We start from the raw sequence: 242233 nt of genomic DNA, 5'->3' as shown, positions 1-242233 counted from the left end.
ATCCATGTTCACTTATCGCCGCCGTTGTCATCCTTCCGTATAAAGTTTGTGTAGATGATGAAACTGGATGCAAAAAATTATCAAATTCATTTCTACGAAAATGTTTACTTCAAAAAGTTTAATCCATTAAATTAAAAATAAATCGAAACAGATATCGAGGCTTAGGTGAGCAAGTCCGGAAGTTCGAATGTTAGAAGAGTTAACAATTGTATATCATCCTCAGAGATATAAGCACGTGACTCTCATTATTTCATCCATTTTTATATCACATCCGGTTCCAGCTTGTCGACACCAGAAACTAAAATAGACAAGCAGTTTTTTGGAACACGTTAAAGAGGTGACGTCATAACGAACAAGAAGAATACTTTATTTTTTTCATCATTTTAAAAGGATCCATTAGTTGTGTTTAAATACACGGTGTAGATTGTCTTTTATCACTTGGCCAAGAGTGTTAAGGCGTGCGACTCGTAATCTGAGGGTCGCGGGTTCGCATCCCCGTCGTGCCAAACATGCTCGCCCTTTCAGCCGTGGGGGCGTTATAATGTGACGGTCAATCCCACTATTCGTTGATAAAAGTGTAGCCCAAGAGTTGGCGGTGGGTGGTGATGACTAGCTGCCTTCCCTCTAGTCTTACACTGCTAAATTAGGGACGGCTAGCACAGATAGCCCTCGAGTAGCTTTGTGCGAAATTAAAAAAACAAACAAATCAAAGTCGCTGAAATCGGAGATAAGGTTAAATTTTCTACAAGACCTGGCATGGTCCGATCACACTGGGCTCGCAACCTGCGGGTTAGAATGGTCGTCCTTTCAATCGTGGGGGCGTTACGATGTGACAGTCAATTCCACTTTTCATTGGTAAACGAGTCACCCAAGAGCTAACGGGGAGAAATATTGACTAGCTGCTTTCATTCCAGTATATTACTTCTAAATTAAGGACAGCTAGCACAGACAGTCATCGTGGACTTTTGCACGAAACTCAAAAGAAGCCAAAATAAAAATGTAAACAGGAGAGTCATAGCAAATTTAAAACGAATTAAAATGCGTCAAGATCATAAGTTAATTTGTACTGAAAATGATAGAATCTACAAATAAATATGAACTGGAACATGTGATTATTATTGATTTAATATATGCAGTACATTACTTCCATTCTTCCAAGTGGCTCAACAGTAAATCTGGGACTCACATCTCCAGAAAAATTAAGTTTCGATACTCGTGGTGAGCACCGCACAGATAATGCGTAGTGTTAACCTTGTTTCTAACGACAAACATGTTGTTATGTTTACAAAATCTTTAACTTTATTGTTTGAAAGGTTTCACTAATTAGTTCAGGATCAATTAGGATATCGGACTTCATTCGAGGCTCGGCATGGCCAGGTGGTTAGGGCACTCGACTCACAATATGAAGGTCACGAGTTCGAATCCCTGTCATAATAAACGTGCTCGCCTTTTCAGACGTGAAGGAGTTATAATGAGTAGCTATGGCGAGTAGAAGTGCCAGTAAAAACGTTTTTATAGCTATGGTGAGTAGAAGTGCCAGTAAGGACCTACTTATAGCTGTGGTTAGTAGAAGTGCCACTGAGGACTTATTTATAGTTGTGGTGAGTACAAGTGCCAGTAAACACCTTTTTATAGCTGTTGTGAGTAGAAGTGCCAGTGTCACCTACTGATAGCTATGGTGAGTAGAAGTGCCAGTGTCACCTACTGATAGCTATGGTGAGTAGAAGTGCCAGTGTCACCCACAGATAGCTGTGGTGAGTAGAAGTGCCAGTGTCACCTATTGATAGCTATAGTGAGTAGAAGTGCCAGTGAGCACCTTTTTATAGCTATGGTGAGTAGAATTCCCAGTGTCACCTACTGATAGCTGTGATGAGTAGAAGTACCAGTGTCGCCTACTGATAGCTATAGTGAGTAGAAGTGCCAGTGTCACCTATTGATAGCTATAGTGAGTGGAAGTACCAGTGTCGCTTACTGATAGCTATAGTGAGTGGAAGTACTAGTGTCGCCTACTGATAACTGTGATGAGTAGAAGTGCCATTGTCGCTTACTGATAACTATAGTGAGTGGAAGTACTAGTGTCGCCTACTGATAACTGTGATGAGTAGAAGTGCCATTGTCGCTTACTGATAACTATAGTGAGTGGAAGTACCAGTGTCGCCTACTGATAACTGTGATGAGTAGAAGTGCCATTGTCGCTTACTGATAACTATAGTGAGTGGAAGTATTAGTGTCGCCTACTGATAGCTGTGATGAGTAGAAGTGCCAGTGAACACCTGTTTTTGAGAATCATAAAGAAGCGATTGTAAACAATTAACACTAAGTAAATTATAATAAAATTAATATCAGAATATCTGGTTTTCAAAATTTTCTCGGGGGGAACATAGTCCCCCTTGAAATGGTCTACCTTTCACATTATTCTGAGTTGCCTGACCAACCAAACATTGCTTCCTCCCTCCCTGAATAAGACGTATGTACATTAATAAGATGATATTCGGCACATGTTAGAATACTGTTATTATATACGTTTTAAATTCAATAATAGAGGCTCAAAGTCTGTGATGAATATAATTAGTTGTTATCAAAGAAAAGGCGTTCATACCATTAAAATCATATTTTGTTTGTCAGTTCTTGTTCATTGCAATACTCACTGCCAGTTGGAAAAACGTGTTTCTACATAAAGTCCTTTCGGTTTTCAACAGTCATCGGCTTTGGTCATTAAGCTTATTTGTCACCAAGCCACAGCTGAACTTTCTAGTGTAAAAACTGCACCCAGCCATCACCAACAACTGACACGACACACAGACGATCTCACTTACAGCTAAGTGATGAATACCCCGACTGAAGCCCTCTGTCGGTGTTTAAATGATTGTGGCGTCTGGTTTATAATTATTAAAACTATTCTCTCCTTCTCTAGAGGACTCTGGAAGCGACAAATAAAACAACGATGTACTTCAAGATATCTTTTCTTAAATTTCTTGAATGATGAAAGGGAGTGAGAGGAGAATTACCATGACAACTAACAAACAAATGAAAGAAACGCTACATTCAGTCGTGACAACTGACTTCAACAACAAGCGGAAATCCTCAATAGCCACGGCACTTGAAATTAATTTAGGCAGAATTAGAGTAAATTAACCTATAATACCGCCCTTTCTTTTTATTAGCTATACTTTTGTGCTTCAGGAATATCATGCGTGGACCACTCCTATATCTGATTCTAATTATTACTCATCAGAACCACTACCAGCCTCCCCTCATATTGAAAATCTTTTAGGCAGGATTAGAGTAAATTATTCTGTGATATCTTCCGCGTGATCAAAGTATATCAATCGAAAGGGTTTGACTTTCTGAGTTCAAAATTGTAATTTGATTTCAAATCGGTCAAGACATGACGGAGCTATGAATTAGAAATCTGTAGTTGAAAATATATATATATATATATAAACCAGACCTCGGAGCCATTCTATTAACCGCTACGGCGTGGTTAATAATATGTATTTGAATGAAATTCTTAGCAACAAACGTGTATGGAAAATATTCTCTTGGCATTTAGAAAGAAAGATTTCATAGTAAATTACAAAACAAATATAAAAGGTATCACAAACAATCTACTAAACTAGTTATGTAACTTCAGTGGATAAAAATATCATTCCAAAACAATTCGAAAATTTCAGACATCTATTCATGGCTGCCGCCAATTTTGGTGGCCCGGCATGGCCAGGTAATTAAAGCACTTGGCTCGTAATTCGAAGGTCGCGGGTTCGAATCCCCGTCACACTAAACATGCTCGCCCTTTCAGCCGTGAGGGTCTTATAATGTGTCGGTCAGTTCCACTATTTGTTGGTAAAAGAGTAGCCCAAGAGTTGGCGGTGGGTGGTGATGACTAGCTGCCTACCCTTTAGTCTTCCACTGCTAAATTAGAAACGGTTAGCGCAGATAGTCCTCGAGTAGCTTTGCGCGAAATTCAAAACAAACCAGACCTGGCATGGCCAAGCGCGTAAGGCGTGCGACTCGTAATCCGAGGGTCGCGGGTTCGGGCCCGCGTCGCGCTAAACATGCTCGCCCTTTCAGCTGTGGGGGCGTTATAACGTGACGGTCAATCCCACTATTCGTTGGTAAAAGAGTAGCCCAAGAGTTGGCGGTGGGTGGTGATGACTAGCTGCCTTCCCTCTAGTCTTACACTGCTAAATTAGGGACGGCTAGCGCAGATAGCCCTCGTGCCTACGCGAAATTCAAAACAAACAAACGTACATACTTTGAAATCATATTTTACCATGAAAACAATATTTATGTGTATCCTGAAATTTTTTTATTAAATTTAAATTCAAGATATTATATTCTGTGATTGGCTATGTAAATGTCCATCGTTTGTGAGACAAATGAGTGCTGTTATCTTCTATCTTGCTTATGTCCTTAAAAGATAATCTCAAACATACTTTCTATATTTTAATACGTAAGTTATTACTATTCGTTTTCATGAGTCCCGGCATGACAATATGTGGTAAGGGGTGCTCAGCTACCCGTCTCATCAAACATATCCACCCTTTCAGTTGTGGGGATGTTATAATGATATGATCCATCCCACTAGTTGTTGGTAAATAAGTAGCCCAAGAGTTGGCGGTGGGTGGTGATAACTACCTGCCTTCCCTCTAGTCTTCTACTGCTAGATTAACTAGAGCAGATATTCCTCGTGCAGCTTTGCTCGAAGTTCAGACCTGGTCGTGTAGGATGTAACATTTGTTATAATTATACAAAATATATTTTAAAACGTTGCTTTGTGAGAAATCCAACAAAGAGAAACAAAAATCTACGAAAAAGTGTTAACATAACCGCGATATTTTGCAATTCTATCTTTATATTCGACCCACTTATCTCATTTTTGGTTTATATTTTAGTATATCTAGGAATTAATGCGATTTTTGATAAATATATTGAGAGAAAAACTTGTAATTATTAAACAATTTTACTCTTTTCATTTATGACTTTCTATATTACAAACTAGTTTTGAAGAAAGACGACATAGTGAAAGGAACGTGCTCAAACCATCACGCTGATGTTAATATAATAACGACGAACAAATGGAGTGTGATGACGTAATAACGCCATTAAGGGTAATAATGTACATTGTAATTGGCTTGCAGTATGAATTATGGCTGGCAGTGTTAGAGGTCGCTACTTTAGAAGAGTTTAAAAAAAAAAAAGATATTTCTTGAATAATAAAGAGCGACTGTAAGTTCCTAACTTTTGCTCAAGGGTGGGCGTGATAAGATAACCTAACATGACGTAGCCTTGTTTTCTCTGTATGTTGCCGCCATAAAGCAATACGTGACAAAAACATGTGGTATAAATGTTAAGTACAGTGTCAAAAGAGAACAGTTACGTGCGAAAATTAAACCTTTGATGTTGTAGGTTATCTAGAAAGAACATGGAACTGTCAGTACACAGACCTCGGAACGTCATCTCAGTAACTTTTGTTACAATTAGAACTGGTGTTAATTTCCCTATAAAATACGTTAGTGCTTAACCTGTTTAACTTATTAAGAGTTTCGAAGGTGAAAGTCTACTTCAAGGTGTCTTAGCCTTACACTCGTCGGTTGCGTTTCAACTTCGATGCAGTATCAATAATAATGACCTTTCGACCTTGAACTGTGTCTTTAGATCAACTTTTTTTACAAAGTTAGAAGCCTTTGTCAGTTTGTTATAGAGTCATTGCTCGATAAGCGTCAAACACAGTGCTCGATATTTTAAAGGTCCTTGTTATGAATGTCACTAAGTATCTTAACACAGTGGTTAAAATTTGAAAGGTCCTTGTTATGAATGCCACTAAGTATCTTAACACAGTGGTCAAAAATTTTAAAGGTCCTGCTATGAATGTCACTTAGTATCTTAACACAGTGGTCAATATTTGAAAGGTCCTGTTATGAATGCCACTAAGTATCTTAACACAGTGGTTAATATTTGAAAGGTTCTTGTTATGAATGCCACTAAGTATCTTAACACAGTGGCCAATATTTGAAAGGTCCTGTTATGAATGCCACTAAGTATCTTAACACAGTGGTTAATATTTGAAAGGTCCTTGTTATGAATGCCACTAATTATCTTAACACAGTGGTCAAAATTTTCAAAGGTCCTGTTATGAATGTCACTAAGTATCTTAACACAGTGGTTAATATTTGAAAGGTCCTTGTTATGAATGTCACTAAGTATCTTAACATAGTGGTCAAAATTTTTAAAGGTCCTGTTATGAATGTCACTAAGTATCTTAACACAGTGGTCAATATTTGAAAGGTCCTGTTATGAATTCCACTAAGTATCTTAACACAGTGGCCAATATTTGAAAGGTCCTGTTATGAATGCCACTAAGTATCTTAACACAGTGGTCAATATTTGAAAAGTCCTGTTATGAATGTCACTAAGTATCTCAACAGATAGTGGACAATATTTGAAAGTATCTTCTTTCGTAGTTTCGTAAACTCTTTAACTAGAAGAATTAGATGAACAAAAATGAACGGAAACGCCCTCTAACTTGACTGACCCTACTTTTATACCGGGGAAGTTACACATACGTCTTACTGGACAAATGACTCTAATTTGAAAATTATTCACGGAAAATATATTAGGAAGCTGACCTCTTATGTAGTGTAGTACAATTTATTTTACAATGTCACGAAATGTAAGTTAGTTTAACTGTTTTACACCATTTATCAGGTCTGGCATGGCCAAGCGCGTAAGGCGTGCGACTCGTAATTCGAGGGTCGCGGGTTCGCGCCCGCGTCGCACAAAACATGCTCGCCCTCCAAGCCGTGGGGGCGTTATAATGTGACGGTCAATCCCACTATTCGTTGGTAAAAGAGTAGCCCAAGAGTTGGCGGTGGGTGGTGATGACTAGCTGCCTTCCCTCTAGTCTTACACTGCTAAATTAGGGACTAATTGCAGTGGGCTAACAACCTACTCACTTAAATACTTGTTGAAGGATCCGCAAGCGATTGCGGCCCTATGTTCCTAGATGGAATCTAATGGTGATAACTAAACTAACACCATTTATCAAGGTTTGACTATTTTATAATCTCATAATGTTTATATAGGTTTGATTATTTTATAAGCTCATAATGTTTATATAGGTTTGACTATTTTATAATCTCATAATGTTTATATTGGTTTGCTTATTTTATTATATCACCGTACACGTTTTGCTGAGATACAACTACTATTAAAATTGAGCGTGTTTGTATTTATAATTTCGTTGGTATACTGACGTAATACGTCACAGACAGAACTCATGGATTTACTGACACGTCGTTAAAGGTGAACGAGAAGATAGATAGATAGATGGAGAGACAGAAACACGGACAATTGAAAGAAAGACTAATAAATAACAGACTCAGTCATATCAGAACAAAACCGCATTAATCAGTTTAATAGACATCTTTAAAATCAGTAGAACTGACAGACCAGTACAGAGAAAACTTTAGAACCCGTCAACTTGCATTTTGTTCTCACGGGTAAAAACATTGTTACTACCTCTATATCAGTCCATCTTATCAACGAAAGTCTGCAGATGGACTGATAGAGAGACTGCTAGATGCTGTCCATAACTTTGTAACAGTGATGTTATTGGAAACGATCATTATTTATTTTCTGGTCATGACGTCACCGTTACGTTGACTGCGTTAATTTCACAAAATATAACGTGAAAAGGAAACCCGTATAAGATCAAGTATGATTATATTGTCTTTTCTTTCTTAAAGATCCTACACTGAACGAAATGGAGAACAGTGATTATTACCTGTTATCTTCTGTTTATCTCAACAAAGCAACACTTATTAGGATCATACAATAACAAATTCTGGTTTAGTTGGCGAGCGGACTTAGCTTAGTTCGAGGACAAATGGAATAGTGGCCGTTATCATATTTAAACGGAGCAGATATGGGGCGTTTCAAAATCGGCAGTTAAGTCCAGTGTAGATATGATCACTTCCTAATTTACTCAACATCGGGACTATTATTTTACTAAGGCTATATCGGTAGCTCGTTCCATATGAGAAAAGTACATTGGACATTTGAGTGAGGTGATGAAGTGAACACTGTTAAAATATGGTGTGGTTTACAACACAATGATAACAGTAATAATTATAATCATTCTTCGCACACGTATAAAAGGCGTACACACCATAACAGTTGTTGTAGTAACAAATGGCTTAGTAGTTCTTCAACAACTACTGTGGTTGTTGTAGCCCAGTGCGTCTGATGAACTCTGGATTGAGTGAAACGCGCCTTCGATGATAGATATGATAAGTATATTGTGGATGGAATATTATTATAATATACACTTTTTTAATTCTTAAAAAGACTAAAAAAAGTTAAAGTTCATTTAAAAAGAAGAAGAATCTGAAAGTAGGTTTTGAAAGGAGAAAAAAACTCCTTAAATGGTTAAAAATAGGTTAATCAAACCCTTAAAGTGGGCTTATGGTAAACAAACATCGCTCTTGAATTATGTTTTTAAACAAGAAAATTTTCCAAGTTTGTTTCACTTAAAGTAGGTTTAAAAGCAAGGAAGAACTTTTAATTAAGAATAAAATCAAAGGAAAAGAATTTTAAATACAGAGAAAAGCAACAAATGTTGTGAAGGAACAAAACGTTAAGCACGTCTAAAACTAGCAAATGGTGTAAAAATTAAACGTTAAGTAGTCTAAACCCAGCAAATGATGTAAAAAACAAAACGTTAAATACGTCTAAAACCAGCAAATGGTGTACAAAAACTGAATGTTAAGTACGTCTAAAACCAGCAAATGGTGTAAAAAAACAAAACGTTAAGTACGTATAAAACCAGCAAATGGTGTATAAAAACAAAACGTTCAGTACGTCTAAAACTAGCAAATGGTGTAAAAAAACTAAACGTTAAGTACGTCTAAAACCAACAGCTAACGTCAAGGAACAAAACGTTAACAACGTGTAAAAACCATCAAATGGTGTAAACAAACAAAACGTTAACAACGTGTAAAAACCATCAAATGGTGTAAACGAATAAAACGTTAAGCACGTCTAAAACCAGCAAATGGTGTAAAAAAAACGTTAAGCAGTCTAAAACCAGCAAATGGTGTAAAAAAACAAAACGTTAGGTACGTCTTAAACTAGCAAATGGTGTAAAAACTAAATGTTAAGTAGTCTAAAACCAGCAAATGGTGTAAAAAAACAAAACGTTAAGTACGTATAAAACCAGCAAATGGTGTAAAAAAACAAAACGTTAAGTACGTCTAAAACTAGCAAATGGTGTAAAAAAACTAAACGTTAAGTACGTCTAAAACCAACAAATAACGTCAAGGAACAAAACGTTAACAACGTGTAAAAACCATCAAATGGTGTAAACAAACAAAACGTTAACAACGTGTAAAAACCATCAAATGGTGTAAACGAACAAAACGTTAAGTAGTCTAAAACCATCAAATGGTGTAAACGAATAAAACGTTAAGTACGTCTAAAACCAACAACCAACATCAAAGAACTAAACGTTAACAACGTGTAAAAACCAGCAAATGGTGTAAACGAACAAAACGTTAAGAACGTGTAAAAACCATCAAATGGTGTAAACGAACAAAACGTTAAGTACGTCTAAAACCAACAACCAACGTCAAGGAACAAAACGTTAACAACGTGTAAAAACCAGCAAATGGTGTAAACGAACAAAACGTTAATTGGTCTAAAACCATCAAATGGTGTAAACGAACAAAATGTTAAGTGCGTCTAAAACTAACAACTAACGTCAAGGAACAAAACGTTAACAACGTGTAAAAACCAGCAAATGGTGTAAACGAACAAAACGTTAACAACGTGTAAAAACCAGCAAATGGTGTAAACGAACAAAACGTTAATTGGTCTAAAACCATCAAATGGTGTAAACGAACAAAACGTTAATTGGTCTAAAACCATCAAATGGTGTAAACGAACAAAACGTTAATTGGTCTAAAACCAACAAATAACGTCAAACGAACAAAACGTTAACAACGTCTAAAACCATCAAATGGTGTAAACGAACAAAACGTTAATTGGTCTAAAACCATCAAATGGTGTAAACGAACAAAACGTTAATTGGTCTAAAACCATCAAATGGTGTAAACGAACAAAACGTTAAGTAATCTAAAACCATCAAATGGTGTAAACGAACAAAACGTTAATTGGTCTAAAACCATCAAATGGTGTAAACGAACAAAACGTTAATTGGTCTAAAACCATCAAATGGTGTAAACGAACAAAACGTTAATTGGTCTAAAACCATCAACTACCGTCAAAGAACAAAACGTTAACAACGTCTAAAACCATCAAATGGTGTAAACGAACAAAACGTTAATTAGTCTAAAACCATCAAATGGTGTAAACGAACAAAACGTTAATTGGTCTAAAACCATCAAATGGTGTAAACGAACAAAACGTTAATTGGTCTAAAACCATCAAATGGTGTAAACGAACAAAACGTTAAGTAATCTAAAACCAACAAATGGTGTAAACGAACAAAACGTTAATTGGTCTAAAACCATCAAATGGTGTAAACGAACAAAACGTTAATTGGTCTAAAACCATCAAATGGTGTAAACGAACAAAACGTTAAGTACGTCTAAAACCAACAACTAACGTCAAAGAACAAAACGTTAACAACGTGTAAAAACCAGCAAATGGTGTAAACGAACAAAACGTTAATTAGTCTAAAACCATCAAATGGTGTAAACGAACAAAACGTTAATTGGTCTAAAACCATCAAATGGTGTAAACGAACAAAACGTTAAGTACGTCTAAAACCATCAAATGGTGTAAACGAACAAAACGTTAAGTACGTCTAAAACCAACAAATGGTATTAAGGAAGAAAACGTTAAGTACGAGTGTTTGTGTTATAGCAAAGTCACATCGGACTATCTGCTAAGCTCACCGAAGGGAATCGAACCCTTAATTGTAGCGTTGTAAATCCGTTGACTTACTGCTGTACTAGCGGGGGGCAAGTACGTCTCAACCCAGGAAATGGTGTAAAAGAACAAACCGTTTAGTATGGTGTTAAGGAACAAAACATTAAGTACGTCTGAAACCAATAAATGGTGTTAAGGAACAAAACATTAAGTACGTCTGAAACCAATAAATGGTGTTAAGGAACAAAACATTAAGTGCGTCTGAAACCAATAAATGGTGTTAAGGAACAAAACATTAAGTACGTCTGAAACTAATAAATGGTGTTAAGGAGCTTATAAAAACAAGAAGAAATCTTATAGAAAGTTTAGAAATGGGGGAATGTTAGTCTGTAAACTGGAATAAAGTTTAAGTAATCTAAAAAAGTATCATCTAGAAATAAAGTCGAGTACCTTTAGACAATTAATAAAATATTTGAACCAGTTCACACATTCTATGAAGTGTTCTTTGTTGCATTTTCTCTGTTACTATGGGATCTGAACGTTTGTTGTAACCAGTTCACACATTCTATGAATGTTTTATGTTGTGTTTTACTCTATTACTAAGAGATCTGACAGATTGTTGAAACCAGTTGACATATTATGTGAAGTGTTTTATATTGCAATTTTCTCCACTACTATAGGATATGTTACTTAGTTGTAAGCACTTTACAGATTGTATGAAGTGTATTAGGACGAATTTTCTGATTACGATGGGATCTGACAGTTTGTTGTAACCAGATCATACATTATATGAAGTGTTTCATATTGTATTTTCTGTATTTCTATGGTATCTGATAGTTTGTTGTAAGCAGTTCATACATTCCATGATGTGTTTTGTATTGCATTTTCTGTATTTCTATGGGATCAGAGTTTTTGTTGTAACCAGTTCATACATTCCATGATGTGTTTCATATTGCATTTTCTGTATTTCTATGGGATCAGAGTTTTTGTTCTAACCAGTTCATACATTCCATGATGTGTTTTGTATTGCATTTTCTGTATTTCTATGGGATCAGAGTTTTTGTTCTAACCAGTTCATACATTCCATGATGTGTTTTGTATTGCATTTTCTGTATTTCTATGGGATCAGAGTTTTTGTTCTAACCAGTTCATACATTCCATGATGTGTTTTGTATTGCATTTTCTGTATGGGATCAGAGTTTTTGTTCTAACCAGTATTGATGTGTTTTGTATTGCAGTTTCTCTATTGCTATAGGATCAGAGTTTTGTTCTAACCAGTTCACACATTTCATGATGTGTTTTGTATTGCATTTTCTGTATTTCTATGGGATCAGAGTTTTTGTTCTAACCAGTTCATACATTCCATGATGTGTTTTGTATTGCATTTTCTGTATTTCTATGGGATCAGAGTTTTTGTTCTAACCAGTTCATACATTCCATGATGTGTTTTGTATTGCATTTTCTGTATTTCTATGGGATCAGAGTTTTTGTTCTAACCAGTTCACACATTTCATGATGTGTTTTGTATTGCAGTTTCTCTATTGCTATAGGATCAGAGTTTTTGTTCTAACCAGTTCACACATTTCATGATGTGTTTTGTATTGCAGTTTCTCTATTGCTATAGGATCAGAGTTTTTGTTCTAACCAGTTCACACATTCTATGAAGTGTTTGAATTTTCTGTATTAGTATGTGATCAGATAGTCTGTTGTAAGCAGTTCACACATTATATGAAGTCTTTAATGTTGCATTTTACTGTATTACTGTAAAATTACTGTATTACTGTTGTAACCAGTTCACGCATTATATTTAGTATTTTATGTGTCTCTAATGAATTTTCCTTGAATATTCTCGCCCTATTAGCAGTTGAAACTTTCTAATGTGCATTCAATCTCATTATTTGTAATTAAAAGAGCAGCCTAAGAGTTGGTTGTGGATGTTGTTTATTACCGTCTTTCCTCTTATAATTTTGCGCGAACTTCAACAAACTAACGTATTGTATTAACATTAAACCACATAAAAATATTGAATAAAACTAGAACTAGTTGAACTCCAGATGACTATAGGTGTCTACATAAGTAACTCTACTGAGGGTGTAGACCTGCCCCTAACTCTCGAAAAAAGTGATACTTTAATGTAAACCTGTTCTAGATTTTGAGGAACAGTGTGGGATAGAGGCCTTGGGTGTCTTTGAGAAATGGTTTGAGAAGAATTCTTAGAGTATAATATTAATATCATATAATTTCTTCACAGAATTATAATTTATAACTTGTATTACACAGAGAAACGAGTAGAGAAAGAGGGCCGGATGTTTTTGGCGCCACTGGTTCTTTTCACAGGAACTCCCGTGCAACTATTTATAATGTATTCCACACGTGTTCACATTTAGTTTGCGATAAAAATGGATGCAGAATTAGATGAATAGCGGTAGTACACTGGCTAGATGTGCATTAAAACCAGAGATGTTATCGCTGTATCTAAATACATGCCATACGTTAGGATAATAAGAAAGCGGGTTCCGTAGTCCTGCAGTCTAATTGGCAGAGACCTGTGGTAACTCTTCAAGATAACATCTCCATAGAAATGGTTTGAACGGTTTGAGAAAACATTCTGCAGATAATAAAACAGTTGCTTTAAAACCCGTAAAGAGTGAACAGTTCAGACTTGACAGTTTCTCAAGTGCACGTGTATTTAGTACATGCAAGGAAATAGCTTAAATAACCATAGACGAGATACATCTTAGTGAAGAGCTATACTGGCAACATATATAACGCAAGAAGGACTGTATACTGACAACATATTTAACACAAGGAGGACTGTATACTGACAACATATTTAACACAAGGAGGACTGTATACTGACAACATATATAACGCAAGAAAGACTGTATACTGACAACATATTTAACACAAGGAGGACTGTATACTGACAACATATATAACGCAAGAAAGACTGTATACTGACAACATATTTAACACAAGAAGGACTGTATATTGACAACATATTTAACACAAGAAAGACCGTATATTGACAAAATATACAAAACAAGGACTGTATACTGAAATATATATAACACAAGAAGAACTGTATATTTACAACGTGTATAACATAAGGACTGTATACTGATAGCATGTAAAACACAGGAAGGAATTATGCTGACAAAATATATAACACAAGAAGAACTGTATACTGACAACATGTATAACACAAGAAGGACTGTATACCGACAGCATATATAACACAAGAAGGACTGTATACTGAAAATATATATAAAACAGGAAGGACTGTATACTGACAACATGTATAATGCAAGAAGGACTGTATACTGACAACATGTATAACACAAGAAGGACTGTATACCGACAGCATATATAACACAAGAAGGACTGTATACTGAAAATATATATAAAACAGGAAGGACTGTATACTGACAACATGTATAATGCAAGAAGGACTGTATACTGACAACATGTATAACACAAGAAGGACTGTATACCGACAGCATATATAACACAAGAAGGACTGTATACTGAAAATATATATTACACAAGAAGGACTGTATACTGACAATATATATAAAACAGGAAGGACTGTATACTGACAACATGTATAATGCAAGAAGAACTGTATACTGACAACATGTATAACGCAAGAAGAACTGTATATTGACAACAGATATAACACAAGAAGGACTGTATACTGACAATATAACACCGAAAAGATTATATACTTGATTAAACTTTAAATAATAAAATCGTGTTTTGAAAACAAATCAGATCGAAATATCCACTTCCTAAGAATAGTGTTATTAGTGTAAACTGGCGTTAAACTCTAGTATTTCAAATGAAAGAAAACACATTTTTGGAATAGAGTATTAGTACGAAGGATAGGAAATGAGAGCGTGTACTTTATTTCCATGTGTTTAAAAACAATCCTTCGTACGTAATAAAATTGGCTGAAATAAGTTGTGCTAGTTACTCTGTAAATATTATAACTCAAAACATTTTTTAGTCCGTCACAAATGTCGCGTGATGATGTTAAAGACCGTTCCCGAGTTTAGCAGAGGGCGTTTTGAACATAATGTAATATTCATTACTATTACTTTGTTGATGAAACAACATTCAGGGTATATTTCGAATCACACTCTACGAGACTACTGTGATGTTAAGTTGTTCAATGGCTCGAAAACCCAAGATTTCTTTTATTTTCAGATTTACGAATTGTACAACATATTTCTAATTGGCCTAACATGGGCAGTTGGGTTAAGGCGTTCAACTCTACTCCGAGGGTCGCGGGTTAAAATCCCTGTCGCACCAAACATGCTCGCCCTTTCAGCCGTGGGGGCGTTATAATTTGACAGTGAATCCCACTATTCGTTGGTAAAAGACTAGCTCAAGTACCATCAGTGGGTGGTGATGACTAGCTGCCTTCCCTCTAACCTTACACTGCTAAATTAGGGATGGCTAGCACAGATAGCTCTCGAGTAGCTTTGCGCGAAATTCAAAACAAACAAACATTTCTAATAAAATGCGCTTTGTTATCGGAAAAACAACAACAACAGAGGGAGACTGATCCCATGGTAGATTTCCGGATTTCGTAGCTGGTTAGCCTGGTTTGCATCCGTGAAACACTACAAAATGTTCCATAAACTTTAACCCATGGACGTGTTATAAGTGTAACAGTATGAATGATGGGTGGTATGATGATTATACTGACTTCAGTAGCTCTCCCATAAAAACAAAACGCGACTATTTATCAAGTGTATCAAGTACATCTGGAACAGTAACTGTTGTTTGTTTTTTTTTTTCTGACAACTTTGGAATACGTACTTTTTGTTAATCAAGTTACATTAACCTGACCAACTTTTTTAGTGTCCATAAAACTGTATCAAGATTATCAAACTGATTAGAGCGTGACTCCGGGGGTGCTTATCTGTTCAAGTGACGCCAACGACTCATGTGCGTAGCATACCAAGTGTGAGTGAACGATCGAGTTCCCGATCAAAACAGTTCAGTCAATTTGTGAAATACCAGCCTTAAGGATCTCGTCATCAGTATACCGTTATTTGTAGTGAGAAAACAGTTCAGTCAATTTGTGAAGTACCAGCCTTAAGAATCTCGTCATCAGTATACCGTTATTTGTAGTGAGAAAACAGTTCAGTCAATTTGTGAAATACCAGCCTTAAGAATCTCGTCATCAGTATACCGTTATTTGTAGTGAGAAAACAGTTCAGTTAATTTGTGAAATACCAGCCTTAAGAATCTCGTCATCAGTATACCGTTATTTGTAGTGAGAAAACAGTTCAGTCAATTTGTGAAGTACCAGCCTTAAGGACCTCGTCTTCAGTATACCGTTATTTGTAGTGAGAAAACAGTTCAGTCAATTTGTGAAGTACCAGCCTTAAGGACCTCGTCTTCAGTATACCGTTATTTGTAGTGAGAAAACAGTTCAGTCAATTTGTGAAATACCAGCCTTAAGGATCTCGTCATCAGTATACCGTTATTTGTAGTGAGAAAACAGTTCAGTCAATTTGTGAAGTACCAGCCTTAAGGACCTCGTCATCAGTATACCGTTATTTGTAGTGAGAAAACAGTTCAGTTAATTTGTGAAATACCAGCATTAAGAATCTCGTCATCAGTATACCGTTATTTGTAGTGAGAAAATAGTTCAGTTAATTTGTGAAGTACCAGCCTTAAGAATCTCGTCATCAGTATACCGTTATTTGTAGTGAGAAAACAGTTCAGTTAATTTGTGAAATACCAGCCTTAAGAATCTCGTCATCAGTATACCGTTATTTGTAGTGAGAAAACAGTTCAGTCAATTTGTGAAGTACCAGCCTTAAGGATCTCGTCATCAGTATACCGTTATTTGTAGTGAGAAAACAGTTCAGTTAATTTGTGAAATACCAGCCTTAAGGATCTCGTCATCAGTATACCGTTATTTGTAGTGAGAAAACAGTTCAGTCAATTTGTGAAGTACCAGCCTTAAGAATCTCGTCTTCAGTATACCGTTATTTGTAGTGAGAAAACAGTTCAGTCAATTTGTGAAGTACCAGCCTTAAGGATCTCGTCATCAGTATACCGTTATTTGTAGTGAGAAAACAGTTCAGTCAATTTGTGAAGTACCAGCCTTAAGAATCTCGTCATCAGTATACCGTTATTTGTAGTGAGAAAACAGTTCAGTTAATTTGTGAAGTACCAGCCTTAAGAATCTCGTCATCAGTATACCGTTATTTGTAGCGAGAAAACAGTTCAGTCAATTTGTGAAGTACCAGCCTTAAGAATCTCGTCATCAGTATACCGTTATTTGTAGTGAGAAAACAGTTCAGTCAATTTGTGAAGTACCAGCCTTAAGAATCTCGTCATCAGTATACCGTTATTTGTAGTGAGAAAACAGTTCAGTCAATTTGTGAAGTACCAGCCTTAAGGATCTCGTCATCAGTATACCGTTATTTGTAGTGAGAAAACAGTTCAGTCAATTTGTGAAGTACCAGCCTTAAGAATCTCGTCATCAGTATACCGTTATTTGTAGTGAGAAAACAGTTCAGTCAATTTGTGAAGTACCAGCCTTAAGAATCTCGTCATCAGTATACCGTTATTTGTAGTGATAAAAGATACGAACTGAATAAATGTGACAGTTACTTATCTATCGCTTTTTATTGTTATTATTCTTTGGGTTTCGATGACAATTGTGCTTGAAGTGTAAGACACCAACGCCAGTTACGGGACTTTTTGTAACCAGCAGAGAAAGTCGAGGGTTGGACATCATGCAGACTGAAAGATGTCGTGAAATGATTAATATAACAAGTATTTACTTTTTACCAAACAACGTAGCCAGTCACAAAGGATACATTTAAAATGTAGATTCCTCAATTATAACTCATAGAATAAACACAGAATTTTAAATATCTAGTTATAAAAGAGAAAATAGTTTTTATATTTCTTTATAGAAACTGTGTATTGTGTAACTGTATATTTACAGGATATATCTTAGTGGAGCTGTATACTGACAGGACATATCTTAGTGGAGCTGCATGATGACAGGATATATCTTAGTGGAGATGTATACTGACAGGATATATCTTAGTGAAGATGTATACTGACAGGATATATCTTGGTAGAGATGTATATTGACAGGATATATCTTAGTGGAGCTGCATGATATCTTAGTGGAGCTGCATGATGAGGATATATCTTAGTGGAGATGTATACTGACAGGATATATATTAGTGGAGTCACGTACTGACAAGGCATACATCACAGAAAATATTCACTTAGTGTTACAATCGTACATGGATTATTAGAACGTGATCCATTAGAGCAGTACTATTTTTCGAGTTACTTGTTGATAAGGGCTATTTATATCAACCGATTAAACGTTTAAACTAACCTATTTGTTTTACAGTGAAATCTACATGGGGCAGTGTTTGGTCACTGACGACAAATTTGTAGACAGTAGGCTTACATAGCTATTGGCCTGACAATCATTCCTGTTTATCTAGATAATTGAAGCTGTCGGTAGAGATAAGGAGAACAGTCAAAACCCCAAACTAACCTTCTGATAGGGACAGAGACAACCTTAAACCACGATGTAAACATTCTTGTGAGTTTAGAACGACATTATCTGAGATGGATAGGTGATATATAAACAGAATATGTGCTGATGTTTAGTATGTAAGTCCTGGTAGAATGGAGAACACACAGAATGGTTTATAGTACAGCTACAGTCTCACGAGCGTTGAGTCAAAGTATCCTTTACTTGTTTATATGATGACCTATTAATATCTAAATAGTAGAGTTTCTAGCAGACCACCGTGCATGCGGTAGATACACAAAACCTATTTTACATAAATAACGGAAGTACATAACTCGATAAATATTTATAACCAGGGTATTTAAGAGAAAACTTACTCGGGGAAGCGATAATAAACTAAGAAAAGAAAATCTTATTCACACGTACTCTCGAAACCATATTTTTCACATCCGCCTAACATCTGTTTTTATTTTAAACTTGAGCTTGTATGTCTTCAGTTCATTGACTTATTCTAAAATTTGCTAATTTTCAAAGTAAATTGTGTTACAAAAATCATCGTAATTTATGCTATTTTATTACGGTAGTGTTGGTTTTATTGAGTACGAGACTTTTTTGTTTTTTAAGCATTTTACTTTTGCCTTTTGATTTGTCCTTTGGGTAGAAATGAAATATTTTTTTAACAAAGATAATCCAGTTCTCTGCTGCTTGCTTATAGACCAAAGGCTTTGTATTCAAACAGCTTTGTTCTGTGTACAGGACAATTAAACCACGGAGATCTGTGATTTATCGATTTCTGCTATTTTTTCCGCAAATCTTTTCAGAAAATGCAAATAAGCGTTAAGAACAATTAAACACCCCCAAATCCGCATACAGAGGACGGAATAATCCACATACAGAGAACGGAATAATCCGCATACAGAGGACGAAATAATACGTATACAGAGGACGGAATAATCCGCATACAGAGGACGGAATAATACGTATACAGAGGACGGAATAATCCGCATACAGAGGACAGAATAATCCGCATACAGAGGACGGAATAATACGTATACAGAGGACGGAATAATCCGCACACAGAGGACGGAATAATCCGCATACAGAGGACGGAATAATACATATACACAGGACGGAATAATTCGCATACAGAGGATGGAATATGTCACATTAAAATATAGAGGGCTGAGTCCGTAAATTTATCGTTGCCTCACCAGGAAGATAACAACAAGTGATGAGATCATGTTTACTTAAAAGGGTGCTATCGTTCCCAACGTATGGAAGTTGTAGTTAAACACAAGGCTATCGATGGGATAACTGCACTGTGTCCACCATGAGTATCGATTGTTTGTTTGTTTTGAATTTCGCGCAAAGCTGCACGAGGGCTATCTGCGCTAGCCGTCCCTAATTTAGCAGTGTAAGACTAGAGGGAGACAGCTAGTCATCATCGCCAACACTTGGGCTACTCTTTTTGATTGTTTATAAAGTGTTTGCTACAAGTATAGTGATACTGACTGTTTATAAAGTGTTCGTTACATATGTAGTGGAACTGACTGTTTATAAAATGTTTGATACAGGTGTAGTGGTACTGATTGTTTATAAAGTTTGTGTTATAGATGTAGTGGTATTGATTGGTTTTTATAAAGTGTTTGTTGCAAATGTAGTGGTACTGACTGTTTATAATGTGTTTGTTACATGTGCAGTGGTACTGACTGTTTATAAAGTGTTTGTTACATGTGGAGTGGTACTGACTGTTTATAAAATGTTTGTTACAGGTTGAGTGGTACTGACTGTTATAAAATGTTTGTTACAGGTAGAGTGATACTGATTGTTTATAAAGTTTGTGTTACAGGGGTAGTAATATTGATTGTTTTTATAAAGAATATGTTGCAGGTGTAGTGGTACTGATTTTTTATAAAATGTTTGTTACAGGTGTAGTGGTCCTGATTGTTTTTAAGTGACTTTTTAAAGGTTTAGTGGTACTGGGTGTTTATAAAGTGTTTGCTTCGGGTATAGTGATACTGATTGTTTATAAAGTTTTTGTTACAGGTGTAGTGGTATTGATAGTTTTTCATAAAGTGTTTGCTATAGGTGTGGTGGTACTGATTGTTTATAAAGTATTTGTTACATGTGTAGTGATTCTGATTGTTTATAAAGTTTGTGTTACAGGTGTAGTGGTATTGAATGTTTTTTTATAAAGTGTTTGTTGCAGGTGTAGTGGTACTGACTGTTTATAAAATGTTTGTTAGAGGTGTAGTGGTACTGATTGTTTATGAAGTTTGTGTTACAGGTGTAGTGGTACTGATTGTTTATAAAGTTTGTGTTACAGGTAGTGGTATTGATTGTTTTTTATAAAGTGTTTGCTGCAGGTGGGGTGGTACTGATTGTTTATAAAGTGTTTGTTACAGGTGTAGTGGTACTGATTGTTTATAAAGTTTTTGTTACAGGTGTAGTGGTATTGATAGTTTTTCATAAAGTGTTTGCTATAGGTGTGGTGGTACTGATTGTTTATAAAGTATTTGTTACATGTGTAGTGATTCTGATTGTTTATAAAGTTTGTGTTACAGGTGTAGTGGTATTGAATGTTTTTTTATAAAGTGTTTGTTGCAGGTGTAGTGGTACTGACTGTTTATAAAATGTTTGTTAGAGGTGTAGTGGTACTGATTGTTTATGAAGTTTGTGTTACAGGTGTAGTGGTACTGATTGTTTATAAAGTTTGTGTTACAGGTAGTGGTATTGATTGTTTTTTATAAAGTGTTTGTTGCAGGTGTAGTGGTACTGATTGTTTATAAAGTGTGTGTTACAGGTGTAGTGGTATTGATTGTTTTTATAAAGTGTTTGTTACATGTGTAATGATCCTGATTGCTTTTAAGTGACTTTTTAAAGGTGTAGTGGTACTTGTTCTTTATAAAGTGTTTGCTACAGGTATAGTGATACTGATTGTTTATAAAGTTTTGGTTACAGTTGTTACTGATTATTTATAAAGTGTTTGTTGCAGGTGTAGTGGTACTGATTGTTTATAAAGTGTTTGCTACAGGTATAGTGATACTGATTGTTTATAAAGTGTGTGTTACAGGTGTAGTGGTATTGATTGTTTTTATAAAGTGTTTGCTACAGGTGTAGTGGTACTGATTGTTTATAACGTGTTTGTTAAAGGTGTAGTAATACTGATTGTTTATAAAGTTTGTGTCACAGGTGTAGTGATCCTGATTGTTTTAAAGTGACTTTTTAAAGGTTTAGTGGCACTGGATGTTTATAAAGTGCTTGCTACAGGTATAGTGACACTGATTGTTTATAAAGTGTTTGTTACAGTTGTTACTGATTATTTATAAAGTGTTTGTTGCAGGTGTAGTGGTACTGATTGTTTATAAAGTGTTTGTTAAAGGTGTAGTAATACTGATTGTTTATAAAGTTTGTGTCACAGGTGTAGTGATCCTGATTGTTTTAAAGTGACTTTTTAAAGGTTTAGTGGCACTGGATGTTTATAAAGTGCTTGCTACAGGTATAGTGACACTGATTGTTTATAAAGTGTTTGTTACAGTTGTTACTGATTGTTTATAAAGTTTTTGTTACAGGTGTAGTGGTACTGATTGCTTATAAAGTGTTTGCTACAGGTTTACTGATTGTTTATAAAGGCTTTGTTGCGTGTGTAGTACTGATTGTTTGTCTTAGTAGATAATACGTCCTCACAATCCAACTGGGTTACATGTAGAATTGTGTGGATAGATAACACACAAGTACTGTTTAAGCAGAATGCTGATTAAACGACTTTGATTAATAACAACACTTGTCTTTTAAGTTGATAACACATACTTTGTTCAAGAGGAAATACAAATGTGGCTCACTTATTTGGAATATAGGAAAATCATTAGCTAACGTATGCGATTTTTTAGATTTATTATAAAGCTTCGATTGTTTACAGTAGGTGTCTGTGATTTTGGTGATAGGTTTCATCATTAAACGAATTCCATACCATCCACTTGTTTTAAAATATATATATACAAAAGTAGTCACACGCATAGACAGCAAATACTCGTTATAGTATTGGTTATTGGTTACCACAGTTGAATCTAGAGCTTCAAATAATTCTGTTGTTTTTTCAAAGGGCCACAGTCTGGTTCATTACTTCAGAACCAATCTCACAAGACCAATAATTCTACTCTATGGATGTTGTTGCAATACAAACTGGGAAACCGCCTTTAGAAATCGCCCGTTATAGTTACACTCACATGCAAACTATTTTCACTTTTAATAATTTACTTTTACTTACTTTTTACCAAATCATCTCCTCTCTATAGCTGCAGGTATTTATAACATGAAACAGAAAAATCTAGAAATATCTTTTTAGCTTTGAATAAAATGAGGTCAACCATGTTATAAAAGTTTGATACGACAATTAAACCACAAACACAACGATAGACTAGTTATTATAACTTTCGTTTTTAAATAGCTAACTTTTTAATACTCTTTGTATAAAAACTAATCTTTAAACAAACTAAATAATAAATCTTAAACTGAACAGCCTTATATACCCAACAGTGTTAACTCATAAAGTGTACAGCATGTTGTGATCATATATATATAAAAAAAAATCCCAGTATGTTTGGAACGTAGTTAAACCTATATTTGTCTTTACTTTATGCTTATAAAAAGGCTAAAATTAGCAATAAGCTCCATTATGCAGCTCTGAATCAACCTTGCGTTACTATATGCTTCATGCATCTGTCCAAGTGGATTGATAAAAGTGTACTTTAACTTACAGTGGAATTTGTTCAGAAAGTCGAACAACGTTTCGTATGTTTGGTGACAAAATGGTTCTTTGTCGTTTAGAAATAACGATGTAGTGTGTTTAACTTATATTACATGGCTGCCAACTTGCGAGACAAAAGTCCCACACATATTCAAAACTATCTCCCAAGCTGCCGAGAACTCGCGGTTTCATCCGCAGTGTTGGCTCTCTAAACGGTTTAGTGACAGCGAGAAACGCCGGAGGACATTGGCTGTACTAAGAAAGGAAAAACCTGAGAAAAGTCGACAAAGACAGATGAAGAAATTGACCTAAGACACATTTTTTTCCGGTTCTACACATTTCAGAAAATGGTATGTGTTGTTTTTTCTTCTTTAAGAATAGTTCTGACTCTCAATACGGCATAACTTTTTTTTCTCTCTTTCTTGCTTGAATGTTTGAACATGAATGACATATTTCGCTAAGGAACATTCACGTCGAGAACGTTAATGGTTTGTAGGTGAGAGCAGCTGTGCGTAGTCGTCCTCCATCAGTACACAGACAAGAACGAACTGCCACCTGGCGTCAATTTGAAAAATACATCCTATTACATCATCGTATGATAAGAACTCATTACAATTGCATTTCTTTAAATGCGAGACCTTACTTCGAAAACTGATAGATAAACATGGGAGTGGTACAAGTTTTTTTTAAAGTTTGTACAAATTCAGAAGTTATTTTCACGATCTCAACATGGATAACATTATTAAAAGAAATAAAAAATTACTTGGTAGTGTTGTGGTAATGAATAAACAAACTTTATTGTTGGTAGTGTTGTATTCATGAAAGAACAAAGTTCACGGTTGGTGGTGTTGTAGTAATAAAAACAAACATTATTGTTAGTTGTGTTGTAGTAATGCAAGAACAAACCTAATTATTTGTGGTGTTGTATTCATGAAAGAACAAACTTTACGGTTGGTGGTGTTGTAGTAATAGAAACAAACTTTATTGTCGGTAGTGTTGTATTAATAAAAGAACAAACTTTACGGTTGGTGGTGTTTTAGTAATGAAAGAACAGTCTTTATTTTTGGTAGTGCTGTAGTAATAAGAAAACAAACTCTATCGTTGGTAGAGTTGTAGTAATAAATGAAAAACTTTATTGTTGGTAGAGTTGTAGTAATAAATGAAAAACTTTATCGCTTGGTAGTGTTGTAGTAATGAATGAACAAACTTCATTGTTTGGTAGTGTTGTAAGAAATGAACAAAATGTATTATTGGTAGTGTGGTAGTGATGAATGAACATACTTTATTTTTTGTAGTGTTGTATTAATGAATGAGCAAACGTCATTGTTTGGTAGTGTTGTTAGAATTGAATGAAGAAACTTTATTGTTGGTAGTATTGTTGTAATGCAAGAACAAACTTTGTTGTCAGTAGTGTTGTATTCATGAAAGAACAAACTTTACGGTTAGTGGTATTGTAGTAATGTAAGAACAAACTTTATTGTGGGTGGTGTTGTATTCATAAAAGAACAAACTTTACGGTTGCTGGTGTTTTAGTAATGAAAGAACAGTCTTTATTTTTGGCAGTGCTGTAGAAATGAGAGAACAAACTTTATTGTTGGTAGTGTTGTAGTAATAAATGAAAAACTTTATATATGGTAGTGTTGTAGTAAAGAATGAACAAACTTTATTGTGGGTGGTGTTGTATTCATAAAAGAACAAACTTTACGGTTGCTGGTGTTTTATTTTTGTAGTATTAATGAAAGAACAGTCTTTATTTTTTGTTAGAAGTGCTGTAGAAATGAGAGAACAAAAACTTTATTGTTGGTAGTGTTGTAGTAATAAATGAAAAACTTTATATATGGTAGTGTTGTAGTAAAGAATGAACAAACTTTATTGTGGGTAGTGCTGTATTCATCAAAGAGCAAACTTTACGGTTGCTGGTGTTTTAGTAATGAAAGAACAGTCTTTATTTTTGGTAGTGCTGTAGTAATGAGAGAACAAACTTTACTGTAGGTAGTGTTGTAGTAATAAATGAAAAACTTTATTGTTTGGTAGTGTTGAAAGAAATGAACAAAATTTATTATTGGTAGTGTGTTAGTGATGAATGAACATACTTTATTGTTTGTAGTGTTGTATTAATGAATGAACAAACGTCATTGTTCGGTAGTGTTGTTAGTAATGAATGAAGAAACTTTATTGTTAGTGGTATCGTTGTAATTATTGAAACAAACTTCATTGTTTGGTAGCTTTGTAGTAATGAATGAACAAACTTAACACTCATTAAACGCTCTCTTTTTTTAACCTGAAGATGACCTAGGAAGGTCGAAATGTTGTTTTCTCCTTATCAGTAAAAGTGTTAATAAAATTTTGTTTCGTTACCTGTGGTAGGCATAGTACAATAACCCATTGTGAAGCTTTGCGCTTACCTAGAAACAAACACGTGTGTCTGTTTAAAAACGTGCACGTAAGTCACGAGTGTAACTTCTGTAATCGTGGGAAACTTTCGTTTGTTAACAAGTTTTGTGTGACAAGTTTAACACTAAATCTTTGTAAGTTTGTCATTATAAAACTTCGTTTTGAATCATTTCATCCCAGTTCCACTTTAAGAAAGGTTGTTCCACTAGACTTACCGAAATAATTTATCTTGATCAATAATGTCCATCGAATGGAGATTCTTCTCAACTGTAGCTAAGTTTGTTTTACTCTTAGAGCAAAGTTACATCGTGTCGAGCCTCGAATATTAGTGTTGTAAGACCGTAAGCTTATCTCAGGTGAACATATAGATGAGACTTGTTTTTCTATTAACTTAATTTCGATTATTTGCTACTCTTTCTACAGGGTTACTTTCTGATATAACACCGATTTACCATAACTACCAGATTAATAACAGTTCACTTCAAATCTGATTAATATCCAAACTTTGACGATTCAGTCCATATGGGGCGCGTGCCATTTCTGAAACAATTATTAGTAATTTTATCATTAACAAGTTTAAATATTAGTTTCATAGAGTTCAGTGGCAGTTGTAGTTTTTTTTTGTTACTTGATTCAGTTTTACTCGTATGAATGTGACCCATCAATGGCACAATGGGATCTGACAATGCTAGAAACTGAGTTTTGATACCTGTGATGGGCAGCAGAGCACAGAGAATCCGTTGTCTAGCTCTGTGTTTAATTGCAAACCAACCAACAAAAAACATGTAAATGTAGATATTGTTTGTTTGTCACTAAGCAAAAAAGCGACAACAATGAGCTGTCTGTCCCGTGACCACCGCGTGTATCGAAACCTGATTGTTAGCGTCGTAAACCTGTAGACTTATAGCTGAGTTACTGTTGTGTAACAACTTAAAAGAGTTGAACTTACATATGATAACAAAGAGAGTAATCATCAGTGTCTCAATTACGTCACAACTAACACCTTATTTAGCCATAACGCCACCTAGCGGTATAAGCTGTTTAGATGACAATCTCATTATATAATATGAAAACATGTCTGTAATGTCTTTCAAGACTATTATATACTGTATTCCGATGATCAATGATTTGCAAACTGTTTCCTGGTAGGTATTGCCTGTATTTTCAGGCTGTAGGTGAGTAAAAGGGAAACCTGTTTTTCATACTGTGGTATATTCCAGAGACATGGACCATTTTTTCGGTTACGTTGTGTTTTTCCTAATTATTTTTCAACAAATATATTTCCTCATCTCAGACTTAAATTTGTAACCTTACGCACACGAGGTGAGTGCTTTTCCAACTACAGGATGGCCCCTTACCTTTTGCCAGTACGAGATTTTTAACTACTTATACTACTAAACGTATGCAATAAGGGTGACAGTCAAATCCCATTATTCGATCAAACAAAAGCGGTCCAAATTTTGGCGATTGGCGTCTTTGACTAGCTACGTATCGGTGCAAAATTAGGGACGCCTCAACGTAAAAATAGCCTTTGAGTAATCAACAAACACGCAAAGGTACTCCGTAACTCGTGCAGTTTACTCTCCACGCCACCTAGTGGAGAGTCAGGACTTTATAATCACTATGTATGCTTCTTCGTGTATAAGTTGCTAACGTAGTAGTTTTCTGTTGCCAGATGTACGAGACTATTACAACAATGTTGTGGTATGTTGCGAGGGGGTCTGACCAAGAACACATCTATATCCATAATTAACTGATGCATAGTAAGTAACTGCTCTCACGCAAAGTGTCTGGATCATCGGAGAATATCGGAAAAAACAACGACACCAATGTAAAAATGTTTACATGATACTTAATAATTTCTATGTAGCTATTTAATCTGTTTAAGAACTAAAGTATCTATTTGTATATCTGTTTATACACATAGATCTAATACAAAATTACCTGTTTATTTAAATAATTGTTTGACACATATGTTTGATTACCAGCTTATTTTAGTTTATTTGTTTATTTATTTATATGCTTGCACTGATTGAACTGTTTAGATATTTATCTGTTTATGTTCATCAAACTGTTTGATAGTTACCTATTTATCTTTCTGTACTGTTTGTTTGTTTTGAATTTCGCGCAAAGTTACACTAGGGCTGTCTGCACTAGCCGTCCCTAATTTAACAGCGTAAGACTAGAGGGAAGGCAGTTAGTCATTACCACCCACCGCCAACCTTTGGGGTACTCTTTCACCAAAGAATAGTGGGATTTACAGTCAAATTATAACGCCACATGGCTAAAACATTTGGTGGGACGGGGATTCGAACCCGCAATCCTCAAACTGCAAGTCCAGCGCCCTCACATCATCATTTTGTAAGTTTCAACTTCTGTTTTTTGTTTCTGGTTTTATTCAGGTCAACCTAAGACCCTACGAAATTTTAAGCTAGAGGGCAGGCAGCTAGTCGCACTCACCGCCAACCACCGGACTCCTCTTGTTTGATAAATATTAGAAATTGACTACTGCTCGTATAGCGCACCTACGAACTCAAATTCGCGAACCATAAATCAGAGAATGCTACTCACATACTCGCACCAGTCACGACAGCTTCTGGAAAAAGGGTTACGAATTTATAAGTCAGTTTAACCATTGATTCCTGTGTTTATTAAAACTGCAAATAAATGGAATCTCACTCACTAATACTACCTAAAAATGTTGACAGCCAATACTGTAAGTGTAGCTGATCGATAAATATTATATTTAAATAAAATGTTTTGTGTAGTCATAAGGTGTTTTAATAAAAATGCTTTTAATAGAAACGTAGTGTGTTCATAAGATGTTCGGTAACCAACATTTGATGTGTTTGTAAAATTATTTTAATGAAACATTTTTTGTTATAAAATAATCATAGTTACGTAGCAAAATATTTAAAAGAAAAACCTTAAAGTACAGATTTCTGCTCAAAAATGGAACGTGGATTTCACATGACTCAGTTTTAAATTAAGTAGATAAACACATCTATGTCTGTAGTTAAACTAATCCATTCAGAATTCCGTGCCGTAAAACACACCTCCAACTAATCGTAGAGAGATAAAGTATCAGATTTGAAAATAGGCAGTGACGCCAATGTTTTACATGTTTGTACTAGTGATATGAGAGTTAACTGAACGCTGGGCCTCCTCGTTGTTTTAACGACTTTGGGATTTTTATTCCACAGGTTATAAGTGTTTAGATTTCTACCGATGGTGCTGGAGTTCACCTGATGTGACTAAGTAAACCTGATTGTTATATCTATGTTACCTTCATTAACGTTTAACTTATAAACGTCTTGTGTGAAAGCAAAAGAGTGATAGATGTTAAACATACAAAACAACTGAAGCACGCTAAAGAACACCTGGTTTTAGTGAAGTTTAATAACAATAAGTTTTCCAAATAAAACAGTTCTTTAAGGTTTCATTGGGATCTGTCTACTGCAACGGATAAAAAGATATTTAGTGATGATGGATGTGTTTCAAATGATATCATTCGAAATTTACCAATATATTTACAAATTAGTTCAACAGTAAAGGTCACACCAAGTTTTTTGTAAACTCCAGAATTTTACAAACTCCTGGTACCTCGTACGAAAGAAACGATCTTAACATTCTGTTAAATTTTTTTTTTCTTTTAGCCTGTATCAGGATTATAACATATTCTCAAGTTAGGCATGACTTTTGTAAGCACGCGCATTTATATGCCTAAGAGAATACCATGATCAAGTAATTTGAAAGTTTTGGTAAGAACCTAACAAATGATGCACCTAGCTGATTTAGTTGTTTATATTTTCTGTTGTACTCAGTTGATCCAACAGACTTCAGGATTAGGTGTTTTTTATGTTTCTTGATGTATTCTGTTGATCCAACAGACTTCAGGATTAGGTGTTTTTTATGTTTCTTGATGTATTCTGTTGATCCAACAGACTTCATTGAGATTTAGGTGTTGTTTCTGTGACCTAAAGAATACATAACATCTAGAATGTTACAACCGTTTTTTATTTTGTTCCATTCACAAGATTGTTTGTTTTAACTCAACAGCTGTTTGAATTTTTCATTGCACGGGGCATTCAACGTCTATTAGAAGCTATAACTACTTCAGTAAAAAACTTCATAGATACTTTAAGCGTCACGAGGAAGCACATCACGTGAAACCACAGCACTGTCTCCTAGCGACTCACCCGTAGCTAATGGCAGCAACATTCGGCTTTTCCTGCTTTCCACTAAACAGGGAACTTCAACAGCCAATCATGTTATGTTGACTCTTGTTCTGTTTCTTGCTTGGGTTGCCCTCCACAAGTGCACTTCTGTTGACGCTGCCAGGAGGTGGTGGTGTATGACGGGTAAATTTGAATGTGTACGTGCATGCTGAATATCTCGTGTTTGGCTCGAGGTAAGATCACGGGAAATCTCGCCAAAGACTGAACCAATGATAATAAGTCCTGAAATATTGCTGGACTAATTTTCCACTGAGGTCCACTTGGACGTTTGTAACGAGTACTATTTTATTAAATTATTATGCTTTTTACATATAGGTTACATCATCCAACATAGATACGATTTCAAACAGATAAATGTTGTTTGTCGAAGTTCAGCTCGTGTAATGAAAAGATTCTAATCCACTGCACAGGATGTTTAGAATTATTAGAGCGGCAATGTCACAGGTGTATCGCCGCCATTGGCGGACTTTCTTAGTGGCAGGACTAAGTTTGTTTGTGATATGCATGTTACTGGTGGATACAGAAACTTACTATTGTAAGTCTAGATGGCAGCAACGTCTGCCTAACAGTAATGAAACGGCGACACGGGCTGAAAAATCACCTTTCATTCAGAGATTGGATAAAAATGTCTCCTTTCCAAGAAAGTATTCTAAAAAGCCTTGGCTCATAAAGAAATACCATTATAGACATCTTGTACAGGACATCTCATACGACTATACGGATTACCCGGATGAATTGGCTTACACATCCCGCCAAACACGTCGGTCTCTTTCACATGCTCCAAACGAGCGGGGCCACAGCAACCAGTGGAAACAACGACTGCCCCAAGCGTTGATCATAGGCGTGAAGAAAGGGGGTACTCGGGCGTTACTTGAGTATCTCCGTCTTCACCCAGATGTCCGTGGTCCAGGTCCAGAACCTCACTTCTTCGACAAATATTATCATCTTGGGCTAGAGTGGTACAGGTAGGAGGAAGTTCTTGTGGGAAACTGAATTATGTACACAGTTACCTTACTGAGTGTCATCATTGGATTATACTTGATAGTTATATTAGAAAGAACAATATGCTTGTGATATTTTGGTATATGTTTCAATTGATTGTACATAAAACTTGTTTTAGAAAGAACAATATGTCTGTGTTGTTCTGGTATATGTTTAAGTTGATTGTACATAATAGTTGTATTAGAAAGAAAATATGTCTGTGATATTCTGGTAGATCTTTAAGTTGATTGTTCCTAATAGTTTTATTAGAAAGAACAATATGTTTGTGATATTTTAGTATATGTTTAAGTTGATTGTACATAATAGTTGTATTAGAAAGAAAATATGTGTGTGATATTCTGATTTATGTTTAAGTTGATTGTACATAATAGTTGTTTTCGAAAGAACAATATGTCTGTGATATTATGGTATAATTTTAAGTTGATTGTTCATAATAGCTGTTGTAGAAATAACAATATGTCTGTGATATTCTGACCTATGTTTAAGTTGATTATACATGGTGGTTGTTCACGTGATCTGCCCTTTTCACGTGTTACACCTCGTGAAACTATCGACTTAAATATACCTGTTGGAATATTAAACACACAGACCGCCGCCTAGCCTATAAATTATGTGTGTCGTCTTGAGTGTGAACCTCAAGGTTTCTATGCTGTTGGTATAAATATTTTTCATATAATGCCAGCAACAACGAGGGGTCCTGTGTGATATTATATGACATCACACCATGCAGCTGTTTATCAGGTGTTCAATGTCTACAGACCGGTTTGGACTAACTTATGAACCGGTTCACTGAACGTTTACATAACCTCGAGCAGCTAATTCAACTGTGAACCGATTTCAAATATCTTTTGCTTATTTACACAGAGAACCCAAAACACTTCCCGCTGTAACAGGTTGTGATAATATGACAATACAAAACCTGTCAAAATTTGGTTTTTAATGAATAGTCATTGTTTTACGACTGGAAAACTATAGGACATCCGGGTAAATTTTTTGGTGTATTTCATGTTCGTAAGGCGTCAACTGTTGTCTCTCTCGTAACTGTTTGAGTGTGTGTAATAGAATGATTAACAAAAATATCAGATTCTTTGTTTATTATTTTCTGATTATTGTTGGAAGATATATTTATTATTTTCTGGTTGTTGTTGAAACATACGTTTACTATTTATTGGTTATTGTTAGAACGTATGTTTATTATTTAGTGGTTATTGTTAGAACATACGTTTATTATTTTCTGTTATTGTTGATACACATAAGTTTGATATTTCTGCAGTAACTGGTAGGTAAAGCAGCCCATTGTGTAGCTTTTTGCTTAAAAACAAACAAACAAAACAAATATTCAGTTAATGTTAATAAATGTGTTTAATATTTCTCCAATATTAATAATACATGTGTCTACTATTTTTCCATTGTTATTAATACGTGTGTTTACTATTTTCCTGTTGTTATTAATAAGTGTGCTTACTATTTTTCCGTTATTATTAATACGTGTGTACTTACTATTTTTTCGTTCTTATTAATACGTGTACTTACTATTTTTCCGTTATTATTAATATGTGTGTGTTTACTATTTTTCTGTTATTATTAATACGTGTACTTACTATTTTTCCGTTATTATTAATACGTGTACTTACTATTTTTCCGTTATTAGTAATATGTGTGTGTTTATTATTTTTTCGTTATTATTAATATGTGTGTGTTTACTATTTTTCCGTTTATATTAATATGTGTGTGTACTATTTTCCGTTATTGTTAATACGTGTGTTTACTATTTTTCCGTTATTATTAATATGTGTGTGTTTACTATTTTTCCGTTATTATTAATACGTGTGTTTACTATTTTTCCGTTATTATTAATATGTGTGTGTTTACTATTTTTCCGTTATTATTAATATGTGTGTATTTACTATTTCTCCGTTATTATTAATATGTGTGTGTTTACTATTTTTCCGTTATTATTAATACGTGTACTTACTATTTTTTCGTTATTATTAATATGTGTGTTTACTATTTTTCCGTTATTATTAATATGTGTACTTACTATTTTTTCGTTATTATTAATACATTTGTTTATTGTTTTTCCATCGTTATTTACAACGCTAAAATCATGGGCTCGATTCCCGAATGTTGTTAACAGACAAATTTCACTTGTTATAAATATTATTTTGTTTTTATATAACAATCATGGAATTCTTTATGAAGAATAGACATGGGTTTGCAATTTATTTTTAACTTGTAGAAATGTGGAAAACTTGTGAACATGCAAGACTGGAAGCTATTATAATCTCTTTTTTTTCACTGATATTAAATACGTCACACTTCCTTGGTATAGACGTAACGAACTTTAATTATTACAGCTTATAAGAAAGAAAATTCGATACAGCCATTTTCTAGAGTAGTTTTAAACTTATCAATTTTTGTTTCTATTTCTTCTTGTTACAAGACGTTTTGCTTGGTCTAGGTGTTTCTCCATCAAACTGTAAACAATTATAAAAGTGGGCGTAGTCTGATGGTTTTGTCCAATAAGAATATTAAATAATGGTGTATTTAGCCAGTCAAAAGAGCAGTTTATGATTTTTGGAAGTGTATGCTGTTTATTTTATTAATTTATAGAGTAACAGGATATCATTACAAGCACAGAAACAAATAAATAATTCCTTCTAATTCAACGTTTCTAATTGCAACTTGGTTGCCAATAGAAATAAAATTTAACTTACTATAATACGTATGTTTTAATCACACTGTTTCCTTTCATAAACTGACGTTTAATACATCGCAGTATTGCATTTACGTATTTCTACATCGACGACAAAAACAAATATTTTCAGAAACCTACAAACACTCCCCTTTAACTGAACATCGGCTAGGTGTGGCTAGTGGTTAGCGTGCCTCGACTGGTAATTTGAGTATAACTTTCTGTTGTCGCAAACACGCGCTTCGCACTTTTGAGGCTGTGGGTGAGCTAAAGGAGTGACAATCAAATTCCACTATTCGATCAGACGAGAACTGTCCAAGAGTTGTTGTTGACTAATTACATTCCCTCTAAATCACCAGTTCAAAATTAGGGACGGTCGTGCGCAGAATACCTTTTGTTTAGCCTTACACGAAGCTTTGAAATGAGAACTGAAGATACAAAATAAGAAACATATTTGTCATAAATATACTCACAGATTAAAAGGATGTGTCCAAGAGGGATATTGAATTAAGTATTAGGTCTATCAAATTTTTAAACATCAAATTCTATATATAAGGCTTCATAAATTCTAATAATTTAAATAGCGCATTGTATATATATGATAATAATAATCCAACCACACTATATTTATCATCACTATTGTCGAAGACGCGTTTTACTCAATCTGGAGTTCATCAGACTGGCTAGGACACAACAAACATAGCGTTGGTGGGAACGCTATTAACAATTATTATGGTGTGAAAGTTTAGAAAGTAGAACTGCTAAGTTATTAATTAATCAGTTAATTGTCTTAAACATTCTTGTTTTGCAAAAATAAAAAAATAATAAAAACTGCTTCAATTTTGATTTACTTGTTTGTGATTTGCTAGTTGTTTGATTTACTTGTTTGTGATTTGCTAGTTGTTTGATTTACTTGTTTGGGATTTGCTAGTTGTTTGATTTACTTGTTTGTAATCTGCTAGATGTTTCATTTACTTGTTTGTAATCTGCTAGATGTTTCATTTACATGTTTATGGTTTGCTAGTTATTTGATTTACTTGTTTGTGGTTTGCTAGTTATTTGATTTACTTGTTTGTGATTTGCTAGTTATTTGATTTAATTGTTTCTGATTTGCTAGTTGTTTGCTTTTTTTATTTTTGGTTTACTTTTCATTTGGAACAAATCTTCAACGTCACATAAGTACCTTTTTAATTTCTTTAGAACTTTCCTACATAGCTTCCCTCCCATACACAAAACGTCCTTAATTTTGAACTGCTACAGGAAATTACAGCTGATAAATAGCGCCACAGGCTAATGTAATCCAACAGTGGAGTCTGATTGTCTCTCTTGTAACACATTCACAGGCTAAAGTGCGAAACTTATTTTGGCGACTCTCGATCACAAGAAACCCACTTGAAATAAAAATATATCTCAGAAAGTTCTGAAATACATTTTTATTTTGGTGGCATTTGAACTAAAACCCGAACCATCGGAATCACAAACGGGACATGCTAAAATTGGACACTTTACCCACTCCCTTATTGACACATCACACTTAATTTAAAATTATGTAAAAAGTAAATGTTGGGTTTTAATTATTTACTAAATATCTTAACATGTTAATACTATACGTTTACTCGATTTATAAAAGCGCTTTTGAAATAACTTGAAAAATTATATTAATTATTGTTTTGAGCATCTTTACATATAAAACACTTTCTGGAATTACTATTTTTATGGGCTCTCTGTTGACTAAACACTAAGCCTAAGGGCTCATAACGCTAAAATTCGAATTTCGATGCAGAAAAGTTTATTTAGTAGTTCTGTGCTGTAAACAAATACTTTTTTTTTTCAGTGGCTTATTTTATTTCCAAATCCTGAGTTGTATATGACTGTATTTTTAGGCTTAATTGTTTTACAACAATGAACTTTCCCTTTTTTGAAAATTGGGTGTTTTTTATTTTAAATTTTACTCTCGGTTTTAACACAACGTGTTACTTGAGCTCACTCACAACGTACCGCTCCCCACTAGTACAACGGTATGTTTCCGGATTTACAATGCTAAGCTCAGGAGTTTGCTTCCCTTTGGTGGGTTCAGTAGATAGCCTGATGTGGCTTTTCTATAAGAAAAACACACATACACACTACGTACCTGCTTCTCTGTAACACTTTCTACTCGCTGATTGTCAGTATCGATGTGTCTTAAACCTTAAACTAGGAGATTGTTATTGGTTATTTGATGCAGAGCTACACAATGGGCTGGCTATCTGTGCTAGGCTTAACGCGGGTAACGAACCGGGATTTTCGAGTCGTAAACCCGCAGATTTATTGCTCAACCAAAGGGCGTGGGGAGAAAGGCGTACACCACACGTGCGATAATTTGGGCCATTTAGGGTCTCACATATAAACTAACAATCGGGAACACCTTCGCTCACACCTTAAGTACTTTTGACATTTCATATTTACCGTTTAATGGAATGAAAGCAAATGTTAAACCTGAAAACAAGAACAAAAATCACGAAGTAAACAGATGTATACGTCACACGTGTTTAATTGTTACTTTTGTGGTTGGATATCTGTGTTGTCACTTTATTCATCGTGTTAAATTATTCTTCTGTTAAGCTCTACTTTTCTGAACCCTCTTAAAGACTTCCAGGATATACCACCTCCAAGTTTGAGAGCCACTGTACTACATAAGTATTTAACAAAATCTAATATACATCTTAGATGTTATTGGGATTACTGCCGAAAATGTCTCTTAGTATATTCTAATCTTTATAAACAATAATATGAGAAAAAGTAGCTGTAGCCATTACTGAAAACAAGTTAACGTTGGGTTTCACCCTAAGTAGGTGACTTGTTTAGATCTACGGGACAGTGCCAAGTTTACCGACTTACAGCGCAAATATTCGGGGTTCGATTCCCTGCGGTAGACACAACAGATAACCGTAACCGTGATAATAGCTATTTTCTCACACCTCCACTAGAGTATAATTCCCTGCAACAGTAATATTGAATCAACTACACTACACAATTTGTATACCATTTGAATAACAGCGATTTTAATTGTTACCAAGTATGGAAACATTTAGTAGACAATTTTTCAAGTATCTTTCCTTGTTCGATACAATTACAAACTGAAAAGCGTAAGATTCGATTTCCTTAGTGGACGTAGCAGGTGCCGCATGTGACTTCGATTTAAAATAACAAAAATCCATTGAAAATAGCAAAGACAATCATGAATCTCTACGTTCATTTTGATAAAGTCAGAGTATATTACGTTCATTTACACAAGTTCCACGTTCAAGAAATACCACTCAATGTTGTGTTTTGGTACTTCGTCTGTTTAACAGCTGTCTTACCTTGAGTCCAGCGTATGAAACAAGCAAATTGTAAATGTACATTTTTATTTATTTTGACTTTGTTTTAGGAATAATAAAGCTATTGTACGAAACAGGTTTTAATATACTGAACTCGATTTAAAAATATGCATTTCTTAAAACAAACCATTCTATTCTGTTTTTACACAATCACGATCTATTTTATCGATACAAGCTTCGCGTCCAGTTGTCGTAAAATAACGGTCCTCATTTTGAGGTCTTGAGTGCATTATGAGAGTGACCATTAAATTCCACTGTTTAATTAAAGAACACCAGAGATAGCGGCGGATGCTCTTAACTGCCTGCCTTTGTTGACGGGTAGCACAAGTTATTTTTATGGGGCTTTGAACAAATCTCTCACAAAACTCTGACAAAAATTTTCTTTCCATTTATCAGACGTTTATTCTGTACCATTGCTTTTGTTTGTTTTTCGAATTCCGCGCAAAGCTACACGAGGGTTAACTGCGCTAGCGGTCCCTAATTTAGCAGTGTAAGACTAGAGGGAAGACAGCTAGTCATCACCACCGAGCGCCAACTCTTGAACTACTCTTTTACCAACGAATAGTGGGATTGATTGGAACGCTCCCAACGGCTGAAAGGGTGAGCATATTTGGTGTGACAGAGATTCGAACCCGCGACTCTCGGATTACGAGTTGAGTGCCTATTCTGTACCAAGACACAATCTAAGAAACAAATCTTGAAATTATTAATTTAAATTTTGATCTTTTAATGATTTCAAACTCAGTCATCTACAAATAAGGCAATTAAAATAACGCTACTACTTTAAACATTGTACTTTGAAATCATGTGTTTTGTTTTTATTGTAACGTCACACAGCGAGTAGTTCTCTGTCCCACACCAGGACCGAACCTCAGATGTTAGCTTACTGTCGAGACAATGGGAGAACAAATATTCAATTTACTTGAAAGAATTCGAATTTATAGGTTATATCTACACTTTCCAACCCCGGTGACGTCGGAAGGTTTATAGTGTATAAGATTGCGATACTTACGGTGGACACAGTATAGCTAGCCCATCGTGTAAGTTTGGACTTAATAACAACAAACAGGGTACAACTTTGCTGAATCCGTTACTACTCTTGGAAAAAGATTAATATGACACTTAGTACACTATTTATTTCCTGTTGTTTTCGCATCATTTGTCTTGAAATCGAATTATTGAAATTCATAAATAGTATTTTTGTTGTCGTTTTTTTTTGTGTGTGTATTACTATTATAATTGGACGTATAACTGGATGTAGGAAAACAGTTGTTCCATGTTTTTAGTTTCTTATGTAATGAGACAGAAGTGATCTACAAACAGTGTGAAAATAAACATTCCCGGTCCTAAACACAACGGTTATCAGTAACTTTGTCAGTTTACATCTCTTTATTTCGTGCTCTAGTCAGAACAAGACGTCAGAGTCCTTGTTCAAGAATATGACAAGATGCCTAATCTGTCATTTTTCATTCCCACCCGTCCACCACCCACTCCATTTTCTAAGCTTATCATTTCAAGGACGGTGTCGACGCGTGGGGCTAATTACACAGAGGTATTTCAACCACGTGATCTTGTCGGAACCGCCAAGAACAAAAGCAGGAAGCTGCAAAATGAGTTAAGCGTTGCATCCACCACAGGATTGAGCCCCTAATTACTTTCTCACCCGGAGGTAAATAAACCAGGCTATTCCAATCGGGTCCATTTGTGTATTCCCGGACTCGGACCCGTAAAATCGATAGATCGGTGTACACAAGACTTGTTTGTTTAGAATTAAGCACAAAACTGCACAATAGGATATTTGTGCTCTGCCCACCATCGGTATCGAAACCCTGTTTTCAGTGCTGTGCTGCTGGGAGGAAACACAAAACTTATACACAAGATAGAAAGTCAGCGTAGAACTGTACTTTCCAAATATGGTTTGTTTTGTTTTGAATTTCGCGCAAACTTGGTCCGGATTCGAATTCGGATTTGCATTCTGGATCAATCTGAAGTAGTCTTATGATGAGAAATGAGGTGAATTTTGGTAAATAACTCTGTAAAGTACCACATTTCAGGTGAAAACTGCTCACCGCACTAGAGAAAAAAATCCGGATCTTGATCATTCTGGATCTGAGAAGGATTTTCTGAGTTTTAGAAGATGAAATTTGACATTATCCTATATAAAAAAATGTAATCGTTTCTTGTTGTATCACCACAATAAAGAGTGATTTCTTTTAAAACATGCTTTCTCAGTGCAATTACACTATGTAACACAAATTTTGTTTCTGGATAGTATGTGTTATTCCTTAATTGCTTATGGCAATTACCTAGTACAGCGGTATGTCTCCGGATTTACAACGCTAAAATCAGCGGTTTGATTCCCCTCGGTGGGCTGAGCAGATAGCCCGATGTGGCTTTGCTATAAGAAAAACACACACACATAATTACTTATGTTGTAAAAGTACAGAAAGTGGCAATTATTCCCTTCAAACTTTACTTTTGTGACCTGATAATGAAATTTAGAAATTAAACCTATTTTCTATGTAAAAACGGGCAAATTTTCACATTTTCATTTACATAAGGTCTGAATAAAACAACATATGAATCAAGATTTACATGTATTTATACTAAGGTTATACCAAAATGTTTAGAAGTGAGTAGTTTTTCGAGATTTGTGACTGTAATGTAAATCACTTTCACGTATCAGCTTTCAAATATAGTCTCCCATCATGTTTTCGTTATACGCTCCCAGGTCACAAAAGCAAAGTTTAAAGAGAAAAATAGGTCTTTTCCATTTACTTTAGGCAAAAGCAGTTGAGAAATAATAATTTCTACCCAGGAACAAGAACAAGTAAACATGTTGTTACATAGTGTTATCATTAGTCTGTATTCTTCTCTTATATAGCTTTTGTAATTAAAATGACAAAGAAAAACGAACTCATCTCTACCATTGACATAGCAATTAAATCATTACAGAAAAACAGTCAGTGACAAAGACGACATGATATTTTGATTTTAAATAAATATAAGTTTATTACTGAAAAACAGGAAAACCAGACAAAAGTGTTGTTATCAAACCCTAGTGGTTTAAAATCCGACCACTCTTGCTTTCGTTGCGAGTTAATAAAACAATAAAGCAATTAAAAGGATAGCAGAAAATGCACTCAATAGTAGCGCCATCTATAAGTAAGTTTAAGAAAGTACAATGAAGAGATTTTGGGGAAATATTTTTGTATGTCTTTTAAAGTTAGTAAACGGCTATTTATGTCTTTACATTTGAAGTAATAGACTAGAGGGAAAGCAATGCCACTCGCTACCACCTCTTCAGGGATTTGACGGTCACTTTTATAACATACCCATGTATCGACATGGCGATAAAAAAACCATAATGGGGTTAATACCAAAAAACTATAATTATACAGTACGTAACGTTAACCGCTAGGCTGTGCATGGAAGGTGTAACATTTTATTATTGTTATCGTATTAGAAATAAATGCACTGTCCAAACCTTTCTATTCTCATCTCTATAGTCTATCTCTTGACGTTCATGGGGATTTAGAACCCACCCATATAGATCCCACTCATAATCTAACATTCCATTAGAATTTTTCAAAGTAGGCGTAACTCACTCAGTATTTTCTTTTCTTTTCCAAACAGACGAACGTTTGTCACGTCTCTACAGTATATTCGCTTGACCTAAGAACGTTTTTATTTAGTTTTTGCATTTTCGATTTCCCAATACCACAGAACGGTCAGTTATGGAGCAAACAAAAAATCTGTCTATTTCTCTAAGCTGCATTAGATACTGCCTAAACTTCACTTACTTTTATACGTCCCTGCATGTTGTACACAGTTAAACACTACTCACCTACCTGATACGGGTTGAGAAGCCACACAACACGTATATCGCTGCTTAAAGTTGGTCCAAGTTGTGTATACATTCATGCCAGTTAGAAAACAGACATACACATATATGTATATTGCTATAAGAAACGTGCAATGGTTCTTCCAGTTTAAAGTTTCTTCGCCATTAAATCTCTGGGATGCTGTATTGACATATATTATAAACTGTTACTGAGTATATCTGTACTTGTACTGCAGTATCACAACCCTGGATTTAAAACTAACAAGTCTCTCGGTGGTACAACAGTAAGTCTGGGGACTTGGAACACGAGACCCCGTGGTTTTATTCCACGCTGTTGACCTAGTAAACAGACCGACACGGCTTTACTTAAAAAACAAAACAAAACAAGATTAAATAATAATTAAAGGTTCAGTAAAATCACGATAGTGTCCACCCATCTAATGTACTGCAGTATCCACCCATCCAAAGTACTACAGTACAACCCATCTAAAGTATTACGGTACCAACTTATCTGATGTACTGCAGTATCCACCCATCCAAAGTACTACAGTACAACCCATCTAAAGTATTACGGTATCAACTTATCTAATGTACTGCAGTATCCACCCATCCAAAGTGCTACAGTACAACCCATCTAAAGTATTACGGTATCAACTTATCTAATGTACTGCAGTGTCCACCCATCCAAAGTACTACAGTACAACCCATCTAAAGTGTTACGGTATCAACTTATCTAATGTACTGCAGTGTCCACCCATCCATAGTACTACAGTACAACCCATCTAAAGTATTACGGTATCAACTTATCTAATGTACTGCAGTGTCCACCCATCCAAAGTACTACAGTACAACCCGTCTAAAGTATTACGGTATCAACTTATCTAATGTACTGCAGTGTCCACCCATCCAAAGTACTACAGTATCCATCCATATAACGTACCACAGTATCAACCCATCTAATGTATGACAGTATCCACCCATCCAAAGTACTACAATGTCCATCCATATAATGTAGTACAGTATCAACCCATGTAATGTACTACAGTATCCACCCGTCTAAAGTACAACAGTATCTACTCATATAAAGTTCTACAGTATCAACCCATCTAAAGAACTACAGTACCCCTCCATCTAAAGTATGACAGTATCTACTCACCTAATATATGACAATATCCACTTATCTAATGTACTGCAGCATCCACCCATCTAAAGTATGACCTTAACTACCCATCTAAAGTACAACAGTACCCATCCATCTAAAGTATGACCTTATCTACCCATCTAAAGTACAACAGTATCAACCCATCTTAAGTACTACAGTATCCATCCGTCTAAAGTATGACCTTAACTACTCATCTAAAATACTACAGTATCCATCCGTCTAAAGTATGACAGTATCTACCCATCTAAAGTAGGACAGTATCTACCCATATAATGTACTACAGTGTTAACCCATCTAAAGTAGGACAGTATCTACCCATATAATGTACTATAGTATCCACGCATCTAAAGTACTACAGTATCCAGCCATCTTAAGTAAGGAATTATTCACACACCGTAGAAATATTACGTTAACAAAGGAGGTTTTGAAACGAAAATGAAATAATGTATGAAATGTTTTTTAGGACACTGAGGTTTCATGGTCTTACTAAGGAAATAACCCAGTGATAGAGATAATTATGTTAAAAGTTCTTTAGGACACTGAGGTTTCATGGTCTTACTAAGGAAATAACCCAGTGATAGGGATAATTATGTTAAAAGTTCTTTAAGACACTGAGGTTTCATGGTCTTACTAAGGAAATAACCCAGTGATAGAGATAATTATGTTAAAAGTTCTTTAGGACACTGAGGTTTCATGGTCTTACTAAGGAAATAACCCAGTGATAAAGATAATTATGTTAAAAGTTCTTTAGGACACTGAGGTTTCATGGTCTTACTAAGGAAATAACCCAGTGATAGAGATAATTATGTTAAAAGTTCTTTAGGACACTGAGGTTTCAGGGTCTTGCTAAGGAAATAACCCAGTGATAGAGATAATTATGTTAAAAGTTCTTTAGAAATGTTCTGCTTGTAGTGTGAATACAACCAATTATTGTTTAAAAAATGTGGTTTCCTTCTATCCTCTATGATGTAGAGAAACTGAGTTTTTCACACTGCTACCTGTACTCTCACTTGTCACGAGCCGTGTGTTATATCTCCACCTTGGTTAACCTTGTACACTCCACTTGTGTTGTTTTGTAGCTCATAAGGAACAAACTTGTGTAAAGTATGATATTTAGATGTATAATCATACCTCTGGATTAAACAGAATGTCAACCAGTGTTTTGAAACATGACCAGATGACTGGTAGCTAGTGAAAAGAAGCTGGTTATTGTCGAATAACGTACCTGATGCTGGATTACTGATGCATTGGTGCAATATGTGTATTAGTACTTTTAATCAACGTTTCAGTTATTATTCGTTTTATGATTATCGATATTTGATTAGGTGTGAAAAAATATTAATTACTGTTTGTTTTTGCCCAACAGATTTTCAAAATTATTTTGCTGAATGTTGATGTTTGGTAAACGTTTTTATGGTAAACTCTGAGAGTTGTCTGCTTCTGTCATTATTTGTTAATGTTTCTCTAGCATTGCTGTTACTTACTTGTTCCTGTCTGTAAGAGAGTTTCCTAATATTGTTGTGACTTACTTGTTCTTGTCGGTGAGTATTGGCGTTTTCTATTATTGTTGAAACTTACTTGTTTTTGTCGGTAAGTATTCGTGCTCTGTACTATTGTTGAAACTTACCTGTTCCTGTAAGTAAGTATTGGTGTTTTCTACTATTGTTTAAACGTGTCTGTTGATTGTTCTCTATTGTTCATAAGAACATATATTTGGTATACCTATTTATCTATTCGAACTATTTAATTATATTTTACGAGAATTTACTGTAATACACCTGAGATATTTCACTTTAGCTAGAAGAACCTGTTGATTTATTTCACATGAGCTAGACGTACTGTTGGTTTATTCCACATTAGTTAGAAGCACCTGGTGGTTTATATCACAGTAGCTAGAAGCACGAGCTGGTTTATTTCACATTAGACAAAATCATCTGTTGGTTTCTTTCACATTTATAGAAACACATTTTGGTCTATTTCACATTAGCCAGAAGAACCTGTTAATTTATTTCCATCAGCTAGACGTACTGTTGGTCTATTCCACATTAGTTAGAAGCATCTAACATCACTCTAAAAGGACCTGGTGGTTTATATCACATCAGCTATACTCTGCAAATATTCAAGTATACAGTGTAACAATGATAAATAATACAGCTATAATAACTGTATTTGTCGTCTTCATTTTCTGAGTAAAGCAGTGTTGTAACAATGATAAATAACATAGCTATGGTAACTGTGTTTGTCTTCCTCATTTCCTGAGTAAAGCGGTGTTGTAACAATGATAAATAACACAGCTATGGTAACTGTGTTTGTCGTCTTCATTTTCTGAGTAAAGCAGTGTTGTAATAATGATAAATAACACAGCTATGGTAACTGTATTTGTCGTCTTCATTTTCTGAGTAAAGCAGTGTTGTAATAATGATAAATAACACAGCTATGGTAATTGTGTTTGTCGTCTTTATTTCCTGAGTAAAGCGGTGTTGTAACAATGATAAATAACACAGCTATGGTAACTGTGTTTGTCGTCTTCATTTTCTGAGTAAAGCAGTGTTGTAATAATGATAAATAACACAGTTATGGTAACTGTGTTTGTCGTCTTCATTTCCTGAGTAAAGCAGTGTTGTAAGAATGATAAATAACACAGCTATAGTAACTGTGTTTGTCTTCCTCATTTCCTGAGTAAAGCGGTGTTGTAACACTGATAAATAACACAGCTATAGTAACTGTGTTTGTCTTCCTCATTTCCTGAGTAAAGCGGTGTTGTAACAATGATAAATAACACAGCTATGGTAACTGTGTTTGTCGTCTTCATTTTCTGAGTAAAGCAGTGTTGTAATAATGATAAATAACACAGCTATGGTAACTGTGTTTGTCGTCTTCATTTTCTGAGTAAAGCAGTGTTGTAATAATGATAAATAACACAGCTATGGTAATTATGTTTGTCGTCTTCATTTTTTGAGTAAAGCAGTGTTGTAATAATGATAAATAACACAGCTATGGTAACTGTGTTTGTCGTCTCATTTTCTGAGTAAAGCAGTGTTGTAATAATGATAAATAACACAGCTATGGTAATTGTGTTTGTCGTCTCATTTTCTGAGTAAAGCAGTGTTGTAATAATGATAAATAACACAGCTATGGTAACTGTGTTTGTCGTCTCATTTTCTGAGTAAAGCAGTGTTGTAACATGATAAATAACACAGCTATGGTAACTGTGTTTGTCGTCTTCATTTTCTGAGTAAAGCAGTGTTGTAATAATGATAAATAACACAGCTATGGTAATTGTGTTTGTCGTCTTTATTTCCTGAGTAAAGCAGTGTTGTAATAATGATAAAAAACACAGCTATGGTAACTGTGTTTGTCTTCCTCATTTCCTGAGTAAAGCGGTGTTGTAACAATGATAAATAACACAGCTATGGTAACTGTGTTTGTCGTCTTCATTTTCTGAGTAAAGCAGTGTTGTGATAATGATAAATAACACAGCTATGGTAACTGTATTTGTCGTCTTCATTTTCTGAGTAAAGCAGTGTTGTAATAATGATAAATAACACAGCTATGGTAACTGTATTTGTCGTCTTCATTTTCTAAGTAAAGCAGTGTTGTAATAATGATAAATAACACAGCTATGGTAACTGTATTTGTCGTCTTCATTTTCTGAGTAAAGCAGTGTTGTAATAATGATAAATAACACAGCTATGGTAACTGTGTTTGTCGTCTTCATTTTCTGAGTAAAGCAGTGTTGTAATAATGATAAATAACACAGCTATGGTAACTGTGTTTGTCGTCTTCATTTTCTGAGTAAAGCAGTGTTGTAATAATGATAAATAACACAGCTATGGTAACTGTGTTTGTCGTCTTCATTTTCTGAGTAAAGCAGTGTTGTAATAATGATAAATAACACAGCTATGGTAACTGTGTTTTTTTTTTCTTCATTTCCTGAGTAAAGTTGTGTTTGTTTGTTTTCTTAAGTCCCGATTGCTATTTAATACATAATACTAGAAGTCGTTGAGTAAGTAGGCTAAACCTGATTCTATGTGTGTGCCTGTGTTTGATTGAAGTTGTTATCGTGTGTTTGATTGCTCAATTAAATATCCTGACAAGGTTGTTGTAAGCTATGTACCTTCCAAGAGTAGAATGATCAGTACAGAAATAAGTATTAATTAACTGTTCTCCTAGTTATTTTCTATCTATACTATTTATTTACCAAATCTTTATAATTATTCTATCTTTTCTAGTTTAATTGATTTTAGATATTTTATGTTTTTAACCCTAGGAGACAGATGCCACGTACTAAGAAAGACCAGATAACAATCGAGAAGACTCCGAGTTATTATGTCACACCTGAAGTGCCAGCACTTGTTTATAATTTGTCACGTTTCATGAAACTAATTGTTTCTGTGAGAGACCCTGTAACAAGAGCTATTTCTGACTACACGCAGGGCGTTAGCAAACAACATGAAGCCAAGACATTCGAAGAAATGGCTTTTTTAAACATGACCACCGGTTTGGTGGACACTTCGTGGAGCGCCGTCAGAATTGGTCTGTATGCCAAACACTTGGAAAGATGGCTTCGGTTTTTCCCAGCTTCTCAGATACACATTGTTAGTGGAGAGACTTTAATCTCAGACCCAGTAGAGGAAATGACTAAAGTACAGGATTTTCTGGGACTGCCACGGCTGGTAGACGAGACATATTTCTATTTTAACGAGACTAAAGGCTTTCCCTGTATTCGTAAAAGTCGAACAAAATCTCACTGTCTAGATAAAACGAAAGGGCGAATTCACCCGAAAATTAACCCTGCTTCCTTAGACAGGCTACGGAATTTTTTCCGACCTTTTAACTTGAAATTTTATCAACTAACCGGGAAAAACTTTGGCTGGCCTTAAGGATGAAGGTGGTCTATTCTGATGAACACTTTCTGTGATAAAAATAGAGCGACTTTCGTAATAATGACCGAGTTGTGTATAGAATCGGAATCCATGTTCATCCTAAATGTTACCACATAGGAATTATTAATGTTTACACAGCTACGATACTGTTAACGTTACTCCTATCATACAGTCAAACCCTGATAAAAAAAAAACTCAGGATAACAAACTTACCGTTACCGTCAACTGTTCTCAGCGAAGTGTAGTTCAACCTTGTGTACGTGTTTACTACTGTGTTTAACATTTTAACTCTGTAATACCTTCAGTGTGGAGAGACAAAATTATGACGAATATGATTTTTAGAAATAAAGTGACAGAAGATCTGACCTAGGAGTTAACATGATAATAAATAGAGTCCAAAAGATCTGACCTAGGAGGTAACGTGATAGTAAATACAGTCCAGAAGATCTGACCTAGGAGTTAACATTATTGTATATACAATCCAGAAGATCTGACCTAGGAGTTAACATTATAGTAAATACAGTCCAGAAGATCTGACCTAGGAGTTAACATTATAATAAATACAGTCCAGAAGATCTGACCTAGGAGGTAACGTGATAGTAAATACAGTCCAGAAGATCTGACCTAGGAGTTAACGTGATAGTAAATACAGTCCAGAAAATCTGACCTAGGAGTTAACGTGATAGTAAATACACATCAGAAGATCTGATCTAGGAGTTAACATTATAGTAAATATAGTCCAGAAGATCTGACCTAGGAGTTAACATTATAGTAAAAACGGTCCAGAAGATCTGACCTAGGAGTTAACATAAGTGTAAAAACGATCCAGAAGGCCTGACCTGGGAGTTAACATGAGTGTAATATTGTATTTTCTAAAGGTAGCGAGAACTGGGTGGTTCACGTGACTGTTAAGATTTAAATTAAAACCGTTTGACTTATCTGTTTATTTTCGTTCCTTATGGTTCGTATCACATAAACAGTTGTTACTACACATGCCGAAACATTGTAATAAAATTATATTCCGTTATATATTTGAATATAATAAATAATAATATAATATAATAAATATACCTTTATGATAACCGTTGTGTTTGGTGTAGTTATTGTCTTAACTCGCACTAAAACATGTTATGTATTGTTGGTAAACACTGATACTTGCTAGATGATTTTCAACACAACTCGTCACACAGAGGGCGCTGGTATCTGAAATGTTCAATCCTACACAAAAGAGACCTCCAAGACACAGCTACATCTGTCTTGAACTGCTGACTATAAGGAAGGCAAGCCAACCAGTAGCAAGCAAGTCATTAGGCACTCTGACTTGTGAAACCCAATAATGTGACTGGATGTTAGTTACTTCAATAACACACCCATCGCTGAAAGTGTCAAGTCATTGGGTCTCAAACCTTGAACCTTTAGAACGGAAGCTATCCTCAAAGAAGAAAATGTGTTACCTTTTCAGATAAAGATTTTTACAAGTTGGTTTCAATGAAAACATTATGGAATAGGTACATTGATAAACTACGAAACTTAAACTTAGTCTAAATATTTCAAAGAATAAGGTACGGCGAGTTGGATTTTATTACAGTTTTCCTTAGAATGTTAATAAAAAAGCTACTGTTTTTGTTCTTTAGTTCATCAATGTTTATATTCTAGGAAGTATTAAGTAAAAAAAAAAAAACACATTGAAGCATAACCTATCGCCGGCCACCGTGAACCCTACCGGCCGTCACTTGGAAACATTCGTGTTTATGTCAAGTCATCTTAATTCCAAGTGAAATAAAATCATTGGCAGTTTCTTCATTAAATAAAATTACAGGTTTCGTTCAATCGTTTTCACTCTCTTTATTTAACTCATTCATATCAAATACAACTAAAACATCGAACATTTAGGAAGAAAAACATTCCAATTCGTTTTGAGATTCTAAAAGGTGTAACATTTCACGGTGGAACAGCACCGTGTACTGATTTTAAACGCTTAAGCCTGGAGTTTGATTCTCCGCGGTGGATACAACGGGTAGTCCCAAATTGCTTTGCCCTAAAACAGTGATTCCCAACCTTTTTTGTGCCCCGCACCCCTAAAAAAAATTAATATGTTCTCACACCCCTCACAGTAATTATTTATTTAAAAATAAAGGTGAAGGTGGCCAAAACAAATGTTATCTCGCACCCCTGATTGGGAACCACTGCCCTAAAACAAAGGAACGTAACAATAATGCATCCCAAAAATTTAGTTAAAGGTTGTTGTTTTTTAATCTCGCTAATCAATCATTGTCGATTGTATTTAAGCGTTAGATGTTTAATTATTTATTTCAGTTTTGTTTTCTGAGAAAGTATGATAACTTGCGGCATGTTTGTTAGTCCTATGAAACTTCCACTTGAAAAAACAAGAAACGATCAAAGATGGATGCACATTAACGGACAAACTTGTGTCCACCAGTGAGGTTACGGAGTTATAATATTTAAATCCAAGTTCGAGTCACATTTTGTGGTTTTGTGCTAAAACAAATAAACCAGTTCGCTAAGCCTCCTTTGATTTTTAATTACTGTTCAATCACTAAATTTGTATGTTTGCAGTGCATATAACTTTCATTCTAAGAGCCACGTGTCTGGTAACGAATCGCGTCTGTTTCCAAATGTATTCAATAGCAACAGAAGGCTTCCAGTTTTAAAAAAAGAAAAGAAAAACTTCAGTGTTATTCTTTCTACAACCTCCATTCTCTTACTCTCTAGGTAGAAGCCAAAAACGTTTCAAACTGTGAATGATTACAAGTCAAAGCGAAGTCACGTGTCAAGGGCTACAGAGATTTGTCATTGGTCAATTAGGCTTTTCAAAAGAGGTGTCGTTCTTTGGCATGACTGGTTTTATATAGCTTTTACCGGAGGCATTTGTTCTTTCCCTTGTGAGAAGTCGGAGCAAATTGGTGGTGTTTCTACTTTCGCTCTCACGAGAAAACCGTTGGTAGCGAGGCTAAATGGAGCGCGACCAATTGAGAGTACCCACGAGATTCAGGCACGTGACAGTTGTGATCAATGGTGAAAACCGCGTGCTAAACACTTTATACTTCCGGACATATAACTTCCCTTCGCCTCTCTGATCTTTTGTAATATTTCAGCTTCGAAATTACAGCTTACCCCGTCTTTCTCTGACAAAATGACTAAGCCCAACGTAATAGCTAAGGGACTATAACAAAACTTGAAACATGGACTCATTTATATACAACTGAGTAGAACTACCCACCTTTAAATGCGCTGATCTACGAAGGACGAAAAAATTGCCAATTAAATATCTACTGAATGAAACTAATAATAAACAATCTCATTGCTGTGAAGGTCCAATTAATTATCTTATGAGATACTGAAAACACGACATAAATAATATACTTGTTTCTGTTCTGCACCAAAGCTAACTACACTGACCGTCCACACTTGGGAACTTTAGATCAAAGGAAATGTACTTACTTCACTACTTTCTAACAGAATAGTTGGATTTAATTGTCACTTTTATAACGCACCCCAAAGTGTGAAGTGCGTTTTTTCTCCATAGCAATAAAGAACAGAAGTATTAAACCCGGAGGTCCACAGCCAAGCGTGCTCACAGAAGTATTAAACCCGTAGGTCCACAGCTAAGCGTGCTCACAGAAGTATTAAACCCGTAGGTCCGCAGCTAAGCGTGCTCACAGAAGTATTAAACCCGTAGGTCCGCAGCTAAGCGTGCTCACAGAAGTATCAAACCCGGAGGTCCACAGCCAAGCGTGCTCACAGAAGTATCAAACCCGTAGGTCCACAGCTAAGCGTGCTCACAGAAGTATCAAACCCGTAGGTCCACAGCCAAGCGTGCTCACTAATACACCATGTTCGACTTCACACAACAGAAAAAAACCTTAAATCAGTATATTAAATCTCTTCAATCACAATAAATTTATTTGTTTAGGAACATATCAGATCTACATCACATTTACAAGTTAACAAATATAATAGACACATACAACGATTCGACAACTCGACTGTTTTCAGAAGATATACCGGCTTAAGTTGAAGTAATGGGGTGTAAATTAATTGATACCCCACGAGTTTTAATTATCAATACTTTTCATTAATAACTTCTGACTGAAAGCCAACACATATATCAATTACATAACTAATATAATATGAGTACTAGCACACAGCACTTTGAACAAAACTGAAACCTAAAATGAATAGAAGACATTGAATGGCCAGCAGAGTTGTTTAAAATATTTCTCGCCGGTTCAACTAATAGGAAGTAGAACGGATTATAACACTTGGTTCATAATCATTGTAACAAAAAGTAAGAGATAAGAAAAAGCTATGATAACTGGTTCATAATCAGGTTACAGGATATTTTAGTTCAACAAGCAAGAGGTGCAAGTAATAATAAACCTGTAAAACTAAGCGTAGCTAGAAAGAAAAACATAATATGTAAAGCCATATTGTAATTACTCATATAATAATGACTTTTCGGTTAGTTTGTTGCAAAAGCCATTTAGGAATGTAATATCGTTCTGGTTGAATAAACTTTATTTATTTAAAGCTTCTCAAATAATTTTCTTAGAAGTAGACATTTGTAAAATATCTGACCCTTTAAGAACGTTACTGATGTTAAGTTAAACGTGTTTTTGACGTACCTGAGGCTCGGCATGGCCAAGCGTGTTAAGGCGTGCGACTCGTAATCTGAGGGTCGCGTGTTCGCATCCCGGTCGCGCCAAACATGCTCGTTCTTTCAGCCGTGGGGGCGTTATAATGTGACGGTCAATCCCACTATTCGTTGGTAAAAGAGTAGCCCAAGAGTTGGCGGTGGGTGGTGATGACTAGCTGCCTTCCCTCTAGTCTTACACTGCTAAATTAGGGACGGCTAGAACAGATAGCCCTCGAGTAGCTTTGTGCGAAATTCCAAAACAAACAGACGTACCTGCAGTTTCATGAACGTTGCGAGTGATAAGTTAAAGGTGTTTTTGACTTATATGAGATTTTAAAAGCGTTACTGGTGATAAGTTAAAGGTGTGTGTGTTTTCTTATAGCAAAGCTACATAAGGCTGTCTGCTAAGCCCACCGAGGGGAATCGAACCCTTGATTTTAGCGTTGTAAATCCTGAGAAAAGTAAAGATGTTTTTGTCTTACCTGAAGTTTTCAGACCGTTGCTAGTGATAAGTGGAAGGTGTTTTTAAATTAGCTGAAACTTTAAGAACGTTACTGGTGATAAGTTAAAGGTGTTTTTGACTTATCTAAAATTTTTAGAACGTTGCTGGTGATAAGTTAAAGGTGTTTTTAACTTATCTGAAGTTTTAGGAACGTCGCTGATGATAAGTTAAAAATGTTTTTGACTTCCCTTAAGTTTTAAGAACGTTGGTGATGATAAGTTAAAGGTGTTTTTGACACTCCTTAAGTTTAAAAAACGTTGCTGGTGATAAGTTAAAGGTGTTTTTGACTTACCTGAAATTTTATAACGTTGCTGGTGATAAGTTAGAGGTGTTTATGACTAAGCTGAATTTTTAAGAACGTCGCTGATGATAAGGTAAAGATGTTTTTGACTTACCTGAAGTTTCACGAATGTTGCTGGTGATAAGTTAAAGCTGTGTGTTTTCTTATAGCAAAGTCACATAAGGCTATGTGCTGAGGCCAACGGGAAGGGATTGAACCCCTGATTTTAGCGTTGTAAATCCGGAGAAATTAAAGGTGTTTTTGTCTTACCTGAAGTTTTAAGAACGTTGATAAATTGAAGGTGTTTTTAAATTATCTAAAGATTTAAGAACGTTACTGGTGATAAGTAAAAGATATTTTTGAGTTATCTGAAATTTTAAGAACGTTCCTGGATATAAGTTAAAGGTGTTTTTATTTTACCTGAAGTTTAAAGAACGTTGCTGGTGATAAGGTAAAGGTGTTTTTGACTTATCTGAAGTTTTAAGAACGTTGCTAGTGGTAAGTTGAAGGTGTTTTTAGCTTATGTGACGTTTCAAGAACGTTGCTGGTGATAAGCTAAAGGTGTTTTTGAGTGACCTGAAGTTTGAAGAACGTTGCTGGTGATAAGCTAATGTTGTATATGTTAACCTAAAGATTTCTGGGAAACACAGAACATATACAACAAGTCATTGTAGATCATGCAAGTAACGGTTATGATATCCCAGGGTTCACCTGGTGTTTCGTTTATGTTCCATTCTTGTCTCTGGGCTGTTTCAGAATACGCCCTCAAACAGTTATTCACTGAGTGAGTCATTTGCTTTCGACAAAAGATGACACCATCGTTTGTGTACTCTGTTCGAGAGTACTCAAGGCAAATGGAATGTTAGATCCGTAGAAGGTTGGAGGTTTAACAAGGTCCATAGTCAAGTTTTGAAAGCAAAGAACAACAACAACAACAAAAAACGATAAAAACAAAACAAGAATAATAAGTGAACGTTAACCTAAATACAATAGTTTTGTTAACATTTTGACCTTTAATGTAAACCAAACTAAACACAAACCGTCAATCTATATCCTTCTTAATCGCTATATTTTAGAATGTAAAAAACATAAATAAGATATGAAACATAAACTACATCTCAGACTAATCTTATTCATGACGTATTTTGGGTAAGTGACATTAGTTATCGTCACCCTTATAGTCTCAAGTATTAAAGTTAGAGATTAACGGAAAATTTTGACATACCTTAACGCTGAGACATTATGGTTTTGAGAAATGAAGTTTTAACGTTGAGTAGTTAGGGTTAGGGCTAGATACTATTCCAAAGTTTTGAGAAACCTTAATGCTCCGTTGTAGGGTTAGAGAGTATTCAAAGGTTACGAGAAACCTTTAGGCTGAGTTGTTAGGGTTACGGAGTACATTATGGTTTTTAAGAATTTTAACGTTAAGTGGTTAGGGATAGAGACTATTCAAATGTTTTGAGAAACTTTAATGGTCGGTGGTTAGGGTGAGAGAGTATTCGAAGGTTTCGAGAAACTTTAACGCTGAGTGGTTAAGGTCCAGGAGTATTCGTAGGTTTTAAATTTTACCTTTGAGTGGTTGGTTAGGTTTATAGAATATTTTAAGGGTTTGTCACGCGCCACGGCGCTGACTCACTGTCTGAGATTGTTGCAAAATGGACATATTTTCAAAGTGACTTTTAGTTCCAGCTTCGCTACTTTTACTTCATTTGAATAAAAGGCAGAAAAACAAAACATCTACTAGAATTTCAGTTTTGAAAATAAACGATTCGAATATCAAACTTTCTAAATGTTGAGTAGAAAATGATGTATGTAACGGTAACATCATAGTGTTGTTGTATACACAAAGACTGTGATTTCAGCTTGGGGTATGAACGACTTTGATTTGTCTAAAACAAACTATTTTTGAGAGAATGTGTTAAGTGTGATTCGATGAACTAGTTTTTAAATTTTAAAACTTAATTTTACTTTAGTTGTGTTTCTGTTTACATATTATATGGTAATATCGGGGTAGTTTCAATCAGGCAGTGTAGGATATTTCGAGTTTTAAACCGGAAGGGGAATTTCGTGCCGTGTATGTCATCACAGAGTGAAGTTTTAGATACAAACGATTTCCGAGTTTACGAGTCAGAGAAATAAAACGCAGTCTTAGGTGTATGTAATTAGGGTTAGCATGGTGTTGAATGACTCACCCAATTGTTGCATTTCCGCAGCTTAAAGGCATAAAGCTTTAATATTTTCGTTAAAAGAGCATAATTTTTAATCTCATTGTTCCAATCGATATTTTTTTTATTCTTTTTCGAAAAGATACCTACTAAGCACATTTATGTTTCATTTCGCGGTTCTAGGACCTTGTCGTCATCTGGCGGTAAGAAATATCTATATTATTTGTCATGAGATGTTTTTACCCTTTATCATTCTAAAACGTAACAGTTTTCAATGTTTTTATTCTTCGAGGTTATAAAAGATAAAATACTTTCATTCCTTACAATGCTAACATTAACACTAAACTAAGTAAGCTGTTGTGTGGTTACATGGCCAGGTGGTTAGGACGCTTGACTTGTAATCTGAGGAACGCGGGTCCGAATCCCTATCACACAAACGTGGTCGCCCTCACGGTCATGGGGGCATTATAATGTTTCAATCACTCTCACTATATGTTGGTAAAACAGTAGTTCAAGAGTTGGCGTTGGGTGGTGATAACTAACTGACTTCTCTCTAATCTTACACTGCTAAATTAGGGATGGCTTTGTGCGAAATTAAAAAAAAGAACAAAACTGGTTGCACATGTGCCGCTATCTTTCTTGGACTTGAACTGTTCGATTAGTTCAAATATGGCACACTTTTGTCATGGGGATGTCCTAAAACCGACGCCTTTGTTGTCTGAAAAGCTTGGAAGCGCGTGGAATGCATTTCAAAAATTAAATAGATTACGTAAAACAACTATTTACCACCAAATTCTGTGAGAAAATAGTATTATTTTTATGAGAAAAGATAGGATAAACGAAATCTCTTAGCATCATGATCTACACATAACGTGACTTAAAATGCTTTGGGAAATTTTTATCTATCTGTATAGAAATGTTTAATTTTCTTCGTATGTTATTAGAAAAATAAAATGTGAAACATACAAAATCCACTGCTTCCTGTCTAGAATACATATTTGATCTAAAGATATAAATAATTACAAATATAACACTTTAATGTAAGTAATTGTTGAAGTAAGATAAATAAATAATTAGTAATATAACACCTTAATATAAGTGATTGTTGAAGTAAGATAAATAAATAATTAGTGATGTAACACCATAATATAAGCGTTGTTGAAGTAAGATAAATAAATAATTAGAAATATAACACCTTAATATAAGTGTTCTTGAACCAAGATAAATAAATAATTAATGATATAACACTTTAATATAAGTGTTGTTGAAGTAAGATAAATAAATAATTAATGATATAGCACCTTAATATAAGTGTTGTTGAAGTAAGATAAATAAATAATTAGTAATATAACACCTTAATATTAGTAACTCAGTTTAAGTATATAAACGTTAAAACGAGATCTTTTCGGAGCTGCGATATCAGAATAAGTTCATGTGTGAACTGATGTCCGTATAAATTTGTTGAATCTGAATAACTGATGTGTGTGATGATGTCGGTATAAGTCTGATGAATCTGAATAACTGATGTGTGTGATGATGTCGGTATAAGTCTGTTGAATCTGAATAACTGATGTGTGTGATGATGTCGGTATAAGTTTGTTGAATCTGAATAACTGATGTGTGTGACGATGTCGGTATAAGTCTGTTGAATCTGAATAACTGATGTGTGTGACGATGTCGGTATAAGTCTGTTGAATCTGAATAACTGATGTGTGTGATGATGTCGGTATAAGTCTGTTGAATCTGAATAACTGATGTGTGTGACGATGTCGGTATAAGTCTGTTGAATCTGAATAACTGATGTGTGTGATGATGTCGGTATAAGTCTGTTGAATCTGAATAACTGATGTGTGTGATGATGTCGGTATAAGTCTGTTGAATCTGAATAACTGATGTGTGTGATGATGTCGGTATAAGTTTGTTGAATCTGAATAACTGATGTGTGTGATGATGTCGGTATAAGTCTGATGAATCTGAATAACTGATGTGTGTGAGGATGTCGGTATAAGTTTGTTGAATCTGAATAACTGATGTGTGTGATGATGTCGGTATAAGTTTGTTGAATCTGAATAACTGATGTGTGTGAGGATGTCGGTATAAGTTTGTTGAATCTGAATAACTGATGTGTGTGACGATGTCGGTATAAGTCTGTTGAATCTGAATAACTGATGTGTGTGATGATGTCGGTATAAGTCTGTTGAATCTGAATAACTGATGTGTGTGATGATGTTGGTATAAATCTGTTGAATCTGAATAACTGATGTGTGTGATGATGTCGGTATAAGTCTGTTGAATCTGAATAACTGATGTGTGTGATGATGTCGGTATAAGTTTGTTGAATCTGAATAACTGATGTGTGTGAGGATGTCGGTATAAGTCTGTTGAATATGACTAACTTATATGTGTGATGATGTCGGTATTACCCTGGAGAGTTAAAAAATACAAAACATTTTTATAAACATTTCTTATTTTTATTATACATATTGAGAAAATGCAACTTGTAAGTTTAAATTAGAAGTAAATTGGACACTCCAATGTAAAGTATTAGATATTGTTCGACGTACATTCGACCTCAGCGAGAGTAGATTTATTTGTTTGTTTGACGTTAAGCGCAAATATACACAATGGGCTATTTGTAATATGCCCACCAAAACCTGATTTCTTTAGCGCTATACAGATACGACAGAAAGTTGTTTGTACCCCTGCGTCCTGAGTAGTTTTTTACTGATAACTTAAAAAGTATCACGATTAGACTAATAGACGTACGATATATTATAAATATTATACTAACACACATCTACATACATTTTTATTTAACTTAAATGAAAAAATAAACTGTTTATAAACAAATAACTAAAATTAGGAGTAGCAGAAAGTGTTCGTACAGTTCAGAACGTGTGAAAAACCGATATTCCTGTAACAATTTTGTTTAGTTTGGCGAATAAACTACATTACACCATTCCAGAACTAGACGCTGGGTTCATAATTATTGGAATTTAGCCAACAAAAAGTTTATTTCCAACAATTTAGCGCCGTCTCCGTCATTATCTGCTTGTCTATCATGGCGAACAGGAAACAACTGTCCAGTGATTTAAAAAACCGAATTATTGTAAAATACAAGTCTCGTGTGTCTCTTTCCGGTATTGCTACAAACTTAATGTGCCGAAATCTACTGTTCAAAGCATAATTTCCAAGTTTAAGCTTACAGGATCAACTGCTAATCTCCCTCGTTTCAGACGCCCCACCAAAATTCAAGAGAGAACCAAGAGGAAGGTTCTCAGAGAAGTTAGTAGGAACCCTCGTTTAACACATAATGACATACAGAAACTGGTATGGAAACTGGGGTTGAAGTAAGCACCTCTACAGTTACGAACATGTTACACTCTTCTGGGTTCAAAGCATGCCGTCCTCGCAGAACTCCATATTTAAAGCCTGTTCATTTAGAAGCACGATTGAGTTATGCTAGAAAGCATGTAGATAAACCCTTTCCTATTGGAAGAGTATTCTTTGGTCAGACGAGACTATAATCGAGCTTTTCGGCCACAATGATGTTCGCTATATTTTCCGTAAGAAGGGGAAACGAAATCTTCCAAAGAACATCGTCCCTACAGTTAAACACGGAGATGGCTCGATCATGCTATAGAGTTCCTTCAGCTCTTCTGTTGTAGGCAGACTTCACCGCGTCAACGGAATCATGAAAAACGAAAAGTACGTTGATATATTAGGCACTTATATCAAGAATGATGCTCGGAACTTGCGGCTTGGGCGTCATTGGATCTTCCAGCACGACAATGACCCTTAGCACTCATCGAAATATGTGCAATTCTGGTTGCAGATGAACCATATAAGTGTTCTGGAGTGGCCATCGCAGTTACCCGATCTAAACCCAATTGAAAACGTTTGGCATGAGATGAAGACCAGGGTTCATCAGCGTCATCCGAAAAACTTGCAAGAGTTGGAGGCCTTCTGTAAAGAAGAATGGAAGAAAATACGAGTCGAGTACTATTAAATTATCATGGAGGGCTATGAGGAGAGATTGCGCCAAGTAATTCACCTGAAAGGCTACACAACTGACCATCAAAGTAGACACACGAACACTTTCTGCCCCTCCTATGTTTGGTTATTTGTTTATAAACAGTTTTTTTCGTTCAATGTACATAAAAATTTATGTAGATGTGTGTTAGTATAATATTTATAGGGCACTATACTTTCATTATCCTAATCATGATAGTTTTTAAGTTATGAGGAAAGAACTACTCACGACGCAGGCGTACGAACACTTTCTGTCGGAATTGTAAGTGGTAACAGATGAGGCATGGTAATCTTACTGACCATACTGAACAATATCTGAACGAAATTTTATAAAATGAAATGTCTTGTCACTGTCATAGTTTCAGAAACTTAACTATTGATGCTATTGTTTTCAAACTGTCGTTTTTAAACTTAGATTTGTTTCTGTTTTTTTGATGTATTTCAAAGATTCCTATTTGATGATTTTCTCATTTACCACAACAGTATGCGTGAAAATTGTTCTTCGCTTTAGTTGTTCAAAAAATTTAAAAATCCTAAACAAAAAAACTGGAGGACCACCTTTTACGTGACTGGACTTCTAACGTGCAGTCAATCTAAGGTTACATGACTTAAAAATTCAGACTCATTCACACACTCACAAGAATAGTAGCATACTGCCAATTTTAAAGCTAGAAATACAAAGAAATCATCAAATTCAAACAAGATAATCTGGTATAAAGTTTAAGGAAACTTTTGAAAGAAATTATAGAACTAATTGATTTTACTTTTCATGTCATGATCACTTCGTAAAACTATATTTTCTGCCATATTCTTCAAAAAGTCGTGACTCCAAGGTTTCCTCCGTCCACGATTTTATTATTTCCTGTTTTTTTTCCCCAGAAAACTATGCCTTGCAACAGAAATTCTTTTTCACTCCCAAAGAACTAATAGTAGAACAACTCCTAACTGGGATGCAAACAGATTCCAAGCCTAAAATACTATTTGGCATTAGTCCTAGTGTTCGAATTACACGCGCGTTCATTTTTTTTCCAGTTCTGAAAACAATTAAAAATGCACGCGTACACTTGCTTCTCAAATTTTTATACTGTATATAGTTTTTAAAAAAGATATTTCTGAGTTCTGGTCTCTTCAGTATTGACTATCTATGGCTAACGATCCCATCAGAGTCTTCAAAATTGAATTCTCATTAAGCAAGTAAATAAACTATACGTTTGACGCGCCATCTATTGTTCATAAAACCACTCAAATGTTTTTTTGTTTACTTTACTCGCAAAAAGTTTTCGTATTTCTACAATATTTGTATGTTTAAAAGCACACAATCTGCTAACACCGACGTTATAACCTTGTATTGGCTTCAACACTATAAACACGTTCCTTTAAACGTTTATTAGGTTTCGGTATGGAGATTTCATATTGTTGAAATGTTTTGATGGTCGGTAGAAAATATTTACCAAAACCGAAAACATCAAAGCCTTTAATTAAACCACTTAGATACCACTAACTGTAAATAGTGATTGTAGAATTTATACTTTTCAATTTAATAAAGAAATTACTTACATGACGATAACAAAATATTTAGCAAGTGTTTACAGAATACTTGAAAGTTTTTGCGATGTCAGTGTTTCAATGAATTGGATGAAGTCTGTGAAAATTTGTAAAAATCTAACAGTTATTTTTATTACATCTTAGTTAATAGTTTTATTCATAGATGGCAATAGTAAGCATATACTACAAAGCACTGTACATTTTGCTTAATTGGTGCTATCAGAACCCGATCTGTAGCGTTACACGTCATCAGAGAGAAAGCTGATCATTAGTTGTGTATCTCCGTTTAAACAGAAAGTAATACCATGGGCTATCTGAGCTGGGCCCAACTGGAGTATCAAACCCCAATGTTTAGCCTTATAGGCACACAAGTTTTCTGATAAGACCGACGGATACAAGTAACAAACAGCCACGTTAAGGATATAATATTTAAACAATAATTTATGTTTTTTTAATTCATTACAATTATTGAAAACTACATAAGTGTACCTATTTGTAATTAAGACAAAAGTTATAAAATAATCTAGCTGTGTTCTGCCCACAGCGTGTATCGAAAACCGGTTTCTAACGTTGTAGGTCAACAGTCATGCCGTCGTGCGAATGAGGAGGGCATAAGTATATCTTTTCTCATTTATCAGTTTTAGTACCAGAAACTGATTCAAAATTATGAGCTGTTTGATTCAGAATAATAAACAAGAAAACCCAAACGCTCTTAAGAGGCTGTAATTTTTTAGTTAAGTGATAATTCAGTCACTAATTTAGAAGTTATGCACCAGGGAGAAAGTAACTAGTCACCACAACCCATCACCAACTCTTGGACTACTTTTATAACGAATAATGTTATTGATCGTTACTTTATAATGACTTCACGGCTGAATGGGCTAGAAGGTTCAGTTTCGTAACCTGCGGATTGCGAGTCGAGCACTAATCGAAAGGCCCTGAACTTATTTATTTCTAAACAGGAATACAGGTACGGTTTCATACAGAATAACTTGACTCCTGGTAGCTCAGCGGGAAATGTGACTGACTAACGTTCTAAAAATCAGGCTTTGTAACAAACTTACCATCCGATTTGATCTGGATGATAGTTATAATAATAATCATAGAAATAAAAAAATGAAAACAAAACCTCAACTTCGTTATTGGTTTAAAATACTAATAAACAACCATCTGCATTGAATATTTTGCGGTTTAAATTTTAAAAACTTCTTCTTTCTCACGTTTGTGTGTGTGGGTTTGTTTTCGGTTTTCAAATATATCTGCTTTTCCAGAAACCATGAGGTGGCACCACCTTTTATCTGTGTATAGAACTATATTTTGATACTAAAAAGAATAAATTTATTTTAGCATTTAGTTATAAGAGAACTTTGAGACAGACTTTTGTTGGGATTTAACTCTGTAATTACTTCTCTCAGTTATTCGCTGTCTTTCATATGATAAGTAATTCTTGATTGGAGTTTATAGAACCACACTTCAGTATTTTATCACTTCGGTAAATTATCCGATATATTGATTAAACGGTCAAGCCTTCAGGTTAAGGTGGAGTCAGTTTCTAATTTTGAACTGGATACCAGAAGGAGGGAATCTAATCAATAGCACCATTCGCATATACTGCTATTCTTATACAACTAGCGGGGTTAACTTTGACAATGTGCCCATAGTTGAAAATATGAAGCGTGTGACCTGTGAAATATTTCGAGTCAGATTTTGAAATCTGTGATTTACATCCCGGCCCACTAGCCACTAGGGCACTCCCAGTCATTTTATTAAGTTCAACGACTAAGAAATATTCGTTTTCCGGTTGACGTTTTTTACGATGATTTACTAAAAACACACCTCAGGTTGTAGTAGGTGGGTGTGATGTCATTTATTGCCCTCAAGTGACTTAGTGATAAGTCGATAAGCTTATAACGCTAAAAATTCGGTTTCGATACCTATTGCTCAGCTGTGATTCAGTTTATTGATTCAGTTGTATATAGTGTATTGAATAATATACACTTTGCAATCTTTCATTCTTGGCCCGGCATGGCCAAGGGTGTTAAGGCGTACGACTCGTAATCTGAGGGTCGCGGGTTCGCATCCCCGTTACGCCAAACATGCTCGCCCTTTCAGCCGTGGGGGCGTGACGGTCAATTCCACTATTTATTGGTAAAAGAGTAGCCCAAGAGTTGGCGGTGGGTGGTGATGACTAGCTGCCTTCCCTCTAGTCTTACACTGCTAAATTAGGGACGGCTAGCGCAGATAGCCCTCGAGTAGCTTTGTGCGAAATTCAAAAACAACCAAACAAACTTTCATTCTTAAGGGTCACTAGTGCGAATTTGGCCACATTGGTGGGCAACTCAGATTCCATATGTATTCAGAATAAAAAAAAATCAAAACGTACAAACACATACACCAACACAGACAATGCACTTAGACAGATAGTTTCAATTCCATTACAAGAAGCGTAGGTTATTCAATATCTGTTCTATCCTCAAGACTGTTTCGTATTCAAAGATGAATTAAAATCGTGGTAAAGAAGACAAAAATAACTAAAAACAGAGTAATTAAACGTGAAGACGCCATAAAACAGAGCGCGTCATGTTGAAAGTACCGGAGATAAGAATTGTTAAAGGTTCTGCTAGTGGTCGTTTTCACACATACACATATGTGAATATTTGGCATGATTTCGTTGAAACATCTGATTTATTACAGCGCCCAGTTTTGTGAATTATATTATTGCACAGAGTTACAAGGATACATCTTAAAGAGTTCAGTGTGTTACATCAAAACATTACATTCCCGTACACGTTTATACTCTCGTCCCTAAGACATATGCCTGGGGCCCTGGCATGGCCAGGTGGTTAAAGCACTAGACTCGTAATCCGAGGATCACGGGTTCGAATCTCCGTCACACCAAACACGCTCACCTTTTCAGCCGTGGGAGTGTCATAATATGATGGTCAGTCTCACTATTCGTTGGTAAAAGAGTACCCCAAGAGTTGGCGGTGGGTGGTGATGACTAGCTGCTTTATTTCTAGACTTACACTGCTAAATTAGGGTCGGCTAGCGTAGATAGCCCTCGTGTAGCTTTGCGCAAAATTCAAAACAAACATGTGCCCGGCAACGGCCAGTTGCAAACTGTCTTTCTCAACCTGAAGATGACCTAAGAAGGTCGAAACGCTGTTCTGTATTTTATTTTAATTAAAGTTTTAATACCCGTACCAGTCGTCTTTAGGATACATTTTTACTTCAAGTGCGTTTCTTGTCATCACGAAAAACGATAGTTAGTAGAATTGTAACTGTGTTATTTTCCCCTGTACATTCGAAACAGACGAAAAGTATAACATTTACTAGGCTTACCACTCTTACTATGATGTTTCTTAACATTTTAAATTATGGTTAAGTAGGTTGTAAATGTCCAATACTAGCTCACACTATGTTCTGTCTGGACTTTCTAAACAGACTGTGTTGGACTCCTTTTGTGTATAAGAAATAAATCACATCCTTGCAAACCAAACAATTGCATTGGCAGTTAATTATCTGGACTGCCTAAACGGAATGTGCTGGACTGTTGTTTTGCACAGGAAACAAAGGTCTCGGTGGACAGTTTATGGACGTTTTAAGCGGACTGCGCTGGACTACTATTGTTACAAGCAGCAATAAACTCCACTTAGCAACATCGTCTGAAAACTAAGTTTAATTTCTCAGGAGAGTAAAACAGTCGTAACCAATACTGAGTAGGTACACATAATTATTAACAAACAACTTCTAATAAAAACAGTAATGTTAACAACAACAACGTATCCTACAAATGTTGTGGCTAGTATTGTTTAAACACAGTTAGAGGTTTCCCATGATTCCTGTAAAATATGTTACAGAAACAAAAACGTTACATATTTTAGTCTTTACTTGTTACTGTGAAGTTAAACTCTAAATTCTGGTGATATGAAACACGTTTCTGTCACATGGCGTCGCTAAGTCAGTCGAACATTGGTGTTATAATATATAGCTTTACGGAATTCTGCACGCGTAAAAAGAACTTTACTCAACGTTCACGTATTTCAATTTGTTTCTACATACTAGTGTGATGTGTCTTTGTATTTAAAGTTTCTCATTACAAACTTTACCGAATACCCGATCTCACTAACTTCCAGAACCAGTTTCTCTGTTAACCACCAATTTTCAGGTGTCTAGTAGTTCAGTACCAGGTTATTGAAGCTCATATGTTATCATATGTTTTTCCGTAATTCTTACATTTCTTTACGATCCTCGTCGTCAATCTGCGTCGTATATTAGAACTTCGTCGGGTCGTTTCTTTTGTAAACACTGGCGGATGGTTGCCAAGCATATTCCAAGTCGTCGGTCCAAGGCAATCAAGTGGGCCTCTATTAAGACAGGATAGACCGGATCGGCAATGAGGGACTTTCGTAAAATGTCACTGAGTCTGAGAGGGCCTAGATGAAGCTCTAACAACCGCTTCAGAGTTGACTGACGAATGATACAACATTGGTATACAGGAGCAAGAATAGACAGTTCGTCGTGATGAGGTTTTCCAAACCTATAATACGAATAAACATTTGTTGTACTCTCCTATCATCGAACTAAATAAAATATCAAACTTTATTTTGTACTTTACCATATTTAACATATGCACATCACAAAAAAACACAATAGATTAACAGGAGTGTCACAAAAACAGTAGATTAAAAAAGTGTGACAAAAACAGTAGATTAAAAAAAGTGTTACAAAAACAGTAGATTAACACAATTGCTACAAAATCATAATGGCAAAAACATGTATATACTTAGAACACGGCAAACTCCCTACCACTTAACAGTGCAATGCTGCCAAGGATAGATTTATAGCTGGAGGTTTGTGTCAAAGCTCCTTTCTAGAATGGATAGTTGTATAGAAAACCAGAGATTAACAATTAGAACAAAAGAAATCATGAAGTTATCTATGATTTCCATGGAGGTGAAAAATACAAACCACAGAATGAAGGATAGCAACTGACTCCAAAACACGTCATATCCCAATCTGGAGAAATGTAGTCGTTCTAGAACTCAAGAAGGAGAAATCAGCTGCTATAAAAACAATCTCTACGTAGCTGTGCATATTTTCTGATGCTGTTAAAAATATAATGAACAATAATCAGAAATGTAACGTTTTCATGAGAATGACGGTCGAAGAAACTGAATCCACAGAAATCCCCTTTGGTCAAATATTTGTCCAGTTCCTCAACAAAGTTCCGATGGATTTTCTTGCTTTTAGTCTGTTTAAATGTGGTTTTGGAGCCAGACTTCCAATTTCAGTGAAGAAATTTTTTTTTAAATTTTGTCAAGCTGTGTGGTTCAACATTGACCTTGTAGAATATTTTAAAGTGGTACCGATGGTGTCGTACAATAGTAATAATCATAGCTACTAGAGGGAAAAGTAAAACTAAGTACGAAAAGTATTACAATCGAAATTCGCTCTCATTAACCTTAAGGGGAGATGAACCCAAGATGAACCCCTTAGGCCACGTGATGCATGTATCTAGATATAACAATAAAATATCTTATATAAAAGCGCGTAAACAACGAATGAATAATAAGTACTTACTGTTTATGTTTACTTGTTAACGAGATTTATTCGATTATTGAATATTCAGACCAAAATACTTGTATTTCTTTACGGATTTAACATGCTAAATACAAGATTAGTTAGTTAATAATGTAAAGTTCTACCCTCCTCCATGGTCCATGTGCAGGGTAAAAATATAATTTTAACATGTTAAACAGAAGATTAGTTAGTTAATCACATACTGTCTTACCCTCTCCCGTGGTCCAGGTGCAGAGTAAAACTATAATTTTAACATGTTAAATACAAGATTAATTGGTCAATCCCGTACAGACTTATCCTCTTCCTTGGTCCAGGTGCAGGGTAAAACTGTAATTTTAACATTAAATATAAGATTAGTTAGTTAAACACGAACATTCTTACCCTCTTCCATGGTCCAGGTGCAGGGTAAAACTATAATTTCCAAATATTTTAAATGTTTCGTAGTGATGACGGTCCATGTTTCCTAGTGAAGAGAAACAAAATATTTTGTTCAATATTAGAGACACAGGAAATAAGAAGAAAAAACAAACCAAAAAGAAAGAATCCTCAATAGCCACGTCACTTAAAATTATTTAAAGCAGGATTAGAGTGAATTAAATATGTATTTTATAAAGATAATTGTTAATACTAGAAAACCTTAACAATGTATTTAATGAAGATAACTGTTGATACTAGAAATCCTTAACAATGTATTTTACGAAGATAACTGTTAATAGTAGAAATTCTTAACATTGTATTTTATGAAGATAATTGACAATACTAGAAATTTTAACAATGTATTGTATGAAGATAACTGTTAATGCTAGAAATCCTTAACAATGTATTTAATGAAGATAACTGTTAATACTAGAAATTCTTAACAATGTATTGTATGAAGATAACTATTAACAGTAGAAATCCTTAACAATATATTTAATGAAGTAACTGTTAATATTAGAAATCCTTAACAATGTATTTTATGAAAATAATTATTAATACCAGTTGTTAATTGAACGTAACATTATAACGCCCCCACGGTTGAAAGGGCGAGCATGTTTGGTGCGACCGGGATTCGAACCCGTAACCCTCGGATTATGAGTCGAATTATTGATAGGGAGAGAACAACGTTTCGACCTTCCTAGGTCATCTTCAAGTTAAGAAAGAGAGAGTTTGCAAGTGACCTTTGCCGGACACATGTCTTAGGGACGAGAGTATAAACGGGTACGGGGCTGTAGGGGGCGTTGCAGTTGGATGTTAGGTTGTTAATTAGTATAGGTATAAAGGTGTTCCTTTATATTGGTTTAATTTTGGTTTTAGTTGTTTTATAAGTAGGACTTCTTTGATTTTAAGTTTGTTTATATTTGTTTCCCGACTTAGTATCTGGATGTTTTCTATAGTTATGATGTGTTTATTTAATTCGCAGTGTTCAAAAATGTGTGTAGGTGTTTTTTAGTTCTTTGAATCTAATTTCCAGTTTTCTGCTTGTTTCTCCAATATAGAAGTCGTAGCAGTTGTTGCATTGTATTTTGTAAGTTATGTTGGTGTTGTGTTTGTTACTACAGTTTTTACGTAGTATGGATTTTAGTTTTGTGCCTGGTTTTTGACTAAATTTTGTGTTTATTGGAATGTCATGTTTTGTTACAAGTTTTTTTCCAAATGTTGGTTATTTTTTTCACTAATGTCAGGAACATGTGGTCTACAGCAGTATAAAGTTTTGTAATTTGTTGTATCTTGGGATTTATTGTTGTTTGTTTGTTTGTTGTTGGTCCAGTGTGCGTATATTTTTTTCCACAGTTTTTTGAGGAAATTTGTTGATGTTGATGAAGTGTTGTTTTATTTTATTGATTTCATCATTAATTTTATCAGGTTAACATAGTTTTGTGGGTGTGTTTATTTGGTTTCTTAATATGTTGAGTTTTTGTTTATACCCATATATAAAAGTTTATATATAATATATATATATTATAATAACATATATAATAAGTTTATACCTTGTATAAAAGTGTTAATACCCATACCAGTCGTTCTGCGATACATTTTTATTTCACGTGAGTTTTTCGTCATCAAGAACTCCAGCAACTAGGAGATAATTAAAGTGTTACATCGCCTTCTAGAAGAAATGAGATCACAGAAAGTTTTTACCAACTAGAAAATCCAGAACAGCCATGTCCACAATATCTCCGAGTCGTCTACCGTCGTTGTACGGTGGTTTTTTTCTGACGATGTTGCAGTAGTCGTTGTTTTGTTCCCATTCGACTTTCCGTCGCTTGTGGTAGGACCTTCTCCACGGGTGCCGCCATACTTTCCTGGGAACGAGGTTTTTTGTCGGTAGACACATAGCAAAACTACCTTCAAGTGTGTCTGGGTGTCCACAGATGGCGTGGCCCGTATCACAGTAATAGTCGCATTTCCCGTGAAAACATATATTGTTGGCTGCAATATAAACCACGTTGTTATGGTAGCATACCTTACTGTCATGATGACGTACTACTTAGAGAATAACATTGACGATTTTTATTTTATTGCTAATATTAACCGAACATTTTGTTATATTAAACCATTAGGTGTGCATATACTCGTTACTAACTTCTCAACAAACGGGTGCGCATCCTAGGATCTATTGGAAATGTTAGTGTACTTTCTGTATTTTATTTAAGGGATAAAGTGGATTTATTTACTGACACGACACAACCATTTGTAGATTTCAAACTTTGGACCTAACTATGTGATAACTTCCACCAATGCAGCTGCTAAAACTTGTAATAACAATAAGTAGAAATAATAATTCACAGTATTAATTATAAGCAACAGACAAGTTAGGAAAACTTGAACAATTACTTTGTTCTGGGTCATCAGTCTGGTTGGTACCTTCGTTTTAAGCGGTGTTTTCGGCCGTTAACCCAAGAACATCTAACGAGATTTTCCCAGCTTAGCAATATTACCGAGCCCTACGTCATCAGTTTATCACCCTGCTGCAAGTATGTTTTTCTATGAATACTTTGATGTCAACGACTTATTTGTTCTAAGAACAGCGAATGTGAAAGCAGCTTTCTGTTTTGTATAAAAATATTATGTTTAGCTTTCTTACGTAAGGTAGAAGGGTTAGTGGAGCAGGTCAAGTTTATTTGCATAACTGGAGAACGTAGAGTTTTCTATACATCCTAGTAACATGTTAAGCTACTCTACATAATGCAGTGGTACAGCTGTAAATATTGCGTTACGGTAAACAAAGAAAACTACACATCTCATATTGCTGAAAAATCTGCTGTTACTGTTGAGTAACTTGTAATGGAAGGTGATATCTTGATTGCACAATTATTCTATCGAGAGATTTTCTTGTAAAACCAAACCAAACCGATCAATCATGCTATATGGTCCGATTGAACGACTTGTTGGGATTGCGAATTACTGATTTTTTTCTACAATTATAAATTAATTAAGTGATAATTTTAAAACAAAAATGAATCATTCTTCTTTGAAAGTGTGTCGTTGAAAATAAAACAAACTCACAAGATCTGTAAAACTCATTTTTTAAAGTATGAATCAGTTTAATCACCGTAATAATTAATATGTAACAATCTGTGCTGTGTTTACCACGGCTATCAAGTCTCAGTGTCTTGTATTATACGTTCGCTGATGTACCGTTGTGTCACTATGGAGGGTAACGTACAAACATATTTCACTTTTGGTTTGGTGTTCGGTTATTCCTAGATTTGTTAATCCAGTGTCTCTACACTTGTAACTGTAATTCTACATCGTCACCTGTTGACATTAAATTCCATAAGATTGTCTTTAGCAATAGACGTTTACTAAAATACGTAAAGAAGGGCGATAGGTAATCCATATTTTCATCATAGATTATAGCTTACAGTAGGGGTTGTAAAAAACGGAATATTTGATATTTCGTTTCATTGAGTTTATGGTAATGACGGGCACTCAATAAGTTTCATCAAAACCTTCCTTTATCATCTTAGAATGAAACTGTTTCTTTCACTTGTTCAATCTAGGTTCTAACCAATCATATTCTTCCAGTCTAGGTTCTGACAAATCATATTTTTCCAGCCTAGATTCTGACCAATCATATTTCTCCAGTATTGGTTCTGGCCAATCATATTCTTTAATATCATTTTGCTGACATCGCCATCTAGCAGAGCCTTTGTGATGCAGCAGTAAATGACATTAATCTAATGGATTTATTGTGCTCTTTGTCTTTACAATAAAATTCTTAAAACTTTTTATTTGTCAAATCTTTGAAATTTATTTTATAATCAAACGATGTGTTATCGATTGGGGAAATTTTTGAGATTACGAGGTGAATATGACGAATTTCTGTCGAATATTTGAAACGTTTATGTTTTCAAACGGAAATTTTTAATATAATTCAAGTTATGTCGTATCAGTAACTAGAAGTTAGATAGAAACAAAACAAAACGTTCTATACAGATTAATAGAACACATTAAAACCAGAATTATCAAAATAAAACATTAATTTTTGTTAACTCCATGGGTGACACATCCAGGTCAGGTCATAAGAAAGGGTTATTGTCTGAATGAGTCTGTTTATAAGAAAAGGTTATTGTCTAAATGGGTCTGTTTATAAGAAAAGATTATTGTCTAAATGGGTCAGGTCATAAGAAAGGGTTATTGTCTGAATGGGACTGTTTATAAGAAAGGTTTATTGTCTGAATGGGTGTGTTCATAAGAAAGGGTTATTGTCTGAATGGGTGTGTTTATAAGAAAGGGTTATTGTCTGAATGGGTGTGTTTATAAGAAAGGGTTATTGTTTGAATGGGACTGTTTATAAGAAAGGGTTATTGTCTGAATGGGTCAGGCCATAAGAAAGGATTATTATCTGAATGGGTGTGTTTGTAAGAAAGGGTTACATGTTTCTCATTGTTATTCGTTACAATGTTAAAATTACACAAATAACACTGATGTTAAAACTTTAAAAAGTTATTCGAATCTGTTTTGTAAGTTTTGAAGTGGTCACAGTGAATTATCAGTACGTTGTTATAATAGTTAAATAAATTAAAAATAGCAAAAAACTGATATAAACCAATAACGCGGTTTGTGTTAAAAGTTACCACAACAGGGTAAGTTTTAACCGCCTCTTTAGTGGCTTTTAGAACCAGTAATTCATTATTAATTTAAAAACAAAGAGTTTGGAACATGAAATTAAATCGTTAAGAAAATTTAAAAAATCATGGAGGAAAAACTCACCAGGAGAAACAAAAAAAGTTTTAAGTAGGTCATCATCTGCTAGGGCATAAATCTCTGAAGTTATATTGAGTTTTCTTCCAACTACAGGTGGCGCCCTCCGAAATCCTAATATTCTGTAAAAAGACGAAAAGAGAAGAATAATTATATAAATAATTAAAATATAAGAATAAAAAGAAACTATAAGAACTGTTATATAAGAATAAAGAGAAAATCTCAGACCTATTATATAAGAATAAAGAGCAACTGTCAGAAGTGTTATGTAAGAATAAGGAGAAACTATCACATCTATTATATAAGAATAAAGAAAAACTCTCAGAACTATTATATAAGAATAAAAAGAAACTATCAGAACTATTATATAAGAATAAAGAGACACTCTCAGAACTATCATATAAGAATAAAGAGAAACTATCACAACTGTTATATAAGAATAAAGAGAAAATATCAGAACTATTACATAAGAATAAAAAGAAACTCTCAGGCTTATTGTATAAGAATGAAAAGAAACCCTCAGACCTATTATTTAAGAATAAAGAGAAATTCTCAGACTTATTGTATAAGAATAAAGAGAAACTCTCAGACAAATTATATAAGAATAAAGAAAAACTCTCAGAACTGTTATATAAAAATAAAAATAAAATCTCAGAAATATTATATAAGAATAAAGAGAAATTCTCAGAACTGTTATATCAAAATTAAGAGAAAATTTCTGAACTATTATATTAGAATAAAGAGAAACAATCAGAACTATTATATAAGAAAAAAAGAAACTATCAGAACTATTATATAAGAATGAAGAGAAACTATCAGAACTGTTACATAGGAATAAAGAGAAACTCTCAGAACTATTATATAAGAATAAAGAGAAACTCTCAGAACTATTATATAAGAATAAAAAGAAACCCTCAGACTTATTGAATAAGAATGAAGAGAATCTCTCAGACATGTTATATAAGAATAAAGAGAAATTCTCAGACTTATTGTATAAGAATAAAGAGAACCTCTTAGAACTATTATTTAAGAATAAAAAGAAACTCTCAGACTTATTGTATAAGAATAAAGAGAAACTCTTAGAACTATTATTTAAGAATAAAAAGAAACTCTCAGACTCATTGCATAAGAATAAAGAGAAACTCTCAGAACTATTATATAAGAAAAAAGAAACTATCAGAACTATTATATAAGAATAAAGAGAAACTTTCAGAACTATTATATAAGAATAAAGAGAAAATCTCAGAAATATTTTAGAAGAATTAAGAGAAAATCTCAGAAATATTTTAGAAGAATTAAGAGAAACTCCCAGAATTGTTATATGAAAAAAAAAATTGAACTATTATATAAGAATAAAGAGAAACTCTCAAACTTATTGCGTAAGAATAAAGAGAACCTCTCAGACTTATTGCATAACAATAAAAAGAAATTCTCAGACTTATTGTATAAGAATAAAGAGAAACTCTCAGACCTCTTATATAAGAATAAAGAGAAACTCTCAGACCTATTATATAAGAATAAAGAGAAACTCTCAGACTTATTGTATAAGAAGAAAAAGAAACTCGCAGTCATATTATATAAGAATAAAGATAAACTCTCAGACTTATTGTATAAGAATAAAGAGAAACTCAGCACTATTATTTTAGAATAAAGAGAAACTATCAGAATTTTTATATAAAAATAAAGAAAAAATCTCAGACCTATTACATAAGAATAAAGAGAAACTCTCAGAACTATTATATAAGAATAAAGAGAAACTATCAGAAGTATTATATAAGAATAAAGAGAAACCCTCCGAACTATTATATAAGAATAAAAAGAAACTCTCAGGCTTATTGTATAAGAATAAAAGGAAACCCTTAAACTTATTGAATAAGAATAAAGAGAAACTCTCAGACCTATTATATAAGAATGAAGAGAAATATTGAGACCTATTGTTAAAGAATAAAGAGACACTTTTAGAACTATTATATAAGAATACACAGAAACTCTCAGAATTATTATATAAGAATAAAGAGAAACTCACAGAATTATTGTATAAGAATAAAGAGAAACTCTCAGAACTATTAAATAAGAATAAAGAGAAACTATAAGAACTATTATATAAGAATAAAGAAAACTCTCAGAACTATTATATAAGAATAAAGAGAAAATCTCAGACCTATTATATAAGAATAAAGAGAAACTATTAGAACTATTATATAAGAATAAAGAGCAAATCTCAGACTTATTGTATAAGAATAAAGAGAAACTCTCTGACCTATTATATAAAAATAAAGAGAAACTCTCAGACTTATTGTATAAGAATAAAGAGAAACTCTCAGACCTTTTTTATAAGAATAAAGAGAAACTCTCAGACCTATCATATAAGAAAAAAGAAAAACTCTCAGACTTATTGTATAAGAATAAAAGGAAACTCTCAGAACTGTTATATAAAAATAAAGAGAATATTACTGACTAATGATATAAGAAGAAAAAGAAACTATCAGAACTATTATATAAAAATAAAGAGAAACTCTCAGAACTATTATATAAGAATAAAGAGAAACTATCAGAACTGTTATATATGAATAAAAAGAAAATCTCTGACCTATTATATAAGAATAAAGAGAAACTCTCAGAAATATTATGTAAGAATAAACAGAAACTATCAGAACTATTATATAAGAATAAAGAGAAACTGTGAGAACAATTATATAAGAATAAAGTAAAACGATGAGAAATATTACATAAAAGTAAAAATAAACTCTCAGGCTTATTGTATAAGAATAAAAAGAAACCCTCAGACTTATTGAATAAGAATAAAGAGAAACTCTCAGACCTATTATATAAGACTAAAGAGAAACTATTAGAACTATTGTATAAGAACAAAGAAAAACTCACAGACATATTATATAAGAATAAAAAGAAAATCTCAGACTTATTGTATAAGAATAAAGAGAAACTCTCAAACCTATTATATAAGAATAAAGAGAAATTCTCAGACTCATTGCATAAAAATAAAGAGAAACTCTCTGACATATTATATAAAAATAAAGAGAAAATCTCTGACCTATTATATTAGAATAAAGAGAAACTCTCCGTTCTATTATATAAGAATAAAAAGAATATCTCAGAGCTATTATATAAGAATAAAGAGAAACTATCAGAACTGTTACATAAGAATAAATAGAAACTCTCCGACCTGTTATAGAAGAATAAAGAGAAATTCTCAGAACTATTATATAAGAATAGAGAGAAACTATCAAAACAATTATATAAGAATAAAGAGAAACTATCAGAACTATTACATAAGAATAAAAAGAAACTCTCAGGCTTATCGTATAAGAAGAAAACGAAACCCTCAGACTTATTGTATAGGAATAAAGGGAAACTCTCAGACCTATTATATAAGAATAGAGAGAAACTATCAGAACTATTATATAAGAATAAAGAGAAAATCTCAGACTTATTGTATAGCAATAAAGAGAAACTCTCAGTTCTATTATATAAAAATATAGAGAAACTCTCAGACATACTATGTAATAATAAAGAGAAATTCTCAGACTTATTGTATAAGAATAAGGAGAAATTCTCAGACTTATTGTATAAGAATAAGGAGAAACTCTCAGACTTTTTATATAAGAATAAAGAGAAACTCTCAGACCTATTATATAAGAATAAAGAGAAACTCTCAACCTATTATATAAGAATAAAGAGAAACTTTCAGACTTCTTGTATAAGAATAAAAAGAAACACTCAGAGTTATTGCATAAGAATAAACAGAAACTATCAGAACTATTATATAAGAATAAAGATAAACTCTCTGACTTATTGTATAAGAATAAAGAGAAACTCTTGGAATTATTATTTAAGAATAAAGAGAAACTCTTAGAACTATTATTTAAGAATAAAGAGTAAGTCTCAGACTTATTGTATAAGAATAAAGAGAAACTCTTAGAACTGTTATATAAAAATAAAGAGAAAATTTCTGATTTATTATATAAGTATAAAGAGAAACTTTCAGACCTGTTATATAAGAATAATGAGAAACTCTCAGAACTATTATATAAGAATAATGAGGAACTCTCAGAACTATTATATAAGAATAAAGAAAAAATCTTAGAAATATTATATAAGAATAAAGAGAAACTCTCAGAACTGTTATATAAGAATAAAGAGAAAATCTCAGAACTATTTTATAAGAATAAAGAGAAACTCTCGGTGATATTATATAAGAATAAAGAGAAACTCTCAGAACTGTTATATAAGAATAAAGAGAAAATCTCAGAACTATTTTATAAGAATAAAGAGAAACTCTCGGTGATATTCTATAAGAATAAAGATAAACTCTCAGAACTGTTATATAAGAATGAAGAGAAACTCTGCAACCTATTATATAAAAATAAAGGGAAACTATAAGAACTATTATATAAGAATAAATAGAAACTCTCCGTCATAGTTTATAAGAATAAAGAGAAACTTTCAGACTTATTATATAAGAATAAAGGGAAACTATAAGAACTATTATATAAGAATAAAGAGAAACTCTCAGAACTATTAAGTAAGAATAAAAAGAAAATCCCAGAACTATTATATTGTTTAATTTTTAGTAACCAACAATATATACTATTCAAAAAAAGAAACGCAAAAGGCAAAATATGAAACAAATTGTTAACAAGGTTATTCCAGGTAGTCCTGTATGACATGTGTGATACTTTGCACATTCACTGCTGAACATCCGAAGTCTGCGAAGGCGAAGTCCGCGCTCACTAGTGATGTTTATCGTCACTCAACGTCAATAACGAGTATGCCCCCCGTGAGCATCAATAACTGCTTGGCATCTCCTGTTCATGAAAACGATGAGATGACGAATCACATTTTGTGGAATGGCTGTCCATTCAGCCTGCAAAGCTGCTGCAAGCTGAGGTAGAGTCTGCGATTGAGGTTGTCGCCGTCGCAGACGTTGGTCCAACTCGTCCCAAAGATGTTCGATGGGGTTTAAATGTGGTGATCTTGAGGGTCAGGGAAGAACGTTGATGTTGTGGTGTCTCAAGAAGACATTGGTGAGTCGGGCTGTGTGAGGACGGGCGTTGTCATGTTGGAAAACGTCGTTGACGTTCACCATGATGGGTTGCACATGGGGCCTAAGAATCTCGTAGACAGTTGCGTACGGAAATCCTACGCAGCCCTGGTATGGTTGAGGCAGTAGACGTTGCAGTGGTTGTCCTATCCCTAAGATGACGTAACCGGATGTAGCGATTTTGTGTGGACGTGGTCACACGAGGTCTGCCAGATCGTGGACGGTCACGAGTTGATCCATGTTGTTGGTGACGATTCCATAGCCTTGTGATGGTGCTTGGGTGAATATTCACAGCCCTGGCAACATCTGATCGAGATTCGCCTGCTTCTAAGTGACCAATGGCGTTGTTGCATTGTGCTTCAGTCAGTCTTGGCGTAACTGTATTGCGTGTCGGTGGCTAAACACTGAGCTATGGAAACCGAGAACCCGTCAGTTTTATAGGAATTTTGCACATGTTGCACTTGCAGAACGATCAGATCTCTCAAACAAATTTATTGGACACGTATGCGTTTTGGCGAAAAATCCGATGTTTTCCTCCGTTTTTAATGTGCACAACTTTTATTGTCATTTTGGTCTGACAATCAGTGCCTTAACACGTGTAACATCACATACTCTGAGCTTGTAACGTTATTACATATATCTCTCTTTAAAATAACAAAAATATCCCTTTTGCGTTTCTTGTTTTGAAGAGTATATTACTATTACAGAGAAAAACAAACTTCTCTATTTATTTGTTTCATTTACTTCGATGGAACTAAAATAAAAATCTACTGAAATTTTTTATTTAGATTTGTTAACAGACAGAAGTTATATCTAACATTTACGCTGCAATAAAATTAAAATTGTGGTAGAATTTGTAATAAGAATCTAAAGGTTTACCTGTCAAGATGAAATACAGCAATTTCACTATTATGTCTTTCAAAGTCTGTAAAATAGAAATGATTTGGATCCGTCTCTCGATCTCTAGGAAATCTATTGAAATAAACACATGGTAACAAATCTATGTTGTAGACACGTGTTAACTTTATATATTGAAATAAGCACATGGTAACAAAATCTGTGTATGTAAACAACTGTTAATGAAATGTGTTCAAACAAACATATGACAACAATATCTATGGATATAAAAACAATATAGAATCATAAATATAACTTAAATATTTTAACAGACACATGACTTTCCAATCTCTAAGAAATAAAAGACAGTCAAGAGTCTGTTGGTAGTGTTTTAATAAGAAAAGCTAGAAATATGGTTCATGTTTGCAATTATATAAAGTCGAACTTTTATAAACATAATATTTTACTACTCATATGTAGTTTGGTTTGTTTGTTTTGGAATTTCGCACAAAGCTACTCGAGGGCTATCTGTGCTAGCCGTCCCTAATTTAGCAGTGTAAGACTAGAGGGAAGGCAGCTAGTCATCACCACCCACCGCCAACTCTTGGGCTACTCTTTTGCCAACGAATAGTGGGATTGACCGTCACATTATACACCCCCACGGCTGGGAGGGCGAGCATGTTTAGCGCGACGCGGGTGCGAACCCCGGATTACGAGTCGCACGCCTTACACGCTTGGCCATGCCAGGCCAGTGTAGTTTGGTAGAAAAGACATTGCACTTGATATACATTTTTTAAAGCCTACCATTTGTAGTTATCCTGACACTTGGCGAGTAAATAATTAACTAATAGTAAAACTAATTATCCTGACAGTGGGCGAGTAGTTCAGAAACTAAGAGTAAAACTAATTATCCTGACAGTGAGCGAGTAGTTAAGACTTCAGTAAAACTAATTATCCTGACACTGGGCGAGTAGTTAAGACTACAGTGAAACTAATTATCCTGACAGTGGGCGAGCAGTTAAAACTACAGTAAAACTAATTATCCTGACAGTGGACGAGTACGTTTCTGTGCTTTTTTCATCCTGTTTTCTTTACGCTATGCTGTTATCTCTTCTTAATATAAATGAATAAAACGTTATTTATAAACATTATGTAATCTATTGTAGTTTATAAACATTATGTAATCTATTGTAGTTTATAAACATTGTTTAATCTATTGTAGTTTATAAACATTGTTTAATCTATTGTTATTTAATACAGATTTCTGATGCTTTCGCTCATAACGTTTGCAAAATCGTTTTCGTATGATTAGCGCTTTATAAACCAGTCGTTATGTAAACACAGTGTTAGCGCTCTATATACTAATCGTCATGTGTACAAATGAATTCAAGTTGTTATGTTTCAAATTCTCTACTCTTGAAAAGCACAATGTGATTTAACTAATACCCTATGACTGTTGAAATGACGACAAATAAGCATATGTAAACTTCAGGGTATAACAGTTACATCAAGGTGCATTATAAATAATGCACTCTTTCAAGCACGCAAAACTTTCAGAAACGACACTTAGTAGACTTCGACAAGTCACTAGAACTTTGAAAGTTGGTGGCGCCAAGGAGGCGCTTGGGGGGCTTGAGCCCACCCAAATGAGCCAAGTCCCCCTCAGCCCCCAATATTGTTACCTACATATATTCATAAAATATGGAAAACATAATTGTAGTTATTGCTTTACAATTAACACCAAAGAGACATAGATCTGTAGAACTCAACGTCTTCATTAAGACGGAAGTACGTGTCATGCGTCCCATAGCAAGGTACTGAATGCACTGAAACTCATGTGCTGTATTATCGCTCCCTGTGTAATGCCATTCTATCTTGAGCTTTGACGAAGATTAGACAACCACGTTTATTTTAAGTTACAACACATCATCAGGGATTTTGCTTGAACGCCTTAAACGTATGATCATCGAGCTGCTGACCATGATGTACAGCTAACGATCGGCCCAGTCCGATCGAGATCCAGATGCCAGCCACACTTCCCCCGCTCACTCCCATTAGCTGCCTACAGTTTTATAACATGCCCTATTAAAGCTGTGTTTGTGTTCCCTAATTAGCCCTGTAATTTTACATTATCACTACCCTATAATTAAGTACTTGTGTTATATGGTTAAAGACAAACACTTTCTCTAACAGTATTTCACGGATATGTTCTGGATTTTCATGTGCTATTAATATAATTTGGTGATTTCAATGCCAGAGAGCAGTTGTTCGTAATGTTGAACTATGTTTAGTTGTTATTTGTTCCTTATTCATGAAACGACTCTGCATCTTTTTTCTGAGATTTCGATGTGTAAAATGAATATCCTTTGTAAGCCCTAATGCCAATATAAGGAGAGAAATTCCCATTCGTTTCATATAAACTAACACAACTTGGAAGTAAGAAGTGGGAATAGCAGTCAGCCGGCTCGGGGTTCACTTTGACGTTCGCGCGCTCTGTATAAAAGGGAGTTATGTTTGTTCACGCGGCTCTCGCTCTCCTTGGTACTCGGCCTCACACTGAAACACACACTCAGTTTGGATTAATAAAAGGAAATCAAAATCAGCGACTCGTTTTCAAACAAGGACACCAACACACAAGACAAGAGCCAGACATCACCCACCAAAACATAAACCGGTCATACTACACATAGGGTTGATTATGCAACACTACCTGCTACCCAAGAAGAGGCAGCGAGACCACAGAAAACAGCGGCCAGTCAAGGTCATTCAACAAAAATTGGCGTGATCACCACTCGTGGTTGGAGTACTCTGTGACCCAAGATGCTGCATTCTGCTTCGCATGTCGTCTTTTCCGTCACACACACTTCAGTAAAACTGAGAAGTCCTTCACCCATGAAGGCTTCCGGAACTGAAAGAAGGCGACTACATCACTGAAGTCCCATGATAACTCTGCAGGACACAAGATTGCCAGGCAAGCTTGGGCAGAGTTTAAATTGCAGAAAACAAAGGTTGCAAGGATCCAACATGCTCTCGATACAAGCCATGCTAAAACTGTGGAGGAAAACCAACAATCCATTAGAGCCGTGATAGATGCACTGCTCTACATGCCTGTCAGAATGAAGCCCAGAGAGGTCACAGGGAAGATAGTCAGTCAGATAACAGGAGTAATTTCCTGGAACTTCTTGACATGATTTCCAGATATGATGAAATCATGAAGAAGAAGCTGAGTGGTCCTGACAATGCCAAGTACATGCACCATGATATCCAAAACGAACTGCTTGACATCATAGCTGGAATGATCAGCATAGATATCAGCAAAGAGGTCATGGAAGCTGAGCATTTTGCTCTAATGGTGGATGAAACACAGGATGTGAGCAAACACGAACAGCTGTCCATTGTGGTAAGGTACTTCCACCAACAGAGCCTTCACGAGGAGTTCCTGGACTTCACAGCTGCTGAGGGTCTGGATGTAGATTCATTGCTGAAGAAAATCATGGAGACTCTGGCTAAATGTGGTATTGACCATAATGCCTGCATTGGCCAGTGCTATGACGGAGCTGCAGTCATGTCAGGGCACATCAGTGGCATACAGGAGAGGTTTAGGAGAGAGGTATCTTAGGCTGTGTATGTTCACTGCTATGCACACAGACTCAACCTTGTGCTACTTGATTGTGTTGAAGTGACTGTCAGACACAAGATGGGCCTTCCAACTTGGTGCTTGTTTGGCTGTAAAAAGAACCCTCCCTGCCATTGTGACAACCTTAAAGCGTCTTGTGGAGGGGGACAATGTCCACAGAGCCACTGAATCAAAGGGCCTGTGCATCCTCCTAGATCAGCAGTTCGTAACCAGTCTAGTGGCCATAGAAAACCTACTGCTGATGACAAAACAGCTATCACACCACATCCAGTCACCTGAGCTGCAGCTGGCCTCTGCTGAGGACCTAGTACAACCTGTCATCTCTGGTCTCTCAGAAATGAGAACTGAATCAGCATTGAAAGGCTTGGAAGAGTCTGCTGAGGATATATGTAAGAAAGTGGGAATACGCACTGAGATGGTGCGTCAAGGTGGACAGCAATCTGCCCCTAGATACCTGGACGAATTCATAATCACATCTGGTACTGGCGAAAGAGATGAACCAACACCAGATGTCAGGAGACACACCTTCTATGTTATCATAGACAGGATGCTCAACGAGCTGAATAGGGGATTCTCCTCTGATGCCTGCAGTGTTCTGATGGGTGCAACTGCATTGAACCCCAAACACTCCACATTTCTGGACAAGCAAGCAGTCTTAGGAATGGCAGCAAACTATGATGTGGCAGAGGATGATATCGCAGTGGAGATCCACTAGTTGAACCGGCTAATTGCCAGGAAGAAAGACAAGGGGTAGGAAGTATCCACATCATTGGAGCTTGCAACCATGCTGGAGCCATACAAGGATGCCTTCATGGATCTCCACAAACTTGTATGCATCGCTGGGACCTAGCCTGTCACTTCAGCTGCCTGTAAGAGAAGTTTCTCATGTCTGAAGCTTCTCAAGACATACTTGCGCAACAGCAGTAGTGACAACCGCACCAGCAACCTTGCTGTCATATCAGCAAACTCCAGGAGGGCAAAACAACTCAATATTGATACTGTTATAGACACATTTGCTGTCAATCACCATAACAGGCGCATTGTTTTGAAGTAATATTGACTATAAACACAACATGACGAAAGATAGTTAGCCTGATAGTGACCTTACTTTTCCTCAGAGTATATTAACTTCACATGGGATAATTCGTTTCTGCTATGTAAACTATGTCTTTATGTTATATTTCTTTTGATTTGTAGCTTTACTCTTAATGGTATATTAAATGTTCAATCTAAGCTAATCTTGATTTTCTTTATTATTATGTATTACCTTGGGTTGAATTTATGTGAGCTTCCTCTTTTACATATACACATATTTTCATAAACAGATTATTTTTAATTTGTAATAATGAATTATTAATCAGAATATGAGTTTCGAATGAAAACTGCATTGAAAACGCAGTTCAAAATAACACACCTTCCTGAAATGTACCTTGGTATTTACATTGTTATAATTTACCATGTATACTTCATATTGATGGCATTTTGGGAAGTCTCTCCACAGTTTACCTCAGCACCCCCAACGAAAATATCCTGGTGCACCACCGTTTGGAAGATCTCTGAAATGTTGGCGAATTACAGTCTCTTAATTGAGAAGACGTAATTAATAGTTAGGTCTGAGACAGGTATTGTTTAAGAACTTGTAGCCGCGTACTAGAACTTCATAAAGTGCTCATAGCTGCTTGTACGTGTATTATCCACATATATATATCATATATCGTTTGAGCCAAACAGATTAGCATAACACATGTAAGTAAACTGCAGGTGTAGGAAGAAGTATTAGGAGATTACGATATTGATAGGTTGGAAATCACACCTATATAATAGGATTTTTAAATAATAACAGCTAGCCCCATTGGCTTGAATAACGTTTTCAAGTTCTAACAACTAACTTCATTAGCTTAAATAACGTTTCAAATGTTAATAACTAACCTCATTGGCTTAAATATCGCTTCTTCTCCGTTGTCGTATTCTATCACCAGTTTCAACTGGGTCCCGCCTTCTTTCTGTCCTGGAATAAACAAATAAATTGAAAAGAAGTTTATTGTATAGAGAGTCTGGGGTGGAGGATAGCTTATACTATTTATTCAATATCCATGTTTTAAACATGATGTTCGAATTAAAAGATCCCTATAGAATAGTCTAAAACTACAGACTGGTCATGGTTCCTGTACGATAGATGAACTCTGACCTCGAAAATATTCCTCGTAAATGACCAAACCATTGTTTTTGTTTTATTACACAGAGAGTTTATGTGTTACTTAGAACCATGACAAATGCTGACTGACTATTGAGACGCAATAACAAAGAATGTTTCACAGTCCACTTGTGGTTTTATATGAAAGTGTCTTTAGGTTTAATAACGTTCACGTGGTAGGATGTAACATTCACATGGTGGGATGAGGTAGTGGGTTCTTGTAGGATGTAACATTCACGTGGTAGGATGAGGTAGTGGGTTCTTGTAGGATGTAACATTCACATGGTGGGATGAGGTAGTGGGTTCTTGTAGGATGTAACATTCACATGGTGGTATGAGGTAGGGGGTTCTTGTAGGATGTAACATTCACACGGTGGTATGAGGTAGGGGGTTCTTGTAGGATGTAACATTCACATGGTGGTATGAGGTAGGGGGTTCTTGTAGGAAGTAACATTCTCATGGTGGTATGAGGTAGTGGGTTCTTGTAGGATGGTGGTATGAGGTAGTGGGTTCTTGTAGGATGTAACATTCACATGGTGGTATGAGGTAGGGGGTTCTTGTAGGATGTAACATTCACACGGTGGAGTGAGGTAGCGGGTTCTTGTAGGATGTAACATTCACACGGTGGGATGAGGTAATGGGTTCTGGTTAGATTAACACACACATGGTGGGATGGTGAAACGGTTTTTGTAGGATGTAAGACTATAGTCTGTGATTCATGGCTGAAATACAAACCGTACTAACCATATTTCGAAAATCTTTGTCATCTCTAGATAACTCAGTTCGTTCCTATCTCCGATTGATACTACAGAAAAACCAGTTTTCACGAAGATGTGTAAGTGTATGTATGCTTTCAGAAAAATTAAATATTTTTCTTCACAGTCTTATTACAACAAGCAGAGCCGATATATCCGATGAAGTGCTCAAGTAAAGAAATGATTGATTTTCACTACTCTAGAACATGACTGGTTAGATTTAAACTTTCTTTTTCGTAAAAAAACTTAAGACGACAATTATGAACCAGGCCGACAGGTATTTTCAACACGAAGACTTGTTTGTTTGTTTGTTTTTGAATTTCGCGCAAAGCGACAAGAGGGCTATCTGCGCTAACCGTCCTTAATATAGCAGTGTAAGACTAGAGGGAAGGCAGCTAGTCATCACCACCAATTCTTGGCCTACTCTTTTACCAACGAGTAGTGGGATTGACCATAATATTATAACGCCTTTACGGCTGAAAGGGCGAGCACGATTTGTGTGATAGGAACTCGAACCAGCGATTCTAAGATTGCCCTAACCACCTGGCCATGTCAAGGAATCCGGTTATGTTTGTTTGTAGGTAAGCAGAAAGCTACACATTCTGTTATTTGTGCTTTGCTAACTACGGCTATCGAAACCAGATTTCTACCGTTGTAGATCCATAGACGTGCCGCTGAGCCACTGAAGGGGTCATCACATTTCGAACAGGTAAACACAAAAATTAAGAAAAAAATGTATTGAATTGGTGTTAAACTGCTATCAATAATTACATCTCTAATTACAACTACTGTTATAATGAGTTACGTAGTTAGCTCACACATATTATTAAAACTAGCGATAACAATGTTACTCACAAACCAGTTATCAAAATGTAACACTAAATGTACAGACATTGGTAAACATTAGCATGATAGTTGTGTTACGCCAGGTGCGTGATTTATAATTCATACTTACTGATATGATAGTCATGACGCGCCACTCCGATAATAAATAAACATATTGACTTACTAATTCTGTCACGCCACGCGTGTCATCTGTGACACGTACAGAAATACCATTCCTCTCACGCCTCGCGCGTCATCTGTGACACATACTGACATAGTACTCCTGTTACACCAGCGCGTCATTTATAACACGTTTTTTGGTATACTAGTCGTGCTTCGCCACTTTTAAAATTTACAACACATACTTATTGAGATTTCTATTCATATAAAGTCACGCAGTCGTGTCACTTACATATTGTAAAGATGATACTGACATGAAATAGAGACACGGGGGTCATGTCACGTACATATTGTACAGATGATACTGACATGAAATAGAGGCACGGGGGTCATGTCACGTACATATTGTACAGATGATACTGACATGAAATAGAGACAAGGGGGTCATGTCACGTACATATTGTACAGGTGATACTTACTAACATGAACTATCGGTAGAGTGGCCATCTCGTGCAATAACTCGTCCACTACATTGTCTTCTTCTTTATACAATTCATTCTGGCTGATGCTGAGATGAAACATTTCCCAGCTGGTAGCATTCATCCAGCTGTTAAGAAAAATTAAGCTGTTAAGCTGTTAAGCTGTTTTTTGAAAACAGCGGTTAGTTGTTTAAATTTAACATAAAGCATTAAAACAGGAATTATTTTTTGAATATCTGGATATCTGTTCTTTTGTTACAAATGTTTATTCACGTAAAATATAATAATATAAAGTCATATTACTAAAAACTGTCTGATATATTATATTGTTTGTCTCCTGCTGTTTGTAACTCATATAACTGAATTTAGATAAATATTGCAAAACGTAATCGATGCTATAAATAACTGTTTCACATGTGCCCACGAACTGAATACCAACCGTTCGCGATTTTAGAGAAACACGTAAGTATTTCGTCACTATAAACGTGTCACGTGAATATCGTACGGAAGATATCGAACTTTTGATGTTTAGCGATTATTTTCAGAAACCGAACCGTGGCCCCCCGCTAGTACAGCGGTATGTCTCCGGATTTACCACGCTAAAATCAGGAGTTCGATTCCTCTCGGTGGGCTCAGCAAATAGCCCAAGAATGGCCAAGCGCGTTAAAGCGTGCGACTCGTAATCTGAGGGTCGCGGGTTCGCATCCGCGTCGCGCCAAACATGCTCGCCCTACCAGCCGTGGGGGCGTTATAATGTGACGGTCAATCCCACTATTCGTTGGTAAAAGAGTAGCCCAAGAGGTGGCGGTGGGTGGTGATGACTAGCTGCCTTCCCTCTAGTGTTACACTGCTAAATTAGGGATGGCTAGCACAGATAGCCCTCGAGTAGCTTTGTGTGAAATTCCAAAACAAACAAAACCGAACCGTGACGTAACATATTGCGCATTGGCCCCAGCTATAAACGTGTTTGACAAGCTGACACTAACGGAGTGACCGAAACACGAAACTACGTATTTGTTGTATCAACTGCAGGTTAGCCGGTACTTTAACATAAAACAGTAACTATAAATCAAAATTTTACGTGATTATAAATTTAAAATGTCTAAATAACAATACATATAAATGAAATCACGCATTTCCCATTTGATTGTTTGTTTGTTTTTGAATTTCGCGCAAAGCTACACGAGGGCTATCTGCGCTAGCCGTCCCTAATTTAGCATTGTAAGACTAGAGGGAAGGCAGCTAGTATTCACCATCCATCGCCAACTCTTGGGCTACCCTTTTACCAACGAATAGTGGTATTGACGGTACATTTTAACGCCCCCACGGCTAAAAGGGCGAGCATGTTTGGTGCGACAGGGATGCGAACCCGTTTCCCATTTGAAATACGCATCTTTAAGTACAGCAGTACTGATGATACAGTATTTTGGGCCCGGGTTGCGGCTTAGAACCCCGTCACACCAAACATATTCGCCCTTTCAACCGTGGGAGCGTTATAATGTGACGGTCAATCCTACTGTTCGTTAGTAAAGAGTAGCCCAACGGTTGGCGGTGGGTGGTGAAGACTAGCTGCTTTCCTTCTAGTCTTACACTGCTAAATTAGGGACGGCTAGCGCAGATAGTCCTCATGTATCTTTGTGCTAAATTCAAAACAAACAAATTCTTTTTTTTTGTGCTTGACTGATTTATTACTAGGGGTCCAGTAATATATCAAGCCACGAGAAACTTCGCGCGTAAGTGGTTTAGAAAACGTGTGTTTAAAAAACAGACGGACACTTAATCAATAATTCTTGGATTCATGTAATGTTTTCCTAACGTATCATAACTGTCAACGAGCCGAAGTGTTCCTTTTAACAGCACACTAGGTGGCGATAAAATCATCAGTATAAATATTTTACATTTTATTTTGACTTACTCCATGTCCAAGCCAAGACATTTTCAGTACGAGAGAATTTTGGCACAATGCCAACTTTTCTTTTACGGTTGTTACTGTGCCCGGTTATATGTTTAATAAACGTGTTTTAACCATGCAACCATAAGTTAGAACGAGTTACGTTTTAACACATTAATATTTTATTAAAACATTGGGTTTTGGTGGGCAAAAGTATTGGAATTTTATGGTTTTCAGAAAAGATGCCGTTTTAGCGTTTCTTATAAGGGCACCGCTTTAATCACACTTCTTTAAATTTAGAATACTGCTGTGAAAAGGGCGTCTGGTTAAGAATGTGTTAAAATGCTGTTGTGAAAAAGGCGTTGTTGGTTTAACCTGTGTTAAATAACGATGTGAGAAGGATGTTCTAGTTTTAATGTTGTCAGAATTCTGCTCTGAGAAGGTCTTCATAGATTTGACCTGCGTTCGGGAAGTGTGAGAAAAGCGTTCTGTGTTAACCCTGTGTTAAAATAGTGTGGTGAGAAGGGTGTACTTGATTTAACCTGTGTTAGAAAACTGGTTTGAGAATTGGTGCACATGGTTTAACCTGTCAGAATAATGCAGTAAAAAGGGTGTTCTGGGCTTTTATCAGCATGACTTGAGTTGTTCTGTGTGGGAGATGTTTATTGGTTCGTGTAAATTAAATACAGGGTGGCTTTGTGATGGGACGTCAGAAATCGACTTTGACAACTGTTGAGTGAAAGACAGTCTTTCGTTCTGATTTCTCTAAGTTTTAATTTATTCTTCGTGTATGATGCGTCACGAAGCAACTGTCTCCATATGGAATCTCTCACGCACACTCTCTGAGACGTTAATACATAGGAATGTTGAAGTGTTTCTACGAACATCCATAACACGTGTCATACACGTGCTTTCAAGAGATGACGGAGGTGTGAGCTAAAAGTTTGTTCTTGAGAAAAACAAAATAACAACAACAAAATAATCAGAGCCGTTATGTCGCGGCAGAAAAGTTTAAAATTATATTCGAATGTTTCGAAGAATTAACAATTATGCAAGTTACATATGATGGAAGGTAAACTGAAAGGAAAAATGACTAGCCTTACTTGGGTGTGACACTTAGCAGCTCCGACAAGGTAGGGTTGAATGTCTGCTGGCGACTCCGTCTTCTGGTCCAACCTAATGCCGGGGGAGTTCCGAACACTAATCTCGTTAGATCCTGAAAACGACGTAACTCGAGTTCCTGATCCTCTGATCGCACATTGTCGTTTCTAGTTGCTTCCCCGTTCTCTATGGAGCTCCAGGAAGTGGCGACTGCCTCCCACGAAATCTTCGGATCTCCATCCCTGTTCAGAAATCGCCTGCGAGGGATGTTTTGTGTTCTATCATAAAGTTCTAGCGGAGAAACACGAAGCAAGTCGACAGTTGAGGTGAAGTTAGGGTCTCTCGAGTAAGGGTCTATAAAGAGTACCAACGTCCCAACGAAGCAGGCCAGGATCACTACCCTATCATACGTTGCTTTAACTTCATTTTCCGCAAACACAACTTCGTAGTCACCAATGGCAACAACTGCTAAAAATCTCCAAGGTTTTCTAAAGGAACCAGGCTGTCAGTGTACACTTGTTATCAAAGTGTATTATGCAGTTAAGGAGAGTTGCTACCGCAGTGAAGTCAGTGCAGGTAGAGAATTGACTCTATCTAGAGAATTAGTAAGTCTCTGAAAGCCGAACCGTCAATCATTCTCGCGTGCTCGTTGCCATAGAAACAGATATCTACCTCATGCTGACATCATCACCTGCATCAAAATCACTCGTTCGCGTAAATCTCAGATACATTCTCAGACTTACTGATTCAAATAATTTCTCCCTCAACAGAGAAGTACTCTATCCGTTGGAAAGAAAGCAAATGGTTAGTGTTAATACATTAACCTGAGTTATCAGGGTTAGAGTTTTATACCCTTAATCTACATTAGCCTTGTAAACATACAGACATATACAGTAATTGTTTAAGTTGTAAACATACAGATATATACAATAATTGTTTAAGTTGTAAACATACAGACGTATACAATAATTGTTTAAGTTGTAAACATACAGACATATACAATAATTGTTTAAGTTGTAAACATACAGACATATACAATAATTGTTTAAGTTGTAAACATACAGACATATACAATAATTGTTTACGTTGTAAACATACAAATAATTGTTTAAGTTGTAAACATACAGACATATACAATAATTGTTTAAGTTGTAAACAGACACACATATACAATAATTGTTTAAGTTGTAAACATACAGACATATACAATAATTGTTTAAGTTGTAAACATACAGACATATACAATAATTGTTTAAGTTGTAAACATACAGACGTATACAATAATTGTTTAAGTTGTGAAAACATACGTATACACTAATTGTTTAAGTTGTAAACACACAGAAATATACAATAATTGTTTAAGTTCTAAACATACAGACATATACAATAATTGTTTAAGTGAATTCTTTTCCTCTCTTTTCAGCATACAATAAAAAGAAACCTTTCAATTCACACGGACTTTTTAACTGTAATAAACATTATGTATGGTATAAACATTACAATATCTTAGATTTAAAGGTATTATGCTTATTTTAATTGCTCATAACAAGATGACATGATATAATAAGTACTAGATGATGTCTTAAACATAATTTGTGTTATTCTAGTGTTAGTATGAATCAGTAAGTGTTAATGCATAATATTATAGGAATACGAAAGCAGTATTAACATCCAATATTGTATAGAGATGTTATAACAATGTTAACGTCCGAAACTGCATAGACATGCCATAACAATAATCAGTGATGTCGAGAAACCCATTTGTTGAGAAATTTATATGCAAAAACGGCTCGTTTGGGTTGAGAAAATATTTTACGTAGAAGAGCGAACAACGTTTCGACCTTCTTCGGTCATCGTCAAGTTCACAAAGAAAGAGGTAACTGACCGGAAGCTGACCACATGTTTGAAAGGGGTTGTGTAACTGAGTGTCGGAATGTAGAGGGCGGTGTTAGATGTTTGAATATATAATTTTATTATTATTTTATTATATTAATATAGATATAAAGGCGTTCCTTTATATTGGTTTATTTTTGGTTTAAGTTGTTGTATAAGTAAGGCTTCTTTAATTTTGCGTTTGTTTATGTTTGTTTCTTTATTTAGTATTTGAGTGTTTTCTATGGTTATGTTGTGTTTATTTGACTTGCAGTGTTCGAAAACGTGTGAAGGAGACTTTTTATGTTCTTTGAATCTGGTTTCCTTTTTCTACTTGTTTCTCAATATAGAAGTCGTGGCAGTTATCACATTGTATTTTATAATGTTGGTGTGGTGTTTGTCAGTGTAGTTTTTACATAGTATAGACCTCAGTTTTGTGCCTGGTTTTTGAATAAATTTGGTATTACCTGGAATGTCATATTTTGTTACTAATTTTTGCCAAATGTTGGTTATTTGTTTGCTGATGTCAGGAATATATGGTATACAGTAGTATATGGTTTCGTGATTTTTTGATTCGTGAGATATATTTACTTTAGTTGGTTGATTTTGCTTTCTGTCTAGGTGTGTGCGTATAATGTTTTCTACGGTTTGTGGGGGAAACTTATTGATGTTGATGAAGTAATGTTTTATTTTGTCTAATTCATCGTTAATTTTATCTGGTAAGCATAGTTTTATGGCTGTGTTTATTTGGTTTCTTAGTATGTTGAGTTTTTGTTTTGTTTCATGTGCTGAGTCCCAAGGAATGTATAGTCCAGTATGGGTGGTTTTTTAGTGGATTTCTGTTTTTGAATCGTGTGTCAGTTCTTGTAATTTTGAGGTGAAGAAATGATATTTGATTGCTTTCTTCCTCTTCACATGTGAAGTTAATGTTGGGATGTATAGAGTTAATGTGATTGAAAAAATTAAGTACGTGTTCTGTAGATTTGAATCCCGTAACCGTGTCATCTACATATCTGTACCAGTATAGTGGTGGATGTAATGCTGTGTTAATTGTTTGTGTTTCAACTTGTGTCATAAAAATATTGGCTAGAACTGGTGATACTGGGTTGCCCATGCTTAGGCCATTTGTTTGTATATAGTTTTGGTTGTTGAACATGAAGTTTGTCTTTATCGTGGTGAATTCTATGAGGGTTGCTAACTGGTTACTGGGAATTTCTATAGTTGGGTTAGGGTCTCGGATATAGAGTTCTGAGGCTATCTTGCAAGCTTCAGTGGTTGGAACTTCTGTAAAGAGGGATATAACATTGAAACTGGCCATTAAGGCTTTATGATTAAGTTGATTTAGAGTAGACTTGAAATTAAAAGTCTTTGATGAATGAGCTAGCTGATGTTACATATTTGGAGAATGCCCACGTTATGTATTTACCAAGATTGTAATTAAACGATTTATATGTGGACGTTATTGGTCGTAATGGACAATCTGGTTTATGAGGTTTGGGGATGCCGTATATTTGTGGTGTGTGTGAGTCGGTTTTACGTGGGTAGGAATAAAGTGTTTGTGAAATTGTGTTGGCTATTTTCATTTGTAGTAGTAATTTGTTCAGTTGCGTCTCGTGTGTCTTTGTTGGATTTGTGTGTATTGGTTTAAATTTGTTCGTGTCTGATAGGATGTTATTCATTTTTTGGATGTATTCATTCGTGTTCATTATGACTATAGCGTTAACTTTATCTGCTTTTAGAATTTTTATGTTTTTGTCTTGTTTTAGGTTTTTAATGGAATTAATGTCTCCTTTTGTAAGGTTGTTTTTTAATTTTCTGTTTTGTGAAATTATGTTGATGGTTTTGTGAGAAAATTCTTTGAAAAAATCGTTTAAGATGTTGTTTTTAGGTGTTTCTGGAAAATATAAATTTGTAATTTTACCTGGGAAGTTTGGCTGTTGGATGTCAATAAAATTATCTAAGTTGTCTTCTTTCTGTTGGTTGTTTTTTATTGTTTCCTTGTTGTTGTTTTCTGTAGAAAGTATCACAAGTCTCCTGGCTAGGTCTTCAAAACATGTTTTGATTTCTATGGTTGGAATGCACCTAGGTGCTATTGCGAAGTTGAGTCCTTTGTTAAGTAGATGTATCTCGTCTGTGTTTAATTGTCGGTCGGATCTGTTAATTATGAGGTTAGTCAACGGTTTGTCGTTTTGGTGTCTTTTCTGTTGTTTGCATCTTAGTTTTTCTAGTTTTTTGTTGTGGCAGATCTTTTTGTCTCTGTCGTTCTTAGTATTGATTTGGTTTATGTTTCGTTGTATAAGTCCGTAAATCTCTGGTTTAATGCAGCATGCCAGTTGATGGTCTAGGTTCATTTTTTGTTTTTGTAAGTAATGGAGTTCTTTGTATTTTGTGTTCAACATGGCTTTAAGTAGTTAATTTTTGGGAAATTTTGAATAATGTTTGTGTATGTATTAATATATAATAAAATTATATATCAAACATCTAACACCGCCCTCTACATTCCGACACTCAGTTACACAACCCCTTTCAAACATGTGGTCAGCTTCCGGTCAGTTACCTCTTTCTTTGTGAACTTGACGATGACCGAAGAAGGTCGAAACGTTGTTCGCTCTTCTATGTAAAATATTTTCTCAACCCAAACGAGCCGTTTTTGCATATAAAAATACCATAACAATGTAACCATCCAATATTGTATAGAGATACCACAACAATGTTAACATCCTATATTTTATAGAGATACCACAACAATGTTAACATCCTATATTGTATAGAAATACCACAACAATGTTAACATCCTATATTGTACAGAAATACCACAACAATGTTATATCCAATACTGTATAGACATACTATAACAATATTAACATCCGATATTGTATAGAGATATCACAAGAATGTTGCAATCCAATAGGAGATAGTGGATTATTTATCGGATAGAAGTTAGTGGACTATTTATCAAATAGAAGATACTTGACTGTTTATCAGATAAAAGATAGCGGACTGTTTATCAGATAGAAGATGGTGGACTGTTTATTAGGTAGAAGATAGTGGACAGTTTATCTGAAGAATATAGTGAACTGTTTATCAGATAGAAGATAGTGGACTGTTTATCAAAAAAAGATAGTGAACTGTTTATCTGAGAGAAAATAGTGGACTGTTTATCGGATAGAAGAGAGTGTACAGTTTATCGCATAGATTGTTATGAACTTGGTGCACTATATTCTTATATAATATAATGTTCTGTGAATGTCATGGACTTTGTGTACTATGTTTTTACACGATATAACATTCTGCAAATGTTATGGACCTGATGTACTTATTTCTCATATAATATAATGTTCTGTAAATGATATGGACTTGGTGTATTATGTTTTTATATAATATAATGTTATGTGAATGTTATGACTTGGCATACTATGATTTTATGTAATATAATGTTCTGTGAATGTTATGACTTGGCGTACTATGATTTTATGTAATATAATGTTCTGTGAATGTTATGACTTGGCGTACTATGATTTTATGTAATATAATGTTCTATGAATGTTATGACTTGGTGTAATATGATTTTATGTAATATAATTTTCTGTGAATGTTATGACTTGGCGTACTATGATTTTATGTAATATAATGTCTTATGAAATAAACAAACGACTTATCCGTTCTTACTAAAAGTTACCACGTGTCCTGCTAATGAAATAAACAAACAACTTATCCTTTCTTACTAAAAGGTACCACGTGTCCTACTAATGAAGTAAACAAACAACTTATTTGTTGTTTTTAAAAGTTACCACGGGTCCTACTAATGAAGTAAACAAACAACTTATTTGTTGTTTTTAAAAGTTACCACGTGTCCTACTAATGAAGTAAACAAACAACTTATTTGTTGTTTCTAAAAGGTACCACGTGTCCTAATAAAAAAGAAATCAAACAACATTTATTAAAGTTTTAATACCCATAACAGCCATCTTTCATGGGTTTCTCGTCATCATGAATTATCTGTCCTTACTTTTTCCCAACAAATAGTGAGATTGTTCGTACATTTATAATACCCTCATGTCCGAAAGGACGAAAATGTTTGGTGTGATGGGGATCTGAAACTAACAGTCTGACTTTGCGAGGCAAGCGCCCCCTGTGTTTCTGTTCACACTTTAAATAATTAACTCCATTGTTGAAGTGCAATGCCCCATCAGTGACTGTTATATCCCTCGATTTACAAACGTTCGGTTTACGTTATTTACTAATTCTCTGCGAGTACAGTACACCACATTTTTTGTTTTATTAATTAAAATGTATTTTTTTTGTTTTTAATTGTAACAGTTCGTTTTATTTTGTTATAGTAGAAGAAAATGTTACTTTACTGTGGCCAGAAGTATTGGTTCAGGAACTCGTCTCCTATTTCTTACCTTTAAAATAATGGGAAAAGCGTTTTCGATTTATAGTTTTTTCTCATACGTTACCTTCTCCAAAAACTTATCGTTATCTGTAAATCGAGGGAAACTTTTACCAGACCATGCTAAGCCAGTATCATCAACAAGTGGGCAAATTATTGGGAAATGGCGTTATTCTATTGTAAACAGTTTTCAATATGTTGATCTCTTCCCGAAAGTCAGTACTGAATAACACGGACATAAAGAAATCATTCGCACAGAAAAACATACATATGTTACTAGATTTTCACGCATCAGTTATAATATATATTTTAACATGATTCCAATGTCCTGAGCTGAATAGGATAAGAAGCTGTATAGTAACTCAGCACGAGCTGTTCACCAGACAACGAAACCATTGGAGTGCACGATTTATTTGAATCTATGTTTCGCAGGAACGTTTGTGTAAAATGATATTTAATGCTACACACTGAGATATTTTGGGTCAGTTGTAGTTAATCACCCAGAAAGACTGACTTACCAGATAAATTTAATTCTACTTGTTTCCTCCTATCGATGACCTGTTTGAAATCAATGGATCATACGAACAGTGATGAGTTGGTTCGATCCAAACGAGGTTAGACTTCTAGACACTTTTTACAAAATTTACCTTAACTTTTCCTTTTTCCTCTTTATTTGTTTGTCTGATCCAGAAACCAGACAATTCAATAAACTGAAGGCTTGTTGTGGTTCGAAGTTTTTATAAGGGCAATGCAACAAAATAATATCTCATCAGTGGAGTCTGCCATCAAGGACCTACAGAATTGTCATAGTTACTGTAGACAAACAATGACAAATGTTTCAGTCATGTTCCAAGGAACTAATTAAACAAGACTTTTCAACAGAAAATTTTCAAGATTAAAAGTCAAGGAATGAAATAATACAGAAAGATCCGAAAAAGGAAGTACTTCCAACTTCAGGAGATGTAGATAAATGTTTCACTACAAATGGAAGATATTTTTAAGTCCAGAAGAGTTAGACAGATGTTTTAATACTCAAGATGTACGTATCAAATGGTGTTACCTCTCTATTATAAAAATACGCCTTTAGAAAATGAATGAACTAGAAAAATCGAATGACAAATCAAATTCCAAAGACATTTGATGAATATATATATTTAAGTTGATGGTTAAGATATTGGGTTAAAACATCCGGATGAGATATTCAATGGTCACAAACATCTACACATCTTCTAATGAATGAAATGTGTGACCTTCTCGTTGATAGTTGCTAGAAAATAGTGCATTGAGGACAACAACAGAGTCAATATAAAAAAGAGCACCTTGAGACACTAACAGACAAAAAAGATAATCTTGAGTCACTAATAGACAAAAAAGATCACCTTAAGACACTACTAAACAAAACAATCACTTTGAAACACTACTAGACAAAAATCATCTTGAGATCATTACTAGACAAAACTTGAGACACTACTAGACAAAAGAGATCGTCTTGAGACACTACTAGATAAAACAGATCATCTTGAGAAAGATACTACTAGACAAAACAGATCACCTTGAGTCAGTGCGAGAGAAAACAGACCACCTTGAGACACTACTAGACAAAACATTTCACCTTGATACTCTGCTAGATAAAACAGATAATCTTAAGACACTACTAGACAAAACAGATCACCTTGAGTCACTACTGAACAAAACAGATGACTTTGAGACAGACATAACTAGAAAAACAATCACCTTAAGACACTACTAGACAAAACAATCACCGTAAAACACTACTAGACAAAACAGATCACGTTTAGATACTACTTGACAAAACAGATCATCTGGAAACACTACTTGACAAAGCAGATCGCAGTGAGTCACTACTAGACAAAACAGATCTCCTTGAGACCCTACTGGACAAAACAATCCCCTTGAAACACTACTAGCTAAAAGAGATCACCTTGAAACACTTCACGACAAAACAGATCATTTTGAGGCACAACTAAAGAAAACAGATTACCTTGAGACACTGCTGGACAAAAAAGATCACCTTGAGAGAGACACTACTAGACAATACAATCAATCACCTTGAGACACTATTAGACAAAACAAATCGTCTTGAGACACTACTAGATAAAACAGATCATCTTGAGATAGACAATACTAGATAAAACAGATCATCTTGAGACAGACACTACTAGACAAAACAATCACCTTGAGATACTAGAAGAAAAACAAATCATCTTGAGGCACTACTAGACAAAAATGTCTGATTTTATTACTTCAACCAAGAAACGATGAAAGCGTGTGGTAATAAAGTCTAATTCTTTAAATCAGAACGGAAAAACAGAACTGAAAAAGTTGCATTAAATGATATATGTCAGGCTTTAAAGTTGCAAAGAAAGAGTTTACAGGATTCTTTATTTGTTTCGTTGAATTTAGCGCAAATATGCTCGTGGCCCTTATGTACCAGTGAAAGAGGGAAGGCAGCTCGTCTTGGGCTATTCTTTACCAATGACAAATTGAATTGGCCGACACATTATAAGTCTCCTCTACGGCTGAAAGGGCGAGCATGTTCGACGAGTGCATTCGAACCCGTGATCAACAAACTGCGAGCCCAGCACTCCAACCATCAAGCCATGCTCGGCCTAGTCAGTATTATAAAGCAGCATCTTACTTTTAGCATTAAATAAAAACATTTTTGAGGAGAATCAGAAATTCTTCATTTTACTAAACGTTTAGCAGATTATTAACAAAATTACCATAAACAGGAACATTTACACAATAATAATTTATTTCAAATATTAAATTAGTTTTAGGACGCTTGTTTATTTCCCCGCTAGGGGTCGACGATCGCTTGGAGTAGTCGCGTGTTTTAATCATTCGCACCATGGAATTTGTACTGTCGTGACGTCAAGAAACGAGCGCATGCCACGATTCACGAGAAAAAGTATATATTCAATAAGTTACAACATAGTATGACATGAAATACCGAAGCAAAAACGGATTCGAATCCCCGTCACACCAAACATGCTCGTACTTTCAGCTGGGGCAGAGCTATAATGTGACGGCAAATCCCACTATTCGATGGCAGTAGGTGGTGATGACTAGCTTGTCTTCCCGCTTGTCGATAGCCCTCATGTAACTTTGCGCGAAATACAAAAACAAACAGACAAAAGCAAAAAATAAAAATATTTGTCACTCTTAAATTAGGTTTTATTTGTTCTTGAAACAGAACACAGGAATTTATAGTGGTACATCTAACAATAACATATTACCATAGTATCTTTGCTTCGAGAAAGAAACAGAAGTTTGTTTGATTGTCGTCAGGGAAAGTGCGTATTTCCCTTTACAACTATTACGTGAAATACGAAATAAATAAATACGCATGGCCAAGCGTGTTAAGGCGTGCGACACGTAATCTGAGGGTCACGGGTTCGCATCCCCGTCGCGCCAAACATGCTCTCCCTTTCAGCGGTGGGGGCGTTATAATGTGACGGTCAATCCCACTATTCGTTGGTAAAAGAGTAGCCCAAGAGTTGGCGGTGGGTAGTGATGACTAGCTGCCTTCCCTCTAGTATTACACTGCTAAATTAGGGACGGCTAGCACAGATAGCCATCGAGTAGCTTTGTGCGAAATTAAAAAAACAAATAAACAAACAAATACCACGATCAGGAAATAATGTTTACTTGTAATATTCCAAAACTATAAATCGATACATTCCGATTACTAAACAATACTATGTTCCATCAGTATTTTCTGACGACAGACAAGCATTGACATTTGTAGATTAGATTTAATCCAAACGATAGCGCTACAGTCGGTCTTGCTAATTTTTGTTTTGTTTTCATTATAGACAAATAATATGTACACGGCTATAAAATCACCAACTTTGCAAACCGTATAAACGGATACACACGTATAAAACTTAAACACAACGAAAACATTTTCTTACGTTGATGTATACCATCGGTTGACAACAATCTGTTCTCAACTCTTGTAATTTTTCTATTGTGATATAATTTATTTTTTCTGCCTGTCTTTGCTTCTTGTATCATAAATTGTCAGCATACATAGTGAAACATTAATTTTGTGTGTGTGTAAGTTTATTTGTTTGGTTTGTTATTAAACACACGGCTACACAATGAACTGTTTTTGTTATGTTAAATACGAGTATCGAAACCTGATTATTAGGGTTATAAACCTTCAGCCTTACCACAGAGCCACAGACAGGGGAGGTCTATTTTGTGAAGGATAGACATCAACGTTTTGTTAAGACATGTAGTACGTTCTTTACATAAAGTAAGTTTATAAATCCTTGTTTGTCAGATTACTGTTGTATTACGTAATGCGCTTCTACGCAAGTAATTAACTGAATGTAGACCCAATCAAAGATATGAAATGTTTTAGTGATACCAATCCATCAGTAGAAGTTACGTCAGCAACTGAAAAACAGCTCTTTACTGGTGAAGAATGGCACGTGCTATTTACAATCAAAACATACTAGATCTGTAACTGTTTAAGGTTAGGAAATTGAACGATAAACCCGCTTTATAAAAAAAGACGTAACAGGTCTAGTGCTGAACGTTCATTTCTTTATTTATAGTCGATGGTGGTCAGTCTTATGACCATGACAACGCATTATTGCCCGACACCGCTGTTTTCGTTGTAGCAATATTTTCATACGGGTGTCGAGGTTCATACTAAGATGTGGCTCACTGCACGTGGAAGTTGGTTTATTCGACCATGTTCAAAAACGTCCTCACCCCGTCTGAGTGTCATGTCTGCGGACTTACAAAGGTAGAATACAGGATTCGATAACCATGGTAAACAGAGAACATTGTGTTGCTTTGTGCTTAACTTCGAACAGTCAAACAACCATGAAGTGTTTGAAGTATTTATAAGAGGTGGGGGTGTGGAGCCCACGGATATCCGGATATCCTCTATTATTATTCTTTTACGACAATAACCATTGATTTTGGAGTAAGCCTTCGTCAACTTATAGGAGATCTCATTCCTTATTGATGCCTTGAAATATGTTCAGCTTCATAACAATGATTCTCTTGGTTGGAACAACAACAACAAATTCCTGACAGGTACTTCGGTTTAAATATCTCTGTCCCCAGTGATTAGAAATAGAGAATACTGGGGGTTCTTAGAAAATTTCTTTTTCTTCACCCGCACATGAGATTTTTTCCTGCTCCCCTAGGAAACAAAAACGACAGGGGGGGATCAACAACCAAACAAATCTAAGCGCAAAAACCGACGACAGACACCTAGCGGTAAGTGTAAGTTTGAGTCTGACAAAATCAATGACTGACATGTCACTTAGGGTCCATCAGGGCGGCAGGGATCCATAAATCTAACCCAAATTTTTGTGTGGTAGAAACGGGAGAATCCCAAGAAAGCCCACTTTCACTTCCCAAACCAATTCTCTGAGCTCCGACACTTCCCTGGAGGTGGTGAATTTGAAATGAATGAGGGAATTAGTGCATTTAAGCAGAACTTAAGTGTTACAAATGTGAGAAGAAGACTGGTGGGTGTGCCATGTGCGAGGTGTATCAGCTAGAGTAGCAAGCTACTTCATGAGTTTCTTTCCTTCGCCGACTGGTAGTATTTTACTGCTTGTTTTCGGATCTTAGTGTTAATTTTGGGTAATACCTGCAGGGAGCCCAAATAGCTCTGGAGGGTATAGTTTGGTAAACGATAAGCTGTCGTAACCACACGATATTGTAATAATTCTAATTTGTTATTAGATCATCTAACATGTTACATGTGACCAAACATCTACATTCGACGAGGGACTGAATATACATACGCTTTGTAGATGGTAAAAATGGACTCGGCAGAGCACCCAGTATGGGTGTCTCCGATCCTTCGTAAGACAGATTTACAAATTCTACTAAAGTGATCAGTCCAGATTAGCGAGCTGTTGAAGGTCACCCCAAAATTTAATAGTTTTAGTGAATTTAATGTTAGTATCGAGTAACTTTAATGTAAGTCTGGCCAGTTTTTTCCCTTCTTATTACGTCTACGGTAAAGTAATTGTCTGAGTTTTACTGGGACTTAAAGCAACACACCACCGATTACACCATGTCGATGTTTGATAGAGTGAAGCTTAAACTCTATTGGCTGCAGCTACTGGGTCCTTGAAGTGCTCAAAATGGTTACGTCATCTACATGTTGTGATGCACGTGCTTGGGATCGGAAAGTCGTTAACATAAATAATGTATAATAGAGTGCTAATGGCAGACCACTGAGGGACGCCTGTATTAAGTGCAAATGGGTGTGAAGAGTGCCTGATGCACTTGTACCTTAGCCTTTCTGTTAGTAAGAAATCCTGAGACCAACCGTATAGTTGTGTATAATTTAGAAACTTTGTAATTTGAATAAATAGTCCGTTATGCCAGACACTATCAAATGCTTTTTTAATATCCAAAAACGTTGCTACTGTCATATGTTTCCGACTCTAAGCTTGGAAGACTGTCTCTGTAAGTGGTCAGTAGTTTGTCTCTGGTGTCGGACCTCGTTTGAATGTCATTAATGTTGTTGGTTTTTAAGAAAAACAGAAGTCTGGTCGCGATTATTTTTTCACAGATTACCTGTGGAATTCAGAAGACTTATTGGTCGATAACTAGAAGGATTCTGTAAGTCAGCATTAGGTTTTGGGATGACTACTATAATATCCGATTTCCATTGGTTAGGGAAGTACCCCGTTAATAGAGATAGATTGTACAGGGTAGTTACATACGATACACAGATGTCCAGGAGGCTTTTCAGAATAATCTTGATTGTGTCTTCGCCCGAAGCAGTGTTCCTAAGTTTTGTTATGTGTGATTTGACTTCAGCGCACGATATTGGGCGGGTTATATCATTGTGAGAGTGAACCATGGCGTTGTCAGATAAATTAACAAATTTATATTGAAATAAATCGTTACTGTTTGATATAAAGTTATTAACTGTTCAATAGTGGTTAGAGTCGAAAGATGGAAAATTTGGTGTCTGAAAAGAGGTCTCGAGATATTGAGCGAATAAACTGGCCTTGCTTGAGTCGGTTGTGTCACGGTATTTAATATTAGAGCTAACTTGTTGTTTAGAGGTGTTGTACATTGAGTTAAAAGTCTTCCAGAACGCAGGTGGGTCTTTTTGACTTTCATTTATAGAGATACACAAATTCTCTCAGTTTATTTCCTGTTGTCGTTTAATGAGAGATTCTGTTATGTTGTTTTCCCTGTTGATGAGTGTTTTAGTGTGTGGGTCGCGCATGACGATGAACTGACGACGTAACCCTGTGTTTGATATATGAATTAATGTCATGGGTTAATTTCCATGATTTGAATTCAAGCTTTAGTTCTTCACATGGGACTGTAGCCTAGATTGCATTTTCTATGGAAGATATTATATTTTGTGTCAGGTTGTTAATAGCAGCTTCGTTGAGAACATTGTGGTCTATTTAGATGTGAACCGAATTGAGGTAGCTGCTGAACTAATTCCCATCAGTCCGAGCGAAATCGTGAACTAATGGGAGTGCGATTCGTGATTTGTCGTGTTGAATAGTGTAAAACATATGGGCTCCTGATCTCCTCTAAAGTTGTCTAATGCGCAAAAATTTGAGAGATGTGGCAAGATATTAGGCATAGTAATTGCTAAATGAAGAATGCCTTGGGATCTTGGTTGGAAGATAGATTATATTTCATAATACAGCCATCATCTGACGGATGAGAACATATGCGCTGCCATCTGCAGTGTTTCCGTGTTTTCATGGGAAACATTGAAGGCTTCTTTTTGGAAGTGTTCTGACCTTTGGCTCTATTCTAATTATACAAATATCCTCCTTTGGAAGAACTGTTATATATTTTTCCAGCCGTAAGCTACGCTCGCGAATTAGCCTTGAACTTAAAGTATCAGTGCTAAACACACCATCGATGACGTAATAACTCGAAACGCTAGTGTACTAGTATATACAAACCGTCTGTATAAAATACCAGCTGTTCTGATATACATTTTTTTATTTCAAGTGAGTTTCTCGTCATTAAGAAGTGATACAAACCTTTCTTATCTAATACTTTTACTTCTCTATATGAATTGATACAAATCTTTCTTATAAAATACGGTATGAAATAGAAGTCGTTTTTTATAGTTATTTATTACAGGTTTCTCTTCCACGATTCCGGATCGTTTACTTTTGAAGCACTTTATCTCTACGGCCTGGCATGGCCGAGCGCGTAAGGCGTGCGACTCGTAATCCGAGGGTCGTGGGTTCGCGCCCGCGTCGCGCTTAACATGCTTGCCCTCCCAGCCGTGGGGGTGTATAATGTGACGGTCAATCCCACTATTCGTTGGTAAAAGAGTAGCCCAAGAGTTGGCGGTGGGTGGTGATGACTAGCTGCCTTCCCTCTAGTCTTACACTGCTAAATTAGGGACGGCTAGCGCAGATAGCCCTCGAGTAGCTTTGTGCGAAATTCCAAAACAAAACAAAACAAACAAACTTTATCTCTAACATCGTTTCGCTGGTGTGGCCCAACAGCTCGTGGAATCATATGCTTGCACGAGACTTCGTACTTGCTTCCTTTTGTGGTGCTGTGACGGTAAGTTATTTGTCATGAAAACTGTTGACCTTGAACTTTGACGCAACTTTAAAATGTTTTTTTTTTTTTTTTTTTAAATCTGTCAGTTTTTATCTGTGATATCTACGTTTTTAAAGCACTCATGAACATAGAGTAAAGATGATCAGTGATAGATCACATTACACCTAATGAACAGAGAGAACAGGTCACAAATCATAGATCACATTATACCTAATGAACAGATAGAACAGGTCACAAATCATAGATCACATTATACCTAATGACCTAAGAACATATAGAACAGGTGACTAACCATAGATCACATTTCACATTATAACTGATGATCAAAGAGTAAAGTGACCAATTACAGATCACATTACACCTAATGAACAGATATAACAGGTGACCAATCATAGATGACATTACACTTAATGAACAGAGAAGTGCAGAATTCACGTAGTAAATGGCCTCAGCATCATTTTCCAGTAAAATAGACAAATAGTGTAGTTAGGTTTGTCTATTTCTAAGTAAAGCCCAGGCTCAACATTTATTTGACATGGTTTAAAGTAGAAACGTATCACGCTATATACATCTTGTACCATGCGACAGAACTGAATAAACCTCTTTTAAAAACGAATCACTAACGTTCGGAGATGGCTCGTTCTCTAATATTTAAATTACACCATTGGCTCTTAACCTTTTGTCCTCAGCAGACGTTCTGGACGTGCACGAAATTCTCGCGGGTCCTCAACCTATTTTTATTAACCCTGGTCTAGTTAACTAAACGAAGTTTTTTCTCTTTTAAAGAGTTTCAAACTTTCTTAATCTTCAGGTTTTATGTCAACAAATACAGCGAATGAAAATAATATCAACAACTTGCTTCGCGAAACGGAAGAAGTCCGTCAGTTCAAAGGTTTTCTGTGTTAGCCGTCCTTAATTCTGAAGTGGTAAACTAGAGATAAGGCAGCTAGTCAATATCACTCACCGCCAACTCTCTCCAGATACTCTTTTACAAAAAAGTAAAGTTCTGGCCTGCAGAGAACGACTTCAGTGGTTTAACTCTAGTATATATGAACATCAGGCCGTGACAGGCCTCTACAGGTGCAGGAAATTGTATAGAAGAATATATTCAAATTATAACAGATATTAGAACCTGTTAGCGTGATGCCTGCCGTATATATTTCTTACGACGCAAAGGTCGTAACATATACACTGCTATATTAAAAATATCGAATCTCAAAAATAAATACATATTACTTATAATCTGTAATGTTGTTACTTACCTGTTCAGAAGTAAACCAACAGTAATTGTATTTCAAACCTTTTCTAACGTTACAATAGGCGATTTCACTGAATGATTCATTCTCTAACCTTGCAGGTTCCATCTTTAAATATAATTTTCTTGTTTTAGTTTGTTGCACGAACATTTAAGAGTTTCACAGTAATACAGACGATTCACTTGGTTACAGAATGAACAGTTCCGCCTTCTATACTATACTAATGAATAATCGATTCACCAGCTTCGTGATTGTTGACTTATGGAAAAAGATCATATTATATATTAACAATTCTTACGTTAGGTGTTGTTTTAAGTGAATTGTTTAGAGTTACACGACTGGTTCTATTTGCTAACAGATGGTAAATAAACTTATAAAGTTGAGTTATTCTCTGACGACTAGTTTTATTCGCTGACAGATGGTAACTGAACTTCTAAAGTTGGGTTCATTTCTGACGATTGGTTTTATTCGCTAATATATGGTAAATAAGCTTATAAAGTTAGGTTCTTTTCTGACGACTGGTTTTATTCACTGACAGATGGTAACTAAAGTTATAAAGTTAGGTTCTTCTGTGACGACTGGTTTTATTCGCTAACGGATAGTAAATAAACTTCTAAAGTTAGGTTCTTCTCTGTCGACTGGTTTTATTCACTGAGAGATGGTAACTAAACTTATAAAGTTAGGTTCTTCTTGACGACTGGTTTTATTCACTGAGAAGTGGTAACTAAACTTGTAAAGTTAGGTTCTTCTCTCACTAGTGATCAAACTTTTACGTAATATCGATCTTCACTATCCTTCGTTCGAAAGACAAATTTTCTCTGTTTTCGGCTGGAGGCCATTATAAATATAAAATTTAAACTTTATATCAGCGAGTGTCTTCATTAGAAAAATAAAACAAAAACATAAAGCGGGCTGGTTTTTTCATTCTATCCCGTTCAGTACCGTGTTAGGTGTAGCTAAAGCTTCCACTGTTAATTTACAATTGACGTTACGAACTTTGGCTAGATAAACCCTATCACTAAAATGCTCCTACCCTCTAGTGAATGATAGGGTAACTAAACACTAATAATTATAAAATGTGAAATGAAACAAAACCTTACGCAAGTGAATAATAAAATAATTTCGTCGTATAATTTATAGCTGGTAAGTTCAACAAAAGCTGCGACAATAGTAAGTTAGAGTTTATCGCAAGTAGTTTCAAAACTTCATCTGTTTTGTTTTAATATTTTAAACAAACTTTTTCATACCGTTTCTTTACTTTTAGCAAACACATAATATGAAATACAAAGATACGAAAGACTTTATTGAAAGTTGAGAGAAGATTAAATAATATGTGAAACATTTTTTAATTAATAGCATACACACGAAGATCTTAATAAATCAGACCTGTTATCATTGTTCATAAAGGCCTATGGTTAAAGAAAGGTAAATCGCTGCCAGTTCGGAATCTCACGAGTACAAAGGGCGCGCAAAGCCTTCTGGGATAAACGTATGGTATCACTACTGGTAGAACGTATAAGGTAGGTAAGATTCTAAACTTGTGTTGTGTCTTTGTGAATTTACCACTGGACCAGTGGGAGACGATGTGACAAAGACTGGACTATTTAGTTTGAGGACAACAAACAAAGAATGCTGTGTTTCCAGTAATTTCTCCTACCCTCAATTTGACTTCCGACCCCATCTGATTAAATGTAAAATAAAGTTGTTGTTTTTTTTTACAAGGAGAGTTTACAAAGAGTAGTGAAATGAGCTCGGATAAAACCTACATTATAGACTAACAATGAGATGTGATAAGATTATTTCAGTCGAAATCAACTCGATTTTAACTACAACGCAGATCATAAATTGTGTCTGTAACGCGTGCCTCGTACAAATGGCACTGCTCACACTTGGCGTTAGAGAGGTTATCGATAAAAAACAAAAATCCCGTGGCAGGTGTTTAGTTATACAGGAAGATGAACTTTCCAACTGGGGTGTTTAGGTAGAATTTTGATTGTAAACATTGAGAATTTAGATTACATTTTCGGTCAGGCCTGTTTTTGTTTAACTCGATTGACCTACCAGATGTTTTCATTGGTGCTTTCGGAACATGCACACATGCAACTTCAAACCAGACAATTAGTATCAAGTAAAAAAAAACAACAAAATCTATTGCGAGATGATATATTCATAAGTAACAACCCACTTAGTTGGCTTCTAGATTTACTGGCAACAGGCGGTATCTAATATATATGTAGACTTTCTATTAAGCTAGTATGTTTGCTGTTATTGAACAACATGTTTATTTGTATGGCTAAAAATTGGCACTTGGCCATAATTAAACAACAATGACGGCTAAATAAGTAATCTCAACCGATAAAAATATTAATGTATCCATCTGCCAGTTTTCCATGTTTTCCTCATTAAGAGTCAAATTAATTTGGTTAATGGACCTGACGACATCTAGTGGTTTGGTTTGATTTTAATTCCGCGCAAAGCTACACGAGGGCTATCTGCGCTAGCTGTTCCTAATTTTTCAGTGTAACACTAGAGGAAAACCAGCTAGTCATCACCACCAACCGCCAACTCTTGGGCTATTCTTTTACCAACGAATAGTGGGATTGACCGTAACATTATAACGCCTCCATGGCTGAAAGAGCAAGCATGTATGGTGTGTCGGGACATCTAGTGAAACGCCGTACCCACACAAATAATGACCAGTTTATCAGACAATAAACATTTTTTTAAAGTTATATTGTTAGAGTGTCTTTATATATTTATTGCCATGGAAAAAGATGGAATTAGTTCACCCGCACCCCCCGGGATTCAAAATAGTCAATATTGTGTAGCTTTGTGTCTAACTACAAACAAAGAAAACAAACACGATATAAATATGACCGTCTTTTCATCAGAAATACTTGTAGAACTTAGAGTAACACTATTTTGTCCGAGAACATTTCTAAAATAACGATACATATTAGTTTATTATCTATTCTTAATTCACAAGTAGTATTAATTGCTAAACCAAATGTCCCTGACGTATCTTGGTGATTACATAAAAGTCTCCTGGCTGTAAGTTTAAGGACTTCCACGCTAAAAATCTGCAGAGCGCATATAGTCCAGAGGGTAACTTTGTGCTGAGAAATGAGAAACAACTTACCTAAACCACGTGTTTCTGACGTCACTTGGCTCGAATGTAAAACATGTATGGTTGATAGCACGTGGAGCTACTGCTACTTTTGAAACGATCAAGTAATTTCCAGTCAAATGAGTAGGAAGATAGACTTCTGTAGGTAAGGCTTAACGTGATGAGTTCCGCGCCCGTTTAACCTCATGGAAATAGGAAATGTAATTGAAGCAGCATTATTTACAGATATGTAATGAACTTTAAACAGAAGAAATCTGAAACGTTTTAAACAAACTGTTTATTCAGCCCCTGTACTTCAGTTAGTCTACCAGGGCGCCGGGTTTAGATTGAATAGTGTAATCTCTCACAGCTGTAGAACGACTGCGCAAAGCTACACAAACAGTTATGTGAACACAGCCGTTCCTAATATTGAAATGAGAGAAAGAAGTGAAACAACAGAACCTGCCGACAACTCTTGGGTTACAATTTCTTATTGCAATAGCAGAGATTGACAGTCACTCCTATACTTCATACACGGCTCAAATAACGGAGCGCGTTTTTGTGATAAAAAACTCCTATCTTTGGATTCTTCAACTCAAAGCCCAAGTAAGATAACCACTAACCATTAACAACTAGCCACTAACTACTATCTACTAACCATTAACAACTTGGTACTATCTTCTACCTACTAATCACTAACCACCAAAACTAGCTACTATTATCTTCTAACCAATAACCATTAAAATCTAGTCACTAATTACTACCTACTAACCACTGACCATCAACAACCAGCTGCAAAGTATTATCTACTAACCACTAACCCATAATAAGTAGCTACTATCTTCTCTCTAATAACCACTATCCATTAACAAGTAGCTACTAACTACTAACAATTAACAACTAGCCACTAACTACTATCTACTAATCACTAACAACTAGTTACTAACCACTATCCACTAGCCACTAACCATCAACAACTAGCTACTAACTATTGTTTACTAACCAGTAATCATTAACATCTAGTTACTAACTATTATTTACTAACAACTAGCCACTAACTATTATCTATTAACCACTAATCATTAATAAGTATTTGCTAACTACTACCTAATAACCACTGACCATCAACAAGTATATGCAAACTATTACATACTAAGCACTAATCATTAACAACTGGCTACTATTTACCATCTTTAACCACTAACCATCAACAACTAACCACCAACAACTAATCACTGACAACAAGCCACTAACTATTATCTACTAACCACTAACCATTAACAACTAGATACTAATTCTATCTACTAACAACTAGCCACTAAATATTATCTACTAACCACTAACCATTAACAACTAGTTACTAACTACTGTTTACTAACCTCTAACCATCAACACCAGCTATTAACTATTATCTGCTAACCTCTAATTATCAACAACTAGCTACACTCTATCAACTACTAACCATTAACTACTAGCTACTATCTATTAACTTCTATCCACTAACAATTAACAAGTAGCTACTAAGTAGTATCTACTATCCACTAACTATTATCTGCTAACCACTAACCATTAACAACTAGCCACCAACTACTATCTACTAACCTCTAACCGTTAATAACTAGCTACTAATTACTATCTACCAACCATTAACAATTAACAGTTAACTACTACCTACTAACCACTAACCATTAACAACTAGCTTCTGTCTACTAACTACAAATGAATAACCATTAAAAACTAGCTACTATTTACTAACTACTAACCACTAACCATTAACAACTATTCACTATCTACTATCTACTAACTACTAACCATTGACAACTAGTCACTAACTACTATTTACTAACCATTAACAACTAGTCACCAACTACTATCTAATAATCACTAACCTTTAACAACTAACCACTATCTACTATCTACTAACCACTATTAACAACTATCCACTAGCTACTATCTAATGATGGATACGAGCGTATAAAACATAAAAAATTCAAGATTGTTGGTTTTCTTGTGACTTAATACAAGATGTTTCTTTTATATGAGATGAAGCGAATTTGCGGTGACGAATGTTGTGGCTTTGTCTATAGTTTTCGTTGCTTTATTCTTTTACCCATCATTAAAACATGAGTGTTGTTTACAATCTAGTACGGTTCTTTTGAAAATATATTTGTTTTCTTTTGTTTCTAAGACTGGACACCAGGTGTATTTTCCAAATATTTAAATCTGTGGATAAATATAAATAAAATACTTTAAAGAAGATTTAGTAGATGAAAATTGTGCTAAAATGAAGCTCATAAATTTAAATATGTCTGGAATAAAATCGTAAAAATGAGAAGAAAGTGAAAAACGTAGATCATATAATTACGTAATACATTCGGTTAGAAAATTCCCATGTTAGGCCTCATCTTTAAGATGCCCTTTTTTGATCACTAAGTCGCCATGAATGTCCTTATTTTTAAGATTCCCCTGTCGCTCACCAAGTAGCAACATTGGTCTTTCTCTTTAAGATGTCCCTCACAGGTCACAAAGTTCCCATGTAGGGCCTCATATTTGAGATGTCCCTTTTAAGTCACAAAGTTTTCATGTTAGGCCTCATCTTTAAGATGTCCCTTTTATGTCACTAAGCTGATGTGTCGGGCTTCATATTTAAGATTTCTCTTTCAGGTCACTAAGTTGCCATGTAAGGCCTAATCCTCAAGCTGTCTCTTTTTCTGTCACAAAGTCGCCATGTTAGGCTTTGTATTTAAGTTGCCATTTTGTTTTAAATTTAAATTTATTGATTTTGAAAATTAAAATACAGCCTAATTATGTAGAATAAAATACGTATTTTAAAGTGTACACATAAAATACAAAAAACTATTCAATTTTTAAAACCAGGATTAGAATATATAACAATATAAAAATGATATGAAGTTAGTTTAGTTACGAATATTCTTAAAAATAAATGTAATTTAGTAAATATTTGTCTGTATATTTTACAGCTTTCTCTTAGTGATATAAATTAATTTATATTTCTTTCAAAGATAGACAGTCTTTATCAGCATTTCATCGTGCAGCTCAAATTATTCTGCCTTTCTTTAGAAGATTTGTCATGTAGATTAAATTCTTGTGTTTGTATCTAAGGAAGTTTCATCGTACAGTTCCAATCTATTTGTCTATATAAAGTTGACATCAATATCTCTAAAGCGGACTATATTATTACCTGAATTATAATTAACATACAAAGGTACAGTAAAACATTTATTAGCAGTTAAATTACAGATATTCGACTTTCCACGGGACGTCTGCATTTCCGACTTTCAGTAAGCATATATTTGTGTTCGTGGCAATTAAATACTAGACCATAATAAACAGTAGTTATTTATGCAAATCGGCATGTTTTTGTGGTTTCATATTTTAAAGATATCGCATCCATTTAGCTCAGTTTTAATGTTTCGTCGTTTGTATTCTGTTTCAAAGGCACAGGTTACAAAATTATGATACATCGAGGTTAACAGTAGATTATACTAGAAAAAAAATTATTGTGTTTTAATGAAGAACAACGAATATTTTACACATAATTCTAAAAATAAGACAGTTTACTATAAAAGATTAAAATACCAATAAATTACTGTACAGGATAAAAATAGCAATAACTTACTACAAGATTAAATTTCCAAATATTTTACTATACAGGAATAAAATACCAATACCCTACTAAAAGATTAAAATACCAGTAAGTTACTATACAAGATTAAAATATCAATAACTTACTACAGAAAATAAAAATACCAATAATTTAATATACAGGAATAAAATATCAATACTATAGAAAATAAATACCAATAACTTACCATATAAAATTAACGTAACAACAGATTACCATACAAAACTAAAATGTGAATAACTTACTATACAAGATTAAAATACCAATAACTTACCATATAAAATTAAAATACTACTAATTAAATTTACAGGATTATAATCCCAATAAATTACTATATACCACTAAATACTAGTACTTTACCAGAGAAAATTAAAATACAATAATTTAATATACAGAAATAAAATACAATAATTTAATATATAGAAATAAAATACAAATAATAAGCTATAAAATATTAAAATGCTAATAATTTACTGTATCGGATTGAAATAGCAATAATTTACTATAGAATATTAAAATACCAATAACTTATTATACAAGCTAAAAATACAAATAATTTATTACAGAAAATTCAAATACCGATAATTTACGCTACAGGATAAAAACACGAATAATTTACTATAAAAGATTAAAATACCAATAACTTACTATATAGGATTGAAATACCAATAATTTACTCTAAAAGATTAAAATATCATAACTTACTATAAAAAATTAAAATACCAATAACCCTGTACAAGATTGAAATAACAAAAATTTAGTATATTGGAGTAAAAACTAATAATTTACTACAGAAAATTAAAATACCAATACGGGACTCAAATACCAATAACCTAGTACTAAATTAAAATAATAATAATTTACTATACAAGATTAAAGTATCACTAATTTGCTATGAAAGATTAAAATTAAAATAACTTAGTATACTGGATTGAAATACCAATAACTTACTACAAGATTAAAATACCAATAATACACTAAAGAAAATTAAAACACCAATAATTTACTATAGAGGATTAAAATACGAATAATTCACTATACAAGTTTAAAATATCAATAACTTACCATACAAGATTAAAATACAAACAACATAATAGGACGTTAAAATACTAATAATTTACTACAGAAAATTAAAGTACCAATAATTTACTATACAAGATTAAAATACCAATAACTTACTCCAGTAAATTAAAATACCACTAATTTATTCTACATTATAAAAATACTAATAATTTACTACAAAAGATTAAAATACCAATAACTTACTATAGAAGATTGAATTATCAAAACCAAGTACAAGACTAAAATACCAATAATTTGCTATACAATAGTAAAATACCAGTAACTTACTATATAGGACTGAAATACGAATACCTTACTATAAAAGATTAAAATATCAATAACTTACTATAGAAGATTAAAATACCAATAATTTACTATACAAAATTAATATACTAATAACTTCTTATACAGGACTAAAATTCCAATAACTTACTATGCAAGATTAAAATACCAATTATTTACTTTAACGTTGAGATACCAGTAATTTACTACAGAAAATTAAAATACCAATAATTTACTATAGAATATTAATATACCAATAACTAACTATACAGGATTGAAATACCAATAACCTAGTAAAAGATTAAAACTCCAAAAATTTGCTAAATAGAATTAAAATACCAGTAATTTACTATACAAGATTAAAATATCACGAAGTTGCTATGAAAGATTAAAATTAAAATAACTTAGTATACTGGATTGAAACACCAATACCTTATTACAAGATTAAAATACCAATAATTCACTATAGAAAATTAAAATACCAACAATTTAATATACAAGATAAAGATACGAGTAATTTACTATAAAAGCTTAAAATATCAATAACTTACTATAGAAGATTAAAATACCAATAATTTACTATACAAAATTAATATACTAATAACTTCTTATACAGGACTAAAATTCCAATAACTTACTATGCAAGATTAAAATACCAATTATTTACTTTAACGTTGAGATACCAGTAATTTACTACAGAAAATTAAAATACCAATAATTTACTATAGAATATTAATATACCAATAACTAACTATACAGGATTGAAATACCAATAACCTGCAATACAAGATTGAAGTATGAGTAATGTGGAATACAAGTTTCCAATACCAATACCTCACTATATAGGATAAATATACCAATAATTAACTATAAAAAATTAAAATACCAACAACTTACAATATACCATTAAAAACAAATAATTTACTATACAAGATTGTAATACGAATAATTTTCTATACAGGATAAAAATATCAATAACCTACTCTTCGAAACTGAAAAACAATAACTTATCATTCAGGTCTGAAATACCAGTAAGCTACTACAAGATCAAAATACCAATAATTTACTATACAAGATTGAAGTACCAATAATTCACTATAGAATATTAAAATACCAATAAGTTACAACACCTAATTGAAATACAAATATCTGACTGCAAGATTAAAACACCAATAATATGCTACAGGAAAATTAAAATACGAATAAATTAATATAAAAGTTTAAGATATCAATAACTTACTAAACATGATTAAAATACCAATAAGTTACTAAGAGATTAAAATACCAATAATGTACAGGCCAAAATTAAAATACCAATAACTTCTTATACAGAACTAATCTTCCAATAAAATACTATACAACATTAAAATACCAATAATTTACTACGGAAAATTAAAATACCTTTAATATACTAGAAAAGATTAAAATGCCAACAACTTACTACACAGGATAAAAATATCAAAAACTGTAGTTATGAACGACTTTCTAGATTATAAACAAGGATTATCCTGGTTACCAGCGTGTTTCTGTAATTATGAACGACATTTCAGATGATAAACACGATATATCCTGGTTACCAGTGTGTTTTTGTAATTATGAAGGACATTATATGTGACACACAAGGTTTATCCTGGATATCAGTGTGTTTCTGTAATTATGAACGGCATTATATATTATAAATATGATTTATTCTGGTTAACAAATTGTTTCTGTAATCATGAATGACATTATAAGTAATAAACATAGTTTATCCTGGTTAACAGTTTGTTTACAAATGTATGCGAGCATAAGAAATGATACAAAATAACAATATGAAACTCAAGACGAAAAACAAAGAAACTGAATTCAATTGAAAGCTTTCATGTCGGACTTGTAAGAAAAATCGCAATTTTAATTTGTTATTTCACCTTAGTGTGGAAACACTGAGTCACGTGCTCTTAGCGACAACTACAAACAATTGTATTCATACTGGTCCATTCGTATAGAAACCTTTTGAGACTCGAATCACCGTAAGGCTTGTGCAAGATTTTAATAATGAATTTTTATACTTGAAGTTAACTTCTGTTCAAAAAATAACTGATGAGAGTTATAGAAATTAATAAAACCAAAAAGCTATTGCACATCAATAAGGTCGTGTGAAACATGATATGACAATGTTTGTTCCTAAACTCGTGAGTCTCCGTTGAGAAGTATGTTTACTCACCATTTTGTATGGTGAGATACCATCTATCGTAAAAAAACCTGTTGAAACCATGTTGTAAGACTTTGAACTGCAGCCACAGGCTTTCATGCGAAAGAGGCAGAAAATAGCAGTAGCGCCATCTATACATTTTGATTTAAATTATTTTATAAGCGTTTTGCTTCATTTATTGTTCAGTACAAAACTGTGAAATAGGCTAGCAGCGTTATGCCTATCACGGGTATTGAAACTTCTCGTTAAGTTAAAAATAAATATTAATTTCTTTTTGTTAAATGTCAAAATATACATGGCGTTTCGAGTTTATTCTTGTGTAAAATAATTACCTCCTCGTCTAGTTAATACTGTGAGGGATGCCAGGGGCCTTACTGTTCGGATTAAAAATACCAATACCAAATGCCACTATCTTCTAAACGCTTCTCTTGTCACAAGTGTTCATTTATTTCTTGTTGAATGTTCTAAGACAAACGAGTGGGCTGTTTATTCTCGATTTCTTATAGAAGTTTGATTGTGTTACATTGAAATGATTTTGAATGTGTAAATGAACAAGTTACTTGAAACACCCAATCGATATAAAGTCGTGGTGGTATGAAGTGTAATAGAACTACATTTTAACATTGATGCCATCAAAAAGTGTTAGTTTTTAGGAAGGGTATGTAAAAAAGTGGTGTCTTAGAGGGCAATAGAAGGGTAGGGAAGTCAGATGTGAACGTCATCCCTCCTATGTCCCTTCCTAGGGCTCTCAAGAGTACATGCAAGGTTTAGGGAAAATCGATCCAGCGTCTCGCCATTTGTAAGTAAACATAGACGATCTCTTGACAAGTAATAGTTTACGGTTTAGAGGAAGTGTGAGGCCCGGCATAGCCAGGTTGGTTAAGGTGTTCGACTCGTAATCTGAGGATCACGGGTTTGAATCCCGGTCGCACAAAATATGCTCGTCCTTTCAGCCGTGGGGACGTTATAATGTTACGATAAATCCCACTATTCGTTTGTAAAATAGTAGCCCAAGAATTGGCGGTGGGTGGTGATGAATAGTTACCTTCTCTCTAGTCTTACACTGCTAAATTAGGGACGGCTAGCACAGATAACCCTCGAGTAGCTTTGTGCGAAATTCAAAAACAAACAAACAAACAAGAGGAAGTGTAAATGAATCTGAAATCAGTGTGGAGATGGGAGTTAAACATTGCTGAAAACCGTTACAAATCTCTACAGTAAAGAAAACCAGTAAGAAAGAATGTGGTACAATGTACACATACACGTCTACAAAACCAACAGTCTATGAAACAACACATTTCGGATCAACATTGAAAGAGAAGACAATTAAGTAAGACGTAAGATAAAGTTGAAAACCCAGAGCAGCCAATGTGGTGCTGCCCAGATGATCTAGAGAGTGAGAACCAGTTATAGTATGAAACAAAATATGAGATAATCACGTGGTCAGTGTGTTCGTGTGTCAGGTGAATCACAAACGTACCTCTGAAAGTTCAATTAAGACTAGTTATAAAACAAGGAACATTAGCTACTGACAAGATATGTAGTGCTCGGTATTACAAAGAGTTAGGTTTATGGGCTCGTTCCCTACAAACATGAAAAGAATATATGACCTAAAACTAAATTTTAATTTAAAGCTCAAAACTTGGCTAGGTTAAAATAAACTTACTTTAAAACATTATGGCCTGGCATGGCTAAGCGCGTAAGGCGTGCGACTCGTAATCCGAGGGCCGCGGGTCCGCGCCCGCGTCGCGCCAAACATGCTCGCCCTCCCAGCCGTGGGGGCGTTATAATGTGACGGTCAATCCCACTATTCGTTGGTAAAAGAGTAGCCCAAGAGTTGGTGGTGGGTGGTGATGACTAGCTGCCTTCCCTCTAGTCTTACACTGCTAAATTAGGGACGGCTCGGTGCAGTGGGCTAACAACCTACTCACTTAAATACTTGTTGAAGAATCCGCAAGCGATTGTGGCCCTATGTTCCTAGATGGAATCTAATGGTGATAACTAACTAACTAACTAACTAAAAAACATTATACTTACTACTTGAAACTTAAGTTTATAAGGTAACTGAATTCAGAAGGTTACTGAATGTAGCAGGTAACTGAAGATACAGGGTGTTCGAAAAGTCACTGTGCAGTTTTGTCTGTTAATAAATATATAAGTGCACAGTGATTTTCCGAACACCCTGCAGAAGGTCAGTGAATGTAGCAGGTAACTGAATATAGAAGGTCAGTGAATGTAGCAGGTAATTGAAGATAGGAGGTCAGCGAATGTATAAGGTAACTGAATCCAGAAGGTCAGTGGATGTATAAGATAATTGAATCCAGAAGGTAAGTGGATGTATCAGGTCAATAAATAGTCATTTTTAATTTTTTTTCTATAGATTTTGTAGGGCCTGGCATGGCCTAGCGCGTTAAGGCGTGCGCTTCGTAATCTGAGGGTCGCGGGCTCGCACGCGAGTCGCGCCAAACATGCTCGCCCTTCCAGTCGTGGGGGCGTTATAATGTGACGGTCAATCCCACTATTCGTTGGTAAAAGAGTAGCCCAAGAGTTGGCGGTGGGTGGTGATGACTAGCTGCCTTCCCTCTAGTATTACACTGCTAAATTAGGGACAGCTAGCACAGATAGCCCTCGAGTAGCTTTGTGCGAAATTCCAAAAACCAAACCAAAAAACCAACTATAGATTTTGTACTTTATATATTTTCAGTAATAACAATTACTTCGTTTCAGCTGAATGTGTGTTACTAGTTCAAGTCTGCGAACATCAGTGTCTTAAAATGTAAATAGTCCTGGTTGTATACAACATGCTCTCAGATGTTACGATGCAAAAAGAAAAGCACAGTATACCAACTCTAGTGGATATTTCGTAGTCTTTATTTAGTGTCACAGATTTATGCTCTTCTGACTTTTTATTACAACATTATATTATTTTATTAAATGTAGTAGTGTTTTTTTATAATATATGATACGAAATTTATTAAAAACACCCCTTAATTACCTGAAACACAAGTTATACTGACGACCGTTAACTTAGTGCTGGCTTTGGTATGAAATAAACAACAACTGCCATAGATGTGCATCAGAATTGTCATGCAAGGATGTGCTCTTTATAAACGTCGAGGTGCTGGTCCGATTGTCACCAAACTTTGCATGCATCTTTCAGAGCCACCAGAAATGGCATTCAGATCTATTTCTATCACAGTGTCACCCTTCATGACACCTATTTGTTACATAACCTTCTAAAGTAATAAAACAACATCCGAATGTAGTTATGATACATTCTGTTCCACTACGACTTTATATTGGCTGGATTTTTCTAATTATCATTGTTTATCATAAAAACTAGTCAGAAATGTACCCAGACTAAAACTGATTTGTGAGGAAAGTCGTTATGTAATAGTTGTTAGAAGGGAGATCCAGACCAGGGTTACTCTGTAAGGAAAGTATTTTAGGTTGTAGCAGTAAGATATCAAAACTGGATCATGCAGTATTATCTGAAAACACGTTTAGGTGATAAAAAAGCGTAAAGAATTGCAAATATTGCAAGTAGTAAAAAATAAAATAAAACTAAACGGATTTATAAAATATTATTATTTTGAGATATGAAAATAAAATGAAACCTAGCATAAGACTCGTGAGTAAAACACATACTTAACGAGATTACATTATGGTTTACATGGTATATTAGAAATATGAATTATAAAACTTGTGTTAAAGGAACACAGCCACACTACAACGTGCTTAAAGATGCTTTATTGATATTGTAAAGTCTGTGCTGCTTAACTTTACATAAAGGAACACTGATCAGTTTAGTGCATGTCTCTTTTCAATCACGAGACATCAGTGAGCGACTAAAACAGTAAACTGTGTACTATATACTTTCTCATGATCACAAAGCCCCATTACATCAACAGTTTAACTATTTCTCTCTGAGTCTGTACGGCGTGATATTTGTTTATCAAGTTCTCAAGTGGTTAGAAGTGTGTTAAAACTGTGCAGAAAGTATATAATAATTAAACGAAAGTATGGTATTGGAAACTCCTAAAATAAGATCTAAGAGTGTCCTTTAGAGGAAGGAATAATTCTAGCTGAAAGGCAACGCAAAGTTGAATTCTAAATAGATTAAAATGTTTTCTTCCACGAGCTCACAACTTGTCAAGTACCTTTTGATCATCTGTTAATTCACTCCAGTCAATCAGAGGTAAAGGTTTGTGTGGATTTCTACGTATTGTGTTTTCTTGAGATCCTGTATAAATGGATTTCAGCGCCGATTTCTTTTTCAAGTCCAGCCTTCCTTCAAAATACACATCATTTATGTAGCACAGCAGTCGGTCGACCTTCTCTGGAAATCTATCGATCTGGTCTGGAGACTGTGTGGCTGGCTGGTCTAGTTGGCTGTTTTCATCTGACTCTTCGACTCCAAACATCGACTTGAATTTCTTCTTCATGAAACTAATTATCTCAAAATCGTTGGATTGTTTATCGATGTCCTCTTTTACTGACTGGAAGGAGCTGATGATGAGTGTGATGAAGATATTCAGGAGGATGATTGACGTTATGAAAGCGAAAAAGAAAAATATTAAAGGCCCAAGAAGAGGAGCCGCCAAATACATGGCTTCAAAGTCAAATTTTCCACGCATCATGTTGAAAGACGTTTCAGCAGAATTGATGAAGGAAGAAAATTCGACCAAAGATACGCCAAATATCAAGTAGAAAACTTGGACAAACGCGAGATACGTGATTATAAACACCACACAGAAGGACTTGAGATCTTTGGAGCACTGAGATAAAGTGCTGTATAAAACTCCCATTCTGCGGTTAAACCGGAGAAGTCGGGTGAATTTCAAAATGGCAATGAAAATTAGGAAAGAAGAAATGTAACCGAAAACCTCATCAACTGCGGCAACGAACTGAAGCTTTACGTAACCATTACCATTCGTTTCTGTGAAAACTTTCAAAATCCTGTGTGTTATGACCATTCGGTAAATGTAGAACACAATGGCAGCGTAGGACAATCCAATAATAACGAGCTCAATTATGTTCCAGTAACTTCGAAGGTAAGCCATGCGCTCTTTTCGAATATTTCTAATTTCTCTTACGGTGAAAAAGAGGGTAAAAACCACATAAAAAACCTCGCAGAGAAGAACAAAGAGCCCAAAGCCCTCGTGGTACCTCATCAAACGGATTGGGTCGATTCTATAGAAAGGAACTATGCCACCTCCCGGGAAAAACTCCGCTACTATGGTTACCACTCCAAAGAGGTTGACCTGAGCGTTATAAACAGAGAATTCTACAAATACAGCCCTGGTTCTGCTATCAACCCAATCGGACGTTTCTAGCTTCAACACCTTCTCTTTCAATTGCTCTGTGGTTCCTCGAAGTGGAAAGACATATCCCCCACCGCTATAGACATCAAGTTTGCCCCAAAAAGGTAAACCATCGAGTTCGGACGAGGAACGGTAATGGTATTCATCCTTCTGATTTCTGGTAACTGGTTCTCTCCATCCTGAACCATAATCCTCCCTGTCTTCATCAATAATATTTGTCATATCACTGCAGCTTTTCGCCACGTTCTTCATAATAGGAACAATATTACACGTGTCTGTAACAGTGATCAGAAATTACAATTAATCGAAAAGTTGTTTTCTAATTTTAAACAACAACATCATATTTATCAAACTGACGAACGTAAGATATTTAATACAAATGATTTACAAAACATAATACATCTAAATCTTCACAAAACAAAGTGGTTAAAAAATATTTGTTTAGTTTGTTGGGTTTTATCGAAAGCCCCTAAAGGAGTAGTTCCACTAGTAGTACTTAATTTTGAAATGATACAACAGATGGAAGGAAAGCATCTAATAAAACACACCGCCAACTTTCTGGTTTCTCTTTACCAACGAATAATGAGGTTTGTCATCGCGGTTTAATGTCCCCAGAGACCAGATTGCGAATAGAGTACCCTAATAGTTACGCTTTATCAGAGCTAACAAACGTTACAACAACTTCTTTATTTGTAAATATTAAAACACTATCTGTTGGCTTGTTTCTTTATAATTTTCGTTGTGAGCTGCAAAAGGAAGCTCTGTTAGATACTACTCGTCCCACTGTACTGTATACACTAAGCTCTGTTAGATACTACTCGTCCCACTCTACTGTATACACTAAGCTCTGTTAGATACTATTCGTTCCACTCTACTGTATACACTAAGCTCTGTTAGATACTACTCGTCCCACTGTACTGTATACACTAAGCTCTGTTAGATACTACTCGTTCCACTGTACTGTATGCACTAAGCTCTGTTAGATACTACTCGTTCCACTGTACTGTATACACTAAGCTCTGTTAGATACTACTCGTTCCACTCTGCTGTATACACTAAGCTCTGTTAGATACTACTCGTTCCACTGTACTGTATACACTAAGCTCTGTTAGATACTACTCGTCCCCTTGTACTGTATACACTAAGCTCTGTTAGATACTATTCGTTCCACTGTACTGTATACACTAAGCTCTGTTAGATACTACTCGTTCCACTCACTAAGCTCTGTTAGATACTCGTTCCACTCTACTGTATACACTAAGCTCTGTTAGATACTACTGTATACACTAAGCTCTGTTAGATACTATTCGTTCCACTCTACTGTATACACTAAGCTCTGTTAGATACTACTCTGTTCCACTCTACTGTATACACTAAGCTCTGTTAGATACTACTGCTTTAGATACTACTCGTCCCACTCTACTGTATACACTAAGCTCTGTTAGATACTATTCGTTCCACTCTACTGTATACACTAAGCTCTGTTAGATACTACTTCGTTCCACTCTACTGTATACACTAAGCTCTGTTAGATACTACTCGTTCCACTCTACTGTATACACTAAGCTCTGTCAGATACTACTCGTTCCACTCTACTGTATACACTAAGCTCTGTTAGATACTACTCGTTCCACTCTACTGTATACACTAAGCTCTGTTAGATACTATTCGTTCCACTCTACTGTATACACTAAGCTCTGTTAGATACTATTCGTTCCACTCTACTGTATACACTAAGCTCTGTTAGATATTACTGGTTCCACTCTACTGTATACACTAAGCTCTGTTAGATACTACTCGTCCCACTCTACTGTATACACTAAGCTCTGTTAGATACTACTCGTTCCACTCGACTGTATACACTAAGCTCTGTTAGATACTATTCGTTCCACTCTACTGTATACACTAAGCTCTGTTAGATACTATTCGTTCCACTCTACTGTATACACTAAGCTCTGTTAGATACTACTCGTTCCACTGTACTGTATACACTAAGCTCTGTTAGATACTACTCGTTCCACTCTACTGTATACACTAAGCTCTGTTAGATACTACTCGTTTTACTCTAGATACTACTCGTCCCACTGTATTGTATACACTAAGCTCTGTTAGATACTACTCGTTCCACTCTACTGTATACACTAAGCTCTGTTAGATACTACTCGTTCCACTCTACTGTATACACTAAGCTCTGTTAGATACTACTCGTCCCACTGTACTTGTATACACTAAGCTCTGTTAGATACTACTCGTTCCACTGTACTGTATACACTAAGCTCTGTCAGATACTACTCGTTCCACTCTACTGTATACACTAAGCTCTGTTAGATACTACTCGTCCCACTGTATTGTATACACTAAGCTCTGTCAGATACTACTCGTACCTAAGCTCTGTTAGATACTGTATACACTAAGCTCTGTTAGATACTACTCGTTCCACTGTACTGTATACACTCTACTGTAACTAAGCTCTGTTAGCTCTGTTAGATACTACTCGTTCCACTCTACTGTATACACTAAGCTCTGTTAGATACTACTCGTTCCACTCTACTGTATACACTAAGCTCTGTTAGATACTACTCGTTCCACTCTACTGTATACACTAAGCTCTGTTAGATACTACTCGTCCCACTGTATTGTATACACTAAATACTGTTAGATACCACTCGTCCCACTGTATTGTATACACTAAATACTGTTAGATACTACTGGTTCCACTTTGCTATACGGAATAAGCGCTGCCAATTACTTTCTAATATCCGCGTGTTATATACATTAAGCACTTCCACCTACTTCCGGTTTCAGTATGTCATATACACTAAACATTGGGAGCTACTTTCGGCTCTGTATTCTTATATAGCTTCACGTCCTTCTCTGGCTCAGGCCGTTTTACAAACAATAATTAGCTAATGAAATATTTTCGTCCCCCCCCTCCGTATATCTTCATGTATTTGTTATTATAGACCGAAAGATATTTATTTTACTCTCTGTAACTGTAATGTTATACGCTGGGATACCCTGAAATTAGGGTCTTATTTGTGTTTAGGTTATTTAAGAACGTCAGGAACGTTTGTCACTTTGCCAAATATATAAATCAATTTCCTTATTGGACGTACGGCATGGTCATGTGGTTAAGGCACTCGATTCGTAATCCTTTCAGCCGTGGAAGTGTTATTATGTGTCTGGTCAATCCCACTATTCGTTGGTAAAAGAGTAGTCCAAGAGTTGGCGGTGGGTGGTAATGACTAGCTGCCTTCCCTCTAGTCTTACACTGCTAAATTATGGATGGCTAGCTTTGCGCGAAATTAAAACAAACAAACAAACAAACAAACCTTTATATATAAAGAAAATGAACGCTATTCTGAATGATGTAATGATAAAAATTTGACAACTTTGTTCGATTAGTTGTATCTGCTGTAAAACAGGTTGACCTTTAAATATTTCTTTCGGATGAAAACAAAGAAAGTGATTCTCGACATCCTAGATCCTTCGTTTGAACGCAGCCAACTCCCGGTTCGTTTGTGTTTTCTTCAGAAAATTTTGATTAGATAACAAGGAAACTTCAAAACAACTTGTAAGATAATTATCTTCTACACAAAAATATGAAGAAAATAGTTAACGGAAAAAAACATCACAATATCAGGCTTACTATTTTTCGTTCGGACTTGCCGAAGTACACCGTAACCCATAAGACGATTTACTCTGTCGTCCAGAAAACCACGGAGTCCAAATGGTTGACCTCCGTTGTACCACTTTCCAACTTGCAGTTCCGGAACGACAGCTTCTCGTACCCATCTCCAAAACAGAAGAGGCGTAGTAGCCTGATTACAAGAGAAATTATCTATGTAACACTAAAATTAGTGAATAATTAATACATGTATTAAATACAGGTGCACGGTAACTACACCTATAATTGGGGGAAATATTACTGGTGCTTTATTCATCGTGTTTTAAACAGTTATTTAAAAGCTTGTTTATTTATAACGATGATCGCTCGGTGGGAAAATGGTAAATCTACGAAGTTACAACTACTAAAATCGGAGGTTCGATTGCCCGCTGTGAACACAAACGATAGCCAAGAGTGGTTCTGCTGTAAAAACAAACACAATGGAGACAATATAGTTTTTCTACCGTATAAGATAATTATACGAGTTTGGAGAAGCCCGTATTCGCAAAATACGTTTGTGTGACGTGATAAATAATAACAGAAACCATTATCTTCATATGTAATCCACCCGTTATGAGGTTTAAAACAGCTGATGTTCGTTTTTCACAGTGAAGAAGACGTTATATTTTCAAACACTAGATATAGCTACACGAATCTCCTGATGTTTCATTAAAAATATATTATAATAAAGGAGAAAATAAAGATAAAAACAGCTAAGTGTGTAATGCAAAGTGTTGTAACGTTCTTTAACACAACTGAATGTGTAATACCAAGTGTTGTAACGTTCTTTAACACAACTGAATGTGTAATACCAAGTGTTGTAACGTTCTTTTATAAGATAAGTATGAAAGCTATAGTAGATAACATATAATTTTACGTGAATCAGCTCTCCATTAGTTACAAAAAATTCACGTAATTTGACTCGCTCGTAACTATGATTACGAAATTTTACAAAAATTACATTTATAAAAGTTGAGTTTCATAGCGGCGGAATCGAAACTCAAACCAAATTAAAATGTCTCTCAGGACGGCTGGTATGGATATTGCGTGTTTTCTTATCACATAGTCACATCGAGCTATCTGCTGACTCCAGCGAGGAGAATCGAACCCTTGATTTTAGCGTCATAAATCCATAGACTTACCGCTGTGCCAGCGGGGGACAGGTATGGATATTAACACTTTTACTCTGCTTTATCAGTAAAAGTGTTAACACCCATACCAGCTATCCTGAAATAAATTTTTACTTCAAGTGGATTTCTCGTCAGCAAAAGACCAAATGATCCTACCTGTGTAAAATCAAAAGAGGAATCTCCCTTCTTAATAAAGGCGTTATTCAAATTAACTTGCATGTAGAAGGCATTGGGATCCCTGTTCCCATAAGACAAGACAATAAGTATCCATAGGAATAGCAGATAAGATAGAATTTCCCGAATAACCGCATTCATCTTGATTTCCTTAAGCCTTTCCTCTTTGGCTCTTTGTGTAGCTTGCACGTTCACAGGTTTGTAGAGTTTTCTTTCCGAGCGACGCGATGATGCTGTACAAAACAATATAAGTTGTTTACTTTAAACCACGTGCTACACATGAACTAAACAATCACCAAGTGCATGAAACTAAATGTGTGCTATTGTGAATGTAGGACGTTCCACACAAGAAAGGTGTTGTTCACCGATAACTGTAATACGAGACAGTAGTTTTCACCCTATAAAATGAATTATTTATAAATCGCACCTGCATGAAGCCATTCTTCATCAGGACTTAGTTCTGGAATTTCCTCATCATCTTCTGCATCATCCTCATCATTGTCCACGGACTTACATAGACTCGAGAAGATCATAGCCATCAGAAACACCTGAAGGTAAAATAATGAAGTTTTATTTACACTCAATAAAAAATCTTCATAACCTAAAACAGGTCAACATCTCTGCATCTGTCAATAAGCTTTTGATAGATTGGTTTGGTTTGTTTTGAATTTCGCGTAAAGCTACTCGAGGGCTATCTGCGCTAGCCGCCCCTAATTTAGCAGAGTAAAACGAGAGTGAAGGCAGCTAGTCATCACCACCCACCGCCAACTCTTGGGCTACTCTTTTACCAACGAATAGTGGGATTGACCGTACATTATAACGCCCCCACGGCTGAAAGCATTCTTGTAATTCTTGTAGTGTAAATACGCTGCGCAAATCTGTGAACTACTTTACGTATCAATACATCTTAGGCAAGTTATAAAATCATCTAAGTAGAGCAAGTGTGCGGGTATATGAATATTTATAAAATATTTAATTCTGGAATGTTGTGAAATTAGAACCACTGATAAATTATTATCAGTATTATCAGTACGTTAGAATACGGTGAAGCCAGCTTTAACATTCATTTACGGAGTGGGTGCATTTATGAACAATTCTATCTATAGCAAGTGTCAGTCCCTATCAGAGACTTATATTTTGTGGACCGGAAATAATCCAGTGACGTATACATACAGTTGAAAAACCACTGTCAACACTGGTATTTAACTCTTGTTATAATTCCATCACAAAGTAGTTCATTCAATGCCTTCTCTGTAGAATGTCGTATAATGATAACAGAAGAGTTTTGATAAGTGTGTAAAACATTGGGAGGTAAAGTGTGTTGAAACTGGATATGTTATTATAACTCTTGTTGAAACTGGATATGTTATTACAGCTCTTGTTGAAACTGGATATGTTATTATAACTCTTGTTGAAATTGAATATGTTATTATAACTCTTCTTAAGGAATAACAGGAACAAATTAACCTTGCAGCTAACAAACATCTGTATGAAACCGATTTTCAAATTAATATCGGTTCGATTGCCAACTGATTAAATGAAGGAAAAATAAGTTAAGTGATATAGTTAAGAAAAATCAATAGTACAAAAGTATGAAAATAACATTTGATTAAGTTTATTTACTACTATATATAAATAAAATCTGATTAAGTTTATTTAATACTGTATATAAATAACATCTGATTAAGTTTATTTACTACTTATATAAATAACATCTGATTAAGTTTATTTACTACTGTGTATAAATAACATATGATTAAGTTTATTTACTACTGTATATAAATAACATCTGATTAAGTTCATTTACTACTGTATATAAATAACATCTGATTAAGTTTATTTACCACTGTATATAAATAACATCTGATTAAGTTTATTTACTACTGTATATAAATAACACCTGATTAAGTTTATTTACTACTGTATATAAATAACATCTGATTAAGTTTATTTACTACTGTATATAAACATCTGATTAAGTTTATTTACTACTGTATATAAATAACATCTGATTAAGTTTATTTACTACTGTATATAAATAAAGACAGATACATAATAGGACTATTAAGTATTTAAAACTGGATATTAACCAACATTATTAACCAACTAGATATTAACCTACTTTGTTAACCACTGGATCCATAATTGTTTACCAACTGGATATTATCTCTCCTTATTAACCTCTGGATATTATCAAACCTTTAACTTACTGTATATTAACCGATCTTGTAAACCACTGGATATTAACACCTTGTTAACCAATCGTATATTAATCAACCTTCTTAACTACCGGATGTTAACAATCACCGTTAACCAACTTTGCTTTACCCTTGTTTTGCCCCCCATTGGCACAGCGGAATGTCTGCGGACTCACATCGCTAGAAATCGGGCTTCGATACTCGTGGTGAGCATTGTGTAGCTTAGTGCTTAATTCTAAAGAAACAAACCTGACCCTTTTTGTCGTATTCCATTAGAATAATTATTCATAATCAGTCTTAGACATACATAAACTATTGTTTAGTTCTTTTGTCTAATAAAATATCGTACATACAATAGTTTGCATAATGTTTTACGAAAATGATACAAATGGACCAAAATCTTAAACACCAAATACTAAAATAATGGGGTGATAAAAAAAGACTTACTTTTATGGGTTGAGTTACAAGAATGGACGTGAAAAAGGAGATTAATAGAGAAGTGACCCATTTACGGGTCTTCTCATCGCCAAACTGGACCCCGTAGCCCCACAAGAAAAACACGGACACAGCAATGGTGGAGAGACAAACGAACCAGGCAACATATCGACACCACCATGGAAACAGAAACTTCTTCTTCCTCTTTCTCTTCTTCTCTGTGTCCCGACTGTTGTCCTTTGTTTTGTCCGAAATAAGAGAGGAAGTCGAAGTGCCAGGTCTGACAGATTCAAAGCTTCCTGAATCTTCGTTACCAGTTCTTCCAGCTTCAAGATAGAATTACATTGATACTGAGTAGGCATTACTCATTTTAAAAAAATCTAAAAAAAATTGAACCGCTTTGTTAACACAACCATCATGTCATCGGAGGTAACTTTAAAACTGGAACCTAACTTTTAACAAAGTAAATAAATTATTGTCGTCTTGATAGGAAAGTTTAGAGACATTCATTTATAATTAACCAACCTTGTTTATATCTTAACCAACTGGATATTAACCAATGGGGCTCTGAATCACGAGAGACATCTAGTGACACATCTTCTATCCACAAGCGTGTTTAACAGACAGAATGCATTAAGTTGTATTAAATGTAGCTTTTACAGAATTTACATTTGTAGTTTATTACCAAGATTAGCATTAATTCTATGCTAATCTATTTACAGTTATTAACGGTAATTCTGTGTAGTGATAAAACATTTGGAAACAACGAGATTAAATACTGGGCCAGTCACTATTTGAATTAAACATATTAACGTACTTTCTTAGACACCTAACAGAGTACTTTATTAAATATTTAACCACGTACGTTTTTAGATATCTAACAGGGTCAGGGTATTTTATCAATCGGCTTACCAGGGACTTTAATTTTATTAATCATTTAACATAATATCAAGTCATCCTATAAGTCATGTTCGAAAATTTAATACAGAAAGTGCATCATCATTTCTGTCTTTGTAGAAGGTTTTAATGACTAAAATATGTAGTAGGACGTGTATAAAAATGTTCAGACAAATAAAAGAAACTAACCCAACTCCACTCTTTCAGATCATTAATCAAATAAACCCTTATGAAGATAGATGTGTCTGAGGAACACATTAGACATACAATGCTTATAAGTTTGAAAAATGAAATAGTGCAGCAGAAACTACATGAAACATTCTATGTGTTTATGGTGCAGAGTCTCTCAATGAAAGAAAATGTTGAAGGTGCTTTCAGAAGTTCAGGTCAGGTGACTACAGCTTAAGTAATGTGCCATGTTTAGGTCATCCTGCTCAATTTAATGATGACTTGCTGTTGGCTGCACTTGATGAAGATTGTGCTGTAACAGTTGAAGAACTAGTACAGAAGCTTAATTCAACCCATTTAACAGTTCATCGTCATCTGCAACAGCTTGGAAAGGTGTCAAAGCTTGGAAAATGGGTCCTCCATGATTTGACAAAAGCCAACCTTAGAGCAAGAGAGGACATTTGCTCTTCTCTGCACTCTCGTGAACGTATCTCACATTTTTTGGACAGGTTAATGACTGGAGATGAAAAATTGATATTTTATAAAAATGTTAAACCCCGCAGACAATGGCTCAGTGCAGGTAAACTGGCTAAAGCACAGCTCAAAATGGACCTTCATCCTAGGAAAGTCTTGTTAAACATTCGGTGGGATATTGTTGGCGTGATCCACTTTGAGTTGCTGCCACTCAATGTAACAATTACATCAGACTTCTATTGTCAGCAGTTAGAGCGCTTGAACGTTGCACTGAAAGAAAAGAGACCTGCTTTGATCAATCGTAAAGGTGTTGTGTTACACCAGGATAATGCACGGCCCCATACAGCAAGGATCACATCTGTAAAGATTGAAGAGCTAGACTGGGAAAAACTTCCACATTCTCCTTATTCTCCAGACCTTGATCCATCTGATTATCATCTATTCTGGAGTTTGCAGAACTATCTTGATGGAAAGAGCTTGGAACACATGAAGATGTCAAAACTACACTCTCTACATTCTTTTGCTCCAAACTCCAATAATTGTATAGAAGTGACATTCAGAAGCTTGTGAATCGTTAGGAGGAAGTAATTAATAATAATGGAACATACATTATTGATTAAATAACATTAAAAGCGTTTGAAATCCTTTCTCTTTTTCTGAACCTTAAGTCGGACATTACTTGAGGGGCGACCTGATACTTTATTAATCACGTAACATTACTTTACTTCTGTTTGTTTTCGTTCTAAAGATAATTACGTTTGTCCTGAAGATGAAGCAAGTGTAATTCTGAAATGTTTATTGAAGGTGTTTACAGCTGTTTCCGTTTCTCTCTATGTAAGAACAACGTCGTATAGAAAGACTACGTTCTAGTTTCTTTGATTATTGTAAAAATGAGACTCGTAATTTGAAAGTTTCACATATTTTACCATAAATACAAATTTTATCTTTCTGAAAAGACGTAGTTACCTTGTTTTTTTAAGGCTTCCGTAATGCGAGACGGACGAAGCTTCCGTAATTTGGACTTCCTGAAGAGTGTGATTATCAGAAATGTTGGAGGAAAGACTATTAAGTTCGCCATTACTCCAACTCCAATCTGTGAAGATGATGGTTTTTATTAGGCTGTACTTGTATCGAGTCAAAAACTTTCAATAAATAGATCGAAAGAATCAAAAATTAAATTATTACAATAATTAATAAATTATCCAAACAAACTGTCGAAGAAACTTGTGAATTTAAATAAATGTTTTTTGTTGTTTTGTTTTAGTTAAGTCATTCTGAGTTAGCGATTCTTACTAATGTTTGAAAACGACGAGAAATTTCGGAAGCCAAGAAACTAACACGAAACATACATTTTCAAGATAAGACTGCTTTCGAAACTAACACAAAACATACATTTTTAAGATAAGACTGCTTTCGCGTACGTAAAGAGAATGACGTAGTGACACAAAGGAAAATCTTGGAAGTACGAATGAAGACAGTTTGTTTGTTTTTGTTGTGTGTTTTTTTTTATTTCGCGCCATAATACACGAGGGCTACCTGCGCTAGCCAGCTCTAATTTTGCAGTGTAAGACTAGAGGGAAGGCAGTTAGTCATCACCACCTATCGCCAACTCTCGGGCTACTCCAACGAACAGTCGGATTGACCGTAACATTATAACGCCCCCACGACTGAAAGGGCAAGCATGTTTGGTGCAACGGCGATTCGAACCCTCGATCCTTAGATTACGAGTCGAGAAGAAAGATGGAAGCGAATATTATAAAGCACGAAACTCAACGTTTTTTTCTGTGTTGTAACTGACGGAGAATCTAAATGTTATAGACTTGAACAACACGGACTTTAACATCTTCTTTGTTTGAACATTAGAAAGAAAAAAAGCAATAATGTATAAATAAGAAATTCTATTTTAACTATTAAATAGTTAAGATGGAGGAGAAACTCACTTGTTCTGGACTAAGAGATAGAGGTCCCACATTGACAGCTGAGGCTGATGGTTTTGAAGATGTCCGGCCATACCACATTGCATTGACTAACATCGACAGGTAAAGTACTGCAATGCAGCAGGATACACGCTGACAACGAGTGAAGCGGCTTTTTGGTGGGCGCATAAATATGGAGAACCAGAGGTGTCCGTCTGACAGATTTTTTCTTGAGGTGACACTGAAAAGATGAGAGAATTCGGTAGCTTCTCCTTTGCCAGCCACAGGTAGAAGTCTGTCGATCTTTATTATAAATATACCACCAGAAATTAACATGAAAACTATATATATAACCATAAAGTAACATGAGAAACTCTACATATTAAAAGAAAAACATTTGATTTATTAACAAATAAACACAGAAGACAAGGTATAGTAAAGAAGAAACCAGAAACATAGAAAACAAAACTGTTAACAGATCAACACAAATATTTTAAAACCTAACTATTAAAAAATTAACATAATAAAAATTCTCAATCTTTGAGTCAGATATTATTTAATTCCAAAATCATGTTTAATAGCTGTATTTAAATAGTCCAGTTTCTGACTGTCAAAATTGGATGCCATTTTGTATTATTAAAAGTCGGGAGAACATTATCAGTCGGTTGAGTTTCTGGTTAATTCGTTCTTTAAGATAACCTTATCGGTTGATTCAAATTTCTGGCTGTTAAAATCGCTTTGATAAATCGACAATTATCTGCGCTAACCGTCCCTAATTTTAAAGTATCATAGCAGACCACAAGGAAAGCAGCGAGTCAGCGCCATCTATCGTCAACTGTTGAACTTCTCTTTACAAAGAAAGAATGTCCCGCGCTGGTTACAGCGGTAAATTTATGGATTTACAACGGAGGACTCAGCAGATAGACCGATGTGGCTTTGCTATCAGAAAAACACACATACAAACAAAGAGTGGGATTGATCGTAACACTATAACATCTTCATAGCTGAAAGGGAGACCCTCAGGTTGCGTGTCAAGAGCCTTAACCACTTGGCCATACCAAACCCTTATCAACAAGTTCTAATTTTTATCTACTCACTGAAACGAATGAAAACAGGAAAAGTTTTAGTTTATTCTAAATTTAAATTCACATCCATTCTTATAGTGAGCTATAAAACAATATTTTTAAAACATAAACACAGCTTAGTTACTTTAGTGGGATTATAACGCTAAAAATCGAGTTTTGATTCCCGAGATGGGCATTGTGTGACATTGTTTTACAGAAAAAGAAAGAAACAGATAAAAAAAAATATGTTCTATTTTGTATCTGACTTTAATGAAAGCTTACATTACCACCATAAAATTTTCTTCTTTCGTTAACTTCAACAACAAAACTGACTAACTTTTACATTTCAATATTCATGAATGAGGTACAAAAAGGAAAGATATTTACGTAAACTAAGGAAAACAGAGTATGGACACTTTAATCAAAAACTAAAGATTATATCTATTCGTCCATCAGATGAAATGTATTTGTTTTAATAAATTCAATAACGACCCTAAGTTTTTTTTATTTGCTTATGTTCCACGTTATTGTCCCCCTGGTGGCACAGTGATAAGTCTTCGAATTTATAACGCTAAAAATAGGGGTTCGTTTCTGCTCGTTGGATACAGTATATAGCCGGATGTGGATTTGCTATAACAAAACGGATACACATACAGTTTAGTTTGGTATGCGCTTGCCCAGTACACATCTACGTACTTTGAGCAGTTATATATCGTTAAATTTTGCGTAAAGCTACACGAGGAATATCTGTGTCTATCGTTTCTAGGTTTGAAGTGGTCGACTAAGGGGAAAACAGAGAGCCGACACTATTCGCAACCAGTTCCGGATTACTTTTGTTAGACCAAATAGTGAAGTGTGAAAGTCACTCTTATGGCGCACCATCTACAGCCAACTCTAACACTACTTTTGTTAGATCAGGTAGTGAGTTGTGAACGTAATCTTTAAAGTGCAACCTTGGTTTGAAAATGCGTAGCACTATTTGTTTTTGTTGGTAACGGGACGCGAACCATAGCCACACAGTCCGGTACTATAAATACGGGACGACTATCAGCCACTCTCAACGAGAAAAAACGTTTATTGTGAGATTTAACCTTTCGTTTCACGCGGATCAGTATTTATTGTACTCAGTAATGTCCTCGTGACTAAATGAAAAGAACAAATATGTATACCCATACGTGCCTGGGAAAATGTTAATTAATTTGACACGGCCTTAAACTATTTACTTGTACTCACCCCGCCGTCATCCTTCTCAACCGCAAACCATTTGTTCGCTATGAACTCGTATTTCTGATTGGTCTGAGCGTCTCGAATCACAATGAAGCTAAGGAACCATGACCGAAATTTACCTTTGCCAGAGTTGTCGTGCCATATACGCATATAGTTCAATCGTCCTAGTGGTCTAAAAGATAGATTATATATTAGTATGGTTTGTAGGCCGTTCGTAGGTACTAGAAAAACATTTAAAATAACACTTTAACAGGAACAGAAATTAAATAATTAGCTGGTGTGAAAACATTAGTGGTTATAATATAAATATTAAACATTAATGGTTATAATATAAATATTAAACATTAGTGGTTATAATATAAATATTAAACATTAGTGGTTATAATATAAATATTGAACATTAGTGGTTATAATGTAAATATTAAACATTAGTGGCTATAATATAAATATCAAACATTAGTGGCTAAAATATAAATATTAAACATTAATGGCTATAATATAAATATTAAACATTAATGGTTATAATATAAATATTAAACATTAGCGGTTATAATATAAATATTAAAATACGATAATTGTATTAGATTTTTCCACCTAACGTCTTCAAGAAGTAATAATTTAATTCTTGGAAAATAGCGTCCGACATTCTCTGTGAAAGTTCAGTCCTTGGTAATGACCACTTTACTAAGATGTTTGTCCTCTTTCAGAGTTGGACTTGACCTGAGCTGAGGATGCGACATAAACAGATAAAATGTGTCACGGGATTCCTGCAGCTCTATAAATTACTGGGAAAAACAAAGTTTAGCCAGTTTAACAGACGACAAAAAAGTCAAAGAAGTTGATTTTTTGAAAAAAAAAAGGTGTTGGTGAGTAAACGTCATAACCAGTTTAGGATATTCCAAGACAGGCGAGTATATCGCCAATAGGGGGCGTAGATTCTACAAGGGGGAAATATAGCTGCAAACAAGTAATTACTAGAATACTCGGGGTTTCAGTCCAGGGAAATTCATACCAATCTCTAACTGTATCTAGCAAAAATGTTTCAACAAACACTTTCCAACAGTAGGAGTCTATTGCACAAGTCAGTGGACCAGGTTACCAACAGGAAGGAAGGAAGGTTCTGAATGATGTAATAAGCAGAGATTATAATAAGGACTAGTGTAAAGTGATGAGTATAATATGGATCAGTGAAAAGTGATGAGTATAGTAAAGACTGGGAAAAAGTGATGAGTATAATAAGGACTAGTGTAAAGTGATGAGTATAGTAAAGACTGGGAAAAAGTGATGAGTATAATAAGGACTAGTGTAAAGTGATGAGTATAATAAGGACTAGTGTAAAGTGATGAGTATAATAAGGACTAGTGTAAAGTGATGAGTATAATATGGATCAGTGAAAAGTGATGAGTATAGTAAAGACTGGGAAAAAGTGATGAGTATAATAAGGACTAGTGTAAAGTGATGAGTATAGTAAAGACTGGGAAAAAGTGATAAACATAATAGGAACTGGTGAAAAGCGATGAGTGTAATAAGGCCTGGTGAAAAGTAGTAAGTACAATAAGGACTGGTGTAAAGTGATGAGTATAATAAGGACTGGTGTAAAGTGATGAGTATAATAAGGACTGGTGTAAAGTGATGAGTATAATAAGAACGTCTGATAAGGTCTATTGATTTCTGTTTTATCTGTTGTTACAGAATTGATAGATGATTTTAGGAGAAACTCCCATGGGCCGAACATTCATAGAATGAACAATTGTCTACGTAGTTCGCTCCATGAATCGTGTACGATATTTTTGACTGAACGGAACCCAACCCTTCCCTGATACCTTCCAGGATGTCCTGTATTTAATATCACTTGGTATCCTGGCTCCAGACCGTCATTGAGTATCATTCAAGGTAAAATTGTCAAATTACTACTAAAAATAATGGAATTGTTTCCTGCATCTTGGACATTGAAACAGCAATAAGATACAAGCGCGTTTTGTCTCGATAAAATGATGTCCCTTGTTTACCTTGGTAAAGTCATAATAAAAGTGTCCAATCCTCCTCTTCTGAAGATCTTACGGTTGTTATCACCAAAAGTCCTAACCTCTGTCTCGTCGTCCTCTCCAGACAGTATGAACTGCACCTGTTATAAACATATACTGCTGTCGATAACATTCATTATTTACGAGTAACCAGTGATTTTTCCCTGTTAAAAACATAACATAACCTATTTCCACATATATTTTTGAGTTTGTTTGGGTATGTTACACACACCTGTTTCCAGACACACTCGTGAGTCTGGTTGAGTATGTTACTTTCACCTGTTTCCAGACATACTCGTGAGTCTGGTTGAGTATGTTACTTTCACCTGTTTCCAGACATACTCATGAGTCTGGTTGGGTATGTTACATTCACCTGTTTCCAGACATACTCGTGAGTCTGTTTGGGTATGTTACATACAACTGTTTTCACATATACTCGTGAGTCTGTTTCGGTATGTTACATACAACAGTTTTCACATATACTCGTGAGTCTGTTTCGGTATGTTACATACACCTGTTTCCACACATACTCGTTAGGTCTGGTTAGGTGTGTCAGATACATTTGTTTCCACAGATTCACGTCAATTCGTTTCTACAACATAGTTGTTACTTCTTTTGAAAGAAAACTAAAAGTGTGTGTGTATAATCCTTGTACCCTATAACAATAACGATATAAACACATACATATACATATACATACGTGCGAGTCTGTCGCTGCTCCATCCTTATCTCCTGTGAACACCACAATTTCATAAATATATTTATCTAGTGGATTATTGTCAGGTAAAGGGGTCGCTCCGAGCTGTAATACAAAATCAGATAACATTGTCAACCCTCTAGTGGTGCATAGTGTAAATATAATAAAATAAAATAAATGTTTTTATAAACTTTATCTCAACCTATAAGAATCACATGCTGCACTGTATCGGTTTTTTTTTTTGTAAATGCGCATGGGAACTTGATAAAAGACCGTTAGCGCATGAGTACCCAGTAAAATACAGTTAGTGTAAGTGTAATTTATAAAAAGAAGATAGCTTGGTAGTTTGTTATTAAGCGCAAAGCTAACAAGTGGCTATCTCTACTTTGCCCACATTTTTAGCGTGGCAAGCCCTCGTATTTACCGCTGAACCACCGGAAGTGTTGCTTCATTTTAGGTGGCTCCCCAGTGGCTCAGCAGCATGTCTGCGGACTTACAACGCTAAAAACCGAGTTTCGATACCCGTGGTGGGCAGTTCACAGATAGCCCATTGTGTAGCTTCGTGCTTAATTAAAAAACACAACAACATCATTTTAGATAAACAAACAAACAAAAATTCGGAACGAAATATTTTAACAGTGCACTCATAGAAATGGGAAATTGTTAATAAATAAATAACACAATCCATTGAAGTTAGAGACTTTTTCAAATTAAAACTACCAAACATTGTGTTTATTTTATCATTATGGCTACGATATACAATGTACATTGTACCTTCTCCACGTCCTTTCTATCTTTCACTCTTGCCCATATCATCAAAAGAACGTAAATTAGAAGGGTCACGATAATAGTCATATAAATGGTTACGTTATCGGCGAATCCGGCATTAGCGAAGACGTAACTGAAGTCGATAGTGTTCGGTGTAACAAAAAACCCGCTTCCGAATGACGTGAGATGGTTACACTTGCAGTGTGTTAGTGTACTATCAGCACTATGTACCTGTGAAGAAAGATCTAGAAAATTAGATGAAGTTTCCCTAAAACATTTTAATAATTCAACCGTATTTAACCTGATAAATTAAACACAGTGATAAGTCACATCGTTAACACTATCTTCAGCAAAAATCCGTATTTAACCTGATAAATTAAACACAGTGATAGGTCATATCGTTAACGCTAACTTCAGCAACAATCCCTATTTAACCTGATAAATTAAACACAGTGATAGGTCATATTGTTAACACTATCTTTAGCTACAATCCGTATTTAACCTGATAAATTAAACACAGTGATAGGTCATATTGTTAACACTATCTTTAGCTACAATCCGTATTTAACCTGATAAATTAAACACAGTGATAAGTCACATCGTTAACACTATCTTCAGCAACAATCCGTATTTTACCTGATAAATTAAACACAGTGATAGGTCATATCGTTAACGCTAACTTCAGCAACAATCCGTATTTAACCTGATAAATTAAACACAGTGATAGGTCATATTGTTAACACTATCTTTAGCAACAATCCGTATTTAACCTGATAAATTAAACACAGTGATAGGTCATATCGTTAACGCTAACTTCAGCAACAATCCGTATTTAGCCTGATAAATTAAACACAGTGATAAGTCACATCGTTAACACTATCTTCAGCAACAATCCGTATTTAACCTGATAAATTAAACACAGTGATAAGTCACATCGTTAACACTATCTTCAGCAACAATCCGTATTTAGCCTGATAAATTAAACACAGTGATAGGTCATATCGTTAACGCTAACTTCAGCAACAATCCGTATTTAACCTGATAAATTAAACACAGTGATAAGTCACATCGTTAACACTGTCTTCAGCAACAATCCGTATTTAACCTGATAAATTAAACACAGTGATAGGTCATATCGTTAACGCTAACTTCAGCAACAATCCGTATTTAACCTGATAAATTAAACACAGTGATAGGTCACATCGTTAACACTATCTTTAGCAACAATCCGTATTTAACCTGATAAATTAAACACAGTGATAGGTCATATCGTTAACGCTAACTTCAGCAACAATCCGTATTTAGCCTGATAAATTAAACACAGTGATAAGTCACATCGTTAACACTATCTTCAGCAACAATCCGTATTTAACCTGATAAATTAAACAGTGATAGGTCACATCGTTAACACTATCTTCAGCAACAATCCGTATTTAGCCTGATAAATTAAACACAGTGATAGGTCATATTGTTCAGTAATACTATAATGTGGAGTGAGACGCTGATTTTAGTTTATAATTGATGTTTTCACCGTTAGGAGTCACTTCTTTGACCTGCTTTTAATCCTCGAATTCTTTACGTTTACAATTTATTGACTTTTTGAAGCAGCGATTTCGTTTTCTATCCGTTAATACAGTTAATAAGTTTTTGTTAACCAAAGAGGTTAATAATTATCATAATTGACTTTACAGTGAGGTTAAATAGGTTGTAGTGGCAGACAACTGCCATAGGTTAACACTCCACAGGATGAGGAATAATAGTTAATAAGTCAAGACAATGAGGTTAAAATAGGTTGTAGAGGCAGACAACTGCCATAAGTTAACCCTCTACAAGATGAGGAATAATAATTAATAAGTCAAGACAATGAGGTTAAAAAAGGCTGTAGTGGCAGAGATCTGCTATAGGTTAATCCTTCATAGGCTGGAGAAGTAATATGAGGGTTAATGCTATGTTGGCGTTTGACCAGAAGCAGAAGTAAGGTGGAGAGCCAGGGGGAGGATTTGCCCCCATGAGATACAGCACAGATACGACATTCACAATAATTTAGTTAGACTTTTCTCCCCCTCATAATTTGACCCCAAATCCCGCCCATGCATTTCAGCTTTGAGGTAATTTTTAAGGTTAGTGAGGCCAAATAAGGTAAAGTTGAGGTAATATTGAAATTACTTCGGAGTTTCTGATCAGAATCGAAAAAGAATTAAATGGTTAAAAGAAGGCAGTTTAGTAGAGTGAATTAATTTGAAATCAGGCCACTAGGTGACCTAATCGACTCATTATAGTTTTTATGTACCGGTTTTATGCTTAGATGAGAATTGGTGTATTAGGTGAACGGCTACGTTAGGTAGAGAGATATTTTTATATTTAAATAATTACTAAAATATACACGATTATCATAGATAATATATTGTATTAATAAACTTTTGTTTGTTTGTAATTAAACACAAAATTAAATAATGGGCTATTTGTGGTGCGCCCACTATAAGTATCGAAACCCATTTTCTAGTGTTAGAAGTCCGCAGACTCACCACTGTGTTACTGCAGGGTGGGGGAGAGCTATTAATAAACGGTCATGTCTTTACGTTTTTATCAAATAACATTATAGAGGAAAACCTCACAGGCTGGGAAAACGTTTGTTTGTTTCTATGTTTAGCGTTTGATTGATTAACAGTCCTAATTAACAAAGTGAACTAACACCAATTTTGTTTGAAAGCAACAAGTTTCTTAAAGACAGACAGTAGGAGATGGATTTGATATCTTTATCGTACAGCAACAGAAAGAAACGGAGTTATCATACTGCAACAGACTGAAACGGAGACGACGTTTCGGTTTCTATATTTCTTTAAGACTTACACTACATTACAACTCTCAAACTTCTATGTTGACTCTGTTTAATATCCACCGATACACAAGACATACACTCATTACAACTCTCAAACTTCCGATGTTGACTCTGTTTATTGTCCACCGATACACAGTAGACACCATCACGATTACGATACATCCACGAGGAAAGACAGGAGCATACTTACATAACAACCGCTGCCAGACCATATCTTCAGTTCGTAGTCGTAAAAGTAACACCCTGAAGTGTAAATCCGCAAAGAATAATTGGTTGAAAATTCCCTTATCACGTTGTGTGACGTCAGATTGACGGCTGCTACATCACCAGCGGTGGCATTTACTGGGCCGTCAATGTCAAAGTCCAAAGGAAGGCTTTGGTTCACCTCGACTAACCCCAGGTAGAAGAACCCAGTCCGGTTATTTATCATATCATTTGGCAAAAAACAACTCGAGTGTATCTAGAACAAAAATGAATGTTCCGTTATTAATTAATTACATTTGTCACTAGATATTAGAACAACTGCATTTCTAAGTATTACATTTCATCTTGTCCCTTAAGGAACATCAAGAAAATTGTGTATAATAATAATATTTCCCCGTCACAATGTTTTATCTACTGCTGATGACACATTGGTCTCAAGCCAGAGTCCTTCAGGTGGCTGGTCGGAAGACTACTTATTTAATATTTACATAATACTTCACTAAAATAATCGTGATTCTAAGTCAGACCATAATAAATAATTGTGACTCTAAGTCAGACCGTAATAAATAATTGTGATTCTAAGTCAGACCATAATAAATAATTGTGATTCTAAGTCAGACCACAATACTTGACTAAAATAATCGTGATTCTAAGTCAGACCCTAATAAATAATCATGACTCTAAGTTAGACCATAATAAATAATTGTGACTCTAAGTCAGACTGTAATAAATAATCGTGACTCTAAGTCAGACCATAATAAATAATTGTGATTCTAAGTTAGATCATAATAAATAATTGTGACTTTAAGTCAGACCCCAATACATAATTGTGATTCTAAGTTAGACCATAATAAATAATTGTGACTCTAAGTCAGACCATAATACTTCACTTAAATAATTGTGACTCTAAGTCAGATCATAATACATAAAACATATGAACTAGAGTCCATATGTTGGAATCCATCAACAACTTTAAGTTTTCACTACCAGCAATGTTTGAACACATACCATTTATCACCAATAAACTTCAATTCATTTACGAAACTGGAGACTTAAATTATTAAATTAAACTAAAGGCTTTAGTTACTATATGAGCCAAAAGGTTTAGTGACCTTCAACTATCAACTTACTGCTCGAATTTTTACGGTAGATAATAGACTATAGGGTTTCGTGTTTGAACTAGAATTTGCCTGATATAAGCAAGCACGATCAACCTAGAATCAGCTCATTAAGTAACATCGGTGTTTGTTACACATTATAAATGTTAACTAATTTATCACAGTGAAAATAATACCGTTCTTTCTTGACATGGCGTTCAGAGACATCAGCAGATCGTAGGAATCGTACATAGGTTTCTCACGATGTTTTAGAAATAGAAGCAACTCGGCCTCAGGATTCGAGGGGCGAATCTCTATGTTCACAGCCGAGTCCGCCTTGTCCACTATCAGCTGGTGGTACATCATCTGCTCGTTCCATTTGATCTTTGGTGCAAAAAACTCCAGATCTGGAAGAGCCTAAAGAAAGAACCAGTGCAATAAATCATGGGAGATTTAATGATTCTGGGCATATACTGAAAACAGTTTTAACAGTAATGTTGAACCAGCGAGTTTAAATGTATTTAAAATTATTCATTTGGTAAATGTATTAAAGACGTTGTAATTAGTGTAAATCATTGTTTTATTTATACTGTAAGTTAATACACATCTGTATGTAACCCTTGGTTATAAGATCCACATAACTAGTTGAATTAATTTAATATACTAATTGCTTGTAAACAGTGTTTTTTTATATCCACAGTTACTTTACAATTTGCTGTTACAAGTTTCTAAAATGTATAAGTCTTTGTCAAGAGATGTTTCTAGTAAAAGGTTAGAGGGTGTATTTAACAGTGTCAAACTACTTAGAAGATATATCTGACAGTATCACACTGGTTAGGAAATCTATCTGACAGAATGAAACTGGTTAAAAGATATATCTGAGCATCATTCTGGTTATAAGATGTATCTAGCAGTATCACACTTTGTTTTGTTTGTATTATTAAATTACATCATTTCTTACCTTTTCTCCACTACCTTCTGATTTCCTGGGAACGATGATACTGAACATGGCTGTCGTATTCTTTATGTTCATGATGTCCAGGTTTTCGTCCAACATCATGAGCTGTAGAGTTTGAGTGTCCTTGGACAAAAGATCTACGCTGTTTCCAAAGGACTCCAAGATTGATGGCCAGGAAACTGCCTAAGGACATACATTTCATAATCCAGATAAGATTTAGCCAAAACTTTATTGTAGATTATTTGTAAACATTTGAGAGAAAACCCTTTGTGAATTAAATTATATCTGTTGATGAATCTTTATGTTTTGTATTTCTCCAGTTTGAAATTCGTCAGAGAAAAAAATAATTTATCAATAAGTTTTGTATCGTTCTGATCGTTTATTATAAAATTTAATTGTTTTAATCGTAAGTTTAATTGTTTTTACAATCACTTTCTTTCTTTCTCTGAATGTAATATTTACAAATTTTCCCCAGTAACACATAAGAGAATACTTTCTCAAGTGTTAACTAAAACCCTACACTTATGTCTCAGATGTTTAATAATAAATAAACGTCACAATTAAAAATTTTGAAGGAAATAGACCTTAGTTATGGCTCTGTTACCAAGTCGTTTTTAAATTCAGTCACGAGCCTGAATAACTTGTAGATTGGTACATTCAGTAAAGTATTCACTTCACAGTTTTCTTTTTTACAGCACACAGATTGTTAACGTTATCACATTTAGTAGGATTAGACCACTTAATAATTAAACATTACTTGAAACAGCATTGAAAAAATAATGTTACTAAACAAAAAGGAAAACACTTCACCATAGTAGAGGACCTTGTACAAAACATACTCCACCATAGGAAAGAAACTTGTACCGAACATATACACAGTTTATTTAAATTATTATTTACTCACCAACACACCAAGTGTTTCGTTCCCAGAACATCCCAAGTCACCCAAGATGTCACAGACATCAGGAAATACGTAAATAGCGTCGCCATGCTGGATACTTTTGTTCGATAGAGTCCCACCTTTAAACCTATCAACAAGTTAAAATATACAACGTCGGAAGAGCAAGTTTCGTAGTATATAACTGAAACTGAACCACTGATGTGAAATATTCATGTCTATTGTTTAATTCAATTCATCTGTTATTTGATATCTTTAATATGAGAATTTTGGTTGAATGGTTAAGTTATATACCCCAAGGTTTAAGCTTAATAGGCAATAAGTTAATAAATGCTAAACAGAATTAGGATAACCATTACGTAGCACCTGCCGCCTACACGCTTATTTTCAATAGAATAACGGAAATCACTCTCACAGGTATAATATCCAACATTTTAAAGCGAAAAACTTTCAGCGGTATATCGAAGTTTCAACCTTAGACTTACAATTACTCATGAAAGCAGGTTTCGTTTATTTCCTATCCGAGGGTCGCAGGTTCGAATCCCCGTCACACCAAACATGCTCGCTCTTCCAGCTGTGGGGACGTTATAATGTCACAGTTAATCCCACTATTTGTTGGTAAAAGAGTAGCCCAAGAGTTGGCGGTGGGTGGTGATGACTAGCTGCATTTCCTCTAGTCTTACTCTGCTAAATTAGGGACGGATAACGTAAATAGCCCTAGTGTAGATTTACGTGAAAATTCAAAACAAAAAACAAACCCGTGGTGATCTTTCTTCATTATAAATTATGTTTATACGTCTTCCTAAATAAACTCTATACTTTTCCCTTACAATACTTTACCAATACTACATGAGAACAAACAAGGCTTACATTGAAATGGTGAGACCCAGACCACTTGGAGCTATGAATTCTAAAGGTTTTTCTCCAACAATAATGTTCTTCAGCATTGCTAAAACGAGTTCAATAGTGAGGCTCACCATCTGTTTAATCTGACCTTCGGCCTGTAACAAATATTACATTTTAGAATTCAAAGAAAATTTCTTCAACATTGCTAAAACGAGTTCTGTACTGAGACTTACTATATCTTTGAGTAACAGAATCGCCACCTAGTGGCGACTGTTTGTAGTATACTGTATAGTAGTGCTGCTATCTTCTTGAAAACAATTTAGAAAAAGGTAAACATTTTCTAGAAAAAAAAATTCTGTGAACTTACTACACAGAAAAGTGTTTAGATTGTATTTATATAAGTTGTTGTGTTTTTATATGAAAAATGTTATCTTTTATTGAAAAGGGCCTGGCATGGCCAAGCGCGTAAGGCGTGCGACTCGTAATCCGAGGGTCGCGGGTTCGCGCCCGCGTCGCTAAACATGCTCGCCCTCCCAGCCGTGGGGTGTATAATGTGACGGTCAATCCCACTATTCGTTGGTAAAAGAGTAGCCCAAGAGTTGGCGGTGGGTGGTGATGACTAGCTGCCTTCCCTCTAGTCTTACACTGCTAAATTAGGGACGGCTAGCACAGATAGCCCTCGAGTAGCTTTGTGCGAAATTCCAAAACAAACAAACAAATTATTGAAAAAATAACATTCTCTTTAAGAACTCAATATTTTAGTACTATAGATATAAATCACATCAAATAAAGATATAATCAACTTCTCACGTACTGTAGTGAAAGTCGTGTTCTTGTTGAGTAGAGAAAATCTGATTTAAAATTATGTTCTGTTATTAAAAAATAGTTGTTGCACATACTACAGTCATTTTTATAGTTTCCTGAATCTTGAATACCTAAAAGTTTGAATTATTGTTCGCGGTAGCATTCAATAGATGGCGCCATATAGTAATTTTATTTCAGCCATATATATATATATATAAACGACACGCCCAGTATAGTAAGATTCCTGTGTTTCTTCCCAGCTACTTCTGGTCACGGTCTGGGTAGATTTTTCGGAGCTTAGGCCGTGAAAGTGGGTTTCCTCGGGGTACTCCCGTTTTCCCCCACAGTAAAATCTCTGGCATTGGATCTGTAGGTCCCAGTCACATTCTTACATGATCCTGAAAAAAGTCGTTGATTCTTTTATTCAGTTATATTTTATCAAGTCATAGTTAATTTTAAATCAACTCGCCAGCCGCCATTGTACTCCGTCCTAGGTCTGGCTCACTTCACTTATGCTGCCCTCGTCCAGTTCTCCCGTCTTTCTTATCACTCTCAACTACCCCACTCCACCCTAAAAATGTCAAAATTAAAATGAAGGAAAAACCCATGGAAATTTTAATAATTTCTCACGTGAAGGGACGAAGAGAAACCACAACGTTCCTGAACACCCCAGTTGGAGAGAGAGTTCTTCTGATTTCTTTCTCTCTAAACTAAACCCTTGCCACGTTAGTTTGAGTTTGCGTTTAGAGAGAATTACCTTCAGTTGTAAGTGTTGCACGTTAGAGAGGTTAATACTAATGCTGACCATTTCTTAATCTGACCTTTACGTAATAAGGTTACAGTTTAGAAATCATTAGTGCCAAATTTAGAATGGTGCGTTATAGTTCCAATACGTATTAATAACAACCATTTATGTGTTTATCTAGAAGGTATTTTTTTTAAATAATTGCTCTGAGAAAATAATAAATGCGTTTATATTAGCAGTGAACTCTTTGATATCTGTTTATCGGTAGGGTCCAAATATTCCATCATACATCTTGTATAAAACTGATAAAAGAAAAAAAAAAACACGTTGAAGCTAGCATGATTAATTTCAATAATCACGAGATATTTTGTGTAATTCGTCTTCTATTTTAGTGATTCTTCAAATCTCATAGATCCACAAACAGTGCAGACCCATAAGTGTGTTTAAAAAGTTGTGTTTAAAAATTAGTGAAGTCCAGTAGAATTTCTAATGCTATTTTTAGGGTCAATCAACATATTTTGCTGATTAATCGAATTAGGTTAACAAAATGTAATGTTTACTCAGAGATTAATACAAAATTAAAAGACCTAAACACGAGAATCGATTTTTTAAAATTCAGTTTCAAAGTGATGAAAATATGATAAAATCCCCTCTTCATACACACAAACATGTTCTGTTTTATCTTGGCGTTGTGGAGTTTTACTTATCTTACAAACAAAATACACAAACAATAAAAGAGGAGAAAACCATCAGATTCTGTATTCGTGTTGCAGACAATCGTGTAACGCTATAAGTAAAACACAACTGAAACTTTTAGTTCTGTTTCCTGAGAACTGTGCCTACCCTCTCTCTCTCGTCCATTATGACAGCTTTGCTTAGGGCTTCGTCTAATGGGATTGTCCCATCGAAGAGGTTATCTATAGATATAAGATAGGTTATTCTGAGCACATGTACGGCAACAGAGAAACTAATAAATATTTATTCAAAAGAAAAAATGATAATCCAATAATGATATATATTTCAGTCATTAAATTACAATCCAGTAACCTAATATATTTCAGTCATTAAATTACAATCCAATAACTTAATATATTTCAGTCATTAAATTACAATCCAATAACTTAATATATTTCAGTCATTATATGATAATCCAATAATCGTATATATTTCAATCATGTGTGTGTGCATTTTTTCTTATACCAAAGCTACATCGGGCTATCAGCTGAGCCCACCGAGGGAAATCGAACCGCTGATTTTAGTGTTATAAGTCCGTAGACTTACCATTGCACAAGAGGCTATTTCAATCATTATATGATGATCCGATAATCCGATATATTTCAATCATTATATGACAATCGAATAATCTTATATATTTCAGTAATCACTTGACACTCCAATGATCTAATATATTTCAGTCATTATATGACAATCTAATAGTCCAATATTTTTCAGTAACAATTTAATAATTGAGTATATTTCAGTAACTATTCCTAGTTTTTATAACAGTAGAAGCTGTCTTTAAATAAATAACCCTAAATGTACAGAATCGAGGGGTAAGCATTACTGACATACGCCATATTTGAATTAACTTTAAGATACACAAGTTTTTTTTTGTGATATTTAAATTAAATTACTGAACTCCAAATTGAGTTCACAACCCTGTTAAGAAAGATTCAGATCTCAGTTGGTGGCTGAAACAAAATCGACTCGAAATATTCAATGGTGTATAGAAAAAGGCGTACGTTTTATTGTATTCAAAACTGGTTAATCACTTTGGACAACAGAATCTTGAAGAATGGAAAAAAGTTTACAAATCAAACCTTTTGGTGTTAGTGGAACTTGAACATCATATTCATAATCCAACGCTCTCTTCTTGTCTGTGGGTGATACTTCACCGTTTATTAACTGTTGTGTCATTTTCTGTAGATGTAGAAATATATTTAATTAAAATAAGATATATCTTAATTGTTAGGTTGTAAGTTAGGACTAACTGTTTATGGTCTTACTTATTGTTCTCAAAGATGTATGGTGGTTGACGCTTCCGATTAGATCTTTAGAATTATATAAAGTGACCTGCATATCGGCTAGTGCTGGTACTATCATTACTAATTTCAAGAATTTGACACGTGACCTACAAGTTGGTTGGTCTTGTTGTTAGACATCTAAAACTCGACACGTGACCTACAAGTTGGTTGACCTGGTATTGTTGTTAGATATTTAGAATTTGACACGTGACCTACCAATTGGTTGGTCTTGTATTACTGCTAAATGTCTATAACTTGTCACGTGCCTTCAGTTGTTCGTTCTTGTATTGCTATTGGAGTTTTAGAATTTGATGCAGGACAAATAATCTATCGCTCAGGTAAACCTCCTGTTAATTTTTAACACGTTTTGTGTTTCAAAAACGATAACAATTAATAAGTGTTTTGACAGGTTTTAATACTACGATAAAGAACACAAGTGACACTCCAAAAACCACTGAAATATTTGTTTGTTTCATGCTGTCAAGCTGCTTAATCAGCTACTTGCGTTCTGTCCACTACTGGGAATCGAACGTCGGATTTTACCATTATAAGTATTTGCTCTCACTGTTGACCGGTCCAAAGAGGAAATAACAGTAGTTAAATGTATGTTCTATTGACTGGTTGACTAAGTCATTTTATATGTAGGTACAACTAGATCAATATTTTCCGATAACCAAAAATAAATCCAAACACAAATCAAAAACGTTACAAATCAAAAACTGCAAGACGACATTTAGCTTTTAGTACTTACAAAAGCAACAAATTCGTTAAATACAATTTATTTAGACACATACAGAACAACACTACAAGGTACACAATAAATATTTTAATAAAACAGAAACCACCCGTAATGTGACAGTACGTGACAGGGTGGTCTCAAATCACCATCTTCAGTGTACGAGTTGAAGTTTGGACAAGATAGTCATTTATATTAAATTATGTAGGGTGTAATTATTCTAGTGTTTTACTCTTTTTAATTATATATAATTCATTGTTTCCTTTTCCAAGTTTATACATTACAAGACAACATCTGGTTCATGATACTCACAGAAATAACGCCTTTCCTAGTTCATACACTACAAGACATCATCTGGTTCATAATACTCACAGAAAGAACGCCTTTCCTAGTTCATACACTACAAGACACCATCTGGTTCATAATACTCACAGAAAGAACGCCTTTCCTAGTTCGTACACTACAAGACACCATCTGGTTCATAAAACTCACAGAAAGAACGCCTTTCCTAGTTCATACACTACAAGACAACATCTGGTTCATGATACTCACAGAAATAACGCCTTTCCTAGTTCATACACTACAAGACACCATCTGGTTCATAATACTCACAGAAAGAACGCCTTTCCTAGTTCATACACTACAAGACACCATCTGGTTCATAAAACTCACAGAAAGAACGCCTTTCCTAGTTCATACACTACAAGACAACATCTGGTTCATGATACTCACAGAAATAACGCCTTTCCTAGTTCATACACTACAAGACACCATCTGGTTCATAAAACTCACAGAAAGAACGCCTTTCCTAGTTCATACACTACAATACACCATCTGGTTCATACACTACAAGACAACATCTAGTCCATACACTACAAGACAACATCTGGTTCATACACAATAAGACAACATGTGGTTCATACACTGCAAGACAACATGTAGTTCATACACTACAAGACAACATCTGATTCATACACTACAAGACAACATCTGGTTCATACACAATAAGACAACATCTGGTTCATACACAATAAGACAATTTTAGTTCTTACTACTTACAGAAACAACTCCTCCCATTGTACCCACGGCCAGCATACAGAAACCCAGGAGCTGTTGTGGGGCCTCAACTGACACTTTTGATGCCAGACTGATGGTCTTGTTTAGAAGTCGAATGATGTGTTCCTGAAAGAAAAGAAATAACATCATGAAATATTTCTTCGCTCTTGTGTCAGAGGTATATAGAAGAACTTTACCACATTTAAAACTTTGCCACGTTCTGAAGTTTTCCATATTTAGAACTCACATGTTTTCTAATTGTCGGTAAAGTAGATTCACCTATGTTATTATAATCAGAAAAGTAGACTTGCGTGTTTTATTTTAGTCATAAAAGAAGATTCACGTGTTTTATTATAGTCAGAAAAGTAGACTGACATGTGTTTTTATAGTCTGTAAAGTAGACTGACATGTGTTATTCTAGCCTGTAAAGTAGACTGACGTGTGTTATTATAATCTGTAAAGTAGATTCACGTGTGTTATTATAATCTGTAAAGTAGATTCACGTGTTTTGTTATAGAAAGAAAAGTGGAGCCAACTATCATTGATGTCAAAACCCACTTGTAGAGAAAAATATACATGTAAAAACGGCTCGTTTTTACATATATATTGGAGCCAACTATGTTATTATACTAAGAAAAGTACACTCACCCGTGTTTATTTAGTGAGAAATGTAGATTTTTCTGTGTCATTATAGTCAAAAAAGTAGACTCGTGTTTTATTATAGTAAGAAACGAAGACTCACGTGTTCTATTATAGTCAGAAAAGCAGTTTCACGTGTTTTATTATAGTAAAAAAAGTAGACTCACGTGTATCATTATGGTGCGTAAAGTAGACTCGCCTGTGTTATTACAGTTAAAATGACCCACGTGTATTATTATATTGCATATGAAAAAGTCACTTGTGTTATTACAGTCTGTAAAGCAGATTCAGATGTTTTATTGTAGTTTGTAAGTAGACTCAGATATCTTATTATAGTCTGTGATGTAGACTCAAATGTTTTATTACTGTCTGTAAAGTACACTCACGTGTATTTTTATAGTTTGTAAAGTAGACTCACCTGTTTTATTAGTCATAGAAGTAGATTCACGCGTTTTATTATAGTCTATAAAGTAGACTCATCTGTGTTATTAAAGTCTATAAAGTAAACTCAGATGTTTTATTATAATATGTAAAGTGGAGTCTCGTGCTTTATTATAGTCTCTAAAGTAGACTCACGTGTTTAATTATAGTATGTAAAGTAGATTCACGTGTTTTATTGTGGTAAAAAATAGACTCACGTGTTTTATTATAGTCTGTAAATTAGACTCACCTGTGTTATTATAGTCAGAAAAGAAGACTCATGTATTTTATTATAGTCTGTAAAGTAGACTAATCTTTGTTATTATGGTCAGAAAAGTAGATTCACGTGTTTTATTATAGTAAGAAAAGTAGACTCACCTGTGTTATCAAAGTCAGAGAAGGAGAGTCACATGTTTTATTATAGACAATAAATTAGATTCACGTGTTTTCTTATTGTCGGTAAAGTAGATTCACCTGTGTTATTATTGCCAGAAAAGTACACTCACGTGTTTTATTTTAGCCAGAAAAGTAGATTCACGTGTTTTATCATAGTCAGAAAAGTAGATTCACGTGTTTCATCATAGTCAGAAAAGTAGATTAACGTGTTTTATCAATCAGAAAAGGAAACTAAGATGTGTTTTATAGTCTGTAAAGTAAACTGACGTGTAGTATTATAGGGTATAAGGTAGTCTCATGTGTTCTATTAATGTGTAAGATAGTCTCACATGTTTTATTATAGTAAGAAAAGTAGAATCACCTGTGTTTTATAGTACGAAAAGTAGACATAATGTTTTATTATAGTCTGTAAAGTAGATTCACGTGTTTTATTGTAGTCAGAAAAGTACACTCACCTGTGTTAATATAGTTAGAAAAGTAGACTCAAGAGTTTTATCATAGCAAGAAAAGTAGACTCACGTGTTTTATTATAGTCTGTATAGTCAGACTCACATATTTTATTATAGTCCGTAAAGTAGACTCATATTTTATTACAGTCGGCTTAATAGACACCCATGTTTTATTATAGTGTGTAAAGTAAACTCACTTGTTTTATTATAGTCTGTAAAGTAGACACAGATGTTTTATTATAGTCTGTATTATAGTCTGTAAAGTAGTCACAGATGTTTTATTATAGTGTGTAAAGTAAACTCACTTGTTTTATTATAGTCTGTAAAGTAGTCACAGATGTTTTATTATAGTGTGTAAAGAAAACTCACTTGTTTTATTATAGTCTGTAAAGTAGTCACAGATGTTTTATTATAGTCTGTAGAGTAGTCACAGATGTTTTATTATAGTGTGTAAAGTAAACTGACTTTTTTATTATAGTCTGTAAAGTAGACACAGATGTTTTATTATATTGTGTAAAGTAAACTCACTTGTTTTATTATAGTCTGTAAAGTAGACACAGATGTTTTATTATAGTCTGTAAAGTAGACACAGATGTTTTATTATAGTGTGTAAAGTAAACTCACTTGTTTTATTATAGTCTGTAAAGTAGACACAGATTATAGTGTGTAAAGTGTTTTATTATAGTCTGTAAAGTAGACACAGATGTTTTATTATAGTGTGTAAAGTAAACTCACTTGTTTTATTATTAGTCTCTAACGTAGACTCACCTGTGTTATTATTCTTACCTTTGCTTCATTGTCCACACCCTTCCCTTTACCAGCGATAGCCGTCAGAGCACTTCCTACTTGTTCCAGGCTACTCAGAGTGTCCATGTTCATGACGTTACCGACTGACCTCACCATCTTGGCTTTTGTCTATCATAACAAGATATACAGCTGTAGAATATAACCACAGCAGGTGATGTTTAGCCGTATGAGAAAGTTTATTCAGAGAGAATCCCCTAACTCAACTATCTGACAGTTATAATATCTAAACACTGACATATTCTAAAGGGAATATTTCCAAACGTTTCACTATTATTCTAAGATGATTTCTGAACAGAATTTAAAGCACTTCTATATTCTCATAAAAGAATCCCCGAACACTTAGCTGTACTATCAAGACAATCCCCAACTCTTCTCCTAACCATAGAGCTAATAATTAAACTCTTGCTCGTATTCAACCAAAATAATCACCCAAGAAAAACGAAAATCTCTAATCTCTTCCCTTATCTTCAGATAGATGATTCGAGTCATCTGATATTTAAACAACAACTCGACTGTTTACCTTCGCTTCTTCTTCTTTCCTTTCTTCATTTTCATCATCTAGAGTTGGTTCTAGAAGACAAAATAGTTAACATACTTTAAACAGCAGGTGTTCACTTTGTTACTGTAAATCATACTAGAGGTGTTCATTTTGTTACTGTTTATTAACTAGCAATATGACAAATTAATCATGTATGTAACTGTAGATGTTTTAAAATTAGCAGGTGTTCACTTTGTTTACTAATTAATCATGTATGTAACTGTAGATTTTTACAAATTAATCATGTATGTGACTGTAGATGTGTTTACATAATTAATCATGTATGTAACTGCAGATATGTTTACATAATTAATCATGTATGTAACTGCAGATATGTTTACATAATTAATCATGTATGTAACTGTAGATGTGTTTACATAATTAATCAGGTATGTAGGTTTACTACTGATAATGTCTAAGAGATGTTTTATTTTTATTATTATTATAATATACAGCTGAAGCAGTACCAACGTTTTGTTGGGCCTAGTCCTGACACTATTATTATAAACTATGATAATTCCCGGTTTATGTTAAAAAACCTGTAAACCAGATATGATAAAACAGCTAGATTCATTTGGACTGGGCATGGCGTCGCTGTTAGAATGCCGGGTTGGAGTCTCAAGGTTCGGGGTTAGAGCAGTGACACCTTTAAACATATTTCACACCATCAGCTACTGTGTCTGTACGTTCTTCGTGTGTGGTCAATAATTTAAAATGGGGGCCTACTCTACCAAAACGGTGTGGTTCTCTGACTGGTCTGTGCATCTACTCTACGTGTTACACCAAAGTTCAGGGCAAGGAATCCAAAATCGTTTTCTGAAACACGCGGTGTAATGCTGCAAAGAACTTGACGTTTTAAACTAAATCGCTTACCAGTTGTAGTGGCATTCGCAGCGCCCCTATCTTCAACAAGGGTAATTTCCAGAAGAGAGGACACAGCTTGAGTCACTTGGTTCATCCTTCCTTGATCACCAGCCGCCTCAAGGTTATCCAGTTGGTTCTGTTTTATGTAGATGTCGTACTCCTGTCTGGTTGGGGCTGTGGTCTTGAAATAAAAATGAAAAGAATTTGGTGTTTTTAAACATTTAGGCCTAGTATTGATTACAGAGAGATTACAGTAAATTACTGTTTGTTGTAGCCTTAAAGATTCATATATATATATATATATATATATATAACATAATGGTAGTGTATCTTTTATATATATATATATAATATAATGGTAGTGTATATTTCATATATATATATATATAATATAATAGTAGTATTTTTGATATAAAAATAGTGTATATGATATATGTGATATAATAGTAGTATTTTTGATATAAAAATAGTGTATATGATATATGTGATATAATAGTAGTATATATTATATATATGTAATATAACAGTGATGTGTATAATATATATATGTATAACAGTAGTTTATGAATATTTTATGTATATATGATATAACAGTAGAGTATATAATATAATAGTAGTATTTTTGATATAATAGTAGTGTATATGATACACTAGTACTGTTTATGATATATTTAGTCATTCCATAAATAATGTCCGAAAATTTAATACAAAAGTGCATCATCATTTCTGTCTGTGTTGAAGGTTTTAATGACTAAAATATGTAGTAGGACGTGTATAAAAACGTTCAGACAAATAAAGAAACCAACCCAACTCCACTCTTTCAGATCATTAATCAAATAAACCCTTATGAAGATGGATGTGTCTGAGGAGCACATTAGGCATGTAATGCTTTATGAGTTTAAAAAAGACAATAGTGTAGCAGAAACTATACGAAACATTCAAGGTGTTTATGGTACGACGTTTCTTTGTTTTGTTTGTTTTTTAATTTGGCGCAAAGCTACACGAGGGCTATCTGTGCTAGCCATTCCTAATTCAGCAGTGTAAGACTAGAGGGAAGGCAGCTAGTCATCACCATCCACCGCCAACTCTTGGGCTAATCTTTTACCAATGAATAGTGGAATTGGCCGTCACATAATAACGCTCCCACGGCTGAAAGGGCGAGCATGTTTGGTGCGACAGAGACTGGAACCCGCGACCCTCAGATTACGAGTCGAACCCCTTAACCCACCTGGCCATGCCGGGCCTTTGCGGTACGGAATCTCTCAATGAAAGAAAATGTCGAAGGTGGTTTCAGAAGTTCAGATGAGGTGATAGCTTAAGTATTGCTCCTCGTTCAGGTCCTCCTGTTGAGTTTAATGATGACTTGCTGCTGGCTACACTTGATGAAGATTGTGCTGTAAAGGTTGAAGAACTAGCACAGAAGCTTAATTAAACCCGTGATTTGACAGAAGCCGTCCTCAGAGCAAGAGTGGACATTTGCACGTCTCTCTGCTCTCGTGAACATAACTCACCTTTTTTGGACAGGTTAATGACTAGAGATGAAAAATAGATATATTATAAAAATGTTAGGTGCCGCAGACAATAGTTCAGTGCAGGTAAACTGGCTAAAGCACAGTCCAAAATAGACCTCCTCTCTAGGAAAGTCTTGTTAAACGTTTGGTGGGATATTGTTGGCGTGATGCACTTTGAGTTGCTACCACTCAATGTAACAATTACATCAGACTTCTATTGTCAGCAGTTAGAGCGCTTAAACGTTGCACTGATAGAAAAGAGACCCGCTTTGATCAATCGTAAAGGTGTTGTGTTACACCAGGATAATGCACGGCCCCATACAGCAAGGATCATATTTGCAATGATTGAAGAGCTAAACTGGGAAAACTTACACTTCCTCCTTATTCTCCAGACCTTGCTTTATCTGATTATCATCTATTCTGGAGTTTGCAGAACTATCTTGATGGAAAGAGCTTGGAACACATGAAGATGTTAAAACTACACTCTCGACATTCTTTTCCTCCAAACTCCAATAATTGTATAGAAGTGACATTCAGAAGTTTGTGAACCGTTGGCAGGAAGTAATTAATAATAATGGAATACACATTATTGATTAACTAACATTAAAAGCGTTTGAAATCCTTTCTCTTTTTCTGAACCTATAATTGGACATTACTTAATGGGTGATCTGATATATATGGTATAACCTCTTCTGGATTATATTAAGAAAAAATTGATCAGATTATCCAAAGAGAATCTTTGTTTTTTTGTGAGGGTTGGTGAGATTTCTCTGACCCTTTCCTTGGAATTTTCTTTGTTCTTTAATTATGTCTTAATTACGACTGGAGATTTCAACCTAATATAAAAGTGTTAGGCTTAGTAGTTATTATTAAAACTTACAGAAACAGTGGTAATATTTATCCTCTGTACTGCTTCTTCTTTATCCTTGATGTCAACTCCAAGTTGGAAATCTCCATACGGCAGGACTAGAGAGGCTTTCGATTCGGGGCCGTACACCAAAAACAACAAAGCCCCGGTGTCCAAATTCATTGCTTAAAAATACGTGAAAGATTGAGTAGGAAGATAAGAGAAAAATGTTCACAGAATAAAATACGTTCATACGTAATTTATAAACATATTTTAATTTAGTAATCGTAGAAAGTAACGACAATAATAAATGTTCCTCAACTTACTCCAAAAAGCAAAATGTTCCACGTCAGTTCCTTCTGGATCCTCCCAATCCTTGCACGTCACATAAAACCTGTCTATCAAAGCTTTTCCCTCAGTATTATCTACTTGGCAGGTCCCGCCATCTGGTGGTTTATTGATATGAAGAAATAAGTCTGCTATACCCGCATGTCCATCCTGATTCGTGACGGTTAGCTTGGCTATGAAATCTCCATACGTCGGGTAGTACATTTTAAAGAAATCGTCGCTCAGGGCCATTTTCTGCTCATTCACACCTAACAACAGAATAACATGGTGGACCCGGCTTAGATCCAACTTATAACACTTAACACTGCGTATGAGAATACGCTATTTACGTTACATTAGGTGCAAATGTTACAGCACACGGTGAATATAGTCTACAGAACAAACAAATGTAGGTTATTTCAATAGCTACATACACCTATATATATATTATACATTAACTCTTACAATGATGTTCTTGACATCAGTCAGCGAATACGTAACAGCAATGAACATTATCAAACGTGACACTATAAACTGGCATGTTTATTCGTTAAAAAACTTTTAAAAACTGACTTTTAACCTGTTGACTGCCAAGTATTTCAGCTGCTACAATACAACTCTAATGCTTTTTCATTTTGTAACTCTTTTGTGACGCCATTTTGGATCAAAAGTGAAACAATTTGTAAGTAGGTCAAATACATGTATGGTGCTGACATCTAGCGTTGAAGTTAGGTATTACTGAGAACGAATTAACTCGTCCGTGGCACTATGTAACCGATCGGCTTGGACGAGTTATCTCGTCTACGGCACTGAACAGGTTAAAGCACAAATAAAATATGAGTTGGCAATAAGTTTGTACATTTCCATAAAATGTTCTTCCACAGTAGTTGATGTTTTAAAACAAAAGAGATAATATATCAGTACGAACCCTAAAACCCCTCAAAATGAAAAGTCACACTAACGTCGTCTCGCTAGGGTTAATTTTTTTATTTTTAATGCGTCAGGTTTTGCAAAGAGTTATTTTGTTCCGGAAACAATCTGTTTAGGTGACAATTCTTACGGTCAATAACAACTTTTTCATGTTCGTAAACACAGAAACGTCTTTCTCTGTAGCACGTGAAGCATGTTAATCAAGACAGAAATGTCTTGTCTCTGTAACACGTGTATCATGTTTATCAACACAGTTGTTTCCAGAACTCTTTCAGTTGTCTTTGATCCCCAAGGATATCCTTTATATTCCCTATATCACGCATGAGGAACTTTCTGTTTTTCATTGTATTTTATAAAGAATGTTGGTGTGGTGTTTGTCAGTGTAGTTTTTACATAGTATAGACCTTAGTTTTGTGCCTGGTTTTTGAATAAATTTAGTATTAACTGGGATGTCATATTTTGTTGCTAGTTTTTGCCAAATGTTGGTTGTTGTTTTTATCTGCTGTGTCGGGAATAAATATATGATATGCAGCCACTAGTAACAAAATTTGACATCCCAGTTAATACTAAATTTATTCAAAAACCAGACACAAAACTAAGGTCTATACTATGTAAAAACTACACTGACAAACACAACACCAACATTTTTTATAAAATACAATATGATAACTACCACGATTTCTGTTTTTCAATATTAGGACAGAAGAGTTATGCCTGAAAAACTGTAACCACATAGTTTCAACATTCTCCTTCAGATGTCGTCCGTATCGTCTCGATACATTTGATCTTGGGGATGATCCTGTTGATGCTAGAAACTAGAACATTACAACTTGGCCTGCTCTCTACTGTTTAGTTTAGGTTCTATACTCCTAATTTTATTTCTTACTCCCAGACCCACGCACGTAGGATCAAAGGTCGTTCCACTTACATATAATGCTTTATTATAGATGACTGAATGTCACAACGTGACCTTAACTAACCGGAACCATATTACATTACATTTCATAACGAAACGTCTTTTACTTTAAGTCTGTGTTTGTTGTTAACAAAAGAGTTATTATTGCATGCTTCTTGTTAGCCCTAATTTCTCATTGTAATAATTTTATTTGTTATGCATGTAAATGCTTTAGAAAGTATGATAATATGCGATTCCTTACCCACAATGTATTCTCGAGCATCTGGTAAATGAGTTTCAGTCGTGTTGCTGACCCCATACATCTCCCACTCGAACACCAGAGCTCCATCACAGTCCTCGCTACAAAGTCCTATCAAGCCTACACGTACTGGGTTAATCTTCTGACCAATGGGCTCAAATGGATAGCAAAGACTCGGAGTTTGACATCTGTAGTTAGATTTAATTAAAAATATAAAAATAAAAATTACCAGAAATATAGAGCAATCATTGGAACCAGATAAAAGGATTCTCTAGAACTTGAAATGTAAATTTATAATGAAACTATCTTCAATCATAGCTAATTTTAAATGTAAACTATTACAGTTAGACTCTCCTCAATCATAGCTAACTTTAAATGTAAACTCTCCTCAATCACAGCAAACTTTAGATGTAAACTCTAACAGTTAGAATCTCCTCAATCATAGCTAACTTTAGATGTAAACTCTTACAGTTAGAATCTCCTCAATCACAGCTAACTTTAGATTAAACTCTTACAGTTAGAATCTCCTCAATCACAGCTAACTTTAGATGTAAACTCTTACAGTTAAACTCTCCTCAATCACAGCTAACTTTAGATGTAAACTCAGTTAAACTTTCAATCAATCTCTTTAGATGTAAACTCAATTACTCCTCAGCTAACTTTAGATGTAAACTCTTACAGTTAAATTCTCCTCAATCACAGCTAACTTTAGATGTAAACTCTTACAGTTAGACTTTCCTCAATCATAGCTAACTTCAGGTTAAATAAGTTAAATTTAGTTAACTATAGTTATATTTAACTCTTATTTAAATTCGCCACAACTATAATTAACTTTAAATCGATATAAAATATTTTAAATATGTTTTTGTGAGAGAAAATGTACGGAATCAACAAAACACTTCTGTCCATTTTGCGTGTTATAATACAGAGAAAATGTACGGAATCAACAAAACACTTCTGTCCATTTTGCGTGTTATAATACAGAGAAAATGTACGGAATCAACAAAACACTTCTGTCCATTTTGCGTGTTATAATACATTTCGCAAGTTTGGATCTTCAATATCCATCTGCTTTTATATTTACAGCACGTATGAATGGAAGTAACTCGTTAAAAGTGGTTACAGTAACCGATATTCGTTTGTTTTATACTTGTTAACAAATAGTTTAATACTTTACATTTGTTGGTCTAAATAATAACTTAGATTAAAATATATAAACGAGTCACACCTGACACTGACAGCAGGGGGCGTAGTATTTAATAACACAACTTGTATTGCACCCCAAGATGGCCGTCTATCCGGTTTTTCTATCTTTGCAACAATTTCATAGATGGCGTTAGGAACTCGGAATACTGTAGTTTTCCACTCCAATGACCCACCTTCGACATCGATACGTCCTAAAGAAACAAATAGAAGAATTTAAAGCTAATAGTATAAGACTAGTGAAATAGTTAGTCAGGGAACTACTTCTGACGACTTTTATGTTATTATATTTTAAAACATTACATTTTTTATCAGACGATGATACACACCACACACAATCCACATGTTTTTAAATAAAGTTGACACACACTTCACACACACACACGTTCATAAGTTTTCTGACGTTAAGCCTTAATATATTATTATTAGATAGAACATAAGTGCAATTTAAACACAGTTTTCAAGGTGACTAACCTAACGCAACATGCTCTTGTTACTTATGTTTTAAATAAAATACAACTCAGATGTCAATGAACGTTAATCAACGTAAGAGAAACTCAAAGTTAGAACTTCGATGTGAGAATTATGGAAGTTTTGTAACCTGAAGAAAAGTTGCTACCAATCTGTTGGGTTTTGAGTAGGTTTGAACTTCACTGAATAAGCGAATAGCTTTTCTTTATTCAGATTTGCCTTTATTACATTTACTGCAATTTTATACATCAAATAGACAGATTTAAACATATTACGTTTTCTACACAAATATACTGTATGTATTAATTTGTGTTTTCACTTACAATTTGTCTCTGTCACTCTCTACACACACACATATATATATATATCTTGTTAATAACCATCTACATTCTTAGCTATTACGGCTGCTTTACCTAAATCATTACCATTAGTAGTATATTGAGAAAGGAAAGATATGATTCTTTCACAGTGTTACTAGAGCAGTTAACATATGTTGTGTTATGCTGAGGTGTGCCTAACCATACAAGGATGAGTTTAATCATACTTGGATGTATCTATTCCTACAAGAATGTATCTAATTATACCAGGGTGTTTCTTACCATACAAGGACGTGTTTAATCATGCTTGGATATATCTACTCCTATTAGAGTGTATCTAATTACACTGGGGTCTGCCTAACTTTACTAGCATTTATCTAGAACATACTAGTTATGTGCCCAATAATATTACAAGATGTTCTCTGGTACGTCTAGATATCATTTAAATGGATCCAGTCATGCAACTGATGTTTGCACAATCATGTTAACAGAAAATTTTTATATAAGCGTTGTTATGTATTTTGTTTAATGTTTTTCAACACTTTAATTTTAAAATCAACATTTGTTTACAGAAAGTATTTGTTTCTCAGTTTACCTGGCCCATCTCCAAAACATCCTCCAAGATCAGGCTTTTCTATCATTATTAAATCACCACCTCCATCTTCGAAACCTCCTTGATTGAGGGAGCTGCGATTAAAAATTGGGCCGGATATTTTCTGTGCAACGTCATCAGAATCTCTGTGGAGTTCTTCATTAGGTAATCGTCTACAGAACCACGTGACTAGGAAGTCCTTTTAGAGAACCATATTTGTATACCATTGGTTAAAGAACATCACGCCACTAATAATAACATGTTAGAAGTAAAAATACAGTTAAAAAATAGCAGATAGTTTATTGCTGAGAAATGTCCTTCCTAAAACAACACTTAGGCCTAAACAGAGTAGAGTACGCGCAGTGACTGTATCAAGTGTAAATGTATGTTTACAACAGTTTGAACTCAAAAACTTAATAATGTAATTTTATATTTCTTATAATGAAATCCACATTTAGTGTTATTTTTAATATTCAGATAATTAATTTTTTTTGGTATTTGAGCTTTATTTCTTGTTTTATTCTGTAAAACAGTTACTGAATATCGTATCCCCCAAGAACAACAAAACGAAATAACTTTTAAGTCTTTTTTTTAGAGTAATTTTAAAAATTATATCGTTTGGTTTAAAATCCAACTACAAAAATAAAAGACACATACACTAAATGGCACTTTTTTATTGGTGTGACTTTGGCGCAAGGCCAAGCGAGGGCTATATGTTCCAACCCTCTCTAATTTAGCAGTGAAAGATGAAGGAAATGTTTGCTAGTCAACATCACCCACCGCCAACTGGTATTGATAGTCACTTTTTTAATGTTCCCAGGGATGATATTTTTGGTGTGACAGGGGTTCGAAATCGGGATCCGCAGATTGTGAGCCAAACGTCTAAACCACCAGGCCATGTCAGCCCATACTTTAAGAAGTTACAATTAAAAAAAACTTAACACCTGAGACATGTGATTTTAACCAAACACCAGGCTTAGGAACATTTAATTTAGTTCTACCGGAGTCAGATAACGAATAAGAGGGTTCACTATGGATATGTTCCTAAGTAAATAATCAACTTTATGTTGCTTCGATATATATCTATAACGAATGAATCTGAGGAGCCTGGTGGTTATTGAGTTATGTTGCAATCTGAAGGCTCAAGGTTCGAAGCCAGAATATACTGCTGAACACGTTTGACACCTTCACTTGAGGGCGCGTTATAAACGTGGCATACAGTTTCGCTATTCGATCTAAGTGATAGACACTGTTGACTGATTGCTCTACCTTTGGTCAACACTTCTAAATTGGGAATGGCTACATTTGAATTTTAAGGGTACTGATATGGTCATTTAAATTGTGTCCCATTTGGATGAAAAATGATAAACACTATAACAAATGTTTATTTTGAATCGAGAAAAGAAAGAAAAATTTGTATTTATTGTTTTCAAACGAAGTTATAAGGTAACAACATGAAATTGTTAACAATAATTTACTTCTTTCTTACAATGAAATTAGTGGAAGGCATAAAACCGGAGACAGAAAAAATAATGAAGTTTAAAGTATTCACAGTTTTGGGTTTGGAGTAATTTTAAGAAACTGAAAACACAAACCTAACCTTTAGTTACATCTTCCATTCTCTTGTCAGTTGTTGCACTTTCCATAACAACGAACTAAACTTAACGCCTCGCTACTTGTGACATCTTCCATAACAACGAAGTAAACTTAACGCTTCATTACATGTTACACCTTCTATAACAACGAAATTAACTCCTTGCTACTTGTTACATCTTCTATAACAACGAAGTAAGTTTAACGTATCGATACTTGTTACACTTTCCGTAACAACGAAGTAAACTTAACGCCTTGATACTTGTTATACCTTCCATAACAACGATATTAACTTCTGTGATGGTAGTTATGTAAAAACGTTACACCGAGTCGTCAAAGAACATTTTAATTAACGTAATAAATAAATGTTTTTACCGATTTGTTTCTTTGTTTCTTACTCTTCGAATAAAAAGGGTATTTGGTATTTTTTTCAAACTTAAGCGATACATGGATTTAAAAACCAGGGCAGAGACCTAAAACATTAAGTACAGTTGCTAACCAGAGAGGAGCGTCCAGTTTTCAGGACCCATCGCCTTCGAGATTTCTCTTATTTAATAGTAATTGACGTGCTAATCGTTTGGCCACGCCCAGCCCACGTGAAAATGTTGTCACGTCTGAGAAGACGAGATTTATAATAACATAAACCAGTCTTCTAACAATCCTAATTTCAAGTCAAGTATTTGAAACTAATCATTCTTGATTCGAAGAACTTAGAAAAAGTCCTCGAACGTAAACAGCTTAGTTTGAGGTACTATGATCTCCCCTGGATCGGAATGTTAAATTTACAAAGTACGCTAGCATTCAATGACTTATTTATTTTTTAGCGATATTTCTCCCTCACCAAAACATAATGATGACTTAAAGAAAAAAAAAAATGAAACTAAGAAAGACAAAACATTTTATTTAACAAGAAGGAACTGCTGACCTTGTCCGCCGGATCGTCCGGATTAATGGAATTCTCACCAGGAGCGAGACGTATTGTTTGTCCCCATCCTCGAGTGATCCGAGACTGCGCTCCATCACTCATCTGGGGGATGATGGGTGAAGGGACGACTTTAACGTACGTACTTACAGACCGTTGGAAGGGCATCATTGGATGAGTTCCTTGACCTGATGAATGAAACAGAATGTGGATTACATGTACCTTGAAAGTTTGTAAGAAAATTAATGTTTAATAATTAGGTTTAATCAAAACCACTACTAACGTGACTTTCAGCCAGAATATGTTAACACGCATGATCCAGAATATGTTAACAAACAAGAAACAGAGTACGTTAACACACAAAGATAAGGAGTATGTTAACACACAAAGATACGGAGTATGTTAACACACAAAGATATAAAGTATATTAACACACACGATACAGAATATGTTAACATACAAGATCCAGAATATGTTAACACATACGATCGAAAATATGTTAACACAAAAGATCCAGATTATTTTAACACACAAGAAACAGAATTTGGCTTAGCTGGTGTTTTGTAACGTGTCTCACCTGTCATGTTCAATTGAAACGTGAATTAGGCTTAGCCGGTGTTCTGGTGTTTTGTTACGTGCCTCACCTGTCATGTTCACTTGAAACTTGAATTAGGCTTAGCTGGTGTTCTGGTGTTTTGTTACGTCCCTGACCTGTTATGTTCACTTGAAACTTGAATTAGACTTAGCTGGTGTTTTGTAACGTGCCTCACCTGTCATGTTCACTTGAAACTTGAATCTGTAGGTTCCAGGTCGAAGAACGAAAGGAGGAACATAGAGCATGGACTTACTATAGGAGTCCAGCCTAGATAGGTCCACTTCTTCTAGTATGTAACCGTAAGACTCATTTAAACTGTAACATTCCCAGACTCGAACCGCCTCTGTGGTGATGTTACAATTGACAACAGTGTGTGAGTAAAGAATCACGGGCTTAGATCTCCAGAATTCTACGCCTTCGTAGAATTTCTTTATTCTATTTCGGATGGACACTACTGGAGGCTTACAGTTCTGGTCAGATACCGTGAAGGTGAGCGAAGTGTTCGTCTCCGAGACGTCGTTGAAAGCTACAAGAAATATCGTATATTCTCCTCGTTTGGGATAAGAATGTTCCATGAGGTGGGGGACCTCGAGTTGACCCTCCCATACCAATTCCTCTTCTGTGTAGTTCACGTAGCACGTTGTCTCTAGGCCAAACGCACGTGGTTTGCTACTATCTCCATAGTCCACGACAAGACAAGCGTCGGTCCCTATCATTTCAAAATCTACCTGATATAAAAGAGATAACAGACTTGAAAAAACCATCACCAAAGGCCGAATAAAAAAACAACAACTTTAGCGTTAATGTGTTTTTCTACACAGTGCATTTTAGTCATTACAGGTATCAGTGCTATTGTGTGCTGGTTAATAAAATTATGCTAATTTGTTCTATAGAAATAGTTTTAGTAATTTATTGGCTACGTTTCTTTTACGTTTAGCTGACTTTGGATCACAATATATTGACAAGTAATTACATTTGAATTTATTGAGAATTTATACAAGCTACAATACAACTCCATGGCAACTAGTATTCTAAGTGTAGCGTGACTGTATTAACAATGGAAGAACGTAAAGAATCGTGCCACGAGTACGTTCAATCACAGATGGATTATAGAGGTTTATTAAAAATAATAAACTATGAAAGATAAATTACTTATAAAGATGAAAGAAGAAACTAAATGTTAGTTAGTTTATGTAGCGAGATTCAAATCTGTGAAATTAGGTTCGAAGATCGTTCGGTCTCAGTTTTTATTCTACGATGATTAGGTTTATTAAGTTTACTAACCTTTCGATGGTAAATTTTTTATATAATTGGAGCAGTGGGATAAAGTGGAACTTAGTCCTTGAGGTTGTATATAAATTAACAGATCGAAGAATAATCACGTATCTGGTGTAACTTACCTGTGTTATAGTCACATATCTAGTGTAATCTACCTGTATTAGAGTCAAGTATCTAAAGCAACAGAGTCATGTATCTAGTGTAACTTACCTATAGTAGAGTCACGTACCCAAAGCAACAGTCACGTATCTAGTGTAAATTACCTGTACTAGAGTCACGTATCTAGTGTAACTTACCTGTATTAGAGCCACGTATCTCGTATAACTTACCTGTATTAGAGTCACGTATCTAGTGGCCTACCTGGAAGTGTTTTATTTCGTCTTCATCACTGACGTTATAGTGGTCAGTCACTTCAATTCCAACAACAGGATCCATGATATACACCGTCATAAAAACTGGATCCGTTTTCTTTTGCACGTGATTATATGCATAAACTGTTACGTTGTATTGTCCTGGCTGTAAGGCGAAATTTAAAGAGCGTTATAATTTTGATAACAAGTGAAAAACGTACGATTTGAGGTTTCAAAGATCTGAAATGAGTTTTATCTAAAAACTGAATGAGTCTAAAATACAGAGTTCAGCCTTTTGCGAAAATTAACTCTTATCTTGTGAACTGTTAAGAAAGATCAAATCAAAAGTAGGAAAGACAAGGAAACAATTACAGGGTGTTCAGAAAGTCACTGTGCACTTATATATTTATTAACAAACATGTTTCAATATAGAATACAGGAGGTAAATATGAATGACAATTATAAACAATGTTGAAAGTGACCCCCGTTGGCATCAATACAGGCCTGGATCATTCTTATTTTGTTTCTAAACACTGCTATCAGTTGCTGGCTTGAAATAGACTGAATAAAATATGATTAAAATCTGCACAGTGACTTTCAGAACACCCTGTATGTTGAATGTTTGAATCACCAATAACAATTTGGATTTTATTGAATGTAAAAGAAAACATAAGGTCTTTAGTTCAACTGGGCATTTGTCTATTTCTTAATTAGTGTTTGTTGTATGAGAAAACATAAGGTCTGAAGTTCAGCTGAATATATGTATGTTTCCCTAACTATTGTTTGATGTAAATAGCTGAGTAATAAATCGTTTAACCTAAGCAACTCATTTTTATAAAGTTATCAATCAAATACTTAATGCCACCACACGAAAACTGACTCTTAATCGTACACTTAGCATGCGTTTTGCCGATATAAGTTTCAAATCGATCAAAGAAACATTAGCTGAACACGTGTTAGTTTCAGTTTAATATCCGATACTAAAGGTTTATATTCCCACCGTAAAACGTTTTTCTTGCTCCTTATTTTTATTATGTTTTAAGACGTTAGTCACAATGTTTTATATTTAATGTGGTAATTGTGCAGTAGCAGTAATATGACAAAAGTTAGAAAGTTTCCTCGAAGTCATAGACCCATTACAGAACGAGCTAACAATTTATATAACTTAGAAGACCCAATATAAAATTAGGTTTTTTGAAATATATTTCACAAATATCTAACTGTTGTTCCAGTTACTCTGTAGGAAAATAAAAGCAAGTGCCCCCTAAAGTCGTTTTTTCTGAGATACAAATTTTAGGACATGATGCATGGATGATGTCATGAAGAGATAAACGTTAACTATTAGAGAACAAAATTTGATTCGTTTAGTTTTGAATAGTTTTTTATGATCCTAGTCCCTAACCAGAGACTAAAAGCTGTCACTTACAAGAGAAACTCGTGTACATAAGAGTATTAATAAACAACACATTACTAGACGGATTCACGTACGTAAGTGTATTAATAAACAACACATTACTAGACGGATTCACGTACGTAAGTGTATTAATAAACAACACATTACTAGACGGATTCATGTATATTAGTGTATTCATAAAAAACACATTACTAGACAGATTCATGTATATTAGTGTATACATAAACAACACATTACGAAAGGGATTCATATACATAAGTATATTCATAAACAACACATTACGAAAGGGATTCATATACATAAGTATATTCATAAACAACACATTACTAGAGGAATTCACGTACACAAGTGTATTCATAAACAACACATCACTAGAGGGATTCACGTACATAAGTTTATTCAAAAACGACACATGACTAGAAGGATACATGTACGTAAGTGTATTCAAAAACAACATATTACTAGAGGAATTCATGTACATAAGTGTATTCATAAATAACACATTGTTAGAAGGATTCACGTACTTAAGTGTATTTATAAAAAACACATTATTAGAGGGATTCATCTGCATAAGAAATAGGTAAAAGATACAATAATACATTATTCGGTTATATTTTATCATTAAGCATCTATTCTTCTATTATTAGACTTAAACTGAGAATCTTCAAGGATTTCTTACCTAGATCGGTATAAACAATACATCTAACATTAAACAAGGAGATTCTTTTATTTATCCATTACTAATGATGTGTATTATTTCAACGTATAAGTTTTAAAAATTCAGTTACACTCACTTCTGGGAAGTAATAGGCTACATCTGTTTCTCTACTGTTTACCAACACACTTCCATTAGCCAGTTCTATTATAAACATCTCCACGTTTCCTAGAAGTAAAAACATTATGATGTAGTTTTCTAATACAAACTTCATTACTGATGTACTAAACTAGTGTTTATAGGTTAAAACACCACAAACACTACGATGTAATTTTCTAATACTGACTCCATTACTGATGTACTAAACTAGTATTTATAGGTTAAAACACCACAAACACTGTGATGTAGTTTTCTAATACTGACTTCATTTCTGATGTACTAAACTAGTATTTATAGGTTAAAACACCACAAACACTGTGATGTAGTTTTCTAATACTGACTTCATTTCTGATGTACTAAACTGGTATTCAGAGGTTAAAACGACATGATTATTATTGTATCTGATATCAACAATGTTTAACGTGACATATATTACCTGAAGATACGTTCATGAAAAATGTAATATTTCGATCTGATGGGAAAATGTTGCGTCGTGGTCCAAACCCAGGAATGTACTCCATCCCTCCAAAAGGAATGAGCGGGTTGTGTAAAGCTGTCACAGTAAGGTTGTTTATGTACTGAGCGATTTCCACCTGTCCATAATATTAAAACATGACAAATGAAGTAACAAAAGTTTGTTGATCTGTGGAACAGCTGTTAATATCTAGAGGTTAACACCTGATGGCGTCTAATGCGTTTCTTGACAGAAGTTTAAATTACGTTTCTTTGTGGACAACTATTTACATCTAATTTGTTTCTTGATAAAAGTTTATACACGTATATAGAATTTATCTGCGAAGAACGTCGCGATGACAAGAGATCCACCTTCAGATGACGTAAGAAGGTCGAAACGTTGTTTTATACTTTATTTTAGTTAAAGTTTTAACACCCATACCAGCCGTTTCCAAAAAAAAACAACATACATATAGTTTGTTTGTCTAGAATGTGTCGATAAATTTTATCGTTTTTTACTCCTTTGTGGATAACTCTTCATATATAGTTTTAGTTTGTTTGTGAATAATTGTTGGTGTCATCTTATACCTTTGTCTGAAAGTGACCTTTCAAATTTCCATCATGTGATCTGCTGTTATTGATCGGTTTGATGTGTGGAAAATCAGGTTATTTGTCTCTTAAATACACATAACTATTTGATATAACTTGATTACGTTATGTATATTGCACTTGTTTTCACCTTTAAGTCCGTTTTTTTTTTTACTTTTAATTAACTACATGAAAAAACGCCGAGATTGTCCATGTAGGTTTGGTTTGGTTTGTTTTGAATTTCGTGCAAAGCAACTCGAGGACTATCTGCGCTAGCCGTCCATAATTTAGCAGTGTGAGACTAGAGGGAAGACAACTAGTCATCACCACCCACCTCCAACTCTTGAGCTACTCTTTTACCAAATAATAGTAGGATTAACCGTCACATTCTAATGCCCCAAGGCTGAAAAGGTGAGCATGTTTCGTGTGACGGGGATTCGAACCCGAGACCCTCGGATTACGAGTCGAGTGACTTAACCACCTAGCCATGCCGAGCCATCCATGTAGGAATTAGCAACAAGTTAAACCACAGAGTTTACTCCATTTTATTAACTATAACGATAACCATGATTTATGTAAGCTTAATGTTTACTTTCTTCAGTTCAGTTCCAATTTCTTCACGAAAAAAAAGTATCATATGTGGGATAGCGGTAAGTCTGGTGGCTTATACACTTAAAATTAAGTTTTGATACCCACAGTAGTTACCCCTTTCGTAGCTTTGCTCTTAACAACAAACAAAGATTAGATGTTCGAGAAACCCAACAGCACCAGAGTATAGAAATATATATACATAAACTTACTCGTACGCTTCGTAATCTGAGAGTCGCGGGTTCGCGCCCGAGTCGCGCCAAACATGCTCGCCCTCCCAGCCGTGGGGGCGTTATAATGTAACGGTCAATCCCACTATTCGTTGGTAAAAGAGTAGCCCAAGAGTTGGCGGTGGCTGGTGATGACTAGCTGCCTTCCCTCTAGTCTTACACTGCTAAATTAGGGACGGCTCGCAAAGATAGCCCTCGAGTAGCTTTGTGCGAAATTCCAAAACCCCCAAAAAAAACATCAAAATAAACTTACTCTAGATCCAAGGGATTTGGTTGTTTGTTTTTTGAATACAAAGCTACACCATAGAAATTAGGTTTCTAGCATTGTAAGCCCATAACATACCAAGGGAAAATAAAAACTCAACTTATTGACAGCCTGAGGGAAAATAAAGAAAAAAGGCAGTGAATAACTCAACAAGATATCAAAAGACAAGTTATCGAATCCAAGAGGGGGGAAAACCCAACTTACTGGCAACCTAAGAGGAAATTAAAATAACAAACAACTAATTTATTGACAACCTAAGGGGCCCCGCATGGCCAGGTGGTTTAAAGAGTACGACTCGTAATTGGAGGGTCGCGGATTCGATTCCCCGTCGCGCCAAACATGCTCAGCGTTGTGACGGTGAATCCCACTATTCGTAGGTAAAAGAATAGCCCAAGAGTTGGCGGTGGGTGGTGATGACTAGTTGTCTTCCCTCTAGTCTTACACTGCTAAATTAGGGACGGCCAGTGCAGATAGCCCTCGTGTTGCTTTGCGCGAAATTCAAACCAAACCCAATTTATTAAACTCAAGGGTATATATAAAAAAACAAAACTTATTGACAATCCAATAGGAAATAGAAAAACCCAATGTACTGACAGTCCAATGGGATAAAGACATTACAATTATAACAACGCCAACCGACTGATCCCCATGAATACATATATCACCAATCGCTTTACTTATAAAACAAACACCGTGAGTTTAAACCCTTTTGTTGGAAGCGCATGCCACGTAAAAGCCTTAGTTCAAAATATACAGTAAATTTTAGTTTTTCTAAAATCGACAGGTACTCACGCAGCAAGTTAAGAACCACAACTATTAATTCGTCAAGTTTGTTTATATTCAAACAGTTTCTCAATGTTTTATTTCCCCAGAAATGATGTGTAAAAAAATATGTTTTCCCCCTGTATGAGAAGTGGTAAAAACACATCTTTTTCGTACAGGAGAAAGACTGAATAAACACCTGAGAATTCGACACGTTTTATTGTTGAGCACGTGAGAAAATTTGAAGATTTATTTGTTGCGTGCACCAGAAACTTTAAAACGTCTTTTCACTGTACACATAATTTAAAATACATCTTTATTGAACACGAAACCAAATTTAGAGGCTATTTGATTTGAACGTAACAAAACGTTTCATTGTTATTTACATACGAAGATTTTAAAACACTGGTGATTTCAAGGTACGCGGAAGTTGTTAGAACACATGTTTCTGTGTGTAATAATACAAACGCGAAAGAAGGAAATAAATAAACCAATTGTGAGCTTATTTACTATTGTGATACTAAAACTATAATTTGAAACAGAATCAGTTTAAGTATATATATATATAGTTTTCTCTTCAGTTTAAAATAATCTCACCTGAGTTTGGAGAATTTGGTAGGACACCACGTTCGATATATTCACTGTGAGGAGATACAAGCCCTCTTGGGTGTATGTGTGATTAAATGTTCCTAACCAGTTAGAACCAGAGTTAGGGATATTAAACATAAACGTGCTGTTGTCTCCGAAATTGATAAAAGCTGTAGCATTAGTTGGAAGCAGAAGGTCGTCCGAACAGGTCAAATTGACTACTAAAATAGCGCCAGGAGTCATCTCGGTGATGTTTTCTAAATAAATAAAATGGAAAAATAAAAATCAAAGCAAGAAGAAAACAACAAAAGTCATCTGGCAAGTAGTAAGATAAAATTAGAATAGGAAAAGTCCCAATGTCTTGTAAAGAATCAATACGCTGTATTGAAACGATTTAGGTATGTCTTTGCAGCCCATATCACCACAACTAAATAAATAATCATGGCCCTGCAGCTTAGTTTCCACAGTAAGAGGCTCCTTTGTAAGGTTTTCATTTTCATCGCGCACAACTCATACCTGTAGGCTTTCCATTACCCTCCTAAAGTACAAGAAATACAGTTTCTCAGCACCTGAGTGAACAGTCCAATTGTAAGTGAATTCATAGGCGCTATTTCCTATGAATTAATCGATGTGTATTTGAATAAAAGAGCACGAATATCCATTAATTCTCCAATTGCTTGACTTAATTGACAGTTGACCTGATATGATATTTGTGGTGTGTTGCTTTTGCAGACAGAGATTCTTCATTAAGTTGTGTGCTGTTTCTGTCTATAACAGAGTTAGGCATTTGTTTTAACATTGCCACAGGACTTGTTGCGGGTCTCTTTCTGGATGATCCTACATACACCAAAATGATCCATATTCTTTTGTTTTCAATGCTATTAAGTACAAGGGATGTTCCTTTATTAGAAATTCGAAACTGTAAATCTGAATACATTTTTTAAAAATCTGTGTTTACGAACATCTTGCATGGGAAATGGGTGACATACACCAAAATGTGTTTTCAATGCTATTAAGACAAGGATGTTCATTAGAAATTCTTGAATACATTTTTTAAAAATCTGTGTTTACGAACATCTTGCATGGGAAATGGGTGACATACACCTTTAAAAAAAACCATTAATTTCTCAATGGGATCAAGTTACGCATCGCCAAACAACGTCAAAACATACTTCTAATACATTCTGTTCCATCATGACTTTATATCAGCCGTGCTTATTACGTGACTTGGTGATTTTCATGTTCAGTATCATATTAGCATAAAGTAGTTAACCATTTTAATGCCTACATTCTTAGTGACACTTTCACTTGATTCAAAATATAATTACATGAACACAAACTGTATTATTTTGTGTACACTACCTCAACAAATTGAATATCTTGGAGGAAAAACGATTACCCATAATGCTAACTTCTGGAAGATGTGTATTGTTCTACAAATCCTTACAACGAATGTTTTTTAAAAGCTTGTATATACGTGAGTTGATGCTAAAGGTTTAAGTCACTGTGTATCACTAAACTCTACTGTAATGTCTGTTTATTTTGTAAAGGTTTAAATCACTGTTATTAATGTGCAAAATCTATAATAGTGTTGTTTGCTTCCTAAAGGTTTACGCTATACTTGTAATTATAAACTAAGAGACAAAACGTTAACATTCTTACTCGGTAAGAGTCGTGGAGAATCAGTGTCAAGAAACCAGGTTTTCGGGACTTGTTGTTGAGCCATCAATTTGTGACTAGACGTAAGGTTCCCGTGTAAGTTACCAGCAGTTACTCTAATCACATACACACCAGGTTTAGTGTATTTGTACGTTTTCTTGAAGCGTTCGTTTGGGCTCACAGCTGCAGAAATAGAAAAGTTTGACTGTTTTTAATAGTGTTCACATGCAAAGTAATACATATATATTAATTAATTGTACTTGGAATGTTAATCATCTTATTATTTTCTATTTACGACGATTATTTATAAATTTTATATCATAACTTAATGTCTACCTCGTATCATCTCACTCTTCACAGTTCCGTCCCCAAAATCCCAATCCAAGCTCACTTCGCTGCCAGAACCCAAAGAGACTTGTATCTCCAAATCTTTGCCAACAGCGACATCTGGCGGAAATACATTTAACTGAATATTTTTTATCGGTATTTGAGAATAAATTGTCTTTCTTCGCGTGAAAGTTTCAAGAGAATGGCGGGTATTTATCTCGAGAGAGAAGTTATAGCTGTTAGTAGCTGGGTAGGAACCTTGGAACTTCAACTTCAGAGGAGTGGCAACGATTCCCTGGAGGAAGTGCTTAACCTTGTGCCCGTGATTTAACCCTTCACTTGAGACGGTTACACCATTTGGTATAGTGTCACGAATTAGATCAGACTTTTCGTGTGACGTCACTGGCCTCTGAGAGAGCTTGATGTGTGATGATGTAAACGCCAGTAAATCGCCTGGTAAAACATAATAGGCTGATGACAAGGAGTAGTAAAAGTAGCCAATCTCTACTGAAAGCGGGATCACGTGCTCTTTCTCGTAAGTCTGGGCCCTCTGTCCTGATCTGGGGGACACAAGGTTAACTGGCGAGGCACGCAACTTTGACTCTGAACACAAAAAGTTTGGGATGACTCACAACGTCTTGTCGCTAGGGGCGTTCTGCAAATATCACCTTGGCAACTTGGTCTTAGTACCTGTAACCGGGAAACAACAAATCGCGTAACTTATGTCATTCATCACTAACCTATAGAACACAGAGAATAAACACCACTGAAACAAAACTGAGTGAATTTTTGGTTGGAAGTCAATGTGGAAGAGATCGGTTTACATAAGTTCTTGAATTATGGCTTATTTTCAACAATTGTTACAATTCGATTCTTTCATATAATTTGCTCCAATAATCGCTGTTAGTTTGTTTTCAGCGTGTGTGCTACAATTAACTTAGTAATTTACATTCACTTTATCAATCTATCTACTAATCATTAGTTATTGACCGACTGACAGTTTATCTTAGCTGGAACCAAATTACAGATTTTATTCGACTTTGCTCAATAGAAACGTATTGCTACTAGAATATTTCAATAAGATTTATGGTGTTTCAAAGACATTTCTATTAATGAATGTTAGATAACCAGTAGCACCAGAATAAAGCCAAATATAAGATCAATATTTACAGCAACCAAGAGCCTGAAAGTAGAGTCACAGATGTGATTCCTACATAGATAACATTAAGCATAGCCAAAGTTAGGATCATTACATAAACAATATAATCTGAACCATATTTAGGATCATTACATAAACATAATCTGAACCATATTTAGGATCATTACATAAACAATATAATCTGAACCATATTTAGGATCATTACATAAACAATATAATCTGAACCATATTTAGGATCATTACATAAACAATATAACCTGAACCACAGTTGTGATCGACACATGATCAATGATCAGTGACTCCGATAGACTCATTACTTAATATTCGTTGATTTTGTCAGTTTTAACAGTTTCATGCCAGATCAGTATGGATGTTACCTGAATAATACCTTTATTTTGTTTTGAAGATGTAACAATTATTTAATATATCATGTAATTAATTCAATTATTTGCTCAATATTATACTCTTACCCAGACTTCAAAACTTCCAGACGTTATAGCAAAACCGTGTAAAGCTACCAGGGTTCCCTTCTCATTGACCACCGAGTCTGGAATGATGACAAACTTGTACGTGTAGATCACCGACGTCATCTCATCAGTACGATCCTGGGGACCGTTTTACCCATCCCAGACATCAGAACATCTGCAGTTTAAATCACTTTCCTTAATAATTATGAAACTAAATTATGATAAATTATCCATATATTTTTTGGTTATTTAAATATACAATCTGGGAGAAACGAAAGATATAACTGGTGTATGTGTGTGTGTGACAGACAAACTAAACGGAAACTGTTATTAATAAATTAGAAACTTGTGTGAAACAAAACAAAAAAATCAGTTTATTGAACTAGATATTAATAATTAACAAAGAGATAAACGATCCGTATTTTCTTTTTATGTGGATGAGAAAGTAAAGTTGTCTAGTAGGTAGAATAAAGTAAGTATTCTAGATTATAAGAGAGACGAATCGGATTCCAGTTTGATTGTTCTTCCCTTATTGAAGGAATACAGTGAATTTCATCCGTCAAAAAGCTGGAATTTTTATATCGTATAATGAAAGATCGACCCCCTGAATTTTATTTGTGTAAGTCTAATGGAGTTTAACTAATTGTTGAGAAAATGATTCTCAGGGGGTAACCAAATATTGACGAGACTGAAACTCCTAATCCTTTAGTTCTGCAACAAAGATTGATAAATATATTGAAAGGATGTGAAAGGCGTCATCCTTCAGAACATATGGATTTAGAGGTGTTCAGATTCAGAGGTAAAGACAATACGAATTATGGATTTTGGTATGATTAACGTACGAGGATATTCAGAACGACCCAAAAGTAACAAACCTCTGACGTACTGTTACTAGTGTAATGTTGTTGTTTTTTTCAGTTATGTACAAATGGTCGTGGCAGGGGTTCACAGAATTAGTTAAATATCTTTAAATTAACGTACTATATACTAGTAGTTACATATATGTGTTTAACCTGTGTGGTGTGGAGAGAGACTATTAGCACGAACTAGGTTTCATCTTCACATATTCTAGGCCTAACTTTTTGATCTACCTAAATAATTACTTAATTATGTTAATTTTTATATGCAAAAACGGCTCGTTTGGGTTGAGAAAATATTTTACATAGAAGAGCGAACAACGTTTCGACCTTCTTCGGTCATCGTCAGGTTCACAAAGAAAGAGGTAACTGACCGGAAGCTGACCACATCTTTGAAAGGGGTTGTGTAACTGAGTGTCGGAATGTAGAGGGCGGTGTTAGATGTTTGAATATATAATTTTATTTATTTTATTATATTAATATAGGTATAAAGGCGTTCCTTTATATTGGTTGATTTTGGGTTTAAGTTGTTGTATAAGTAAGGCTTCTTTAATATTGCGTTTGTTTATGTTTGTTTCTTTATCTGTACCAGTATAGTAGTGGATGTAATGCTGTGTTAATTGCTTGTGTTTCAACTTGTGTCATAAAAATATTGGCTAGAACTGGTGATACTGGGTTGCCCATGCTTAGGCATGCTATTGCGAAGTTGAGTCCTTTGTTAAGTAGATGTATCTCGTCTGTGTTTAATTGTCGGTCGGATCTGTTAATTATGAGGTTTGTCAAAGGTTTGTCGTTTTGGTGTCTTTTCTGTTGTTTGCATCTTAGTTTTTCTAGTTTTTTGTTATGGCAGATCTTTTTGTCTCTGTCGTTCTTAGTATTGATTTGGTTTATGTTTCGTTGTATAAGTCCGTAAATCTCTGGTTTAATGCAGCATGCCAGTTGACAAATAACCAACATTTGGCAAAAATTAGTAACAAAATATGACATTCCAGTTAATACCAAATTTATTTAAAAACCAGGCACAAAACTGAGGTCTATACTATGTAAAAACTACACTGACAAACACCACACCAACATTATTTACAAAATACAATGTGATAACTGCCACGACTTCTATATTGGATAAACAAGTAGAAAAATGGAAACCAGATTCAAAGAACATAAAAAGTCACCTTCACACGTTTTCGAACACTGCAAGTCAAATAAACACAACATAACCATAGAAAACACTCAAATACTAAATAAAGAAACAAACATAAACAAACGCAAAATTAAAGAAGCCTTACTTATACAACAACTTGAACCCAAAATAAACCAATATAAAGGAACGCCTTTATACCTATATTAATATAATAAAATAAATAAAATTATATATTCAAACATCTAACACCGCCCTCTACATTCCGACACTCAGTTACACAACCCCTTTCAAAGATGTGGTCAGCTTCCGGTCAGTTACCTCTTTCTTTGTGAACCTGACGATGACCGAAGAAGGTCGAAACGTTGTTCGCTCTTCTATGTAAAATATTTTCTCAACCCAAACGAGCCGTTTTTGCATATAAATTTCTCAACAAGTGAGTTTCTCGGCATCACTGATTATATTAATTTTTGTTTATTTATTCACGACACAAGGACTTGAGATTGTTAGATGGTTCTAATAATTCTCTGCTAGTACTTGAAGTTCGTTTTTCAATAAATTATTTATCAATAAGTTTAGTGCTATTTTGTAACCTTTTGTGATAAAGAGTTAACTTATATAATTGGACGAAAGGTATAATATAGTTGAGCTAGTCGTGTTACGAAAAATGTTAATTTGTGTAATATATGCTTTTTGTTCCAGATAGTCAATCATAAACTGAAACTTACCCGGAAGTCCAGAAGACTGCTTTCCTTTACCCATTCCACGGTCCACCGTCATGGTAATATCACTTCCAGAAAGAAGTGTAAGGTCACAAAAGAAGGTCTCGTTGGGTTCCACTACACTAGGACAGTCGAAAATGACATCACTATTCGACAATGTCGTCACAACTCTTACGGAAGTACCGCTGACTACGTCATATCCCTGTTAGCAGTGGTAACAAAAATTTCAATTTCATACAATAACTTCGGTTAGCTTTAAACAACGGAATCATTGTAGAAGTATGAAAGGTGTAATAAATAATTACATCGATACAGAGACAGTTTTTATGATGTATAATTGTATAATTCTTTGTTTGTGGTAAATAATTGTGATAACTTTACGTCTTATTTGCTTTTCTTTAGTGACCAAAATAACAGGTCATGATTACTAAATAATATTTGTAGATCCAAGGCTGACATATAGAAAAATGTTAAACAGTGTAAAATAGATTATCGAATCCATGAGTCCTCTGTTCGCAGTTACGACTACACGACAGCAACTAACCTATAGTCACATATCTGTTGATATGATAAAGGTGAAATGAAACTTATTAATATTCAATACTTAGTAATTATGGATACTAAACAAAGGTCAGCTGAACAGCAATATAATTTATAACACGTCAATTCTTTCTTTGAAATATATCAATCATGTTAAACTGTATGATACATTTGTTACCATGTTAACTTATTTAAAACATTCATTATCATGTTAAACTGTTTAATGCATTACTCTCCATGTTAACATATTTAATACATCAATTACCATGTTAAACTATTTAACACATTTATCACCATGTTAACTTATTTAATACATTTATTACCATGTTAAACTATTTAACACATTTATCACCAAGTTAACTTATTTAATACATTCAGTACCATGTTAAACTGTTTAATACATTTATCGCCATGTTAAACTATTTACTAACTGTATCATCCTGTTAGATTATTTGATGTGCTTTTTTATAACATGTTATGATATTGTTCCAATGTTACAGAGATTTTTCACAAAAATGAATTCCACACCAAATAACAAAGTTTTTATACCAAGATGGTTAAACAACAGAGTTATGTTTAATGGACACAGATATAAGAGTTGTTAACACATATATCTTCATCGTACAAAAAACCGATACATGTAACATAATGGTATCATCATCAAACAACAAAAATCACACAACAAAACTGATACATGTAATATCATGGTACCATCTTAAAATTGTTACCTCCACAGCTCCAGCTGGAGTTCCTATTACGGTAATATTATAAACTCCTGGAAGATGGTACACGTGGTGGAATACTGTCGTGTTGTTTCCCAACAGGGTTCCACTGTCATCTCCACAATCGACAAGAAGGTCAACCCTCTCAGCTTCAGTTGTAGCCTTGATGTCAAAGGTTACAACTTCTCCTACACGTACCACCGGTGCAGACGGCTTTACGTCTAGGTCAGATATGGGTTTAATGACATGTGCTCGGAAGACTTTGGTATAATCGTCATGTCTACCGCACTCGATGTCCGGTTGTACCAGTAGGGTTTCAACTTTTGTAAAGAGGAATAAGCAGTGGTGAAACTTTAAAACATCGGATTATTTCTACATCTTCATCGAAATATTATTTATTTGAGATGATTAAGTACGTGTGAGATTTAACGATTATCTTTTCAACATGTTAAAAACTAGGGGAGGTCTAGTTCAAGGTTGGTCGCTGTGCGGCGGACCAAGGTTATGACACTTAATGTTTACGACCTATTTCTTTTCTGTTCTTTCGTCTTTGTACAAAACACGAGAAAAAAAATGACAAAAGTACCTATAAGAAAAGTGGAAATTCAATTTGAGAATGACAGCAGCGACATCTAGCAGCAACTTATTCTGTGACGTATCAAATAATCTATTGTTCTTCAGGCTCAAGAAACACCGAAACTTCGATCTTTAAAACCTAAAGTTTACAATCATGGAATCCCACTATGGTATATAATTATATTATTATTTATTTTTAAAATTTCTTATTAATTGTTAATAATGTGATTATCATATATAAACCTAGTGGGCAGCTTTGTAAGCTTGAAGTTGAAAGGGCTATACACTTGTCTAGAAATTGTTATATTAAGTATTTTCTGGATAAATACTGCTCTTAGTGGTTACTAACCTTAAGGAAACTTTTTTACACCGACCTGTACTGGAGTTTAATCCATTTCTACAGATGCATTTTTAAACAAGCTAGAAAGCTGGATTATGTTTGTTTATTTCTTCGTGACAAAAAGTTTCCACTTTCCAACATCTATTCACGATGAACCTTAAAGATGTTCTTGGATAGGCCCAACAGAGATTCTAAATATCTTATTTTATTCAATTTGCTTTCTTTATTTTTTATTACGAGTATGGTAGCCGTTTAATATTTTTTCTTATATCTACTTCGGTGCACACTCACTCCGTTCCGCCATCCACGCAAAGTGAACGCGTTAAATGTTGTGCCTGGCGCGAAAACTTTATTATATTCTAATATTGATAGTTAACTCGAGACGAATTGATTACACAAAGTTATCTACATATATTTGCTACAAAAGCTGCAGTAACTGTCGAACTACAGACGAAGTCTATCAATATGATAAAATCGATTTGCCGTGATGGACAGAGCACAGACAGCGTATTGTGTAGCTTTAATTTCAAACATACATGAATAAGATAGGTTCCACAAACAAAATAAACTCTGTAGTTCGTGGTTAAAGTTTACTTGTATAACAAACACTAATGAAATAAATTTTTATTTGTTTCTTTTCTCTCTTCCACCCCACCCCTCCCATAATTTGTAGTCCATAAACTTAAGAAATAAAACTAGGGAAAAAACTACATTTTGTCTCCAGGTTTGTTTCTTTTTTATCTCTTAACTGATTATTATACTATTAGTCTTGATACAGTCGAACCGCGAAACGTTCGCTGAAGTAAAAAATAAATAAACAAATTAAGCCAACGTATCTCAACTGCGACCTCTTGATGACTAGTGGGACAAGAGATGCCCTACAAAACTTTTTTTTTAATTAATCATTATCTGGAGAAGAAAGATAGTGTTTTCTTGTCTAACTTTATTGCCAAAATGAATTTTTCAATAGATACAGCACAATCTGCCGGGTAAAAGATATAAAAATAATAGCATTATACCTGTTTACGAGACACCCCGTCCAACCCACATAAAACTATTTTAATCACACAGCTTGAAATCGGAATAAAATTGGTAAATTAAAACCTTTGTATTGCTTCGATGAGTTTTTGACTGCATTTATGTCAAACTGAAATGTTATTTCAAAATTTCCAAAATTTGAATCAATAACATTTGATGTTACCTCTTGGATTTTGTGCACACAAACAAACGAATTGTCCTTGAATGCCAGCATAGGGTAAGGACAAACCAGCACACTGAACTTTACAAACGTCAACGTCCACAGGTTTAGTGGGGTCGTAGCCACCAGGTGAATAGGTGAAAAAGGTGGCAGCTTCTAGACCGTAACACCCTCCGTTTGTCAGAGATGTCACTGAAGAATATGAATATATTTTTAACAAATTAGGCCTACAACAAAAATGTTTTCCCCTGAAGTCCAAAATCAATTAATATCTTCGTGACATTCTGCTAAAGAAAAATATTAATATATTTTTAACAAATTAGGCCTACAACAGAAATGTTTTTTCTTCAAGTCCAAAATCAATTGATATTTTTGTAAGATATTCTGTTAACGATCTTAGCTAACAGCTAAAATATGTTTCTTTGTCGTCAAAAATTGAAAAATAACTTCATTAAATATTCTATTACGAAACTAACCCTACAACTAAAATGTATTTTATTTATCGCTGAAATAGAATAATATTTTCGTTAAATATTCTATTACGAAACTAAGTCTACAACTAAAATGTCGCGCCAAACATGCTCGCCCTCCCAGCCGTGGGGGCGTTATAATGTTACGGTCAAGCCCACTATTCGTTGGTACAAGAGTAGCCCAAGAGTTGGCGGTGGGTGGTGATGACTAGCTGCCTTCCCTCTAGTCTTGTACTGCTAAATTAGGGACGGCTAGCACAGATAACCCTCGAGTAGCTTTGTGCGAAATTAAAACAAACAAACAAACTATTACGAAACTAAGCCTATTATTAAAATGTATTTATCGCTAAAATAGAATAATATTTTTTGTTAAATGTTCTATTATGAAATTAAGCCTATAACTAAAATATTTTTCGTTTGTCGCTCAGAGCGATAAGACTGGCGATTTTTAATGCTAAAAGCCATATTTCGATTTATTTCCCTTAACAACAAAGAACATGAAAAGAGATGAGCATGAGTAAAAAGTGATCCTAACCTTACATGTAGAGTTAGCCATAACACTTCAGGTTCTAAACGAACCATACAATGTAGTTATAGTCGTACATTTTTGAAAGGAAGTTTAATGGACATCTGAAGCAAGTTTTTGTGGTCAGAAACCACATACGGATAATTTCAGAACTTTGCTCAAAGTCTTACACTGAAAGTTTCTGTCCGCAAAATGTCATTATATGTAATAAAATTACCATACATATAATAAAATAACATTATATGTAATAAAGTAACCTTATAAATAATAAAGTCACGATATATATAATAAATTACATTGTATATAATAAAGTTACAATATAAATTCACATTATACATAATAAACTCACATTATATGTAATAGTCACGAAATATATAATAAAAGACATTGTATATAATAAAGTTACATTAAATATAGTAAAGCAACATTAAATATACACTGCTGGCCAACATCTTAAGGCCAATAAACATAAAGAAAAAATATGCATTTTGCGTTGTTAGACTCAACCAGTTATTTGAGTAGAGTTTCGTAAGATGAAAATAAGAAAAGGGAAATAAAAATAAAAACCTTTTTGGCATTTAATAGGTAAAATGCGAACACTATGAAATTAGCCTAAATACTAGCTGGTCAAATGTTTAAGACCACACTGAAACGAAGCGTTAATCGGTAAACGCGTAACGAATTTAGTCATTTGTGTTCAAGCAATAGCGTTGTTAAAATCTTTTATTGGCATCTCCCGTGTTGCATTGGGTAAAAACATGGCAAAGGCTAAAAAGTTGACAGAGTTGGAACGTGGGAGAATTGTCGAGCTGCAAAAGGAAGGTGAGATTGGGCGTAGTAAAACTGCTGTTGCAAATTTCTTAAAAGACCCTGAGGGATACGGAACGAGAATTTCAAGTGGTCGGCCCAAGAAAATTTCGCCGGCGTTGAGCAGGAGGATTCGACGTGTTGTCCGACAAAACACCAGCCAATCTTCGAACCAGAATAAGGCTCTTACGGACGCAGATGCAGCTCAAGAACAATAAGATGGCATCTACGAGAGAAAGACTTTAAAAACCGTAAATGTCTTCAAAGGCCACGCCTCCTTTCACACCACGAAACAGCTCGGTTAAACTTTGCTGAGAAGCACCAAACATGGGACGTAGAAAAGTAGAAGGAGGTTTTGCTCTCTGATGAGAAAATTTTAACCTGGATGATCCAGATAGCTTCCAACTCTACTAGCACGATAAGGATATCCCACCGGAGACATTTTCTACACGACACAGTGGAGGAGGTTCCATCATGATCTGGGGTGCTTTCTCCTTCCATGCAACAATGGAGCTTCAGATTATAAAGGGGCGTCAAACAGCAGCTAGCTACATTGGCATGTTGAAGAGAGCATCCTTATTGACTGAAGACCCTCGCTTTTCTGTAAATGACTGGATCTTTCAGCAGGATAATGCTGAATCCACAATGCCCACAGGACAAAGGACTTTTTCATGGCAAATAATGTGATTCTTTTGAACCATCCAGCATGTTCGCCCAAACTAAACCCCACTGAAAATTTTTGGGGGTAGATGGCAAGGTAATTCTATAGAAATGGGCGTCAGTTCCAAACAGTTCATGATCTTCGGGAAGCCATCTTCACCACTTGGAATAACATTCCAGCCAGCCTTCTGCAAACGCTTATATCGATCATGCTAAAGCAAATGTTTGCAGTTATTCGCAATAAAGGCCATACAACTCACTACTGAGATCTCTTGTTGGGCATTTCCTACCCTGTTTAGGACTTCTTTTTGGTATGGTCTTAAACTTTTGACCAGCTAGTATTTAGGCTAATTTTATAATGTTCACATTTTCCTTATTAAATGCTAAAAACGTTTTTTTTATTTTCCCTTTTCTTATTTTCATCTTTCGAAGCTCTACTCAAATAAATGGTTGAGTCTAACAACGCAAAATGCATATTTTTTCTTTATGTTCATTGGCCTTAAGATTTTTGCCAGCAGTGTATATAATAAAGTAAAATGTATAACGTTATTTTTTTACACAGCCCTTGCTAGTATAGCTGTATGTCTCCGGATATACAACGCTAAAATCAGGACTCAGCAGATAGCACAATGTGGCTTTACTACAAAAACAAACACAAAAAAAAATTTACAGGTAAGTTTTTATTGTTAAACACAAATAATGAAACAAATAAAAACGCCAAATCGATGTTATAAAATATTTATGTAACGACGTCTTCCAGTGGGTCAATAATAAGTCTACGGACTTACAGCGATAGAAATCGGGGCTTGATTTACAGCGTGAACCTTCACGTGAGAAGAAACTTATATAGCGACAGTAATGTTGAAATAAAGTAAATCACATACGGGTGTTTTTATTTTGTGCTGATTGGTTTGAATTAATAGACGATAGAATGAATGCTTTTTTATTTCATCAAAGGTTTCTGATAAAGTAAGAATTAATAATCCATGATGACGAGAAAATCCACTTGTAGAGAAAAATATATATATAAAAATGGCTGGTATGAATAGAAAAAACTCTGTGTAGAGGAGCGAACAACGTTTTGACCTTTTTCGGTCATCGTCAGATTCACCGAAGAAGGTCGAAACGTTGTTCGCCCCTCTACATAGAGTTTTCTCCATCCATACCAGCCGTTTTTATATATAAAGTAAGAATTAATTATGTGAAAAGCGCTGATGTTCAAACCAGCCATTAATTAAGGTGTAATGAAGCTTTATGTGACTTTACGTTTTGATATTATTATGAACATGTTTATTTACGAAAAGTAGAATTACGTCACCCGAAAACCCTAACATTTAAGGAACAATTTACACAACTGACAAACTGCTATTTTAATATTTACAAGTATTCATAGATGGCAGCATCTTCGATGTTAGTGATGAGTATATGGAGTTCTCCCAAACTGATATAACCCAAAAACATCTTAACGAAATTGTCAATTGAACTGAATGGACTTCGCTTGAAATTAAACTTCAAGATTAAACATTTTAATGCTAGGTTTATTTATGAAGTATTAGACCATTTCCTGTTTGTGATTCGTGGGAATTTTATTCAATGATTAGACATACGACAAGAGCTGAAAGGAAATTTGCTCGTTAATGACAAAGAGAGACAATCAATAAACTTACAACTTTACTGTCTAACACTTAGGTAGAAACACAGCATATAAATAAACTTAAAAATAAAGCTGTAAGTTTCATAGTAATTATAGACTTGCATGCAACGATATCTACTGAAAAACAGATCTAAATATATGAGCTTGTTTTCGAAACAATGTCTTGTTTCTTTGTGTTTCTGTTTTCCTTAAATAGTAAAGCCACTTCAAGGTATCTGATGAGCCTACTGAGTGGAATCGAACCCCTGATTTTAGCATTGTAAATCCGTTGTAAGTCTCTCTTCTCACATATTCTATCTTCTATTGACTTCTGTTTTGTCATTACTTGTATGGTCCAACGGTCAGAGAAATCGTTTTGCAGTCTGAGGATCTCTGAATATTTTCACCCTTCTAGTCGTGAGAGTATTATAATTTTAATATTAAACCCACTATTCGTTGGTAAAGAGTACTCTAAACGTTGGCGGCTGGTAGTGCTGAATATTTTCCTTCCATCTAGTTTATCACTTCCAATATAGGGATGTCAGCGCATTTGTCCGTCGAGTAGTTTTGCGCGAAATAAAAAAAACAACACAATATACGGTTTGATTAAAAAGTGTTTTTTAGGCTCAGAGATATAATTATTTGTGACAAAGAATTTTACGAAGAAGATGTGGATCCGTGAACAGAAAATGCGATATTCGAATTAGCATCAAGTTGTTCAAAGCCGTAGTTACGGATGTGTTATTGTTTTACAGCATTTCTGTTTTATTTATTTGTTTGTCGAATTTGGCGTGAAGTTAATGGAGGGTTATCTGCGCTAATCGCCATCAACTTAACAGTAATAGACTAAACGAAAGGTGGTTAGACAAACCTTTCACTACCATCTCTTACACTTCTTTTTACAAACGAAGAGTGGAATTGACCATCACATTAATACCATCACAGCGACACTCGGTGGTTGGATTCCAACCCATGACCCGTGCATTGCAAATAGAGTCCGAACGATCAGGCCACATCAGAACGTAAGTATTGTCAAATAAATAAATCAGAGCGAAAATAAAAGGTTTATATTTCTCAGCCTCTGAACTGAAACATAAATCAACGAAACAGAAAAGAATGTTTAAATGATTTAAAATAACTGTAATTATCGTTCTTTTACGTCACAACAAAAGTGCTCGACCTTTCAGCCGTTGGGGCGCTATAAGGCACGATCAATCCCACTATTTGTTGATAAGAGTAGCCCAAGAGTCAACGGTGAGTGGTGATGAGTAGCTAGCTGCCTTCCATCTAGTCTTACACTGCTAAATTAGACAAGGCTAGCGCAGATAGCCCTTGTGTAGCTTTACCCAAAATAAAAACAAAACCATTCTTTTGTTTCTTTATTTTTGGATTTGGCGCAAAGCTACATGAGGGCTATCTACGCTAGCCGTCCCTAATTTAGCAGTGTAAGACTAGAGGGAAGGCAGTTAGTTATCACCACCCACCGCCAGCTCTTTGGCTACTTTTTTACCAACAAATAGTGGGATTAACCGTTGCTTATAACGCCCCGCCCCCCCTGGCTGGAAGGGCGAGCATGTTTGTTGTGACGAGGATTTGAACCCGCGACTCTCGGATTAACCATTCTTTTACTTTTAAAATTATTAAGGTAATAAAAAATTTAAAACATACAATAGTGTGAAAAATGAATTTAATACATTTTAAAAATTGCTAATACAATATAATTATTTGTAAACAAAATACAAGAATAGAATCGTTTGTCAGAGTTTGATACAGATATCAAAAAAAAACACTATTCATTTTGCATAAATATTTACAACTATATGAAGGCACTCGGTTAAGCGTACTTCCTTCATCAAATTGTTCTGAACGAATAAAAGTTACAGTAAACTAAAAACCTACCTTGGCTTGCCACAGTTAGGCTAAGCTGCATGAAAGAAAAAAATGTAGTGAATCATATAAATAGATAACTAGGAAAAACCTTTTTTTAAATGGCGAATATAAATATATCTGACATGCTGAACAAGCTTACCTCCGTCGTCAATGTAACAATACTATAAAGACCTAGAAACTGAAAACTACATAACTACCGTTCAGTTCTATCTTTGGTCATATAATCTCTACATATATTAAAAGATATGCGTTCCGACTAACAGAACATATATATATTATTATACAATAACTACGAATATATGCTACAAAATATCTCCTGACAATATATCGTAATTACAAAGTCCTCGTCACACAGCGGTAAGTATGAAGACTCATAGCTCTCAATAACGGATTTCGATAATACAATTAGTCTACTTTATAACTTTGCACTTAACAACAAAACAAACAAACAAAGGTGTAACAATCACACGTATGATTCACAAACCGAACATATATATTTACGTATATGACAAACACACATGTATTGTTTAACAGAATTGAAAAATGTCTTCCTGGCAGAATACGTGAAACCGTGTAGTAAACACACGTATCCAACGATGTTCCCCTCACGATCACAATTTATTTTTGTCGTAAAGTAAATGCATGTATAATTTTAACTTAGCAACTATTTTTGTCACAAACAGAATGTACCTACTGTTATATAACAATCAATATTTGTCTGAGAAGGAATCATATGCCGTGGACATCTTGTAAGATTCAACGTCAGTGATATCATTGTTCACTGCCAGAGTTAAACCCCAAACTGCATCTATTGCTTTATTAATAATATATTGTTGGAAGAAAATTTTTCAAGTAATGATTGAGGTTCCAGCCACCCTCAACGTTTTAGTTTTACTATGAATGGACCTCATCACTAGAGAACCAAGTGACGCATTATGGTTCAGTGATGTTCACCTCCTAGATCTTATGCGTCCTGCACAATTTTTTTTTATCCAACTCGTTTAACTTGTCGGACCTTCGCTTCCTCCTACTATATCCTGTTGTAATTTAACTCGTCCAACTTTCTCACCTTGTCGGACCTTCCCTTCCTCCTACTGTATCCTGTTGTTGTTTAGCTCGTCCAACTTTGTCACTTTGTCGGACCTTCCCTTCCTCCTACTATATCCTGTTGTAATTTAACTCGTCAAACTTTGTCACATTGTCGGACCTTCCTCTTACTGTATTCTCTTGTTGTTTAACTCGTCCAACTTTGTCACTTTGTCGGACCTTCCTTTCTCCTACTGTATCCTCTTGTTGTTTAACTCGTCCAACTTTGTCTTCCTGTCGGACCTTCTTTCCTCCCACTGTATCCTGTTGTTGTTTAGTTCGTCCAACTTTGTCTTCCTGTCGGACCTTCTTTCCTGTTACTGTATCCTGTTGTTTAACTCGTTCAACTTTGTTTTCCTGTCGGGCCTTCTTTCCTCTTAGTGTATCTTGTTGTTCTTCTATGACATATTTTCTGTTCTAATTCAACCTGTATAACTCTATAATCTTACAACTCATGCTTGAGAATTGCATTTGGCAGCACTAATTGGTAATTTTTCCCTCTTTTCCTTCTCAGGATGATATTACTTTGACATTCATTATACATTTTACCTCGACCTTTGGAGTATAACGAATCTACCGTTATACGTTTATTTTAATACCATCGCTTGTTTCAATATGATTTTTTTTTATTGTAACGCGTATTGTTTGATGTGTATTGCAAAATTCCCATCTATTCCCTAAATTTACAGAAGATTCTCTAGCGTATGAATCAACAATGTATTAGGAGTGAATGTTATACTTGTGACTGACTCTATTGTTTTTAAGTGAACTTTTGAGAGCGTCTCCTACAAAAGTTTACAAATAGACTCATCAAGAGATAAACGAATATTACTGGACACCTGCAGTCAGTGTGCTACAGGCTTTGTAAGATATAATTATGATAAACATTTATTAACCGGAAAACTAAAAAAATTTGACCAGAAATATTTATAGATTTCGAATATTACAAACCGTTGTTCAACATCAGTTAATTAACTCAGAACGTTAGTATTTCAACAAGTAAATTAAATATCTTCATCGGTAAAAAGACAGCGGTGTGAGGTCAACCAAGCTAGCTACCTCAAGCGAGGTGTGATAATATCAACTCAGAATTAATTTGCTCGTAGTGGACATGGCTCATAGATAGAAAATTTAGTTCTAGATTAGGTATAAGATTCAATATTGTCTGTAAGTTTGTGAAACTGTTGTATATAAATTATTATTAATAATCACCGTTATTGTATATTGTAATGTTTTTGTTTGTTTGTATATTAAAATATATTTATGTTAAAAATTGTGTGTATTATTCTTGTTGGCAAATATTATAAATTTTAATATATATTGTGTGTGTTTTTTTATATAGCAAAGCCACATAGAGCTATCTGCTGAGATCGCCGAGGGGAATCGAATCTCTGATTTGAGCGTTGTTAAATCCGTAGACCTACCGCTGTACTAGCGGGGAACATTAATACATATTAATATTTAATTAACTTCTAAATTCAAATTTCAAGTTTTTTTTGGTTGTTTTTTTAAATAGTAATACGCTAACACACGTAACATATTAATTCGGAGACTCGTCCGAAATAAATGATAATACATAACAGGAGGGACTGTGGTACACCTGAGTTCCTCTGTTATATTTCATTTATCAAAAATACCACTTGGTTTCACCACGCGAGTTGCTCTTGTTTCCAGCGGCTCTTGTTAGAAGCACGAGCCATATACACATTCTTCCTTTCTCGCTGTCCTAGGCGGACCAAAACCGCACCAAGAGGTTCTACTGAGGCGTGAGTCACCCTGTTTTCCACTATTTTGATCTGTAACAGAATAAGTACTCCTTCGATTGTTTATCTATGTAAACTCGACTTCTGGTGGCTCAACTCGAATCTCTCTGCGAACATTTATTGAAATTTGTTGGGTCAGTTTTTCGGAACAGTTTGTGACGTCAAAACACCAGACCGACAGATGGAGGTACGATTCTGCTTTACAAAACAAAACACAAAAAAAACACTCAAATTCTTAGTGGTAAGTGTGGTACTACAGAAATACATTTACACGTTCACCAATTCTACTTGTAAAACGTCTTTGTAAACACACATTACTGGGACTACATTTATGTGATGTAACACCGGTCGATATATTTTTCTTCACAGGAAAAATAGCAACAAAACCTATAAAACTCGGATATTAATACCTAATTCAGGAGGCATAATTAGCCTGCACGGTATCTAAGTGCAGCGTTTAGTAAAAACTAATTACATATGATTAATTGTTAATATATATCCATCGATAACAGGACTAAACTCATTACATTCGTGGACATGACTTGAATACAACCGGTTTTAGGTGAATAAAACTTGAGTTTCATAATGAACCCCTTTGACGTTAAAATAGTTAATATCTTAAAGACCAAAGGGAGTTCGTGACACAACCAACTCTAACACAGACAGACTCACCCGTACACCACAACGAACACTAACACAGACAGATTCACCCGTACACCACAATCAACACAAAGTCAGACAGACTCACCCGTACACGACAATCAACATTAAGTCAGACAGACTCACCCGTACGCTACAATCAACACTAAGTCAGACAGACTCACCCGTACACTACAATCAACACTAAGTCAGACAGACTCACCCGTACACTACAATCAACACTAAGTCAGACAGACTCACCCGTACGCTACAATCAACACTAAGTCAGACAGACTCACCCGTACACTACAATCAACACTAAGTCAGACAGACTCACCCGTACGCTACAATCAACACTAAGTCAGACTGACTCACCCGTACACCAAATTCAGTCATTGATTCTCCAACATTTTTTGTACTTATCGTAAACATACATCAGTAGCGCAGTACACATTAAGGTAAGCCGTGCTAACCCTTATTTTACAAACTCAGGTACTTTCTGGATTGCACTTTGAGGACATGGAATGTATTATAAAAGTGTTGGTGTATTTGGTCAGAAAAGTAGCAGATGTCATCAACTATCTGGCTTTTTATAGTCCGCATTTCAACATTCAGAACAATTATGTACAGATAGTCCATCAGTTTAACATTCAGGACAGTTATGTACAGATATACCGTCAATTCAACATTCAGGACTGTTATTTACAGATAGTCCATCAATTCAACATTCAGGACAGTTATGTACAGATAGTCCATCAGTTTAACATTCAGGACAGTTATGTACAGATTGTTTCTGTGCAGATATGTAAGAAAGTTTCAAAACGAGTAATGGACATTAACATTTGACACCAACTACTAAATACACCTTGGAATACGACGCATCCCTTGACGTTTATCCAGTAAACGTTAAGCGTCTCTGTAGTTTTAATGAGGTAAAAAACTTTTTTCTTTGAGGATTTTATTACCCTTTGGTTTTCGAAGCTTACATCCCGTTTCCAACCTTTACTAAATTATTTTTTAACGAGTATATTAACGGTGTAATATTATACTCTCGAGTAAGGTGATCCCAAACAAACACTAGTCACGTCAACTGTTTAAAGATCCACATTTTAATTTAAGGTAGTTTAGCTAACTTGTTCAAAGGAAATACCGTTTGGAAACTTGAAAAGATGAACGAGGTAAATCAAAAATGAGTTTTTCCAAACTGTCTTTACGTTCGTGTTGTTTCGCTTGTACATTAGAAAAAGTTCTATTAAGTTCTATAAAACGGACAATATTATACAACGACAGAAAGTGAGGTTGAAAATATAAACACCTAACTTAATGTGTCGGTTTTAACGTTATTACAGCGATCAAAGTTTGAGTTTTCTTTGATCATGTGTTTATATGTGAGCTAACACATCTTGAACTCACAAGACATCATATTATATACCGTACAAAAAATATGATCTTTTGTTATATTACAAGTCGTTAAAATTTGATACAACGCAAAACAAACTAAAAAGTCCATTTCGTAATTTCATTTTAATTGTTTACTAAATTAACATGATACGATATACGGCACATATTAAGTTCATTAACTTATAATAAAAGAACTCTGGTCAGATATAGTAAGAGAAAGGTGTGGTATGTAATAATAAGGAACGTGATATGTAATGGAATTATAGATCACGTGTAACAAGAAGGATCGTGGTATGTAATAAAACATTATGAAGGCACATTAACATATTTGTAACTCGACTAAACTTTGATAACATAATTTGCATAACGTAAACAAGCAGAGGCTACTATAATATCTAATGTTATAGTGAGTTGTGGATCAGAAGATTCAAGGCTCGAGCCGCGACGTTGCTAAAGTTGTTTCGACTTTTGAGCTTTGGGCACGTACTACTTGGTTTAAGGAGTCAAATAAGGCCCTTGAGACAGTAGATGCTGTGGACTGACTGTCTTTACATTTGTCAGTACTTGGTAATTCAAAATAAGAGACGGCTACACTTAACCTATAAATTTCTAACCCAATCATTTGACCGATGGGCGAATAATTAATTATTCTCGCTAAGAGAGAAAAACACCTTCTATTCATAAATAACATTTAACTATAAGATGAGATAAAACACCTCTAACGAGAAAGAACTATAAATCATAATCATACCTCAGCCTCTAGAGCAGTGGTTCCCAACCTTTTTTATGCCCCACACCCCTAAAAAATTTTAATATGTTCTCGCACCCCTCACGGTAATTATTTATTTAGGACAGTACCTTTAATATAAATAAAAAACTGAAATGTTATCTCGCATCCCCTGGAACGCTATCGAGCACCCATGGTTGGAAACCACTGCTCTAGAGCTACTATCCTATCATTTTCTACACGAGATTTGGTTAAATATTAATACAGTTTGTATCTAAAGGCGACTGGTATGGGTATTAAAATAGAGTAGAGAACAACGTTTTGACCTTCGAAATGTCGATCCCTACTTTATTTTAATACCCATACCAGCCGTCTTGAAATACATTTGTACTTCAAGTGGGTTTATCGTCATCACGAATTAATAGTTTCATTGGTTATAGTAATTGACTATAGAATTCAAGCAGCAAAAAAGGACTTTAGAAGACATTAAAATAAATTTTAGTTATGACTGAATCTCTGTTGTTGAGGACCTTATTATAAATACTTTTTCTTGTAAATTAAACTAACATAAAAGTAAGAAACCAACCAGGTATTTTGGACTCTACGAAACGATGTTTATAAATGTACTTCAAAAGCCTCATGCATTAATCTAGAATGTTTTTGTTTCTTTCTTTTTTAAAGCTATTTGAGAGCTAACTCTGACATCCGTCCCTAATTTAGCAGTGAAAGAAAAGGTAGCAGGTCAACAACACCTTCCGTCGACGAATAATGGATTTGGTTTGAATTTCGCGCAAAGCTACAAGATGGCTATCTGCCCTAGCCATCACTAATTTAGCAGTGTAAGAATAGAGGGAAGGCAACTAGTCATCACCACCCACCGCCAACTCTTTTGCTACTCTTTTACCAACGAATAATGGGATTGACTGCAACATTATAACACTCTCACAGCCGAAAGGGTGAGCATGTTTGGTGTGACGGGTATTCGAACCCGCGATCCTCGGATTACGAATCGAGTGCCTTAACCACATGGCCATGCGGGACCACGAATAATGGGATTGACTTTGGCATTGTAACGCCAATGTGGCTGAAAAGGCGAGTGTGTTCGGTGAGGGGATTACGAGTAGATTGTCTAATGAAGAGACTAGAATTCAATGTTCGATTTTCTCCCTTACTTTAGAACCCCTCAAGTGGCTCATCTATTAGTCAGAAGGCTTATAATGCTAAAGAAACGGGGTTTCGATACCTGTGGTAGGCACATCACAAACAACTTATGCTTAGCTAAAAAAAATTAGTTTACAGCGGCTGTTTAAGTAACTTTCTTAATAGTTTACGAGTTTTCTGCTTTAGAAATGAACCCTTAAGAAATCTGTTAGTATTTGTTTTCTTTGTTTACTTGTTGTTAAACACAAAACTACACAATTGTCTATCTGTGCTGTACCTACCACAGGTATCGAAAACAGACTGTTACCAATATGTGCCCTTTGACTTACCAATGAGCTCCTGGGGGGCACATTTGAACTGCCGTAATTTTCCATTGACGGAATTAGACACTATTCAATAGAGATTCAGAAGAGACAGGTCAAAACCCTAGAATGTTGTTCAATATTAAGCCTAAATTAAAATCCATAAAGGTATTTATACGTCGGAGTTTGATATAAAACCCAGAAATTTAATTTATTATGAAGCTTTAAATCAACAGGATTTCATTTAGTTTTAAAACAGGTTTGGTGAGGTTAATGATTACATATAGAATTGTTTCACGGGTGGCAGCTGTTAGATATTCAATTACTGTAACTGATTGGTTTTGTATATTTATATTATTGAATCTAAAGTTTGCATTTGCAGAGTTATTTCTTATACCTGACACTGTTGTTACTGTATAAATACATTTCTCTTATAACCAATGAATTGACGGACTTCAGTTTCTTTCTCATCTTATTGGTGCCACCAGAGCTGTTTGTTAGGTTTTGTTTAGAACTGTTTAAAGTTTTTGTGTGGGTAATACGAGTAAGTATCGACAGGAAAAATATTGTTTTTAATTCGATTAAATACAGTATACAAAATTATAATATTTTAAATCATATTACACACCTTGCTTATTGGATATTGGTATTTTCAATCTGAGCAGGACCTAAGATTACATTGGTTAATAGTTGTTGTTGTTTTGGAATTTCGCACAAAGCTACTCGAGAGCTATCTGTGCTAGCCGTCCCTAATTTTGCAGTGTAAGACTAGAGGGAAGGCAGCTAGTCATCACCACCCACCGCCAACTCTTGGGCTACTCTTTTACCAACGAATAGTGGGATTGACCGTCAAATTATACACCCCACGGCTGGGAGGGCGAGCATGTTTAGCGCGACGCTGGCATTGGTTAATAATTCACCATGTCAGAGAATTCCTTCCTCTCCTCTGTGAATAATGTATAACCGTCCTTAATTTGAAGTACTAATGAGAGAGAAGACACATAGTGAGCCGCATCCACCGCCAGGAGAATCTGTCTAGATTTGACATGCCCCCTGGTGTGATGTTACAATTCTTACTTTGATGCCAGCTCATCATTAAACCAAACAGACTATGATTCATTTCTAAAACAGTTGAAAATTAAGCGTGTGTTTAGCGCGATTGAACTTCGAACCTTACATTGTGATACGTTAAACTTATTATTACACGTCATTATTCTGTACTTGTGAGAGTTTTTTTTTGGAGACATTTTAAATATCAAATTAAAACAACAAGAACAAAGATGTTTCGTATTCAAAGTGACTGTTTAACACCAGAAGGGTTAACTAAAACTAGAATCTCACTTACAATCCCTATCACACTAAACATGCTCACCCTTTCAGATGTGGGAGCGTTATAATGTGACTGTCAATCCCACTAATCGTTGGTAAAAGAGTAGCCCAAAAGTTGACAGTGTATGGTAATAAATAGCTGCCTTCCCTCTAGTATTACACTGCTAAATTAGGGACGGCTAGCGCAGATAGCCCTCGCGTAGCTTTGCGCGAAATTCGAAACAAATCAATTATTAACAACAAATAAAAATAAATAGCTTTTGTATTTAATACAAATCACGTAAAGCTGTACACAATAGTCTTCATTTCAAATATACAGTGGACAAAAAGGAATTGTAATGTACATCTTTTCATTCATAGAACAAACGTAGTACGATTATAATTTAAATATTAACAGTTAAGTGTAAAAAACAAAATTAGAATTCTCTGAATATTTCGATTCCTCTGTAACGTCTAATAAAGAACCCTGACACCGCTGCACACATCGTAGGATATTCACAACACAAAAGAAGTATAACTGGGGATGTGTCCCCCACACTTTTATACAGCTAGCCGCAAAGAGAGAACCTGGGTTCTTGGTTGTCGCTACTTACTTGTACAGCAATCATGAAACTAAAGACAGAATCTGGACACTTGGCTGTCTCTTCTTACTTATACAGCCACCATAGAAATAAAGACAGAACGTGGACTCTCGGCTGTCTCTACTTATACAGCAATCTTAGAAGTAAAGAGAGTACCTGAAAAGAACCATCACGTCGTTGCCACTTGTGCTTCTGACGTCATGGAACCAGTGATATCGATGAGGTGACAGTGGTTTTGGCCATAATAATATATCAAACGGTCAAATATAGCAAATTTATTAAAGTTTTGGTTTTATTTGAGGTTTTAACACATCTAGTCTGTGTTGAGCTCAATATTTTGTAACTGGAGCGTTTAGGTTTTGTTTGGAATGCTTGAAAGTCAGCATTAACAAAATTTATAAAAACTTACTATAATATCCAATAAGAGATAGTAAGGTAAGTGTTAGTTTTCTGTGTATTATTATAGTACACTATACATGCTATATATAAAAAAATATGCCGACATCTTTGTTTACTGTAAAGTGAAATGACGTTTTAGAACTCCAGCGCATGCGTAGCACACGTATCGGACAGTTTGATTTTTATAAAAAGTATTGTTTGTTTTGAATTTCGCTCAAGATTACATGAGGGCTAGCGCAGATAGTGTGGTAGAGTAAGACTAGAGAAAAGGCAGCTAGTCATCACCACCTACAGCGAACCCTTGGAATTCTGTTTTACCAACGAATAGTGGGATTGATCGTCACTTTCTAACACACCGACAGCTGAAAGGGCGAATATGTTTGGTGTGACGGTGATTCGAACCCGCGACTCTCAGATTACGAGTCGAGTGCCTTAACCACCTGGCCATGCCGGGCCTTATAAAGAGTAATAAGTTATATATGCATATAAGATAAGTTATAAGATAATTCTTTGGGTTCGTCATACCCAAGTTAATTCGTTTTTTGAAAATTTTACCGGAGATAAAAAACAAAACAGAAACTTACATACAAAATATATTAGGGGTGTAGTGTATGTCGTTTAATGAAAAGGAATTGTTTCTTGTAACTGTTAAATAAAGACTTTAGTATGTTTATTCTCAAAAACCACCCAATAAAATCAAAAAGTATAAGAAAGTGTACTGTGTATGGGAAACAATGTGACACGAGAAACATGCGAAAACAAAAGCGCCAAAATTTAACAGCACGTGAGAAATTCCACGTGAACAATGTGGTTTCCTGCGGTTAATTGGATTTTCTTCCTGTCGAACTGTTTGTAGAAATGAATTTTCACCGTTTCACTTGATCTCCCTCTGTGAAATAGGCCGCTAAGGACCACTTGCTTCTTGAGCCGCAAGATTGACCACGCAATCACAGTGAGCCCGACTGCAGTAAGGTCACGTGCAGCACCCGGTTCGCATGAGCACCCTGCTATATCCGCTGCTCCAGTTGATAACTATACTATATTGACGTGACTAGCGACCGAAAGCAGCCTTACGTTCACAGAGGGTAAAATGTAGCAAGTTTAATCCTGTTAATGCCGTGTGTATCGTCTGAGTCGACGCAGTGATTTCACTTCTGTCACGTATGGTAGCAAGCATGCAGAGATTGACGTTTGTTGGCAGAGAGACGAGATATTGCCTTTGTCCAATACGCTTTACACGAATATAGATAATTGAAGAACTAAATTAAAGTTAAAAATTAATGACATAGGTTCTTTTCTGGGAATATGAAAGGCCTCGAAACACACACACGCTTTTATTCAACACTGGACATTAAACCAGGTATTAATATCCTTATGATATCAATAATACTGATTGTGTAATCGAACATTAGGTTATTTTCACTGGTATTTAATTTTAGTACATGGCAAGACAAAAACTCGTTCAAACAAAAATTCGAGAAACAAAATAAAACGTTTTCTATAACGATTTATAGTAGCATTCTGTTAGCACAAGTAGCACTCCAACCACATGTTATAGACTTCTGATTAACAAAGCCTGATATGGTGTAATATCAGTTATGAACCTTTGACACAGGATATGAATTTCATTTTAATTTAAAACACGCACGAGTCTCAAATAGATGAGCCAATCTGTTATGGCCAGTCATGGCCAGGTAGTTAGGGCGCTCGAGTCGTAATCCAAAGGTCGCGGGTTCGAATCTCCCTCGCATCAAACATGCTCGCCCTATAACGCCGTGGGGGCGTTATAATATTACGTTCAATGCTACTATTCGTTGGTAAAATGGTAGCCCAAGAGTTGGCGGGGGATGGTGATGACTAACTGCCTTCCCTCTTTCAGTGCTAAATTAGGGAAGGCTAACACAGATAGCCCTCGTGTAGCTTTGCGCGAAATTCAAAAAACAAACAAACCAGTCTGTTACAACACTAACAAAAACGAAATATTTTTAACTTCGAAAGATTCATCATGGGTTATTTTAGCGCAGTCCTTGTATTTGTCTTAAAACTGTAAGTTATAAAGGGAAAAAAATTAAAATAATCTTCATAAATAAAAATGTGTGATGAATTAGAACTGGGTCTTAAGAGCGGTTCTCGAAATATTTAATTAACTAAAATTTTGTGTGAAGAGAAGCTAGCGAAAGGTTTGATGAACCAGAATTGGTTCTGAAAAGTGGTTAACTAAAGAATGTTTGACGAACCACAACTAGTTCTGAAGAGTGCTTAACGAAAAAAAGTTTGACGAAACAAAACTAGGTTTAAAGAGGCATGGCCAGGTGGTTAAGGCGCTCGAGTCGTAATCCGAGGGTCGCGGGTTCGAATCCCCGTCGCACCAAACATGCTCAACCTTTCAGCCGTGGATGCGTTATAATGTGATGGTCAATTCCACTATTTGTTGGTAAAAGAGTAGCCCAAGAGTTGGCGGTGGGCGGTGATGACTAGCTGCCTTCCCTCTATCCTTACACTACTAAATTAGGGACGGTTTGCGCAGATAGCCCTCGAGTAGCTATGCACGAAATTGAAAACAAGCCTGAAGAATGCTTGACTAAAGAATGTTTCATGAACTAGAGCAGTCGTGAGAGTAGTTAACGAAAGTTTTGACGAACCAGAACTAAATCTTAAGAGCGATTATGGAAAGAATGTTTAACGAACCAGAACTTCGTATGAATGATGGTCAACTAAAGATAGTTTCATGAACTGGTAAAAGGAGGATGAATCGTTTCTTAAAGAGTCAATGCATAACTGCAGGAACTTTGGTGAATTAGAGCGAAGTGTTCGTAGAATATCTGAGTAAACCTAACTGTTAATATTACATGTGAGAGGTTTAGAGTCAATAATTCTAGTCATTTGGTGAACCATTATTTTCAGTTATTACTATAACAATATAAAGTAGAATTGTCTGTCTGCCAGTCTGAAGTCACAATTTATCATAAGTAAGCTGGGTCAACCAATTTCGATTAAACCTGGAAGGAGAACTCTCGTAGATAATCAGGTCAAAGGTTAAAGTTTGAGATTTAATACTTAAATTCGACACCAAAGGAAATGCGACGCTTAATACTTAATAGTGTGTCTAGCACAGAACTTCAGTATAATTAATTCGGGTCTTCCCCCATCTTAGTGTCAACTTGATTTAGTACATAATAAACGGAACTTAGTGATTAATAAACAGGACTAGCACATAATAAACGGAACTTAGTCATTAATAAACAGAACTAGCGCATAATAAACAGAATTTAGTTATTAATAAACAGGACTAGCACATAATAAACGGAACTTAGTCATTGATAAACAGAACTAGCACATAATAAACAGAATTTAGTGATTAATAAACAGGACTAGCACATAATAAACGGAACTTAGTGACTAACAAACAGGATTAGCACGTAATAAACATAATTTAGTAATTAATAAACAAGACTAGCACATAATAAACGGAACTTAGTCATTAATAAACAGAACTAGCACATAATGAACAGAACGTTGTAATTAATAAACAGGACGTAGTGCATAATAAACGGAACGTTGTAATTAATAAACAGGATTAGCAAGTAATAAACATAACTTAGTGATTAATAAACAGGACTAGCACATAATAAACGAAACGTTGTAATTAATAAACAGAACGTAGCACATAATAAACGGAATTTAGTAATTAATAAATAGAACTAGCACATAATAAACGGAACTTAGTAATTAGTAAACAGAACCCTCGTTATAAACGCAAATCTATGGGTGATATATAATTACGGTGAGTTGTAAACTAGAAATTTAAAATCCAAGGTTCGAGCTTGCTATTGTCGGTGCGTTATAAGAGTGAAAAGCATTTCTGTTGTTCGGTTAGAAGCAGAAGTGTAAGCAGAGTGTTTCCAATTAATTACTTTGTCAGCAGTCAACATTAAGGATGTATGTTAGGCGGTAATAAAGTTATTACAGAAATAGTCAATTTTGAAAATAGTTTTATACTAACAGGTTGAACAAACTCAGGCTTAGGTTTATAAATTACTCAACTTCAAGTTCCGTTTAGAAAATAGGTTGAAATTTCGAAGCACGGTTGTCTAACAATTTAACAATCTAACAACACACGTTACATTGTCGAAACTGATAAGTGATAATAATAAACGGGAGTTTTAAGTTTATCTTCAAATTAGACAGTGGTGTAATATATTATTTAAAACTTACACTGCTTTACTTCTAAGGTTCTAACCGTGGAACAAACTTCTCTCACTGTATTTATAAGGTGCTAACCATGAAGCCAGCTATCCTCATTGTACTTATAAGGTTCTAAGAAACAAAATTTGTAGATAAATGACAACTTGGCAAATATAACGAACTCTTTGACAAGTTTTATTGAAATTATCTGATTACTTAATTCTCGCTTAACATTTTGGTTAGTTGGTTGGTTGGTTATTAAGCATAAACACACACAATGCACTATGCTCATCAGACATATAGAAACTTGAATTTTAATTTCTTAAATCTTGAGAATCGATTTATCTGCCGCCTATAATCAACAGCTCCCACCGGTAACGTGATTATGTTCGTACAATGCCAAGCGTGTGTTTACGGCAACGAGTCGCGAACCAAAAATTTTCATATTCTCAGTCAGAACTTGCAACTCTCTCGAACCACGACCGACCCACAAAGTTTGATAGAGTGGAGATACTCCAGATGACATGATTAATCGATTTCCTTTGAACTTGTCGTACATGCTTTGGTTTTTAAAACGTAATTAATACTAACATCAGGTCTCCGGCATAGTTCCGTTTTCAAAATTCAGATAATACTAACACTAACATCAGGTCCCAGGCATAGTTCCGTTTTTAAAACTTAGATAACACCAACATCAGGTTTCAGGCATAGTTCCGTTTTTAAAACTTAGATAACACTAACATCAGGTTTCAGGCATAGTTCCGTTTTTAAAACTTAGATAACACTAACATCAGGTTTCAGGCATAGTTCCGTTTTTAAAACTTAGATAACACTAACATCAGGTTTCAGGCATAGTTCCGTTTTTAAAACTTAGATAACACTAACATCAGGTTTCAGGCATAGTTCCGTTTTTAAAACTTAGATAATACTAACACTAACATCAGGTTTCAGGCATAGTTCCGTTTTAAAACTTAGATAATACTAACACTAACATCAGGTTTCAGGCATAGTTCCGTTTTTAAAACTTAGATAATACTAACACTAACATCAGGTTTAAGGCATAGTTCCGTTTTTAAAACTTAGATAATACTAACACTAACATTAGGTTTCAGGCATAGTTCCGTTTTCAAAACTTAGATAATACTAACACTAACATCAGGTTTCAGGCATAGTTCCGTTTTTAAAACTTAGATAATACTAACATCAGGTTTCAGGCATAGTTCCGTTTTTAAAACTTAGATAATACTAACACTAAGTGTATCCTTTATTTACAGTAGAAGAAGAACAGCGCTGGAAGCTGGCTCTATGGTTGCTATGTACGCTGGTTCCACAGTTAAAACCTTATAAGTACAATAGTTGAAGTTGGCTACACAGAAACTTATAAGTACAGTGGGAAAGTTGGCTTCATGGTTAGCACCTTATAAATACAGTGGGGAAAGTTTGTTCCACTGTTAAAACCTCAGAAGTAAAGCGGTAAAAGTTGACTTCACAGCTAGAACACAATAGGTACAGTGGGAGAAGTTGGCTTCACGGAACCTTATAAGTACAGTGGGGGAAGTTTGCTTCATGGTAGCACCTTATAAGTACAGTGGGGATAGTATGTTTCACGTTTAGAACCTTAGAAGTAAAGCGGTGAAAGTTGACTTCACCATTAGAACCTAATAAATACAGTGGTGGAAGTAGGCTCCACAGTTAAATACTTAGAAGTAAACCGATGGACGTTGGCTCCACAGTTAGAACCTTATAAATACAGTGGCGTACGTTGGCCTAACTGTTAAAGCCTTATAAGTACAACGGGTGAAGTTGGCTACATAGAACTTTATAAGTACAGTGGGGATTGTTTGCTTCACGTTTAGAACCTTAGAAGTAAAGCGGTGAAAGTTGGCTCCACAGTTAGAACCTAATAAGTACAGTGGGGGAAGTTAGCTCAGCGGTTAGGCCCTTATAAATAAAGCGATAAACGTTGGCCCCACAGTTAGAACCTTATATGTACTGTGACGGAAGTTGGCCCAACAATTAAAACCTTATAAGTATAATGGGGGAAGTTGGCTTCATGGTTGGCACCTTATAAGTACAGTGGGGGAAGTTTGTTTTACGTTTAGAACCTTAGAAGTGAAGCAATGAAAATTGGCTCCTTTGTTAGAACCTTTTAAATACAATGAACAATTTCGTTTCAATATTAAACCGTTTAGAACCCGATTCAATTTTTCAAACTAACTACTATCGGTTTATATATATATATGTTTCCAAATATTATTGACTTAATAATATACTTGTTTGTTTTTTCCTAGAATTGAAAATTACCGAATAATTTATTTAACTTTCCTTTTCCCCAAACATATAAAAAATGTAGTTCTAAAATATTGTTCGTAGTTTTAATTGTTTTAATATTTTTGATCTATCAGGCGTGTCATAAAGTTTTGTTCATCAATGTACAAATTTAGCAGCACGTGCGTGTTCCAGGATTGTTATCAAGTTCTGTTCTACATTATATCGCCAAAATATTCAATATAAAATATGTAGCTAGTGTTTAATTTCTGTCGGATCCAATATCCGGCACGTGTGAGTATTTTTAATTAAAATTTAACAGAGGAAACACCGGAACTAGCTTAAATATCGCCGGGGTTAACCGACGTATTCCTATTCGACTGATAGAGCAAACCACGTGACCCTTCTTTCTCCCCTACCATTTCGAAACACGTCACGTGTCGTAGCTTCAGTAAAAATACCAGTGGTGCAGTGAATTAATCAGGATAATTAATTGTAAAGAAAAAGAGAAACGTACTAAGATATTCCCGGATGTTTATCTAACGATGGAAATATACATGATTATGGTCATTCAGCCATTATTACATACACATATACGCGATCTGTCAACCGCGGAGAAGTTGACCAGTATTTTATCATTGTAAGTCCATGAAGTTACTTATGGCTGACCTTCGGAAAGGAATACGTGGTCGGAAATAAACGTATTTGTAAGCTCTGGAAAGGAAAAGAAGGGGTATGTTATTAGACTCTGTGTAGACCGATATATGAAAGGACTCATTTGTGTAGAGTAGTAATTAGCCTCACTTAATGTAGGTTCCTACGATTACTGAATTAAGTATTTACTTGAAGGCTATTTATTGATCATGAAATAATTAACAAGCACTGCAAGTCACGTAAGGTAACAACAAGCCACTAGGACAAGTTCTGAAGTAGTACCATTGGTTTAGGGAATCAGTTAGCCACTAGGATAAGTTCTGAAGTAGTACCATTGAATCAATTAGCCACTAGGACAAGTTCTGAAGTAGTACCATTGGTTTAATGAATCAGTTAGCCACTAGGATAAGTTCTGAAGTAGTACCATTGGTTTAGTGAATCAATTAGCCACTAGGACAAGTTCTGAAGTAGTACCATTGGTTTAGTGAATCAGTTAGCCACTAGGACAAGTTCTGAAGTAGTACCATTGGTTTAGTGAATCAATTGGCCACTAGGTCAAGTTCTGAAGTAGTACCATTGGTTTAGTGAATCAGTTAGCCACTAGGATAAGCTCTGAAGTAGTACCATTGGTTTAGTGAATCAGTTAGCCACTAGGACAAGCTCTGAAGTAGTACTTTTGGTTTAGTGAATCAATTGGTCACTAGGATAAGCTCTGAAGTAGTACCATTGGTTTAGTGAATCAATTAGCCACTAGGACAAGTTCTGAAGTAGTACCATTGGTTTAGTGAATCAGTTAGCCACTAGGACAAGTTCTGAAGTAGTACCATTGGTTTAGTGAATCAGTTAGCCACTAGGACATGTTCTGAAGTAGTACCATTGGTTTACTGAATCAGTTAGCCACTAGGATAAGCTCTGAAGTAGTACCTTTGGTTTAGTGAATCAACTGGCCACTAGGATAACCTCTGAAGTAGTACCTTTGGTTTAGTGAATCAATTGGCCACTAGAATAAGCTCTGAAGTGGTACCATTGGTTTAGTGAATCAATTTAGCGAAATAGAAACAGAAAAGAAATGTAGTTCAATAACTTATTCAAATAGAGAAACAGATTAGAATTCTAATTTAGAGATTAAAGTTGTTTCTAACATTTAGAAATATTTCACTATTTCTATATATGGTCGCTTAATGTGATGTTCCTCTCTTTCTAGTGTTTGGGTATATATATTTGTACACCCAGTAGGGTCAGGTACACTAGACCTCTTCCTCTTTCCGTGACTTTGTTGGAGTGGCCTGATTAATATATTTTGATTTAAATACTGAATGGCTGGAGTGATATCATAAGTTTAGTCTGCTCCTTTTCAGGACAATGTCCATTTATATCGTTCTTTGAGTGTTTTATTATTATTATTATTTATTTATTTGTTTATTTTTAATAAGTCTAGAACGTAGGTGGCCTGTTTTATTTTAGCTTTATTCTGTTATTACTATTATTATTGTTATTTTAAATGATTTTATCTTAATGATCTAATGTATAAATTTAACGTTTAGGTCTCTCTTCATCATATATGCAATACCTGTCTAGTTCGCATAACAACTCATTTTTTCGCCAATTTTTATCAAAATATTTTATTGTACTCCGTAGAAGTCTATCTGGTATTGTTTGTGTGTTTCAGTAATTATGCATGAACTTTGAGGAAGTGGTTTTAGATACTCTGTATGCTGATGTAATTAGTGTATTCTGTAATGTTTGGAGTTTGGTTTGTATTTGTTTTGCACTTACATTGATCCATGCAGGACCTGCATAGTCTATTACAGGTCTAAGCATTAGAGTATATTTTAATGATGTTTTCTGATGTTGTTCTGTAGTTTTTACAAGTTAGACTCCTAGCATTGTTTATTCTTCGCCAAATTTAGTTTTTATGTTATTTACATGTTTTATCCAGGTAAGTTTATAATCATATGCTAATCCTAAAAAGTTTGCAGATGTAGCAGTCTCGAGAAGCTCTCCGTTCATGTAGATCTGGGGTTGAACTTTTGATGTTTCGTAGATTTTGAAAATATTACTAATTGCGTCTTCGCTGTGTTTATTTTAATTCTATATTTTTCGCAATATTCACATAATCTGTTTAGTTGTGGTTGTAAGTTAGTGGCTGCTATTTCTGGTGTAGGGACACTTTTCCAAATTGATGTTCCTTTGAAGGTTTGTTTGTTTGTTTGCTTTGAATTTCGCGCAAAGCTACATGAGGGCTATCTGCGCTAGCCGTCCCTAATTTAACACACTGAAAAAAACTAGAGGGAAGATAGTTAGTCATCACCAACCCACCATCAACTCTTGGGCTACTCTTTTACCAACGAATAGTGGGATTGACCGTCACATTATAACGCTCCCACGGCTGAAAGGTCGAGCATGTTTGGTGCGACTGGGATTCGAACCCGTGACCCTTGGATTACGAGTCGAGTGCCTTAACACACTTGGCCATGCCAGGCCTCCTTTGAAGGAACAGTTACTAATAATATTCCTATAAACAAATTAACCGCCTGCCCCCACGAAAACAAACAAACAGATATCACAATAAAATTGAATAACATCACAGAGAAACATAAAAACATGTTTTGTCCTGGCCCAATTTGGGAATGTTCAAATTCCATTATCAGCGAAGTGCCCGTATGATACGTCCATGATATGTGATACCTAACAGAAATAAAAAATCTAATTAATAAGTTGTACAGATAACGTTAGGCGAGACTGAGATTGCTTTGATGTTTGTTTGTTTTCTTAACTTTGTCAAAGATACACGGGGGATATCTGTAGTAACCTTCGCTAATTTAGCAGTGTAAAACTAGATGAAAGTCAACTAGTCATCACCACCCACCGGCAACTCTTGGGCTACTCCTTTACCAACGAATAGCGGGATTGACTATCAATTCATAACGCCCCCAAGGCTGAAAGGGCGAACATGTTTGGTGTGACCGAGATTCGATCCCACATCCCTCAGATTTCGAGTCGAGCGCCGTAACCAGCTGGTCATGACGGGCCGGGAGAGATGGCAACATGAGTATATTTTTCACGTTACAAGAAAAGCTGGTTTTTAAGTTAACAAATTCTTCTACTCGGTGACTTAACCATGAGAAAAACGTATAAATGTAGAACGTAATTAGTTATCTCAGTTCCAAGGAAATGACAAATCGATGTTATAACAATATTCGTTACTTATTATTTTCTCTACTTAACAAACCATAATATTCGTTCTAAAAATCCCAGCAGACCTCGTGAATGTTTGAAGCTCTTTCATCACCAGTCACGAGGTTATTTTCTAGTTATAACCTGTGTTTCGAAAAAGTATCTTAAACTGATTACTGAAACTTAACCCTAATTCATGGCCTTAGTATAATAAATAATTCAGTAATTTCAAATAGATTGGACGATTATAAATTTATGTGCTAACTCTAATGCCTAATTAATAGGTTTTTTTTTTAATGGTGAAAAGTTTTAGAGGTAATATAAGTGAAGTACAACAAAAAATAATTACAAAAAGGCCTTATAGTAAAGAAATAAAAATGTTTTAAAGTTATTTGTTAATGGAATATTCTTTGACGATTTAACTCTGATTTGTATACCATTTCAAACATTAGATTATTAATTTTTAAATCATTTCATTTGAAGCCCATTCCTTCTGACGAATACAATGTAAACTTAATATTATTCATGAAATACCAGGACAGGTATTTTTTGTTATATGATGATATATAAAGGTGACGTTAATCAGAGAGTGTGTTACCCAGTCTCGTTTAGCTCGTACATTTCTTATTGGTGTAATCATAACAATCATTTTCCTCTACGCTGAAAACTGTCAAATTTTAGACATGAACTGTTCATTGGTAATAAAAAAAAAATAGTTTAAGAAACGAGACACGTAAAGGTGTAAAGGTTTATAAAAATATAATTTCCAATAAACAGTGGGCCAGCCTTAAGATTTATAACGCTGAAATTCAGGGCTCGATTTCGGACAGTAGGTAGGGTACAGACAGTCCGTTATGTAGCTTTGCAAGAAAAAAATACTATGCCATAAGTTTTAGTGTGAAACTACCAACGCTATGTGATAGGTTTTGTTGTGAAAACACCTATACTGTGTCATACGATTCAGTGTGAAAACACGCTATGTCATAGGTTTCTGTGTGAAAACACGCTATGTCATAAGTTTCGGTATGGTTTCGTCACTGGTCTGAATCTAAGTCTTCTCGTATACACATCGAATAAAACATTTCAATACTGAAAACATAGATATATTGATACACGTGCTATTTCTTTGTACAAAATTAGAAGAAAGTGTATTTTTGATATATATTTTTTCAGAGTATGTTTTGCTGTTTGTGGAGCCCAGGACAGAGTACCTGTAGTCTGTTTTAATTTTAATATGTTATACAACGGTAGGAGAGAAAAGTAGATACATCCAGTGGGGTAAAACAACAAAACCAAAAGAAAACACACACACAAGTTAGCATTGCGTGGATTTACCTGAGTAGGTTAGAACTGCTTCAAGTTTATATTGTGGGTCATTCATTGAAGGTGAGTTTAGAAATTACTTTCCATTCCTCGAGGAAATAATTCAACTAAAATACGAAGTTTTTCTTCACTCATGATGACCATTTAGCTATTATTACGTCTACATGATGATTGTCATTCAGCCGTTATTATGTCTTCATGACGATGATAATTCAGCCATTATTATATCTAGGTGATAATCGTTGCTCAGCCATTATTAAATCTACATGATGATTGTTATTCAGCCATTACTATATCTACATGATTGTGATTCAGGCATCATTATATGTGCAAGGTGATTGTTATTCAGCCATTATTACATTTACATGACGATGATAATTCAGTTATATCTACATGACGATGATAATTCATCCATTATTACATCTAAATTATGATTGTTATTCGGTTATTATTATATCTTCGTGATGATCGTTATTCAGCCATTATTATATTTCGGTGATAATCGTTGCTCAGCCATTATTACACCTACATGATGATTGTTATTCAGCCATTACTATATCTACATGATTGTGATTCAGTTATCATTATATCTGCACGATGATTGTCATTCAGCTATTATTATATCTACATGATGACTGTCACTCAGCCATTATTATATCTACATGACAATGATAATTCAGCCATTATTAAATCTAAATTATGATTGTTATTTAGGCATTACTATATTTATGTGACGATAATAATTCAGCCCCTATTACATCTACATGATGATGACCATTCAGCCATTATTATATCTACATGATTTTTTTTCGTAAAGATATAAATTTACACCATTTTAAACACAAAGACGCCATTAACTAAGAGGCAACTTCTGCCGCTTTTGAAAGACATCTCTTTCCGTTGTGGTGTAATATGGAATAGAGATTAAAATGTACTAAGATAACACATATCATCTAACAAATGGGGTTCTGGGGATCCAAGTAACGAATGGGGAAGAAAGAGTAGATGTCACCTCCATAGTGTATATTATTTATAGCTGTACAGTTTGTAATAAAGCGACACCTTCCTTCAACGCTTGACACATCATATTATTTGAAGTTCTATTCCAACTTCTTCATTTGAACAAGTAATTTTATTTTAATTTCTTTCTAACTCTATTTTCTATGTTTATTGTTAAATCACGAGGCACAACAATGGGCTATCTGTGAAGTGCTCACCACGTGTATCGAAACTAGATGTTAACCATTAAGTTCAATTAAGTTTCACAGAAGATTACAAACTAATCAAATATTTCTATGTAAAGTGAGATTAGAAATTGTAATTTATTATCAAAAATGTACATTTGATTTCATATAGGTAAAAAAATATAGACACTACAACTATCAAAGACAAATAACAGTAATATTTGTTCGCATCAGTTTTATGAAGTCGCAGAAATGAAACCTGACCAGAAGGAATCTAGTAAAATTGGACTTTTATGTTAGTGACGGACCGAAAAAGGTTCAGAACGATTTTCCATTCAAATACTTTGTATATTAAAATATTTAAGTCTGTTATGTCATGTGCACGCATTCTTTTCGTTCTCTTCAAGATAATATATGTAGTTCGTATTCGTGAAACCACGTGGCTTAGCACGTTTCCAAGAATGAAGTTTAACACAACAATAGAACTTTTGTACGAGCTGAGGAAAGAAGGAACAGAATTATTTCGAACGATGTAATGTAACGGCATTCAAACTACTGTGAAAGAAATGACTGTTTGAAACTGCGATATAACTTATAAAAGCGATAGATTTTACTTCTGTGGGCTTAAATATTATTTCTTGTGTCTAATATTTCATATGTTTAAGAAATGCCACTTTTCGTACTTGTAATATTTTATGTTCAATTTGAGTTTATTATAATTCAGACATCTTATGTAAACATATAGTTCAAACACTTCTGTTGGCATTAATTGTTTAAAAAATACTTGATGCCAAATGTACTAAACGAACTATCGAGGCGACTAAACATTCATTGAGAAACACAACTTATTTTATTAAAACTATCGAGGCGACTAAACATTCATTGAGAAACACAACTTATTTTATTAACTTCATTTATAGCATACTTCACATTGTAATATTTCTAAAAACACTACACGACAAAACTTTGCAGAATCTGGATCTATTATGCTCCATGTTTTCTTGTTTTTAATCCTGAACTTTAACAGTGTTCCCTTTCCTTCTGGAACCTATATTTCTATCTTCAAGTGTTCAAAAGGGTTGAAATATGGTGACTATGAGGCAAATCTTTCATCCAGAACTCTTTGTTTCTGTCACTGTAAGCAGTTCAAGGTGTTGGTAAACTTGTACTAATACAAGTTGTTAAGCGTCACCACGTCATTAAATTGTTTTATGTTCACCTGACGACTGTGCATCTTGACAATAATCCTGCAGCACAGTTTCTATCGCAAAGGTGTCCGTTTCTTACTTTTAGGATACTCTTTCTGGCTGAGTCCCTTTTATAACTCTTACACGATCCTAAAGTGTGAATCGTGATTTTGTCGCAAAGGTTAAGGTTTGTCTAGCAATGATTGACAAGTGAATTGTTATTTCCAACTTAAATAGTAACTCATGTAATAAAAAATCTGGTCAAGTTTCAACCTAAACCTCATGGTACTCGTGTAATAAAATTTCTTGCCAAAAAGACCAGGGCTCACGTATTGTCGTCCCTAATTTAGAACCTTTCACAAGATGGAACCTAACCTGTCAACAGTCCTTGACGTTTACATGAATATTATTAGTTAAAAGTACGAATGATCTTGAATTTTATAACCAGTTCAAAGCTGTAAGTACAGACGATATGCAACTAGAACCTTTGATATTCCAACACAGAGCTCGATACGCTAATACCTAACTCACTGCCGGCCGATAATATATATTGTCTGACTGCCCGTCATATGACTGTTAATACTAGTAAGTTTTTGTTCTGAAAATTAAACCTAACTGAATATTTTATGAACACGCTTTTTAAATATTAATTGTGTGACGAAAATAATATTTTTTTGCGTATAGTTGGTTATATTTTATTAGTTGTCCTTGATTATAATTTTGAAGTCCCTGGTGGCACAGCAGTATGTCTGCGGACTCGCACAAGTAGACATTGGGTTTTGATACTCCTAACGGGCAGACCACATATAGCTTATTGGGAATGGTGTAGCCTTTTGCTTAGTTTTTAACAAACAAATACAATTTTGACTTAAGTATATTTTACGTTTTTCTTGATAAAACCTTGTTGATCGAGCCATGCATCGAAGTTAGTTCTCGAAGAAATATTCCTACATGGTCAAATGACTGACCTTATGATTTATTAGTTATGATTGCAAAGGCAAATAATTTCACGGTGAATGGCAAAGTTAAGAATGTGTAACTTTTCATTGTGAATGCTTATTAATTATTTGACTAAATTTACAAAAAACAAATTTATAAGCGAAGGTGAAACACATCAATAGCACCCCAGTGACATAGCGGAATGTATGCGGACTTACAACGCTAGAACTTGAGTGTCCATAACCGTGGTGGGCAGAACACAGATAACTAACGCTTCTTGTAGCTTTGTGTTTAATTGCAAACAAACAAATAACCAAAAAGGGTGTACTGTGGCGGTATCTAGTGGTGAAAAGATATTTAAGTCACTCTTGTTTATTTCGTAACATAGAATTATTTTTTACTTAATCTAAAATTGTGTTGGAATTTTTCCGAATACTTAGAGAGCTTGTTCTAAATATGAGCATACATATATAAAGAAATACATATAGAATCCACACTCTACTGGAATTCAAGACTTCTACTCGAAAGAAACCAGTAAGACAATTGTAGCTTTACCAGTATAACATCTAGTATTAACCAATAAATGGGACGTTCCGAACACAGTGAATGTTTTATATATAGATACCTAAAGTATAACTACTATATAAACGCATAAGCAGTAGAAATGTTATACGTTATTAATGCACAATGTTGTTGTTTTTTCTTACTTTCCACTGTAATGTTTCAAATTGGATTTAAGATATTAATAACAGTAAACTGTAACATTTTATATAAAATAGAATGAAGACTGATATAAGCGCTGAAAGAAAACATAACGAAAATATATTCATATCAAAACCAAACACTAATTTTGATGAAAGCTCGCATAGGTTGGAGAGTATCAACATTGAATAATAAAACACACTGATTGGAGAATGTAGAAACTGAGTAAGAGAACGTACTGGTTGGAGAGTTTCTTGTTTAAATAACAAAACAAACTAATTCACAAGTCTTTAATATTCTTATTTATATTATTAGACTCTTCAAACTGCTTCTCCTGCAGTTGGATATTCGATAAGAGATCAGAGTGAAAAAAATGAAAGTTAATTGAAACTTGCTGATTGTACGATACCGATCTATACTCGAAATATAATTATTTATTGACAATATGTACAGCTGTAATATGACATTCTGTATTGTTTATTGACAATATGTACAACTGTAACATGACATTCTGTATTGTTTATTGACAACATGTACAGCTGTAACATGACATTCTCTATTATTTATTGACAATATGTACAACTGTAACATGACATTCTGTATTGTTTATTGACAATATGTACAACTGTAACATGACATTCTGTATTGTTTATTGACAACATGTACAGCTGTAACATGACATTCTGTATTGTTTATTGACAACATGTACAGCTGTAATATGACATTCTGTATTGTTTATTGACAATATGTACAACTGTAACATGACATTCTGTATTGTTTATTGACAACATGTACAGTTGTAACATGACATTCTGTATTGTTTATTGACAACATGTACAGCTGTAACATGACATTCTGTATTGTTTATTGACAACATGTACAACTGTAACATGACATTCTGTATTGTTTATTGACAACATGTACAGCTGTAATATGACATTCTGTATTGTTTATTGACAACATGTACAACTGTAACATGACATTCTGTATTGTTTATTGACAATATGTACAACTGTAACATGACATTCTGTATTGTTTATTGACAACATGTACAGTTGTAACATGACATTCTGTATTGTTTATTGACAACATGTACAGCTGTAACATGACATTCTGTATTGTTTATTGACAACATGTACAACTGTAACATGACATTCTGTATTGTTTATTGACAACATGTACAGCTGTAATATGACATTCTGTATTGTTTATTGACAACATGTACAACTGTAACATGACATTCTGTATTGTTTATTGACAATATGTACAACTGTAACATGACATTCTGTATTGTTTATTGACAATATGTACAACTGTAACATGACATTCTGTATTGTTTATTGACAATATGTACAACTGTAACATGACATTCTGTATTGTTTATTGACAACATGTACAACTGTAATATGACATTCTCTATTGTTTATTGTTATGGGATAATTAAAACTGATTTTATTTCACCTTCCAGGTATCCTAACTCAGTGGATCAGCTCAAAGTGTGTAAGCTTATAACACCAGAAACCGGTTTCCGATGCTCACGGGGAGGGAGAAGGCACAGATATCAAATTGCATATTTTTAATCTTAATAACAAACAAACACAGCTCCACAGGATAGAATGTCACTTTTGTAAATATAGTTGTGTGATTAAGTTTGAAAATTTTTAAAACATCTGTGTACCAACACACGTGCGTTTAGACCCACACAAAAAGTATGACTTGTGAGGTATAACATGTTACTGCTTTGTTTGCTTACTTGAATAACGAACTTTACACAGAATCATAGACACATAAACAGATGTATAACATTTCTGTGAATAACCAGTGACATGTAATTATATATAGTTTCTTGCTGTGATTCATTCTAAACTCTAAACATTAAACATTTAACTCATATTCAAGGAACGAAACTCAAACGTTCCTTTGATTTCTATCTTGACTACAGGACGAACGTTTCTGACACTCACTATAAGAAGAACATATAAAGAAATAATCGACAATAAATAGAAAAACGCACGTGCTGCCTCTTCATTAATTTTAAATCTTCTATTGATATTATGTTATTTACATGGCGAGAACCACCACCACGTTGCCAGAGGATAGTGTGTGTGTGTGGAGAGACGTGTAACAAAAACGTGTACTTAATCTCCCAGCTGTGTTATTATCACAGAAAATATTGCTAATTTAGTTTAATATTTCAGACCCGAGTCTATAGATATTATTGTAAATATACGTAGTGTTACTTTAATGTTTTACACCCTAGTCTATAGATATTATTGTAAATATACGTAGTGTTACTTTAATGTTTCAGACTCTATTCCATAGATATTATTGTAAATATACGTAGTGTTACTTTAATGTTTCAGACCCAAGTATATAGATACTACGGTAAATATAAGTAGTGTTACTTTGATGTTCTAGACCCTAGTCTATAAATATTATTGTAAATATAAATTTTATTATTATTATGCCTCTCGATTCCAAGAAGGAACATAGGGCCGCAATCGCTTGCGGATTCATTAACAGGCTGTTTTTTAAGTGAGCAGATTGTAAGTCTACTGCACAACCCCCAACCAGGAGGAGGTAAATATAAGTAGTATTACTTTAATGTTTCAGACCCTAATCTATATATATTAATGTAAATATACGTAGTGTTACTTTAAAGTTTCAGACTCTACTCCATAGATATTATTGTAAATATACGTAGTGTTACTTTAATGTTTCAGACCCAAGTATATAGATATTATTGTAAATATACGTAGTGTTACTTTAATGTTTCACACCCAAGTCTATAGATATTATTGTAAATATATGTAGTGTGACTTTAATGTTTGAGACCCTAGTCTATAGATATTATGGTAAATATAAGTAGTGTTACTTTGATGTTTTAGACCCTAATATATAGATACTATTGTATATATAAATAATGTTACTTTAATGTTTCACACCCTAGTCTATAGATATTATCGTAAATATACGTAGTGTTACTTTAATGTTCCAGACCCTAGTCTATAGATATTATTGTAAATATACGTAGTGTTACTTTAATGTTTAAGAACCTAGTCTATATATATTATTGTAAATATAAATAGTGTTACTTTAATGTTTTATGTGCTCAATTTTAAAAATGCATGATTTTTATCATATTATTTATATGTTATTTCGAGTGAATAATTTTTGTTTTTATTAAATTTCAAACATTGGAGTTGGTTATTTAATAACAATAAATAATGTTTTTCAAGATGCAACTTTCGACTGCATGACTAGAATTAAGTTTTATGAACTAAGAATTTGTCCAACTTTTAAAAGTAAATAAACAGTAATGCTTAGCATTTAACATAATAATACTATGGTGTAAGTACATTTTGGTTATTTCTATAGATAAAGTACGAGAGCTAACAAGAATCTCGTTGTTGTGTGTTATTGTTACATTTCTTTTAATGGCCTTTCGTTTGTCAAAACCTCTTTCGTGTGTGAAAATTCTAAAACTAAATATAAAAAGAATCAATACTCTTAAATTTTTGGCCTTTATTTTTTGTTAATGTTTTAACACATATTTTTAAAATATCGGTTCAGTTTTTTTGCGTTGTTTAATAGTAGTGTGCTTGTCTTGTTGTCTAAATATTTTCACGCATCTTCTCACGAATTTATGAACATTATTTGTTAAGAACATGAAACCTGAACTGGACATCTATATTCGATTATTACTGTAAACTCTTTTATCATTATTGTTATAATTATCTACTCGCCAAGAAGATTAGATCAATAATTCCATTGTGGCAAAACATGGACGTTTCTGGAAATTTGATTTAAAGTTGGTTCTTTGTTCCCGTTCGGAATAACTTTGATCCACAGCTGCCGTTACAAGCTAGCCCTAGATAAGTGACGTTGTATTATGGTGAACACAGCATCACGAATAAAGTATCTTTGGCATACCAGAGACATTACGTAGGTTCAGGACGTTACATTAAAACTGTTTTGAGGATTCTACACGTCCTTGGAGCTTATGTCTGGTCATATTCTACCTGACGACCGTATTTGGTGGCAATAGCCCTGAGGTGTATTTTCCATTGTAAAATATTTGGTTGTAAGGCTGCCATGTGTAAATCACACATCATCTCCGTGCTGGCTTTCTGTAAGCCATCTGGTGTACAAAGAACAGAGTTTCCCAAGCGCCCATTTCAACATATTTTCGTAGGGAATAGTATGAATTGCCGTTTCATTTTCAAGCTTTGAAGTATGTGTCGTAAAAGTAGCTTCTCCACACTGAGAACCTTCACCTGATACAAAACACCTTACCTGGCACCTAACTTATAACAAAGGGGCACGACTTGTTGCTGGTCTTTTCCTTGATGACTCTGAGACACTAAACTGATCCATGTTAATTTTTATTTTACTAATGCAATTAACCACATATCCTCTTCATTCACCAAGGCGATCAATTTTCGTCTGAAACATTATAACTACGAATAACAAATCTAGTTCTAAAATATCCCGTTCCAACGTGACTTCATATCAGCCATGGTTACCTCGTGACGTTTTGACTTGTATATTCCAAATAGTTTCGATATGACGAACGTAGCCATCTACAGTAGCAGGACAAGCACGCTTCTGTTCTCAGCAATTTGCATTTCATAAACGCTGTTACCGGAAGTCGCCCAATTGTACTGAAATTAAATTTTTTCCTCTATTTCACGAAATGTGACATTAGAGAACAACATCTGTTCTATTTCTAACGAATATTACATTCTTCGATACAGCAAAAAATTAATGGCTTAACCAGTAATGACATTCTATTAAACCTTACCGAGAAAGACATTCATTCTGGATTAGTCAGTGGTGTTGTAGTTGAAAAATACGTAACTCATACTAGGTATCATTTTAATAACAAAGGAATAGTTCTGAAGTATTATATTATAACGATAATATTTATTTAGATTTATATCCAGATAAATATCTAACAAATATTCACTTCTACCAAGTTATATGCTGATTAAAACATTGTTGTATGGGCAAAAAAAAACACAAAATGTGACGAAAAGTGAAACATCACATCTTGTTATTGGTTATATTTTACTTCCCCCATCCTCAATATCCTGACTTATGTCAGTCTTGGGGAAAAAAAAAGTTTTCGTTGTTTCACAATACGGAACTGAAGTACTAGAAAAAAAAGGTTTAAAGTACTGATATTATCAAGTTAACAGTTAGGACTATCGGTACTGATATTATTAAGTTAGCAGTTAGGACTATCGGTACTGATATTACCAAGTTAACAGTTAGGACTATCGGTACTGATATTATTAAGTTAGCAGTTAGGACTATCGGTACTGATATTACCAAGTTAGCAGTTAGGACTATCGGTACTGATATTATCAAGTTAACAGTTAGGACTATCGGTACTGATATTACCAAGTTAGCAGTTAGGACTATCGGTACTGATATTATCAAGTTAACAGTTAGGACTATCGGTACTGATATTATCAAGTTAACAGTTAGGACTATCGGTACTGATATTATCATGTTAACAGTTAGGACTATCGGTACTGATATTACCAAGTTAGCAGTTAGGACTATCGGTACTGATATTATCAAGTTAACAGTTAGGACTATCGGTACTGATATTATCAAGTTAACAGTTAGGACTATCGGTACTGATATTATCATGTTAACAGTTAGGACTATCGGTACTGATATTATCAAGTTAGCAGTTAGGACTATCGGTACTGATATTATCAAGTTAACAGTTAGGACTATCGGTACTGATATTATCATGTTAACAGTTAGGACTATCGGTACTGATATTACCAAGTTAGCAGTTAGGACTATCGGTACTGATATTATCAAGTTAACAGTTAGGACTATCGGTACTGATATTATCATGTTAACAGTTAGGACTATCGGAACTGATATTATTAAGTTAACAGTTAGGACTATCGGTACTGATATTATCATGTTAACAGTTAGGACTATCGGTACTGATATTATTAAGTTAACAGTTAGGACTATCGGTACTGATATTATCATGTTAACAGTTAGGACTATCGGTACTGATATTATTATGTTAACAGTTAGGACTATCGGTACTGATATTATTAAGTTAACAGTTAGGACTATCGGTACTGATATTATTAAGTTAACAGTTAGGACTATCGGTACTGATATTACCAAGCTAGCAGTTAGGACTATCGGTACTGATATTATTAAGTTAGCAGTTAGGACTATCGGTACTGATATTATCATGTTAACAGTTAGGACTATCGGTACTGATATTATTAAGTTAGCAGTTAGGACTATCGGTACTGATATTATCATGTTAACAGTTAGGACTATCGGTACTGATATTACCAAGTTAGCAGTTAGGACTATCGGTACTGATATTATCAAGTTAACAGTTAGGACTATCGGTACTGATATTATTATGTTAACAGTTAGGACTATCGGTACTGATATTATTAAGTTAACAGTTAGGACTATCGGTACTGATATTATCATGTTAACAGTTAGGACTATCGGTACTGATATTATTAAGTTAACAGTTAGGACTATCGGTACTGATATTATTAAGTTAACAGTTAGGACTATCGGTACTGATATTATTAAGTTAGCAGTTAGGACTATCGGTACTGATATTATCAAGTTAACAGTTAGGACTATCGGTACTGATATTATTAAGTTAGCAGTTAGGACTATCGGTACTGATATTATTAAGTTAGCAGTTAGGACTATCGGTACTGATATTATCATGTTAGCAGTTAGGACTATCGGTACTGATATTATTAAGTTAGCAGTTAGGACTATCGGTACTGATATTATCATGTTAACAGTTAGGACTATCGGTACTGATATTATCATGTTAACAGTTAGGACTATCGGTACTGATATTATCAAGTTAACAGTTAGGACTATCGGTACTGATATTATCAACTTAGCAGTTAGGACTATCGGTACTGATATTATCAACTTAGCAGTTAGGACTATCGGTACTGATATTATCAAGCTAACAGTTAGGACTATCGGTACTGATATTATTAAGTTAGCAGTTAGGACTATCGGTACTGATATTATCATGTTAGCAGTTAGGACTATCGGTACTGATATTATCAAGTTAACAGTTAGGACTATCGGTACTGATATTATCAAGCTAACAGTTAGGACTATCGGTACTGATATTATCATGTTAACAGTTAGGACTATCGGTACTGATATTATCAAGTTAGCAGTTAGGACTATCGGTACTGATATTATCAAGTTAACAGTTAGGACTATCGGTACTGATATTATTAAGTTAACAGTTAGGACTATCGGTACTGATATTATCAAATTAACAGTTAGGACTATCGGTACTGATATTATTAAGTTAACAGTTAGGACTATCGGTACTGATATTATCAAGCTAACAGTTAGGACTATCGGTACTGATATTATTAAGTTAACAGTTAGGACTATCGGTACTGATATTATTAAGTTAACAGTTAGAACTATCGGTACTGATATTATCAACTAGCAGTTAGGACTATCGGTACTGATATTATCACGTTAACAGTTAGGACTATCGGTACTGATATTATTACGTTAGCAGTTAGGACTATCGGTACTGATATTATCAAGCTAACAGTTGGGACTATCGGTACTGATATTATCACGTTAGCAGTTAGGATTATCGGTACTGATATTATCAAGCTAACAGTTGGGACTATCGGTACTGATATTATCAAGTTAACAGTTTTCACTTCAGTTGCGGCTATCGGTACCGATATTTGAAGTTGAATTATATCCTATTCATACATGACTTAAATGACTAGGTCAGACAACCATGGATTTCTTGTGCAGTCGTCTTTAAGCGTGATCTCTGACTGGAGACAAAGTAGCTATTTAGCTACACACCTTTTTATAATGACTTTTATTAGGTTTAAACCAAACATCAGGATTGACTGTCACTCTTATAATGCACCCACAGTTGAAAGCTCAAAACATGACCGACGACATACGTACGTCGTATTCACGATAAAGGTGTTTTGCGTATCTGCTGCCATTTGTAATTTTAAATTTCTGAACCCGCTTATTGACTATCTATCACTCCTATAATGCACACACATTGGTGCAGTGAGTACCGAAATTCATAGTTCTACCACAGGTCCAACATATGTCCCAGCTCCATTATGACGTAAACAGCGACTACTAGGTCATTTCCGGCGCGAGACGTGGTGATAATTGTTATGCGTTATAATCAATTTATTTTCTGTCCAGAATATACCATAAATTTCTTATTTATTTCATAAGCAACCTGATCATTTTAAATTGCGAAATATGTCTCAGATAAAGAATTCGTCCTTCCGTTATCCAAACAATAATAATAATAATACACTGGAATAAATAATAACTGTATTGCTACGATATTTTTGATCAAATTTCTATGAGTCTCTTGACCAATCAGTTGGTTTATATTTGTGTCTGTGCTTGTATTAAACCCCTTATAAAAAAAGACTGTTATTTGTTGTCATGGATAGGGTCGTTGATTATATTTCTTTTTCCTTCTCTCCCAGGCCCCACATGGCCAAATGGATAGGGCGCTGATTCCCAATCTGACGGTCTCGGATTCGGCTCCCCGTCCCACCAAATATGTTCTCCGTTTCAGCTGTGGGGGCGTTATAAAGTGACAATCAATCCCCCAATTCGATGATAAAAGAGTTACCCAAGAGTTGGTAGAGAACGGTGATGAATAGCTAGAGAGCTACCTTTCCTCTTGTTTGTCACTGATAAACTTAAGGACGTCTAACACAGATAACCTTCGTTACAGCTGATGTTTTGATTCTTCCTAATTATCAGAACACTTCAGTGGTTAAAAGCACTGGATCGACACATCAGTATTAACGTTTTACTTAAATAGGTCTCTGGTACGTTTACGGTCTTATAATTCTGAAGTCCAAGGTTCGAGTTTCCCGTGGTGGACAGAACATAAATAGTCTGTTTTGTTTCAAATACGAATAGAAACAATAGCAAACAATGAAACCACTTTTACCATTATTTTGAATCGTATGCTTCAATCTAAAATAACCGGTTTCGTGACTTAAGTACTAGTGTTGAAATGTTATGAAACATAATTATGTTTTTCTATTGGATGTTGTTAGAAATAATTAATAAATTATTTTATTTTGAAATATCGGTAGTTCACCGTTAACTATGAACCTGGCTGTACGTGCAAAAATCACTATAATTTAAAACAGTATAATTTCTAACTTTTATTGACTGTATTAAATGTTGAAATGTTTTCTTTATCGCCTCCCGCAAGTACAGTGGTATATCTCCGGATTTACAACGCTAAAATCAGAGGTTCGATTCCCCTCGGTGGGCTCAGCAGATAGCCCGAGGTAGCTTTGCTATAAGAAAACACACACAAACACGTTTTCTTCATTACCAACAGAAAAACACTGACTGTACCAATTCATTAGTAACATGTGGTATTCCTTTAGACTAACACAGATTTCCATCATGAGAAGAAATATTTTTTGAATTTTCGCGCAAAGCTACACAAGGGCTATCTGCGCTAGCCGTACCTAATTTAGCAGTGTAAGACTAGAGGGAAGCTAACTAGCCATCACCACCCACCGCCAATTCTTGGACTACTCTTTTACCAACGAATAGTGGTATTGACTGTCACATTAGAATGCCCCCACGGCTGAAAGGGCGAGCATATTTGGTGTGACTAGGATTTGAACCCTTGACCCTCGGATTACGAGTCGAGTGCCTTAACCACTTGGCCATGTCTGGCCTAAGGAAAAGGAAAAACCTATATATGTTTGCACTATAAGTATATATATATTTGTGTGTGTGCGTGTTGTTTGCTTTTAAAACAAAGTCACAATAGGCTATCTGCTGTGTATTTAATTACAAAGCTACACAATTGGCTGTCTATGCTGTGCCAACCATGGGTATCGGTTTACAACCGTGCTGCTTAGCTACTCGGGGTAGGGGGCATATATATATATATACACACGTTTAGGGCTGTTTTCAGAGAGTATTAGTTAAGTATATGTGTACGTGACTTACAGATATGGACTTCTTTTTTTTTTATTTGTGGTAATGAATCTGAGATATTGTGTAATGTGTTTATATTTATATGTTCTACATATATAACTTATATGTCACATGCGACATATAGGACGCACCGTTCTTGTTTTAATCACTTACAATTTTGAAAATTAAACATATATTAATAAACGACTCTAAGAAAAATCTCCACTTTAGTATTTTGATAAAGCAATTACAATTGTTTTCTCCTATCTAAAACCTCAACGTTAAGTTCACGGTTAGCTAAGATTTCAGCGTTCACTCAAGTGACTCGCTTTACACAGTAACAACTGATTAAAGACCATGGGCATTGTCAGGTAATGTGTTTACAGTTTCATTGCCACTGGTAATCTGATGAAGGGCTGTAACCTGAACAGTCACTTAAATTTAGCGATTTTGTACCACTACTTCATACACTAGTTTTCATGGACATTGTCAATCACAATATCGCTCGATTTATTTTTAATTTGCCAAATAATACCTAAGTTAATACTTGATTTAACAATACGAACAGTATCGTTCAACAATGTTATTTTACATTTTTGTTAATGTTATCAGAACGTAGGTTATATCAACATTAATCTTCGTTCTACTGTCTTCATCTGATAGTTAACAAAATCAACCCATTAGTGGAACAAACATTTTTTATCGAGTCATCTTTCAAGAATTTTTGAACCAAAATTTCTTCACAATTTACCTCACCCTGGATGGAAGTTAATAACAGTTACTTCTTGTATTGAAATATCACTAGAATCAGAATTATGTACACTGACTCTTCAGTGTATCCTAGCAATAAAACATTATTAAATGAATTACAGTTGAATAATGCGGTAATACCAGAGTTCACAAGACTAACTCTTCAGTGTAATATTAGCGATGGCTGATTTAAGGTTGTGTGATTCAAGGGACTAATTATTTTTGTGGGCTCCACATCACATCTAATTTTACATAGAATAAAATTATCAATGGGATCCCATTAAGACCATGGACCCTCGGGCTGAGCACCCTTCAGCCCCTACCTAAATACGCTACTGAATATTATAATTTAAAAGTCGGTGTTTATAACGACTAGAATTATTTAATAAACAACCATTGAGTAGTTTTCTTACACATGTGTTAAACACAATTGAAAATTACCATTTTGTAAATTGTGAAGAAAAACAATCACTCTGACATTAGTAACAAAATATCAGCCGTCTTCAAACAAGCCTCGTGTATCAGTAGATACGAATAATGAAGTTCCACGAAAGTGTTTCCTTAATACCTAGAAAGATGTGGTCTGAATCAGAAGCTAAACAAGTATCTTATGTTTATGGTGATATAACTACCAAGACAAAGACAGTATTTTAAAAAGTCTGACAGGTCTAAGAACCAACCAGAGAGACATGTTATGGAAATGCCCTCAACATGAGCTATTTTTTGAAACTTGTCTATAATGTAACATAATCGAAAAAGAGATATGATGTAAAAAGTCTGTTAGTATATTTCCAGTACACTTCAATATGTAAACCTTTAATCTATAATTGAAAAATAGTTATTTTTATAGTCACCTTTCAATTGTCTAAAACTTTAAACTGTTTTGAAAGATGATTACTCTCTAGTAGTCTTCAATTACCTTAATCTTTAAACTGTATTAGTTGTGAATATTTGTGGTTAAACTTACGTGACAGGACGACAACTGCGTGATGTAGAAACACAAGAGTTGAAGACATTTTTGAAATCTCTCACCGATATTCATTTATAGCTAAAAACACTTATATAAAAGTACGATTACAAGATTGGTTTTTTTATAACATACTTTTAAAATAGACTCAAAATACTGTATTTTTTAGATTTAAGTTTTGAAAACAAAATCAATATTTATGATTAGTTATAACTTCGTGTCAGAATATCTAACAGAACAGACATAGTGCATTGTTGTGATTTAAATAATCTGATGAGAATATCTAACAGAACAGACATGGTGCATTGTTGGGATCTAAATAATCTGATGAGAATATCTAACAGAACAGACATGGTGCATTGTTGTGATCTAAATAAGCTGATGAGAATATCTAACAGAACAGACATGGTGTATTGTTGTGATCTAAATAATCTGATGAGAATATCTAACAGAACAGACATAGTGCATTGTTGTGATCTAAATAATCTGATGAGAATATCTAACAGAACAGACATGGTGCATTGTTGGGATCTAAATAATCTAATGAGAATATCTAACAGAACAGACATGGTGCATTGTTGTGATCTAAATAATCTGATGAGAATATCTAACAGAACAGACATGGTGTATTGTTGTGATCTAAATAATCTGATGAGAATATCTAACAGAACAGACATGGTGTATTGTTGTGATCTAAATAATCTGATGAGAATATCTAACAGAACAGACATGGTGCATTGTTGTGATCTAAATAATCTGATAAGAATATCTAACAGTTGAGACGTGATGGATTGTTACATGATATTAAACTTTGTAATGAATACCGTCGATAGACAATAAGATCTGTTCTTGGAACTAGAAACATCTAGATCATGAAAACTGTTTAAGTTGACAGCAGAGAAACTGGACGCTGTTGGTATTTAAACACAAAAAGCTACTTATGCTGTACCCGCTACGGGTATCGAAATCTGATATCTAGCCTTACAATTCCATAGGCTTACCGCAAAGTCTCATGGGGGTATTTTAAATACTGTTCATAGAATTGTTCACACAATTTAATATTCTTAACTTCACTTGTTTACATTCAAATATCCACATGCAAAAAGAAATAAGTGATTGAACTCACCCAGAAAAAACAGAATAAAAATTTCATGTGGGTACGGACTCTCTCAGGAAAGTTTGTGTTGATATAAATAATTCTAACTGGATTCCTTATTGAACTTTGACACGACTGAAATTCGTGTGTTTTGCATTTTTCCACTTTTCACTTGTGTTTTCTAATGTCCTAAAGCTGCGAATGTTGATTAGAAATAATATTCATTGTTAATCCTAGTCTACTGACGTCACATACGTATAGCTGGCAATCAGCGAATAAGAAGGCTTGAGAAGCTAATAGATAATAGTGACGTAACATAGATTTATAACGGACATGCGCACTATTCCGTCCTATGGGTTGAGTGTATTTCTATACATTGTTAAAGGAAATTACCCGGTAGCTTAAGCGAATGGTAATAAACTGTAATAATATTCATAATAAACATATTAAGTCCGGAACAAACATATTAAAGTAACTATATATACGTGACGACTTGTAGTGTCTTGTATATACTTCGGGTATATCTTAAACGTTATAACGTGAGGCCTACATAGCATATTATGATCTATATCACTTCTCCGGATAAAGGAAAATTTGGGTTTTAAATAGATTCGCTGTGCTATCGAATTTTTTGTTTTCCCTTTTAACGCTAATATAGAAACGTCCAGGCGTGTACGAAGAAATCGTGAGTTATTTAATAATATAAATAATTAAATCACTTTCACTTTATTTGAGATGTGAACGAGGCTAAGTGGTTTCGGACATAAGAAAACTATCATCAGATTCTTACACATATGTTTTGGTTGCTTCTGAATTTTCTCTTAAAATTATACAAAGAGTTATCTCTCCGAGCCATCTTTAATTTTCAACTGATAGACTAAAACGAAGGCAACTAGTCCAAAGAACCAATCGCCAACTATTTGACTACCTTTGTCTTATTGAATAGTGAGACGTGATGTTTATACCCATGATTCTAAAGTGTGTAGCGACAACAGGGCGTAAATGTTTAATACAGTTCGTGTACACTAGCCTTTCGTTCACGTATTGACACACGTTTGGCCCAGGACTCAGTCGTTCGACTATTTTCATAGCAATTGTTGTGTTGTGCAAAGGATTGCTCGTTTGTTTTTGAAATTGGCACAAAGCTACTCGAGGGCTATCTGCGCTAGCCGTCCCTAATTTAGCAGTGTAAGACCAGAGGGAAGGAAGTTAGTCATCACGAACTCTTGGGCTACTTTTCTACAAACGAATAATGGGATTAACAGTACCTTATAACGCCCCCACGGCTGAAAGGGTGAGCATGTTTGATGTGATGCAGATTCGAACCCGCGAATCTAGGATTACGAGTCGAGTGTCTTAACCACCTGTCCATGCCGGGCCTTGTGGAAAGGAAGTGAGGACATACACACCAGGTAAGTGATAACTTGAAGAAGTATGGACACACACAATATGTAAGTGATGACTTATGGAAATATCGACACACACACCACGTTAGTGAATACTTATATAAGTATGAACACACACACCAGGTTAGTAATCACTAGTATAAATAAGTATGGACACACAGATCAGGTTAATGATGCCTAGTAGAAGTGTGGACACACAGATCAGGTTAATGATGCCTAGTAGAAGTGTGGACACACAAACAATTTTAGTGATGACTTGTGGAAGTATGGATAAACTCCAGGTTAGTGATGACTTATACAGGGTGTTTGGAAAGTCACTGTGCAGTTTTGTAATTAGCATTCATTCAGTCTATTTCAAGCCAGCAAATGATAGCGGTGTTTAAAAACAAAATAAGAAGGATCCAGGCCTGTATTGATGTCAACGGGGATCACTTTCAACATTGTTTATAATTGTCATTCATATTTACCTCCTGTATTCTATATTGAAGCATGTCTGTTATTACAATATAAGTGTACAGTGACTTTCCGAACACCCTGTAGAAGTATGGACACAAACAACAGATTAGTGGTGACTTCTGTAACTAAGGACAAACACACCAGGTTAATGATGACTTGTGTAAGTATGGACAGAGACACCTGGATAGTGATAACTTGTGTAAATATGGTCATACAAACCAGATTAGTGTAGATCTTTAGCAGTGTGGACACACACATAAGGTTAGTGATGACTTGTGGAAGTATGGATAAACACACCAGGTTAGTGATGAATTGTGAATGTATGGAGACACAGATCAGGTTAGTGATGACTTGGAGAAGTATGGACACACAAACCAGTGTAGTGATGACTTGTAGAAATGTGGACACACAAACAATGTTAGTGATGACTTATGAAAGTATGGATAAACAGACCAGGTTAGTGATAACCTGTAGAATGGTGGATATGCACAACAGGTTATTGATGACTTGTGTAAGTATGGATAAACACACCAGGTTAGTGATGAATTGTGAGATTATGGACACACACACCAGGTTAGTGATGATTTGTGAGAGTATGAACACACACACCAGGTTAGTGATGATTTGTGAGAGTATGGACACACACACCGGGTAAGTGATGACTTACATACAGACAAGGTTAGTGATGACTTCTTGTAGTATGGACACACACACCAGGTCAGTGATGACTTGTAGATGTGTGGACACACACAAGTTTTTGATGATTTGTAAAAGTATGGATAAAAACGCCAGGTTAGTGATGAGTTGAGAAAGTATGGACACACAGATCAAGTTGGTGATGACTTGTGGAAGTATGGAGACACAGATCAAGTTGGTGATGACTTGTGGAAGTATGGAGACACAGATCAAGTTGGTGATGACTTGTGGAAGGACGGGTAAACATACCAGGTTAGTGATGACTTCTACAAGTGTGGACACACACAGCAGGTCATTGAAGACTTGTAGAAGTATGGACATTCACACCAGATTAGTGTTGAATTGTGGAAGTATGAATAAACACACCAGGTTAGTGATGACTTTTAGAAATGTGCACACACAACATGTAAGTGATGACTTATGGAAGTATGGACACACATACCATGTTAGTAATGACTTGTGAAAGTGTGGATATACACATCTGATAAGTGATGACTTGTAGAAGTGTGAACATACGCACCAGGTTAGTGATGATTTGTGGAAGTATGGATAAACACACTACGTTAGTGGTGAATTGTAGAAATATGGATAAATACACAGGTTAGTGATGACTTTTAGAAATGTGGACACTCACACATTAGGTAAGTGCTGACTTCTATACATTTGTTATCGTAGGACAAACATACTGAAAACCTACTCTGAATCATAACAAAAATACTTAGTACATTCTTTAACTAAGAAATACCTAGTTCACTGCTTAATTAAGAAATACTTAGTGCACCATTTCATTAAAAGTAATTAATACACATTTTAATTAAAAATACTTAGTACACTCTTTTATTAAGAAATTCTTAGTGCACTATTTAATTAAGAAATACTTAGCATACTCATTATAGTAAGAAATACGTAGTACCACCTTTAATTAATAAGTAATTAATACACTCTTTAATTAAAAAATACCTATTACACTCTTTAACTAAGAAACACCTATTACACTCTTTAATTAAGAAATACTTAATACACTTCGTAACTAAGAAATACTTACTACACTCTTTAAACTAAGAAATACTTAGTACACTTTTAAATAAGAAATACTTAATACACACTTTAACTAAGAAATACTAAATACACACTTTAACTAAGAAATACTTAATACATACTTTAAACTAAGAAATACTTAATACACACTTTGTGTCCAAAGTTTTATAATTAAAACATAGAAAATATGGAACGAGAGTGATATTGATTCATTTCGTTTTTACGAGACAAGAAACATGTTTTTTAACCTGTCTCTGTTTCCTGATGCCAGGCCTAGCTCTTGGTTGTGTTTTATAGTTGTGGAGGAAGTGGTATCTCTGCATGACGTTTCAACATATTAGTGGTGAGAAATTATATACTCCATCTTACAAGCAGTGGCTATGAAGTGTTAATTTATAGTGTCTGGTGCATCTGTATTTAATATCCATGATAATGCCGCCGTCCCTAACTTGAAAAAAAAAACAGCCAGACAGTAGACAGCCAGTCAGTAAAGGGATTAACTGTCACTCTGTTAACGCAAGCAAACTTTAAATCGCCGCCAATTCTGAAATCCTGAGCTCTACCACAGGGACCATCTACAAGAACGTGCGGAAGGCGATTTATAGTTATTATAACATTGTTCATTTTACCAGAAATCATAGACAATATTATTACACATAAATATGAAGCGAATACGTCGTATCGTGTTCAACTGGATGGAAAAAATACACAAACAAAATCATATACTTTCAAGAACTCCCGTTGTCCAGCTGTAAGTGTGAGAGTTTATAGCACTAAAACCGGGTTTTGATACTCGCTGTAGGCGGCTCACAGGTTGCTGTTTTGCTTCTAACAAAAAACAAACTAAACAAAAAATGTATATTGAAACTTTTTCGAAATAAGTTACGAAAATAAAATTAAAATATTCTGTGAGAATTTTCGTATTAAAATAGTTCTTGTGGTGAACTGCGGATGAGAAGGTCTAAGGTTCAAGTCAATCTTGCTAGTTGGTTAAGAGAAGACATATAATAAGCGACTGGTACTGTTCATTTCTTTCCTTCCTATTCTCTACAGATAGGCCTGGCATGGCCAGGTGGATAAGACACTCGAGTCTTATCAGAGAGTCGCGGGTTCGAATCCCAGTCACACCAAACATGCTCGCCCTTTCATCCGTGGAGGCGTTATAATGTAACGGTCACTTTCACTATTTGTTAGTAAAAGAGTATCTCAAGAGTTGGCGGTGGGTGGTGATGACTAGCTGCCTTTCCTCTAGTCTTACACTACAAAACTAGGGACGGCTAGCGCAGATAGTCCTTGAGTAGCTTTGCGCGATATTCAAAACAAATCACTACAGATAATGATTCTACACGAGCCTTGGTTTCCCTCAAATAAACAGAAATATTTTGCTCCGAAATGATTGAGACCTAAAACAGCGATGGATTGTCTTAGTAGCTCTACTATGTTTTAAGATTAAGTCTAGTTTCGTCGAAAAAAATTATTGATTTTTATTTTAAGAGTTAATTAAAAACCAAATTTCTTCGCCAGTTTCCTGTTGGCTGTACTTACCTTTTCAACTAAACACTATGTCTGTATAGATTATTCAATAAAACGTTGTGTTAAGAAGTCGTTTTAGTGCAAATTCTCACTGAAAGAGAGCGTAGATAAACCTTTCTTATGTGCAATAGAATAGTGGTTCTTATGTTTCACGTCGCGTTAAATACTGTGATATTTATCTATACCACTAAAAGTTGGTACACATGTATATATTGTACTGTAATATAACACGAATTACATTTTTTATTGCTAAACAGTAATAAACAAAAGTAGTTCCACAAAACGCACGTGCTTTCTTCAAATAAATACTTTGAATACTCAGTGTTCTTTTTTATTACAGCAAAGAACAGTTTTTAAGTGTCACGAAAAAATTTCCTGAATAAATGTAGCTAAAGCTGAGTAATTATTGGAGGAAGGTCTTAATACTAATTCAGAGCTAATTTGAACTAAGCCTTTTTTTTTAATCGTCCTTTTCCAACATAAACGTTCCCAAGAAGTGAAGAGATTTCTACTTCATCTTTATTTTACATTGATTTTGATAAACTTCCGATAGATGGCAGGAGGTTCATAATAGCTTTCACAGTTTTTCGATAAATGGCATGTGCTCTCTCTCTTTCGAAGGTATTTGGGTATTGATGTTTATATACCCAGCAGGGTCAGGTTTTGTCGACCTCTTCCTCTTTACGCGCGCGTGTGTTTTTTGTTTGTTTGTTTTTTGAATTTCGCGCAAATCTACACTAGGGCTCTCTGCGCTAGCCGTCCCTAATTTATCAGTGAAAGACTAGGGGAAAGGCAGCTAGTCATCACCACCCACAGTGAAGTGTGTGTGTGTTTTCTTATAGCAGAGCCATATCAGGCTATTTGCTGAGTCCACCGAAAGTTCCCTGATTTTAGCGTCGTAAATCCGTAGACTTTTCGCTGTAACAACAGGGGACGATATATCGCAAGTAAGATCCTCATGTTTTAATCAATATAAGTTTTTACCCGTGTGTGACAGTTTTTGTTGTTGTTTTTCACATTAAACTATTCAAACTATTACTAAAGTCAGATTTTTGAATGGCATATTTCTAAATGGTGAAATGTTTTAAGGTCCATAGAAATAAATAAAAATATTGAAATAACGTTTAATGTTATGGCCTAAAGAACAGTGAGTTCAGAAACGTATTACACAACGCTTCTCTCGAGAAAGCCATGTTATAATAATAATTCTGGAATGGATACGTAAGCCGTTTTGCTCTCGATTTACTAATACTCTTGCCCCCCGCTAGTACAGCGGTATGTCTCCGGATTTATAACGCTAAAATCAGGGGTTCGATTCCCCTCGATGGGCTAAGCAGATAGCCCTTTGTGGCTTTGCTATACGAAAAAAACGCACACTAATACTCTTTGTCGGAGAGCATCTATACTGCCATCTAGGAGTCAAATGGGAAATATAACATTTATTCTAACACTTATTTGAATAAAATAGGAGAGTTATAAATTGTTCAAAATTTACAGTGTATATACATATTTCGGGATAAAAATTTCTGTTAACACTTCTTTGGTGCCCACGCTCAAGGGAATTACGATTACCACCGCTAAGCCTATAAGTGCTATTTTTTAATTAAACAAAAATTATTATAAAAAACCGACGAAAACAAAGCTAATTATCAAATAATTAATTGGTGACACAGTTTGTACAGTCTATCACAACAACAGTGACTGTTTTTTCAAGTATTGAGTTATAATATAGAATCTCTTATGTGATAGTGTAAACTGTTTCCGTTGCATGTCTGCTTACTTGAAAATAGCCCATTGAGTAGCTTTGTGCTTAATTAAAAACAACAACAACAACAAAATACTTTAAATAAAATTACTTATTATATATGTATCTTAGAACGGTTGGTATGGGTATTAAGACTTTACTGATAGGAGAGAACAACGTTTCGACCTTCCTAGGTCATCTTCAGGTTAAGAAAGAGAGAGTTTGAATGTGACCCTTACGGATACATGTCTTAGGGACGAGAGTATAAACGGGTACGGGATTGTAGGGGGCGTTACAGGTGGATTTTAGGTTATTAATTAGTGTAGGTATAAAGGTGTTCATTTATATTGTTTTAATTTTGGTTTCAGCTACTGTATATGTAGGGCTTCTTTGATTTTGCGTTTGTTTCCCAACTTAGTATCTTGGTGTTTTCTATGGTTATGTTGTGTTTATTTGATTTACAGTGTTCAAGGTGTTTTTTTTTTTTTGTGTTCTTTGAATTTAGTTTCCATTTTTCAGCTTGTTTCTCCAATATAGAAGTCGTAGCAGTTGTTGCATTGCATTTTGTAAATTATGTTGGTGTTGTGTTTGTCACTACTATTTTTACATAGTATGGATTTTAGTTTTGTGCCTGGTTTTTGGTGTTTACTGGAATGTTGTGTTTTGTTATAAGTTGTTTTTTTTCAAATGTTGGTTATTTTTTCGCTGATGTCAGGAACATATGGTATACAGCAGTATAAGGTTTTGTAGTTTGTTGTATCTTGGGATTTATTGTTGTTTGTTTGTTGTTGTTCTAGGTGTGTGCGTATAATGCTTTCTACGGTTTGTGGAGGAAACTTATTGATGTTGATGAAGTATTGTTTTATTTTGTCTAATTCGTCGTTAATTTTATCAGGTGAACATAGTTTTGTGGCTGTATTTATTTGATTTCTTAATTGTTGAGATTTTTTTGTTTGATGTGCTGAGTCCCAGGGAATGTATAATCCAGTGTAGGTGATTTTTCTGTGGATTTCTGTTTTGAATTGTGTATCAATTCTAGTGATAGCAAGGTTAAGAAATACTAGTTGGTTAGTTTTTTTCCTGTTCACAGGTGAACTTAATGTTGGGATGTATTGAGTTAACGTGATTGAAAAAACAAAGTGTGTACTCTGTAGATGTGAATCCGGCAATTGTATCATCAACATACCTGTACCAGTATAGTGGTGGGTGCAAGGTTGAATTGATCGTTTGAGATTCAGTCTGTGTCATAAAAATGTTGGCTAGAACTTGTGATACGGGATTCCCCATACTTAGGCCATTTATTTCTAGGTAGTTTTGGTTGTAGTGAATTCTATAATGGTTGCTAATTGGTTATTGGGGATGTGTATTTATGGAGTTGGGGTCTTGGATATAAGGTACTAAAGCTGTCTTGCAGGCTTCAGTTGTTGTGACTTCTGTGAAGAGGGAGATTACATCAAAACTGACCATTAATGTTTTATGATTTAGTTGATTAAGAATATATTTAAAGTTAAAAGAGTCTATAAAAATGAGCCTGTTGATGTTACGTATTTAGAAAATGTCCACATTATGTATTTACCGAGGTTGTAATTAAATAATTTATAGGTCGACATCATGAGTCGTAGTGGACAATCAGGTTTGTAAGGTTTAGGGTTGCCGTATAGTTGTGGTGTGCGTGAGTTGGTCTTTCGTAGGTAAAAATAAATGTTTTCGAAGATTGTGTTGGTTTCTTTCATTTGTAGTAGTATTTTGTTTAACTGGTTTTTATGTGTTATTTTATGTGTTTATGTGTTTTTAATACTAAAAATATGATATTTCTTTAACTATATCAGTTTCGTTTTTGTATAAAATATACTTAACCAAGACATATCTTTCAAAATATGAAGTGTTAAAGTGTAGATTTGGAGTTTGAAATATAAGGTTCAGTTTTTGTAACATGGTGTTTATAGTGTAGATTTTGGAGTTTGAAGTATTAGGTTCAGTTCTTGTAACATAGTGTGTCTAATGTACATTTTGAAGTGTGAAGAATGAGGTTCAGTTTTTGTAACATGATGTGTATTGTGTAGATTTTGGAGTCTCTTTATCATGGTGTGTATATTGTAGATTTTTGAGTTTGAAGTATTAGGTTCAGTTTTGGTAATATCAGTTTTATATATAGGCCTTTTGTATGAAAACACCATTCTTATATACAGGTCTTTTGTATTAAAACACCATTCTTATATACAGGCCTTTTGTATTAAAACACCAATCTTATATAAGGCCTTTTGTGTGTAAATATCGGTCTTATATACAGGCCTTTTGTATAAAACTCCAGTTTTATATACAGGCCTTTTGTAGTAAAACACCAGTCTTATATTCAGGCCTTTTGTATTAAAACACCAGTCTTATATATACTGCCGTTTTGTATTAAAACACCAATCTTATGCATCAAAACGCCAATTCTGTACATGGGTATTTTGCATTAATATTGTTAACTGCTCCAAAGTCAAAAATCTAAATAAAAACCGAAATACTTAATGTTATCTGTATGTAACACGCATGTCATGTATGTAATATTTAACATGGTATGTTTCTAATGCGCATGTCATATCAAACAGACTATTTTGGTTTTTACACTGTCATGACTTTCTACAACTATTTGTAATCATATTTTTTGTTTCATGTTTTTATTAATAAGTCAGTTGTCGTTTCATTAGCGAAATTGAATACAATAGAATAATCATAATTTATGTGCTTTTTAATAAAGTTTTTAATATTTATATTATTTTTGCCAAGCTGATATAGAACTGTCTACCTGAGGTCACTTGTAATTTTAAACTTATAAACTAGAGGGGGTAGCTGGACAACAGGTTGTTCATTATTTGCTTAGTTTTGTCCGAATGAATAGCTGCATTTCATCCTTTCTATCAGTGCCTACCCACAACCCCGAGTGCGGTGCGTTTTTCTATGGTTAAAGGTCGGGATTCACACTAGGTAAATGTAATCAAGAGACCCCGTCTATATGTGTATTTTTATGATTTCGGAGTTATCTGTAAAAAATAAAAAGAAGGTAACTAATGCGTTAAAACAAGTTTTTCTTAGTGTTAAAGGCAGGATATCAGCTTTGAATAAATGAGCCTCTCACCACGTCTAATCTCGTTTGATAAATGAAGACTAGTTAAGGAAAATGCAAAATGGGTGTTTGAAAATTGAAGTCAGGAATTATAGATAACCTTATAACCTTATAACTCAATCAGTAATTTGTTTATCATTAATGAAAGTTAAATCTTTAAACAGAAAATCCATACTGCGGCTCTGGCCCTGAGCGACTCTCTGTTGGCAGAATAGAATGTGCGACTCCGCCTCTGAATGCCTCTCTGTTTGCAGGACAGCATGTTAATGTTAACAAGATATATAACTATTCACTGTGCCTTCAACGTACTAATACAACTGTAGACACAGCGATAACATCTGTATTCTTATCTTCAGTCGGTGTCTCTAAATATTCATACCATGACTTGATGTAACGTTTACCATTAATAACCGGACCTGACTTTGAAATAAAGATTGGACTGTGAAGGGCTCCTCTATATAACTGACAAACAAGTCCGCAATCAGACAGATCATTGACAAACATTGCAACGAACGATGGTTCATATAACAGGTTCATATAAACCTTTACAGGCTAACCTTTTTATCGCTACTACTAAAGACCAGTGGATGATTTAGTTTTACTTAGAAGACTAGTTTATTGTTACAATGAAATATAAGTGAATTATTTTGTTTTACTAATGTAACGTTGGAACCAGAATTTGTTGTCACTATAGGAACTAAATTAATCATTTTAAAGTCGTTTTATGATTCTAAATGTAGTGACACAAAAATATATTATGCTATTTGCGATTAGAAAATTATATAATTAATTTATATCATTATATTATTCGTTCAGCTGGACTGTGGGTTGATAAGTCCAAGACTCGAGTCACGAGCCTTCCACAGTTTCAGCTGTGGCTGAGTTAAAATATGGTTATAAATCGGAATGAATCTCTTGTGAACAGTTCATAATTAATGTTGATCCACGTTTCTTTTTCTTTCATTCAGTTTTCATTCGTAAAATACCAAATGTTATTCATGTTAAATGTATACTTTTCTGATACATTGTATTTCAATTATTTTAATATTGGAAATTATCGTTTTTTACTGGAGCACCCTAGCGGCTAAAAACCGGATTTCGACATCCGAGACGGGCAGAGCTGAGATATGCTATTCTGTTACTTTATTACTAACACCAAACATATTATCCCGCCAGGCATGGCCAGGTGGCTGGGGCGCTCGCCTCGCAATCTGAGGGTCTATGATTCGAAATCCTTTCACACCAAACATACTTCTCCTTTCAGTCATTGGGGCGTTATTGTGTAACAGTCAGTCCCACTATTCGTTGGTAAAAGAGTAGTCCCAGAGTTGGGGATGGGTCATGATGACTAGCTGCATTCCATCAAGTCTCAAACCACTAAATCAGGAAAGGTTAGCGCAGATACGTAACTAGTAACACGAGTTTTGGTTCGTTTTTCGTATAAGGTTAAATATATTTGAAATATTAGCTTACAAAACCTATCAAGCATAATTATAATTTAGATAATTTTAGTCTGTCACGTTTAGACTAAATTCAACTTTTATCATTTGGTTCGTGATATCTTATGTGACGTCATCGACAATAATGAAACGGAATTTTCTATATTTAATATTAAACACTAAACACACATTAAACAACATGTTAAATTTTAGTAAGTTTGTCAGATTGTTCTTCATGTCTTTAGAGAACCACACATTAAACATGTTAAATTTTAGTAAGTTTGTCAGATTGTTCTTCATGTCTTTAGAGAAACACGCATTAAACAACATGTTAAATTTTAGTAAGTTTGTCAGATTGTTCTTCATGTCTTTAGAGAAACACACATTAAACAACATGTTAAATTTTAGTAAGTTTGTCAGATTGTTCTTCATGTCTTTAGAGAAACACACTTTAAACAACATGTTAAATTTTAGTAAGTTTGTCAGTCTGTCAGCTTGTCTGATTTAATTACAGCAGCGCCACATGTCGTACTTCAAATTACTTGTTTAATCTGTTGCTCTGGACCAATGTGACAGATCGTAAACTTTGTTACTGATTTAATTTGATTTATTGATACAACTTGGGGAAAAAATACTTGAATAAAAGTGTTCAAGTAACATTACATTATTTTTAAACATTTCAAACTTTGTGGTCATGAAATTCAAGTAACACACATCCTTTAAACCGTAGGTTACTGGACTAGTTTCTAACAATCGCGCAGTTTGTTTGGTTTTTTCGTTAAATTTGCAGAATGTGAATTTTTAAAAACAAGTTTTATGATAGGCAGTGTATGGTTAGATAAGAATAAGTGATATGATACAATAATTAGTTTGAATCATATTATAAGATACCTCAAATCATTTGAATAATCTGATAAGAAACAAAAAATATTAAACTTTTTTTTTTCAAAGAAAGGGTAAGTTGACTGATTGGTTTTTATAAAAGCGATAACTTGTCGATTTTTTTTTCAAACACACAATAAATTGTTGGTAAGGTTTTATTAAAGAAACGGAAAAATGTTGATTGATTTTGTTAAAGAAACTACAAGTTGTTGGTTAGGTTTTTAAAGGAACGGAAAGTCGTCATTTAATCTTTTAAAGATAAAGATAACTTGTTTGAATAACATTTTGTTCAAGTGATGATTTGAAGTTTTTGATACATTAAAAATTTATACCAACGAAAGCTAGACGTGTCAACAACTTTTATCTTCTACGAATATTTTTGAGGTGTTTATACAGTTATGCTTAAGTGTTATAAACAGCTAGTCAGGCCCATGATATACAGTTTACATAGTTGTGTTTAAGTGTTCTAAACAGTAATTTCAGGCCCACAATATACAGTTTATATAGATGTGTTGAAGTGTAATAAAAAAGCTAGTCAATCCAACGATATACAATATACATAGCTGTGTTTAAGTGTTATAAATAGCTTGTGAAGGCCACATATACAGTTTACATAGTTGTGTTTAAGTATTATAAATAGCTAGTTAGGCACACGATATACAAGTTACATAGCTATATTTAAGAATTATAAATAGCTAGTTAGGCCCACGATATCAAGTTTACATAGCTGATTTTAAGTATTCTAAACACTAGGTCAGGCCCGTGACTTACTGTTTACATAGTTGTGCGTAAGTATTATAAACATCAAGTGACACCCACGATACACAGTTTATATAGTTGTGTTTATGTATTATAAAGAGCTAGACAAGCCTACGATATTCAGTTTACATAGTTTTGTTTAAATATCATATACAAGTAGTGAGGCCCACGATATGCAGTTGACACAGCTGTGTTTAAGTATTATAAGCTGCTACTCAGGCCAACGATATGCAGTTTACATAAATAAGTTTAAGAGTTATAAGCAGCTAGCCAGATTCACGATTTATAGTTTACATAATTACGGTTAAGTGTTATTAACCACTAGTCAGGCCGACGATAGACAGTTTACATAGCTGTGTTTAAGTGTTACAAAGATCTAGTCAGGCCCACTATACAATATTTTAATATGATGGCATTGTTTTTACACATTATTTTAATATGATGGTATTGTTGACAGACATTATTTTAATATGTTAGTATTGTTTTCACACATAATTTTAAAATTTAGTATTGTTGTCACACATTATTTTAATATGGTAATATTGTTACCATATATTACTTTAATATGGTGGTATAGTCACACCTTATTTTAATATATTATTATTGTTGTCACACATTATTTTAATATGTTAGTATTGTTGTCACACATTATTTTAATATTTTGTTATTTCTGTTACACATTATGTTAATACGTTAGTATTGTTATCACATATAATTTTAATATGGTGATATCGCTGTAAAACATTATTTTAATATGGTGGCATTGATACCATACATTATTACAATATGGTGGTATTGTTGTCGCTGTAATTTTAATATATCAGTATTGTTGTCACACATTATTTTCATATGTTGGTATTGTTACCGTACATTATTTCAATATGGTGGTATTGCTGTCACACATTATTTTAATATGTTAGTATTATTGTCTCACATTATTTTAATATGTTGGTTTTGTTACTGTACATTATTTTAATATGGTTGTATTGTTGTCACACATTATTTTAATATGGTAGTATTGTTTTCACACATTATTTTAATGTGTTGGTATCGTTACCGTACATTATTTTAATATGGTGGTATTGTTGTGACGCGTTATATTAATATGTTAGTACTGTTGTCGAACATTACTTTAATATGTTAGGATTCTTATCATACCTTATTTTAATATGTTGGTTTTGTTACCGTACATTATTTTAGTATGTTTGTATTGTTGTCACCCATTATTTTAATATGCTACTATTGTTGTCACACAATGTTTTTATTTATATATATGACATTCCAAACTTGTTAAAAATAGAGATTTTCAGGTTCTCGATAATTTCTACTCTTAAAGTAGAGACTTTTATTTAACTAAAACATATTTATATTCGCGCTATCAGGTTAGATAAAAGCTGGATACTTATGAACTTCCGCCAGAGAATTTTACATATCAAGACTAGATTTACTTCAATTAAAAAAGAAAAGAAAAAACATTAAACTGCTTTTAATAAGTTGCTGGAATGCATTTGATAATCTTGTTATATTATTCCACGTAGCGACTTCCGGTAAGAAAAGGTTTGATATGAAAGATAATTTTGCTATCAAATAATTGTAACAATAAAAATAACAAGAGGGGAAAACTTTATTTTTTGTACTTCATTTGATTAATGTGACGTCTTCTGAAAACTGCCAACAGGAAAAAAAAAAGGAAAGCTATCAAGGACACCGTACTTTTCGTTGTTAACATTATATTTTTTTTTATTCGTATTTCAAGATATTCATTTGGATATCACATTGAGGGAAAGTACAAAAAATTATGGATATCGGATTAGAAGACGGGTTACAGAACATATCCTGTTCAACAAGCCACGCATGGCCAGGTGGTTTAAGGCGTTCGACTCGTAATCTAAGGGCCGTGGGTTCGAATCCCAGTTGCACCAAACATGCTCGCCGTTTTAGCCGTGAGGGCGTTATAATGTGATGGGCAATCCCACTATTCGTTGGTAAAAGAGTAGCCCTAGAATTGGCGGTGGGAAATGATGACTAACTGCCTTCCTTCTAGTCTTACACTTCTAAATTAGGGACGGCTAGCGCAGATATTCTTCGTGTAAACAAACAAACTTTTTCAACAAAAATTCATGAAATATTCAAATATAATTTGTTTCTGAGATTAGGTGTGGTCCAAATATATATATATATATATCAGTCAGAAGTCAAAGTATCAACACTCAAATCCCCAAGGAAACTTGCAAAAAAACAATTTTTTTTTGTCATTCTATTTTCAGTGTTACCCAGTTTCATGTGTGTTTTTGGTTTTTGATTATACAATAAACCTAATTCAATCTACAGATTATATCTAATATTATATTTCTGTCGACTGAGCAGCGTCGCTCAGACGTTTTTAACGAAGAGATTTCTTTCAATTTTACTGCAAAGCTAAATAATAAACTATTTCTCCCTGGCCACTAAAGAGAATCGATCACCGGATTTTGTATTGTAAGTTCGTAAGCTTACGGCTGACCCTCCAGGGAATAAAACGTATCCACAAATAATATTACCACGTTTCTAAGTAACAGAAAGGTGAGTAAAAAACAATATACAATTGAAACAGTTTATTAATCTATTTAAGATTAGGAAAACAAATACAGGCCATTATATTTAATAATTATTCATTTACACACAACACTGCATCATCCTATCGTAACAAGATACTGTTGTAACAAACGGTTTGTTTTATTATTCTATTATAACAAAGCAACAATATTACGTACATACATTACTTTATAAAAATTAAGAACATTATTTTTTTATCAAAGGTATGTTCGAATTATTATATTATATTTATCTTTTTGCAGTGGAGGCAGTTCTATTTTAAAACATTAGCTAACCCTAATACAATAAAGAGATCTACTTCTTTATGTAAGGAATTTAGTTTCAATCGATTGTAACGACATCTATATTATTTTGTAACAATGTGAGGTACAGCCTACTGTAAGAAAATTAATATACATGTCGGAGTTCCAGTTAATATAGAATAATAAGAAAAAAATGTGCTTTTATATTTGGTTTTAAACGACATCTATATTGTATTTTTATATGTCAACCAGATGCCAGAAAGACTAAAATATCAGATCACTTAAGTTACTTCGTATACCGATACTGTTATTATTTACTTACACGTTCTAAAAAAGGAGAGAGACATAAGAATACGAAACGTGAGGTTTTAACCTCATCTGTAGAGTAGGGACAAAAATAATAAATAAACTCAGTATTCCAAAAACTGTTGCCCTACAGCGACATGTCTGCGGACACAAAACGCCAGAAATCCAGTTTCGATACTCGTGGTGGGCAGAGAACAGATAGCCCACTGCGTAGCTTTGTGGTTAATTCCAAACAATAAATCAACCAAAAATTATTTAATGTCGAAATTCAGTTCAAAGTTCAATCTAGACTTTGTCAACCTGAAGATGACCTAGGAAGGTCGAAACGTTGTTCTCCGCTTATCATTAAAAGTGTTAATATCCATACCTGCCGTTCTGAGATACAATCTACACTTTAATCAACGTGTGTTATTAGGTTACACTAGTTTAGATGAATTCCATTCCTCATAAGTAACCCTGAACACGTGTTAACCAAAGTGGAATAAACAGAATCATAGCATATTATAGTGAAAAGTATCATACTATTGTAGGTGTGGAAAGACACTCTGTAGAAAAGACCGCAAAACGTAGGGGAAAAAAAAAACTGTTCGAAACTGATAAAACAGATATCTATGACAAAACGTTATTGTTTGCAACGTTTCGGACACACGCCCTTCGTCAGATAGTTTAAACCGAATAAAATAGAAGAATAGAAAACAAGTGTTAAACTGATAAAAAATTAAAAGAACACTGAAAATAGTAAACTTACATTCGAAAAATGATAAAATATTAAGTTAATAAAAATAACACTTAGGGAAATACGTTTAGGCGGTGTCAAGTTAACAGAGATAAGACGGAAGCTGTATTCATTTGAAAGGAAAATAACCGTTCGTTGATTCTGTGTGATGCAAGATAAGTTATTTTAAATACGAGTTTTTGTTTTAAGTTTTCACAATATACTTGTTGTGACGGAACGGCTACACTCATTCCGTCAATTCTGATGCGATCCGGGGAGTTGAAGTGTTTTGGAACCGGGTGGCCGAGGGTGGTGTTGTGTACAAGTCAGAGATTTTTACAGTATCCGTCACCTAATATATGTTTTTCAGAGAAGAAACTTTGTAGAATGGACGGCGATCGTCTGTTGTGGAGACACAAGTTTAGAGGACGACGTTTCGAAAGTCTCCCTCTACAAAGTTTCATCATGAATACTTTGCTTAAACAATCTATCAAAGAATTAGTCAGAGATGTTTACAGCATCTGTCACCTAATACATGTTATTCAGAGATGTTTACAGCATCTGTCACCTAATACATGTTATTCAGAGATGTTTACAGCATCTGTCACTTTATACATGTTATTCAGATGTTTACAGCATCTGTCACTTTATACATGTCATTCAGAGATGTTTACAGCATCTGTCACTTTATACATGTCATTCAGAGATGTTTGCAGCATCTGTCACTTTATATATGTTATTCAGAGATGTTTACAGCATCTGTCACCTTATACATGTTATTTAGAGATGTTTACAGCATCTGTCACCTTATACATGTTATTTAGAGATGTTTACAGCATCTGTCACCTTATACATGTTTAGTTTCACCAGTGAAGAGTTTCTAGTCTAGTTCAGTAAATACAATAACTAATACATCTAATGTACACCTGAAGAAGCCTTTTACGTGAGAGATAGAAGTACAACTCGATAAGTTGATGACATCACGTACATGTAAAACAAATAGTTTGTCCACACGGACGAGTTTTGTTGGTTTGTACATGTGAAGACGATTCGGTCTGTAATGTGGAATGTACTAGAAAGTATTTTAAATTCCTCTCAACTTCGAAAGAAGTTAAAAATGGGGTTATAAAAATCTCAAATGTTTTGTCTCTTGTTAATAAGGTAAAGTTACGTTGGACAATTCTACTAATCTGTATAGTATGTAAGGACTAAATAAACGTTAGTATGTTCTTACTGTGGAAACAGTTTGTGATAAATTGAATGTGTTAACTTTAGCCTAGAACACAAACTTATGTATGTCACACGGAATCAATGAACGTTGTTGTTTTTTATAGTCTCCGTCTATATCTCTTTCCCACCCCTGTTAATTTAAAACCGTCTACACATATTTTCCTGATCGTTACTGTTATTAAATTAATATTTCATAATTTTTCGAATATGTGTTTATTATTCTTTGGTGTCCTTTCAATTTCAAAACCCAATTTCTGTGCCTTCAATACTTGTCTTCCATTATTAAAACTAGCGATGTTAG

General features: G+C 34.7%; 3 protein-coding genes across 4 annotated transcripts; 1 reads left to right on the top strand and 2 right to left on the bottom strand.

The window, feature by feature from the left end:
- The first annotated feature begins 29210 nt into the window (after nt 1-29210).
- LOC143255054 (heparan sulfate glucosamine 3-O-sulfotransferase 6-like) lies at nt 29211-47829 on the top strand. Its single transcript, XM_076510097.1, has 2 exons — nt 29211-30768; nt 46136-47829. Exons 1-2 carry the CDS (start codon nt 30215-30217, stop codon nt 46746-46748), a joined length of 1167 nt encoding a protein of 388 aa, XP_076366212.1. The 5' UTR covers nt 29211-30214; the 3' UTR covers nt 46749-47829.
- Nucleotides 47830-61108: 13279 nt separating this feature from the next.
- LOC143255053 (extracellular serine/threonine protein CG31145-like) lies at nt 61109-107161 on the bottom strand. 2 transcript variants are annotated; one of them, XM_076510095.1, is made up of 9 exons: nt 106838-107161; nt 87609-88385; nt 84615-84742; nt 82171-82249; nt 76647-76739; nt 70715-70827; nt 67637-67927; nt 65897-65978; nt 61109-64472 (listed from the first exon to the last, which is right to left on the bottom strand). In XM_076510095.1, exons 3-9 carry the CDS (start codon nt 84736-84738, stop codon nt 64190-64192), a joined length of 1065 nt encoding a protein of 354 aa, XP_076366210.1. In that variant the 5' UTR covers nt 84739-84742; nt 87609-88385; nt 106838-107161; the 3' UTR covers nt 61109-64189. The 2 variants fall into 2 exon arrangements, with proteins under 2 accessions (XP_076366210.1, XP_076366211.1); XM_076510096.1 differs by lacking the exon at nt 106838-107161 and having other exon boundaries at nt 87609-88656.
- A 10559-nt stretch (nt 107162-117720) lies between these two features.
- Nucleotides 117721-223986, bottom strand: LOC143254923 (polycystin-1-like). Its single transcript, XM_076509834.1, has 40 exons — nt 223813-223986; nt 185961-185985; nt 179969-180157; nt 177858-178171; nt 176596-176791; nt 172256-172873; nt 171923-172102; nt 170270-170517; nt 167223-167379; nt 166767-166855; nt 164569-164724; nt 163106-163658; nt 162339-162523; nt 159824-160019; nt 158466-158634; nt 157241-157425; nt 155153-155422; nt 154860-155011; nt 152478-152649; nt 151587-151636; nt 151046-151174; nt 148359-148481; nt 146360-146459; nt 145383-145456; nt 143015-143145; nt 142151-142274; nt 141250-141429; nt 140481-140705; nt 139178-139441; nt 136155-136379; nt 135384-135485; nt 134669-134784; nt 132666-132831; nt 130393-130671; nt 129419-129545; nt 126926-127239; nt 124708-124828; nt 124263-124513; nt 122959-123130; nt 117721-119584 (listed from the first exon to the last, which is right to left on the bottom strand). The coding sequence occupies exons 1-40, from the start codon at nt 223837-223839 to the stop codon at nt 118128-118130; spliced, it is 8811 nt and encodes a 2936-aa protein (XP_076365949.1). The 5' UTR covers nt 223840-223986; the 3' UTR covers nt 117721-118127.
- Between the last annotated feature and the right edge of the window lie 18247 nt (nt 223987-242233).

This window comes from Tachypleus tridentatus, chromosome 7, assembly GCF_004210375.1.
Source record: "Tachypleus tridentatus isolate NWPU-2018 chromosome 7, ASM421037v1, whole genome shotgun sequence".
NCBI lineage: Eukaryota > Metazoa > Arthropoda > Merostomata > Xiphosura > Limulidae > Tachypleus > Tachypleus tridentatus.
Note: the sequence above shows the minus strand (reverse complement) of the source record. Positions and strands in the feature narration are given on the sequence as shown.

Excerpts from the sequence above, each read along its gene's own strand:
- LOC143255054 (XM_076510097.1), top strand. The coding sequence starts at position 30,215 with ATGTTTAGAATTATTAGAGCGGCAATGTCACAGGTGTATCGCCGCCAT. Across the intron at positions 30,769-46,135 it reads CTTGGGCTAGAGTGGTACAG|GAGACAGATGCCACGTACTA; the intron begins GTAGGAGGAAGT and ends TTTTAACCCTAG.
- LOC143255053 (XM_076510095.1), bottom strand. The coding sequence starts at position 84,738 with ATGAATGCTACCAGCTGGGAAATGTTTCATCTCAGCATCAGCCAGAAT. Across the intron at positions 70,828-76,646 it reads GCTGTATTTCATCTTGACAG|AATATTAGGATTTCGGAGGG; the intron begins GTAAACCTTTAG and ends GTCTTTTTACAG. Across the intron at positions 64,473-65,896 it reads CACCTGGACCATGGAAGAGG|GTTTGGAAAACCTCATCACG; the intron begins GTAAGAATGTTC and ends TTCGTATTATAG.
- LOC143254923 (XM_076509834.1), bottom strand. The coding sequence starts at position 223,839 with ATGAAATTTTTATTCTGTTTTTTCTGG. Across the intron at positions 151,175-151,586 it reads GGAAAGAAGAAGAAGCGAAG|ACAAAAGCCAAGATGGTGAG; the intron begins GTAAACAGTCGA and ends TTGTTATGATAG. Across the intron at positions 143,146-145,382 it reads TAATGGACGAGAGAGAGAGG|GCCGAAGGTCAGATTAAACA; the intron begins GTAGGCACAGTT and ends TATTTGTTACAG.